This window comes from Pinus tabuliformis, chromosome Q (genome assembly GCF_031772625.1).
Source record: "Pinus tabuliformis cultivar Carrire ecotype Pingquan chromosome Q, CPIR1, whole genome shotgun sequence".
Taxonomy (NCBI): domain Eukaryota; kingdom Viridiplantae; phylum Streptophyta; class Pinopsida; order Pinales; family Pinaceae; genus Pinus; species Pinus tabuliformis.
In genome coordinates, this window is record NC_142296.1 from 153,245,616 (window position 1) to 153,533,973 (window position 288,358).

The 288,358-nt window shown below is 37.0% G+C and overlaps 2 pseudogenes across 1 annotated transcript; one reads left to right on the top strand and one right to left on the bottom strand.

Annotated features, from left to right (window-relative positions):
- Window positions 1–11,972: 11,972 nt before the first annotated feature.
- LOC149218715 (protein ANTAGONIST OF LIKE HETEROCHROMATIN PROTEIN 1 pseudogene) lies at window positions 11,973–16,683 on the bottom strand (annotated as a pseudogene).
- Window positions 16,684–170,709: 154,026 nt separating this feature from the next.
- LOC149218716 (protein trichome birefringence-like 11) lies at window positions 170,710–174,498 on the top strand (annotated as a pseudogene). The gene is made up of 4 exons (XR_016248638.1): window positions 170,710–171,735; window positions 173,253–173,642; window positions 173,732–173,908; window positions 174,141–174,498. The product of XR_016248638.1 is annotated as a protein trichome birefringence-like 11 (transcript).
- Window positions 174,499–288,358: the final 113,860 nt, after the last annotated feature.

Here is a 288,358-nt window from a genome sequence, read left to right on the forward strand (position 1 = left end):
AAAGTTGCTACCTGTGAGTTAATTGTTGAAAAACTTGAAAAGGAGATTCAAGCTTTAGATGAGCAGATCCAGTCTTATGATTTCCAAGACCCTAAAAAGTTCTTGGAAATCCTTCTTCCTTCGAAACAAGCAACAACAGACTTGCCTATAGAGGTATACATTGACAATGTGCAGCTGGAAGCATGTGTTGCAGAGTTGGGGCAGCCAGCAGAGTCCGGTGTCCGTGATCCTATTGCGGCATATATGGACATATTTTTCAGTTTGATTGACAGATCAGGTTGTCTTTTCCGTGACCAAGCTCAGTACTCACATGAAGGGCTGCCAGCAATTGCGTCTGTGACTTCGTGGCAGCATTCTCAAACGGCTTCAATTTCAGGTTTACTTGCATGGTTAATTTGGCATTTTAGCATTACCTGATCTATTGTTTGTACAACAGATTAGAGTAGATTTTGTACATAAATAAGCAGCCATAAGGGCAGCATCTTGTTTCAGTTGGCTTTTAGTTTGTTTGAGTTCAGTTTCAGTGTGAAAATAAGTCTTCAGCTGTGTTGATTTGTTGATGATGACTCCATTTCCCAATGGTGGAGGCACGGTCTGCTCTCCCAAAGTTCTAAGGTTCTTGGCACCTCCAGGAAGCTGCAGCTGCCATCCCAAATGGAGCCGATGTTAGACTCTGTCTTATATCAGAGATTGATTCTTCTTCAAAACCCTGTTTTGAAGAAGAAATCATTAATTTGTTGTTTAAATTTGTGTAATTTATGCTCCAGCTCTTCAAAAGGCAGTGATTGCAGCTCCTACCTCTGTAAAAGCACAAAGAAAACAAAGCATACATCAGACTCTACTGTTGATGAATTTGGTCAAGTTTTATCTTCATATGGTTTCAATTATCATGGTACAGAGGTTCTCTACAGTGGCACATCCAGTCATTCATTTCGAAGCTTTGCAGGCCCTTAGAGCAGCAATACACAATTATCCATCCATTATGTCTTTATGTTGGCATCTAAATTCTTCAACTGTATTGGGACTACTTGAGTCATCTTATTTTGACATTGGCGCACATGCAACATCGACAAAATTCTGCAAGGGAAACCTCCAGGCAAAATCTGAGACCAGTTGATGACAAAACAATGCCGAGTGCTGTAAAGGAAGATTGGGATTCTCAAAGTGATAGTGTGCCAAATATCAGTCCTGTAGTATCAATGTTTCAGTTAAAATAGATAGTATCAGCTGACAGAGAACACAAAACACCTAATGGAAGGTCTGATATTAAGAGATGAAGTGAATCAGAAGATAAAGTTTCAATACTTCCGTGGACAAGGAAATCCAAAAAGGTGACCATGACACTGGGGCTTCAAGCGTTTATGATGAAGTAGGATCGAGGACATTACTTGGTTCTGGAGTGGCTTGTATAGATTCGGAATCAAGCTCATCTTCAGGACTCATCTTATCTGAGTTTGCAACAAGTAGAAAGCACAAGTCCCTTATTTCAGATTATCAAAGAGGAACAACTTGGCCACAGAATGGTCTACCCTCAAATCCATTTCTTTCCGCTTTAATGTCTGAAAGTAAGTATAATGGTTATACTTTGCCTCACTTTGCTGACAGTGATCATTCATGGGATATGCCATTATTAAAATCTTTTGAAAGGGCTGCTATCCATAGGTATCCTTATATTTCTGAGACTTTTGTAAAGAATAGGAACATGATTCACAGATCTCCATTGGACTTTAAAGCTTTGAAGCTAGAAAAGTTTAACAATCTTTCAGATGGTGGCCATTCTTTGGATTATGAAATTAGTCGCTGCAATGAAAGAAAATATCCATGATGATAGCCTGTACAAATTTCTGGGCCAGATGTTTGATGCAGATGTTCTAAATGTAGAATTTGGTGGTTTTCCAAAGGTCCAAGGATATGTTCAATTAGGGTTGATTGAGTTACAGTGCTTTGTATACAGTGCTTTGTCCACGCATACAGTGCTTTGTATACAGTGCTTTGCCCACGCTCTTACACAGTATTTTGTTAGTTGTTAATGGACGTTGGTGTTTATCACAAAATGAATGTACTCTATTGAATGAATAAAAGGATTGGGTCTTTAAAGATAATACACATGGGCCTGGAAGAGGCGGATTGAAGGTCTGATCTTATTTTTAGAAAGTGATTTGGAGAATATGACTGGAGGAAGTATTACATGTATTCTATGGATATCATCTACCGTGTGTTAATGAATTTTTTGGTCCATAAATTCTGCTGGAAAGTGATGATTGCAAAGGAGCTGTTTGTCAAGGCATTTATTTGTCAAAAACATGTTAACAGGAACAGGAAGGAGCACTATAATTATGAATTGCACGTTTTTGGTGAACAAAGGAATTAATTGCAGTCAGGAGTTCGAGTTAAAGTCTGTTGCCATATATTGAAAGTTCACTCTGGCTCGCATGGCTTTCAGTTATATGGATCTTCGTTATCTTCAACTAGTAAAGGAAGCAGAAGTAGGATAAGCAGCGATCATTCTTCAAATCACCAATATTCAGTGTCCGATAGCATTGTTTCTTATTTAAGTAGTCCATCTGACAGTTTCCATGGGCAGCATTGGAATGCATTCGCGCAGGGAATCAGCAATGAAAGCCAAAGAGCAGTTTCTTCTACAACAGGACTTATTCCTTGAACTGAAAGGGGCCATGGCATTTTCAAAGCAGAAAACTAAATTCATTGATCGCCATTGTCACCTGCTGTATATTGATAGAGGTTGGATGACTGTTGGAGCGTCATTTTGACATGGGATAAGAATTGTTAGCTAGAACCAAGATTGGGATGTCTGCCTTAGTTGAAACTCTGGCTAGAGACACGCAATCTCATTTTGGTGCCGCTGTTTGTTTCTATCGAACGAGATTCGATCCATAGGTTTCGTATGTCAGATGAGAAGTCAAATAAAAAATCATAAGCCTGTGTTTATGCTGATGGAAGCGGTTTGGAAGCGGTTTAGACAGCGCAGGCAGAAACAGAGTATCTATATATTGTAGATAAGTTTGATGGTGGCGGTGGCATCAGAGTAAAGCAGCAATATCTCTACATGGTTGCTTTAACTTAATAATCCCATATTCATTTTTCTTCTCGGCATTCTTCAAGCGTTGTTCCATCCAGGGGTTGATTTCCATTATTGTGATAAGATGCTCTGCCAGATAGCGCTCTCCCACCCATACAGATGCGCATAGTAAGGAGATTGGTTTATTGAACAGATTACATAGCATCCAATGACACCAAAGATGGATTATAAAAGCATTTGCATTAAAAAAAAATTATTAAGTTTTCATTCAAATGACAAATGTAAAACAGGGAACCACGCCAAGGCACTAAGTCCGATCCTCATTCATGCCACCAAGACAACAACCGCAATAGAAAAATAGGAACCAATTTCTTATTTCAAGACCTCAGAAAGATCTGCGCTCCATGTTTATTAGTCAATCAGAGGATTTTTAGGGACATGGTACTGTTTTAGAATAGAAGGATTTTCTCTTTTCGAATTGTTTTGTAATTTCAGTTAAAAACAGCGCCCAGATTGTGGGTTGATAGGTTGTTTTTGTTTTAGGATAGTTTATAAAAATTTGATTTGTAAGAGAGAGTGAGTGAAGGAGGGAGAGTTTTCTGAGCACTGGGAGCTGCTGGAGAAGCAGAGAGCTTTTTATTGTACAGTTTTATGACAGAGAATTTAATGGAATTTCACAGCTCTGTTTGCCGAGATTCATGTGGTATGTTGATTTAGCATAAGTTTTTCCCTTTTGTCTCATATGTAATCAGTTATGTTCCATTTCATTTCATGACCCTTTCAAGCTGAACAAATGAAGTGATTAGGTAGGAATTCATAGTATTATATGCTCCTCCTATAAGTTTGTTCGCATTCGATGTTTTCTACTGTTTAAGGAGGATTCAGAGTTATTGTCTGCCCTCCTTAGCTCCTCACCAGTCTTGCCATCCCATTTGAAACCAGATTTGGTGTTAAATTGCATGCCTACCTTGCCTCAGTTGATAACCTGTGTAGTCATTATATTTTTCTGTTTGAAGCTGTGATTTTGCCCATGTAACCCAGAAAAGCCCCGTCATTCCATTAAAAAACCCCAAAAATCATTAAATCCAAACCCCCTATCAATTTACTAGCCTAAAATCCTTATTCTTAATTGGTCAGCCTAATCATATTGAAAGATCTATCGAATCTGACCCGAGAGAGCCTTCTCATACCTCGTAGGGCTAGCTACGAGGTGAAATGGTTTGATGTAGCCTTGAAGGTTTACCTTCCTCAGCCTAGGGTGAAATCTCAAGCGCTAACAGAAGGAACTATAGTTGTTACTGTGGGAATGGAAATTGTAGAAGTGGTGGCCAATTCAATTTCTTGGAATGAATCAATGTGTCCAATTCTTTCTCTGTTTCTTTCAACTGGTCATTTAGCTTTAGGATCAAGTCCATAAGCTTTTCTTGTCCTTTTTGGGTCTCCAGGACTTTTGTTGTCTATGGGTGATGTAATGGTGGGATCTTAAGTTGCTTCTTCAAAGCAGCTATGTCATCATTTTTCTTCTTTATCTGTTTTTCAGTGACCTTTAGATCTTTGGGATTGTGTCCCAACTCAATGATTAAGTCCTCTAAGGACGTGATTCTGGTGTCTTTTTGCCTGTGAAGAGGCCTTCTCCAATTAGAATTGAGTTGACATATTATTTAGGGAATTTTGTAATTGGTGAGCTACAATGGATTTCCCTGTTAAGGTGGAGTAAATCATCTCCCTTATCTACTTGTGCAACTCGATCTGGTCAATAGGATGTATGTCCTTTTCCAGCACTTCGAAATATATCTTTTTGAAATCAGCTGCTGTTTTAAGTTGCTGAGTGGTACGTTTCACAAATGTCATATGCATTTTGCCTTCTTTCACATCATAGGCTAACATAAGCCTTGTCTGGTTTGTAGTTTCCATCTTTAGGTACTTTGCATATGTTTGGGCTTTTAGCCTCTCATTCCTAGCCTTTATATCCTTGTACCTTTCTCTAATGTCTTGGTCCCTATCAGATGGCATCCTAAATGAGGACACTTCAACACTTTGTTTCCTTTCCAAAATCCGAGTATTTGATGTGGAAGGTTCTAGTGTGCCCCCGAGGGAGTGGCAGGCCTGCTTTTTTCTCTTTATGTGCTGGTGGCCCCAACTGTTTCTTTTGTGAATTCCTATTTTGACACAAGATTTAACATCTACTTTTTGACCAGGCTGGTCTTTGCATATGTTTGTGTGGTTTCTCTTCCTGATGTAGTGGCCTCTTCCCTATTTCTTTTGAGGATTTTCTCCTAATTTAGAGGAGTTTACAAGGTAGGGGGAGGAATCATGTTGGGTTTTGGTATACCTATTTGATTTAGTTCCTCTGAGAAGCCTGACTATTATGACTCTTATTGCACTTGGGATTCTTCTTATATATGTGATTCACTTTGTGCTTGAGAGTCTCCCTGTGCCTGTGATTCTTCTTGGATTTGAGATTCTCCTGACACCTGTAGGAAATAACCCTCATCAAGCCTTTTCTCTAGATCAATTAGAGCATTTTCAACTGCAACTTCAGTGCTATCTATGCCTACTAAAGTATTCTCCACCCATTCCATTTCATTTGCATATTTCTCTATTTCGGGATTCGGTGGTGAATGTAGGGAGCCATCTTGTTTTTCTAACTTCTGTTGCAGATGAAGTCACAGGGTTCATATCTCCACATGAAGCTCTGTTTTAGTTTAAGTCTCTTAAGGATTTCCTCTACTTCTTTTCCAGCTTCTTGGCTATTACATACAAAGGGGCCTAGTTCATCTTTGATTCTGATATGGGCCTTCTTTTTGGGCTTAACAAAATGCACCTCATCTGAGTTGATTATCTGCCTGTAGTACTCCAAAGAAAATATCCTCATTGGGAGGTATCTGGGCAGTTTATATGGTGCCAATTCACAACCATAGATCCTAATTTCTGTGTGATTTTGGTACAAGTACCAATCTCCCACTTTGTGTTATTTTGACAACTACAGGATCCTCCTGATATCTGAACTGATTCTTGGAGGAGGACTTCCTAGGAGCATGGTCCCTACTAGATGTACAAAAAGATCTATGAAGTCTTTGTATGGATATGGGGAATCATACTTATGGATCAAAGGATTCCAAACAATCACTGACCTAGGATGACCTTTAGTATAAAGCTTTTGGAGAGTGAAGGGGAACTTGTCAGCTTGGTAATATAAGAAAAGGTGGTGCAAAACTGAAGAATACTTAAAAAATCTCTCAGTACTCATTCAAAGGAATTGGTTATGCATTTTGTCAGCTATGAACTTGGGACATGAAGGCTAAGATGATTTCATCTATGTACTCACTAGTGGTATAGCCTGAAACACAAGAGATCATTGCTACTATATCCTGATCAAATGGGGAAAATATGGTAGCCACATATGGGGGAGGGTCTTTTGGGATATGCTTTTCGTCCTTGATGAAGGTTTGGAACATCTCCACAAGTTTGGCAGTGGTAAGCTTAGGAAATTTGTCTAGTAGGTCTCCAATTGAAATAGGGGTTAAGTTCTACCCTGGTTGTAGTTGCAAGATTTCATTGATTGACTTGGCAATGATGGTGAAAAGTATGGTTTGGTCAAGTGAAAACACTCCTCTTTTACTGGGAATGTAGTTCGCATGAAAATAATGGACAATTTCTGAAAAGATGTGCACCTCAAGGAATTGATACTTAGGAAAATTAGATTCCCAAAGATCTATTTTATCAGCATGGTTTATATATTGGTCTCTATATCGGCAGTATAGTTTGATAGGGGATTCAAGGACAGAGGTGTCCTTGATTTGGAAATCTTTATTAGCAAGGGGAAGGTGGTCCAGGTCCAGGTGAGGAGTGGTAATTGGTCTGACATCCATGGAAATTGGGGATACCATTCTTAGTTCTTGTGGATTTAAGAATGGGGACAGTAAATTTTCAATCTTTAAGGTAATGGTGGTTCAATTCCAGGTGGATTTTAAGTTACTAAAGTTCCCTTTAATTTCAATTAAGAAAACTTAGAGACTGGTTCAGAAATTTACAGGGCTTTCAATGGGTTCTAGCTTAAATACCTAGAATTTGGAGTAAACTAGTTCTGAACCAGGTAACTAGCAATTCTGAACGGTTGAAAAGGCTTCAATAATGCTGGAAGGTAACCTGGGAACTTTTGGCATCTTCTGAGTGCAAGTGTACGTGGGTTGACAACTTTCAATGTTCATAGGTGCATGCATGGAAAATTACAGTTGAAAAACGATAAAACAATGATTTGGGGCTTTTTTAGATTTATGTGCGAAAAGTCAATTTGTTGGGTATGGGTGAACAGTGATAATTTGTCGCATAGTTGGGTGAACAATGACTATTTTGGTGGGTAGAAGACTGGCGGTAAGTAGTTTACTTCGCACAACCTTTGGGCGTTTGGCGGTATTGGGGGGAGGCCACTTGATTCCATTCATCGAGCGCCACGTCGCTTCAGGGCCTAACAGAAAACAACCCATTTTGGGTGGGTATCGCTCACATTTCGGGCCCTTTTGAAATCAACATGGGCCGTCGGATGGTGAGGGGGGAGATCATGTGGTGGTCAGGCGCGGGAGTTGCACGGAAGATAATGGAGGGGCCCAACGGGCATTTAAATGTGGTGGTTTTAGCTTAATGAGGGGTTAAGACAGGGATTAAGGTATTAGGCGAGATATGATTGGTGGATGGTTTGAATTTAATTAATTTTAGATCCATTAATTATGCCATTTGACGGGGTTTGGATAATATAAAGTTTATATTTCAAACTTCGGGGTAGGGATATTAATATTAAAGGGGTTTAATAAATATATACAGGAAACGGTTTATTTTTCAGGAATTAACATATAAATTATTAAAAGTTAATATCAAAATTACGAGAGATAAATGAAAATGAGTTTGCGCTGAGTATAATGTATTTCATTTTAATTCATTTGCTTTTTACATAGAAACATTATAACTTAGGCTAAGTTTATTTTTGTGGGTTTTTATAAAAAGGGGTATTCATAGGGGTGATTACTTTTCCTTAGGAAAAATAGAGTCTTAACCTTAGGAAAAGGGATTTATTAGGGAAAATGAATGAAATGAAGGGGGGTAAATGTTTATGAGGAGATCTTAGTACTTAAGATCTATAAGTCATTGGGTCGAGGGCCCGGTCCCTCCAAAAGTCAGAGAAATGCTCTGAGCCCCTTTGACTTAAGATTTTGGGTACTTCAAACTTTATTTTGGGAAATTAGTTAAGTAAAAGGGGAAAATGAATTAAGGGAGTTAATTAATTTAACTTTGTGCAAGTCCAATTTCTCATTCATACTTAGAACTTTCATGATGAGGGTGATAAATATGCTTTTGTCTAACAATCATCACAATTCTGCAACCTTTCTTCTACTTACCCGTCTACTTATCCTACCATTTTTACTTCTCTTTATTAGGGTGCATTTAAGCTAGAAAACCCTTATCAAACAATTTTCTTTTTCTTTACAATAGTAAACTAACTAAATCTAACCTTATTACATTCATGGGCTCAGATTAAACAGTTGAGCTTCTTTTATTTACACTACCTAATCTACTTATCTGCCAAGATTAAACAATTTGGTTAGATTTTATTCTCTAACTATAGACGTGAAATTGAAACATGAAATAGCCAAGTTTAAACATTTTGACCATCATGGATTGTGGCAAAGATTACAAGTTGCACACAATCATTTATTTTACACAAAAGGTAAAAAGTAGAGGCATTTTGACTTCCACACTTTCATGGTCTTTTCTTTTCTTTGGGTTCATATTTTTCATCTTTTTTTTTACCTTTTTTATTCTTTTTGTTCTTTGATTTTTCTTTTAGGACATCCCCTTTTTACATTTTTTTATTTTTTTAAATATGGAAAACATTTGCAAAAAGCAAAGGTATGTACATATTACAGGTTTAATCTTAGCCATTCAAAAATTATGACTCCTATTGGTATAGGAACCTGTTAGCGCTTGAGATTTCACCTCAGGCTGAAAAAGTTAAACCTCAAGGCAACATCAAACCATTCAGCCCCGTAGCTAGCCCTACGGGGTAGGAGAAGGCTCTCTTCGGTCAATCTCAGTAGATCTTCAAATGGATGAGATGACCAAACGGGTAACACTGATATTAGGCTAGTAAATTGATCAAAGGGTTTGATTTGGGGTTTTTAATTAAATAACGGGTTTTTTCTGGGCTGCATGGGCAAAATCACAGCTTGAAACAGAGAAATATAATGAACAACACAGGTTATCGACTGAGGCAAGGTAGGTAAGAAATTTAGCATCAAATCTAGATTTTAAATGGGATGGAAAGACTAGTGCGGAGCTAAGGAAGGCAAACAATAACTTTGAATCCTCCTTAAACAGTAGAAAACATTAAACATGAACAAACTTATAGGCAGAGCATGGCAGGCATGAATTCTTACCTAAACACTTCATTTGTTCAGTTAGAAATGATCATGTAGTGAAATGAAACATAACAGATTACATATGAAACAAGAGAAAAACTTATGCTAAATTATCACGCCACAGGAATCTCAGAAGTCAGAGCTGTGAAATTTCATTAAAAATCCCTGCCAAAAACTGTACATTGAAAGCCCTGTTCTCCACCAGCTCTCAGCACTCAGAAACTCTCCCTTCTAACTCTCTCTTACAAATGATTTTGTTTTTAATACATTAAATAAAAAATCTGTTAAGAAAAAACAAATCGACCCCCAAGACAAGAGATTTGTTTTTTCATTATTAATAAATAAAACTAAAAAACAAACACTCAGCGCTTCTAAAGAGAGAATAACGCTTCTTCCACTCGAATCTGTTGAATCTGATGAAGAGGTGGCATTACAGGTGTCCATCCCATTTACTGAAGATAAACAGAGGCAATCGAATCTTGCATGCCACTTTGCAAACTGCGCCCCAAATCTCTGGAAATGCGTTGGCCGGTTTACCGAAATTAGGAAAGGATCTTGATGATCTGGAGTAAATCCACCGCATGTACTTTGAAATCGGATCGGATTCGCAATTGGCTGCCATGTTATATTTGCCATTTGAAATAAAAACCAATTTTAATAAACATAGCTCAATATATTTTTAATACCAGCAAATCTGGCATAACAAGATGCCAGCAAAATGACAACTACGCGCCAACATTCACTTCTGGCATATGATACTTGGATTTGGATTCGCCATTCACCATACCAATTAAATCTGTTTTTAGTCTTATGAAAATCAAACAACTGCTCCTTAAAGTCATCTTTATACCTTTGAAACCTTCCAATGTAAGCCAGAATTAAATCCAACTCGCTTCCTCATCCAGAACTGAAACTTAAGAATCAGCTTTTGAAAGATAATGACCCCGTCTAGAGGACTTCTCCATTCTCGAATGCCTTCTTTTATAACATTGTTTTCAGAACAACCCAAAAGGACAGTTATCACCCTTACCGCAACTTTTTTGTCTCCCACTAGTAATTTCAAAATGGTCTGTAAGACAAGACTGCCAAAGGTGTCTACTTGTATAGCTACAACACTATCTCTGGAATATTCTAAGATCTTGCTTGCAACAAACTTCAACAGATTTGGAAAAGCCTGCAATGATGTCTTGTCCAGTTTTTCTTTTTAGGCATCACAACTGTGATGACAAACCACTCAACCTGTCTGCTAGAGTAGAGGTAATGTTGCCCGAATGAAATTTATCATGAGACTCAAGCAATGTTCCATGATAGATACATAGAAGGCTGCGAAAGACCTGTGATCCATATTGGTTGCACATAACATCTACGGGATTTTCAGCAACTTTCTCACATATCATAGTCAAAACCTGTTCAATAATGGTATGACTTTCTCCTTTTGCATCACAATCTTGAAGAGCTAAGGTTAGAGACCTCAGCATTTCTTCTGCAACATGTGATCCTGACTGATCAATTGCCATAGAAGGGAAAATGTTGATACATCGTGAAAAAAAAATGCAAAGTCGGTCCTTTTCACAGCTCAATATGTGATTTTCAAATAGTCTACTAAAAACTTTATCGCAACACAGTTGCAATTCTTTGCCACGGCTTTCATCGAGAGCATTTGAGCATAGAATAACTCTCTCCTCTGCATCAGTGCTGCTGTTTTCTAGAAGAGATGAAATTTCCGTAAAGTATTGAATTGTTTCGGGATCAAGCTTTTTCCCGTCGTACCACTTGTGTACACAATCAATGCCGGTTTATCACCTCTTCAGACAGAATGCCTGAAGAATCATGCTTGACATCCCTTGAATGAAACACCTCAGATGCTCTGAAATCCATCGGAAGCTTTGGAACAAAAGGAATGAGACAAAAGCGTGCAGAACATCTTTTTGCAATGCCCTTCCAAATTCCTTAATAGTCCTCAGTACCCATTACAAAAGAAACATCCGCATCATTCATCACATAGAGAATCTCTGCTTCTGGGTGTCTAAGAGCCAAGGGAACAGCGACAGCACCACTAATCCATGTTGCCCAAATGCCAGCCACGAACTCTGCTGAGGGCTTTGACATAATACCTATCCGAGCCCCATTAAGACTGGTAATATCATTCATTTCTCTCATCAGCTGAGATATGTTTCCATTTGTAGTCTGCTTAGAACCCAATAAAGAAATAAAACCCTGTCGTCCATTTTCAAAGCAAGAAAATGTACAAATAAATATGCAGGAGTAGACCACGATCAATGCAGACACGTACCAAGTTACCAACGACAAATTTAGAGAGCAAACAAAAACGAAATTTGTGGGCGTTAAATAAAGGAGAATCATTTGGTCTGCGGTGTACCGATTTACTTCCAAGCTATATTTAGTTATTGAATCGACTCAAATTTACTTTGAAGTTGTAATCTAGACTCAGCGAGATTACAAAGTATGGTGGGGGATCAACTTTGAAGAAACTACGAAACACTTAAGCAAATTGTCTTCTAGTAATGTGTTTGAAAGTTTCCAAGCCGAAGCAAGCAATTGTCCATAACTGTGATTGCCCTCAGCGGTTGCCACTGCCACTCTGCAACCAATCTTGTGCCATGGTGCTTTGCATTGAACCCAATCCTGGAAGGAGTAAGACCTTTACGACGATAAGGAGTCAGAAGCCAAGGTAACAAAGGATAACCTCTGTCCCCAACTATGTATTCTCTAATTTCAACGCCATCTAACAATTCCTTCACTGAGCCATTCAACTTCTTACCACATTCACATTGTCTGAAAAATCCTGAATTTTTCAGGATATGATGGTCATTAATGCTACCAGGCCAACCAGTTAGAATATCACGACACCTCATTTCAGGGTCCACGATTGCCATGCAATATCATACTATAATTTCCCTCGGAGTCATGCCAGATACTTGAAGCTTCTACAGAAGGCAACCTCATAACAATGTGGGGTAGTTTTAAGGGCTCCACAACAGTTGGGAAAACCTTGCTTCGTTCAAATTTGGACTTGATTTCGTTCATCTTATTTGCATCAGGTCATTTCAAGCGATGCATGCCTGGTTCTTCCATAGCCTCCACAAACTTCCATGGGACCTGAGAAACTATTGATTGCCCCACATCGAATGATTCTCCTACATTGCATTGAGACTCGCCTGAAGCCAACCTTCTTAAGGCAAAAGCAACTTGATTTTCAACTGTCAGCACCCTGCTTTCAACAATTATGATAATGGATAATGGCCTTGATGACAAATCTGGTTTTACCAGGGAGCAGATGTAGTTAAATATCTTCATGGAGACTCTGAAAAACGATTTGAATTTCTCTTCTTCATTATCTATATGTACTTTCCCTTCAATGGAAAAGCAGAGTAGGTGACTGCCAACTGTTTTGACAGATTTTTCCTTTAGCGTATGATAAATTTTGATGAATTTGAATTTGATGAAAGACTTACAAGCTGATTGCTGATGATGTTTTGTTTTCTTCTGTTCATGTTTTTTGCAGAGATAGGAGCTGAGGAAGCTGCTCCCTTTTGAAGAGCTGGAGAATTTGATACATATTCTAAAAAATACATTTAATGATTTCTTCTTCAAAACAGGGTTTTGAAGAAGAACCATTCTCTGACATGAGACGGAGTCTAACATCGGCTCCAATTGGGATGGCAGTTGCCGCTTCGTGGAGGTGCCAAGAACCGCAGAACTTTGGGAGAGCAAACAGTGCCTCCACCCATTGGGCAATGGAGTCATCATCAACACAACTCTTGACTTGATTTTCAAACTGAAACTGAACTCAAACAATCTTCAATTCAAGCAAACTAAAACAAGATGCTGCCCTTATGGCTGCTTATTTATTTAGAAAATCTACCCTAATCTGTTGTACAAACAATAGATCAGGTAATACTAAAATGCCAAATTAACCATTCAAGTAAACCTGAAAATGAAGTTGCTTGAGAATGCTGCCACGAAGTCACAGATGCAGTTGCTGGCAGCCCTTCATGCACGTACTGAGCCTGATCACGTACAAGACAGCCTGATCTATCAATCAAACTGAAAAATGTGTCCATGTATGCTGCAATAGGATCACGGAAGCCGGACTCTGTTGGCTGCCCCAACTCTGTGATGCATACTTCCAGCTGCACACTGTCAATGTAAACGACTGTAGGCAATTCTATGATATCTTTTCTCGAATGAGGAAGGATTTCCAAGAACTTTTTAGGGTCTTGGAAATCATATGGCTGAATCTGCTCATCGAGACACTGAATCTCCTTTTCGATTCTTTCAACAATTAACTCATACACTTTAGTTTTGAATCCAGGGAACCGTGAAGATTTCATCCATTGAAGCAAGGCATTGAAAACATTTTCATCAAATTCATTATCTGCTAACAGCTTTCTTATTTCTTCTACAGCTTCACACAGGGTAGGGTTTGCCACATACCCTTCCATTGCATGAATGGATCAGCGAGCACTGTCTGGATCGAGCTGGAGTCGCCAGGTGAATGGTTCAGCCTGCATAAGTGTCTGACTGCTGTCCACCATCAACATCAGATCTGCACCTTGATTGCATGTACTAGGACAAGACAATCAACAAGTTGAATGTTCTCCCCAGTATGGTCGCCAGTATGTTAGCGCTTGAGATTTTACCTCAGGCTGAAAAAGGTAAACCTGAAGGCAACATCAAACCATTCAGCCCCGTAGCTAGCCCTACGGGGCAGGAGAAGGCTCTCTCCGGTCAATCTCGGTAGATCTTCAAATGGATGAGATGACCAAACGGGTAACACTGATATTAGGCTAGTAAACTGATCAAAGGGTTTGATTTGGGGTTTTTAATTAAATAATGGGGTTTTTCTGGGCTGCATGGGCAAAATCACAGCTTGAAACAGAGAAATATAATGAACAACACATGTTATCGACTGAGGAAAGGTAGGCAAGAAATTTAGCATCAAATCTAGATTTTAAATGGGATGGAAAGACTGGTGCGGAGCTAAGGAAGGCAAACAATAACTTTGAATCCTCCTTAAACAGTAGAAAACATTAAACATGAACAAACTTATAGGCAGAGCATGGCAGGCATGAATTCTTACCTAAACACTTCATTTGTTCAGTTAGAAATGATCATGTAGTGAAATGAAACATAACAGATTACATATGAAACAAGAGAAAAACTTATGCTAAATTATCACGCCACAGGAATCTCAGAAGTCAGAGCTGTGAAATTTCATTAAAAATCCCTGCCAAAAACTGTACATTGAAAACCCTATTCTCCACCAGCTCTCAACACTCAGAAACTCTCCCTTCTAACTCTCTCTTACAAATGATTTTGTTTTTAATACATTAAATAAAAAATCTATTAAGAAAAAACAAATCGACCCCCAAGACAAGGGATTTGTTTTTTCATTATTAATAAATAAAACTAAAAAACAAACACTCAGCGCTTCTGAAGAGAGAATAGCGCTCCTTCCACTCGAATCTGTTGAATCTGATGAAGAGGTGGCATTACAGGTGTCCATCCCATTTACTGAAGATAAACACAGGCAATCGAATCTTGCATGCCACTTTGCAAACTGCGCCCCAAATCTCTGGAAATGCGTTGGCCGGTTTACCGAAATTAGGAAAGGATCTTGATGATCTGGAGTAAATCCACCGCATGTACTTTGAAATCGGATCGGATTCGCAATTGGCTGCCATGTTATATTTTCCATTTGAAATAAAAACCAATTTTAATAAACATAGCTCAATATATTTTTAATACCAGCAAATCTGGCATAACAAGATGCCAGCAAAATGACAACTACGCGCCAACATTCACTTCTGGCAGATGATACTTGGATTTGGATTCGCCATTCACCATACCAATTAAATCTGTTTTTAGTCTTATGAAAATCAAACAACTGCTCCTTAAAGTCATCTGTATACCTTTGAAACCTTCCAATGTAAGCCAGAATTAAATCCAACTCGCTTCCTCATCCAGAACTGAAACTTAAGAATCAGCTTCTGAAAGATAATGACCCCGTCTAGAGGACTTCTCCATTCTCGAATGCCTTCTTTTATAACATTGTTTTCAGAACAACCCAAAAGGACAGTTATCACCCTTACCACAGCTTTTTTGTCTCCCACTAGTAATTTCAAAATGGTCTGTAAGACAAGACTGCCAAAGGTGTCTACTTGTAGAACTGCAACACTATCTCTGGAATATTCTAAGATCTTGCTTGCAACAAACTTCAACAGATTTGGAAAAGCCCGCAATGATGTCTTGTCCAGTTTTTCTTTTTAGGCATCACAACTGTGATGACAAACCACTCAACCTGTCTGCTAGAGTAGAGGTAATGTTGCCCGAATGAAATTTATCCTGAGACTCAAGCAATGTTCCATGATAGAGACATAGAAGGCTGCGCAAGACCTATGATCCATATTGGTTGCACATAACATCTACGGGATTTTCAGCAACTTTCTCACATATCATAGTCAAAACCTGTTCAATAATGGTATGACTTTCTCCTTTTGCATCACAATCTTGAAGAGCTAAGGCTAGAGACCTCAGCATTGCTTCTGCAACATGTGATCCTGATTGATCAATTGCCATAGAAGGGAAAATGTTGATACATTGTGAAAAAAAACTGCAAAGTTGGTCCTTTTCACCGCTCAATATGCGATTTTCAAATAGTCTACTAAAAACTTTATCGTAACACAGTTGCAATTCTTTGCCACGGCTTTCATCGAGAGCATTTGAGCATAGAATAACTCTCTCCTCTGCATCAGTGCTGTTGTTTTCTAGAAGAGATGAAATTTCCGTAAAGTATTGAATTGTTTCGGGATCAAGCTTTTTCCCGTCGTACCACTTGTGTACAAAATCAATGCCGATTTATCACCTCTTCCGACAGAATTCCTGAAGAATCATGCTTGACATCCCTCGAATGAAACACCTCAGATGCTCTGAAATCCATCGGAAGCTTTGGAACAAAAGGAATGAGATAAAAGCGTGCATAACATCTTTTTTGCAATGCCCTTCAAAATTCCTTGATAGTCCCATTACAAAAGAAACATCCGCCTCGTTCATCACATAGAGAATCTCTGCTTCTGGGTGTCTAAGAGCCAAGGGAATAGCGACAGCACCACTAATCCATGTTGCCCAAACGCCAGCCACGAACTCTGCTGAGGGCTTTGACATAATACCTATCCGAGCCCCATTAAGACTGGTAATATCATTCATTTCTCTCATCAGCTGAGATATGTTTCCATTTGTAGTCTGCTTAGAACCCAATAAAGAAATAAAACCATGTCGTCCATTTTCAAAGCAAGAAAACGTACAAATAAATATGCAAGAGTAGACCATGATCAACGCAGACACGTACCAAGTTACCAACGACAAATTTAGAGAGCAGACAAAAACGAAATTTGTGGGCGTTAAATAAAGGAGAATCATTTGGTCTGCGGTGTACCGATTTACTTCCAAGCTATATTTAGTTATTGAATCGACTCAAATTTACTTTGAATTTGTAATTTAGACTCAGCGAGATTACGAAGTATGGTGGGGGATCAACTTTGAAGAAACTACGAAACACTTAAGCAAATTGTCTTCTAGTAATGTGTTTGAAAGTTTCCAAGCCGAAGCAAGCAATTGTCCATAACTGTGATTTCCCTCAGCGGTTGCCACTGCCACTCTGCAACCAATCTTGTGCCATGGTGCTTTGCATTGAACCCAATCCATGATAAGGAGTCAGAAGCCAAGGTAACAAAGGATAACCTTTGTCCCCAACTATGTATTCTCTAATTTCAACGCCATCTAACAATTCATTCACTGAGCCATTCAACTTCTTACCACATTCACATTGTCTGAAAAATCCTGAATTTTTCAGGATATGATGGTCATTAATGCTACCAGGCCAACCAGTTAGAATATCACGACACCTCATTTCAGGGTCCACGATTGCCATGCAATATCATACTATAATTTTCCTCAGAGTCATGCCAGATACTTGAAGCTTCTACAGAAGGCAACCTCATAACAATGTGGGGTAGTTTTAAGGGCTCCACAACAGTTGGGAAAACCTTGGTTCGTTCAAATTTGGACTTGATTTCGTTCATCTTATTTGCATCAGGTCATTTCAAGCGATGCATGCCTGGTTCTTCCATAGCCTCCACAAACTTCCATGGGACCTGAGAAACTATTGATTTCCCCACATCGAATGATTCTCCTACATTGCATTGAGACTCGCCTGAAGCCAACCTTCTTAAGGCAAAAGCAACTTGATTTTCAACTGTCAGCACCCTGCTTTCAACAATTATGATAATGGAAAATGGCCTTGATGACAAATCTGGTTTTACCAGGGAGCAGATGTAGTCAAATATCTTCATGGAGACTCTGAAAAACGATTTGAATTTCTCTTCTTCATTATCTATATGTACTTTCCCTTCAATGGAAAAACAGAGTAGGTGACTACCAAATGTTTTGACAGATTTTTCCTTTAGCGGTTGATAAATTTTGATGAATTTGACTTTGATTGAAGACTGACAAGCTGATTGTTGATGATGTTTTGTTTTCTTCTGTTCGTGTTTTTTGCAGAGATAGGAGCTGAGGAAGCTGCTCCCTTTTGAAGAGCTGGAGAATTTGATACATATTCTAAAAAATACATTTAATGATTTCTTCTTCAAAACAGGGTTTTGAAGAAGAATCAATCTCTGACATGAGACGGAGTCTAACAGTGGCTCCACTTGGGGATGGAATTTCCTGGTGAAATGTCAAGAACTTGTAGATCAATGGCCTTCTGAATTGTTGTGATGTCACTCTGAAACTTTTCCCTTTTCACTTTTCTACATTATTGCTATTTATGACAACAAAACCTTTGAAGCTTTGGGCCTTCTCTTCGGGCTTCAACTCCAAAGAATTACTATCTAATCAACTGTAGACTTTTGAAAAAACAAAATATGTACAAATGATTAGTGAAATAAGTAACTAGGTTCAATGTAGTGTTTAAGCATTCGACCATCAACTGGTCCTCCTTCTGCTTCTGTGATATCCATTTCTCTGAGAAAGAAACCATTATTACCTCTAAATGCATATATGACATATGGGCCTTTCCATAGGAAATCAAATTTCCCATGTTTACCTTTATCCTCTCTTCTTGAGTCCCATTTCAAAACTTTGTCCCCTAGGTAAAAATCTTCTGCCTTAGTCCTTTTATTAAAATTCTTCTTGATCCTTTCCTGCACAACTTGAGATCTGATGTACACTTCTTCCCTGGTCTATTGTAAATGAATTGTTTGGTTGATTCTTCTTTGGATGTCATTTGGTTCAACCTGCAACTCTTGGAGCAACTTCATCACTGGTGTTCCCAAGGATGATGGGAAAACAACTTCCATTCCATAAACTAATTGATAAGGGCTAGTACCAATGGACTTCTTTGTGGTTAGCATGTCTGCCCATGAGGCATTCACTAGCTTCTTGTTCCTTTTTTTTCTTATTGTCTTCTAAATTTTTTTTGATGATATTCACTAAACTCTTGTTTGAGGACTCTGCTAGTCCATTTCCTTGGGGGTAATAAGCTGTGGAATGGCCCAAATTTATATGGTACTTATTACATAAATCAATCATTCTCTTAGAATTGAATTTTGTTGCATTATAAGTGATGATCTTGGTTGGGCACCCAAATCTATATAGGATGTTGGATTCAAGGAAGGTTATTATAACAGTGTCAGTGGCTTGCCTTGATGGTATGGCTTCTATCCATTTGGTAAAATAATCTATAGCAGTGAGGATCCATTTGTGTTGTGCAGAGGAAGGTGGGTGGATTTCACCAATGAAGTCAAGACCCCATTGTTGAAAAGGTGCTTCAGCAGATATTGGTTTCAGGGGAAGGGGTAAAAGATTTTTCTCTCCTTCAAAAATTTGGCATTTATGACATGAGGTTACAAATTTATTTACATCAGAAAACAAAGTGAGCCAATAGAAACTGGCTCTAAGAATCTTTTCAGCAGTGTTTTTTTAGTAAAGGTGTCCTCCACAGTCACCTGCATGAAACTCTTGTAACACCTTGTCAGATTCTTCTTTCAATAAACAGTTAAGAAGGATACCTTCATGATTCCTCCAAAACAAAACATTGTCAAATATGCAAAATTTTAAAGATTTCATTTTTAAAAACCTATTTTTGGTCCTGGATAATTTCGGAGGAGCTTGTAAATTTTGTAAAACATATATGATATCAACATACCACGATGATTCAATAAAGGCCTGGTTGATTGGTGGAGTCACCATCTCTCCATTATCCATTTCTACAATAAAATTTATGTCTAAGGCCTGACAGTTTGATTCAGCCATGATCTTGGCTAAACCTTGGCCTTTGATTAACTTTGTTGGCTTGATTTCTAGGTCATATTCTAATATAGTGGCAATCTATTTCCCTCTCTTTCCATCTGGACCATCCTGAGTTAGGATATCCTTGACTACTACATTGGGGACATAGGCTATTACATGAGAATATAAAATGTAAACTCTAAAATCTTTGATAGCTTTGACGAGAGCAAAGGCTTGCTTGTCCATTATATTTTACTTTAAAGGGGCATCTCTTAGGGCTTTGCTAAAAAAGGCAATAGGTTGTTCATAACCCTGATGATTCTTCTGCAGTAGGACTGCAACAATTGTATGTTATGAGACAAAGGAAAATATGATGAAATCCCTATCAAACTTTGGACTGACCAAAACTGGTGTCTTTGTTAAGGCTAGCTTAATATCTTCAAAGGATCTCTTAGCTTCAATGGTCCATTTTATGGTCGAATCCTTTTTCAACATGTTATTTAATGATCTAATTAATTCTACCAAGTTAGAAATAAATCTTCTAAGAAAGTTTATTTTTCCTAAAAAGGCTTTTAATTCTCTAATGCTCCTAGGGTGTTATATTTGTAAGATGGATGCAAGTCTTGTAGGATTTATTCTGATACCATCTTTAGAGATTATGTGGCCTAGAACTTTTCCCTCTTCTAACCCAAATATATATTTTTTAGGATTCAAAGAAATTCCATACTTCCTACATTTGACGAAGACCTGCCTTAGATGATCTAGGTGTTATTTGTCAGATTTCGAGAATACAATGATATCATCTAAGTATATTACTAGGAAGTCATGAATCTCCTTAGTAAAATCTATGTCCATAGCTGTTTGAAAGGTGGCCCCTGCATTGTTTAATCCAAAAGGCATTTTCAAATAAATGAATGTGCCCCAAGGACTAGTGACCGTTGTTTTGGCCTGGTCATTTGGGTGAACTAGAATTTGATTGTAACCAGAAAACCCATCCAATAATGAGATCCTAGTTGACTCTACTACTCTTTGTAATATATGATCCATTTTAGGGAGAGGGTAATTGTCTTTGAGTGAAACTTTATTGAGATTCCTGAGATCAACACATAGTCTAATCTCACCAGTCTTCTTCCTTGTTGGCACCAAATTTGAAACCCAATAAGAGAATCTAATTGGTGATATTATCTTGCCTTCATAAATTCTTCTGATTTCCTTCTCAGTAGAAGGCAATATGATAGGATTAATCCTCCTAAGCTTCTGTCTAAAAGGATTTTGGTTTTCTTTTATGGGGATGGTGTGTTGTATTATGTTGGTGTCATAGGACTTGAGGTCCTCATAACTCCAAGCAAAGACATCTTGGAATTCCTTTAGAAATTCAATGTATTTCACTTTTTTAGTAGGAGGTAAGGACTTTGAAAGTTTTATCAATTTTGGATTTTCCTCAGTACCTAGGTTACAGTCCTCTATATCAGACTTTAGGGGTTCCATTTTTGGTTTTCTAGGGACATCATTTGAATCAAACAAGTCTTCCAAAGGGGTTAACCCTCTGGGAAAAAAGTTGTCTTTGAGATTAATAATTTCAGAACATTTGTTAATTATCTCTTCAATTTCAACTTGCTTTGGGTTTTGTACATCTGATTTTGTAAATTTAGTGGGATGGAATCTATCTATCTCTTCATCTTCTAATTTGTTAATTTCTATTTTATCTGTAAAACAAGGATCTACTGTTATGTTAGTATCTATATTGCTATTTACAAATTCCTCCTCTAAGGTTAAAAAATTATTCATCTATTGTTCATTAGTGAATACTTGCCAATTTTTGAAGTTATCTGGGATAGGAGGTCTGTGTCTAACCTCAGCAGTGTACTGATGGTTAGGTTGAAATGGTAACCTACAAGTGCTAGAAAACATGGCTAAACTATGAGGTTGCATATTATGTTTCCTTGGGATGACTGCAAGCTTAACTTCTAGAAAAGTGTTCAATATTTCTACAATTGTTCCTCTATAAAAACTTAATCTAGGGTTTTTGGTCATATATACAACATTAATTTGTTTAATAACCAACTCAGAATCTCCCATAATAGACACTCTTATGGCTCCTAACTTTATAACCAATTTGAGACCTAAAATAAGTGCTTCATACTTAGCCATGTTGCTAGTGCATTTGAAATTCAGTCTGTAAGCATGGCCCTCTGAGTAATCATTCTCTAAATTGTAAATCCATACTCCTGCTCCTGCTCCTAACTTGTTCACTAACCCATCAAATTCAAGATGCCATAATATTTCATGTTCATAATTCTTACTGTCTTGGGGGACAAAATCTTCATTGATTAAGGTGTATTGATTATCTTTTTTATCTGAAAGTTCTTGAGTTTGGACAATTTCATTTTGAACTATAACTGCAATTTCTTTTGGTTCTGAAATAATGTTGTTTGAAGAAGTTTCTTTTGTTTGTTCAACATTGTACAAAATAAAATAATCAATGTCAGAATCCATGGAATAGATAGGAAAGTTTTGAGGCCTAGTCTGGCTACTTACTACATATTTTGTTAGAGTTTCTCTGTACAGTTTTTTAGGATGTCCAAAGACTGACATTGTGGCATATGACATGTCAAGTTGCAAAGATCCTTGGAGTTTAGCCCCGCATGATCTATACAATAGGATGCCATATTTAGGTGGTCTGTCAACGACAACTATGCCCATGAGAATGGTCTTAGCAGGATATACTAAGGAAACACACAGGTCTTTGATTAACCCTAGACACTTTACTTGACTTGAATCAAATGAAAAGAGATCCTTGTAAGGCCTAGTGATATCCAAGTTCAATTTTTCCACAACATAATTGTGTGAAGCCCCATAATCTAACATTTCGTTGTGTAAGATCTTATCATGGATGTTAAGGCTAATATAAAAGGGTGGTATCCCTCCTTCTAATGGTTTTCCATTAACATCAGGACGGATTATAAGCTCAGGTTGATCATCAAACAAGTTAATAGAATCTTCATTCTCAACAAAGTTTAAGGATTTGCTTATTTGAGATTTGTAAGTTTCATTTTTAATCAACTCTGTTAAGGGAACTGAGATTTTTAGCTTAGCCACCTCTGCTCCTAAATTGAAAGGCAAAGAGGCTTTCTCTGTTTGAGGAATTGGAATTTTCATGGCAGGATTTGGAGTAGGTTGGTCTTCTTTTTCTACATTTGAAGTCTTCTTCTATGGATTTTCTATTGTGATGTTTCTAGATTCCTCCACTATCTCCTTGGAGGGGATTAAAGGGGATGGTTGATTATCAAGGAGTTGGTCATTGGTTATATCTAGAATGGTGGGACCAGAAGGGTTCTGATTTGGTCTAGAGAGGATTTGGAGAGTTTTAGTAACTGGAACTATTTTGATTTTCTTAGGTTGATTTGGTACTGCTTTCTTGTTTTGGTTAGGAGTATCAGTGTTATTTTTACTCCTCAAGTTGTATTGTTTGTGCACTTCGAAGATAGCAGAATCATAACCTTGCTTGTAATCAAATGATTCTCTGGATTGGGTCTATAATTGCTGAAGCATATGTAATTCCTGATCATCTTGAGTCAAAAAGACAATTTCCTCCTCATCTAATCCCATTAAGTTAATTTGTGTGTCTTGTTCAGGGTCTTCTGAATGGGAAGTTTCAGCATAGTTTTCTTGAAAAGGAGGCCTAATATTCTGATCAGGTCCATTTTTTCCAGTGTTTTGATTTTGATTCTTTCTAAAATTTGGATTTCTCACTGGAGGTGCTTGTTGATTATCCCAGTGAGGCTTCCTTTCAATGTTCTCTATCCTATCCATCAATTTTTCCATTCCTTTGGCTAGGGCATCTATTTTAAGGTCAGAGGGTGATGCTTCATCTTTCAACGGTCCTCTCCTTTCATCCCTAACCCTAGCTCTTTTTGCTAGAAAATTAGATTCTACACTAACTGCTACACTCTGCATATCTTCTAAGGTTGGAGGATTTCTGTCTCTCAGTTGGAATGCCATATCAGTATCAAACCCATCAGGAAACTTTATTAGAGCTAAACCAGGTGGGGGTCTAAGATTGACTGGTATTGCATTGTATATATTGTTAAATTTGGTACAGTAATCCTAGATTGTTTCATTTGGTCCTCTTCTGATCTTTTCATATTCTGAAAGGATCTGCAGAGGGTTCTTTTTCTTTTCCCATCTATTTAAAAATTGTTGATAAAATACTTCTAAAGTGTCTATGCTATTAGCAGGTAAAGATCTAAACCATGTTCTTACATCACTAGCTAGAGTCTGAGCAAAAAGTCTCATTTGGACATCTCCAATATCAATTTCATGTAATTCAAAGAAATCAATCATTTTGTTTGTATGTTGTTGTTTTGTGTAAGTTCCTATGCCATCGAATTGGACAATTTTGTTCTGGTAATCTTGTGGCATGGCACCACGTGGAGTAGGTAACACAAGAGGAGCATATCTATTTTCCATGGCTCTAAGTTGGGCAGGACTAAGAAGTGGAGTTAGGATACCAAGAGGTGATACAGTGAGTGATGAAGAGCTGAGAGTAATAAGTGACTGATGTGTAATGATAGGTTGGTGGGGAATTGAAGGTATAAATGGAGGTGAGGAATGAACTTCAGAGGTGGAAGGGAATAATGGTGAACTAAAGGGAGTTGAAATTGTTTCAGAAAGCATAGGGATCTTAGCAGTGGTAAGGGATGACTGAGGGGAATTTAGAATGTACTGATCAATTGACAGGTTTTCCTTTTGGAATCAAGATATGCAATAAACTCTGGGTCTAGAACTATGTCATCAAGTGCACTTTTAGACCGAGTTCTAAGTAGGGAAAGGTCAAATGACTCATCAAAGGGGAGGTCTTCTAAAAGCAACCACTCATCAGGGTGTGAATCTGCTTTGATTGAAGGTGTAGGATTGATTGAACTTTCTTGTCTTCTGGATATTCTTGAAATCATATTAGGATTATCAAATATTGGGGTAGGGTTTGGATGAGGATTGGCCCTAGTATAGTGAGTTCTCCTTGAAGCCAGAGTTTTGAATTTTTCTAGTTATTTCTTTTTATGAAATTTTTGTAAATAACTTCTAACAAACCCTTCAAGAGGCTTGAAATAAATATTTGAAATTTCTCAAAGGTTTATTAAGACTGAGGATTTGAGGTCCCCAGTATGGTCGCCACTATGTTATCACTCAGAAGTCTTCCCTAGAAGTTATGAAAAGAAGGAATAATCTAAGGTAACCACAAACCAATCTTTAGACTCAGGTTCTAGCCAACCTAAGTCCATAGAGGGCTCTCTCTTTATAATTTAACATTGTTTGGGTGGGATTTTAGGCTAGTTCTTAATGTTCATAAGGTCTTGATTTTGGTTGGGTGGTGGTATTCTAGGAACAGATGGGTAGAGCTAGTTTCTTTAAGCCATTGGGCTATGGAGTCAATAAAAGGATAACATAGCTAGATCAGATCATTAAAGGGAGTGTTTACAGGGTAGGCTAGCAAAACAAAGGACAAATCTTCAAGGGCTAATGGATGGAATGATTCTAACTAGGGTAAAAGGGCACTTAAGAACCTTGGACCGGGATCAGAATGAGGAATAGGGGGTGATCATAAACAAAGGGAAATTAATAATCATTTGCTACATAGATCATAACAAAAACTACGGAAGCTAAGGAGCAGCTAAGAATTTCCTAGCTAATATAGTTTAGCAGAAAACATTTAAGAATGTAAACAGTCAAGACAGAGTGCATTGAAGCAAATTTTGAAATATGATTCCTACTTTAACATTCAGATTTCATAGAAACACATATGATTATCAATAAAAATAGGGAAAAAAATAATACACATGAGATAATACTTATTTGATTTTCTCTTTACATAGGAATCTTGTAAAATGTCCAAACTTTATTCCATGATCCAGCAAGCCAATCCAGTTTTTTTACAATAAGACTGTGACTTGAGAGAAAAGTCTACATAAATGTCTTTGAATCGACCCTAAATACCTTGAAATGTGAAGTATTTATACAAAAATATTACAAAATATCTCATAACAGTTTGAGATTTAATTAAGGAAATAAAAATATCTTCAAGCATGAAGATAGAGACAGATGGAAAATTGTATCATGTTGTCCCTCTTATTGTGGTAGTGTTGGCCCTTGTAGTTGAATTTGAGCCCTTTAAGTTGGCTGATATTTGCATGTTGGAATCATCCTTGTCTTTAATCTTTTACTGACACTCTTTAACCTGCTACTCTTTGACCCATTTTATCTATCTCTTACCTGCGTTCAGATTTACTGTGGTAACTTTTAGTAAATCTGTCATATTTTCCCACCATTCATCCTTAGGTAATTTTACTTTGAGAATTCTTCTATAAATCTCGTCTGCCTCTGTGTATTTGGAAAAATTAGGCTTGGTGACAAACAAGTGTTTCACCTCATGCTCCAGAAAGAATAGATCCTCTAAAGTATCATACAATACTTTCCCTATTGGCACGGCTTTGATACCTGAAGTGCATGCTTGATCTTTGGCCAACTTCCTTAATTTGTCAGTGTAGTCGAATTGGGTCATAAGTTTGTCATGGATGACCATAAGACTTGGAAGGCCTTTATCCCTCAAAATTTGAAACTCTGCCATGAATCTGTTAATGCCCACCTGCATGTTATGGCATTTTTCCTCTAGGTTAACCATAAGGTTTCTTTTGGAAAGAACCTTTTTAACTTCTATGATAGCTTTAGTTCTATCCTCTACACCAAACTCATTAAGTTCATGTATGTTCTTGTTGTTCAAGAAGTTGATGAGTCGATTAGCATCCTCAAGTTGATCTCCCAAATCTTCCCTTACTTTCTTAATAGCCTCAGTGGCCACTTTCACCAGTTCTGTTTTCTCAAATATTACTTGAATTGATGGCCAAATATTATTGATAGAGTCAATGATATTGGCCCAGAGTGTCTCTTTGGTTTTTCCTAGTGGCTTTTGTAGAGTTAAATCTTTCTCTAGGACCTTGATCTTCTCACCATCCTTAGGTCTTTCTGTGTTTCTTCTCTCTGCTGAATCTGGGCAAGCTTGTAATCAGTTTCTAAGCTTGCCAATTTATCCCTAAGCCTTTTCAATTCTGTTTCCTGGATAAACATTTCCTACATGGATTTCACTAGCTCTATTGCCTTTTCTATTGAAGCACCTGTTGTTGTAGACTCAGTTGTGATTGGCAGTGCTATGGAAGGTGGAGCTGTTGATGCCAAAGATGCTGCCAACATTGAAGGAATTGCAGTTGTTACTTTGGGAATGGCAGTTTTAGAAGTGGTGGCCAATTCACTTTGCTTGGACTGAATCAATGTGTCCAATTCTTTCTCTATTTCTTTCAACTGGTCATTTAGCTTTAAGACCAATTCCATAAGCTCTTCTTGTCCTTTTTGGGTCTCCAGGACTCCTACTGTCTATGGGTGATGTAATGGTGGGATCTTAAGTTGCTTCTTCAAAGCAGCTATGTCATCATTTTTCTTCTTTATCAGTTTTTGGGTGGCCTTTACATCTTTGGGATCGTGTCCCAAATCAATGATTAAGTCCTCTAAGGACTTGATTCTGGTGTCTTTTCCCTGTGAAGAGGCCTTCTCCAATTGGAATTGAGCTGATATGTTCTTCAGGGAATTTTGTAATTGGTGAGCTGCAATGGCTTTCCCTGTCAAGGTGGAGTAAATCATCTCCCCCGTATTCTTGTGTAGCTTGATGTGGTCAATAGGATGTATGTCCTTTTCCAGCACTTCGAAATCTATCTTTTTAAACTCAACTGTTGTTCTAGGTTGCTGAGTGGTAGGTTTCACAAATGTCATTTGCATTTTGCCTTCTTTCACATCATAGGCTGAAATAAGCCTTGTCTGGTTTGTAGGTGCCATCTTTAGGTACTGTGCATAAGTCTGGGATTTTAGCCTCTCATTCCTAGCCTTTATATCCTTGTACCTTTCTCTGATGTCTTGGTCCCTGTCAGCTGGCATCCTAAATGAGGACACTTCAACACTCTGTTTCCTTTCCGACATCTGAGATATGTGGAAGGTTCTAGTGTGCCCCTAGCGGGAGTGGCAGGGCTGCTTCTTTCTCTTTATGTGCTGGTGGCCCCAAGCCCCGACTATTTCTTCTATGAATTCTTGTTCTGAAATAGGATTTAACCTCTTCCTTTTGACTAGTTTGGTCTCTGCATATGGTTGTGTGGTTGCTCTGCCTGATGTAGTGGCCTCTTCCCTATTTCTTTTGAGGCTTTTCTCCTCATTTAGAGGAGTTTGCAAGGTAGGGGGAGTACTCATGTTGGGTTCTAGTATACCTATTTGATTTAGTTCCTTTGATAAGGCTGACTGTTTTGACTATTCTTGCACTTGGGATTCTTCTTCTATATGTGATTCACTTTGTGCATGAGATTCTCCCTATGCCTGTGATTCTTCTTGGATTTGAGATTCTCCTTGAACTTGCAGGAAAGAACACTCATGAAGCCTTTTCTCTAGATCAATTAGAGAATTTTCAACTGCAACTTCAATGCTATCCCTGTCTACTAAAGTATTCTCCACCCATTCCAATTGATTTGCATATTTCTCTATTTCAGGGATTCGGTGGTGAATGTAGGGATCCATCTGGTTTTTTTGTCTTATGTTGGAGATGAAGTCACAGGGATCATATCTCCACATGAAGCTCTGTTTTAGTTTAAGTCTCTTAATGATTTCCTCTACTTCGTTTCTAGCTTCTCGACTGTTACATACAAAGGGGCCTAGTTGATCTTTGATTCTAAATTGGGCCTTATTTTTGGCCTTAACAAAATGCACCTCTTCTGAGTTGATTATATGCCTGTAGTACTCCAAAGTAAATAACCTCATTGGGAAGTATCTGGGTAGTTTGTATGGGGCCAACTCACAGCCATAGATCCTAATTTCTATTTGATTTTGGTACAAGTAACAATCTCCCACTTTGTGTTGTTTTGACAGTTGCAGGATCCTCCTAATATCTAAACTGATTCTTGGAGGAGGGCTTCCTAGCAGCATGGTCATTATTGGATGTACAAAAAGATCTATGAAGTCTGTGTATGGATATGGGGAATCATATTATGGATCAAAGGAGTCCAAAAAATCACTGACCTAGGGTGAACTTTAGTATCAAGCTTTTGGAGAGTGAAGGGGAACTTGTCAGCTTGGTAATATAAGAAAAGGTGGTATAAAACTGAAGAATACTTAAAAACTCTCTCAGTACTCATTCTAAAGAATTGGTCATGCATTTTGTCAGCTATGAACTTGGCATAATCACACATGACAATAGGAGGCTGTCCTGGAGAGAAAATGGACATGAAGGCTAAGATGATTTCATCTATGTACTCACTGGTTGTATAGCCTAAAACACAAGAGATCATTGCTACTATATCCTGACCAAATGAGGAAAATATGGTAGCCACATATGGGGGAGGGTATTTTGAGATATTCTTTTCCTCCCTGATGAAGGTTTGGAACATCTCAGCAAGTTTCGTAATGGTAAACCTAGGAAATTTGTCTAGTAGGTCTCCAATTGAAATAGGGGTTAAGTTCCACCCTAGTTGTAGTTGCAGTATTTCATTGATTGACTCGGCAGTGATGGTGAAAAGTATGGTTTGGTCAGGGTAAATCGCTACTCTTTGACTGGGAATGTAGTTCGCGTGAAAATAATGGACAATTTCTGGAAAGATGTGCACCTCAGGGAATTGATACTTAGGAAAATTAGATTCCTAAAGACCTATTTTATGAGCATGGTTTAGATATTGGTCTCTATATTGACAATATAATTTGATAGGGGATTCAAGGACAGAGGTGTCCTTGATTTGGAAATCTTTATCAGCAAGGGGAAGGTGGTCCAGGTCTAGGTGAGGAGTGGTAATTGGTCTGACATCCATGGAAATTAAGGTTGCCATTCTTAGTTCTCGTGGATTTAAGAATGGGGACGGTAAATTTTCAGTCTTTGAGGTAATGGTGGTTCAATTCCAGGTGGGTTTTAAGTTACTAAAGTTCCCTTTAATTTCAATTAAGAAAACTTAGAGACTGGTTCAGAAATTTACAGGGATTTCAATGATTCTGGCTTAAATACATGGAATTTGGAGTAAACTAGGTCTGAACCAGGTATCTGGCAATTTTGAACGGTTGAAAAGGCTTCAATCGGGCTAGAAGGAAATCTGGGAGCTTTTGGCATCTTCTGAGTGCAAGTGTACGTGGGTTGATGGATTTCAACATTCACAGGCCTGTGCATGGAAAATTACCGTTGAAAAATGATAAAACAATGATTTGGGAGTTTTTTGGATTTATGCACGAAAATTCAATTAGGCGGGTACGGGTGAATAGCGATAGTTTGTCGCGTAGTGGGGTGAACAATGACTATTTTGGCGGGTAGCGGACTGGCAGTAAGTGGTTTACTTTGCGCAACCTTTGGGCGTTTGGTGATATTGGGGGGAGGCCACTCGATTCCATTCATTAAGTGCCATGTTGCTTCGGGGGCCCAGTGGAAAATAACCCTTTTTGGGCGGGTATCACTCGGATTTCTGGCCCCTCCGAAATCAACATGGGCCGTTAGATGGTGAGGGGGGAGACCGTGTGGTGGTTGGGCACGGGAGTTGCACAGAAGGTAATGGAGGGGCCCGGTGGGCATTTAAATGTGGTGGTTTTAGCTTAATGAGGGGTTAAGGCGGTGATTAAGGTATTGGGCGAGATATGATTGGTGGATGGTTTGAATTTAATTAATAGCAAATTGATTAATTATGTCATTTGTCGGGGTTCGGATAATATAAATTTTATATTTCAAACTTTAGGGTAGGGCTATTAATATTAAAGGGGTTTAATAAATATATACAAGAAACGGTTTATTTTTCGGGAATTAACATATAAATAATATTAAAAGTTAATATGAAAATTGCGGGAGATAAATGAAAATGTGTTTGCGCTAAGTATAATGTATTTCATTGTAATTCATTTTCTTTTTACATAGAAACATTATAACTTAGGCTAAGTGTATTTTTGTGGGTTTTTATAAAAGGGGTATTCATAGGGGTGATTACTTTTCCTTAGGAAAAGTAGAGTTTTAACCTTAGGAAAGGGATTTATTAGGGAAAATGAATGAATTGAAGGGGGGTAAATGTTTATGAGGGGATCTTAGTACTTAAGATCTATAAGTCATTGGGTCGAGGGTCTAGTCCCTCCAAAAGTCATAGAAATGCTCCGAGCCCCTTTGACTTAAGATTTTGGGCACTTCAAACATTATTTTGGGAAATTAGTTAAGTAAAAGGGGAAAATGAATGAAGGGAGTTAATTAATTTGACTTTGTGAACTTTGTGCAAGTCCAATTTCTCATTCATAATTACAAATTTCATGATGCGGTTCATAAATATGCTTTTTCTAACAATCATCACAATTCTGCAACCTTTCTTCTACTTACCCATCTACTCATCCTACCATTTTTACTTCTCTTTATTAGGGTGCATTTGAGCTAGCAAACCCTTATCAAACATTTTTCTTTTTCCTTACAATAGTAAAGTAACTAAATCTAACCTTATTACATCCAAGGGCTCGGATTAAACAATTGAGCTTCGTTTATTTACTCTACCTAATCTACTTATCTGCCAAGATTAAACAGTTTGGTCAGATTTTATTCTCTAACTATAGACATGAAATTGAAACATGAAATAGCCAAGTTTAAACATTTTGACCATCATGGATTGTGGCAAATATTACAAGCTGCACACAATCATTTATTTTACACAAAAACTAAAAAGTAGTGGCATTTTGACTTGCACACTTTCATGGTCTTTTCTTTTCTTGGGGTTCTTTTTTTTTTACCTTTTTTATTCTTTTTGTCCTTTGATTTTTCTTTTAGGACACACCCTCTTTACATTTTTTTATTTTTTTTAAATATGGAAAACATTTGCAAAAAGCAAAGGTATGCACATATTACAGGTTTAATATCAGCCATTCAAAAATTATGACTCCTATTGGTGTAGGAACCTAACATATTCTTTTCTGCTATAGATTAAGGTTTCCATTTCTGCAATTAGTTTAGGATTTGATTTCATTACATTCACTCCATTACATCATGGCAACGAAGGAAGGACACATTTAATGTTGCACATATAGTGTCAATACCTCTTAATTTTGTACGAACTTTGGGTTGATAATTAAAGTTGGTAGCTTTGGGAGTTGCAACATTCTTACTGCAATACTGAGGCTCATCAAGTATTCCATCTGTCAATGTCATGATATTACTAAAACGTTCAAATTACTTTTATTTGACCTTATTATATTTTCTTTATTGATAAATCATATAACTATTGTCGGGTTTACCCCCTGTGGTGTATTGGTGGTCAGCCTATAGTGCCTAGAGCAAGAGCGCTTCTAATTCCTCAATGAATTCATCCTTAAGTTGTTTATTTGCAGGAAAAATTTGAGCACTAAATTTTCCTTTGACACATTGAAACAAAATATTGTCAGTGTTCCAATATTGGTCTAACCATATTGGAATAAATAATTTCATGTTCACATTGATGATCGCCTTGGGTGCTATTATGGTGCAACCAGGTGATGGAAATATGGATCATCCTCTCTATTTTTCCAACAAAAATCCCTCTACTGCCAAGAAGAAATATACAACAACTAAGCGAGAAGCTCTAACTATGGTATAATCTCTCCAAACATTATGACATTACTTGTTGGGAGGTCCATTTAAGTTCTTTACTAATCACTTTGCACTAAAATATCTTGTTAATAAACCTATGCTTGAGGGACTAATTTGAACATGGTTATTTTTGTTCTAGAAATTCTCTTTTGAAGATGTTTTCAATGCAGGATGAGCTCACGTGGGTCCTAATCACCTTTCTCGCTTGGAGTTTGGGGATGCAAGAGGATCACCTAATGATTAATTACCTGATGCTAATATATTTAAATTTGAGGTTGTACCATATTATTTTGAAGATATTGTGCTCTTTTTAACAACTGGTAAGCGCCTTGAGGATTATACTACAACATAAAATAAACATTTAGTAGTGCATGTAGTAGACTATAAGTTGATTGAAAGACAATTATTAAAGATGGCACATGATCATATCTTGCACATATGTATTCTTGATCATGAAAGATATGTTGTCTTATTGGAGTGCCATTGTGGTGTTGCTGGAGTACATGCTAGAGGAAAGGTGACTGGAAGGAAGGTGTTACAAGATGGACTTTGGTGGTCAATGATTTTCAAAGATGCAAATGAATATGTAAGGAAGTGTGATGTCTATCATTGGTCTAGGTAACCCTCACATCGCAATGAACTTCCATTGCATATTGTTAAAGCTCGTGAGGTCTTTGAGAAGTGGGACGTTGAATTTGTGGGGCCCATAAACCCTCTTTTTCAAAACTCTAATGCCCACTATATTTTTATTGCAACTGATTAATTAACACATTGGGATGAAGCAACTCCTGTGAAAGATTGCATTGTTGACATTGTTGCTAGGTTTATATTTGAAAATATTATTACTAGGTTTGGTTGTCCAATGAGTCTTACAAGGATCACACTTTATTAATGAAATTGTTGCCACGTTGTTATGGGAATTCATGATTCAATATCATCCACAAGTGAATGGAACTGTCAAAGCTTTCAATAATATAGAGTGTGTCGTATTAACAAAAATTACTAGGACGAGCGGGTTCCAACCACACTATTGGATTATCACACCACTATGAAATGTATGCATAAGTATATTCTGTTCCAACTTGTATATGGTCGAGAAACAATAATACTAGCTAAATTAATTGTTTCAGATTATTTCATTTCCCAACCCACAAAAATGTCGAATGATGAGTCTATTGCAAAGCAATTACAAGAGTTATGGGAATTAGATGAGCAATGATTCCTCACAGATTTTCATCAAACTATTGAAAAAGAGAGACAAAAATACTGGAACGACATACATATAAAATTATTTTTTTTCTCTGTGGGGGATCAAGTATTTCTCTATGAAAACAAGTACCTCAAGTATCTTGGTAAGCTACAAATGCATTATTTGGGTCTTTTCTTTGTTGTGGAGATACAATAATCTGGAGTTGTTAAGCTCACTTAGCTTGATGGATATATTTTGCCTCATTAGGTCAACAATGCACACTTGAAGCCCTACCATGGCTAATAAAACCATTTCAATGTTTTTTCTTTTTGCTTCCCACAAGGGGGAATTAGTTAGGTTAGGATTGAGTTAGTTGAGTTAGTTGGTTAGTTTTCTTAGTTGCATCAGTCACTTGTCTTAGTCCTTAGTTGCAACCCACCGCAACTCATTTTTTTCGGGGAGGGGTGTGAGTGTTATTTTAGTTGTCTATTTAGTCATTATTACAAGTCTTTTCAGTGACTAAGTCAAAGTTTCTCCATAATAGCTATATTTTAAATGATTTATTTTTTGTTAGGTTGATGCCATGGTATCACCCTTTTTAGTCAGTTATGTCTTGTCATGGGGATTTGTATCTAAGCTATCATTATGATCATTATCAAAATGTGATTTTGTAAGTTGTCATAATTACTCCCCAATGGTTGACTCATTTTCCACTCTGTTTAATAAATGCCCCACATCATAGATTTATTTATCAATTGCCTTTGTGTATCCCATTGAGTATTTCACCCTGGATATTGTATTTGGATCCCCTGAGTCTCAAACCCATTATCATCCTCCTATCCAATTTTTTTACAATCATCGATCATCTACCATGGGTCTTCCAACCAAACCTGTAATTCCATTTGACTTTTCATATGATCGTATTGTGCCCACGTAAGACATTTTGGATAAATATGAGAAAGCTACCTTAATTGACAATGACTTGTCAGATATTATTCAATTTCCTGTGCTAAAATCAAAAGTATACATGAATTCTCATGTTTCTCTGGCTCATGTCGTTAGTTTAAGGTTGAAACTTGAGTTCCACCCTTTGTAGTGATCTACCATTGTGAAATTGTGAGATTTGCCCATTTTCAACACCATAGGAGAGGTTGTGCATTGTACCAAGTTCCTTTTTAGCATAATACATGGTGGTTCATTGCGGCTCAAAAAAGAATATCCCATTCATGTTTATGATATTTACAAGCTTATAGGGTTGTATCCATATGGTTTAAATGTTTCCTTTGTGTTTCAGAGTGATTATAAGTGCAGTAAAAAGAAGGGCGATGAAAATTTATACAAGAAATGTGGTACTAAATGCAATGGTTAGGGTGTTGTCATTGACATGATGAATAATGACGAGATTAAATTTTCATGTCATATCATTGCTGGGAATCTCATGCACCATTAAAATAAATGAGAATGTACTCTAGACATAATCTTTGTTGTTAAAAGCCTATGACTGAAGTGAAACATTGAATTGGTAAAGTTATCTTTTAAATGAGCTTTTTGAAGCTTGCAAGGATGTATACAAGAAAGAGAATTATTTTATCTATGTATACCTTGTTGTTTCCATTGCAATGATGAAATGGGGCATGCTTGAAGGTAGAGAACCAACTGAAATTTCAAATGAAGAACCCATCGCTTTTGCCTATGATCCATGGAGGACTCCAGTTGATGCTTCTAATAGAGCCTTTAATTAAGTTTAAGCATTTGAAAAGTGGCACACCAAGGTGCTTGATGCCACTTAGTTGATAATCAAAGTACCCATGTCAATCTTGGACATATATGCAAGGAAAATGTGGTTTGGCATCAGTCACGACCATACTTATGTTGTGCCTAAAGTTGTAAATACAGAAACATTCAAAATGAAATCATTGTCTTATTACATGTCAGAAGAAGAATTTCACCAAGAAGTACTTTCTTGGATGGGAGTCTAGTGTATGAAGAAAGATAGTGATTTTCTTTTCTCTTTTGACAAGTTGCGACCATGAGATTTGACTTTCAACACTCTTTCATCCTCTAAAAAGTGCACAATTGATTCTGCACATGATCTATAGCCTATGATGAAGAGTTTACAAGAGTGTGTATCCTTTGTTCATCACACTATATCATAGGTTGGCTCTATGGTAAGTTCCAATGATTATATTTATAATGTAGATGATTTTTTTCCTTGTGTCAGTATTTTGTTCAAATTTCCATCCCTTCCATTGCATTCATATCCCCCATTTCATCAACCCTAACTACAACTACCAATACCAACCCGACCACATTTGATGTATTTTCTTTCAACCAATCTTATTCCAAAAACTATTCTACACATTTGAATATTGTTGTTTGATCTTCTCATATTTTTGACCTCATGGATGATGAGCTTAAGGAACCTATTGAACCTACCTCCATTGTCGAAGAACAAACTCCTCGCTCGCCTACTCAGTCTCCTTATCAAACCCTTGGTTCATTTCCCATATGGAGAAAACTGACTAAAATACTAAGGATACAACCCATATAGAGAAGACTACAAAAGTCACTCCTTTTCCACAGGTACAATGTTCATATGTCACACAACCAATTTCTACTTCAGGTGTTTCTGTTGCTCAACTTTCTGTTTTTGCTTAGGATCCTATCTAATGCAAAGAGGCATTACATTTTTTTCCCAATATATATATCTCATTCCCCTTTTACCTTCACATGTTGTGGCCAAAATCCGAGAAGATTATTACCAGGAGCAGACCTGGGATTGAAAAATATCACCGCAAGGATACTCAAATAAATATGTTGCAAAAGGCCAACCTTTGCATGCTAGGTGTCTCCCAATTTACATTTTATCTACCATTGATATCCAAACTTGTTCATCTCAAAAACTATTCTAGTTCATAAGGGCATTGTCTGTTTAATTGGAGGATCACTTAATTTTTCCTGATTCAAAACATAATGAGCTAGTTAATTTATATGAACAAAAACAACTAGTTAGTGTTACAAAGGAACACGATTAGTTGCAAGGTGAAGAGGAGCAACTAGAAAATAAGATTGATGACATTATTTCTAAATTATAGTCTAAGTCGCCAATTGTTGTTGATTTTGTCACTGAGGCACTAAAATATTTTTCAGTTTGTTCACTTGAGAAAATTATTAAATTCTTCCATACTGCTTGCACCAAGCTAGTAGCTACCAAAAGTGAGTTGTGCAATTGATCTTCACAAATCCATTGATCCCAAAGAGTAACTATAGAAAACAATTATTTAGGAGATCGAACAATGATATTCCTTTCGAAATACCCTTCAGCAAGTCATGTGTGACTCCTAGGAAACCTTTCAACAAGTGAAATATTGGTCAAGCCTAATTGCTAAAAAGAATCAACCTTTGTATGCGTTGTGAAATAAAACACAACAACTCTTTAACCAAGATATCGCCACTGCCCATCTTACACAAAAACAAGATTTATTTACCCAATTTGAAGCACTTTAAAATCATGTATCAATTGGACGAGGAGCAACATGCAACCAAAACCGCGTTACAAGATATTTGGGCCCCTTTTCAAAGTCATTTTGTTCAATTATAGAAACTTAATTGTGAAGTTGATGCCTAGTAGAAAACAATTCTTTCAATTTGGCTTGAGCATCCCAATGATGAGAACATAATTCAATTTGTTGCTAAGTTCTTTGCGTTTCTTGCCACTTGGAAATATGCTATAGAGGATTATGCTAGTTTCAAAGCTCTAGTCTTGCAAACTGTGCCAGAGTTGGGTCCTTTGTTTGAAGGCGAAGAAGTAAAACAAGGAGAAGAAGCACCAGGGGAAGAAACATAAACACAAGAAGAGCCAAGTGCTAAAGAAAAATATTGACTCGAGGGTGATTCAATGGATTGTGGTTAGAGCCTATTGGATCCTTCACTTTTGGTAAGTTTTGATCACTTTTGGCTAGAGAAACGCTGCAAAATTGATTAGTGGGTGTGGAAAACTAAATGGTTAAAAAATCCGGAAAGTGAGATCGGAAAGAAGGGAACAATAATTAGAGAGAGGAAACAATTATCTTGGGACCTGGTGAAGTTGTGAAAGAAGGACTTACTCACTAGTTTTTGAAAATATTAAGACAATATGGACTAAAGCATTTAGAACTTGTCAAAGTGGACCAAATCAAGTACGCATGATCAAAGTGATAAAAAAAGATTAAATCAAGCAGGCAAAAATTGGAGTGGAGAAGTAAATATATAAAAGGTTGTAGGAAATTAATTGAGATAAAGAGATCTAATCTATGCCAAAATGTCTTCGGACAGAAAATTGAAGCTCTATGTCTGTCTTTTGACTGTAAATTAGTTCCACTGTGATTTTCTATCGCTATCTTGTGAAAGATCTTGTGCACTCTCATAGATATTTGATGTAATGATCCAATTCTATTAATAAAAGAAGGTCTTGCGGGGATTAGTTCAATGCAGTATGTGTTTGGAATGGTTATGATTTAAGTGCCCCTTTTAAAAAATTTACTATGATGTTTCAATGCTTCTTTTGGTATTTATCTCTATAGATGCTTCCTTCTTGATTATATAAATATCTCTGAATATTTGTGTGAATGATGTATAATTACTTAAGTGATGAATGATATGTTTTTTTATAGATGCTTGAAGTTATCCCTTGATCCCATTCTTCTTTGAATGTTTCGACATACCATGAGTGACACATTTCTCCCTTGCAAAGGAATGAAAATATCGACATTGTGCTAGACTACAAAAAAGACTTTTGTTGGCAACCAAATGGTCAAACCCTGGGTGTTCTAACTCAAATTTTGCGCCAACATGGGATTTATTAGGTGATTTAGCATATTGGCTCCATCACCTACAAACTAACCCTGCAGGCCACTTAAAAAGTCCACCTCGTCTTCCATGTCGCTTTCCTCAAGAAAGTAGTGGAGCACAATTTAAAGCTTTAGACCATAGTACCTGAATTAGACGAGGAAGGTTCTCTTTGGCTCTAACTGAAACAGGTCCTGTATTCACAGGAAAAACATCTTCATAGCCACATTATCAAGGAAGTTCTCATCTAGTGGAAAGGCACCTTACCAGAAGATGCAACATGGGAACCAACAACTATTCATCAGAAATTTCCACAGCTCTAGCTTTGAGGACAAGGCTTCTTCTCAAGGGGGAGGTCATGTTGGGGTCTAACCCTAACCCATTTATTAATATAATAGGCCCAAGGGGGCCCATAAGAGTCATGATTAGTTAGTTTAATAAATAAATCCCATAAGTGATTAACCACATTAATGATAATTGTAAGTACTTGACCCACATTATAGAAAATGGATAGCAATTAGTTATAACGGGCCATAGCTAATAAATAAAGTGGTTAACTCATATCATGTAAGGGACCATGAGTAGTTAGTGTTTTGGATCTCATGAAACTATATATAGTCAAAGATAGTAAGGGAAGTCTTATCTTATATTGTTGTAATTGAGTTCTTTTCTACTACAAGTTGCCCCTCAAGGAGGAAAGTGAACAATATTGTTGAATATTTTACAGAATATTTCCATTTTCTATCATCACATTGTGTTATTTTCTATGGTATCTTTGGCATATTCTGCGCTTCTGATATTTTCTATAGGTTAAGCATACTACAACTAACACATGAAATTCCTTTTAGGTAGGATTCTCCTGGATTAACATGAGCAAAGAGAGGACCTCCTCCTCTCCATGGAGCATACACACCAGTACATGACAAACCTAGATTAGTGATTGGAGAGCATCAAGAAGCACCTAGGCTTCCCCCCCACTGTTGATTTCTCACTAGGAAGCACAAGGAGTTGATCCAAGTTGTGACAATAGATTTCAACCCCTCTTCATAGTCTCGCTAATCCTTTTATGTCTTTGTTTTCTCAATTTATTATTTACTTGTTTGGTTTTTATGGCCTTAAACGCCTGTATATTGGCATTTGTATGGTATATTTTGAACTCTTGGGCAACATTAGTATTTTGCCTCTCTATGGAGAGTACATTTTTGGATATGTTCGAGTTTTCTAGTAGCTGACCAATCTAAAACCTTCAATACTTTCATGCAATTTCTTATTTCAAAAGAGACACAAATTTTATTTCAAAAAAACTTTTAATTTTCACACACATTAACATTATTAATCTATTGAAGACCGGGAAGACGCAGCGCTAATCCGAGCTCGAAACCCTCGCACTCATGGAATCTGCCGCCGGCGTTCAGATCGGCTTGGTTTTTTGCGCAGATCTCAGGAAGGGGAACTGCAACGCAGGTTCTCTCATGCCCATCTCCCCCTCTTCCCATGCCCTGGACCTGGTAGGGTGGAGTTTCGATGCCAGTGATTCTCTGCGGGCATCACACGATTTGCCTGTAAATCCCGCTCAAAGTCTCCAGCCCTCTCTAGTTAATGAAGTTAGTGAGCCCCTAAGAAGAATCGGGATTCAAAACTTCACGCAGAATCACCCTTCCGTTCAACAGAATAATCTCTATGGCGAGCCTGCTCCTCAGGGAAGAGTCGACAAAAAGGAGCCAACTCGCGGATATTTTCCCGACGAAATGGATGACTTGAAGGAGGAATCAGATGAGAACGCACAGCCCAAGGCATTGGTCTCCCCTAGGGCGGATCTCGGGATCTCTGTCTCATCCTCATTCCATTTTCGTGGCCAGATTGCCCCAGATCTCCTCTCGGCCAGAAGCAAGCAGCGAATCTACTCCTCATTCTCGCCAGATTTTCTTGCAGAGGTTCCTCTTTTGTTTCAGCCAGATCCGTTGGAAGAATCTCAGGAATTTCAAATCCAAGTCAAACTAATGGGCAAGACAAGGATGCATTGGGTTCGAGCAACAGATCTACTCCAGGATCTTCTGCAAAAACTCGAATGCCAGCTGGGGATCCCCTCCTCCTTCCTCAGATTGTTATATAAGGGTAAGCAACTAATGAATCCCCTTCCTCTCTCTTTTTACAGCATTCATAAGGACGCCTCTATCAGGGCTTCTTTTCGTTTAAGAGGTGGTTCCTTTGGGCAGACCTCCTCTGCCCCTTCTTTCTCTTATAAAGATGCAGCTCACAAAGATGCTGCCCAACCTCAGTCCTCTCCGAAAGCAGCCCATCCAAATGGGGCTCCAAAGCCATTTTTGGTAGACAAATCAGAGGAAATTCCTTCCATCAATTTCTCTCATGCTGAGATTGAAAATCGCTTACAGATTTTTGAAGAATCAGCACTCATTTGCAGATTTAATGGGCTTTGGCCTCGCACAGCAGATCTATACCAATGGATCCACTCCACTTGGACTAAAAAAAGCAAGATTTACTTATGTTCAAAAGGATTCTTCATTGTGGTTTTTGACTCAAATGAAGATTACCAGAAGGCCTTAATGGGAGGCCCTTGGTTCTAGGGTGCGGCTGGGCTTTTTTTCACCCCCTGGTTTCCAGACTTCGACCCTTCTACAGCAGTCATCACCAAGCTTCCCATTTGGGTCAGGCTCCCAAATCTTCCGGCTCATCTATGGCATGCATTTGTTTTCATAGCCATTGGAGATACTTTAGGACGCTACCTGACTACAGACACCTCAAGAAAGGAAAATGGTCTTTACACCTATGACAGACTTTGTGCAGAAATAGATATCAGCAAAGGACTACCGGATCAGATTAATCTCAAGATTGGAGATTTCCACTGGACTCAAACCTTGGATTACGAGAATACAGCCTTCCGATGCTGCCATTGCCATCAAACAGGGCACCTCCAGAGTACATGTACTCAGTTCCTCGATAAAAAGAAGAATCTAAATCGCAAACCCAAATCCAAGCGTTGGAATCCTTGTGAGCCTCCCCGCTCAATGTACGATCTAGATTTCTCTAGTTTGGATGAGGAGGAAACTGAAGTTGTTTTGCAGAATGATGAGGCTACTGTAGTAGATGTGCAGAATGATGTGATTCTGATGGACACTTCCTCAAGTGCTCCGGCAGTCTCCTCTGGCCCTCAGTTTTCTCAAAAACGTTCTCATTTTTCTTCTTCCTCAGATTCTGATAAGGATATTCCGCCGCCAGTGCAGAATAGTCTACAGCTTGTCATGGCTTAGCCACACTCCACTGGGTGGGTCAAAGTAAACAAGAAAAAAGGCAAAAAATGTCGTGTAGCTGGAAATGACCCCTCAGAGCAGTTCTCTTAGCTGAGTTCTTTCTTTTTGTTCTCCTTTGTCTTCTTAGCCCTTTCATGGAATGTCTCTAAGGCGCGAGGTGGATAGCCTATCACCTGTGGCTCCCTTGCTTTTCTGCTTCGCTTGCTTGCAAGCTTGATTGTACTATACTTTTCTTATCTTAATAGAATTAGTCTTTATTCAGAGAAAAAAAAAAACAACATTATTAATCTATTAATGTTTTCAAGATAATAACACACCTTTTATTTTCATGTTATAATAAATTATCATGATTAAAATATTATTTATTTTTAAATATATAAGTATTATTCAGAGCTATTTAGTTTTTTAATCTTTTAAAAGTAATAACACAATCCTTAATTTCATTTTATAATAAAGGATTATGATTAAAACATTATTTATTTTTAAATATATAAATATTATTAATATAATAAAGGATTATGATTAAAACATTATTTATTTTTAAATATATAAATATTATTAATAACTATTTATATAATTTGATTATATGAAAATAAAAATCATTTTAAAAAGTTATAAAATGAATTAACCATTTAAATTTAATTTAAGGATTTTATATATTAAAATTGTTGAAACAATGAAATCTAACTTTTGCAAAATATAAGAAGTTTGCACAATAAGTCATTTACAAATTTCATTTTTATAATAAGGGATTATGATTAAAACATTATTTATTTTTAAATATATAAATATTATTGATAACCATTTATATAGTTTGATTATGTGAAACGAAAAATCATTTAAAAAAGTTATAAGATGAATTAACCATTTAAATTTAATTTAAGGATTTTATATATTAAAATTATTATAACTATGAAATCTAACTTTTGCAAAATATAAGAAGTTTGCAGAGTACTAAGTCATTTACAATAGAAAATATGTTGGGATTTATTTGTAATATATAAAATACAATTAAATAAATAATAAACAATTTTTTTATTGATTATAAAATTAGTTAATGAGTTAGGGTGGTAGGTAGGTAGGAAGGGGTGGGAATTTTGACATTTTCATAAGAAATAAAATAAGTTAATTTACCAAGAGTTTTGATATATTTCAAATAATTTAGTAGAATATTTAGTTTTTTGGCGCGATTTTTTCTTAGTGAAAAAATAAGGTTTGCAATCATTTGGCTCCAAAAATATGGAGACTGGATATTCATCCCATGTACATCTTGAAGAGGAATCATTTCACCGATCCAAAAGCCCAATAGAGATTGAAAATCAATATACCCCCTACTTAGTTGGGCTAGAAGTCCATGACAATATGAAACCTTAAAGATGTTTTATGTGTTTTCTTAGTGCTTTCATTTTAGACATCTGTGTAAAAAAATTAACATGTAAGAAATCATGGAATTCAAGCTTGTCTAGAAGCCTTGAAGATGGATATGTTACCCCAAATTTACTTTATAAGTCTATGAAAACAATGTATTTATTTAATGATATGCATGTATTATTGCTAGCTTCTATACAATCATTTTGTTTAATATAATTTATTTTTCAGTTAAAAAAATAATAATAAGATATTAAAAAATAGAGATAATTTTAAGGATTTATACTTATTTTATGGTGTAATTTTTTTGTTTAATCTTACTTATTCTTAAAATGCCAACTATAGGTCTATGGGAGAGAGACGAGAGCTTGAGAACGAGGCGCAGAGCTAGGGTTTCACATTGCTGTAGGGGTTGTTCTCCATGGAGGGATGCAAAGGGGGGAGCTCCACTCCCTCCTACAGGCAGGTCGTTGCTAGTCGAGGAAAGAAACCATTAGAACCTATCAGAGGTCCTTCAGGGGAAGGAAAAAGAAGCATGGAAGAGGAACAAGTTTTTATCAAATCAAGGGAGGATAATAAAACCAAAGAAAGTGAAGAAAAAGACAAAAAACAGGGAGCAGAAAATAAGGCGCATAATGGGCCATGTAAACCCAAGGCTGACGTCACTCCCAGAGTAGTTTTAAATGATCCTACTCTACAGGCGCACAAGGATCACATGCAGACCTATGCTATCATCTATAAATTCATGGGATTATGGCCCACGGAAAAGGCTCTACAAACGTGGATCAAATACCACTGGAAACAAAAATGAAGCATAGACCTACATCTGGGGTCAAAGGGCTTCTTTACTGTGGTCTTTACAAATATTGAGGACAAAGACAAAGTGTTTGAAGGAGGGCCCTACTTCTATGCAGCAGCAGGCCTCTACATGCGACCATGGATGATGAATTTTGTCCCAGAGTGAGAGACTTTTACCTCAGTCCTGGTATGGGTAAGACCCTATTCCTTACCTCTTGATTACTGGCAAACGGAATCATTATCTGCCATAGGAAATAAACTCGGGCATTTTGTTAAAGCATCTGAGGCCACCAGAAGGGGTAAATACACTTCCTTTGCAAGAATATGTGTGGAGATGGATCTTTATGGAGCTCTACCGGATGAGATCATCTTGGAAGTCTTTGATGAAGAATGGGTGCAAATAGTAGATTATGAGCATATACCTTTCAGATGTCGCAAGTGCCATGAACATGGACATCTTTTTAGAGACTGTCCTCTCAGTAAAATAGAGAATAAGAATAAAGTTGCCACAATGAAAGATAATGAAAGCTTCCACAAAGTGGGAAATAGAGGGAAAGGGGGCAAAAGGGGAACAAAGCAACATCAAACAGAAGGGCAATAGGCCAGTAAGAATAGGTTCCACATACTTGAAGAAGAGGAGGAGATAACAAAAGTAGATCAGGTCATGGAAGGTAGCCCTGAGGAGGAAGAGAAAGAGAAAGATAGTGAACAAACACAAGATATTACTAAACAGAAAGAAACAATGCTGAGCGATGGAGAATTGAAGATGGACCAAGAAATAACCCAAAGTGAGATGGAAATGGAGGATCATGAACTACTGGATATTGTTGATAGAGAACATCTAGATCTGGAAGGGTTCTTGAAACAGGGGACCATGGGAGGGGTAGAATCATTACCATAAGAAGAGTTCAACAGAGTACAACAGCTGTTCCTATGGAAAACTCAGGCAAAAGGGCCGGAGAGTCAAAGAAACAAAGAAAGGCAGGGCAACGAAGGTGTGAAACCTATGAAAACCACACCAGGATTAGCTCCTAAAAACCCAGGGAAGAAAAGAGGCAGAAAAAAGCAGAATGAGTTATTGATGGAATGTGGAAAGCTAATGATAGATTCGGGTAAGATGAAAGACCTAACTAGTTACTCCTTTACAAATCTATAATAATGAAGTTCACATCTTGGAATATCAGAGGTCTAGGGAGTAAGAGAAAACAGAAAATACTTAGTCACAGAATGAAACAAGAAGCTCTGGATATGATCTTTATCCAAGAAACCAAATTTTCCATTCAAAGAATCAAATAAGTTCACAACAACTGGCTCAAAATGTCTAAATTTCTATAGGTTAAAGCAAACAATACAACAGGGGGTATACTCACTCTTTGGAACCCCCAAAAGATTGGAATAATAGATGTTGAGGCATCTAGGAATCATTTATTAGTGGTTATCCAGACAGTGGGAGATAAGGATACTTATCTGGTCACAAATGTTTATGGCCCTTAGAGAATAGATGATAAACTCATATTTCTAGATTCTGTTGAGTATTTGAGAGATAGATATGCAGGAGTTCCATGGATCATGTTAGGGGACTTCAACATGATCAAATCAATTTCAGAGAAAAAAGGGGGAACCAGAACCTTAAGCAAAGACTCTACAACATTTCAAACTCTTATAGATAATATGAATCTTGTTGATATTGACATGAGTAATGGCCTTTTTACTTGGAACAATAAAAGAGGAGGAGAGTCTAAAGTCACCTCCAAGTTAGACATATTCATAATCTCACAAGACCTTATGCTCATCAACAAGGACATGGTAGCGAGATTATCCCCTTTGGAGGCTTACACCATTGGCCGGTACAACTAGAGATGCAGGGCATTGGTACCCCCAAGAACAAACCTTTCAAATTTTAGAATATCTGGCTCACCCATCCAGATTTCAACAGTAATATTGCAAAATGGTGGACAGCTGATCTACATCTGTAGGGTACAAGCATGTTTCTGCTACACAAAAGATTAAAGCACATCAAGCTCAGGTTTAAAGACTGGAATAAAAATGTATCTAAACATATTTTTGAAGAAAAAAAAGTTATTGAAATCAAAATGTAGGAACTGCAGCAAGCCATTATCATATATGGTTTTGATAAGGTCAAAAATGATCAAGTCACCAAACATCAGATAGACTGGGAAAATCTATGTAAACAAGAGGAAATATTTTGGAGACAAAAATCTAGAGTTTAATGGCTGAAATAAGGGGAGAAAAATACTAGATTTTTCCATAGATCCACCTTGGCAAATAGATCTCATAATAGGATCTCTTCGATCATGAATGAGGAAGGTCATCTTCTTAATATCCATGAAGAGATAGAAATGGTGCTAGTTCAGCGCTTTTGAGATATAGCAAAGGAAACAATCTCAGACAGAGATCACTTCATCAGGGACTTAACAAGGCATATACCTAGGATTGTTACAAGAGAGGATAATTTCAATCTTAATAGGCCAGTGACCAAAGAGGAAGTTGGTGATGTCATCAAAGAAATGCAGAATGGTAAAGCGCCACGCCTTGATGGATTCACTGTGGATTTCTTTAAAGCTTGCTGGAACATTGTTAAACAAGATATTCTAAAGGTGGTGGAGGATTCCAAGATGAATAAAACCATTTTGAAGGTGCTCAATACTTCCTTCTTATCCTTGATACCCAAACAGGATAATGCTCTGACCTCAGAAAAATTTAGACCCATAGCTCTGTGTAATGTGGTGTACAAAATAATATCCAAGGTTGTGGCCAATAGGCTCAAACCTCTCCTTCCCACTTTAGTTTTGGTGGAGAAATCTGGTTATGTGGAGGGTAGACAAATTCTCAATAACATCATTCAAGCGCATGAGGTGGTACACTCTTTGGTAAGCAATAGGAAGGCGGGCATGATTATGCAATTGTACCTAGCCAAAGCTTTCGATAAGCTGAATTAGACCTATATCAGGAAGGTACTTATAGCCTTTGGGTTTGATCATAACTGGGTCAGATGGGTCATGGCCTTGGTTACTTCTTCCAGCTTCTCAATTCTGGTTAATGGTTCTCCTTCCAAGACCTTTACTCCCTCTAGAGGCCTCAGGCAGGGAGATCTGCTCTCTCCCTTTCTCTTTATCCTCGTGATGGAAGGACTTGGTCGGTCAATCAGGCATGCAAAAGAAATTGGAAACATCAAGGGTCTTCAGCTTTCTAAGGCTAGTCAGGCTTTAACGCATCAACAATTTGTTGATGATACCATGCTACAGGGAATCACCACAGTCAAAGAGGCTCTAGCTTATAAACGTATCCTGTGTGACTTTGCCATGGCTACAGGTATGGAAGTTAATCTCTCCAAATCTAAGATTCTTTTCTTTAATACCAATATTGCTATTCAGAAAAACATATCCAAAATTCTGGGCTTTCAAAGTGATGTCCTTCCTTCCAAGTACTTGGGAGTTCCTCTACCTGATAAACCATTGCACAAGAGCATTTGGGAGCCAGTGATCAATAAGATGCATGATAAAATCAGGAATTGGACTATTAGGTCATTAAACCTGGTTGGTTGGCTAGTGCTTACAAAAGTTGTTCTACAATATATCCCTGTCTTCATGCTATCTACCCTTCCAGCTCCTAAAGGAGTGTTACAAAAATTTAGAAACATTCAAAGAGAATTTCTTTGGGGCAAGGGGGAGCAGAGAAATAAATGGACCTTGGTTGCCCGAGATATGGTCTGAAAACCTAAAAAACAAGGGGGTCTTGGATTGGATGATCCGAAAGTGCTAAGCAGAGTTCTAGGGGAAACATTATGGTGGCGCTGGGTAAAAGATCCAAAGGCTCAATGGGCTAGTATTTGGAAAGAAAAATATGCTAGTACCTGGCAAGATAATGATCACATACAGATGAATGGAATCATTAAAAGCTCACATACTTGGAATAAGGCCTGGGAGAATAGAGGCTTAGTACAAAAAAATAGCTTTTGGGAAATCAGAGAGGGAGATCTTTCTTTGTTTTGGGAGGATAAATAGCAACAGGAACCCACACTGCTAACAGAGGACTTTCTAGATCTCAAGAAAGAAACTGATGCCAAAGATTTAATTAGGGTAAAAGATTTTTGGGTACAGAACAATAGTGAAGGAAAATGGAGAACCTGGAAGAAGTTAGATTATAGGGATGATAGCCCCTTAAAAGCAAAAGCGGAGGCACTTATGAAAGTGTTGGACCAAAGAAAAATTCTAGCGGTAGGTGGGCATGATAAACTTAGATGGGGTAACAATAATGAAGGAGGCTAAACACATACTCCTTGAGTTGGACTCCAATGTACCAGACAAGGCTTGGAAGAACCTATGGAGGCATCAAGGCTGGATGAAGATTAAACTCTTCATGTGGCTAGTTCAACATAAGAAAATTCTGACTTGGGACAATATTCGAAAGAGGGGTGTTATGGGTCCTTGCAGATGCCAGCTCTGTGAGGCCCAAGAGGAAACCATAGATCACCTTCTCAATAATTGCAACTTCACTTCCAGTTTGTGGGACACATTTGGCACTATTTTCCAACAGAAAGACAGGGACAAAGGAAGCATTATCAACACCCTGAATAACTGGAGACAAAACTTCTCTGATTATGAATTTCTCTGCTCAGCCTGGGATTTAACGCCAAGCTTCATAATATGGAATGTTTGGAAAGAAAGGAATAACAGAGTATTCAAAACTGAAAAAAGATCCTCCCAACAAATCTTTGAGCAGATCTTAAGACAACTTAAAGAGACAGCAGGTACTATTGTGAGAACTTCCCCAAAGAATCCACCTTCTGAAGCTGAAATGTAGATACTTCTTCAGTTGGGTATGCGGAAGCTCATTCCACAGGGTTTGGATAAGAAGGCCATGAAAATGAACACTAAGCAGGATTACTGGCATCCCCCACCTCAGGGTTTTTTGAAATACAACATTGATGGGGCCTCAAAAGGCAACCTGGGTGTTGCCGGCTTTGGAGGTGTGTTAAGAGATGATAATGGTTGCATCCTTTTTATTTTTCATTGCCATTTAGGAAGATCCACTAATAATTTGGTAGAATTAATGGCTCTCGAGCATTGTTTAGATTTCTTGAAGCAGAATAATCTCCCGAATATCATAGTTGAAGCCGACTCTGAGTTAATCATTAATTCAGTTAAGAGAATCAGTTATGGTATGGAGCCAGAAAAGTCTCAAAGCACTGGAGGTTGCTGCAAGTCTTTCAACGGATTCAGCTTCACCTTCAAAGCTTAGGTACAGTGATTTTCACACATGTGCTAAGAACGGCAAATAAATTGGCGTACATCCTGGAAAATCAAGGGGGGCTCTACACCATGAGCAGGGTCGAGCTGAGCTAGAAAAAGTTGCCTCAGAATGGGTTAAGGATGCAATGTCAAGATCAAGCGGATGAGGACAGAAAGGTGTTTCGCAATAGAGACACAGAGCCTGTGCCTGTTGGATTTGGGCTTTTTATGAAGTGTCTTTTTCGCAGGGAGGTCCATCTTGGGAAGCAAGTCATGGTTGGCCTCCTCAACCTTGGCAAGAACAATCTCAAAAGTCTCAGGAGGATGTGGTTAAGTAGACTCTGTTACTTGGGCAAATAGTGGGACAGAAGACTTTCCATCTTCCTTTGGTGCTTTTGCATGAGGAATTGGGATGGTGCAAAGGGTCGGAATTCTAGATATCTTGGAAATCTCAATAACTCGGTTTTTCCTTCTGCAGTGGCAATACCGCTCGGGGAGTGGTTTCGGGTTCATCGCACACCCTTCATGTGGTTTGTAATTTTGCGGAGTTGGGAGAAATTCCACTCACATATCAACACGTGGCCTAGGTACGGAAATAAATATTGCCCTCATCGCGAGTTAAATTGAGGTGCTTTTGGCTCGTGCGATATGTATCACAGCCGTTGGATCAAGCAAGATGATTCTATGGTCAGGATCAATCGTGCTTGTTGGTGGGTCCAGGGTGTTCTTTACGCGGTTATGCTCCGTGTTTTTGGGTTGTGCGATATCGTACTTCGCCGTCGGATTTGGAAAGGTGACGCGACGATCAAGGATAAGTTGGCAGGGCAGGGTGAGTGTTATCCTCCGCATTTGTTATGCATCATGATGGGAATTGGTGGATTTCGGGCTAAATTTATGCTCGAGAGTTATCCTAAAATCCTTTTACACTGGCTTCTTTCCCCTACTTGGATCTGAGGCTAATGTTTATTGTGGTTCGTTGGATCTCTGGAGGGTGATTGTTTGGTCACGACTTGGGCCTGCTTTTCGAGGGTTTTGTTGTAATGTTTGTGGTTCCGTAACTATTAGGGATTTTATTTCTCTTTAGCTCACAGTTCCTTGAGGATTGTTGTAATTTATGTAATTCGTTTTTCGACTTATTGAAATAGAAGGTTCGATTCTTGCTTTAGCAAAAAAATAATGCCAACTATAACCATGCAATCTACATAGTGTAATTCCTTGTAGAGCCATGTACCATATTACATCGACGAACATAATTCACACACATTTAATTTTACACAACATTTGAGCTCAAATGACAATATTTTTCTTTTCTTAAATAAAATCTCTAACAAACGCATATGAGTATAATTTTAGATTATTATTTTTCAATAGATTTATATTTAAATTATATGGTAAAAATAATCACAAACCAAAAAACATACACACCACTATTGAAATAAAGAAGAATGTCATCACATCAACATAGGAATTTGCACTTCAAAACCTATTAAATGAAAATTCAAAACGTGTAATTTCTAAAAATTAAAAAAAAGTGAGATCATAGGGTGAATTTGCATAAATAAATATTTATTAAATTGAAATAAACATTTTTTTTTCTTTTTGCCGTGGTGTCATAAATATCTAAAACTATTCAATAAAGCTTCTTAGAATAAAAGAGAGGTGCAACTTCTTTTTTCTTCCTGAAGAGGTAAGTTAAAAATTCATATTTTTGTGAACATATTTAATGAACCTTGGGAGAATAAAATTAAAGCAAAGGAGGAAATTCTTATTTTTTCATTATTCATTTCATTATCATGATTGTTTTAATAATAATTTTATGAAATCAATTTCAAAGTTGAAAAGTATGATATATATATACACCTGGTGCCACTCGAAAATAAAGAATATATACATTCATTCCACATGGATTGAAAAGTATGATATGTTTTCCTTTGATGCTACACCACTTCCATATTTTTTTAATATTTCATTACAAGATGCGTACATACGGGTTGGATTGGTTGGTTGTTGCTTTGTTTTTTATTTTTGAAAGTAAAATCAATGATTTTATTTTATACTTAAAAAAATGATGAGTGCATCTCATATTATAGATGAGTGAAAATCAAGTTAATTAGAATAAAATCTAGTCAACTAAAATACATTGTACGGAAAATATTATTTTATGTGTGCTTTGCTAAACATTGGATAAAAAAACATTCATATATCAGTGTGTATATTTGTTTTTTTTTCTCTTTGAACACTAAATATCATGGAGATATCCTAATTATATTTTCATTTTGTTGAAGAATGTTTTTAATAGAATCATTAAAATAAATCAATATTTCTTTTAAGATGATGTGAAGTTGTTATTTATTAACATGAATCAATTGATTAACATGAATCATAAGGAATATAATTAATTTAGAGGAGATCAAAGTTTTGGAAGCCAAATCTAAATTGCGGAGTGATCCATTTTGATATCTATATTGATTTTTCTAAATTACGAGGTGATCCATCTTGATATCTATATTGGTTCTTCTAATAGGGTGTATGAGTTTTCATGTGCAGTAGTCTATGGAAGTTGAAACGGCAAGTAACTGAATAGAGGTCACATGGAGAAACCCACATGCAAATCCAAGAGTTCTTTGAAGATTTTTGTTTTAAGAAAATGAAAGTGAATTTTTAATTTTTTTATTTATAGTTAACCATTATTCCCATTGTGTTGCATGTGTATGAGTTTAGAGCAAGTTTGCAATATTGGGTGTTTGTTGTTCGTGAAAATATTTCAAAGAATACATGGTGTGGATGGTTACAGTTGATCTACAGTTTATTGTGAAGATCCAAATTAGAAGTTAATGTGAGAAGGTAAAGGTAGTCTACAATATCTTGACATCTGTTTGTTGTGTTCATTTTTGGCATGTGAATATTTTTCTTTTTTTTTTAATGGAAAAAAGTAGGGAAATGACTTTACAATGCTAATCATCAATTGATTTGCTACAACAAATTCTTAATGATGCTTTAAAAGAAATAGACATGCTACAAAAGAAAAATGATTCAATTATGATCAACATTTCATAATAGAGATCACTAGATAATAAAATATATTATGAATTTTTTTTTCTCACGATACAACGCATCAACACATTAGAGGAAAGGTTGACATCACTAGATCAATGAGTATGTGAATTTTTTAAAATTCAGGATCAAAAGGATAATAGAATTGTTGCAGCAAGAGTTATATGCAAAGGAAAATGTGTTTTTATCAATATCAAATGAAGTAAAATAGTTAAATCAAGAGGAAGTAAAGTGTGATGCAATTTGTGAAACAAGTGACCTGATTCAGGATGGTTCTTGTGATACTTTTCATTCAGTTAATGATAATAATGTTGGTGTGTCTCTCTCATGTTATGAGACTCAGCATGATGACCTTGGTGATATTTCTAATGATGAATATCTTATTGAGGATGATGAACTAAGTTGTCTTGAAAAACACACAAAAGGAATTGGGTCCAAACTACTGAATAAAAACAGGTTTTGTTGGGAAAGGTTTAGGCTAAAAAGGTTAAGGTATCCACAAGCCCATATAGATACATGTAAGGCCAAGAAATGAGGGACTCGGTTATGAAGTTCAAACAACTAATGGAGCTATCAAGTCTATGAAAGTAGGAATAATGATAACAACTAAGTCATCTACAAGTAGCAACGAAAAATTGTGTAGAAGCAAGAACAATATTGCAATCATGATAAAAAAGGGAATGTACAAGTTAAGTGATGGAACAAAGACATACTAAAGCCTCACATATAGATATATTGTGGTTGGATAGAAGTGAATGAAAGGAATAAAGATACTTTTATGTTCAAAGGATTATAGAAGGTTATGTTTTCAAAGGTACAACAATATCTCCTATACAAAGTTAATGATATTATTGGTCCTCCAAAATTCAATTTTCATTAAGGAAAGAGTTGTCATTTTATTTAGTCATTTCATTGAGTAATGAGTATTTTTTCCCGGTTCACGGTAAACCAAAAACCATTTTCTAAAGGGAATGAAAAGTGAGTCAAGTCCAAGAAAAGAGATAAACGAGAATTAAGAAGTGATGCGTGGAGATGAGATGAGCTTATATGTTTGGGCATATCAATTGATACAAAGGAGTGATGGTAACTTGTCATACTTGAGATGAAATAATATGCAGGGGGTGCATGATCAATTGTCCCCGACACCATAGAGTTTTGGTCCAAGTAGTGCAATTTTTTTTCCCCATGTCAGGCCTACATGCATTAGTGTGTAGCATGTATTCCTTTATTTAGTAGAGAAGATATAACATTAAGTTGTAGAATTAACCACCTGGAGAGGTATGATGGCTATCATATGCTAGCTTGATGCATAATTAGAAAAAAAATGATTCTTTGATTAAGGAAGGGGTAGGGAGGAATGTGAGATGGATTGTTTTTTTAATAGACATAAATAAGTGGTTTCATGCATGTACAAAAGGTAAAGAAAGAAATTTCAAGGATGAAGCTCAAGTGAAATTAATGAAAAGTTGATGATAATGCACGTGGAAGTCTTGTGGTATCAATGAAAATGGAAGAAGGTGAAAACAAAAAATGATGGGCAATCAAAACTAAAATTTTGTGAGTGTTGTGGATGTGAGTGAGTCATTGTGTTTGTAGAAAGTATATGGTGTCTTGTTTGACATGATGTATTGGTCCAATGAGTGTACCTAGTATCTACATGGATGGAGTATGAGAATTGTATCTACCTGAGTCAAATGTAATCCTGAAGAGGCAATGTGTACCCCCATTTAGTTCATGGTAATCTCAAAACCACTTGATGCATTGTTTATGGTAAATAAAAACCATGTGTCGATGTGATGAATATATGCAAGTTTGCATGATGAGTCTGGTGCAGGGGTATCAAGAACTCAGTTAAGGGTAAGATGAGAAAAACTAGGATGATGATGGTGATGTAGGGGGGAGTTAAAGGTGCATGTATGAATACATGCAATGGAAGAATAGTTGATTGAATCATTTACATAAAGGACATCCTACCAAACTAGCAGTTGCATTGGGTTGGTTACCCATGCATTCTAGTGGATGATTGTTCCTTTATATGAACATAAAAAATTTGTTAATATTTGTAAATGCCAAGTTGGACCATACATAGACTTTCCTTATCAAGAGGTTCGTCAGATCATTTGTCGCAAAGAAGAACACATCAATTAAGACATTAATTAATGGAGATTAAATTAAGTTAGGTGTTGTAAAGAATATATTTCTCCATTGTGGGGGGGGGGGGGGTTTAGAGATAATAAGATAAATGTATTGTTCCAATGAATTTGAGTCCCAGTACATTCTTCTAGATATTGTTGTTTTCCAATAAGTGTGAGTTGTAACCATGAAGGGGTCATTATCATCCAATTGTAATTGGTTGTTGTGATTATCTATGGTACCAATCCCATTAATATAAATGTGGGACCCTATTGTATGTTTAGGACCTATCAAATCTAATAAATATTTCTTCTTTCGTATTTAGTTGTCTCATTTTGTTTCTATTTTTTTTAATTCCTCTTTCATATTTTTGTCCTAGGAATGGTGTCAAAATATTTTCTAAATTCAATGAAATAATAGAAGAGATCAATTTAATTATTGTGACATTCCTCTATAATGATCATGAGAGTAACAATGCAAACCATAGTTGAATGCCATCTCATAATCTCAGCTTGGAATTTAGCTCTTTTACCCTAGTTTTCTAGTTATAAGCTAATCTTCTTTTCCAAGATAATTCCATACAACTTGGATAAAATATGGCTCATCATAATGATACTATAATTAGAGGGAATGCTTCTATCCCTACTTTTAAAGATATGCACAATGAGGCTCTACGTTCAAGGCTTAGGGAAACCTTGCTTCACTACCAAATTGAAGAGTTTGTGTATGTTAGTGATGAGGATAGGCCCTCCCGTTTTAATAATTTTAGCTTGGTAGCCTTCAATATCCTTAGATTTCCCATTGGTGACCCACTTAACCCAAAACTTAATGTCTTCCAGAGGAAATATTGTTGGACACAATGTTGGAGATTGAATGGCACCTGTAATTGACCTTGGAGGTTGATGTTTTATAGTGATTGATGTCACAAGAAACATCAAGCTGGTTATTGAGTTCATTTGTAGAGAACCATCCTAGTATCATAATAATTGAAGAATCCTTTAAAAACAATATGACTATGACTGGTGGTTACATAGTTTAGAAATATGTTTGTTGCAAATAGGTTATGAGAAAAAGATCAATTCAAATTCCCCCACAAAGTGCATGGTTTGATAGGGCTTAGAAGGACCTTTCCAATGGTATATGGCAGCCTAGAAAACACCTTTGTGATCAATAGATATATTTTTTAAAATCTTATAGGTGTTTTGATAGTGTTATAGGGCCTCATGGTTCCACACTATCTCGTGTTTGTTAACAAACTCCAGTGTTAATGAAATTTACTAATTCAAATAGTGAAGCATAAAGATTATGATGGAAGGAACCCTAGGAACAGGTCCAACTAGATGAAAATTCATTGCTACATTTGGGCAGAAATTCCGCTGGTGAAATCCAATGGAATAGATAAAATCGGAAAAAGTGTCAGAAGTTAAATGTATTTTTAATTTATTTTTCTAAAATATCAATGCCCATCGAATATTCAACGATAGTTCTTTAACGATCAAATCTTCGATGAATTGTCCTATCCCATTGATTATCCGATGGTTTCCTATAATCCCTCCTATCGTTGAATATCTGATGGGCATTCTTTTACCATTAGATATATGATGCTATATCCAATATGAAAATGTGTTGTCCAATTTTCAACATCATATATAAGCCCTAACATCATATAAATTTGACATAGATTCTATATATATTAGTTGTGATTGTTTTGAAAGGTTGTAGGCTTATTTTGAGGTTAATTTTTGAGAAAAATCATCAAGGAAAGTTTTGTTGGAAATAATACTGAGAGGGGGGGGGTGAATCAATATTATCAAGACAAATATTTCCTTTTTCACTTTCAGATAATATATGCTACTTCAGTTAATAAAAACCGCGTATATACGCAACTTCAGATAAGGAAAACCGCGTATATAAAGCATACTTATAATTTGATTTATCTTTCAGATGTCAATTATTAATCTATGAATCAGAAGCAAATAAACAGTACTAGAACTAGTGAAACAGAGCAGAAGATAGTCACACACATGAACACAAGATATAAGGAGGAAACCCAATGTGGGTGAAAACCCCCTGCTGCAATTCGTCTCTATCTTCTTTTTAATTAGAAAGTTCTCTTTACAATGTTTTGCACTGGTGCAGTCTTTACCAGTACGCAGGCTGCAACCTGCAAAGCGTTACAACTCTCTCTCGTTCTCCAGCTTTCCTGGAAGGGAGCTTCAACCCCCTTAGTTCTTGTACTAGCTTGAGATACTAGTACGCATGCTCCTACCTGCAGAAGGCTGCAACCTTCTCTCTGCTTTCAGGGACCTCGTTTCATTAATTTTCTGACTGGATCCACAAGTAATATCAATCAAACATCAAGTATTTTTGCATCAACCAAACCCTTTTCACCAATAAAAAACTGAATCAGATAAACACTTCTCTCTCAGCTATACCCAGAACACAGTAACTGTAATCAAACATCAATTCTGAACCCAGAACACTGCAGCAATAAAACAAAAGCAGCTAGAACATAAATCAAGATATGTATGCTACTTCACTATTCATCAATCTGCGTGTATACGCTTCTGTACCACAACCAACCTGCGTATACGCTTCTTTCATTCACAGAAAAAGCGTGTATACGCACCTGCACTTCACTGAACCTGCGTACAGATCTATAAAGGATAATTTATTCTTTTAAACATTCAGACATTAGTTAACCCAAATTTATAGATCAAGAGTGCGCCACATATAACAGATCAAAATCATACAGAGATACCAATGTTCAAGCCTTGATATTTTGATCCATCAATAGTCCTTATCCTTCTCGCGCTCAGGTTCCTCCTTCATTCAGATCTAGATCTACACCATAACCCAATCACCAGTATTCCAGATCTAGCACGATATCAGATTTTCAATAAATCAGATGATTCTCTGCCACATGATCTCCTTCCTATTTTATAGTTTTAGCCCTTCCACAATACCACGGTCCAAAACCATAATAAACCAATACCAAGGGCCCAAAACCTGGGGTCAACACTTCTGACGAGATACCATGGTCCAAAACCATAGGTTCAAATTCCAAGGACTAACAACCACAGACCAAAAATAAGTTTCCCACCATGTACGCGCTTTTCTGTGCATAAAAGTGTGTGTATACGCATACGCGAATTTTGAACGTATAACCTGCGTGTATACGCATCTTCGGCAAGGTGAACCTACGTATACAAGATTTCCTTCATTCTGAGCGCTTGAACTGAGATCTATCACCAAAGTGAGTTGCCATCAAGGACAACACCTGTACCATAGCGCCACACCGGTGCCAAAATGCCAACAATCTCCCTATTTGGACTTGATGGCAATCCCAAGATCCTCAAAGTCATTCTCCCCCTTTATCATCAAGGGCAAAGGGTTGTGCTCCCCCTGAGTACATGTTGATATCTCTGCTCTGCTGTGCTGAACATGCTCCCCCTGGCTGTAGGAAAGATCTGCAAAAAGGTCTTATTCAAGAAGAACCATGACTTATACATCATAAAAGACCTTCCTATCACCAAAAGACTCAATACATACAACCATCACCCAACCAAGTGGGGATCGTCCACCCAACCAATTAGGGATACATCAGAAATTTACATATGACAACCAATTGCATCAATCATCCTAGGCATAGTGGGGAAACCAAAATAGGTCGTTACATGACCTTGATATATAAAAAAAAAGATATACATGACATAGAGACGAAATATCAAGACTATGCAAATCACCAATAACTACTATTAGCAGCATCTGACAATCATTGTATATATCAGCAGCCATGTTCCCCTTCTGTTCTTCTTTCTGCAGCTGATCCACCTGAACCAAAAAAAGCTTGAGTACTAGAACCAAGAGCTTCTAAGGTAATGCCAAAAATGCATTATTAGAAGATTATATGCTCCCCCTGAACCTGTGTCTGATGGTCTCTGATAGACCCATATCAGACTCTCTTCAACCAGAGTCTGTCCTTGCTGATTTTCTTCAGAACTTCATATATGCGACTGCACCTGCATAAATCAGCGTATGTACGTGGATTCCCCTCATCCAACTCGCGTACACCAACTTTTCCTTAGAAGGAACATACTCCAACTTGACTTTTTGCTCAAGCACTTGTTCCTGAAGAAAGTGATATTTGATAGGTATGTGCTTGGTCTTTGAATGCATGATAGGATTCTTTGAAATTCTTATTGCACTTGTATTATCACATAAGATAGAGACAGGTGGAGTACAAGAGATTTGAAAATCTTGCAAGGTTTTCATCATCCAAAGAAGTTGAGTGCAACAAGATGCAGCAGCCACATATTCCGCTTTAGCTGTAGATAAGGCAATCAAACTCTGTTTCTTACTGAACCAAGATACTAATCTGGAACCCATAAAGAAATGCACCACCACTTGTTCTCTTCCTGTCATCCACGCTTCCGGCCCAATCTGCATCTGTGTAAGCATGAAGTGTGAGATCTGTATCTCTAGGGTACCATAAGCCATAGTTTTGAGTTCCTTGAAGGTACTTGAAGATTCTCTTGACTGCCTGAAGATGAGTTTCCTTTGGATTTGCCTAAAATCTTCCAACTATTCCCACTGCATGCATGATGTCTGGTCGGGTACCTATCAAATAAAGTAGGCTTCCAATCATAGATCTAAAGGTTGGTTGATGCACTGCTACCGATTCATCATTTGCACTGAGGCTGCATCCTGTAACCATGGGGGTACATACTAGTTTTGAAACTTCCATGCCATACTTCTTCAGAATTTGCTTGAGGTACTTGGTTTGAGACAAGAAGATACTGCCTTCATTTTGTTGGATTTGCAATCCAAGAAAGTATGTCAGTTCTCCAAGCAAGGACATTTCGAATTCTTTCTGCATCACCAAGGCAAAGCTTTGACTCATAGCTTCTTCATTGCTTCCAAAGATAATATCATCTACATACACAACAAGTATTAGCAATTTGTTATTTTCAATTTTTATATAGAGATTGCTATCTGCTGATCCTTTTGAAAAACCTTGTTGATGAAGGTATTTATCCAAATGATAGTACCAAGCCCTTGGAGCTTGTTTAAGCCCATAGAGAGCCTTTTTAAGTCTGCATACAAGATTTGGATCATTCCTAAGGATGAAACCATCTGGTTGCTCAATGTATACTTCTTCTTCTAAGTCTCCATTCAGAAAGGCTGACTTCACGTCCATTTGAAATACTTTGAACTTATGAAAGCTTGAGAGAGCAAGGAACATTCGAATGGCTTCAAGTCTAGCAACAGGAGAAAAAGTTTCTTCAAAGTCTATTCCTTCTTGTTGAGCATACCCTTTACAAACAAGCCTGGCCTTGTTTCTAATAACTTCCCCATTTTCATTCAACTTGTTTTTGAAGATCCATTTTGTTCCTATGACATTCTTATCTTTTGGTCTAGTAACCAACTCCCAAGTGTTGTTCTTTTCGATATGCTCAAGTTCTTCATCCATTTCCTTGACCCAACATTCATCTTTGCACACCTCTTTTAAATTTTGTGGTTCAGTGGAGGAGAGTAATGCCAAATAGCTTGAGGCTTCTGCAATTGTTCTTCTAGTTTGTACACCTGCTTCTTTCTGCCCCAAAATCTGAGATTCTAGATGATTCTTTTGAACGTACCTGGATGGAGTCTTCTCTTCTATCCTTGTCTGTCCCTCTAGTGCCTCTTGAGGTTCTTCTTCATCATTTGTCTGATTTGGAGAGTAGTCTTCATCCTCATCGATATCTTCATGATTTACTTGCCTAGGATGTATCCTTTTTCATCAACCACTACATCAATGATGTCAACAATTCTTCCAAGTCTTTTATTGTTACACTTATATGCTTTGTTGTGAGGAGAATAACCAAGGAGAATGCCTTCATCTGCTCTAGGTTCAAGTTTTCCAAGCTGCTCATCAGTATTCCTAATATAGCATTTGCTCCCAAAATTTTTGAAATGCTTTACCGAAGGAGTCTCACCATACCAGAGCTCATGAGGAGTTTGAGTGTTGTTCACTCGGAAATTTATTTTGTTGAGAATAACAACTGCAGCATATGCAGCTTCACCCCAGAAGGTTGCGAGAGTTCCAGACTCATCAAGCATAGCACAAGCCATTTGTTGGACTGTTCTGTTCATCCTTTCCACCACTCCATTTTGCTGAGGAGTCCTAGCCGTAGAGAATTCCCTTCTTATTCCATGTTCTTCACAGAAATCGAAAAATTCATTTGAGGTAAACTCCCCACCTCTGTCGGACTTGAGGCACTTAATTTTGTAATTTGATTCATTTTCAGCCAAGGCTTTGAAGGATTTGAATTTTTCGAATGCTTCATCTTTGTGCTTCATAAGTCCTAACCAAACAAACCTGGAGAAGTCGTGAATGAATAATATCAAGTATTCTTCTCCTCGAGGTGACCTTGTCCTAAATGGACCACATACATCTGTATGGACTAGCTCAAGAGGCCTGCTAGCTGATCCTTCCTTCTCAGGAAAGTTAGTTCTGGTTTGCTTACCAAACTAACATGATTTGCATATGGTGTTGTCTGGTATTTTGATATCTGGAAGACCACGAACTGCCTGGTATTTGCATGCTTTCCTTATTTGTGAAAAGCTTAGATTCCCCAACCTCCGGTGCCATAACCAGTGTTCATCATCCTTGCTCAAATAGCATTGTTGTTGTCCTTCTTCAAATATGTATAGATTATTTGGAGTTCTTCTGCCTTTGATCACTGTTTTTCCTGTATCAAGATCACGAACACTACATCCATTTGATCAAAATATTACCTCGGTTTCTTGATCGCACATCTGACTAACACTTAGTAGATTATGCTTCAAGCCATAAACATACAAAACATTTCCAGCTTTGACCTGTTCTTTCAACTGAGCAGTGCCTTTTCCTTTTATGACTGCAGGGGTATTGTTTCCAAAAGACACCTTCTTTCCCTTTTCTAATGCAGTATATGATTCAAGTTTTTCTTTATCCCCTGTCATATGCTTCGAACATCCGCTGTTGATATACCATAGATTTTCCTGTCCTTCTGCATAGAAAGCTATCCCACATCTTTCTGGTTGTGGTTCCTTCATTCTCCATGTTCTGGAACTTGAGGTATGTTCCTTCTGAGTTGTCTTCCAAAACCTGCTCCTGCATTCAGAATCTTCATGAACAAAGTTATTACAAATAGAAAATTCAACTTCATTTTCAAGGGCCGAAAAGTTCTTTTAGGTCCTTTTTGTGATTCCAGTCATATTCCTTTGTTTTTGAGCTTCTCTAGTCATGATTGTCTTATATTAAACACATTGAGCTGCTTTGTGACCAAAATTATGGCAAGAGAAACATTGGCCATTGAAGAAACTCCTACGATTATCAAATCTATCATCCAACCGATTGTAGTTTCTACTGAATTCAGTGGTGAATGTAGGGATCCATCTTGTTTTTTTGTCTTCTGTTGCAAATGAAGTCACAGGGATCATATCTCCACAAGAAGCTCTGTTTTAGTTTAAGTCTCTTAAGGATTTCCTCTACTTCTTTTCTAGCTTCTCGACTATTACATGCAAAGGGTCCTAGTTGATCTTTGATTCTAAATTGGGCCTTATTTTTGGCCTTAACAAAATGCACCTCATTTGAGTTGATTATATGCCTGTAGTACTCCAGAGCAAATAACCTCATTGGCAGGTATCTGGGCAGTTTATATGGGGCCAACTCACAGCCATAGATCCTAATTTCTGTTTGATTTTGGTACAAGTAAAAATCTCCCACTTTTTGTTGTTTTGACAGTTGCAGCATCCTCCTGATATCTAAACTGGTTCTTGGAGGATGGCTTCCTAGCATCATGGTCATTACTGGATGCACAAAAAGATCTATGAAGTCTGTGTATGGATATGGGGAATCATATTATGGATCAAAGGAGTCCAAAAAATCACTAACCTAGGATGACCTTTAGTATCAAGCTTTTGGAGAGTGAAGGGGAACTTGTCAACTTGGTAATATAAGCAAAGGTGGTACAAAACTGAAGAATACTTAAAAAATCTCTTAGTACTCATTCTAAGGAATTGGTCATGCATTTTTTCAGCTATGAACTTGGCATAATCACACATGACAGTAGGAGGCTGTCCTAGAGAGAAAATGGACATGAAAGCTAAGATGATTTCATCTATGTACTCATTGGTGGTATAGCCTAAAACACAAGAGATCATTGCTACTATATCCTGACCAAATGGGGAAAATATGGTAGCCACATATGGGGGAGGGTATTTTGGGATATGATTTTCCTCCCTGATGAAGGTTTGGAACATCTCAGCAAGTTTGGCAGTGGTAAGCCTAGGAAATTTGTTTAGTAGGTCTCCAATTGAAATAGGGGTTAAGTTCTGCCCTAGTTGTAGTTGCGGTATTTCATTGATTGACTCAACAGTGATGGTGGAAAGTACGGTTTGGTCAGGGGACATCGCTGCTCTTTGACTGGGAATGTAGTTCGCATGAAAATAATGGAAAATTTCTGGAAAGATGTGCACCTCAGGGAATTGATACTTAGGAAAATTAGATTCCTAAAGACCTATTTCATGAGCATGGTTTAGATATTGGTCTATGTATCAAAAATATAATTTGATAGGGGATTCAAGGACAGAGGTGTCCTCGATTTGGAAATCTTTATCAGCAAGGTGAAGGTGGTCCAGGTCTAGGTGAGGAGTGGTAATTGGTCTGACATTCATGGCAATTAGGGTTTCCATTCTTAGTTCTTGTGGATTTAAGAATGGGGACGGTAAATTTTCAATACTTGAGGTAATGGTGGTTAAATTTCAGGTGGATTTTAAGTTACTAAAGTTCCCTTTAATTTCAACTAAGAAAACTTAGAGACTGGTTCGGAAATTTACAGGGATTTCAATGGATTCTGGCTTAAATACATGGAATTTGGAGTAAACTAGGTCTGAATCAGGTATCTGGCAATTTTGAACAGTTGAAAAGGCTTCAATCAGGCCAGAAGGCAATCTGGGATCTTTTGGCATCTTCTTAGTGCAAGTGTACGTGGGTTGATGAATTTCAACATTCACAGGCATGTGCATGGAAAATTACAGTTGAAAAACGATAAAACAATGATTTGGGGCTTTTTTGGATTTATGCACGAAAAGTCAATTTGGCGAGTACGGGTGAACAGTGACAGTTTGTTGCGTAGCAGGGTGAACAATGATTGTTTTGGCAGGTAGCGCACTGGTGGTAAGTGGTTTACTTCGTGCAACCTTTGGGCATTTGGCGGTATTGTGGGGAGGCCACCTGATTCCATTCATTAAGTGCCACATCGCTTCGGGGGCTCAGTGGAAAACAACCCTTTTCGGGCGGGTATCACTCGGATTTCTGGCCCTTCTGAAATCAACATGGGCCGTTAGATGGTGAGGGGGGAGATCGTGTGGTGGTCGGGCGCGGGAGGGGCCCAGTGGGCATTTAAATGGGTGGTTTTAGCTTAATGAGGGGTTAAGGCGGTGATTAAGGTATTGGGCGAGATATGATTGGTGGATGGGTTGAATTTAATTAATTACAGATTGATTAATTATGTCATTTTTCGGGTTTCGGATAATATATATTTCAAACTTTAGGGTAGGGATATTAATATTAAAGGGGTTTAATAAATATATAGAGGAAACAGTTTATTTTCCAGGAATTAACATATAAATAATATTAAAAGTTAATATGAAAATTGCGGGAGATAAATGAAAATGAGTTTGCACTAAGTATAATGTATTTCATTGTATTTCATTTGCTTTTTACATAGAAACATTATAACTTAGGCTAAGTGTATTTTTGTGGGTTTTTATAAAAAGGGGTATTCATAGGGGTGATTACTTTTCCTTAGGAAAAATAGAGTTTTAACCTTAGGAAAAGGGATTTATTAGGGAAAATGAATGAACTGAAGGGGGGTAAATGTTTATGAGGGGATCTTAGTACTTAAGATCTATAAGTCATTGGGTCGAGGGTCTAGTCCCTCCAAAAGTCAGAGAAATGCTCTGAGCCCCTTTGACTTAAGATTTTGGGCACTTCAAACATTATTTTGGGAAATTATTTAAGTAAAAGGGGAAAATGAATGAAGGGAGTTAATTAATTTAACTTTGTGAACTTTGTGCAAGTCCAATTTCTCATTCATACATAGAACTTTCATGATGAGGGTCATAAATATGCTTTTGTCTAACAATCATCACAATTCTGCAACCTTTCTTCTACTTACCCATCTACTCATCCTACCATTTTTACTTCTCTTTATTAGGGTGCATTTGAGCTAGCAAACCCTTATCAAACATTTTTCTTTTTCCTTACAATAGTAAAGTAACTAAATCTAACCTTATTACATTCAAGGGCTCGGGTTAAACAATTGAGCTCCTTTTATTTACTCTACCTAATCTACTTATCTTCCAAGATTAAAGAGTTTGGTCAGATTTTATTCTCTAACTATAGACATGAAATTGAAACATGAAATAGCCAAGTTTAAACATTTTGACCATCATGGATTGTGGCAAATATTACAAGCTGCACACAATCATTTATTTTACACAAAAACTAAAAAGTAGTGGCATTTTGACTTGCACACTTTCATGGTCTTTTCTTTTCTTGGGGTTCATATTTTTTTTGACCTTTTTTATTCTTTTTGTCCTTTGATTTTTCTTTTAGGACACACCCTCTTTACATTTTTTAATTTTTTTAAATATGGAAAACATTTGCAAAAAGCAAAGGTATGCACATATTACAGGTTTAATCTCAGCCATTCAAAAATTATGACTCCTATTGGTATAGGAACCTAACATATTCTTTTCTGCTATAGATTAAGGTTTCCATTTCAATCATTTCCATTTCTGCAATTAGTTTAGGATTTGATTTCATTACATTCACTCCATTACATCATGACAATGAAGGAAGGACACATTGAATGCTGCACACATAGTGTCGACACCTCTTAATTTTGTACGAACTTTGGGTTGATAATTAAAGTTGGTAGCTTTGGGAGTTGCAACATTCTTGCTGCAATACTGAGGCTCATCAAGTATTCCATCTCTCAATGTCATGATATTAATAAAACATTCAAATTACTTTTATTTGACCTTATTATAGTTTCTTTATTGATAAATCATATAACTATTGTCAGGTTTACCCCTTGTGGCGTATTGGTGGTCAGCCTATAGTGCCTAGAGAAAGAGGGCTTCTAATTCCTCAATGAATTCATCCTTAAGTTGTTCATTTGTGGGGACAATTTGAGCACTAAATTTTCCTTTGACAGATTAAAATAGAATATTGTCAGTGTTCCAATATTGGTCTAACCATATTGGAATAAATAATTTCATGTTCACATTGATGATCGCCTTGGGTGCTATTATGGTGCAACCAGGTGATGGAAATATGGATCATCCTATCTATTTTTCCAACAAAAATCCCTCTACTACCAAGAAGAAATATACAACAACTAAGCGAGAAGCTCTAACTATGGTATACTCTCTCCAAACATTATGACATTACTTGTTGGGAGGTCCATTTAAGTTCTTTACTAATCACTTTGCACCAAAATACCTTGTTAATAAACCTATGCTTGAGGGACTAATTTGAACATGGTTATTTTTGTTCTAGAAGTTCTCTTTTGAAGGTGTTGTCAATACAGGATGAGCTCATGTGGGTCCTAATCATCTTTCTCTCTTGGAGTTTGGGGATGCAAGAGGATCACCTGATGATTAATTACCTGATGCTAATATATTTAAAGTTGAGGTTGTACCATATTATTTTGAAGATATTGTGCTCTTTTTAACAACTGGTAAGTGCCTTGAGGATTATACTACAACATAAAATAAACATTTAGTAGTGCATGTAGTAGACTATAAGTTGATTGCAAGATAATTATTAAAGATGGCACATGATCATATCTTGCACATATGTATTCTTGATCATGAAAGATATGTTGTCTTATTGGAGTGCCATTGTGGTGTTGCCAGAGTACATGCTGGAGGAAAGGTGACTGCAAGGAAGGTGTTACAAGATGGACTTTGGTGGCCAATGATTTTCAAAGATGCAAATGAATATGTAAGGAAGTGTGATGTCTATCATTGATCTAGGTAACCCTCACATCACAATGAACTTCCATTGCATATTGTTAAAGCTCGTGAGGTCTTTGAGAAGTGAGACGTTGAATTTGTCGGGCCCATAAACCCTCTTGTGCAACACTCTAATGCCCACTATATTTTTATTGCAACTGATTAATTAACACATTGGGATGAAGAAACTCCTGTGAAAGATTGTATTGTTGACATTGTTGCTAGGTTTATATTTGAAAATATTATTACTAGGTTTGGTTGTCCAATGAGTCTTACAAGGATCACACTTTATTAATGAAATTGTTGCCACGTTGTTATGCGAATTCATGATTCAACATCATAAGAGTAACCAATATCATCCACAAGTGAATGGAACTATCAAAGCTTTCAATAATATAGAGCATGTCCTATTAACAAAAATTACTAGGACGAGAGAGTTCCAACCACACTATTGGATTATCACACCACTATGCAATGTATGCATAAGTATATTCTGTTCCAATTTGTATATGGTCGAGAAACAATAATACCAGCTAAATTAATTGTTTCAAATTATTTCATTTCCCAACCCACAAAAATGTCGAATGATGAGTCTATTGCAAAGCAGTTACAAGAGTTATGGGAATTAGATAAGCGATGATTCCTCACAGATTTTCATCAAAATTTTGAAAAAGAGAGACAAAAATACTGGAACGACATACATATAAAATTATTTTTTTTCTCTGTGGGGGATCAAGTATTTCTCTATGAAATCAAGTACCTCAAGCATCTCGGTAAGCTACAAATGCATTAGTTGGGTCCTTTCCTTGTTGTGGAGATACAATAGTTTGGAGTTGTTAAGCTCACTTAGCTTGATGGATATATTTTGCCTCATTGGGTCAACAATGCACACCTGAAGCCCTACCATGGCTAATAAAACCATTTCAATGTTTTTTCTTTTTGCTTCCCACAAGGGGGAATTAGTTAGGTTAGGATTGAGTTAGTTGAGTTAGTTGGTTAGTTTTCTTAGTTGCATCAGTCACTTGTCTTAGTCCTTAGTTGCGACCCGCCGCAACTCATTGTTGTCGGGGAGGGGTATGAGTGTTATTTTAGTTGTCTATTTAGTTATTATTACAAGTCTTTTCAGTGATTAAGTCAAAATTTCTCCATAATAGCTTTATTTTAAATGATTTATTTTTTGTTTTAAGGAATTAAATTATTTTTCGTTAGGTTGATGCCGTAGTGTCACCCTTTTTGGTCAGTTATGTCTTGTCATGGGGACTTGTATCTAAGCTATCATTATGATCATTATCAAAATGTGATTTTGTAAGTTGTCATAATTACTCCCCAATGGTTGACTCATTTTCCACTCTGTTTTATAAATGCCCCACATCATAGATTTATTTATCAATTGCCTTTGTGTATCCCATTGAGTATTTCACCCTGGATATTGTATTTGGATCCCCTGAGTCTCAAACCCATTATCATCCTCCTATCCAATTTTTTTACAACGTCTACCATGGGTCGTCCAACCAAACCTGTAATTCCATTTGACTTTTCATCTGATCGTATTGTGCCCACGTAAGACATTTTGGATAAATACGAGAAAGCTACCTTAGTTGACAATGACTTGTTAGAAATTATTCTATTTCCTGCGCTAAAATCAAAAGTATACATGAATTCTCATGTTGCTCTGGCTCATGGCGTTAGTTTAAGGTTGAAACCTGAGTTCCACCCTTTGCAGTGATCTACCATTGTGAAATTGTGAGATTTGCAAATTTTCAGCACCATAGGAGAGGTTGTGCATTGTACCAAATTCCTTGTTAGCATAATACATGGTGGTTCGTTGTGGCTCAAAAAATAATATCCCATTCATGTTGATGATATTTACAAGCTTATAGGGTTATCTCCATATGGTTTAAATGTTTCCTTTCTGTTTTAGAGTGATTATAAGTGCAGTAAAAAGAAGGGCGATGAAAATTTATACAAGAAATGTGGTACTAAATGCAAGGGTTAGGGTATTGTCATTGACATGATGAATAATGACGAGATTAAATTTTCATGTCATATCATTGCTGGGAATCTCGTGCACCATTAAACAAAATGAGAATGTACTCTAGACATAATCTTTGTTGTTAAAAACCTGTGACCGAGGTGAAACATTGAATTGGTGAAGTTATCTTTTAAATGAGCTTTTTGAAGCCTGCAAGGATGTATACAAGAAAGAGAATTATTTTATCTATGTATACCTTGTTGTTTCCATTACAATGATGAAATGGAGCATGCTTGAAGGTAGAGAACCAACTGAAATTTCAAATGAAGAACCCCTCGCTTTTGCCTATGATCCATGGAGGACTCCAGTTGATGCTTCTAATAGAGCCTTTAATGAAGTTTAAGCATTTGAAAAGTGGCACACTAAGGTGCTTGATGCCACTTAGTTGATAATCAAAGTACCCATGTCAATCTTGGACATATATGCAAGGAAAATGTGGTTTTGCATCAGTCACGACCATACTTATGTTGCGCCTAAAGTTGTAAATACAGAAACATTCAAAATGAAATCATTGTCTTATTACATGTCAGAAGAAGAATTTCACCAAGAAGTACTTTCTTGGATGGGAGTCTAGCGTATGAAGAAAGATAGTGATTTTTTTTTCTCTTTTGAAACGTGGCGACCACGAGATTTGACTTTCGACACTCTTTCATCCTCTAAAAAGTGCACAATTGATTCTGCACATGATCTATAGCCTATGATGAAGAGTTTACAAGAGTGTGTATCCTCTGTTCATCACACTATATCAGAGGTTGGCTCTATGGTAAGTTCCAATGATTATATTTATAATGTAGATGATTTTGTTCCTTGTGTCAGTATTTTGTTCAAATTTCCATCCCTTCCATTGCATCCATATCCCCCATTTCATCAACCCTAACTACAACTGTCAATACCGACCCCACCACATTTGATGTATTTTCTTTCAACCAATCTTATGCCAAAACCTATTTTACACAATTGAAAATTGTTGTTGGATCTTCTCATATTTTTGACCTCATGGATGATGAGCTTAAGGAACCTATTGAACCTACCTCCATCGTCGAAGAACAAACTCCCCGCTCACCTACTCAGTCTCCTTATCAAACCCTTGGTTCATTTCCCATATGGAGCAGACTGACTAAAATACTAAGGATACAACCCATATAGAGAAGACTACAAAAGTCACTCCTCTTCCACAGGTACAATGTTCATCCGTCACACAACCAATGTCTACTTTAGGTGTTTCTGTTGCTCAACTTTCTGTTTTTGCTTAGGATCCTATCTAATGCAAAGAGGCATTACATTTTTTTTCCCAATCTCTAGATCTCATTCCCCTTTTACCTTCACATGTTGTGGCCAAAATCCAAGAAGATTATTACCAGGATCAGACCCAGGATTGAAAAATCTCACCACAAGGATACTCAATAAATATGTTGCAAAAGGCCAACCTTTGCATGCTAGGTGTCTCCCAATCTACATTTTATCTACCATTGATATCCAAACTTGTTCATCTCAACAACTGTTCTAGTTCATAAGGGCATCGTCTGTTTAATTGGAGGATCACTTAATTTTTCCTTATTCAAACCATAATGAGCTAGTTAATTTATATGAACAACAACAACTAGTTAGTGTTACAAAGGAACACGATTAGTTGCAAGGTGAAGAGGAGCAAATAGAAAATAAGATTGATGACATTATTTCTAAATTATAGTCTATGTCGCCAATTGTTGTTGATTTTGTCACTGAGGCACTAAAATATTTTTCAGTTTGTTCACCTGAGAAAATGACTAAATTCTTCCATACTGCTTGCACCAAGCTGGTAGCTACCAAAAGTGAGTTGTGCAATTGATCTTCACAAATCCATTGATCCCAAAGAGCAACCATAGAAAACAATTATTTAGGAGATTGAACAATGATATTCCTTCTGAAATACCCTTTAGCAAGTCATGTGTGACTCCTAGGAAACCTTTCGACAAGTGAAATATTGGTCGAGCCTAATTGCTAAAAAGAATCAGCCTTTGTATGCGTTGTGAAATAAAACACAACAACTCTTTAACCAAGATATCGCCACTGTTTATCTTACACAACAACAAGATTTATTTAGCCAATTTGAAGCACTTTAAAATCATGTATCAATTGGAGGAGGAGCCACATGCAAACAAAACCGTGCTACAAGATATTTGGGCCCCTTTTCAAAGTCACTTTGTTCAATTATAGAAACTTAATTGTGAAGTTGATGCCCAGTAGAAAACAATGCTTTCAATTCGGCTTGAGCATCCCAATGATGATAACATAATTCAATTTATTGCTAAGTTCTTTGCGTTGCTTGCCACTTGGAAATATGCTATAGAGTATTATGCTAGTTTCAAAGCTCTAGTCTTGCAAACTGTGCCAGAGTTGGGTCCTTTGTTTGAAGGCGACGAAGTAAAACAAGGAGAAGAATCACCAGTGGAAGAAACATAAACACAAGAAGAGCCGAGTGCTAAAGCAAAATATTGACTTGAGGGTGATTCAATGGATTGTGGTTAGAGCCTATTGGGTCCTTCACTTTTTGGTAAGTTTTGATCACTTTTGGCTAGAAAAACGCTGCAAAATTGATTAGTGGGTGTGGAAAACTAAATGGTTAACAAATCCAGAAAGCGGGATCGGAAAGAAGGGAACAATAATCAGAGAGGAAACAATTATCTTTGGACCTGGTGAAGTTGTGAAAGAAGGACTTACTCACTAGTTTTTGAAAATATTAAGACAATATGGACTAAAGCATTTAGAACTTGTCAAAGTGGACCAAATTAAGCACGCATGATCAAAGTGATAAAAAAAGACTAAATCAAGCAGGCAAAAATTGGAGTGGAGAAGTAAATATATAAAAGGTTGTAGGAAATTAGTTGAGATAGAGAGATCTAATCTATGCCAAAATGTCTTCGGACAGAAAATTGAAGCTCTATGTTTGTCTTTTGACTATAAATTATTTCCACTATGATTTTCTATTGTTATCTTGTGAAAGATCTTGTGCACTCTCGCAGATATTTGATGTAATGATCCAATTCTATTAATAAAATAAGGTCTTGCAGGGATTAGTTCAATGCAGTATGTGTTTGGAATGGTTATGATTTAAGTGCCCTTTTTAAAAAATTTACTATGATGTTTCAATGCTTCTTTTGGTATTTATCTCTATAGATGCTTCCTTCTTGATTATATAAATATCTCTGAATATTTGAGTGAATGATGTATAATTACTTAAGTGATGAATGATATGTTTGTTGATAGATGCTCGAAGTTATCCCTTGATCCCATTCTTCTTTGAATGTTTCGACATACCATGAGTGACACATTTCTCCCTTGCAAAGGAATGAAAGTATCGACATTGTGCTAGACTACAAAAAAGACTTTTGTTGGCAACCAAATGGTCAAACCCTGGGTGTTCTAACTCAAATTTTGCGCCAACATGGGATTTATTAGGTGATTTAGCATATTGGCTCCATCACCTACAAACTGACCCTGCAGGCCACTTAAAAATTCCACCTCGTCTTCCATGTCTCTTGCCTCAAGAAAGTAGTGGAACACAATTTAAAGGTTTAGACCATAGTACCTGAATTAGACGAGGAAGGTTCTCTTTGGCTCCAACCGAAACAGGTCCTGTATTCACAGGAAAAACATCGTCATAGCCACATGATCAAGGAAGTTCCCATCTAGTGGAAAGGCACCTTACCAGAAGATGCGACATGGGAACCAACAACTATTCATGAAAAATTTCCATGGCTCTAGCTTTGAGGACAAGGCTTCTTCTGAAGGGGGAGGTCATGTTGGGGTCCAACCCTAACCCCTTTATTAATACAATAGGTCCAAGGGGTCCCATAAGAGTCATGATTAGTTAGTTTAATAAATAAATCCCATAAGTGATTAACCACATTAATGATAATTGTAAGTACTTGACCCACATTATAGAAAAGGAATCACAATTAGTGATAATGGGCCATAGCTAATAAATAAAGTGGTTAACCCATATCATGTAAGGGACCATGAGTAGTTAGTGTTTTGGATCTCATGAAACTATATATAGTCAAAGATAGTAAGGGAAGTCTTATCTTATATTTTTGCAATTGAGTTCTTTTCTACTGCAAGTTGCCCCTCGAGGAGGAAAGTGAACAACATTGTTGAATATTTTATAGAATATTTCCATTTTCTATCATCACATTGTGTTATTGTCTATGGTATCTTTGGCATATTCTGCGCTTCTGATATTTTCTATAGGTTAAGCATACTACAACTAACACATAAAATTCCTTTTAGGTAGGATTCTCGTGGATTAACATGAGAAAAGAGAGGACCTCCTCCTCTCCATGGAGCATATACACCAGTACATGACAAACCTAGATTAGTGATTGGAGAGCATCAAGAAGCACCTAGGCTTCCCCCAACTATTGATTTCTCACTAGGAAGCGCAAGGAGTTGATCCAAGTTGCGACAATAGATTTGAACCCCTCTTCATAGTCTCGCTAATCCTTTTATGTCTTTGTTTTCTCAATTTCTTGTTTACTTGGTTTGTTTTTATGGCCTTAAACGTGTATATTGGCATTTGTATGGTATATTTTGAACTCTTGGGCAACATTAGTATTTTGCCTCTCTATGGAGAGTACATTTTTAGATATGTTCGGGTTTTCCAGTAGCTGACCAATCTAAAACCTTCGATACTTTCATGTAATTTCTTATTTCAAAAGAAACACAAATTTTATTTCAAAAAAAACTTTTAATTTTCATACACATTAACATTATTAATCTATTAATGTTTTCAAGATAATAACACACCTTTTACTTTCATGTTATAATAAATTATCATGATTAAAATACTATTTATTTTTAAATATATAAGTATTATTGATAGCTATTTAATTTTTTAATCTTTTAAAAGTAATAACACAATCCTTAATTTCATGGATTATTATTAAAACATTATTTATTTTTAAATATATAAATATTATTAATAACTATTTATATAATTTGATTATATGAAAATAAAAATCATTTAAAAAAGTTATAAGATGAATTAACCATTTAAATTTAATTTAAGGATTTTATATATTAAAATTGTTGAAACAATGAAATCTAACTTTTGCAAAATATAAGAAGTTTGCACAATACAAGTCATTTACAAATTTCATTTTTATAATAAGGGATTATGATCAAAACATTATTTATTTTTAAATATATAAATATTATTGATAACCATTTATATAATTTGATTATCTGAAACGAAAAATCATTTAAAAAGTTATAAGATGAATTAACCATTTAAATTTAATTTAAAGATTTTATATATTAAAATTATTAAAACTATGAAATCTAACTTTTGCAAAATATAAGAAGTTTGCAGAGTACTAAGTTATTTACAATAGAAAATATGTTGGCATTTATTTGTAATATATAAAATAAAATTAAATAAATAATAAATAATTTTTTATTGATTATAAAATTAGTTAATGAGTTAGGGTGGTAGGTAGGTAGGTAGGAAGGGTGCGAATTTTGACATTTTCATAAGAAATAAAATAATTTAATTTACCAAGAGTTTTGATAATATTTCAAATAATTTAGTAGAATATTTAGTTTTTTGGCACGAATTTTTCTTAGTGATAAAATAAGGTTTACAATCTCTTGTTGTGCTTAGAGATTTGATCTTTTTTATTAAAACTTTGATCAGGAGGATTATATTTAGGTATAATATACTAAATTTCTTTTTTAAAAGAATTAAAACTCTAGCACACTAATTTAAGAAAATCTGGTTCTACCACATTAAGAAAAAACACATGGAAGCTTATTATTGGGCACAGATTGGCATGTCTCTTAAAGAATATAACTTAATAGTTAATGGGGTTATCAAAGTGTGGACGATCCCATGATGACCTATTTATCCATAATTATTTCCTTCACATGCATCAAGAAATACATTATTCAAAGCACCTGATGGGATTTTATATGTGCAAATGAGTGGATGCAATTTGGTATCTAGGCTCACTCACTTCAATGGTGTTGATGCATCATAATTCTGGTGGTGCATCATGTCACAATTGTACAACTTGGATGGAAGACACATTCATCATGAATCAAATTGGCTTGGAGGAAGGGTTTTTCGAGGAATTTATGAGGGTTTTGCCACTTCTACTCTTGAGTGTAGGTTCATCTAGCAGGGTTTTCCCACTTTCCATTGGATTATAAGGATTAGGGTCATTTCTATAATTTATTTAGTGGAATCACTAGATAATCAGGTCCCTCCTGCAAATCTTTCATCTTTATATTACCAAACATCCTTTGGATTCATGGTTTCTATTGTCAATCAAAGTTAATGGTGCTCTAGTCTTCATTTTCTATTATGTTCCTCTCAGTGCCATTCTCTCATTAAGGGAGATGAGATTTGTCTTTAATATAGTCCTAGTATGTTCTATTCATTATGGTTTTATTTTTTTTAGGTAGGTTTTTACTTGTCTTTCATTTTTCGCAAGGTTTATGTGGAAAAACTAGAGGTTCAAGAGGGAAAAATGGTTTTGCAATGGAAAGGGGAAGCCATCTAGAAAATTTTAGTAAATTGGTGGAAATGAAGTAGAGCAGTGTCACCCATAATGTCATTGTCATGAATCTTCTACAAATTCAAAGCTAACATATTGATAATATTGAAGTTGAATGTCGTAGTTTGAGATCCCTTCTTTTAGCCCAGAGGACGAAAGATTTATCACTTGGCTCCAAAAATATGGAGACTGGATACTCATCCCATGTACATCATGAAGAGGAATCATTTCACCAATCTAAAATCCCAATGGAGATTGAAAATCAATATACCCCCTACTTAGTTAGGCTAGAGGTCCATGACAATGTGAATCTTAAAGATGTTTTATGTGTTTTCTTAGTGCTTTCATTTTGGACATCTTTATGAAAAAATTAACATGTAAGAAATCAAGGAATTAAAGCTTGTCTAGAAGCCTTGAAGATGGATATGTTAGCCCAAATTTACTTTATAAGTCTATGAAAACAATGTATTTATTTAACGATATGCATGTAATATTGCTAGCTTCTATACAATCATTTTGTTTAATATAATTTATTTTTCGGTTAAAAAAATAATAATAAGATATTGAAAAATAGAGATAATTTTAAGGATTTATACTTATTTTATGGTGTAATTTTTTTGTTGAATCTTACTTATTCTTAAAATGCCAACTATAGGTCCATGGGAGAGAGACGAGAGCTTGAGAACGAGGCACAAAGCTAGGATTTCACATTGATGTAGGGGTTGTTCTCCATGGAGGGATGCAAAGGGGGGAGCTCCACTCCCTCCTACAGGCATGCCGTTGCTAGTCGAGGAAAGAAACCATTAGAACCTATCAAAGGTCCTTCAGGGGAAGGAAAAAGAAGCATGGAAGAGGAACAAGTTTTTATCAAATCAAGGGAGGATAATAGAACCAAAGAAAGTGAAGAAAAAGACAAGAAACAAGGAGAAGAAAACAAGGCGCATAATGGGACATGTAAACCCAAGGCTGATGTCACTCCCAGAGTAGTTTTAATGATCCTACTCTACAGGCGCACAAGGATCACATGCAGACCTATGCTATCATCTATAAATTCATGGGATTATGGCCCACTGAAAAGGCTATACAAACGTGGATCAAACACCACTGGAAACCAAAAGGAAGCATAGACCTACATCTGGTGTCAAAGGGCTTCTTTACTGTGGTCTTTACAAATATTGAGGACAAAGACAAGGTGTTTGAAGGAGGGCCCTACTTCTATGCAGTAGCAGGCCTCTACATGCGACCATGGATGATGAATTTTGTCCCAGAGTGGGAGACTTTTACCTCAGTCCTGGTATGGGTAAGACCTTATTCCCTACCTCATGATTACTGGCAAACATAATCATTATCTGCCATAGGAAATAAACTAGGGAATTTTTTCAAAGCATCTGAGGCCACCAGAAGGGGTAAATACACTTCCTTTGCAAGAATATGTGTGGAGATGGATCTTTATGGAGCTCTACCAGATGAGGCCATCTTGGAAGTATTTGATGAAGCATGGGTGCAAATAGTAGATTATGAGCATATACCTTTCAGATGTCGCAAGTGCCATGAACATGGACATATTTTTAGAGACTGTCCTCTCAGTAAAATAGAGAATAAGAATAAATATTCCACAATGAAAGATAATGAAAGCTTCCACAAAGTGGGAAATAGAGGAAAAGGGGGCAAAAGGGGAACAAAGCAACATCAAACAACAGGGCAATAGACCAGTCAGAATAGGTTCCACATACTTGAAGAAGAGGAGGAGATAACAAAAGTAGATCAGGTCATGGAAGGTAGCCCTGAGGAGGAAGAGAAAGAGAAAGATAGTGAACAAACACAAGATATTACTAAACAGAAAGAAACAATGCTGAGCGATGGAGAACTGAAGATGGACCAAGAAATGACCCAAAGTGAGATGGAAATGGAGGATCATGAACTACAGGATATTGTTGATAGAGAACATCTAGATCTGGAAGGGTTCTTGAAACAAGGGACCATGGGAGGGGTAGACTCATTACCACAACAAGAGTTCAACATAGTACAATAGTTGTTCCTATGGAAAACTCGGGCAAAAGGGTCAGAGAGTCAAAGAAATAAAGAAAGGTAGGGCAACAAAGGTGTGAAACCTATGAAAACCACACCAGGATTAGCTCCTAAAAACCCAGGGAAGAAAAGAAGCAGAAAAAAGTAGAATGAGTTATTGATGGAATGTGGAAAGCTAATGATAGATTCAGGTAAGATGAAAGACCTAACCAGTTACTCCTTTACAAATCTGTAATAATGAAGTTCACATCTTGGAATATCAGAGGTCTAGGGAGTAAGAGAAAACAAAAAATAATTAGTCCCAGAATGAAACAAGAAGCTCTGGATATGATCTTTATCCAGGAAACCAAATTTTCCATTCAAAGAATCAAAGAAGTTCACAACGACTAGCTCAAAATGTCTAAATTTCTATAGGTTAAAGCAAACAATACAGCAGGGGGTATACTCACTCTTTGGAACCCCCAAAAGATTGGAATAATAGATGTTGAGGCATCTAGGAATCATTTATTAGTGGTTATCTAGACGGTGGGAGATAGGGATACTTATCTAGTCACAAATGTTTATGGCCCTCAGAGAATAGATGATAAACTCAGATTTATAGATTCTCTTGAGGATTTGAGAGAAAGATATGCAGGAGTTCCATGGATCATGTGAGGGGACTTCAACATGATCAAATCAATTTCAGAGAAAAAAGGGGGAACCAGAACCTTAAGCAAAGACTCTACAACATTTCAAACTTTTATAGATAATATGAATCTTGTTGATATTGACATGAGTAATGGCCTTTTTAATTGGAACAATAAAAGAGGAGGAGAGTCTAAAGTCACCTCCAAGTTAGATAGATTCATAATCTCACAGGACCTTATGCTCATCAACAAGGACATGGTAGCGAGGATTCTCCCCTTTGGAGGCTTAGACCATTGGCCGGTACAACTAGAGATGCAGGGCATTGGTACCCCCAAGAACAGACCTTTCAGATTTTAGAATATCTGGCTCACCCATCCAGATTTCAACAGTAATATTGCAAAATGGTGGACAAAGGATCTACATCTGTAGGGTACAAGCATGTTTCTGCTACACAAAATATTAAAGCACATCAAGATCAGGCTTAAAGATTGGAACAAAAATGTATTTGGCAATATTTTTGAAGAAAAAAAAGTTTTTGAAATCAAAATGTAGGAACTGCATCAAGCCCTTATCATATATGGTTTTGATAAGGTCAAAAATGATCAAGTCACCAAACATCAGATAGACTGGGAAAATCTATGTAAACAAGAGGAAATATTTTGGAGACAAAAATCTATAGTTCAATGGCTCAAAGAAGGGGAGCAAAATACTAGATTTTTCCATAGATCCACCTTGGCAAATAGATCTCATAATAGGATCTCTTCGATCATGAATGAGGAAGGTCATCTTCTTAATATCCATGAAGAGATAGAATGGTGCTAGTTCAACACTTTCGAGATATAACAAAGGAAACAATCTTAGACAGAGATCACTTCATCAGGGACTTAACAAGGCATATACCTAGGATTGTTACAAGAGAGGATAATTTCAATCTTAATAGGCTAGTGACCGAAGAGGAAGTTGGTGATGTCATCAAACAAATGCAGAATGGTAAAGCGCCAGGCCCTGATGGATTCAATGTGGATTTCTCTAAAGCTTGCTGGAACATTGTTAAACAAGATATTCTAAAGGTGGTGGAGGATTCCAGGATGAATAAAACCATTTTGAAGGTGCTCAATACTTCCTTCTTATCCTTGATCCCCAAACAGGATAATGCTCTGACCTCAGACATATTTAGACCCATAGCTATGTGTAATGTGGTGTACAAAATAATATCCAAGGTTGTGGCCAATAGGCTCAAACCTCTCCTTCACACTTTAGTTTCGGTGGAGCAATCTGGTTATGTGGAGGGTAGACAAATTCTCAATAACATCGTTCAAGCGCATGAGGTGGTACACTCTTTGGTAAGCAATAGGAAGGCGAGCATGATTATGCAATTGGACCTAGCCAAAGCTTACGATAAGCTGAATTGGACCTATATCAGGAAGGTACTTATAGCCTTTGGGTTTGATCATAACTGGGTCAGATGGGTCATGGCCTTGGTTACTTCTTCCAACTTCTCAATTCTGGTTAATGGTTCTCCTTCCAAGACCTTTACTCCCTCTAGAGGCATTAGGCAGGGAGATCTACTCTCTCCCTTTCTCTTTATCCTTGTGATGGAAGGACTTGGTCAGCCAATCAGGCATGCGAAAGAAATTGGAAGCATCAAGTGTCTTCAGCTTTCTGAGGCTAGTCAGGCTTTAACGCATCAAAAATTTGTTGATGATACCATGCTATAGGGAATCAACACAGTCAAAGAGGCTCTAGCTTATAAACGTATCCTGTGTGACTTTGCCATGGCTACAGGTATGGAAGTTAATCTCTCCAAATCTAAGATTCTTTTCTTTAATAGCAATATTGCTATTAAGAAAAACATATCCAGAATTCTGGGCTTTCAAAGGGATGTCCTTCCTTCCAAGTACTTGGGAGTTCCTCTACCTGATAAACCATTGCACAAGAGCATTTGGGAGCCGATGATCAACAAGATGCATGATAAAATCAAGAAATGGACTATTAGGTCATTAAACCTGGCTGGTCAGTTAGTGCTTACAAAAGCTGTTCTACAATCTATCCCTGTCTTCATGCTATTTGCCCTTCCAGCTCCTAAAGGAGTGTTGCAATAATTTGGAAACATTCAAAGAGACTTTCTTTGGGGCAAGGGGGAGCAGAGAAAGAAATGGACCTTGGTTGCTTGGGATAAGGTCTGAAAACCTAAAAAACAAGGGGGTCTTGGATTGGATGATCTGGAAGTGCTAAGCAGAGTTCTAGGGGAATCATTATGGCGGCGTTGGGTAAAAGATCCAAAGGCTCAATGGGCTAGTATCTGGAAAGAAAAATATGCTAGTACATGGCAAGATAATGATCACAAACAGATGACTGGCATCATTAAAAGCTCACATACTTGGAATAAGGTCTGGGAGAATAGAGGCTTAGTACAAAAAAATAGCTTTTGGGAAATCAGAGAGGGAGATCTTGCTTTGTTTTGGGAGGATAAATAGCAACAGGAACCCACACTACTAAGAGAGGACTTTCTAGATCTCAAGAAAGAAACTGATGCCAAAGGTTTAATTAGGGTAAAATATTTTTGGGTACAGAACAATAGTGAAGGAAAATGGAGAACCTGGAAGAAGTTAGATTATAGGGATGATAGCCCCTTAAAAGCAAAAGCGGAGGCACTTATGAAAGTGTTGGACCAAAGAAAAATTCTAGCGACAGGTGGGCATGATCAACTTAGATGGGGTAACAATAATGAAGGTACCTTCAATCTTAAGAAGGCTAAACACATTCTCCTTGAGTTGGAATCCAATGTACCAGACAAGGCTTGGAAGAACCTATGGAGGCATCAAGGCTAGATGAAGATTAAACTCTTCATGTGGCTGGTTCAACATAAGAAAATTCTAACTTGGGACAATATTCAAAAGAGGGGTGTTATGGGTCCTTCCAGATGCTAGCTCTGTGAGGCCCAAGAGGAAACCATAGATCACTTTCTCAATAATTGCAACTTCACTTCCAGCTTGTGGGACACATTTGCCACTATCTTCCAACAGAAAGACAGGGACAAAGGAAGCATTATCAACACCCTGAATAACTGGAGACAAAACTTCTCTGATTATGAATTTATCTGCTCAGCGTAGGATTTAACGCCAAGCTTCATAATATGGAATGTCTGGAAAGAAAGGAATAACAAAGTATTCAAAAATGAAAAAAGATCCTCCCAACAAATCTTTCAGCAGATCTTAAGACAACTTAAAGAGACAGTAGGTACTATTGTGAGAACTTCCCCAAAGAATCCACCTTCTAAAGCTAAAATGCAGATACTTCTTCAGTTGGGTATGCGGGAGCTCATTCCATATGGCTTGGATAGGAAGGCCATGAAAATGAACACTAAGCAGGATTACTGGCATCCCCCACCTCAGGGTTTTTTGAAATACAACATTGATGGGGCCTCAAAAGGCAACCCGGGCGTTGCCGGCTTTGGAGGTGTGTTAAGAGATGATAATGGTTGCATCCTTTTTATTTTTCATTGCCATTTAGGAAGAGCCACTAATAATTTGGCAGAATTAATGGCTATTGAGCATTGTTTAGATTTCAGGAAGCAGAATAATCTCCAAAATATCATAGTTGAAGCCGACTCTGAGTTAATCATTAATTCAGTTAAGAGAATCAGTTATGGTATGGAGCCAGAAAAATTCTCAAAGCACTGGAGGTTGCTGCAAGTCTTTCAACGGATTCAGCTTCACCTTCAAAGCTTAGGTACAATGAGTTTCACACATGTGCTAAGAACGGAAAATAAATTGGTGTACATCCTGGCAAATCAAGGGGTGCTCTGCACCATGAGCAGGGTCGAGCTGAGCTAGAAAAAGCTGCCTCAGAATGGGTTAAGGATGCAATGTCAAGATCAGGCGGATGAGGACAGAAAGGTGTTTCGCAATAGAGACACAGAGCCTGTGCCTATTTGATTTGGGTTTTTTTATGAAGTGTCTTTTTTGCAGGGAGGTCCATCTTGGGAAGCAAGTCATGGTTGGCCTCCTCAACCTTGGTAAGAGTCTCAGGAGGATGTGGTTAAGTAGACTCTGTTACTCGAGTAGATAGTGGGACAGAAGACTTTCCATCTTCCTTTGGTGCTTTTGCACGAGGAATTGGGATGGTGCGAAGGGTTAGAATTCTAGATATCTCGGCAATCTCAATAACTCGGTTTTTCCTTCTGCGGTGGCAATACCGCTCGGGGAGTGGTTTCGGGTTCATCGCACACCCTTCAAGTGGTTTGTAGTTTTGCGGAGTTGGGAGCGATTCCACTCACATATCAACACGTGGCCTAGGTACAGAAATAAATATTGCCCTCATCGCGAGTTAAATTGAGGTGCTTTTGGCCCGTGCGATATGTATCACAGCCATTGGATCAAGCAAGATGATTCTATGGTCAGGATCAATCGTGCTTGTTGGTGGGTCCAGGGTGTTCTTTACGCAGTTATGCTCCATGTTTTTGGGTCGTGCGATATCGTACTCCGCCGTCGGATATGGAAAGGTGATGCGACGATCAAGGATAAGTTGGCAGGGCAGGGTGAGTGTCATCCTCCGCATTTGTTATGCATCATGATGGGCATTGGTGGATTTCGGGCTAAATTTATGCTCGAGAGTTATCCTGAAATCCTTTTAGACTGGCTTCTTTCCCCTACTTGGATCTGAGGCTAATTTTTATTATGGTTCGTTGGATCTCTGGAGGGTGATTGTTTGGTCATGACTTGGGCCTGCTTTTCGAGGGTTTTGTTGTACTGTTTGTGGTTCCGTAACTGTTAGGGATTTTATTTCTCTTTAGCTCACAGTTCCTTGAGGATTGTTGTACTTCATGTAATTCATTTTTTGACTTATTGAAATAGAAGGTTCGATTCTTGCTATAACAACAAAAAAATGCCAACTATAACCATGCAATCTACATAGTCTAATTCCTTGTGGAGCCATGTACCATATTATACCGACAAACATAATTCACACACATTTAATTTTACACAACATTTGAGCTCAAATGACAATATTTTTCTTTTCTTAAATAAAATCTCTAACACACACATATGAGTATAATTTTAGATTATTATTTTTCAATAGATTTATATTTAAATTATATTATAAAAATAATCACAAACCAAAAAACATACACACCACTATTGAAATAAAGAAGAATGTCATCCCATCAACATGGGAATTTGCACTTCAAAACCTATTAAATGAAAATTCAAAACTTATAATTTCTAAAAATTTAAAAAAAAATGAGATCATATTGTGAATTTGCGTAAATATTTATTAAATTAAAATAAACATTTTTTTTTTTAATAGCCAATTACCTTATTTTCCACCTTAAATAAGAGTAAGATATTTTTCAGAATTCATTACATCAAGAATAAAATGCATTACAACTATATATATTTTCCACCTTAAATAAGAGTAAGATATTTTTCAGAATTCATTACATCAAGAATAAAATGCATTACAACTATATATTCAATATTCAATATGAACTCATTACAAGAGTAAAAAACATTACAACTATATATTTAATAACATATCATTTATAAAAAATAATAAGATTCATTTATAAAAAATAATAAAAAATAAATCTTAATGAAAACAAAATCAAGATTAATTTATAATATAATTTAAAAATATATGTTAAACTTTATTCCACAATATGTATAGAAGATAATGGAGAATGACATCTCAATGTGATATGTTCTATCCTCACCTTCAAATTACCCTATAACTACTTTAAAGTGTTCAATAAAACAACAAACCTAAAATATAATAATTGATGGAAATGGGCTTGGGATAAACAATATATACTCATAGATCATCATGTTATGTTGCCATGAATTCAACTCCGTGGTGTCATAACTATCTAAAACTATTCAATATAGCTTCTTAGAAAAAAAGAGACGTGCAACTTATTTTTTCTTCATTAAGAGGTAAGTTAAAAATTCATATCTTTGGGAGAATAAAACTTAAAGCAAAGGAGGAAATTCTTATTTTTTCATCATTCATTTCATTATCATGATTGTTTTAATAATAATTTTATGAAATCAATTTCAAAGTTGAACATTCTAAGCCTGGTGCCACTCGAAAATAAAGAATATATACATTCATTCCACATGGATTGAAAAGTATGATATGCTTTCCTTTGATGCTACACCACTTCCATATTTTTTTAATATTTCATTACAAGATGCGTACATACGGGTTGGATTGGTTGGTTGTTGCTTTGTTTTTTATTTTTAAAAGTAAAGTCAATGGTTTTATTTTATAATTAAAAAAATGATGAGTGCATCTCATATTATAGATGAGTGAAAATCAAGTTAATTAGAATAAAATCTAGTCAACTAAAATACGTTGTATGGAAAATATTATTTTAATGTGTGCTTTGCTAAACATTGGATAAAAAAATTCATTTATCAGTGTGTATATTTGTTTTTTTTTTTCCTATCTTTGAACACTAAATATCATGGAGATTTCCTAATTATATTTTCATATTGTTTAAGAATGTCTTTAATAGAATCATTAAAACAAATCATATCATGGAGATTTCCTAATTATATTTTCATATTGTTTAAGAATGTCTTTAATAGAATCATTAAAACAAATCAATATTTCTTTTAAGATGATGTGAAGTTGTTATTTATTAACATGAATCAATTCATTAATATGAATCATGAGGAATATAATTAATTTAGGGGAGATAAAAGTTTTGGAAGCTAAATCTAAATTACGGAGTGATCCATTTTGATATTTATATTGATTTTTCTAAATTACGAGGTGATCCATCTTGATATCTATATTGATTCTTCTAGTAGGGTGTATGAGTTTTCATGTGCAGTAGTCTATGGAAGTTGAAACGGCAAGTAACTGAATAGAGGTCACATGGAGAAACCCACATGCAAATCCAAGAGTTCTGTGGAGATTTTTGTTTTAAGAAAATGAAAGTGAATTTTTAATTTTTTTATTTATAGTTAGCCATTATTCCCGTTGTGTTGCATGTGTATGAGTTTAGAGCAAGTTTGCAATGTTGGGTGTTTGTTGTTCGTGAAAATATTTCAAAGAATACATGGTGTGGATGGTTACAGTTGATCTACAGTTTATTGTGAAGATCCAAATTAGAAGTTAATGTGAGAAGGTAAAGGTAGTCTACAATATCTTGACATATGTTTGTTGTGTTCATTTTTGGCATGTGAATATTTTTCTTTTTTTAATGGAAAAAAGTAGGGAAATGACTTTACAATGCCAATCATCAATTGAATTGCTACAACAAAATCTTAATGATGATTTAAAAGAAATAGACATGCTACAAAAGAAAAATGATTCAATTATGATCAACAATGCATAATAGAGATCACTAGATAATAAAATATATTATGAATTTGTTTTTCTCACGATACAACGCATCAACACATTAGAGGAAAGGTTGACATCACTAGATCAATGAGTATGTGAATTTTTTAAAATTCAGGATCAAAAGGATAATAGAATTGTTGCAACAAGAGTTATATGCAAAGGAAAATGTGTTTTTATCAATATCAAATGAAGTAAAATAGTTAAATCAAGAGGAAGTAAAGTGTGATGCAATTTGTGAAACAAGTGACCTGATTCAGGATGGTTCTTGTGATACTTTTCATTCAGTTAATGATAATAATGTTGGTGTGTCTCTCTCATGTTATGAGACTCGAAATGATGACCTTGGTGATATTTCTAATGATGAATATGTTGGAAATAATACTGAGAGGGGGGGGGTGAATCAGTATTATCAGATCAATCAATCTTTTCAATTTCATACTCAGAAACATATACGCTACTTCAATTAAGTGAACCCGCGTGTACACGCTACTGTGTCTAATGAAACTCGCGTATATCCAGAGATCTTATAATTCAGTTAGCTTAATCTTCAGTAAATGCATCAGATCATTATTAAGCATATTAACAGTAAACAGGTGCAGAATAACAGAACAGAACATCACACAAGAGCCACACACATGAACACAAAGATATAAGGTGGAAACCCAATGTGGGTGAAAACCACCTGCTGCAAGTCATCTCAATCTTCTTCTTAATAAGAAAATCCTTTTACAATATTTGTAATGGTGCAGTCTTATACCAGTACGGGAGCTACAACCCCCTTTGCTCTTGTACTAGCCGATCCATTTACTAGTACGTAGGCTGCTACCTGCTACAATGCTCCAAAGATCTCCTTTAGCTTTTGTACTAGCTTAGATACTAGTACGTAGGTGCTTGCCTACAATCTTCTCACCTCCAGGTACCACGTTTCATCAATTTTCAGACTGGATACACTGAAGCACAACACATAATCTGTAAGGCCACTTTTCATCCAATTTTCATACTGGACCCATAACTATCATTGAAGCTCAAAACAATCATCAAACCCTGAATCACTGAAACCCTGTTAACAACAGTCACCAGAACACAGAGCAGACACAGAACTCTGTAATAACCATCAGATCCATCTGCAACTTCAAATATCAAGCTTTACAATGTATACGCTACTTCGATGAATCAAACCCGCGTGTATACGCGCTTTTGCCAAAGTCAACCCGCGTACAGATCTAAAAATAATTTCTCATAACTTGCAGCTGTACCAGACATCAGTCATACTCATAAAGTTTATAGAACAATACATGCGTCAGTATGTAGATCTAGAATAAGCATCATAAAGATAGTTCATTTCAAACCATTTGATCCCGATCTCTCCTTAGATCTAGTTCTCCATCAACCGATGAGATCTCTCCTTAGCTCAGATCAAGCAATGCATCATCAACCCATAACCCTGCATACTGGATCTAATGCTTCATCAGATATTCAAGACATTTCAGATGCACTTGCCTAATGATTTCCTTCTCCTTATATAGCCTTAGGCCTTGTTCAATACCAAGAGCCAAAACCATAGTAACACAATACCATCAACTTCAATACTAGGGATCGACACGCCCGTCGAGACATAATGGTCCGAAATCATAGGCACAACTTCCAAGGACTAACCGTCATGGATCAAAGGTACGTTTCCACATACACGCGCTTTTGCTGAAGCCAACCTGCGTGTACACGCGACTTGGGCTTAACGAACCTGCGTGTATAAACTTTCTCTTCTTCTTATAGTCTGATCATCAATTCCTTGCTGCTGACCTTCTGTCTGATCATCAATTCCTTGCTGCTGACCTTCTGTACTATGAGTTGTCATCAGTGAGGTTTGCCATCAAGGACAACACTTATCTCATAATGCCAACAATCTCCCCCTTTGGACTTGATGGCAAAGCTAACTTTGTCATACTTAGAACTATCATCTGATTCCTTTGAGCTGTCCTCCATCAGTCACATCTGATATCTCTTCTGAAGATTCATCATCTGATTCCTTTGAGCTGTCCTCCATCAGTCATATCTGATATCTCTTCTGAAGATTCACCCAGTTATACTTAAGTGAGATATTCTTCTATGAGAGGGTTGCCATCAAGTACAACACATGCATCATAATGCCAACAATCTCCCCCTTTGGACTTGATGGCAACAACACCAAATCACTCTCCCCCTTTGACATCAAGGGCAAAGGGTGGACCAAGATATTCTCTTCCTTTGCTGAATCATTCCTCTGTCCATACTCCCCCTGAGTACCTGCTGAAATCTCTGAATAAACTCCCCCTTTGTATATGCCAAGGTGTACCAATCTGTCCATGCTCCCTCTGAGTACATGCTGAATCTCTGTGCCGCTGAAGTGTGCTGTTCATGCTCTTCCTGACAGTAGGCAAGATCTGCAAAAGATGTTCTTCAAGAAGAACATGACTCTATACATCATAAAAGACCTTCCTATCACCAAAGACTCATACATACATTCATCTCTCAACTAAGTGAGGATATACAAAAATTGGCTCATCCACCCAACCAAGTGGGGATATATCAAAAGTTTACATATGACAACCAATCATATTGCATTAATCATCCCAGGCATAGTGGGGAAACCAAAATAGGCCGTTACATGACCTTGACACCATGAAAGAGATACCACAAAAGAGATATATGACATAGAGATTAGACCAAGACTTATGAAAGTCACCAGCAGCATCTGATAATCACCATTCAGATCAGCAACCAAGAGATCCTTCTGTTCTCCTTTCGCCTTTGTTCCTCCTGAAATCAACACCAAATGTGAACTAGAACCAAAAGATTTAAGATAATGCCAACAATGCATTATTGGAAGATTATCTGCTCCCTCTGAACCTGTGCCAGATGATCTCTGTCAGATCCATATCAGACTTTCTGCAACCAACATCTGTCCCTGCTGATTTCCTTCAAAAACTCCATATACGCGTCTGCATCCACATAAACAAGCGTATATACGCGGATATCCCTTAAGCAACACGCGTACACCATATACGCGACTATCCTCTTGTAAAACTGCGTATGCACGCGGATATCCTTTAAACAACACGCGTACACAAATTTCCATATCAGCAACCTGTAAATGTCCTGTAGAGAATAGGTCATCAACCTATAACACGGTATGTCTGCATCAATTCATCCCTTTGAACAGAATTCAGAGTCATTCACATTGTATCATGTGTGAAACCACCATAGCCATTTCATCAAGCTCTACATGATCCAAGTATCATTACTTGGGAACATCTGCATCAATTAACATATGTAAGGATCAACCTATCATCATATAGATAAGAACTCATCACCATGTCTTCAATAAAGCAACTTTGAGTAGCCATCCATGTGTCAGCACTATGTATCTTGAGCTTAAGCTCATTTGACAAAACTTCTTGATATCATCAACAGCAACAATCCTTATCCACATGAGTGCCTGCATCATAACTGTATGATCTTTATGTATATGACAACAGCAGTATATAAGTGACTCATCATCAAGTGAGGAAGATGTGTATTCAAGCTTTGTACTTCTCCTTGTTCTTATGAAGATCACCATGTAAGCACCATACATGCATCATCAAAGAATCAACCATAAATCTGATCTGAACATCTTCTATGTAACTCCAAGAATCATATGAGAGTTTATCATAGACAACTCACAATAGCAAGATATATCATTTAGCCATATAAGAATCATCACCAAGGATTATTAACCATAATGCCAACATTGAATTGCTAAAGGCATATGCTCCCCCTCAACCTGTGCCATCTGTTAGATCTGATTATGTATATATATCAGCAATAAGCATCAAAACATCATCATCCTCAAGTTAGGATCAAAAACACTTCTAAACATCATACAAGTAACAAAACATTTCCACACATCCTCAGCAGACTGTAACCAATAGAGCAAATAATAGACTGAATCATATCAGATCCTTTTTCTGATCCTGTCCCCACTGCTTTTCCTCAGACTGACATATACGCGACTTTGCAGTGTCTAACTCGCGTATACACGCGACTTCCATTTAAGGAACTTGCGTATGAGATTCAGAACACTGAAGTTTTACACCTTCAGCTCCCCCTGAGTCTGATATGTCTGTGCTGTGCTGTGTCTCAGTACATTGTGCTGACTGTACTTCCTTCTTCCTCCATATCTTCAAGTGTGATGAGGTTTTCTTCTTTTGGTGTGATGTCCATCCTTTGTTCCTGCATTCCTTTGCTATATGTCCAGGCTTGTTATATGTATAACATCTTACATGTTTCATATTCCTCCTGTAGCAATCAGCAGCTTTGTGACCATACATATTGCACGCAAAGCAATATCCATTAAAGTACCTTGATTGAGATGACCTGTCCGCATAATGGTCTTGAACTCTTCTTCTTCTACATCTAGCTGCAACATGTCCAAGATTATGACATACATAACATTCAACATTATTCATAGGAGGAGTAAAAGATTTTCTTTGAGGAGTTTCTTTCCTTGATTGTTGATGGGGTTGACCTTTCATCTCCTTGTTGATCATCTTAGATTTCTCTTTAGAGTTCCTTGCCTCACCTTGTGAACTAGATTCACCTTCAACAGATTCTTGAAAACCAAGACCAGTCTTGATAGCAGGAGACCTTTGACTACTAAGAATATCATCCAAGACTTTAGAACTATCTTGAAATCGTAAAAGCTTATCCTTTTCTTCTATTTTACCTTTCAAGATATTTACCTCAACTTGAAGTTGTTCCTCGTTTTCTAGACATTGCTTCTTCATGTCTTCTCCATCTTTCCTTCCTTCTTCCAACTGATGCCTTAGATTGAGTATCTCCTTTTCTTGCTTTTCATACAGATCCTGCTGAATTTGACGAACTCTGAAGGCACATTCCAACTGTGATTTTAAGCTGATGACTTCGTTGTCTTGTTTTTCAATTGCTTGGTGTAGATCTGTATTCTGCTTCTTTGATTCTTCAAGATCTCCTTTTAGTGAGAGGATTGTAGCTTCAAGATTTTCATAGTAGCTGGATCTATCTTTGAGTTTCTTGATGGTTGTGCTTCTTTCGTTGACTTCTTTTCTTAATGATGTCACTTCATGCTGCAATTTTTGACATTGGTCTTCCTTGTCCTTGAGAAGCTTTCTTACCTTGTTTCCTTCTTCTAGTTGGGCCTTTAGTTCGGTAACTTCTTCTTTGAAAGCACATTCCCTTTTGTTCAATAGATCTTGTTGATCTTTAACTTTGTCTGTAAGCCTTCTAAATAATGCCTCTATTTGATACTTTTCTTGCTCACCCATAAAAGCATGTTCAGTAGTTTCACTATCACTTCCATCACTTTCACAAGGAAATATAGCAGGAACATCAGAGGATAACACATTCATACCTGATAATGATTCTGAATCTGATTCTGAATCTGAAGAGCTTCTTATACCTAATCCCCAATCGACTCTCCCACTGTCACAGTCCTTCTGAGATGTCTTCTTCTTCTTATGAGCTTTCTTCTTAAGCTTCTTTCCCATTGTTCCACGGATCTCCTTCAAGCGATCAAGCTTCTATCAAAGGACCTGCTCTGATACCAATTGTTGGAAATAATACTGAGAGGGGGGGGGGTGAATCAGTATTATCAGATCAATCAATCTTTTCAATTTCATACTCAGAAACATATACGCTACTTCAATTAAGTGAACCCGCGTGTACACGCTACTGTGTCTAATGAAACTCGCGTATATCCAGAGATCTTATAATTCAGTTAGCTTAATCTTCAGTAAATGCATCAGATCATTATTAAGCATATTAACAGTAAACAGGTGCAGAATAACAGAACAGAACATCACACAAGAGCCACACACATGAACACAAAGATATAAGGTGGAAACCCAATGTGGGTGAAAACCACCTGCTGCAAGTCATCTCAATCTTCCTCTTAATAAGAAAATCCTTTTACAATATTTGTACTGGTGCAGTCTTATACCAGTACGGGAGCTACAACCCCCTTTGCTCTTGTACTAGCCGATCCATTTACTAGTACGCAGGCTGCTACCTGCTACAATGCTCCAAAGATCTCCTTTAGCTTTTGTACTAGCTTAGATACTAGTACGTAGGTGCTTGCCTACAATCTTCTCACCTCCAGGTACCACGTTTCATCAATTTTCAGACTGGATACACTGAAGCACAACACATAATCTGTAAGGCCACTTTTCATCCAATTTTCATACTGGACCCATAACTATCATTGAAGCTCAAAACAATCATCAAACCCTGAATCACTGAAACCCTGTTAACAACAGTCACCAGAACACAGAGCAGACACAGAACTCTGTAATAACCATCAGATCCATCTGCAACTTCAAATATCAAGCTTTACAATGTATACGCTACTTCGATGAATCAAACCCGCGTGTATACGCGCTTTTGCCAAAGTCAACCCGCGTACAGATCTAAAAATAATTTCTCATAACTTGCAGCTGTACCAGACATCAGTCATACTCATAAAGTTTATAGAACAATACATGCGTCAGTATGTAGATCTAGAATAAGCATCATAAAGATAGTTCATTTCAAACCATTTGATCCCGATCTCTCCTTAGATCTAGTTCTCCATCAACCGATGAGATCTCTCCTTAGCTCAGATCAAGCAATGCATCATCAACCCATAACCCTGCATACTGGATCTAATGCTTCATCAGATATTCAAGACATTTCAGATGCACTTGCCTAATGATTTCCTTCTCCTTATATAGCCTTAGGCCTTGTTCAATACCAAGAGCCAAAACCATAGTAACACAATACCATCAACTTCAATACTAGGGATCGACACGCCCGTCGAGACATAATGGTCCGAAATCATAGGCACAACTTCCAAGGACTAACCGTCATGGATCAAAGGTACGTTTCCACATACACGCGCTTTTGCTGAAGCCAACCTGCGTGTACACGCGACTTGGGCTTAACGAACCTGCGTGTATAAACTTTCTCTTCTTCTTATAGTCTGATCATCAATTCCTTGCTGCTGACCTTCTGTCTGATCATCAATTCCTTGCTGCTGACCTTCTGTACTATGAGTTGTCATCAGTGAGGTTTGCCATCAAGGACAACACTTATCTCATAATGCCAACAATCTCCCCCTTTGGACTTGATGGCAAAGCTAACTTTGTCATACTTAGAACTTATCATCTGATTCCTTTGAGTTGTCCTCCATCAGTCACATCTGATATCTCTTCTGAAGATTCATCATCTGATTCCTTTGAGCTGTCCTCCATCAGTCATATCTGATATCTCTTCTGAAGATTCACCCAGTTATACTTAAGTGAGATATTCTTCTATGAGAGGGTTGCCATCAAGTACAACACATGCATCATAATGCCAACAGAATATCTTATTGAGGATGATGAACTAAGTTGTTTTGAAAAACACACAAAAGGAATTGGGTCCAAACTACTAAATAAAAATAGGTTTTGTTGGGAAAGGTTTAGACTAAAAAGGTTAAGGTATCCACAAGCCCATATAGATACATGTAAGGCCAAGAAATGAGGGACTCGGTTATGAAGTTCAAACAACTAATGAAGCTATCAAGTCTATGAAAGTAGGAATAATGATGACAATTAAGTCATCTACAAGTAGCAACGAAAAATTGTGTAGAAGCAAGAACAATATTGCAATCATGATAAAAAAGGGAATGTACAAGTTAAGTGATGGAACAAAGACATACTAAAGCCTCACATATAGATATATTGTGGTTGGATAGAAGTGAATGAAAGGAAGAAAGATACTTTTATGTTCAAAGGATTATAGAAGGTTATGTTTTCAAAGGTACAACAATATCTCCTATACAAAGTTTATGATTTATTTGGTCCTCCAAAATTCAATTTCATTAAGGAAAGAGTTGTCATTTTATTTAGTCATTTCATTGAGTAATGAGTATTTTTTTCTGGTTCATGGTAAACCAAAAACCATTTTCTAAAGGGAATGAAAAGTGAGTCAAGTCCAAGAAAAGAGATAAACGAGAATTAAGAAGTGATGTGTGGAGATGAGATGAGCTTATATGTTTGGGCATATCAATTGATACAAAGGAGTGATGGTAACTTGTCATACTTGAGATGAAATAATATGCAGGGGGTGCATGATCAATTGTCCTCGACACCATAGAGTTTTGGTCCAAGTAGTGCAATTTGTTTTCCCCATGTCAGGCCTACATGCATTAGTGTGTAGCATGTATTCCTTTACTTAGTAGAGAAGATATAGCATTAAGTTGTAGAATTAACCACCTGGAGAGGTATGATGGCTATCATATGCTAGCTTGATGCATAATTAGAAAAAAAAAATGATTCTTTGATTAAGGAAGGGGTAGGGAGGAATGTGAGATGGATTGTTTTTTTAATAGACATAAATAAGCGGTTTCATGCATGTACAAAAGGTAAAGAAAGGAATTTCAAGGATGAAGCTCAAGTGAAATTAATGAAAAGTTGATGATAATGCACATGGAAGTCTTGTGGTATCAATGAAAATGGAAGAAGGTGAAAGCAAAAATTGATGGGCAATCAAAGCTAAAATTTTGTGAGTGTTGTGGATGTGAGTGAGTCATTGTGTTTGTAGAAGGTATATGGTGTCTTGTTTGACATGATGTATTGGTCCAATGAGTGTACCTAGTATCTACATGGATGGAGTAAGAGAATTGTATCTACCTGAGTCAAATGTAATCCTGAAGAGGCAATGTGTACCCCCATTTAGTTCATGGTAATCTCCAAACCACTTGATGCATTTTTTATGGTAAACAAAAACCATGTGTCGATGTGATGAATATATGCAAGTTTGCATGATGAGTCTGGTGCAGGGGTATCAAGAACTCAGTTAAGGGTAAGATGAGAAAAACTAGGATGATGATGGTGATGTAGGGGGGTTAAAGGTACATGTATGAATACATGCAATGGAAGAATAGTTGATTGAATCATTTACATAAAGGACATCCTACCAGACTAGCAATTGCATTGGGTTGGTTACCCATGCATTCTAGAGGATGATTGTTCCTTTATATGAACATAAACATTTTGTTAATATTTGTAAATGCCAAGTTGGACCATACATAGACTTTCCTTATCAAGAGGTTCGTTAGTTCATGTGTCGCAAAGAAGAACACATTAATTAAGACATTAATTAATGGATATTAAATTAAGTTAGGTGTTGTAAAGAATAGATTTCTCCATTGGGGGGGGGGTTAGAGATAATAAGATAAATGTATTGTTCCAATGCATTTGAGTTCCAGTACATTCTTCTAGATATTTTTGTTTTCCGATAAGTGTGAGTTGTAACCATGTAGGTGTCATTATCATCCAATTGTAATTGGTTGTTATGGTTATCTATTGTACCAATCCCATTAATATAAATGTGGGACCCTATTGTATGTTTAGGACCTATCAAATCTAATAATTCTTTCGTATTTAGTTGTCTCATTTTGTTTCTATTTTTTTTAATTCCTCTTTCATATCTTTGTCCTAGGAATGGTGTCAAAATATTTTCTAAATTCAATGAAATAATAGAAGAGATCAATTTAATTATTGTGACATTCCTCTATAATGATCATGAGAGTAACAATGCAAACCATATTTGAATGCCATCTCATAATCCCAGCTTGGACTTTAGCTCTTTTACCCTAGTTTTCTAGTTATAAGCTAATCTTCTTTTCCAAGATAATTCCATACAACTTGGATAAAATATGGCTCATCATCATGATACTATAATTAGAGGGAATGCTTCTATCCCTACTTTTAAATATATGCACAATGAGGCTCTACGTTCAAGGCTTAGGGAAACCTTGCTTCACTACCAAATTGAAGAGTTTGTGTATGTTAGTGATGAGGATAGGCCCTCCCGTTTTAATAATTTTAGCTTGGTAGCCTTCAATATCCTTAGATTTCCCATTGGTGACCCACTTAACCCAAAACTTAATGTCTTCCAGAGGAAATATTGTTGGACACAATGTTGGAGTTTGATTGGCACCTGTAAATGACCTTGGAGGTTGATGTTTTACAGTGATTGATGTCAGAAGAAACATCAAGCTGGTTATTGAGTTCATTTGTAGAGAACCATCATAGTATCATAATAATTGAAGAATCCTTTAAAAACAATATGACTATGGCTGGTGGTTACATAGTTTAGAAATATGTTTGTTGCAAATAGGTTATGAGAAAAAGATCAATTCAAATTCCCCCACAAAGTGCATGGTTTGATAGGGCTTAGAAGGACCTTTCCAATGGTATATGGCAGCCTAGAAAACACCTTTGTGATCAATAGATATATTTTTTAAAATCTTATAGGTGTTTTGATAGTGTTCTAGGGCCTCATGGTTCCACACTATCTCGTGTTTGTTAACAAACTCCAGTGTTAATGAAATTTACTAATTCAAATAGTGAAGCATAAAGATTATCATGGAAGGCACCCTGGGAACAGGTCCAACTAGATGAAAATTCATTGCTACATTTGGGCAGAAATTCCGTTGGTGAAATCCAATGGAATAGATAAAATCAAAAAAAGTGTCGGAAGTTAAATGTATTTTTTATTTATTTTTCTAAAATACCGATGCCCATCGAATATTCAACAAGAGTTCTTTAACGATCAAATATTCGATGAATTGTCCTATCCCTTTGATTATCCGATGGTTTCCTATAATCCCTCCTATCGTTGAATATCTAATGGGCATTCTTTTACCATTAGATATATGATGCTATATCCAATATGAAAATGTGTTGTCCAATTTTCAACATCATATATAAGCCCTAACATCATATAAATATGACATAGATTCTATATATATTAGTTGTGATTGTTTTGAAAGGTTGTAGGCTTATTTTGAGGTTAATTTTTGAGAAAAATCATCAATGAAAGTTTGGTGACAAAAAATGTCACATAACATTCCTCAAGGAGACCAAGGATACATGCAGGGATCGACATCGAGGGCTTCTAGTGATGATAAAAAATGTTATTTCCCTTGTAGAAATCACAAGGGCTTGAGGCCAAGGAGAATTCTAATAAAATCAGCTAAAAAGCATTGTAGAGACTATGGACACGTTGAAGGCGGACATGAATATCATCCTTTTGTAAGTTATTTATTACATGCCTTTTTATTATAGATCTTTTTTGTAAATGTTTAGATGTATATTCTATTTTACATTGCATGTCTTTGTACTGTAAATTGTATTATCGTTCTATTGTAAATGCATTTTATAATATTCTTTTGGGAGGTGCTTGAATTATGTTGTCATCTTGATGTGGACTAGAAATATTATTTGATTATTTTCGTTAGGGTCGAATAAGGGGTTAGGTCATGTTAGGGGTTAATTACTTTATGGACTTAGGGATAAGAGGTTATTAATGTTTAAGGGTTTAGGGGTTAGAGGTTAAGGGCTTAGGGGGTTAGGGGTTTAAGGACTTAGGGGAATGGGGTTAAGGTGTTAAGGGGTTAATGTATGTTTATGGGGTTAATTTGGACCTAGAGGATTAGCATGTTAATCATGAGCTTTTATAGAGCATTATTAATAAGTTTTTAAAGTATATTATGTAAAAATTAAGAAATAATATAACAATATAATGATGAATGCAAAATAAGGTTAATATGTTTTTTATTATGGTCATGACTATATATCTCAGAAAGTGTCTCACTTCCTACATGTCAAGAAAAGTAACATCTTTCTTTTATTTTTTCAACATATTCTTAAATATTTTGATAAATTGCACTAGCATCATCATTGATTTGTTGTCTTTGTTTCTTGGTCTCACCTAATTAGTTGTCTTTCTATTTCTCTTTATTGTCTTTATTTTCTTTATATATTATATTTGTAAATTGTTGTTATATTGATGTTTCAATATTTTCTATATATACTAATATTACTTTATTGATTGTAATTGTATAGTATCACCCCCTTAGCTCATTGCTTGATGCGGAAGAAGTAGTTTTAGTACAAGCGCCTATTCAAGAACATGGAGCAATTAATATTGAGGATCAAGCTAATGATCCTATGGAAGAAGATAATGATGTTGATAACATAGTTGAAGAAGATGGGACAAAAATATTGATCTAGGAGACATTTAATAATGTTGTAATGGATGATGATGAAAATCAGTATGATGGTCGTGATTTTGATTTACCTATCCCTGAGATGGAAACTAAACCTCTTTATGAAGGCTCAAAAACATCTCCTCTCTATTGTATTGTTGTTGGTCAACTTAAATGTGGTGAATGGTTTGTCAAACACATGTGTGATGCAACTCCTAAGGTATGTAATACATTTTGTGACATTTAGTACTATATACATGATAAAGCAATTATTTTCTCTGTTGTTTTTAATGTTAGTACGTTCATCTGCATCATTTCATTAATTTGTAACATTTGGATGAAATATACATGATTAATATTGTTTAGTAAATTAACCAATACTATTTTTTTTTTATTTTTATGTTGTATATTATAAGGTAAGTTTTTGTTACCACCGTTAAATGTTTTACCCCGTACGTATCGAGATTTGCATGTTGTTATGAAAGATATTGGAATGGAGTATCAAACTATTCATGCATGATCTAATGATGATATTCTCTATTATAAAGAACATGTGTTGAAAGACAAATGCCTAAAATGTGATGAGAGTAGATATCAAACCAATAACATAACAAAAAAGGTTCCTTGCAAGGTTCTTCATTATATTCCCATAATTCCATGTTCGCGACAGTTGTTTAGGTGCAAAAGCATAGCAAAACTTATGTACTATCATGTAAGGAATATAAGTGAAGATGGTGTTCTTCACATTCCTATAGATGGATCTGCATCTAGGAATACAGAGGAAAAGTGGCTAGAGTTTAAAAGAGAACCTAGTAATCTTAGGCTTTCATTAGTAGCTGACAGTGTCAATCCATTTGGAAAGGCTAGATCTACATACTCGATGTGGCTCATTTTTTTTATCAACAATAAAATTCCTCCGTGGAAGTCAATAAAGAGGGAGCACTTAATGTTGATAATGATTTTTCTAGGTATTAATTTGTTTGGAATAATTTTTTTAGCACAATAACTTCTCATTTGTCTTGTTTCTTTCATAATTATGCCCTATATTTTTTTGTTAATTTACTCATATATGTTCAATTATGCTTTATAATTATTTTTTATAAAAAAATTATTTACTCGTATATAGTAATTTGTATTGTATGTTCAATCAATTAGGAAAGTACGAGGTCAAAAATATGAATGTATATATTGAGCCTCTTATCGTTGAGTTAGTGGAGTTATGGAACGATGTCACTATGTATGATATCTCTAGACTGGTAGTTACAGAAAGGGAATTTGAATGCCATGCAATGTTTGTATGGATACTTCATGATGCCCCAAGGCCAACACATTTTTGTGGTATGTTATAACATACCCTACATTTTAATAGTGTTTAATTTTATGAAGTTCATTTCAAGTATGTTTTTTAAATAGTTTGACCTTCATTGTAGATACTTAAAATTATTGATATAAAAATTATTCCATTTATTGTAGGTATTCAAAGAAAGGGTAAATTTTGTTGTCCAGTTTGTGGTCCTAAGATGAAATCTTGTTGTTAAAGAAGCTTAGGAAAGGAAGTGGTTGATGAGTATATGCACTTCCTTTCTAAGAACCATAGGTTTTGAAGTACTGAAAAACATCTTTTCAATGGGAAAGAAGAGACTGAATTAAGACTGTGGAGAATGACACCTCATGCATGGAAGTTGAAATATAATAGTGTCTCAAGGTATGGATAAATCGTATATGTATCAATATACATGATATGTTTGGATTATTTTATCTTTTTATGGCATTTTCTTCACTGTACTAATTGACAAATTATATTGTTGTTATAATATCTTTAACTATGATTCATGTTGAAGGTCGTGAAGGCATTAATAACAGGGCACTTCCACAAGGAATGAAAATTTATCCCGATCAATTCAATAGAATCCCCTACAATGAGCACCTAGAAATTGTTCAATTGTTTGATACAATGAACATTGGGAAGAATGTGACAGAGACCTTATGGCAAATCTTAGATGGAAGGAGAGATAAAGAAAAATTTGTCAAGATTTGTAATGACATTAAGGAGGCCAAGCATGCATGTTGAAATGTGGCAACAAGAATATTCCAATTTAATTTGAGCTTGAGTTAAATTGTGAATTAAAATCGAATTTAGTCTTAACAACTACTTGGAAATAGTTAATTAACTTATTTCAAGTTAATTAGTTGGAGAAATTCAAGTTAGAAGTCTTTCTGAAGTCATGCAAGAGCTATCCCTTAAATTAAGGAGATAAGATTGAGTTATATTTGAGTTGTAATTAGTTAACTTAGTTTACTGAGTTAAGTCCATTTAAATTAGTTCCAAACTGTTTGAGGAAATAATATAGAGTTAACAGTCAGTTGATGCATGCATGCACTCAACTAGTGTACTCTAGTTATCTGAAGATTCCCTCACTAGAAACTCATTGGTAAAAGCATGTTAATGTGTCTCATTATATGGAAAAAGCAAAAAAGTACTCATGAAAAGATATAAAAAAAATAAAAAATATAAAAATATCAATTAAATGAGTTGAGTTTCATACTTGTTAATTATAAAAAATAAATGCTAAGTTTGTAACAAAGCTAACTGCCAATAAATTTTGGTAAAAGCTACAATGAACCTATTTAATGGGTTCAGAAAATATAAATAATGTTATAAAAAAGTAAATACTAAATTTGTAAATAAGTCAACTGATAGTAAATATTGGTAAAACTATGGTTAATCACTCACAAAATATAAATAATTTTTTATATATGCAAGTTTAAATATGTAAAGTTAAATGAAATGTTAAAACTCTTTAAAAATATATGTAAAAATAGAATTAGAATTTCTAAACAAATAATTTTTATATTATATTTTGAATAATATAAAATATGTTATTATAATCATATTTAAAAATTTTATTATAAAAAATTTAAAATATATTTTAAAAAATTTCAAAAAATATTTTTAACATTTTGTTATATGTTATTTTCAAATTTCTATTAAGAAAAATTGATTTTATAAACTTGAAAGGATAGTTTCTTGGGTCGCGGTTTTATATATACAGAAAGATGATCATTTTTACTAGTATTTTAATAATAATTAAAAAATATGCTTACTTTTTATTTTTAAATTTGTTTAGCAATCTTTAGAATGTTTACAACACATCTCTTAAAAAAATTGGAATTAAAAAACAAAAATCAATAGAGAAATGGAGGGTCGCAGTTTTGTCACTACTTGAAGATTTCTGTAAAATATTAATGAATATCTTTTAAAGAAAATGAATAAATTAGATAAAAATATATATATTAAATTTTAGAAAAAATATGACATGAAATTGAATTTAAATTGACATGTTTTGTCTTCTTTTACCACCACCTAATTCTTCATGATTTTGTAAATTTAAGAGTAAACGTTCCAACTCCATTTATTTTTATAAAACTTCTTTGCCAAAAAAAGGGAAAAAGTGATACACATTAACATTCTGAGAAAGACCTGGTTGAGATTAAAGACAAGGAAAATGTACTATCAGTTGCATGTGTTTTCTTATAAAGAAAACTCATGCATGCAGTCAAGGTATTCATTCCTTGAGGATTGCACAGTTCTGACAATGTGTGAGATCAGAGTGTTCCACTTGGTGAGGTGAGAATCATCCCAGAGGGAGGGCAAAGAGGAAGGCTTGAGAGAAGCCAAGATTTCCTGTGAGCATCTATGAGGATTGTACTGAGAGCTGGCTAGCTGTGAAAGCTAAGGCTTTGTATAAACTCTATGTATTTCCACCTTGTATGATAATACAGATAGTGGGGTCTTTAGCTGAGGCTTTCTCCAAAGTATTTTCATGTGTATTGTGCCATTGATTCTTCTTCTTTTGGTTATATTGTTCAACTTGATCTTTAAGCTTCCGCAAATTTTTAGTAGAAGTAGGTTATAGTATTTTGCTTTGATTTATATTGGATTCTCGGGTTAACCTACCAGCAGATTTTCTACAATGCATTGCAAAGTGTCATTCATTCAAATAGCGATGGAGATGGCCAAAATATAAGCACCCTTCCATGATTATTGACAAAGTAGCAAAGCAAGCATGTTAAAGAGGTTATTGAAAAAAATAAATTTCCAGTTGTATTTTCTTCAAACATAAAAAATATCCTAAAAAATAAAGGTGAATTAGGTGGGGTAAAAACTCATGATTGGCATACGTTCATTAAGGTAATTAATTTGGTGTATATATATTTTATACATTGGTGAAACATATTGTTAATTAGTGTATTTGTTTCTACTAATTTTGGAAAAAATAATGATCGATCATTATTTTTGTTACAATATGTTCTACCTTTATCTCTCCCAAAAAAATTTGACAACAATGTCAAACAAGTTATATATGATCTTGGAAAATACATGAGGTAAGTGGAGATTTATGTGCAAAGTGTAATTTGTTCAATAATTTTTTGTGTCACATATTTTTTACTGCATGTGTTTTTCTTGTCATCATGTACTATATTATACTTTTTTTGTTGAAACCTGTGATTTTCTTGCTTCATTTGTAGATGGTTTTCATCTAAATAAATCGATAAAGAAGATATAAAATATTGGAGAAAACAAATTCCTCATCTAATGTGTGAAATGAAAAAGTATCTACCTCCGGAATTTTTCAATGCACAAGAACACTGCCTCATAGACCAAGTCGAGGAGATTGAAAAGTGTGGATCTGTACACACAAGATCAATGTGGATGGTTGAGAGGCACTTGAAATTAATGAAGGCCTTGGTCATACAAAGAGCACGTCCTAAGGTTTCTATGGTAGTGGGATGTATGATATATCAAATCATGGTTTATATTCATCAATATAGTGATGAAATAGGAAATAGTATTAATGTATTGGATCACATTTGGGATGTCAACTCTATGGACGATTTTGAAGGGGAGCACCTATTGGCGAAAGGTAGAATGAGAAAATTGATATGTAAGTAGATGTATATTGGAGATTTATAGCACATTTGATTTATTTTTTTATGTATATCGTACTTATTTAATTTTTAGTCTTCCTTCATAATCCATTATTGTGAAGGTATAAACTGGTAACTAATTATATATATGTGAATTGTTTTATTTTAATACAGTCGGTCAAGAGTAGGAAGAAATACATTTATACATTGCAAACAATATAATAATGGTAGGTTATCATGGTATGGTGTGTCTACATTGGTCAAAGAAGTTAAATGTAGTGGAGATACCAATCTTACATAGAGGGAAATCGATTTAGCATATGGTTTAAAAGATTATTAGGAAAGCATATTCACCCATAATACTTAGTTTTTTTTACAATTATATTGATGCATATGGAGTGTTTGTTTCTTAATTTTCAAATGTTGCAAGTATAAATATGCATGCTTATCAATTGACAATGCATTTTTTTATGTGTTTGATGTATTGCAGTTGAAACGTCATAACAAAATGTGGTGCAATGGCTGCAAATTTTGCATCAAAAGTTTGGATGAAAAGATGAAAACTTTTAACAGTGGGATAACTACAATATTTCAAGTTATCAATGTTTCCTCTAAAGGTGATAGACATCCAGAACTCTCTGAGAATTGATACTATGGGTATCTATCTACATGATATACTTAAGTGTGACTTTAAATCCTTCAAAATAATTGTGTTCGATTTCAAATGGTTTAGGCTACGAGTCCATGAACGCGGCCTTAATAGAATTGTTATTGAGCATGCTAACGGATTTACCATGGTTGATACAAAGAATCTTGAGCCAGGATCAGAGCGATATGTTCTTCCAAGACAATGTGTACATGTATTTTATGTATATGCTCCAGGTAAAGTGGGTTGGTCATATTTTGTTAGATATGATCCGATAGGAAGGCCCGTAAAGTATAATGTAGTGGAAGAAGATGAAATTGAAGAAGAAGATGATGTAGAGGAGTAGGGGGTTCATGCAATGTCAGATGAAGATGTCAAAGAATTTCAAGGAATATATGTTAATCGAGACAATGCTAATTTGGATGAACTATAAGAAGTTGACATTGTTCCACACGAAGAACTTAAAGAAGTAGAACCAAATGTAGAAGAGCATGTTTTAGATGATGATATAGACGACAATGATGATGATGATATAGTGAATCCTTTGTACATGAATCTTGAACTCGATGATATAGACAATGAGGTGGATGAGGAAGAGGATTAATGATATCAAAATGTTTAAAAGTATGAGCTATGTATTTATATGTTTTCAGTTGGTTTGTTCTCTTTCATTCACCTTAAATTTTTATTTTCCTAGTCTTTATGTTTTTATGTTATTGTGTTTCTTTCAAATACATTATAGTATATAGATTAGGTATCGGTGAATTGAGAATGATGTTGGGGGGGTGGGGGGGCTGGGGGGGAAGGTTCCATATGAGCTTCCACCTTGACATGGTTAGCCTTATTAAGTAGAGAATATATTATTCTTTTTTCCCCTGGGAAAAAGTCGTAATTTTCATTAAAGATTAAGAAAATTACATTTTGCAGATGCTGAGGCATATTCAAGAGCAGGCTTATGCCTGTCGAGTTCATTGTAGCTGCTATATATATAAGTATCCATGCAGGGAGCATGTAAATAAGTCAGTTCAAAATTCAAAATTTGTTCTTTGCTCTTCGCAGAGAGCAATATATACTGTAATATAAACAAAAAGATGTGTTGTTATAGCTGTATCTACATACTGAAAAAAGCAAAAATATCTGCATATGTATGTGGGCTTATAGCCCATCATTCCAATTGTTCTTCAAATGGCCGATGATAGTACTGATAAAAGGTACCATCGTTGTCCTCCTAGATCCACCAATCCTCTCCTATTCTGTGCACTGCCTCTTTGGAGAGTTGATCTGCAATGGTGTTCTGTTACCTGTAGATGTGGTGACAGACAAAAGATTCAAATGACATAATCAATCTCTTAGCTTCGTCCAGTATATGTCTTAAAGCAAATGCATGACAATGAGATGCGTTATTGAGCCAATTGCAAACAACTTTGGAATCGCCAAAAATCTGTAAGTGTCTGCATTGTTTTAGGATAGCAAAATGAATAATGTGTTTGGCTGTGATAAGTTCTGCAAAGTTGTTTGTGCCTCTGCCTAGGTTAATTTGAATCTTGTAGCAGTGTCTGTCATTTAGGTGAAGAATGGCGCCCCCCCCACATCCATCATCTTGGGCTGAGCCATCAAAAAAAGCCCAGGGCTTTGAGTGATCAATGGGGATAGGAGAGAGAGTTCTCGGTACAGTGACAGAGTCCTCTTCAGGTAATAAATTGTAATCTGCCACAGTGTGAAGGATGATCGTAGGCCAGTGAGGTCTCTTCAATTGGAAAATGGAAAGGTTACGGGCTATCCATATAGCCCAACAAATCAGCAGTGGTAGATTCTTGGCTTTACCTGTATGCTCAGAGCACCAGGTGGACCAAGCCTCCTGAAGGGTGTTCCCATACTATTGCTTCAGCTGCGGGAAATGAGATGAAATGGACTGCCAGAAGTGAATGGTCGTGCGGCAAGTGAGAAACAGGTGCTCTGTGCTCTCCTCAGCATTAAGACAAAGATGACAGCGAAATGGTCCAAAAAATGATCGCTTCATGAGATTGGAGCCAGTGGGGACCTTATCAAAAATGATATTCCACATCAGAAGTCTAGACCTGGGCGCAGCCTTGAGCTTCCAAATCATCTTCCAAGTGGAAAGGATTTCAGGAGGTTTGTGTGCCTCCATGAGTCTGAGGTATCCCAGCTTGGGTGAGTACGCTCCATGTTTAGCATGCGCCCAGATAATCTCATCTGGACCCTCCATGAGTCTGATATTAGCTTGAGTGAGAGCAGAGATATAGTCCTTCCAATCGTCAAACCATTGGTGAGGCAGGTTTAGAGTTCTAGCAGATAACCAAGCCTGCTGGAGGAATGAGGAATTAGCTTGGTCACCAATGTGTTTGATATAAATGATTCCTCTGTCATGGAGATAGTGAATAAGATCAGCCGGCAGTCTGTGGGCATTCCCGCATCCAACCCAGGGGTCCACTCCAATACGAACAGCATTCCCTTCTTTTATCCGCCAAGTGATGCCTTCTCTCAACAGTGGAATTGAATCAATGACTGCTTTCCAGATGTTGGAGAAGTGATTGCTGTGTCCATGTCTGATACAGAACCAATCTAGTATAGTTAGTGGCTTAATGTACTTAGAGTAAGCCACCCTGGTCCAGAGGCTATCTGCAGTGAGTAAACTCCATCCGAGCTTGGCTGCCAGAGCTTTAGAGAATATAGCCAGTCTCTTAATGCCCCATCCTCCCCAGCTCTTAGGCTTAGTAATGGTCTCCCATTTCACCCACGCAAAAATGCGCCCTGGCTGGTGCCCTTTCCATAGGAATCTGCAGCATATACTCTGTAGTCGGTTCAGAATGCCTCTAGGTATCCAAGCCAGGGCCATCCAGTACACAGGTGTAGCCTCTATGACCGCTTTGATGAGAACAAGTCTTCCGGCTCTCGAAAGATATTTGTGGTACCAGACTTGAAGCCTCTTTTCTACTTTGGAGATGAGCCATAACCAATCCGCAATTTTATAGCCCGATGGCTTCAATCTAAACCCCAGATACTTAATTCCATCCGATAATTCCATGGTAACAAATGGGAATCGCTGTGAGGCAAAGTTGATTTCATGAGCCGAGCATCCAACAGATGTAATGGTGGATTTGTTATTGTTAATCTGCATCCCTGTGGCCTGCTGGAAAAGTCGGAAGGAGTTATGAAGAGAGGAGGAGTCACCAATACTGCCATTAAGGAAAATGAGAATATCATCAACGAATAGGAGGTGAGTAAGGAAGAAATTATCCACTATTTTGATTCCAGTGATTTGTCGTCGATCTCTGGTGGATGAGATTATCCTACTTAGCCCTTCCATGATCAGAAGGAACAGCAGAGGAGAGAGAGGGCATCCCTGCCTGAGCCCTCTCTCAGTAGTGAAGAAGGGAGTCGCTTCTCCATTGAGGAGGACGCTGTAGGATACATCCGTGATGCAGCTCATCATCCATTTGATAAAATCATATGGGAAGCCAAGATGAGTGAGCAACAATCTAAGGTACAACCAGTTAGTTCTGTCAAATGCCTTAGAGAGGTCAACTTTGAGAATCATGCCTTTCTGTTTCTTGATATGTAGAGTGTGCATGAGCTCCTGTGCAGTAGCTATGGCCTCATGGATCTGCCTGTGGTGAAGGAATGCAAACTGCTCTGATGATATATGCTGTGAGAGTATGGGTTTGAGCCGGTTTGCTATAATCTTGGCAATAATCTTGTAAAGACAGTTACAGAGTGAAATGGGTCGGAAGTCATCAAAGGAGGTCGGGTCATCAGTCTTAGGAATGAGGGCGATGAAAGTAGATTTGATGGTTGATGATATCCTGCCTCTTTTCCTGCTGTCCTCCACAATACTCAATAAATCTTGGCCCAAAATGTCAAAAAAGGAGATGTAAAATTCAATGGTCCATCCGTCTGGTCCAGGGCTTTTGTCCTTCTTAAACCATTTCAGAGTTGCTTCCAGCTCATCCATGGTCACCTCCTTCAGAATCTCTTCCGAACTATCCTGGTCCACATATCTGGGAAAAAGCTCAGCCACTCACATGATCTCCAAGATATTGACATTCCTTGGTGCCCTGTAGATACCTCTGAAGTGATCGGTGGCCAGCCTGGCTAAATTCTGCTGGTTTGAGATGGTGAGGCCATGTTCATCTTTTAGTTCCCAAATAGTATTGATGGCTTTCCGTCCATTGGCAAATTTATGATAGAACTTTGTGTTATTGTCACCCTCAGTGAGCCAAATAGCCCTGCTTCTCAATCTCATGCTTTCTTCTCTTTCCTTGAAAATTTGAGATCGTGTAGCAATCAGAAGGTTATACTGCTCCTTACTCTCCGGTGAGTTGAAAGTTCCTGATGAAGTGTTTTCATACTCCGTGATGATTCTCTCGGCCTCCATGAGAGTGTGGTTATCCTGTATCCTCTTCTGATGTGCCCACTTTTTAGTAATCAGCTTGAGCTCAGTTAACTTCCTGACAAAACCAGTAGACAGGTCCTCTTCATCCCGAATTGGGTTGTTTTGCCAGAATTCATGAACCAGCTGAATGTATGATGGATCTTGAAGCCATGCAGCATTGAATTTGAAGGGACTCTTGATCTTGTGGGTGAGGCCATCTATCTCCAGAAAGATAGGTTTGTGATCCGATAAGCCACCGGATCCTACCCATTGTCTAGCTCTGGGAAGTTCATTATATAACTGTTCTTTAATGAGGAAACGATTGAGTCTTCTGGCCAAACTCTGTTCTCCACTCCTATTATTAGACCAGGTATACTGAAGTCTAGCAGAGGGAATGTCGACCCAGTGGTGGTCCTCCAAAAGGGAGGAAAAGGAGTCAGAGAGAGTATCCACTTGGGCCATATGCCCCCATGATTCACAATAGCCCAAGGAGAAATTAAGGTCCCCTCCCAAAATAATGTTATCAGCTTGCAAGAGCTCTCTCTCAAGTAGGGATCTCCAGAAAGTAAGTCGATCAGTACAGGGTCCATAGACGTTTATTAAGCGGAGATCCCTATCCAGTGAATGTACATGAATGTCGATGCCAATAAAACCCTTGCCCCCCCAATAATTGCAGATGTCCATAGTCTTGTTACAGACCCCGATGGCCAGACCCCCAGATCTGCCTGATGCATCAAGTGCGTGGAAAGTCCAATTCGGGAGCCAAGAAGAAAGGGAGCGAATGAGGTGGTCCACAAGGAAGAGGGTTTCCTGTAGAAAAATAATATCCAGACGATCGGATTTAATAAGCCTCCTGAGTGCTAGTTTTTTGGCTGAACTAGCAAACCCTCTACAGTTGAAGGAGAGGATTTTCATAAGGAAGGAGGGGGAGGGCCATCCTTCGCTCTAAGGGCCCCAATTATGGTGTGCTGTCGCCCGAGGGCGACCTCCTCATCCGCCGTCTGCCTAGCTTTAGTAATGCGGGATGGGCGTCCTCGACTGGTCTTGTGGAAGGTGGGGGGACTAACAGGGTCAAGACCAATAACGTCAGGTCCTCTGTCTTTGATCCGAGGACGAAGGGAGTATCGGGGAGATGGCCTGGATAGTGCAGAGGTCGAAGTAATCAGAGGGGGGGGGGGCAGAGGAGGAGGAGGCGGGATCGTGCAAGTGAGTGATGTATGTGCTAGTGAGTGAGAGGTGAAAGTCACAGGGGGAACAGAGTGAGAAGTGACCGATGAAATGCAGGATGCATGCGAAGTCAAAGAGTTAGGAGGAGATGACATACCCGTAACCGCTGTGTCCATCAGAGGGGTCAGTGTGTGCTCCTGAGCCTCTGAGGACGATGGCGGTGCCGGGGGAGGTGCATCTTTCTCTAAACTTGCAGGTCCAGTTCCATCTTGGGGCGCAAGTTCCCCCGGTGAGCGCTGATGGGTCACAGGAGACTGTACCGGTTGCTGGTCCAAAGGAGTCGACCGATTGATATCTGTGACTTCTTCTTGTTCATTCCTTTGAGATTTCCTTAGAAGCGAGCAGTCTCTGTAGAGATGCCCAACTTTGTGGCATCTGCGGCAGCGATATGGGATGCCCTCGTAGTCGATGATTTGCCTTCGCGCCGAATCTCTCCACTGTATAGTAATATATTCATAAAGGCCTCCCCAAGTATCCATGTAAATGAGAATCCTGGCATAAGCCATCATGCCTGTCTGTAGATAGGACTTGTCATACCCCATATAAGTGCCGAGTGCATTGCCAATGCGCTTGAAAATTTCTTCGGACCAGTATTGAAGGGGAAGTCCAGGAAGTCGAATCCAGATAGGGCCAACCCCAATCTGCTCAGTCTCAGGATCAAATAAGGGTGTCCATCGCTTGAGGAGCACAGGCGCGTGGTAAAAGTGCCAATGTGAGGACAGAACCCAGTTAGTATGATCGGCACGCGTGAACCTAAGTGCAAACCATCCCCTCACAAATGTCTGCACAAACGGGATATCAACCAAATGATGCCCCCAAATCTCAGAAGCCCAAGACTTCAAGCGTGCCGCCGTATAATTGCGTCCCCTGATGCGCCCGACCAAAACCTGGTCCGCAAAATCCATCGCTTTTCCCCGCTGAATGTCCTCTTCCAGTCTGAGAAAATAATCAGCTTCTCGAGACTTGAAGCACTTAGATTTCCTTCTAGGGCCGCGGGGGGGGGGAGGGTTCCGCGGATAGTTAGATGCCGGTGGGGGGAGATGAGCAGGTACCGATGGTTGAAAGGATGCAGGGAAACCAGCAGTAGGAACGTGAGAGAAACCGGATATGGGTCCTGAGAGAGGGGGTACGGAGGAAAAAATGCCGGACGAGGGACCAAGGTAACCCACAGGACCCGATGAGGCAAGAACCAGGTTAGGGTTATGCGGATAGTGGTGAGTTGAACCGACAGTCGGTGGGGTTAACCCTAGGGAAGGGTTTAAGCTACCAGCAACAAACCCCAGGGTTGCCGGAGAGTGGGGAGGCGTTGAGAGGGCCGGCCAGGTGGGGGGTTCGTCCGGGAGAACCACCGGCAGGGATCTGGAGGATTCACCATGCGAAAACTGAGAGTAAACCCCTGAAAAATCATCATAAAACATACCTTCTGAGTTGGCATTGGGGGTACGCCAGATGGAAACCCCTTCCAAGGGGTCAGTAAAGTAGTCCACGGTCTCCAGGTCCTCCATAGTTATCTGCTCCTCGGAACGGTGAGTGTTAAGCGGTGCAGTGAATCCCGACGAAAAAGACATGTAGCGGTTGAAGGTTGAAACCACCGCTATGGTAAACGATAAACAACAGCTGGTAAACGAGATAACCCCCGAGAAGTCGCGTACCCGGATAGAGGCGTTATACAGCTTCAGGATAACGTGAGTCCAAGTGACGAGAAACCGGACGGCGGCAGGAGCGGATGAGCATCGAACGGCGGTTGCACAGGTAAAGGTAAACGGAGTGAGTTACCAGTGACAGCAAGGAGGTAAAGGAGAAACGGTGCGGGTAACCTTCGTCTGCAGGGTTACTGAAACCCTAACCAAACCCTGCCCGCACGAAATACCTTCGCGGAGGCCGCATCTTCCCGTCCTATGGGTCCAATCCAAGAATATATTATTCTTGAAACATAGAGAATCTCATTTACGTTTATACCATAATTTCCAATTTTGACTTTAATGGTTCATTAAGAAGACCTACTAGGTGAGTTGGGAGATGGTGAACCAAGTGACAAAATGATCAAGAAGACATGAAAAGTAAGGTCAGCCCATGACTTTCAATGAATTGAGTACCCACTAGGGTGTCTCATAATGATTTTTAGAAAATTGACTAAACTAATGTTTAGGTGTTAAAAGTTGGTTTATAATTGATTGATTATGCAACATGAATGTACTAAAAAATGATAATATTTTGTTTTCATTGATGAGATAATGATTTGTGTTGACTAATTTTCACAAAAGGTGAACCCTTGTGCCCTGTACACACCCATACAAATGTGAAGTGCCCGGGTGACCCTAAGGGTGTCGCGAGTTGGGCACACTAGGATGTCTACCCGGTAGGGGTGCCCGTGCGACAAGTTGGTGGGTCAAATCAACTTGAAAAGGGGTGCCCACATAAAAGAAGTAAGGTCAGCCCATGATTTCCATGAATAGAGTTCCCACCAAGGGGTATCATAGTGATTTTTAGAAAATTGACTAAAGTAATGTTTGGGTATTAAAATTTGGTTTATAATTAATTGATTATGATGCATGGTACTAGAAAATTATAATATTTTTGTCATTGATGAGCTAATTATTTGCGTTCAATAATTCTCACACTAAGGAAAATGCTCACACCCTGGGCATGCTTGCATTAAGGTGGGGCACATCGGCGCCCATGGGGTCATCACCATGTGCTAACCGGCACGCCAAGGTACCCATCCGATAGGGCGCTAGTGCGACGAGTTGATAGGTCAATCCGACTTAGCAAGGGGCACCCACACAAAATAAGTAATGTTGGCCCATGAATGCCCATGAAAAAATTTCCCACAAGGGAGTCTCATAATTATTTTTAAAAAATTGACTAAATTAATGTTTGGGTGTTAAAAGTTAGTTTATAATTCACTGATCATGTAACATGGAAATAAAAACTGATGATATTTTGTTGTCATTGATTAGATAATGATTTGTTTTCATTGATTTGTATAGCAAGGTGAATGCTTATGCCATGGATGCAGCAGCACAAAGGCGAGGCACCCGGGCGCCAATGGGGGCGTCGTGTGCTAGGCATGCTAGGGCGTTGTAGAGCTATAAAAGGGGTCTCTTTCACCTCTAATTACCTCACATTAATATGTCAATCCAGGAGCATTTTTTTGTTTCAAAGAGTGTCTCAGTCTGAGGCTATCATTTGCCAAAGTAATGCTAGTAGTACAGTGTTCAGAAATAAGAGAGTAAATGCTTGTCTACAGCTTAACTTCTTCAAAAGATTAAATCACACATTCAAAATACTAAGAAACTTATCAGTCAAGGGTTCCGTAGCAATAACCCATCCCTTCGGAAACTAATGGAAAAGGAAATCAAAGAACAGATCGTGGATCTGGGAGCCAGACAGTAAATGTCAATGCTCACTACAGCCTTAGATCGTTCTTCACACCAAAATAACAAATGACAAGAAATGGAACGACAAATAAGAAATGGAACAACAATTAAGAAATCGAACAGTAAGTCTGCAATGGAACAAAAAATCCGAAATGGAACAACAATTCTGAAATAGGACCACGACTAAGAAATAGAACAGCAACTAAGTCTCACAAGCAGTAACAATCTTAATCTATCAGATCAAATGCATTAATCGTAATCAAATGACAATCTTTCACTCTTAAGGGCGAATCGAACAACACACACCAATGGAACAACACCGATTACTGATAAATTATGGAACAACGCTTGAAATTCATAGACGCACACAGCACGCTTAAATAGTAATCTGATCCAAGTATCAATCTCAGTTAGAAGGAATACGACTGCGTTTCAAAATAGAACAACATTGTTCATAAATCCAACAATCGTAAAGAACATAACTCCCAAGATGAATTCCGTAACGTTAATGAAAAGGTGCACAACACAAAAGCTCTGTAAAGGAATAGTAACAATATTTTTTCAAGACTAGCAATATTAGATCAACTCTTAAAAGAACAGTAATATGATGCAGAGTCAATACAATAGTCCTGTCTGTAAAAACCTTAATGAATTAAACATAACAGAGCATGTGATGTAAACTTATAAAACACATCAAATTACCAAATAACGTCGATAGGCAAACCACACATAAACCAAACATAATAATACAGGAGCAAGTGTCCTCTAGGGCCGGGCCCTTAGCCTCCAGGGGTACAGCGCTTGAAGTTAATCCAGACTCAAAGACGAAGTAATAACCAAGTTTGTATTAATGCATAAAGCAGAATTAGAATAAACCAGTTCTTAGCGAGACTCGATGATCAAAGTTTTGATCTTAAAAGAAATTACATAAAAGCATAACCGTGTCTAACTCTTCTCTTTTCCCCGAGCTAACAGTGCTGCCCCTTTTATAAGGGTGACGGCGGAGATGTCTAAGTGCAAAAATAGATAAAACAACGATCCCTCAGGATCAAGGATCCTGAGGGATTCGCCGAACCGTTAGTCCTCAGTCATTTCTTTTCTCTCCTGCGCCGAGCTGATATCTCCACCTCCTTTTCCAAGCTGATTCGCTTTGATTTGCTTTGCCTTGTTTGCATTCGGTCTCCCGTCAAAGGGACAGCGGTTAACCTGTCCTTGTCCTTTCCTTTGGAACGACAACTTCTCGTTTTCACTCCTCCCTGCATAAGGAAATGACAATTGTCAGCGTTTTAGTCTTGCATATTAATCTCACATGTTTTATTATAATTCTTTATCATTTTCCGAGTTCATGATGCAAAAGGTTTGCAAGTTCTAATGAAAATATACTGAAATAATCATCAAAAACATACCTTCTTTAGTACTCCACAGGCGCCAACCCAATAGGGGTGACCATGCGACGAATTGGTGGGTCAACCCGACTTAGAGAGAGTCACTTGGCTTGGAGCAGGCCTCCCCACAAAAGAAGTAATGTCAGCCCATGAAAACGCATTAACAAATTTCCCAGAAGGGGGTCTCGTAATGATTTTTAGAAAATTGACTAAATTAATGTTTGGTTGTTAAAAGTCGGTTTATAATTGATTGATCATGTAGCATGGAAATAAAAAATGATGATATTTTGTTGTCATTGATGAACTAATAATTTTTTTTCACTGATTACACAGTAGGGTGAATTCCTGCATCTTGGGCATGCTCGCATGATGAAAGCGGGGTGCTTGGGTTCCCATAGAGGTGTCATGTGTTGGGCATGCCGAGGCACCTGACACCCATGGGGTAATTGTTTGTTGGGAATGTTAGGCCACCTATGTGATGAGTTGGTAGGTCCAACCAACTTGGAAAGGGGCTCCCACACAAAAGAAGCAATGTCAACCTATGAATGCCCATGAACAAAGTTCTCATAAGGGGGTCTCATAATTTTTTTTAGTAAAAAATATAAATTAATGTTTGGGTGTTAAAAATTGTTTTGTAATTGATTGAATATGAAACGCGGTACTAGAAAATTATAATATTTTGTTTTCATTGAGAGATAATGATTTGTGTTCACTAATTTCCACAATAAGGGCACTGTCTGCATCTATTAGTCCAGTCGATTTTGTTTTCTCCAAAACCGACTTGACAAAGGGTTTCCGCACAAAAGAAATAATGTTAACCCATGATTTCCCATGAATAGAGTTCCCACAAGGGGGTATCATAATTATTTTTAGAAAATTTACTAAATTAATGTTTGAGTGTTAAAAGTCAGTTTATAATTGATTGATCATGTAGCACGAAAATAAAAAAAAAATGATGATATATTGTTGTCATTGATGAGATAATGATTTGTGTTCACTAATTTACATAGTAGAGTGAATTCCCATGCCCTAGGAACGCCTGCATGAAGGTGGGTCACCCGAGAGCCAATGGGGGCATCGTGTGTTGGGCCCACCAGTGTGCTCACCCGATAGGGGTTCCTGTGCTACGAGTTGGTGGGTCGTCAAGACTTGGCAAGGGGCACATGTGCAAAAGAACTAATGTTGGTCCATGACTTCCCATGAACAGAGTTACTAGAAAGGGGTTTCATAATGAGTTTTATAAAATTAACTAAATTAATGTTTTGGTGTTGAAAGTCGGTTTATAACTAATTGATCATGTAGCATGGAAATAAGAAATAATAATATTTTGTTGTCATTGATGAGCTAATGATTTGAACAATAGGGTAAACACCCATTGTTGGCTTGTGAGGGCCTGACCCAGGTTCAACGTTAGTTAGCCAAACAAACCCCTACACTACTAGCCCTTTCGGCATCAGACCATGGAGCGCAGACTGAAGTCTCACCCGAAGCAGTATGGGGGGATGCTAGAACCAAGTTTCCGCACCCTTGAGATGGTTGTGATGTGGATTTATTCCAACTATACCTGCCTTCATGCAGGTTGGTTATCCCTCTGCTCTACCCTTCAGTACCTTCACAAAATGTTACAATTGGATTTCGCACAGCCCTAACCAGGGGCTAATATGCTTTCGTGTTGCTAGGGCAGTGAACTATGATATCTCCCAAACTAAGCTAACTATCTTACTTATATTATTAACAAATCTTAATTAGCTTTGCGTAATCAGATGTTCTTACTTGCGTTCACTTAACCAATACAGTTATACACATTCGTGCATCATATAAGCATTAGAATTGAAATTCATACCCAATATAACAAATGCATAAACTAGAAATAAAGACACGGAAATTATAGAATACTTCTCTTTATTGATAATTTCAAATGATTATAGACTCGACTCGCCCTGCGCACTCAACTACAAGAGTCTACGCACTCAGTTGCAGACTTCTAGGCCTCTGCGCACTCAGCTGCAGAGCCTCTACCTACGCTACGACCCAAAACTTAAACTTCTACTTCATAGATATCTCTCATACATCTTCAATCATTGATTTCGTCGTGTCTTTTAACTACTTAGAGCTTTGCTCTATTTATACAATCCCATGGTTCGCGGACCATGGGTAGATCTTTTACAACTGAAATTACATTATCAAAATAGGGGTGGACAACCCTATGACTCTTTAACATCTATGCTCTCCACGACCACAAAATGTGGAGTCTTTACATTTGGATTACAAAAATTAGACCAAAATATGGGCTTTAAGCCCCAAAACTGCCCTTGGGGAATCCCACACCCAACAGGCCCCCAACACAAACATCGTGACTCACTCTTGAGTCACTATGCAGGTGCAGAGATCTTAGCGCAAAGACCTCCCAGCTCTGTTTGGATCACTGCAACTTCAGCAGTGCACTGAGCGGCCGCCTGCTGGACTTCTTCCACACGTTGTTCGGTGACTGCTGTTGAACTGCTACTCTGAATATTCTACTGAGCTACCTATAGTTTCACGAGATTTCCTTTAATGGAGGCTGTGATTGTGTAAGCCTTGTCTATCCATGGTTGTAGGTGCGCTTTTAAGACTACTTCTTTGTGTCGAGTGACATCCACCTGTTCCTTGAGCGCCTTTGCCTCCTACATCCGTGCAAGCCTCTATGTAAGGCCAACCATCTGCGCGGTCCCTTTTACCTTGCCATACCTCTATTGGAGCTTGCGCGCCTCTATCTCTAGGTGCTCTATGTTTGGGTCCTCCTACAGGGTGGTTAGGACCTCAAATGACTGTTCAAAAAGCTGCATGCAGTCTGCCACTGCACTGTTAACTTCTACCATTGTTGTTGTAATAGTGGTGGTACGTTGTTCCCTGATCTCTGACGAAGTTGAAGGCTGAGCCTTCAACTGTAGTTCTGTGATCTCCGGGTTCAGCTCTAGCTAAACCCTGGCCATTCTGCTTGAGCGTCTCACACCCCTGTGGCAAATTTGCAGACACATGCCTCCACTGGTTCTTCTGCATGAATTTCCAACTCCAAGGCCATCTAGTAGGCTTCCTCCACAACCTGCATTATCTGCTTATTCTGCTCTACTGCTTCATTGCACTATAGGCCCAACTCCTTGATGTTGATGCACTGCTCGCTTATCACCTGTAGAGCGCGACTCTCCCGAGCCTTGTGTTCCATGGTGACTCCATCCTGTAATAGGTAGAGTGTCTCTCGAGGGAGCATGGCCATGTTCATTCCTACCCCTTTCAGATAGCTAACCATAGGCTTGGTGACCTCATTTTCTGTAGTGAGTGCCCCATCAGGTAGCAGTACCGCGTTGGTCACCCTTTTGCGCAACATCTCCTCGATAGTTGAAGTGCTGATCGCGAGGCTAGTGGACACTGTGCCAGCCTATGGAGTGCAAACTTGAAACTCCTATAGTTTTTCTCAAAGAGCCCCCAATACCAGTTGTTGTTGTATTGGGACCTACAAAATCTATTGCCCACTTTTCGGAAGCTTGCAACATCATTTGTGGATTCAAAGGCATTTCATCCCTCCGCGATGGCTTACTTTTTCTTTGACATACGTCTCACGTCTTGGAATATGCTTTTGACTCCTGATGAAGGGTTTGCCATCACAACCCTGTGTGTAGAATCTTCTCCGTGGTTTCTCTCCCTGCATAATGTCCTCTCGCGACACCCCCATGAGTGTCTACGAGGATGCTGCTTCGTTCAAACTTAGGTATATACCTTCACAGTATTTCTCCATTCCCCATTTTGTATAGATGCCCAACAATGACACAAAAGTCTATCACGCACACCACTAATTCCTTCTATTGCTGGACAAAGTATCCTTCCGGCGCAGTTCCAATTTTTAGAAAGTGTATTATATCCTCGAAATTTCCATCTGCAACGCGCATAGAAAAAGGTTGTGCGTCAGGTAATCCTTCCTTAAAATTAGTGGGTTCCTACCCTATCTCAATGCGCGACAGGTGGTATGGTCCCGTGTTCAATCATCTAGGCTTCACAACAACTTCAAAACCTTATTCTTGGAACAATAAAAGCCATCTACAGATGTGCCCCCCCAACACAAGCTTATTGACCAGGTACTTTAGCATGGAGTGATCCATATACATCTTAAAATGGCCTCCTAGAAAGTAGTGTTGGTACTTTTGGAGCGCATACACCATAGCTAGCCCTTCGTGCTCTATGGTGGAATAGTTCTTCTCTACTTGGATAATCTATGACTTGCGAACGCGATAGGGTGGTGTTACACAGTATTTTGTCACTGTCCTTGTACTCCCCATTCCTTGATCCTGGAGGACCTCTACAGTGAACCCCACATGCTTTTCCTTCATGAAGAAACTCCCATTGTGTCCCTTTTCATAAGCAGATCAATTCCCTTTTACACCATTTCCCTTGAAACTTTTTTTTTCCCAATTTACAAGACCGAAACTAATGGCCTTTTTCTCCCCCGCACCAATGTACAGAGATTAGCACTACTCCTCGCGCCGATCGGAGTGACTAAGCTGTGTTCCAGTCACGTTGATGCTATTATGTAAATTTTTTCAAATTAGAGCCAAATCTTCCAACTCTATAAGCTCCAAAACAGAACTCTGGTAAATGGTTTGGTCGGATGGGATCGAGGATGACAATTTGGGCTCGTTTCCCCTATAATGATGGAACTACCTCAAGGGATAATTCCTTCTCCCATGAGAAGAGGATCCATCTCCCATCCATATTTCCTATATAAACCTCCCTTCTTCCTCAGCACAAACTAGTCATAGTTGATAGTTGCAAAGCGTTGATGCTATTTTGGAGTAGACAAGCACATTATTACTAGTTGTAGCTATCTAGTTATGTGAGGGAGAAGTGTGTTTTGGTTTGGAGTGAAGCCTAAAGGGAAGAGCTTTTAAACTATTATTGTTTGAAGTCATCGTGGAATGCTAGCAGAAGTGTGTGGGAACCTGGTCTTGTCAGAGGAAGACTGCAACGTCAACACGAATGGTTGTAATTTCTCTTTGATATTAATATATGCAACTATCGATTGATTTCCTACATGTTTTGTAATATTACATATCCATGTCTTAATGTTTCTTGAATTGTTAAGTAGGTTGAATTGCGATTTGTCTATTATCATGTTTGTGTGTTGTTGTTGTTTACTTGTTCCAAGAGCTTGAAGAAGGAAGCTAGAGATTGCTAGAGCGAGCAAGCAAGGACATCATCAAGTAGGATAAGCGACCAAGAGGTAGGCCCTCTTGATTGATTCTAACCTAAGGAAATCTTCCATAGAATGTATTTGTTGTGGCTAGACCCATTATTGATCTAGAGGAATTTGTTCGTGTCCGCACTTATAATTTTACTTCACCACAAATTGGCGACCATACTGGGGATCCCAATCCTTTTGTTTGTTTTGGATTTCATGATTTCGTGAGAACTTTTCTAGTTTCACATTTTCCCTTTGGTTCTATTTCTTTTCTCCTGCTTACTGGCCTAAGTCTAAATTGATAGTAGAAGATTTGGTCCTTGTTTTTATTTTTATTTTTATTTTTCCTTAGTTACCTCAGCCAACGCGCTTAAACCGCTGATGATCACGTTGACCAGCACAAATTTTTGAGCAACAATCGCGCCAACCAGCCTCTGGCACTTGTTTTCAGTTAGGCAGTCACGCCAATGCTTGTACGTGAAGATTAGGGCTCGGCCCCAATCTTAGCTAGTGTGTTTTTCTCTTGTGTTTTTGACCCCCTAAGTTTTTTGGATTATTTTCTCCCTGATTAGAAAGCTAATTTTCTTTTTTTTTTGCTTTCTTGTTGGCTTGTCATCTTTCTATTTGATTGATTGAGTCATTGAGTAGCCAGCGACACTAGGGCATCTACTTGGTCGCCCATTCAATAGTTTGTGAACTCATTAAGTCAGGTTGTAGGTGTGTTTACTCCTTGCATTTGTTTCTGGTCCTTTTACGACTTTGATCTCTTTTTCCACAAGTTTGAAAAAGTTTCGTTTACTAGCTTGAAATTTTCTTTCTGGCATAGATTACATTGTTGGCCTTGTGTTTGGTAAAGTTGGTGTTTCATTGATCTGAATGAACTTATCTTTTCAAGTTTTCATCTACTTGAAGAGCTCATTGTCTCAAAAACTTTTTCATTGAAAGATTGTATGTGAAAAGTTTGTTTCGTTGTTTCATGAGAAAGTATGAAATTCTAGCTTGTTGTGTCATTATGTGACGATAATTTGCATCTTTTTAAACACTAAAACCGATCCGCATTTGAAAAAGGAAGAGAATTTTTCATTTTGAAAGGATTAATAGATAAGTTTTTGTCAGGAAATTAGGAATTGGAATGCATTTTCCATTAGTTTATTTTTTGAAAAAGTAAGGTAGTGAAAGATCATTTTGCTTTTAGTTGCTTGATTGTTTGCATTTGATTGAGTAGTTTCTACCCTCTCTAGTGTAGGAATTTCATCAAATTGAAAGGGTCTTGTCTCATTTAGTTTCATTTGGGGTTTTTCGAGTAGCATGGCTAAGACTTGAAAATTGAAACTTAACTCAAGATCAACTCTAAAATGAATTCAATTAAACTAAGGTGCATTTGACATTAACGGTCATATCTAGAAGGTCTAGGCTAGAGACGTGTTTCGATGTCTTTAAACCTAGTAGCTATCGTTAGCTTCGGCATTAGACAACGCTAGCATGGATTTGTGTTCCTCGTACCCTCGAGTATATAACGGGAGACCCCACTCGGCTACAAACTTTTTATCCTTAGGAAGCCGAGTTGGATGCCTCGCAAACATGATACATCGAACACAACATTTGGGGAGATTTCCTGCTCATACTTCTTGGTTCGCTAGGAGGTATTCTGCAGTTCACAGTTGCTTGGTAGTCCTATTGACCTAGATCATCCAGAGCAGTCATTTGATCTTTTTGACTCATTAAATTTAAAATATCATTCGAGCACTTGTCCTTTCAAGCTCGTTTCCAATCAAAAGTGATAGAGTCATCTTTGTTTCTTTCTTGACTCTTAAAAAATGAAAGAGCATCAGTCTTTTATGCATATTAATAATTGATTGCCCATGATCCAAAACATCCTGTTAGTCTTTTTGACCAAATTACGAGTTCCCTTAAAAGGACATTTTAAAGCCTTGAAGTTATTTGTTTTGTCAACTAAGACAAGGTCATCATGGTTGAACCATCTAGTTCACCCAATTCCTCTTCCTCTCCTCCATCTGAAAGATTGTCTAAGGAGTCATTTCCTGATTTATCAGAGTCACTCGAAGACCAAAATGTTGAACTCGCAATTGTTTTGAGCATTCAACCATTGTCATCTCGTCCTCTACCTACTTTTGATACGGGGTCATCTGCTGATCTTAGCCCGGAATCTCTGGACAATCTCGCTCGAATTCCAGAGAACTTGCCGACCACTGACGATCAGCTTGACTAATTATCTATCCTTCAAACCCTCTATTTGACGTTGTTGGCATATAACCGTAGTATCCTTACAGTCTATACGACTAGCCAAGTGTTCCTTTGGAACTATCCCCCAATACACGTTTGGCCATTCGTTGTCATTTGTTTTCAAACATGGAACCCGAAGGTGACGCCCCATTCACATCTCCAGATGAGTCCAAAGTTTCTACTCCACACACTGTTGAGGGGAAGACTTGCAATTGTAGTTTCCTCCCTTGGGTTTCCCTTTTTTGGAAGGTATTCCCGCCAGCTTGCCACCCAACTATGTGTCTTTGGGGCACTTAGTTTTAGGAACACTTAGTGCCTCATCACTCTACCATAATCTTGTATGGGCGTCAAGCGTTAGGCCTACGTCAGGTCCATTCGTCATGAACACGACTTCCCAACAGGTTGTTACTTTAGTCCCGATGCAACCCACCATTCCAAATTCTCTTATATCATCGATCCTAGTTACACGTCAATCAAAATCGATAGTTTCAAATATTGTTGTCAGTTCCTCTATCCCATTAGTTAGTGGCCAGATTGTGCCACTGCTTGGGAGGAAGAACCTAAATGTTTATATGATGTCAGGTGCCACTGATGTGAGTAGATCACAAACTCACATGCTTGGTATAAACCAACCCTCTTATGGTATTATGTATAACCCTGTTGATCCCACTGGATCAAGAAATGTCTAGTACCAACAGGTTCATAATCTCGTTGGTCTGTCTGTATCGAGCAATGTCCAGTATCAATAGCCTTATGGGGCTCAGGTGCAATACCAAAATCCTTACGTTCCATATGGTTCTCAAGGATTGGATAATCAACCTTACACCTTCCAATCTGGGTAGTACATCCAGCCTGGCTACAACCAGATTTAGTTCAGCAATTTCCCAGGAATTGTTCATGTACCCTTGCAACAACAAGGAAAACCTTTACAACAACTAGGACAACCTTTGTTACCGCAAGGGCAACCTTTGTTGCAACAAAGGCTCTCCGTGCAACAGTAAGGGAAAATTATCCTACAACAAGGTACCTGCAACAACCGCAAGGTCAACCCTTACAATAGTTGCAACAAGCCGCACAGTAGCAGATGCAATATGCTCCGCACACCCCTCAACCGATACCCTCGCAGGGCTAACCTCAGCAACCCCAGGACAAATTTTGCAACTGCAAGGTTAACCCTTGCAATAGCAAAACCAACCAGGGAAACAACAACCCTTGTATACATACCAACAAGTTCAACCCTTGTAGGGGCAGGGTCAAGGTCACGTCCTACAATAGTAGGCCCAAAACCCTCTTGTCTTAGGTCAACAGGTTCATAATCCTGCTGGCCAAGGACACCAGGTACAAAACACCTATGTCCAAGGGCAACAAGTGTATCAACCCTATGCCCAAGGGCTACAAGTACAGAATCCTCTTGTTCAGGGACAACAGGTTCATCAGCCCTATGTTTGAAGACAATAGGTCCCATATCCATATGTCCAAGGTCAACAGGCTCAACAACCTTTTAACCCATATTTTTCCTATCAGCAACCTATGCCTGGACAATTTCAAGGTATTCAGGGTCAAAATCCTCCCCATGGTCAAGGTAATCCGAAATGGGGGCAGCCTCAGATGCCATATGGCCAAAATCCTTACCAGCAGAGATGGACTCCTCCCTTTGGGCCCACTTATCGACCTCCCATGTCTTTTAACACTCAATTACCTTTCTTGGCTACACTCGAGTTGTCGGATGTATCATGCCTTATGAACGATCTGATTCTTCATTCGCCGTACTGGCCTCTAGTGTCATCCAAGATACCAAGTGATTGCCCAAAATTTGATGGAAAAGCTAAAGAATATCCTCAGGCCCATGTGATGACATATCACCTCTAATGCTCATCGAACTCATACATGGACGATTCCATTTGTCTTCGTCTTTCCCAACAAACCCTCACGGGTGCTACAGTGAAATGGTACATTGAGTTACCTCGAAGTACTTACCATGACTTTAATTCGTTAGCCATGGATTTCCTCATGCATTTTCAGTTGTCGATTCACTATGAAACTGGCACCTATTTGCTCACATCGCTTAAGAAAGATACTGCGACACACATCTCTGATCACATCCATGAATGGAGACGTAGACGTCACCTGATCAAATTCAAGATAGCTAATTAGTTTCTCACTGAATGGTTTACCAAATCATTCTTAGCCCCAATTGCTCGCGATATAGCTATGGGTGGATGCGTCACTGAAGAGCAAGCCATCGCTCATGCCCAATACTTGGATCTGGTTTACTCCCAGTCTGGAACTTTATACGAGTTGTTACCCAATGCTCCGCGACCATCATCTGATCCCACAGCATCAAAGTCACCAGTTGTTCCTCCCGTTGATGGAGTTATTGGTTCAATATCCCAGACCCCTGCTAAAACTTCTTCCAAACAGAAGTCGGTCTTGAATGCTGCTCCTACCAGTTCATCTCAGAATCCACCTGGCCATGGTAAAACCTTAGAGGTTCACGCTGTCCAGTCTACCACAGCGGAAAAATCCTCGAAAGGAAAAAAGAAAGGCAAAGGCAAAGGCAAAGCTAAAGTTGATGCCCCAAAACAGGGTCCTTCCAAATAGTATGTTGGCAAATCTTCACAACGGAAACCTAAGTATCCCTGCCTCATTTACGAGGAGGATCACTACACTAAGGATTGTCCTCGACGATCTGAAATTAGTCGCCTACTCAAAGGGACCCCTGTTGTCCTTAAAGAGCCATTTCTGTCTCAGTAGACCCAAATGGAAGACCAACCATCTCAAGTGTTCATGATGAGCACACCTATTAATGTGGCTAAAAAATATAAATAGAAAAATAATGCTGGCTATAATAAAAAATGTACGAGTAAGATGTTTAAATTTTATACTTTTCAAAAATATTCCAACCAAACATTTAAATAACTATTTGAAGATCTATGTTAACTAATTTATGTTGATATCAACTTCATATATATCTATATATATAGAAAAGAAAAAAATTTGTTAAAATAAAAAATATTCAAATGTTATATATATAAATTATTCAATGTAGGTTATTAATAAAATATTTTAATAAGAATTAATATTGACATATACTTAAAAATATATTAATAATAAAAAACCATTTTAATTTGTGTGATAAAGTGTTTTTATGTAAATGTAATGTGAAATATTTTAATGTAAATAAAGTATATATTATATACTATTTAAAAATTATATATATAATAGAAAAAATTAAGTTTTTAATAATTAAAATACTTATTTAGTCTTATCATTCAGAAATACAATTTAAACAATAAAAATAACCAATTATATTTTACATTCTAAAAAAAATTATATGTAAAAAATAGTAATCTTCTTAACTCATATTAAAATAAATCTATACTAATGTATTATAAATTGATAAGTTGAAAATCTAATAAATCTATACTAATGTATTATAAATTGATAAGTTGAAAATCTAATATGAAATCAGAAATAATTAAATTAAAGGAATTATAATTCTCATTTAAAAAAATATATATATTAAAAAATGATATGAAAATTATTGCAGAACCGTCGAATAAATAAGCATTCCATGACAATATTTATATATTACTATTTTCAGAATCTGATATGGAATTCGGTTATGTATTATAGATTGATACGTTGAAAATCTTATATGGAATCAGGGAATAATTAAATTAAAGGTGTTGTAATTCTCACTTAAAAAAATGATATGAAAATGATTGCAGAACCGAGTTCCTATTTCCTTGGGAATGTTGTATAGTTGAGTTCTTATCTACTTAATAAAAAAGGTTGAACGTCTTGGAATGCTACGATTTTCTCATATTTGAATGTGTCTATTATTTGAATGTGTCAATAATTAAAAATATTTCTGAGATAAGAGTATTATTAAATGAAAATAAATCAACGACATTTGATCTTAATAATGAGAATCTATTCCATATTCTCATAATATATTTAAGAACATCATTGACGGGTGCCGCATCAAATGGGAGACAACTGAGAGTTTATTTGTGTGTTATAATTTGTTGGCCCTTTCAAAGAGAATTTCACCTTTCCTTTTCAAAGAGAAATGGGTTTATTATAAATCGTTTTTAACAAGTCCCTTTTAGGTTATTTTATATTATCATATATGATAATAAAGTTTGGGTTTTGTAGTTTGTTATTTTTTGTTTTTTTATAACTTATATATGTTGGTTAATTTAGAGGGAAATTTGAATTAATGATTTTTTCACAGGGAGTGTTTTAACAATACATTTATTTATTGTCAATTCAAAGCTTTCTCGGTTAATAATCTAGAAGTTATTTATATTAAATACTTTAAATTAAGTATAATGTATTTTATATTATTTGTTTTTTAAAAACGGTTACACAAATTGAAGATAAGGTTATGATTATTTATTTAATGCACAAGAGAGTATGTTTTCTCCTAAGTGGCTATAGGTTCATATTCAAAGGGGGTGGAATATGTATGTCTTTGTAGACTTTAACAATCAAATTGTTGCACAAAGGTGAGTCCCTTGTCCCAAAAACAAGGTGGTCTCATATACTAATTTGGTGTTTGACTTGGCCATGACCTTAAAATTGCATTATTATTATTATTATGAAGAATAAGAGAGTTTCTATGTTTACTGCTTCAAACATCATGGTAAGTTACTCAAATCTCAAAAGGGGTTGGATTAGAGATGGACTTTATTGGATAGGCCATTGGGGGATAGTAGAGGATTCACCCTTCAAGATATCAATATTGTTAACAAAAGTATCAATAGTAAGTTTAAAAGAAAATTTGAAGCGATAGGGAGATTCAGAATAAAATAAAGTTGAATTATAAATAAATCATTAACCCCAAGGTAGAAAATCAAAGCTATATAAATTCTTGCCAACAAAAGAAAGAAAATTAATATTCCAAACTTAAGAACAAATTCCCATGAGGTCCATAATGAAACAAGGTGTTGATAAATACCTAAAACACCTTGTTACAAAAGAGTTTGTAAACTTTGCAAGACAAACAATGTACATGATGAAAACACTTTCTCTTTAATGCCCAACCTATAAATACATTAGATCTAGGTTTCAAAACATTTGTGTTAAAACTTAAACACTACAGGTTGTTAACTTATAAAAATCAAAGTGAACAAGGGAATTTGATCTTCATGTTATTCAATTATAGAAACAACTTGATAAAATAAATTAACTAACATAAGTTCACAGGTCCAATAAACTAACATCCGGATTCATGGATAACAATCATCATCATCGTCATCATTGTACTAAAACCCCAAATTGATAACTTCATAAAAATTACATTAAATAATTGTCTACAATTTTTTTGTTTATTTAAAAGAAAAGCATTAATGGATCTTAAATATTAGTGATATTTTAAGACATGCACATTTACAATGGATGCTTCTTGGTATCTCCTTTTATCACTTTAGAATTCTAAGGATTATTTATCATGGATTGAAGCTTGATGTCTAGGGTAGACTTTGACATTTAATAGACTCTGCAATATTGCTATGGAATCACACCAACCAACTATTTCCTTGAATTTTTTTCATGAATGTAATATGCATTCAGGCTTTCACACAACCTTAGTCATTGAGCCAACTATTGTTGTGTTGTATATGATATTGGCCCACACGCCAAGTTTAAAAATAATATTGATTATATACATGATCAATGTTCCCAACATCATAAAATTTCTCTAAGCAAATCATGTTGCTTATTAAGCTTCTCCTCTTGTTCTCAACTAGGCGGATTCATTCCAATCTTTGCTCCATGACACCGAATTTGGGACCTTCCACTTCTATATCTCAAAGGTAAAGTTAGTCGTCACTTAATTTATACAAATGAATTAGATATGCAAAGAATCTCATCACCCATCCAAAGGGTCACCAACTTCTCATATGTCATCACACTCATATGTGTATCATAGATCCCCTTCATGCATTGATTTGAAATAGATTTGTACAAGTGAATGATTGTAACACTTAGAACCTAAGGGTAATTAAGAAATTAAGGAAGGTTTGTAAACTATTAAAAACAATGCAAATGTGAATGTGAATAAGACAAAAAAGAGGAAAGAAAGTGAAATAGTTGAAAAATAAAAAAATAAAATAGGAGAGAAGAGACAAAGGAGTGGGAAATGAAAATTCATGTCCTTTAGCCTTTCCATTGCCATAGCTCTCCTTATTTTTCCCATAAATTTACTCTCAATGGAATTTCTATTGGATAAGAAAGGACAATGTGTAGAGCGAACCAAGTTGTTGTGTTGATGGTGTTAGACCCGCCAACATTCAGGGGATCTCCCCGATATGAAGTCCCAACTAGACCTCACATTGTTTGGAGTAGGAGTCCCGGTAGTGGGTGGTAATGTTATGCCTTGAATGCAAAAATGCGTAGAGTGAAGTACGGTAACTTTGGGTGAGAGCAAGTGTGTGACCTTGCAGAGAGTCAAGTGCGATGCATGAAGGTTCCAACACATGAAGGGAAAAGGAAGTGTGCCCCTTGGAATCCTGTAATAGTACGCAACTTGAAAGGAACACACGAGCGTAATGACATCACAAACTAAGATGCGGAATAGTCCACAAGTTAAAGTGATGAATTAATACAACAACACACATTCAACAAGATTCATACAAATGCAAACGAAATAGTTCATAATCATAAGCATAAGTTAAATAACATACATTACAAATACAACAAGAATAATCCTACTATATTCACAACATATGCATGAAAGTGTGCTAGCTCTGATTTTATTATAAGTGAAAGTTCCATTCGTACATACATCATTGATGAACCACTAGCCCTAATAGTGGAACAGTAAAGTCAATAACACCTTCTCCTCCAAAGAACTATACTCACTCTACGCTAGGCAGAATCCAAGGCTCTTCACAATACTCCTAAGCTCCTTCTAAGCCTAAGCCTAGCTAAAAGCTTGGCTCCAAAAATCCTATTACATGAGTTATGACTATATATTTACAGCAAAGGGAGTGACTCTTCACATTCCCCTTTGTGACTCTTGGAATCCACTCACGACTCTTCAACTTCTTTACAAAATGACTCATTACATTACATCATGACTCTCACATTCCAATATTGAGACTTGGAATTTCACTTTACAAATAATTACAAATAATATTACATTTTACACTCCTACCCGTATAAAAAAAAAATTAGGGTAGAGACAACTTGACAACCTAACAAGACAAAACACTATGATGCTTGATTTTGGGGAAACTCTAGCTCAACAACTTCCACTTGATGCTTCTCAGTCACATATTGGTGCCAAGCTCAAAATTGTACAACGAAATCCCCAAACTACGTGATGGTGTCTAGCTAGAAGTAGACTCTGGCCTCCATAGCATCCGAGTACAATGACTTGGAGCTAGTTTCAACATCCCTCTCGAGCAGGGGCCACATTGTTCTAATCTAGATAGGACCACTGATGAAATTATGTGTGTTCTTTCTACTCATCTCCAAATCCTCCTTGGTGTAAATATGTCTCAGTTGCTCAAAGTACTCTTCAATCTCCTGCCTAAACTGGTGTCTGCGTTTGGCTTTGGTGAGCGAACCAACTAATGGGATCTTATGTGTTTTCACCATGAAATCCAAACTGTTATATAACCACACATATGAGGCATGAATACTTCCAATGAACGAGGTGTGTTTCTTATTATCTTGAACCAATATTTGAACTCTTTCTTTCTCCAGCTCTTCTTATGGCTTCATTTTATTTGGCAGGTTAAGTGGTTCCCCTTTGTATTGCATTGTCCATTCCTGCACGGAGGCAATGACAGTTTGTACATTCTTAAGATTTTTGAAAAAGTCACTTCTCTAATGTGGCAAACCATGCAAGTGAACAACTGCCTTATGTATGGTTATAAGCTCCTCATAGAGGTCTTGCATGGTCTCTCCAAGTTTTGATACTTCATCAAGTATCACTGCTCTCATTTCCTCTAAGTAGACCTATGCGGAGACTGTGTTATGTGTTTTTGCATGGAGTTGCTCTATCTCTTGCCCGACAACCTGTAAGTTTTTTTTCAATTTCTTATCCTCGGTCGTCAAATACTGAGTGTTTGATCTTGTTGCGCCTACAAAGGCTAAGTTGGCTTCGACAATGGCATTTGGATTCTTACTAGTGTTTACCACTACCACCCTCTCTCTAGTGAATACAGGTAATGCATGACCATTTGGAAAATGCTTTCTCCGTGCTTGTACAATTGTCTTCTATAATTCATCATATGAAAAAATGTACAAGTCCATTATCGGATCATCATCAAGAGGAACAACATCCCCTTATTCACTCTGAATGAACTCTACTACTGGAGGTGATGGAGACTGAATGATGACCTGTGGTGCACTCGGCATCAGTTCAACATCCTCATTCAGCAGTTCTAATTTCAACTCCATATCTGCAACTTCAATCAAGTCTTCAATCTGTTGAGCAAGCTACCAATCTTGCATTTGTTCACCCTCCTCCTTTGCTTCTGGTTGGTTATGTTCTTGTTCTTCAACCTATATTGGCATTGTTTCTTCTGCTATGGCGCCTTTCCTTTCTTCTTCTTCCTTTTTTTGTTTATCTTCTGGTTCTTTCCTCCTCAGCTCCCATTCTTCCTTCAACTCTTGTTCTGCTTGCTTCAATATTAGTTCTTCTTCTTATAATATCTACTTTTCTCTCTTCCTCTACTCTGCTCTTTGTATCCTCTACTTCCTCTTCGCTTCTATTGTTAAATCTTCTTTCATAAGGATTGGATCCACTTTCATATTGCAACTTTTTTCTCCCCTTGGACTATCAACAACCTTTCTCTTTCCCTTATCCTGTACAGGATTGTTGCTTTCTTCTAGTGCTACTTCCGGAGTTGTCCTATAGATCTACCTCAAGGTTCTTTGTTGAAAGAGCTTCACTAACTTGCTGCCATGTTAGTGTTAAATCATTTTCTATAAATAGTTGAGTGTTCTTATATACTGGTAAGTCTACTAGTGTTTCCTCAATTGCATCCCAAGCGCTACTTTCAGTAGTATCTTTTGAAGAAGCTCTCTTTGGTGTCATGGTAACAATGACTACTAGAGAGAAGTGCTTCACTATTTTGGTACCTATGGGACAAAAGGACACTCATGGAAAGAAAACATTATCTTTAGAAAATCTAACTTCAAAACACGATCAAGCAACAATTTGGTCAACTGATGAGAGGGATTGCGCAGTTTTCATCAACAAGAAAGGGATACTAGCTATGGGAATAGTGCATTGCACAGTCCCAGCAACCAAGCGTGCAACCTAAGGCTTGAGACTATGCAATGTGCATTCCATTCTCGACAGAGACTACGCATTGCACAGTCTTAGTGGCCAAGGTGAGAGGTTGACCCTTGGAACTACGCAGTGCATATTTGGGGCCAGCTTGTACTGCATACTACGTAGTTTCGAGGCCAAGATTGTGGCTTGAGCCTTAGGATTGCACAGTGCCTAGCTGAGCAAGGCAAGATCTTGTTAAGGAAAGTGTGGATCTGCCCAGTGGAAGTGTGAAAAATGAGCAGAAGTGAGCGATGATGTGATATTGAGTGAAAAACTTATTAAGTGTGAATGAATTAATGTGCATCAAGTGCAGGAACTGATAAAATAGAAGGAAAATCAAGTATGTGAGGAGAGTCGCCACAACGGTGACCATCGATGCAAAAATGGGAAAACCAATGCGCCACTTGTGAAAGGCAAAAAAAACTTATAAAATTGATTCTACAAGTTAAAATAAGTTTAAAATCCAACATCCATAAAGAGAAAGAAGCAAAACGAAACCCACACAAGCAAAACAACAAAAAGCGACAGAAAAAGAAGAAAAAGATGATAAAAGCGGAATTCACCCGGAAAAGTGACAACAAATGCACCGAAGGTTCCTTGATATCCTCAGGAATGCTAGAGCTCCAATATGATATGTGAAAATTAGATCTAGGGGCGTAGATTAACTAGATTTGAGAAAATGAGGGTTTATGACATGCATGCCTAAAATCAAGGAAAATCGACATTTGGAAAAAAAATCTAAAAATAACAATGTGCCACCTTCAGGAAACTAATAATGGATCCCTACTTCCTAGGGATGATTTTTTCCCTTTATATTTCTTTCTTTTTCAGGGAAACTTTACATGCAAGTTGTTGGGAAAGATTATGTAATTCTGGGGAACTGGGCAACTTTCCAAGTCAATGCACTGCGCAGTTTCTAAGCTCAATGAGGGATTGCATAGTTTCTAGGCTCAGTGATGGGCTTCCTTCCATGACTACATAGTTTTTTAGCTCAAGGCTGACTGGCAGTATGAAATGTGCAATTCCAATCGTCAAGGTTGACTGCCTTTTAGGATTGCATAGTTTTTGGAGGAAATCTTAGGACTGTTGTGTGACCAAGTCAGGAGGTTAGCTTGTGACTTATAAAGATCAAGTAAGTGTGAAAAAAAGAAAGAACAAGAACGAATGGAAAATATAAGTCTCATTCAAAGAAGAAATATATGCATCTCTGCAATGTAGGCTCCTATGGATAGGAAAGAAGGTTCCAAAATCGAAGCATCGGAAAAATTTTGGAGAGTGGTTGTAGCCACTACAACACTGGTGACACACTGTTAGAACTCCATCTCTCTGTATGGATCTTGCCTCGTGCAAAATAGTTATAAATCTTCCATAGGTATTGTTCAATTCATTTATTGTCGCAATTTCTTCACTTAGCTTGAGTTAAAGATATAGCCCCTACCATTCTCTTCAACGGTAGCACACATACCAAACCAAGTCAGACTGAGTTGTTTCGATTAGGGATGAGGAGTATATAAATGCACAAGTAAAAGATATTTACCAAAGTCTTAGTTTTCATCTCTGGTGTTGTTCTGTTGTGACCAGGCCTGGACAGTACCCCGACGGAGTCACTTCAGGAACACAAGCATTGATTTCTTGCCAGCGAGCCTGGAATGCACCTTGGTGGAGTTACTTGCTTCACCTCTCTGAGTAGGAAGCCTTTCTCTTCTTTCACCCTTTATTTCATTTTTATTCAGAGAACTGTGCATAGACATGTATTTATTTCATGGAGCCGGAAGAGGGATCCTGACTTATTGAGAGCAAAAGAGGTTGTCACTTTAGAGAAGGATATTTATATACACCTCTAATGTACTTGTTAAGGTTTTCCTCCCCTCCTTACTCTACTCAACTTAGTTGACAAGGATTAACCAAAAAATAGAAGACCAATTAGAGTAGGTTGTACTAGTTAAAAGTGCAAGCATCGTGATTTCACTGTGACTCTCTCTGAAAGGAACGTATTTTCCATCAAAGTATCATTGACAAAAAGAAATGCAAGATTCAAATAAAGAGAGAGAATAAAACAATAATCAAGCATTGATAGTAGTACAACTTCCTCTTAGACTTCAACTTGCTTGTCTGAGAAGCCAAACAAGGTCTCATGCGTAAGTTATCCTATGACCGAAAAGAAAACAAAAATAATGTACAATAAAATAAAGTAATTCAAAGAAACAAACAAGAAAAGGAAACAACTACTCCTACTCCTAACCTAACAATGAATAAGCTAGACTCACATGAAATGATACTTCTAATGCAGCCACTGACGCATTGTCTTGCCTATGAATGCAAGGGAGCGCATGTCAAGAAAGATATACAGGCATAATAACAAACAAAAATGATAAGGCAATATTGTATAAAAATTTCAAAGTTTGAAAGAGTGCACGGAAAGAAAGAAATGAACATGCATGGAAGACATTCTGCGGATGCATGTTGGTGTGTAGACACACTGTGACCTAAATACATGCAAGCACAAACTTTTGAACTACGAAAATGATAAACATAAAGAAAGAAGGAAATTTTGTTTTTCCATAGTGCTCGCCATGTACGACTCCTCCAATGACTGATCAATAGTATCATTTAATACAAATGGAGGATATGAAAATTGTAAGACAAATTTATTTTCAATAGGTGCGATAAAGTGAGGAGGAGCCTCAAAATATTCAACATTTTTTTTATTAGAAGTGGAACTCACCTCAAGACTACAATAACCTGACATAACCATCAGCTTAGGCTAAAGTGCCTCGGCATCTTGGGCAAGTTCCAACTCATGAGAAGGTAGACCGTCACAGATTGATGGCTGGGAAAGATCAACAGTGAAAAAATCTGAATCGTGACCAAATGAATCATTGAAGAAGTCGCGACAGCCATGATTAGAAATTTCAAGATCACAGACAAAGGCATCCTCATAATATGATGAATAGCAAAGAGGGGAAGATTGAAAACAAGGAATTTGACCCTCTAAGTTTTCAAAAAGATGAGATGAGAGATTGGGAATATCTAGAATAGAATATTCGTCCTCTCCACATCTGGATGAAAAATTGACATCCAACGTGTTCTGGGAATGATCTGAAGCAGTAACAACATCAGAAACTAAATTTTCACAAGATTCAACAAAAATGACAGAGTTGTGGAAAATGTCAAGATGATTAAGCAGAGGTGTTGAAGAAATAAAATTATCCTTCGTCGTAGATTCTTGTTCAACTATGGGCTCCCTCACATAATCATTGTGAATGATATCGCAAGTTGGCTACTCAACACCAACTTAATCCAACACTTAATCCTCATTAACATCATAAGAAATATTCGGAATAGGTGAATGAAAAAACTAACAATCTGGAGGATCAGAGGGAACAAAGGTTGGAGGATGAGGAGATAACACTTCATCATAACCATCAGATTCACAGTCCAAACCTACACTAAAATCTTGAGTATGTGGGGTGGGAGAAGATGGTGGTAGATCATGAAATGAATTCTCAGTCTCTCATACCTTAAGCTATGGAACTAGAGTTTTTTTATGAGAAGGGGAAGGAGGGTCACTTGGAACAATGACCTTGTCCATAACAAATTTAGAAGCTCTAACATCGAGGCATGTTGGGAGCGGTTCAAAGTATTCAAGCTTGTGCAGACTTTTTGAAATGTGAACAAGATATTGAAATCTCCCAGACAAGAAAGGAAAATCAAATTCATCTTTAGGAAATTCAAAACTAAAATGCATGAAACAATTGTGAAAATGATGTAGTGATTCATCAAGTGATTTTCGAAATTCCAAAATTTTCTTGCACAAATGTTTACGATCATGCATATCATAAGCGCAAAACAGTTCTATGACAAGATGTTCAAAAGAGTGTATGGAGGCACCAAGAAATGTGTCACACCATTCCCTTACGTACCCTTCGAATGTGAGAATGAACAACCTACAACCAACATCCTCATAGTGGATGTTGTGTTCTATGAAGAATTCAAGAAAATGAGCAGTATGCTCCAATAAGGTTGTTTCACCCTCATTATCAAATTTGAGAGTTTACAAGTCATCTATGATTCTAGCCAGCAATTACATTCTTTCCGTTAGTCGTCCGATTGTCCCCGCCTGAGATCCAACGACCTATAATCTTCCTGCGCATATACCTTCCGATAGCCCACGTAACCCGATCTCCATCGTTTAATCTATCAGATCCAATGGCTTATAATCAATTGCGCCTCTGTGTCTTCCCATCGCCTCCCACCATCAGATCTTGACCGTCTGTCTGAGCCATCCAACGATTAATATTTGTTCTTAGCTCCTCATTCGTTTTCCAAGCAATTTTCGTATTTTTGGCAGTCCTGTGCACCTACAGGAGGAAGGAAGCCATGATCTGGTACTATGCGCATTGAATCCCCAGTAACTGCATTCAACATAGTGTACCTCCGAAGGACGAGAAGGACAACCTTGAGCAGATAAACGTGGCATTTCACCTGTTTGTGAAGTACAGTAGAGCAACAGAAAGGTCATTTTGTCCATTAAAACAATCAAATTGTATCAAAGACCATATCTGATTGTAAATGTGGTTGGTGGCCAGTTATGACCCCTCCACGTGTAGGTCAGCAGAGTAATTTTGTAAACAAACTCTATATATACCCAAAAATGAGATGTAATGAGGTTTGATGAATGTTATTTTGATGTAAGGTTCAACTTCTGGAGACTGTAACTACTGTGCTACCTGCAACTTCTGGTCTTCATTTTCAGCTAATACAAGCTTCTTTTGCTGTTAATTGCTCACTTTCCACTTCTTCTTTGTTCCAGGTTGTTTCTGTTATACATTTTTCATGTGCTCTTGATGTTTAGCATTAGAGGGGTTGTCATCCCACCTCTGTGTTAGAATCTAGTATGTATTTTTGAAGGTGTATGCAGGTTTCTGTTTTCTTAATGCCAGAGAGTTGCCATCCTATCTGTGTATTAGGAAATAGATTTATAGACCTTTTAATTGGTTGCAGCTGGCCATCACAGGGTCTAGTGCATCTACTGGTGTGATCAGTATTCTCCATCATCACATTTTCCTTAAACTATGAGTAATTGGTGGTCTATAGCCTTGCAGTCTAGGGGTGTTCACCCATGTTTGGGGTTAAGCATAGTAGAAGTGGTTATCTAGCTTGAATATGCAGCATTTATTTCATTCATCCACCAATTTTCCAACATTTTTGTTGAGTTTGTAATGTTCCCAAGCATCTCTGATATACAACCTAGGAGAGTTTCTTGGGGTGATAACATGAACACCCCCAGACTACAAGGCTTTAGACCAACAATTACTCACAGTTCAAGGAAAATGTGATGATGGAGAATACTGATCACACCAGCAGATGCACAGGACCCTGTGATGGCCAACTATAACCAGTTAAAAGGTCTATAATTCTATTTCCTAATGCACAGACAGGATGACAGCTCTCTGGCATTAAAATAACATAAACCCGCATACAAATTCAATGATACAAGCTAACTTCTAAAACAGAGGTGGGATGACAGCCCCTTTAATGCTAAATACCAAGAGCACATGAAATATGTATAACAGGCACAGCCTGGAACAAAGAAGAAGTGGAAAATGAGCAATTAACAGCAAAAGAAGCTTTCATTAGCTGAAAATGAATACCAGATGTTGCAGGTATCACAGTAGTTACAGTCTCCAGAAGTTGAACCTTACATCAAGATAACATTCATCAACCCTCATTACATCTCGTTTTTGTTGAGTTTGTAATGTTCCCAAGCATCTTTGATATACAACCTAGGAGAGTTTCTTGGGGTGATAATAATTACTATCCTACAGCTGTTGTTTTACTTGTTTATGTATTGCTTGCATTTCTGAAGCAAAATCTTCTCCATATGCACTTCTCATTTCATCTTTTCCAAAGTTTCTTAACTCAGTTACTCCTCTTGGATGCATTCCATAAATAATATGGAATGGACTCTGTCCTGTACTCCTGTTAGGTGAGTCATTATATGCATATTCGGCTTGTGCCAACACTTGATCCCATTGCTTTAGATGTTCTATAGTAAGACTCCTTAGAAGATTGCCCAAACTCCTATTCACAGCTTCAGTCTATCCATCGGTTTGTGGATGACAGACAGAGCTGAAACTTAGTGCAGTTTCCAACTTCTTCCATAATGTCCTCTAGAAATGTCCAACAAATTTGGAATCCCCATCTGAGACAATACTTTTAGGCAAACCATGCAATCTTACAACGTCCTTAAAAAACAAATAGCAATGTGAGAAGCATCACTAGTTTTATAACATGGAATAAAGTGTGCCATTTTTGAAAATTTGTCTACTACAACAAAAATTGAATCATTACCTCTTTGAGTCTTTGGTAAGCCCAAAACAAAATCCATACTTATCATATCCCAAGGCCTATCTGGAATTGGTAATGGAATATACAAACCTGTGTTTTGGCTCCTTCCCTTTACATATTGATAGACTTTGCAAGTTTTCACATACTTCTCCACTTCAGATTTCATTTTCAGCCAGAAATAAAATCTTTTTAACTGCTCATAAGTCTTCTCTATACCAAAATGTCCTGCAAGTCTTCCACTATGTTTCTCTTTGATTAAGTTCTCCCTCATAGAATAGTTTGGTATGCACAACTGATTTTTCTTAAACAACAGTCCATATCGTAAGAAGTAATCCAACCATTTACTCCTATCCAGCGAAACAAGATTTTTACAAGATTCAAATGCCTCTTTAAAATCTAGATCTGTTTCATACAATTCTTTAAAAAAATCAAAACCCAACACTTGGATTTGACTCTCTTGAAATAATACATTTCTCCTACTTAAGGCATCTGCAACTTTATTTGATTGGCCATTTATATGCTTCAAGACAAAATGGAAACCTTGAAGATACTCTACCCATTTAGCATGTTTCTAGCTAAGCTTTGGCTGCTGCATAATATACTGTAGTGCATGGTTATCTGAATAAAGTATGAAATCCTTTGACATTAGATAATGCCTCCATTTCTTCAATGACTATACAACTGCATAGAACTCCTTATCATAAGAAGAATACTTCTTCTTTGAATCATTTAGCTTTTCACTAAAATAGGCTATAGGTATATCTTCCTAACTTAATACACCTCCAATAGCTCCTCCGCTGGCATCACACTTCACTTGGAAAGGTTTACTAAAATCAGGTAGAACCAAAATAGGCTTTTCAGTGATCTTCTTCTTTAACAACTGATATATATATATATATATATATATCTACTTCAGCAGTCCATTTAAATGGTTGTTTATCTTTCTTTATGGTCTCAATAATAGGGGCACTGATCTTACTAAAATTATTTATAAATTTCCTATAAAAACTAGCAAGACCATGAAAACTTCTCTCCTCAAAAACACTTTTAGGTGAAGGCCACTCCATGATTGCCTTGATCTTCTCTAGATCCATCTTCAATCCTTCAGCAGAAATTACAAAATCCATGTACACTAGCTCTTCTTTCATGAATGAACACTTCTTCAAATTTAGCGATAATTTTTCTTGTTGTAGCCTTTCTAAGACATAATTCATATGTCTCATGTGCTCCTCCTTAGACCTGCTATAAACTAATATATCATCCATATATACTATTACAAATTTACCAATAAAATCTTTAAAAACTTCATTCATGAGTCTCATAAATGTACTTGGTGCATTTGACAACCCAAAAGGCATTACTCTCCACTCATACAATCCCTTATTTTTCTTAAAGGCAGTTTTCCACTCATCCCCTTCTCTTATTCTTATCTAATGATATCCACTTTTAAGATCTAGTTTTGAAAAATACTTTGCTCCACTCAAGCAATCCATTAAATCTTCAATTCTAGGTAAAGGAAATTTGTACCTGATTGTGATTTTATTGATGGCTCTTGAATATGTACACATTCTCCAACCTCCATCTTTCTTTGGACTCAATAGTGTTGGTATTGTGCAAGGACTCAAGCTTTCTCTGATCAACCCTTTGTCAAGCAATTCTTGCACCTGCTTCCTGACCTCTTCATTTTCTGTAGGAGTCATTTTGTAAGTCGCTTTGTTAGGTAGACTTGCTCCAGGAATCAAATCTATATGATGGCTAATTCTTCTAATGGGTGGTAACTCATTAGGCAAATCATCAACAATACTATCACAATAGTTCTCCAACATCTCTTGAATTTCAATGGGTAAATCAGAAATTTTAGTAGAAGCCATTATTACCTTGGGCTTGCAAATTACAACAAAATTTACCTGAATCTGCTTTAATTATTCCTTTCCTCCTAGTAACAGAGTTTTTGGATCAGTCTTCTTTCCTGATGCATCTTCTTCTTGCAGAGGAAGCAACGTATGATTGACACCATCCTTTCTAAACTTGTAGGTGTTTCTTTTCCCATCATGCATAGCTCCTTTGTCATATTGCCAAGGTCTTCCAAGTAATATGTGACACACATCCATTGGCATCACATCACATACAATTTTATCTTTATACTTACCCAACTGAAACTCCACTTCACACTGTTCATTCACTAATAGTTGATGTCCCTTTTGTAACCATGACACCTTGTAAGGTATTGGATGTTTCATTGCTTTTAGCTTCAATTTCTCCACCACTTCTATAGAAACCAAATTATCAGTGCTGCCATTATCAATGATCATCTGACAGCATTTCCCTTGAACCTTACACATTGTTCTGAATAAAGTCTTTCTTTGTGATGGTTCAACTATCTCCTTTGCTGGCTTGAGCAAAACTTTATTAACTACCAAAGATTCTCCTCTCTCTAGTATATTTTCTTCTTCTATCATTGTTGTTGTTACTACTTCTCCCTCGGCTTGAGCAACAATGGCATTTATCTGACTTGTTTTTGCTTTCTCCAGGCACTCAAAAGCTCTGTGTCCTAGTTTGTTACATCTGTAACATCTTACTTCTCTTCCTCTTCCTCTACCTCCTCTTCCTCTAGAAAAACTCCCTCTACCTCTTGCATCACCTCCTGTGGGTTCATGCTGGGTTGAGCTACTACTAGCTCCATCTTTAGGTGTTGTATATCTTCCTTTACCACCTTGACTTCCCATTCCTCGGAAAGTACCTCTCCCTCTGGCAGACTACTTCCTCATAAGTTTTTCTTCAGCTCTCAGCGCCATCTAATAAGCTTCTTCTACTGTTTTAGGAGACAATATACTTATGTCATCTTGAATGTCCATCCTGAGACCATTCACATATCTAGCCACCTTCTCATCTGTATCCTGAGTTTCTCCAGCTCTTATGCTTACCTTATAGAACTCCTTTGTGTATTATTTCACTTTCATAGATCTCTGTCTATGATTTTGCATCTGTCTGAACAAAGTTTGCTGATAATTACTAGGTAGAAACTTACCTCTTAGCTTTGCTACTATCCTGCTCCAATTCTTGATAGGTTGCTTGCCAAGTCTCTTTCTTTCTGCATGCACACCATCCCACCAAAGCCCTGCATGGCCTTGTAGCTTGGTGACAACAAACTTTACTTTCTTCTCATCTTTTGTTTCTTCATAGTCGAAGAATTTCTCCATGCCATTAATCCAGTCTATCAATTCTTCTAGATTTAGTCCTCCTTCATATATTGAATCCTCGGTCTTTGGCCTAGCTGTGGATCTCAACACTGAATGGAAGAATCTCATCTCCGGAGTAATTGCTATAGCTTCCTCCTTTGCGGCTTCAACCTCAAGCTCACTAACATCTCCATCATCTATATTTATTCCTGTTGTTAATGCATCCAATCTAGCTTGCATCTGTTGCACAACTTCCATCACTTTAGCATTTGCAACAAGTCATCCTCTTCCACCACGTCCTCGTCCTCTTCCAACTCTGAAAGCCATATTAACTTTCCTTCTCCCACTTCTAAGATTCAATTCAATGTCAATAGGTTGCTCTGATACCACTAATGGTGGCCTGGGTGCAGGCAATATGGAAAAATGGCCGAAACCTGATATAATTTCTTCTAACTCTGGCTGAATTTTTCCTTCTGTTGCAACTGGTGTATCAGTCGTCTATTGTTAGACTGACAGCTTCATGAGTTTTTCCTTTGATCACCCCAACCCTTGTTATCGGCAAAAATCATACCATAGGCCTGTTTTTCTCTTTTGGGACTATAATTCCATAGGAATTATAAAAACGCACTATCGTTGCTTTAAAATAAGGAAACTGTGTTTTAAACACAAAATACACAGTTGGCAGCTTTTTGTTCCAATGGAACAGAATAACACTATCGGCGCTTTTAAAACACTATGGCAACTTATAAATAGTCTTAGTGTTAATTCCAAAGAATTACACTATCGCACAAATAACACTATCAGTGGTTAACTATCGACCCTTCCAGTGTTCCTTTCTTCGACGCGATAACACGTAGTGTTATCGGAGATTGCAATCAGTGACTCCAATGTTCCCAATGCTAGGCTCCTCCCGCTCAGGTCTTGCGATGCGATAACACGTGAGCTCTCGGTAATCACTATCGGTGATTTCAATACACCAATGCTTGGTTCCTTCCACTCCAGGCTTGCGATATGATAAGCCTCGCGGACCTGACAATCTTTCCACTCTTCTCTATATTGTTTCAGGTCCGAGCTGTTGGAGTTTCGAACTTTGGCGGTTCCAAAGGTCCTTCCTACTCTACAATGGTTCTGCGTTGCGATAATGGTTTGAACCTGATATGGGTATGAACCAAATTTAATAAAATATTAGGTCCAGAACTTCATTCAGTTAAGTAATTTCATGGTTTTCCTGTGTAAAACAAAGTTTCCACTTGAAAGCTCAACAATGCTTATAATGGAAACAAGGCATGCCAATATAAGGGAAAAACACATTAACAAGCATAAAGAAAATATTAATAGGAAGAACTGAATCGAATCACCATTAACAAGGTTTAGAAGTAAAGAACTGCAACCAAATATACATACAAATCCCAGTTGATAGAGAACCATAAATTTAGATGCACAGAGAGAGGTTTTGAAGATGACAATGTCTCCGGGATCGACTAACTCCGAGAAGTCCAATTATTTCCTTTTTAAAATCATAGATAAATCCCACTCGGTCCTTATCCCTTTACAAAAACATGCCAATTACATAAATCAATTAAATAAATTATCCATAAAGCTTACTATAGCTTATCCATAAAGCGATTATTATATCATGATCTTATTCTTAAATTCTATCCTTATCCTAAACTAGAAAATCATGGAAATCGATGGCTAAAGGACCCCACTCCTTTGCCTGTAGATATATATATATATATATATATATTGGAATAAGTTTGAAGATTTTTTCCTCCAAGTCAAATGCTCCTGCATCACAAAGGATATGATGTAGTCTTTAGTAAGGGAAAGGTTTTCCTTAGACACATCACCATGAGACAGGTGAAGCAAATTGGTTCACGAGTCAAGAACCTGTATGCTCTTGAGGTTCAAGATGCATGCAAAGCCTTGAGGAGCAAGGCAACTGTTGGAGACTTCGTGGTTCGTGGGAGAGTACATTACCTCTCAACATGCAGTGCTAGAAGAAGTCTCAGACCATTGTGGAGGAGACACAATTGGTGAAGCAACTTTAGGAGGTTGTGGAGCAGTCACAATTAGAGATTCTAAGAGGAGACCGAGTGGAGGTATCCACTCATGCAAAGACCTCCAATAGGGGGGAATTTCGAGCCAAGTGGGTAGACAGAGCACATGCAGCCATACCTCCAAGTGTGAGGTGGGGCGATGTGAAGTGATAGTCCCAAGAAGGCTGAAATAGGGGCAAGATCCTTGAGGTAGCCAACCTCTTTGATTCGGCCTTGCTATGGGAGCCCTGACGAGGAGTAACAGGGCTGACTAAGTGGGTAGAGATAGATGAAGATGGAGCGGCAGAGGAAACTTCAACATCAGAGGGTGTTTATAGCCCAACAGGGAGGTCAGTGGGGAGATCAGTTACTTACTTCTCAGTAACTGAGTTGCAGTGCAGAAATGGGCAGCTCAATGCAACATGATGAGAGGAGGTGCAGTGCGGATGCAGTGCTAGGAGATAGGACTAGCAACAACACAGATGCAACAGGAGGAATCAGTGTGATTGATGCAGTCAGAGATCAAAGTGACAGAGGCTTGAGCAGTCATATATTGAAGAGCACAGAGGTGCAAAGTTTTTAGTCGACAAAGGGAATAGCAGTCAAAGACTTTGATGACAGAGGCATCATTTTGATTCAAGATGGATACTTTTTTTGTTTCTAGAGTTGCTGGAGCAACAACATTAGGGAGAAGTGTTGCATGCAGAACAATCCAAAGGTTCAGGATTGAGTTCGAGTTGAATGCCTTTCTTGTTGAGAGGGAGTGTTGAAAATAGCAACAAGAAATGCTAAAAATAAAAATGCTATAAATAGAATTGTTATAAATAGCATTTCAGGTACCAGTGTTGGATATAGCAACAAGGAATGATAAAATAGAAATGATAAAAATAGCATTTCGGGATAGATTCCAATTTTAATTAGTCCCTGAATTAAAATTGAGAATTAAAATTCGAATTTAGTCTCAGCAGCTATTTGAAAAATAATAAATTAATTCATATTGAGTTAATTAGTTGGAGAAAATCAAACATAGTGTCTATGTGAAGACAAGAAACAGTTATGCCTTTGATTGAGGAAGTTATCCCTTAATTAGGGAGATAAGGATGAGTTGTATTTGAGTTGTAATTAGTTAGCTCAGGTAACTGAATTAAGTCTAGTTAAATTAGTTCCAAACAGTTGGAGGAACTAATTGTGAGTTTAGCCACTTCATGCTTATATGCATGCAACTAGTGTTCTCCAGATAACTGAATATTCTCTCATAAATAACCAATGCATGTCAGTTTAGAGAAAGACCCAGTTGAGATTAAAGCAAGGGATAGTGTACTATCAGTTGGAGGAATTTTCCTATAAAGGAAACTCATCCATGCAGAAGGAATTATCTCCTTCAGGATTGCACAATTATTTCAGAGGTCAGTGAGAAGTGTGTGAGGTAATTACACACAGGTGGCAGCTTGAGGACCCAAGAGAAACTGCACAAGGAAATAGGAGGCTTGGAGGACTGAAGGAAGGCATAAGTGTTGTCTATTCTGCCTATGAGCAGCACTGAAGGATTTTACTGAGAGTTGTATAGCTTGAGAGCTAAAGCTTTGTATAATCCTAAAATATTTCTACTTGTATGATAATACAGATAGCGGGGTTTCTAGCTGAGGCTTTCCCCAGAGTATTATTCTGTGTTCCATGAGTGATTGAATCTTCTTCTCTGTTATATGTGTTCTATTTGATCTTGCTCAAAATCGATTAAGCTTCCGCAAGTTTGATAGTAGAAGTAGATTGAGTATTTTGCTTTAGTACATTGCATAATTAGTTTAATCTACAGTTTCTCTACAAGATGTGTAGAGAGCAGAATTTCTACAGGTGGTTAGTTTTTTAATGGTTTTTCGTGAACTGTAAGTATATAGTGTATAATGGAGTCTTCTAGAGACTCTTTAAAATAAATGATGTTAGAGGCATAGTCAATAATTAACCAGGTAGAAGTAGGACTCTTTCTGTGACTTTCTGGAACAATGAAGATGAAAAATTTTCTGTGAATGTAAAGTTGTTGGCTTGTTTTCCAATTGAAGGAATATAAAATATTTGTTTCCTTACAAAAAAAAAAATTCAACCCCTAAATTTTTCTTTTATTACTTAGAAGTCTAAATATAATATACATACTTCCACCAAATTTGATGGGCATATTGATCCAACATATCATGTACATTAGAAGAAAGATGAAATAACAAATACGATGTGTCACTCCATTGAATTAAGTGTATACTTAAAATTCATAACGTAATTGTTGAGTTATCCATTATCCTAGATCTATCAAGCATGAGAGGGGTCAAATCTCTTTTTACTCTAAAAGAGGTTTGCATCTCAAGATATTTGATCTAGGCCATTGGTAGATTCAGATTTAAGGTGGATCTAGGTTAGTTTTATTATTAATTATAATTATAAATATAATTATAATTTAATATTCTTTATTTTATTTTATTTTATCTTTAGCTTTATGTAATTTGGCCAAGTCAAAATGTTTTTACTGATAATTATAATTATTAATTTTTTTAATTAATTTATTTATTTATTTGGATTGAGTGAAAATGTTTATAGGACATTACAAAATGTTTACTGGACATTACAACATTTTCCGCATACATGTTTTATTTTATATTTAATTTTTTAAAATGTTATTAAATTTAATTAAATTTAAATATTTATAAAATATTTTGATGTTGAGATGAGTTATGGTTTTTGGACTCCTTGTGTGTGTTATATAAGATAATTGTAGTTTCAAGTGGTCCTCTACCACCAAAGATAGACCCCCATAGGTCTTAGTAATTTGACCCAGGGGGCGGGTTTGTGTTCCATTGGGCAAGCTTGTTGACAAATATGTACTTGTTCATATCATAAACCCTAGTTTTTTTTTGTGGGAATGCTTCCTTGTGTTACACTCTGAAAATCACACATTAGGAACCTTGTTGGAGTTGTTGTAACAAATTTTTCAGAAGCCCATCAGATTGCACACAAATTGTTTAACATAAGTATTCTGAATTTTTTTTTAAATATTTTGTTGGAGTAATAAGTTAAATGTTGGGGTTTTTGTAATTTTTTGGAGTGTTAAGGCTGTACCTCCAAGTGGTTTGAAAAGTTCCCTTTAATTTTGAAGACAAGTTGCTTCAATAATTGGCGAGCTTGGCATTCTCATTGCTTGAGAAATTTCAATCATGATGTTGTGAAGGTGAAGGTTGTTGTACTTCAATATTTAATAAAGACATATTTTTTGCGGTGTTGATGTGTCCTAGATCTGCCTAAAATTGAATAAGGGGATCTTAGGTACACCTTGTGTAGTGAATGATTGTGCATGTTTTGTGTCTAGTTTTGACACTACAATTATCTTATGTAACACATACAAGGAGTCTAAAGCAAGTGAATGAAACAATCACATTAATCAAAGCACCTGAAAGTAAGAAGTTGCAATGATCGTTCAATCAAGAACAAACAATCACATGCATTTTCACCACTACAACACATAATCAAAGTTGGCAACATCAACATTCTACATTAACAAGCAAATTCACGCAAAGGAATCAGTTAATGCAACTACAAACTCATGCATTTCAAAAGACTACATCAAAATTCAACGACAATTGGTCATTGTGTAACTTGCAAAATCATAGTTTGTAAGTTAACTTGTAAACAAATTCAAAGAAATTGAGTTGAATTGTAAAGGTGCATTCTTGGTTGAAACCGACACCCAAATTGTGAATTTATAGGAGGTAAAGTGAGTCAATTCTCCTCAACCGAGTCAATTAAGTGAGTCAATTCTCCTCCACTGAGTCAATTAAGTGATTCAATTCTCTTCAAGTGAGTCAATATAATTTGAACTTGTCATTGTAAACATTGGGTTCATTTTCGGTGGTATTCGACACCCTTATCGTATTGAAGCAAAAAGCAAGCAAGCGTGAAAGCAAGTGAGCATGATAATCAAATGAGTGAGTACAATCAAGCGTGTTAAAAAAAATGGGTAAAGGAGGAAAACGTCTTCAAAGTGCAGAACTAGAGAATAAAGAGATGACAGATTGCAATCATGAGTTACAAAACAAAGTTGAAATACTGGGATGGAAGTTGAAGCATAATCAAATATTAATCAATCAACTGACCTGCACATTAGAAGCAGAAAAAGACTTTCAAATTAAGCTCGAAATGAAAAAAAAACTCATTCATGCACTCCAAATTAAGTTAAGTGAAAAACAAGATTTACTTTATGCACAATGTGTAGAGAAGACAGATGCAAGTTGTGACACAGAATACCTCATCACAACAACAAATGAAAGTTGTAATACAAGTGATCTTATTCAACATATTAATGAAGGTTGCAACATAGATGATCTAAGTAAACATGTTTATATAAGTTGTGACACAAGTGATCTCATCCAATTATTTGTACTACTAAATGATGCAATAAGTAGTACCAAAGATCAAATTGATCAGTTTGATGAAGCATGTCAAATAGATGAACTGTTAATGCTTGATGCCCAGTGTCACACTGAAGGTTTAATAAATCAAGGACATGATGTTAGCAGCGGCAAAAAGTATGAAGAACAACAACATGATAGTCCTTCCAAGAAGGTGATCAGACCTTGGGAAGAAATCTCCTTCAACAAAGATCGACATGGCCTAAGATACAACAAAGAAAACACTTTGTTTGTCCCAGATTTCTCAAAACCAGTTCAGTTTGTAAGTGCTGGTTTTCTAGACAGTGATCATAATATGGTTAAGTGAAACCACTGTAAACGAAATGGCCATATGGAGAGTACATGATTTGACCTCCATCCTTGTCACCATTGTGGCAAGAAAAATCGTTCATATGAAAGATGCTACAAGCGAAATCAACCACCCAGAGTGAAGATCAATTACGCATGGATTGATCCTTGGAAGTGGTCATCTACAGTCAAACAGTTGTCTATGTTACTGAAGGATTTAGTCTCACATGAAGACCAATTCTATAGTAAAATGAAGATGGTGAAACTCTCCTACACTTGAAGGGGGGGAGTTCAGAAATCAAATGCAAATGATTGTCTCTCCTTTCAGCTGAAAAAGGGGGGAAATGATAATGGAATTGAAGGTGGTTGTCAGACTGAAAGTCTCAATACATTAGAAAAATCCTCTAGTGGGCATCCTCATTAGCTAGTGGGAATCGACAAAGCATCCAGTGGGCATCATTAACAAATTCGCCAGTGGGTGATCAACAATTTTTTCCATCATCAACATCAAGTAGCTAGTGGGCAGTTTCGCATCAACAAATTCGCCAGTGGGCATTCAACAACAAAAGCAACAGTGAGCAGTTTTCAACAAACCACAGTGAGAAATTTTGACATCAGCAAATTTTCCAGTGGGCGTTCTCAATATTTTGTCAGTGGACAAAGCAAAATTCGCCAGTAGGCGTTATCAACATTTTTTCAATGGACAAAGGATGTTGATTGAAGGACAGATTGATCCTTTTGCAGCTTGGCACATGATGGAGTTGTTAAGAAAATTTCAGAGATGAATCAGACTTGCAGGTGACTCATGTTCTCTTCAGATTGGAGTTTTTTCAGCATCCAGCTTTGGTGGTTTTTCAGGCAGTGTTTTTGAGGATCAATAGTTTCAGCATGAGGACTTGGAGATAGTACCAGGTTCTTACTTTGGACTTATCATTGAGGGGGGGAATGTTAGCCTCACTCTCACATTAAAAACAATAATAAGTCCAAAAATATTAAATTAATTAAATCATGAAAGTTAGGATTTATTCCTACCTTTCTAGATTGAGTTTGTTCCTCATGGTTAGGAGTCAGTTTAGGCCTAGTTGGTTGAGAGATTCTCTCCAACTAGTTAGGCTCCTAGATTAGTGTTTGGTTGAGAGATTTGTTCAACCATCGTATCCAAGATAGACGTACTATCTTGAGACAAGCTTCCTCATGTATTTATATGTGTATCATAAACATTATTTGAACATTACAATGAGAATGAGAGGAATACAATACATTGGGGCTGTGAAGCCTTTTCTGCCAGTTTCATGTCTTTGATGTTTTATTAGTTGATTGAATATCCTTCATTGATAAGGCATGGTATTGTCACATGGTATTGTAACAAAGTCTATTCACAAGTTAATAATATCCATGGTAAAATATGGTTGAATATATATGGTTAAGAATCTTGTTTTATTGTAAGTATTAAGGTCTTATGTGCTTATTAATTAAATTTAAATATGATTACATTTTACACCACTAAATCTCCCCATACTTTTGTGCTTTTAGATTTAATTTTAAAAATGTTACAAATTAAATTAAAATTAAAAAAAAGTTGACTAGTGAAATTCTAGCCGGAATCTAGCAATAATTTTTTCGAAATCCAATCCTACGAGTGCTTGAATGGTTTTTTTATGGTGGAAATGGATTCAACACCATCAAGAACCCATTGGGCACCTAAAATCCTGAACCTTGATAATTGTAACCCATATTTCCAAAAATTTATGTAGGATTTTCTCAAAATCATGTTGCAATTTCCATTATTTTCTGAAGAAATTTGTGATCTAATTAAACTATGACCAACCTTTCTTAGATTATACCTAATGCCTACACATCTCTCCTATACTAAATTATAAATTACTTCTTAACACAATTAATAAAATAAAAAATTGAAATAAAAAATATAATCACTAAATATAATTTTCAAAACTAAAGTACAACCGCTTTAAATTTTCATAATACATTTTTTAGACTCTTTGGATAAATGATGGGGTATGAAATGTTATTATCAACCATTTCACTCTTAGGAAAATTATGCACAATTTCTCATTCTTAATTTAGTTTTGGAATAAGAAAATTAAATGTGTAAGGACTTTTGATCTGGAGAGGTTGCAAGCATCAATATTGTGTACATAATTCAATTGATGTTTGATAAATAAGTGATTGTGTTATAAGTGATGGTAAATTAATTATATCACAATTTTAAAGAATAAATAAAATTAAGGGTAATCTTATTTTATTGGGATGTGATTAATTTTATTATTATTATTATTATTTTATTTGGTATATTTTTTAATTAATTTTATTTGAATTTATGTAAGAATTTGTTAGAATTATAAAATTAAATTGTATAATTTACACAATTTAAGTGTTATGATGGTTTTTTAAGATAATAAATCTATTAATATATTAAAAATGCATTTTAATTACAAAAAACACAATTTCACTCAAAATTGTATCATCAAATTCCAATCTAAAAAACAAAACATTAAATAGTTAAACTATATATCTTCATATTAGTAATATCACAATTATAAGTTGTCAAAGTTACTAAATCAATGATGAAAACATTTAAATTCTAATTATTTTCACCTTAAAGAGATTGGTATATGTGAATCATAAGTCTAAAATGCCTTGAACATTCACCTTTTGCAAGGATAAAGGTAAAGTATTTTGAAGTAGTGATTCTATCTTGCATTATGCTTCACATATATATATATATATATATATAGCTTTATCAACAGATTTCTATTAAAAACAAAAAAGAGTTTACATTTAATTTTGTAAAGTTTTTGATTCACTCAAACACAACCCCATTACCTTCTAAACTCTAGACATAAGTTCCTGAAACTACGTCACAAGATTACTTTTAACAAAAGTAAGCAAAATAGCAAGTGTTGACATTATTTTATTTCTTAACAAAAGAAGCGAAAAACCAAGTAAATCAAACAACCATCCAAAACATATCTAGCTTGAAACTTGAACAGGAATTGATCATGAGACCACGGCCTCTAACCATCATCCTCCCTCATCTGGGCCTCCAAGCTTCATACAATTATATCAATATTATAATGCATTGAAATTTCAAATTAAATCCCATTTCATTGACAAATAAGCATTTCCCAATATGAACTTAAATAAAAATTAAAACTAAAAAATTATCAACATCTACTTCATTTTTATTATATTATTTTTTTTAAATCCTAACATTTTTATTATATAATTTTTTTATATTGAATTGAATTGATTTATTTGAAATCATATTTAAAAATTTTAAAGGTTGAGTATTTCCTTTAAGAAAGACATGTATGGGTGAAGAGATTATCTCAACGAATTATCATCAATAAAACATTTGCCTACATATATCCATATTTATAGAAAACTAATTCAAAATTCAAAATTTACGTTAACAAATTTATTAAAAATAAATCAAATATATTTATTTTCACATTGACATTTCCTATTTATCCACTATTTAAAAAACAACCCACTACAATCATATTTGATCATATCCCGCTGTCTGATGATATCCTCTCAACTTTTTAATAATATTTTGTCACATCCCTCCTCTCCCTGATGATATCCTCTCGGCTTTTTAATAATAAAATAAATTATTGACTTATTTTTGAAAATAAGTATAACCAACAACCAAACAATCCAACCGATATCCACGGTTTTTGAAATGATATATTAAAAAATGTGGAAGTAGTGTAGCATGAAAGATAGGGCGTGCAATTTTTAAAATGTTTTTTAGAACGTGCAATATTTAATTGTTGCAGAATAGAGTTTTTATTTTTCTGGGAATAGAGTTGAGTTTTCATATATTTAATTAAAATGATTTTTTAAAGTTAGATTATCATTAAATTAGGGTTAAATTTATTATCCATAGAAAATCAATTTATTAAAAGAATAATATAGAGAAAAGTATTTTACTTATTTATTAAAAGTAAAAAATTGAAAAATAACCCTTAACCATCCTTTTATTTTTAAAATAAAAAATAATTAACTTTTTTTCTTAAAAACTATTACATCAATAATGAATATCAATGACTTCTATTTTTAATGATACCAACCATATCCATACTAATCTCATGCCACATAATTACAAAAATAAATAAATTATAGAAGTGGTGTAGCATCAAAAGGGGCACCCATGAGGTAGTAGACGTGCTAGCAAGACCATGTAACAACTCACTACAAAGTTTACATTCTCTTTTATATTCTGTTGCGTCCAGCTTTCCTTTCCAACATCTATTTTATATTATCTTGCCCCCCCCCTTAAGGGGACTTGACCTTTTCATTTCAACCTCTACATTATATTATATTGCCCCAACGTTTTGAGAGGGGGACTTGACCTAACCTTTCCAATGGGAAATGGGGTTTATTTATGAATGGCATTTTACCAATCTTTTTAAAGTTATCCTAGTGGTTATATATGAGTATGAGGTTTGGGGTCTTAGTGTTTCAATGAAAATGTGAGGAAAGTTTAACCATCCAGAGGTTATTTATGTAATTTGAAATTTGATTTATAGTTTTAAGGAAAATATTTGAAAGGAAAGTTGAACCATAAGAAAAAAATATAATTGTTTTTTAAAGAGAGTTGAAAGGGGTTTTATTAATTGAAATATGTTAAAAAAAAACGGTTTTTTAAGAGAGTTGAAAAAGGGTTTTATTAATTGAAATATGTTTAAAAAATAATGATTTTTAGTATGAAAATTATTGTTTTAAATATTATTTTAAGTCAATTAAGGTTTTAAAGGAGTTGGGTTAGAGATGCATTTTATTGGATAGATTATTAGGGAATAGTGGAGGAGGATGTCTTATCATGATTGTTTAAAGAAAAATCATAATTTTTATTTAAAAAATAGAGCAATAGGGAGATTGATGATAAATCAAAGTTGAACTACTATAAAGTAACCATTAACTCTCAATTAGAAGATCAAAATTATTCGCATTGTTATTAGTGCAAGAGAGAGAAATAATATTCCATAGTCAAAACAAATTCCCATGAGGTTCATCTCTCAATTGATTTTCATTCCTAACCTCTCTCTTTTCTCGTCTTCCTTAATTTTACATAGATTTCTATGCCCAGTCTACGTTATTAAAAAATCATCATATAATTTAGACATTATTCATGATTCTTAAGTAGGATCTAATATTTCATTATACAACCCAATCTTCATTCAATTGAAGGCCTTGATAGTACCTATAATCCAAGTGACAATTCATTGATGTGCTAGAATTATTCTTGGTGTAATTGGATTATCTCAATTATTTGATTACACATGGGTCCAAAGATTGTTGTGCAAGTTGTCCTTTCATTTCATGGTGGCTTGACAATGTGGCATGGCTAGGAATTTGCTACTACTTATGGTAGATTTGTTATTCTTGTGTATCTTGGTGTGTAAAAAAAATGTGAAATATATAAAACACAAACAAGAGCTATAAATTAGCCAGCATGGGGAGCTCATTTGGAAAGCCCGTGAAAATGTAAAGTAAATGTGAGTATAAGTCACATATTCAAATCCTTGGTTATTTACCCATGATCGCATCTTGGGGGTAGTATGGTTCACCTAGGTGTTATACAAATAGCGATCAGAATTGACCCCATGTCACATTAGGACAAGACCATCCTAATTGCATATTCCTCTACACATAAAAATTAAAAAATAAAAATTAAATTAAAAAAATAATAGTTATAACTTAAGATCCATTTAACCATATAAACTAGAATAATGATTCATATATTTCATAACTTCATATTTACATTTAATTAACAAACATATACAAAATCAACATTTACAATTAAAAAAAATTCTTAGTTATATGTTCAATATTATGCATATCACATTAAAATATTAAATTTATAAAGCATGTCAAAAAAATTGATATATATATATATATATCAAGGTTTACTAAATTAAAAGTAAGAATATTTCTATATGTAGAGGTGTAAAATTTATATAAATATAAATAGTATTATTGAGAAATAGCATAAATCTATTTTAGCTTTGAATCTATTAAGCACTGAAAGGAATCAAATCTCTTGAGGTGCAAACTTTTCATCAAATTTTGAACTCAAAAAGAGGTTTACATCTTGAGATATTTGATCTCTCTCGATGTTTGGTAGATCCAGAGTTAAGATGGATCTATGTTGGTTAATAGACTTAGAGAGGATTATCATAATATTATAAGGTTCTTCAATATTGTTTTTATTCAATAGGAGATTTAATTCATTAAAATCTTTATTTCTTCATGGTTCATAGCTCAAGAAGTTAGTTGGACTATTTATTATCTTCCCCACCTAGGTTTAATTCACACAAGTGACATGTTGACCTATTGGGATAATGATAAAAGGATAGACGCCCCTTGGGATAGAGTTCCACTTTGGTGTGCCTCGAGATGCCTCAGTCCTTGATAAGTTATGAGTATTGGTACATGTTTTTTAAGTTGCAAGTTATTGGTACATGTGGCTTGTAGGATGTAAATTATACTTTTGGGTTATCATGGCAATCCATAGATTTGATTCCAAGCCTAGCCTAAATCACTCCAATGAATTATTAATTCCAAGGGTTATACATATATGATCGAATACTTTTGGATATCATAATTCTCTTTTATGAAACTTCTATATATAACAAAATTTAGAATCAGAATTAAATATTTTATTTAAAATTGAACTCATATATCAATATTTTTTTTATAAATATAATTGAATTCAAAGTGTTTTATTTTGTAAAATCGGAGAATTTATATTAATTCTAAAAACATGAACTTACAATAGTGATTGTCTCTACTAGTTTGCCATGGGAAATCATACCAATAGCATAAAAAAAAGTTCCATATTTTTTATATTGTTCATGATTTGATAAACTGACAAGAAAAAAAATTAAAGAGATCTACAAAAAAACCATTGTGTGTACTAAAAAACATTTTTGCAATGCTAGAAATTGTATTGTTGGCATGAGCATATGTTGTGTAGCCTTTCATTTTGCCAAGTTGTTTTCATGACCTGGTGGTTTGGGTTCACCATCGATGTCTAATGTGGAGGGATCCATGCATGTGATTCCTTTGGTCATAGGGGTGATTTTCCTTTTGATGTTGTCCATTTTCTCCATTAGGTCAGCCATACAAATGATGATTTCTTGTTGAGTGTCAACCCTATCAGTGAGGGCGCTCCCCATTATATTTTTTGTGTGTCAATATAAGTTTATAGTCTAGATATAAGAAGAAGATATAACTCTGGTGGAGTTCCCAATTTCTGGGATCCAGTCTCTGGTTTCACAGTCTATCTCTGACTTAGTCCTCCACATTAGATATTTCTCTTTGGATGATTCAAGGATGATATTCTTGTATCTTTCCATGGGATCCCTGGTTGAAAATTGTGCACAAGTTCCCCGAAGAGATGGGGGACAAAGATCATCAGTGGAGGGGGGGACCAGGTTGCCCCCTTCTACCATGACGAGTAGGCCTAACAAGTTGACACCTAACCTTACGAAAATGAACAAAGAAAACATGGGAAGAAGGAGAGACATAGGAGATCATTGAGCAAGCAGGGAGAAGTGGAGGAAGGCTTGAAAAAGGATAGAATGTTAGATATTGGGTTCAACGCTCCTCGTGTGTTTCGTGACATGGACTAACAACCTCACGTGGGTCCTAACTCTAGTTATTGTAGCAGAGACTAACACCTACGGGGTTTGGTCTAATGACAATCATGATTCCAAAAAGTGGTATCAGAGCGATAGGTCTCAAGTTTTAAATTCACCCAGCTCATGTTGGGGGGGATATTGTTAGACATTGGGTTCAATGCTCCCCATGTGTTTCACAACATGGACCAACCACCTCTTTTGGATCCCAACTCTGGCGATTGTAGCAGAGACTAACACCTATGGGTTTTGGTCTAAAAACAATCTTGATTCCAACAAAGAGATCCCAAGGCAAGGGAGTGCAGCGATGAGGGAGAGACCTAGTTGAGAGGGGAAAATGATAGTTAAGGAGGGGAAACCAAAGAGAGCACCAAAGCTCAACAGAGGAAATACAAAGCCTCTGAGGGGGATTGAGAGAATTAAAGGAAAAATGAAGCCACTAAGATGAGCATAACCCAATATAGGGAGAGAAATGTAATTACTAGGAGAACCCATGAAAGACAAATAACCAGAAGAGATAAAATGTAGGATTGAAGAAGAATTGTAGGGAATAAGCATAAATAAATTGAACTTGAGTGAGTTGGTCATGCTACAAGGGATCACCCACGGTGGAGAGTGCGGTCTGGAGCAGTTAAGATGGACAATTATAACCAAAGCCTCTTTTTTACTCCTTTACATGTTCTTTCTTATTAGTTAACACATCGCTAGGAGAGGGAGAACTTTCTAGAGAAGAAATTCCATTAGGGTACTTATTGTGTTTTAGGGAAATTATCTCCTTCTTATTAGAATGATGATTTTGGATGAAGGCACATATTCTCTCATCATTGGAAAGTATCTTCCAATCTTCTTCATTTTTCAGAAGATGAGGCCTATTTGAAGATTGTAGGATACAATAAGGCCTTTCATAGGATTTGTCTTGAACTAGGAATTGCAGCATATATATCCAAGTAGTCGACTAGGTTATTTAATATCCTCCAAACATGAGTGATATTGAAAGCAAGGAGTTTAGAGATTTTTTTCCAAGCAACTTGTGTATATCACTTAATAATTTGTTAGAAGAAGAATGAACTTTTCCGATCAAGTTAACAATAAGTTTTGAATCGCCGAAGGAGGTGAGATACTTGCATCCTAAGCTAAGATCTTGTTCAATTCCCAAAAGTAAGGATTTTAATTACACCAAATTTTTAGTGCAATCAAACTCAAGTCTGAACACATGCTGATGCATTTTACCGTGAGGGGAATAGAGCACAATCCATACATTGTTCCCTACATTGTTAGATGCTCCATCAAAGTGTAGGTTCCAGGCTTGCTCATCTTGATGGACTTTGGATGGAGGAAAATATTCTTTAGTAAAGAGAGTATAAACATTGATGTCTTCTTCAACATAGTTTACATGGGGTTGAGGTAAATCCTCAATATACAACGTGACTATTTATTCCTAAAGACTATTATATTTTTGTTGTCCTTAGGTAAAGCCATATGAGTTCCATTAAAAGATAAGTACCCACATGTTCTCACCTACCAGTCTTTGCCCATATTAATAAAATAACTATTCACTGACATATCCATAAGCTGAATATTGCAAGTGGTCCTTATTTCGAGATGAGCACATATAACTAATGTGAAATCCTTGATTTCACTTATAGTTTCTTGTAGGAATTGTTAAAATCCAATACTTTCATAGGTGTTTTTTGAGAACATTGCAACCCTAATTATTCCATAATGATTTTTGGCATTACATTAGGGCATGACCCATCATCGACAAATCAACAATGTGAAATTTTATCGTGAACCTTCATTGAAACATAGAAAGGAGTATTTTTTGAAAGTTTTGAGAATTAGGTACAGTGAAGACCTTGTCTTCAAAGGGATCCTCTTTTGGTTGTACCTTAAGAGTGTGTACAGGAGCAAACATTCTCCCTTCGCAATTTTTTTTCAATTGTTGTTGTCGTTTAGGGATAGTGGTCGTATTGAGCAAAAAAGCATCAAAATTAATGTTGGTCATTTGTTTAAGAATGTTGAACTTAGGAAAGCTTGAAGAGGAACAAGGATTAGAATTTACATTCAAAGAATAGTATGTATTATTTATATTTTAGGGTGAAAAGGGGGTTGGGATATTTTCATCTTTCGATTTGTTTAAAAGGTTGATTCCTTGAATTCTGAGCCCTGAAAACACTCCCTATCTCAACCGCCATTACCTCATTTTCATCAATCCAGTCTAAGGTTTAATTGTACAGTCGACCCTTTTCCAAAAGATATTCTCTCGCACATTTTTTAATCTCACAAGTCTTTTCATTATGGTACTCATCACAAAAGTTGCACCATGGGCGAGAGATAAGAGCTTTTAGATGATAAGTTTTGGGAGGAGTACATATGAGTGCTAAAGTAGAAACCTCAGGTTGAGGCTGAGTTGTGATCTTACTTTCAAAATAAATCATCTGATTACTCATGTCTTACATGAGTTGGAGGATCGAGGGAATATCAACTTGATTAGAAAGTCTTCTAATGGAAGATTGGTTCAACACAATTGCTCTTCATACTCTAGGAAAATTTGAAGAGTGGACCCCAAATTATCGACATTGTTTTCTTCCAACCGATAACGATAGGGAGGAGGCAAGGTGCTATAATAATGCACCATGGCCACTTGATTTTGTGGCTTTATGATCTTGTGGATTTGAATATACAACTTAGTAAAGCGTAAATTGAAAGATTTGATCGATTCACCCTTCGCAAAGGTGACATATTTGTATTCTTTTAAGAGATCAACGGGGCTTTGTGGTTAGCCATAAGAATATTTGGACTAATAGCACAACTCTTCCCACGTCGAGAAAACCTTAGGAGGAAACTCAAAAACATTAGTTGTTTCCTTCCCTTGTAAGGAATTAAAAAAAAGGCTCATATAGGTATCATTATATTTGGTGCGTATATTATGCCAAGCATGGGAAAGGCTATCAATTTTTCATTAGTGGCTATAGTACCGTCATTTGAAAATATTGGAAGATGATTCTTAAAAAAATTTAATGGCATGTTAGCAGGTGTGATATTTAATGGTGATGGAACATGCCATGGAGTAGTGCTTGTGTCTTCTTCAAATTGAAATAATCCATATTTTTTTATCACCTTTGCAGGATTGGTGGTAGTTTGAACATGATTGTAAGTGGAATATAAGCTTCCAATTGACATGGAAGATGATGCAGTATATGTAGATTGCATCGATGAAGAGGAAGATAAAGATTGAGTGGATGCTTGTGTTCCATACATGACTATGCATGTTGGATAAGTAGTTCTTGAAGAACTAATGAGACTTTGAAGAATTTACAATTGACTTCTACAAGAAAGAACAAATTTCCATTGTTGGACCTTGTCAATAGGATTATAATCAGAACTTTATCCATGAATTCTCCTAGAGAATTTAGATTCTATGGTCATAAGCCAGCTATCTTTGCATAGCGTGTTCCCGGATAAACCATTCTAAGGCTTCTCTCTACTCTTGTAGTTCAATGTCTCATGTTATAACATCCCAATATTGTTTAAGTTTAGTGAAAGAATTTGAATTATTAAGGATGTAATCAAATAAATAATGATTAATATTTCACTGATTATTCAACTGGATTGGAAGATTTGGTCGATTAGGGGACTAGATGGTCATATAGCTAGAGAGGTTAATAAACTAGGGATATGCAGATCAATTCCTATCCAATATGGTCACCAGAAGATGTTTATGGATGAATTTTTATGCTTCACTAATAAAACCTCAAATCTCATTGGGCACATTAGATAATGGGGCTAGGCTAATAATTTAATGCCCTTGGTTTTATGGTTTTTTTTTTTCAATTTGCAAAATTGTTTATAACAAAAAAAAGAATATGAATAGAGTATATAGCTTCCAAAGAGAGCATAAAATGTAGTGATTATAGTTATACAACAAAGAAATAAAATTATGAACAACATGAATAGTATATAACAACAAATAAAAAGGATATGAATAGTAATAAATTGAAATAAATGTACTTTTATGAGCAGATTTAAGGAAATGCCTCATTAGCCAAAAGGATACACAAGCACATAATAGACTGCTATATAAAACTCATATACATTAAAATAAATTTCAACATAAATTGTTCATGAAATATAAATGAAATTCTTGAAATGCATGCACAATGAATATGGTTGGAAATGACTGATTTTTATTAATAAATGAGAGTACAACTTGTTGTTCGGCTAGTTCCTGTGAGAAATATTAGCCAAAACTTAATTCATAAGTGTTTATGATGTAAGAGACTCATACAAAAACACTCAAAGGGAAAAAATAAGGCAAAACAATGTCAAGAATCCTTCTTAGCCCATTCTGATATGATTAAATCAACGAAATCTTCTCTGCAAAAAAAAAAATTAGGTATTAACACGAGCATCATAATTCCATACCTTCTATAAGAATAAATAAAGGCACGAAATGAAAGAAAACTTGAAAATATCATAGAATTAAGGGATGAATCTGCTCTCTTTCCTATCACTCCTTTGAAAAACTTCATTGCCACCAAATATGTTAGCCTCTTGTACTCATAGAAATAATAAATTAGAGGAAAGTAATGACAAATTTTAGATTTGATGCATACCTCTCCTCAAATATTTTCCCATCCCTTCCTTGATAGTATTCTTCCCTTTTGTATTTTCTTGGAGTAGTTAGAGAGACTAGCTATTTTAGAGATTAGTTTCTCATTAGTTTCATTTACTTAAGTTACTTTTATTATTATTCAGGAAGAAAAGTTCTAAGGAATTTATTTATAATTAATTAACTTTCAAAATGTGTTTTGGTAGGTGGTACCCCCAAAACATCTCATGAACCAAAATACCCTTGTGACTCCCACATGAAAATGTGCAATATAATAACACCAAATAATTATCTATATGAAATAAATTACATAATATGAAATATGTCTCTTGTACCTCCTAGCATAAAGTATGCATATAAAAAATAAATATGTGCATCATAAAAAGTATCTACCACATTTGATTCATCATCAAAACACCTTGTGCCTCCCCACATAAACATACATATGTGTATCCATAGAAAAATCAGCCCATAAACATACTAAATCAACCACTTGTATATGTTATGCAAAGTAAGCTTGGTAGTGTAAGTGCATAAATCAAAAAAGTACATTATGTCATTGAATCATGCTTTTGTAAATGCTAGGCTACTTGATAAAACATACACAAGAGAAATATGATGAATGGGAAAGGGGATTTCTCTTGCATTTCAAGAAATTTACTGTCTAAGAAAATGATATTTCATGTCATGAAAGAGACTCTAATAATAAAAAAATTATCCATACAATATAATATGATATACTCTAACTCTATCCATAATGCTTTGAAAATATAATCGTGTGTAGAATGTATCCCTTTTTTATACATAGGTAAAGAGAATAATATGGTTTATAGATCACCCAGGTTGTAAGTTGGCTTGGCATTAAAATCATATTGAGACTATAGTTATACAAAGGTTGAGCATATCATTGGACTTATTTTCCATGATAAGGTGATTTCCTAATGAAGGAATACATATTAATTAATTGGGTTTTCATATGTCATAACAATCTATCAGCATGCTTTCGTAGAGTGGAAGATGCATCAATTTCCATCAAACAATGTTCAAGGAAAAAATAACTATTCCATGTAAACTTTCAGTGCGATATGAAGGAGTAGCATTGTCATTATGAAATGTGTACAAGATGGGAGGGGAGAATCATTATAACACTGGGTGATGGAAAGTGTTACTTAAGGCAAGTGAAGGTGTAAATTTTTTATTTTTCCCGTATGAAACCTTCGAAGAAGGCTTCTGTTTTTGTCCATAGGTGATTGATACAATCAGATTTATCACTATATGATGAATTTAAGGAATTGGAGTAATGTATGGAGGCATAAAAAAACATATCAAGATCGAAACAACTCACATGGAGTAAGATAATTGACTGTGTAATTTTAATTTAGCAAAATGAATAGGGACCATGCACAAATCAGTTTTTTTCAGAGCCATGGTGTGAATAATGAGGCCACAATGCAGTGGGTAGTAAACATAGAAAGTTGGAGCAACCATGGAAAAATGCCATATTATCAACATTTTGTATCAACTTAGAGAAATTTGAAAATTTCGAGCCAAGGACGAGTGTGACACAATGAGTATTTCTGTGTTCACGGAGGAGCGTGAGACTTTACCTAAATCTGAAGCAAGTATTTTTGTATATGCTAACAACTTATGGAAAAAGTTAGGGTGTATGAGCATCATATGACATATAAATATTGTACAAGCCTTTGTGAAAGCCACATGTAAAGAATATTCACATTTCACAATATTTAACCAATGAACATGTATACAATGCATTGGAGAAAATCTAAGGATGGTTCATTGGAATAGGCCTTGAAGGGTGACACTTTTATGGAATATGGGGGTGGAGCGGGGGTCAATATCAGTCATAAGGACCAAATGGATTTTTCCTTTTGGAATTATGAAGTGAACACATCGAATGGTATGGAAGAGAGAGGCATATGCCAACCTCTTGTTCAAGCAAATTGTACATATATCAAAAAGCATATTTTTCTTCATATAATTTCATAACACATGCAGAGCTTTAACACATATGGGGTATGAAATAAGAGGAAATGATGGGGTAATTAACACTCTGATTCAAAAAAATCATACTTAATAATACGATAATTCCTATTACACATGTTGTATGAGCTATAAATGCAGTGTACCTTAGTCCAAACGATTTAATGGTGGACGCATACACTTGAAGGTAGTTGTTATATGAGCAAACATTTCTTTCCAAACTACAGCAAGGTTTCTATTAGGTGCTTTGATCCCCTTTCATCTAATGAAAACTACCTTTTCCCTCGTGAAAGCGACGACCCGAAATGTGGCTCCGGTTTCAGAACACATAATATCCATTTATTCTTCCATCTACCTGCCATTAAGTTGATGTACTGGCATAACTCTTCCATATTGTGAGGTGGAAATATGCCGGATCATGGAAACCCTTGTCAAACGTTAAAATGTGTTGCACATCAAACAAAACTCTAACAAATTAGGAATGTGAATTAATGTTATGTGATTTAGGTTTTTTTTTCAGAAACGAAAAAGCTTTATATTATATGAGAGATATAAGGTCCAATAAGAAGATACATCTGAGATGGTTATATAAAGCCATTAGTCCAAATAGACTTAAGCTCATAAGATCAGTACTAATGGCAGCATATCCAAAACTAAAAACAACATATGTCCAAAAAACTTTCACAGTTTACCATGTGGAAAGGCTGTAAGAAGAAAACATAATAAAAGAGAGCATAAGCAGTTTGAGAATTGAATGGCATGTAGATCAACTGTGACTAGAATTCCGGAAATGCAAAATCACAGATCTGGAAGGTTTTTCCCTCAGAGAAAATCTCTAAATGCCATATACCAGGTGAAGCAAGGAGTCCCATTTTAGAAAGTGAATCGGCTTTTGTATTTTTTTCCCTGCAGATGTGCTCAATAGAGCTGCCGACCATGTAGCCCCAGTAATAGTTGATCCTATCCCTCCAACCAGCCAGGTGTGGCGCCATAATATGATTTTTCTTTGTTACCGAATCCACCAATACTTTCGAATCACCAAAGATTGATACCTGTTGTATATCAAGGAAGAGACATAACTTTAATAGACCTGCAAGGGCAATGGCTTCTGCTTTATTATTGGAGCCGAGTCCTCCGTTCCAGTATGTGGAGAAGTGAGTATATTCATTTATCATGATGATAAAACCACATCCGCATGTACCCAGCTGAGCGGCCCCGTCGAAAAATGCGGCTGGGAAAGATGTGTGGTCCGATGATAGCAGATCGGGGATATCCTTCTTATGCTTTGTAGTCTTCAGTGGGAGAGCTTCCATATTAACAGATATCCTGTCAATGATTTCTGAACATGATAAGATTGTGTCTTTAAAGATGCTGTGGTTTCGCCATTTCCATATGTTCCACATGGAGAGAATACAGATCCTACGCCAAGTTTCCTTCTGACCGCTGCACCATTGAATCCAGTCCTGAATTGTGTCCTGTGTACAAGGCGGAAAACCAAAATCTTTATTTAAAGCCAGCCATAACTGTTTTGTCTTTTTACATTTCAAAAATATATGAGTATTAGATTCCTCGTCTGATCTGCATAAAGAACATATATTTGGGCCATGCCATCCACGTTTTATTAAATTCTCCCATGTTAAGTTCCTATTGTGAAAGGCTAGCCATGCAAATAAGATCGATTTCGATGTGCAACCGTCCTTCCAGTATATCTGAGGAAAAATAGGGGAGCCGGGCGCCTGTTGCATAATCATATTATGATAAACCTCATTTGCAGTCACATTATTCATCTCTTTTGATATTTTCCAAGTAAGGAAGTCCGAATCCCCTGTTCGGTAGACGCCGCAGTTCCGAAGACTCGTCCAAATGGGGAGCCATTTCTGTGCCATCCCCTGAGACATTTGCAACAGGTTGTATCATATGGAATGCCTAATTTAATAAAGGATTGAATATATGTTAGATGGTGAGTGTTGTATGTCATATAATTTCATTATTTAAAGATTATACAAGTTGGTTGCCTCATGGTGTATATTAATATTCATATTTCCAGTTACCACATGCATTGTAGTTGTCCTTATGTTCACACTATATATTCAAGTTTTAATTCACACAACTCAAATATGTTTTGACCTTTGAATGACGTGCTTAGAGTTGGGATTATAAAGTCATACATGTTCTTTGCTATATATCAAATTTCAACTTATTGTGAATGACGTGCTGAGAGTTGGGATTATAAAGTCATACATGTGCTTTGCTATATATCAAGTTTCAACTTATTGTGATGGGTATAATATGAATTCCATTGTTTGGGTAGATTAACCACTCAATAAACATTTTTTTCTACTAAATTATCATTCTTTAGGAAAAAATCAAAACCATTCAACACAATTTAGACCATTCACAATCATTAGGAAAAATTAATGATCTATCTATGGTGTATATACTTCAACCGTTACCATGGATGTTTGATTTATGGAAAACACAATGCTCACATGCCAAAAATTAATATAAGAAGAACCATTGCAAGGCGAATTTAATCTTAGGTATCTTCAATGCTTACAACCATGACATACATGTCATGCAAAGCCTTTTTCAACAACTTTTTCACATAATAAAACTATATGTTTGCATCCTGGTACCATTGATGGAGAGGGGACCCCACCTACCATTTCAATTTAAGTTTTATTGTTTGAGTTTCTTTTCAGTTCTTTGTTTTCAAGAGAAAGCTAATGAATATTCACAATGGTTTGTGTTATTTTTGTAGGTAGGTGTGTCAACGTCGGAGTCATTATTGACTTAGAAGGAAATCAAGAAGCTATCTACGAAAAGAGAATTGGGATTGCTATAAGTAATGAAGCATAAGATTTAGTTCCATACAAATGCATCCTTTTCCTTAGAGTTCTAATAAGGTTTTTAAAATTTCTTGAAATTGTATGCTTGTTATTGAAGTTTCTAGAGATTTAATTCCATGTAAGATTTTGAAATGTCCAACATTTCTAATAGACACTCCATCTACCATTAGGGTTCAAGTAGACACTTCATCCACTATCATGATCAAATAAAGATTTATTTTTCCATAATGATGGGTGGAGTGTCCACTAAAAAATTTGAACATTTCAAAAAATCAGGCATAGTTCATTATGACCAATTTTGGAAACTCTCAGATTCACAATTATATGCTTAATAATTTTATTATTTAAGGAAAATTTTATAAAACAATTGAAGGAATGCTTCTTTATATTGTTAGTTAGAATTTTTAGTAAATTCTTTAGTGTAAATTAATATATATACTTGGAATAATTCATGTTGTGAAGTAGCAAAATTTTCTAGAAATATTAATGAGAATTGCTTGAAGTGATCACTTAAACTAAAATTTCAATTTTAATTTTATATATAGTAATATAATGTTTTCGTGAGGTAGAAAGTGTGCAAGAGTCATTCTTGACTTAGGTGGAAATAAAAAAGCTACTTATGCAAAGAGAATTGGGATTGATATAAATAATGAAGCATAAGCTTTAGTTCCATATAAATGCATCCTATTTCTTAGAGTTCAAGAACAAAGAAAGCATCCATGGTGGGAGGTTTAATGATAATTATTTGAGTAATTCAAAAGGAAATCATTATCCAAATGACCTATCCTAGTTCACATGGTGAAAATAATACTTCTATAAATGTATCGTCTTCATCATATTATTTTCTTTCATATTTTGCACCAACAAAATTGCTAAATTAGAAATGATAAAAAATAACATAGGTGTCTTGGTCAACATTAGAAATTGGCAACATTTTATTACTCTTTGCACCTATGCGAAGTATTAAGAACCACCTAGTGGTTTGGTTGGGATTTCAATGTGAGTTATTTCACTAACACATGTCCATGCTCTAGTTCATTTGAAGATTTGGGCGTTCCTCAGTTAATTTCATCTTAATTTCTTCACGAACTAAGATTTAGAGGCATATTCCCTCCCATCACTTTGAGTTTTCACCCCTACATTATTGTAATCCATGGTTTCACTATGATTTCTCTATTAATCATGAGTGTGATGGTACACTGTCACTGCCATAAAGGGTGTTACCCTTGTAAAGTGGGGGAATTTGTAAAAGGCCTTGAGTAGTGCATGAAGGGCATTAGAGAAACTCAATTTGGTATCATCAATGCTATGATTAGGTGGGAATAATGATATTTATACTTCTAACAAAAAATCTTGCAAACTAGTGTAGCAAGAGATGATTGTGCTATTAACATATGCATGCATGTTGAATTGGAAAAAGGAAGTGGATGCATTTATGGACATCCAATGCAATAGAAATTCGGAGATTTATATTGAAGTAGATATGGTAAAGAAACTCAAGCAACATGTCATGTTTACATCTTGGCATCTTGGATAGTGTAGTGAACCCTCCCTCTCACGCAAATTCTTACTCTACAGCAGAATCCTCCCAAGTTTATGAGGACCCCCTACTTATCCCCAAGCTGGAACTTGAACAAGGCAATGCTTTTCAAGTTATTAATGTAAGGAGTATAATTGCAAGGCCCCATAAAAATAAATTGCAAAAAATAATTACATCCAAGAAGTCAAATAGAAATAAGCAATTAACACTTCCATTCTTTATATAAGCCTCGTAAAAATAAGTTGTGAAAAATCATGATGCCAAAAATTCAAATAGAGATTAAGAAATTAATACTTCCATTCTTTATATATATATTATTTTTTCTGAAGAATATGTATGTTTATAAAATATATATAATATGTAAGGAAATATTTTTTATATCAAAACTAATCAACAACTAAGATGTGAATCCTTAGGAAATAATTTTTATATCTAGAGGAACCAACAACTAAATTGTGAATACTTAAAAAATATTGTTTATATCTAGAAGAATCAACCTCTAAGTGTCTCATTACATCCCTTCCACAAACAAATATTAATTAAAAATATTTAAACCACGTCTCATAATTTATATAATACATCATAACAGGACCACCACCTAAACTAATATATATAACGATATGCTTCTAAAAATAAAATGGTTTTTTTTTTTTAATAATTCTTTAAATAAAATTTGATCAATTTTATTTTGTAGATTTGACCTTATCTCATTTTTCTTAATTTAATTTTTTATAATATTTTAAATTTTTTATATATCAAATATACTAATTAAATCATGATTTAATAATAAATAGATAAAAATTGATCATCACTCGCTTTATTTAATTTTTAAAATACTCCATAATACTTTGATGCTAGTAGAATTGCAGGTTAATTCCAAGAAGTCAAATAAAGATTAGCAATTAGTACTTCATTCTTTATATAAGCCTCATAAAAATAAGTTGTGAAAAACCACGAATTTAAGTCAAATAAAGATCAAAGTAATTAATATTTTAAGCCTCATAAAAATAAGTTGCGAAAAACCATGAATTTAAGTAAAATAAAGATCAAAGTAATTAATATTTATATTTTTTCTGTATATATTAGTTTTTTGAATAGTATGTATGGCTATAAAATTTATATAATATGTAAGGAAATAATTTTTATATCTAGAGAAATCATTTAGTATGTATGGCTATAAAATTATAAAATTTATATGATATGTAAGGAAATAATATGATATGTAAGGAAATAATTTTTATATTTAGAGAAATTAATCATTGGATTGATTAGTTTGGGTTAATTGAGGTGTCTACATATTTATGAAATGATTTTTATATATAAAGGAATCAATAATTAGGTAGTGAATATTTAGAAAATATTTTTTTATATTTAGAGGAATTAACAATCGATTTTATAATTTTTAGTTGTTTACTTATATTCCTTCAAAAAAACACAGGTTAAAGAGGGAGATTTGAATCTCAAATCTCGTAGTTTGCATAATAATTCATAACATGACCATCACCAATTAAATTGAGTCATAAAACTAAAATATAAAACAATATACTTTTAAAACAAAATAACTGAAGGCTTCTTATTTCAACTTAAGGTGGATGAGGATCTATTGACTTCTAAAAAAATTTAACTGATGACCTAGATTGATTCTCAAGGGAATATGTTCAACATATGCTTTGTAACACCCTCCTCCCACATCTACCCAAGTAATTGACCAACTGGGGTAAACATGTGACGAGATGCTACTATGATGGGATTCAACCTCCTATGTGACCTTAAGGAAGTGGAATCGACAGAAAGACAACATACAGACCTTCAACACCAACATGAGGACTTCCAAGAACCATCCCAACCTTTTCGGCAACTGCCCCTGGGTCCCACTGAGTTTTTTGACCAATTAACCCCCAGATGCTCCCATGATATGGGCATGCATGCGTCCAGAAGGCTTTGAACACTCCCACAACATGGTATGCCATCATCCAGGGACTATTTTTCTCAGTGTTGTGTCACCGTCCCCGAGATTTGAGCCACTTTTTCAGGCCCAAAGCGTAGGTCACTGCCTAGAACTCAATGCCATTTTTAGAACTAGAAGATAACAACCGAATGATGATACAAATGAAATTACTTAAAAATCCCTTGATCGGACCCCTATTAACCATGACAAACATTTCATCAAACATGTCACAAATATGTAATCTACACGTGTAAACAAAAGATTTAAGCATAGGGGTCTCATATTTATCTGAGAATCTCTAAGAAACATTGTTCCCTTATATCATTCATTACATTATCATCTATTAGGTCATAGATACATTGTTCATTCATTTATAAATCAAAACATGAGGAAAACCATACATCATCATTGTCATAATACATGCTTATAACCAACATAATAACAACAGAAATATCAAAGGATACATCAACCATAAAGTCCACATATAAACTAGTACATTTATACATTATATATCAAGGAAAGAACCTCTTATTAATGAATGCAAAATCCAACTAGGGATGGGACTACTATGTTCCACCTGACCATAAAATGGTTGAGCCAATTCTCTCTTCATCCATTCACACCCATTGCATATTCCAAGCACAAATGTGGGAATCAAACCAAAAGAACCAACTAGGGAATCCTGAGGCTAAACCATCTCATCTTCATCAATAGAAACTAGGCTTTACTATAATCCACAACAGATCATTAGGCCAACACAATAACATGTAATAATAATAGGCTTTACCATGATCTCCACTAGATCACTAGGCCAAAACAAGCATGGATGCCACCGGATTTCTCCACCTACACCATGAGGAATTTTCTTGTCTCTTAGTCTCTCAGGATTTACCGCAATCCACAGTCCGATCCAGGGATCACTAGGTCCTAAACCAAGACACCACCCTCTAGGATTTACCATATATCCCACCATTCACTGGCAAGGATTCCTAGGCCTAACCAAGGGCAACCACCTCTAGGCTTTACAGTATATTCCGTCATTCACCGGTCAAGGATTCCTAGGCCCACCAAGGCAACACAAAATCTGGCTTTACTGCAACCCACAGTCTAGTTTAGGGGTTACTAGGCCATGTGTTCTATCATTCAGAGATCCACCTCACTCAACTTCGAATCCATCTGGAAATCCATCTCAACCAAAACATGAGAACCCCATCACACCATGGCTATCTGGAAATGGAAGGGCTAGGTTGAAAACAATCTTACACCTGGCAAAATCCATGTCATAACAACAAAAGAAGCACATGCAATACCATGTATGCAAAATCTAGCAAGGAAGCACACATGCAAATCGATACCTGCAAAGAATCCTGTTGTAGTTGCTCGATCTTGCGCTTCCTTGCTTGCTCCTTCCTTCCTCTTGCCTTCTTTGCCTTTCTTGATCCAGTGCCAAAGTGTTCTAAGAAAACTCTAGTGTCCAAGAGTGAGTGAGAAAGAGAGAGAATAATGAGAGAGCTCCAAAATTGAACTGAAAAAAAAAAAAGGGTTACAAATTGATCCTCAGAAGCCTTTTTATCAATTAGGCCTCTATTTTCTTCATTTTCCAGTATTTTCCTTCATTTTCCTCCTCACATGCAACATGTGACCGTTCACCTTCCTTTTCTCCTAATTTCCATTATTTTCATAAATAAATGTGCCAAAAATGTCATTTTTCCTTTTCAAAGCCTTTACCATTGCCTTTGCCTATTTCCTTTAGCCATAATAACCCAAATGAATGCCCACTAAGATGTTTTTCTATCATTCAACTTGGTCTTATATATTTTTACACGGATTTTTAACCAGGATTGTTACATGCGTCGTCTAAATTCTTATCAACAACTGTAGCGTGTTAGAGAGTTTGTTAGATTGCATTGACTTTTGATAAATTAAAAAAAATTGATGTCTGAAAGCCTACCAATTTATTAGAGATTTTCAAAGCATACCTAATTTTAGAAAAACTATCTTGGTTGTTGAATTTAGGCTTCTGTGATCCGTATCAAGTTTTTTGAGAATATTTTTTGGCGTAAATCACATTAGAATGCATTTGTCGACATGTTTCGAACCAACCAATGTGTTCATCGTCACGAGGAGTGTGGTTCTGTGGTTCTATCTTGGTTGTAAAATATAGAAATTCTTCAACACTTTTGTTTTTTATCAAGACCTAGGATTCCTAAGGGTTAAGCAAAATCAAAGTTAATAATAATATTTTTGTTGCAATAGTTAAAAACCATGTTGGTTTTAAATGATAAAAACTCTTCAACACTTTTGTTTTTTTTATCAAGACCTAGGATTCTTAAGGGTTAAGTAAAATCAAAGTTAATAATAATATTTTCATTGCAATAGTTAAATATGGCTTCGTTATAAAGGATAAAAAACTCTTCAACACTTTTTTTTATTAAGACCTAGGACTCTTAATAGTTGAGTAAAATCAAAATTAATAATAATATTTTTGTTACAATAGTTTTTTTAATTATATATTTATCAATGATAAGTAAAATGAAAATTTTCACTATATCAACCACAATAATATTTTTAATGTAATTATACTAATTTATAAATTTCTAAATACAATTCGACATTTTACGGTTAAAATTTAAAATTTCAATTTAATATATTTATTTTATTTTATTTACTTAATCTTATTTCATTTTTCTTGATTTATGACTTAAATGTATTTTGTTTTATTTACTTGTCATTTTTCTTAATTCAGTTTTTTTCACTCATTTTAAATTTATATCTACCGAATATATTAATGACATTATGATTTAATCATAAATAAATGAATCATTAAATTTAATTTAATTTTTAAAATACTCTATCATAATGTTACTTCAGAGGCGCGTTTCAAAGAGTTGAATAAGTCTTGAGAGGCACGTCTCAAACACTTGAATAAGTCTCAAACAATTGAATAAGATTGATGCATGATAATATGATGGTTTTGAATATGCAATTATCACAAGATTAATGCATGATAATATGAACAGTAGTGGAATTAGGTTAAATAAATAAGAGTTTATCATCAACGTCATATTCAATTCTCAATACGGGAAGGTACTGATTTTTAAATAAGAGTTTACCATCAACGTCATATTAGAAAGGTACTGATTTTTTGGGAAGCTTCCCAAAAGGACTCATTATAGTAGTTTCAGTCCGCCAGTTCAATAGGGTTTATACATGGATTGATTTATTTATTTTCAGTAGGGGAGAATCTTTGTTGAAGAATTATAATATATCATATATTGTCGAAGCGAGCAGAATACGTCATCATCGAAACACATACGTGTCGTCATCGAAACAAATGCTGCTGCAGCAATGCCTAGCTCCCACAGGAATTGAACGTGGTACAAATGCTGCTGTAGCAACGCCCAGCTCCCACAGGAATTGAACCTGGTTGGGGATACAAAAGCCAACCGCCCCAACCAACACATCATGCACTCACGTGCGTGGATTGACTTATGTAAGTATATTAGTTACCTAAATAGTTTTTTTAATTATATTACGGTATAAATTGGAGGTAAAATAATCTGAGACATGAAGCGCAGAATGTTGGTTTATTTAGGATTTAGTTTTAATCTAATTTTATTTGGTTTATTTAGGGTTTAATTTTAATTAGATTTATTTCATACGAAGGGTTGAAATAGAAATTATTCTGGGAATTAATTAAAATTATGAGCAACTTTTATTGAGTTTAGCATAATTTTAACAATAATCATTTTAATGTGAATTCATCATTATTCTATTTAATTTAAAGTTTTACACATTTTTACTCAAAATTATTTTGAAAATTAATCAAAATTATATTTATTTCAAAAGACAATTTCTATTAAGCTTCACATAATCTTAATAAAAAACATCTCATTATGAATTTATCATTATTCAATATGGAGTTTCATACAATTTTCATAATAACATCTCATTCTAAATTAATCATTTTAATTTAATATATAAATTCATACTATCTTAATAATAAACATCTCATTGTAAATTAATCCAAGAGTGAGAGTTGATCAGACTTTGATCTTCAACGCAGTGATTTTATTTTGACGGTGGATGATGATGATTGATAAAAAATAACATTTAGAGTGAACTGAATCGTTTGAAAACTGAAAACCGTTTACTACATAATTAGATTAGCCCTTTGAATTTCCACGAGCTGATGCATCATCGTATGGTAATTTGCAGACTCTGGAATTTTTTAAAAGGATTGTTATTTACTATTATAAAGCGACGGAAAGAGAGGAGGAGAAATCGGCGAAATGATTGGGAATGGGCGGTTATTGCTTGGAAGTTGGAGTTTACACGCAGTCATGTCTGCAACCAAATCAACCACATTGCATTGATGGCTCATAGCTCAATACGGGTAACTTTAAATATGTAGACACATGTCCAATGCCAAAATATTCTGACAGAAGAAGAGAGCACCTCTGCGGACCGTTGAGCATGCCAAGAATGAGCTAACTCAGAGTCCTTTCGCTTGAATTCCAGATGAAGCATGCAACAATGGATACGAGAGGAGTATATATATACCCTTCCAGGTTTCCTTTTGTATACACAGGGAAAGTCTTTCGAGCTGTTCGAAGTGTTGGCATGTCTGGGCTCTCTGCCATTCTGGTTGTCCTACTGTTCATTTTGTATTGTTGCAACGTAGCAGTCCCTGTTGGGTTTCTCCGGTATGCAGGCCCCGTGAAACTCGGCTCTATTGGAGATAGTAACAATTGGAACACCACCGATCTGTCTCCTAACTTTTCTTCACGACCCACTTCATATTTTGTGGAGAAGAAGCCCAGAAATGAAACATTGAGGCATGATTTTGAAGAAAGAATTGAGAATTCTACAGTTGAAGGTATGGAAAAAATTGTAAGTAATGTCAATGGGGTTGTGCAATCTGGTGATTGTGATTTTTCTGTGGGCTCGTGGGTGTGGGACGATTCCTATCCCCTGTATGAGTCTCGCAACTGCCCTTTTCTCGATGGAGGATTTCGATGTCAGGAAAATGGCAGGCCTGATAGTGATTACTTGAAATGGCGATGGCAGCCCTCTCACTGTGATCTCCCAAGGTAATTAATGAATTCTCCTCATTTATGTTAATTTCATTATGTCTGTAAAATTCACGACCATAGATGACTGCCTTGCTCAGTGTAGAGCTTCTCGCAGTTAGCCTTAGTGTAAAATCCAATCCAAAATCTAGTAACTAAGGCTTAACATTCTGCTTTTCTGAACTTTTCAAAATTGCAATTTAAAAAAATTGTAATTTTGGAAAAAAATGAAATTATTGTTTTCAATGCAACAATGTATCAACCACCCTCTAATACCCTTTTCTGAACATTAAATTGTCTATGGATTCACTCTCCATAGGGACTCTATTACATTTGTGAGGCATATGTCCATTTGTTCTATTTATTGATGGTACATAGATTTACAGAGTGACCCAGTGGCCATTTGCCTTGACTCAATTGTGACTGAAGTTTTTTGGAGGATTTGAATACTGAACCCACAACAGTGGACTGTTTCACCCACCTAAGAGACCTCTAGTGGCTATAAAACCCTATTAGGCCAACAACGACTGTAAGAGTCTTGCTGTGTGATGTTAGATTTCTAGGAAAAAAATCCCAATGACTATAACAGTCTTACTGTGTGGTGTTGGATTTCTATGAAAAAATCCCAATTCAATGGAGTCCTAGACTGGAATCATCTCACTGTGGCCATTATTGGCTTATCTCTTATTGGTGAGTCACTGATGTGACCTGCTAAGCCATCGAACTATCGTGGGTGTTTTATTTGAACCCTGAGCTTTGTCTGCCACTGTGATAACGTGGTTGTTTGCCTCCCACTGAAAAAAAAATGTGAATATTGTGATAATCCAAGGATTTTAGGATTGACTAAGCTTCGCTTGGGATTTCAAGATGTTTAGCAGGCCAGGCTTTGTCTGTCAGTTTTTCATGGCATGAATGAGGAAATTTACCACTTTTTGGTTACACCTCGTCTGTTATAGTGGTTGTTTTGGTTTACTGGCTATCCGAGCTCATAAATGATAAAATCTGAATAATTCAATGCCTGAGAACGCAATTTGTGAAAAGTTTTCAAAATAAGACTGGCATCTGTGAAGGGTCGTCTATGTTGGAGCTCCGTGTTTTGCCAGCTCAAAATAAAAATATCAGTTTTGTTGTTAGATACAGTTGATTTTAGAAGAAATGGACAGATGACTGTTTTTTGTTTCGGAAGTGTGGCCAACCACTGAACACAAGGATTGTCTGTTTAGCTAAGCTTTTAGAACAGGGTGCACTATTCCATTGAAATCACCCAGAACTTGCACCTGATCTCAACGGTTATTCCTTTCTCCAAGGGAATTGAACCTTGGTGGGTGGCACCCAGTTTACCAACTGCCATTGATCTGATAATTGTTCATAAAATGCTCAATGAGAAGAAAGGGTTAACACCAGTATACAATGTTGATAAATGCTGAGTGGTTATAAGTTTGAAATCAATGCTTTGTTTGTCTCTGTATTTTTCTGAACTTATATTCTTCTCAACATTCATCAAATAGATTTAATGTCCTGTTTGAATTGAACTTCAGGTTCAATACAAGCGACTTCTTGGAGAGGATCCACAACAGACATGTGGTGTTTGTGGGTGATTCCATTGGGAGGAACCAATGGGAGTCTCTGATTTGCATGCTTGTAGAAGCAATTCCGAACAAGAATCAGATTTATGAAGTCAATGGAAATCCCATCACAAAACACAAGGGATTTCTGTCCTTCAGATTTGTAGATTACAATTGTACAATAGAGTATTACAGGGCACCATTTCTGGTTTTCCAGGGCCGCCCACCTAGAGGAGTTCCTCATGAGGTCTGAACCACGCTGAAAGTCGACACCCTAGATTATACTTCACATCTCTGGTCTAATGGGGATGTGCTCATCTTCAACACAGGACACTGGTGGAACTATGAAAAGACGATTAGAGGGTATGTATGGTTTTTGATATTTCATTTTTGATAAAAAAAAACTATGCCAGTTTAAGAGAATGTAATGTTTTGACAGAAGTTTTTTGCAGGGGTTGTTATTTCCAGGAGGGAAATACTGTGGACATGAAGATGGATGTCGAAACCGCACTCCGGAGAGCAATGAAGACATGGGCTGAATGGGTTCTCCAGCATGTCAAATCTGAAAAAACCCATCTATTTTTGCGCAGCTATGCTCCTGTTCACTTCAAATAATTTTGGCCTCACTGGTCCATGGCAAATGCTTTCAATTCATAGGATGAAATATCTATGTACTAGATGTGAAAAAGAAAATAGAACCATTCTTCTATGTGATTTTGATTTTGAATTGGTCACAAGCTCATGACTCAAATATTACACCATGCTTTCCTCTTAAATGGTAGGATTTGAAGATTTTTAAGGGTATACTTGTATTTAAAAGCTTAATCTCATATATGTGTCTTTCAACATCTTAAAATGCAGAGGAGGGTCCTGGAAAACTGGAGGGAAGTGTCATAAGGAAACTTGGATAGAGTTTAATTCTACTTGGTTTCAATGGGAGCCAGTAAGTAACCAGATCATGTCTGAAGCAATCAGACAACTCAATGGCAAGAAGAATGTGCAGTTATTAAACATAACATATTTGACCGAATTCAGGAAGGATGGTCATTCCTCATTGTACTATTTGGGGAATGGGCATGGACTAGATCCACTCCACAGGAAAGATTGCAGCCACTGGTGTCTACCTGGTGTCCCGGATACATGGAATCATCTTCTTTATGGCTACCTGCTTGCCAGTGGATATGAAACAGATAGGAGCACATTAATGAACAAGGGATAACATTATTGAGTAACCTACATTTCTGGATGGTGTAAAATTTGTTTCCCCAGTACCACACCCCACAAAATGGGAGGTGGATTGTTAAATTAATTTCATAAACAACAAGAATATCTGCTGATAAGAAGAGTTCCTTGTACTTAACACATACCCCATGATCCAGGGCTGAGATGGCATTCTTTTGGAGAATGAAATAATAATTTGCAGTAGTGGTAGAATGGAAAAACATGACCTCTGTAAGTGGAAAATCATGACCCTTCATGCAATATATGCTTTAAAGTTGGGCCATATCCTCAGAGATCATGGTTTTTCTCTGAGAAAAAAATATCCTCAGAGATCATGGTTTTTCTCTGAGAAAAAAATATCCTCAGAGATCATGGTTTTTCTCTGAGAAAAAAATATCATGGCTTCATAAGTAGCATGGCCAGACCATGTGCATGTGAAGCAAAAGTCACATCTTTTTGTTTTCTTCCACCATTGGGGTTTGCTTGTTACAACTTGTATTTCATTACTCAGGGCCGTGTAAACACGTGAATTGTACAAATTACACGAGAATTAAATTTAAATATGATTGATCTGCCCTCTTACGCTTTTGGGTAAAGGAATATCCACTTTGTTGATGGTTGTAATAGTTAACAAATTTAAATATAAAAAAAAATGAACTTAAGGTTGGAAAAATTGAAAAAGGATGAATTGAAGATTGTGATATTTTGGGTTATTACATAGTTATTATGTAGTGTTTTCACATTGAAGGCAGCCTGGCTGGCTACTTAGAGTGTGGCCTTTCATAAGGTGAGTTGGGTCATTATGGCTTCCCCATCCAATAACAAGCACCTGATCCAATTGGAGTTGAGATAGGTCCGGGGGATTAAGCATATTGTCGAAAACCTTTTGAGGTGATTTCTAATTTTGAGTATGATTGATTAAGCATTTCTAGTTTTGAGTATGATAGTTGATGTGATTAAGAATATTGTCCGAGGCCTTTTGGAGTGAAGTAATGATCTTTTCTTGATATTTTGAGTACGGTAGTTTATGTATTTGGATTACTTTATTGGGAGGGTGGTTTATGAGGTGGTGATCTAGGGATGGATTAAAGAATGGTAGGAGTCACACTTCAACATATGATTAGATAGAATAGTGCCCGATTAAAGAATGGTAGGAGTCACACTTCAACATATGATTAGATAATGGTAGGAGTCACACTTCAACATATGATTAGATAGAATAGTGCCAAATGACTTAAGAATATTCAACAAAAAGTTAGGATATAAATTAACAAAAATTTAGGATACAAATTACCACAATATAGCACAACAAAAGAAAATATCAATTAGCATTTTAGGTTTCACTTAATAAATACAAAGATAAGTACCACTTAATGCACGAGAATAAAATATGATTGCGTAAACCAAGAACAAGAGATATATTTGAGTTACCACTAGAGCATATGCTGAAAATAAGGTAATCTCATTGCTATCCACAAATTCTAGATATGATTTATGATGAAAAAATATGGAAAATGAAGATTTGGATCGAGGAAAGGCAACCCAAGGGTGTCTAAAAGCACTTGGAACAATACAACTTGGTAGACACCCTTGGAACGATACAACTTGGTTGCTTTTGCTAGGGCAATAAATATATCATGTAAAAACAACTCAACAATGATTAATTTATAGGAACAATGATAACCAACCATGCAATTAGCAGAAACTTGTAAAAGAGATGATGAATCCCCTAGGGTTTCATAAAAAATCTCCAAACTAAAATATAATTTTATCTCCAAACTAAAATACAAATACAATTAAGTACCTAGGAGATAAATTTCACTCCAAGATTGTATTGGATAATAGATTTAAAAACAATCTAAGAATGAAATATAAACTAGGGAAGCATTAGAATGTACATTTTAAGGTTAAACCTTAGATTTAAGCGTTTCGCCAAACCTGATTTTTATGACTGCAATTTAATTTCTAGAATTGGTAAACACCTTAAATCAATCCATAAAATATTAGAATGTTAGATAACACCTTTGGGCATAAATGTATAAGGCCAATTTCGCCTGCTTAGGGTTGGAATTTTAGCAATTAAGCACAAACCCCTTGACAAACTTGTCTAGAAGCATGAAATAAATTATTGACATTGCACTAGACAATGAATAAATAATTTTTATAATATTTTACTTTTATATTTTTTTTCATATTTTTTTATCTTTAAGAGGGAGGTAAGAAATTAATTTAGGCTTATTAAGGTCTTTTGGGTTGGTTGTTAGGAGTTGAGCTAAGTGCCTTGTCTTCATTTAGAGTTTATGGGGTCAACTAGAATGCCCCTCTAAGATTTAGTTATTCAATGCTTATGAATTAGAATGAGAGACCATGCCCTAGAGTATAAATAGTCCAATCCATTGTTTAATTAGGACAAGTCATGAAAACCAAGGCTCTGAAAGAAAGGTTTTCTTAAAAGGAACAACCTTCATCAACAAGATTGACAATTGGATTGAAGATAATACTTAAAGACCCTTGTCATGAAGAAGAAATTAAACAAGACAAGAGGTTGAGCACTTACCAAGTGATGGTATTTTTTTATGTCTTTCTATTATTAAGAGTAAACTCAGATTACACAGTTATTTAATCTATCAACTCGAGGTCAATTGAACTTGTGAGACACTCAATGTTGTATACGTAGAAAATTGGACATGTTTTATCCAAAATCAAATGTCGTATGATCCAATATTCTTTCACACAATGTAAATAAAAGACAACTCAAATTAAATCTAAACTAAAATGTAAACTTTCTATAACAAAAAGGAACCAACAATATTCTTAATATTATCTTCATTAGTGGCACCTTTTCTGCTAGAACCATTAGGAACCAAACCTATGACTTGACATTTAGCTTTGTTTACTGAGCTTTAACTAAGAACAAAGTGATTTCATAGCATGCCAATTCCATAGCAAATGCAATCTACATGAAATAAAATAAACAATGTTGGAAAGTAACTAATAACCCAACAAATATAGGTCACAAAGTATTGTACAAGTACATATATCAACACAAAACCATACCTAAAGTGGGCACCCTCAAGGCATTGCTTGTGCAAGTTCTATGAGATCACCAAAACAACGCTAAGCATTAACCATGCACATAAACCTTGTAATGATATATTGAGTTTTTAAGAGAAGATTTACAGACTAATTGATTACATATAGATGCCTTCATTATCCTACTCCTAGATATCCCTCTCTTGGAAGTGACTCAATACAAATAAGAGAATAAGGCACTTTCCAACTCTAAGAATGGAGTGGAAGGTCCCCTCTAATTTGGGTTTGATTGATTGAAGCATCTAATAGTCCTTATTCATCATTGCATGGAAGGGAAAGTCTAGTATTGCAACTTGTTGTTATGTGTCAGTTCTTGCATTTGTATGGATGTTGTAATGGTATCTAAATTAGTTATGTTATTACCAGTTGGTTGGTTTGATGCCTTGTTTGGTACTTGGCTATAATCATGTAAAAAACACCAAGTATCCTACGCAGGAGTGTGCTAATGCAGAACCATAGAATATGTTGATAAAAAACCACATGGGTTGTCTTGGAATATACTTGGTAACCAATAATTCATAACAATTTAGAGGCACTTTCATACTTCATATGTCAATTTAGTGGTATTTATTGAAAACTATTATTTGTAAATGCACCTTAATCTATCATAACAACACAAGCAATTTCCTTACACTTTCTAATTCATCCATGTAAGAAACAAAAGAGAGAAATGATAAACTATTATTCTCTTGAGAAAAACTTTAACAAGGACTTAGAAATGACTTTATGTATGATAAAAGGAGGTAAAATGAGTATTAATGTAACATACCAAGTTCCCTCAATGACTTACACAGGTTATGGGGTACCCAAAAATTTATTTTTCCTTTTACTAGCTTGAAAATAAGCTCTGATACCACTTTGTCACATATCCCTATAAATTTATCCTAACCACACTTGCAAAAACCCGATTTTCATCTCTCATACATTTTGTCAACCAATTTACATGTAAACATTTTTTCAAATACTTTTTATACAACCAATTGAGTAGTATTTTTCTTGTAGATATTTTGTCAAAAAAATTGTCTAAAATCAAATGAGAAACATTGGTCTAATTCCACTTGTAACATACTAACTGAAACATACCACTCAATTATGCAACTTTTGATTTTTGTCTTTTAGGTATTTTACCAATTGATTTATATGCAAATTGTAATAAAACATCTTCAACACATTTCTTCAAATTTTTTGCATGCAAATAAGCATATATCATATACAACAATATTATCCCCATCCACAAAACAACATTTTCATTAAACAGTTTGTATGCAATGAATCATTAAACATTTAAGCATTTTTTCAACACTTTGCATGCAAACTAATACATCAAATTATTTGCATGCAAATAGGCGAATATCAGCTACAACAATACTATCATATGAGAATATTGTCCCTATCCAAAAAACAACATTTTCATTAGGGCATTTCATTGAATTGTTTGCATGCAATAATCGTTAAACCATTTAATTTTTTTTTCAAACACTTTGCATGCAAACTAATTAATATATTTTCCTAAATTGAAGAGAAATTTACTTATATACCCCAAACGCTTCTTTTACAAATAGTAATTACCCTCTCATTGTAACAAAACTCCTAAACCTCATTTCTATAACGCCTACAAGCCTAATTCATATCCATAAACTCCGTCATGGCTTCCCAAACCTCTTTGGATGTGAGATCTATGTCAACCCCTCACCTAGACATCGACCACCTGGCATTAGCAGACAAATATTTTCAAATAAAGGATACTGTTTCACCAGCTTACCTTCTAAAGCTCCACTACTGGAGTAAGGACAAGTTCCTAAACCAAAACGATGACATCCACCTTTGGGAATCTAATTTACCCAAATATTTGTTTCCAGAAGTACACCCTTTCCCAGACATCATCCATTTCTGTCATGCCTGCTATATTCCTAGCCAAAGAGCTGTTGTCACCCCTAACCAGCAAGTGTTATTCACTATCACTGCATAATCCATCAACCAAATGTTGCAGGTCCAACCCAGCCCTAATGATACCCCACTATCTATTGGTGACTTGCTGGATCTATATGTCAAGTTAGACCTGGCCAAAATAGCCCAAATATTCCATACTTTCATCATAGAAGATCGCCATACTCCCACAAATAGTCCCCCTTATGCTGCCACCATTTTTTCAGAAAGAGGCAGAAAGATTATTATCATGCTCTATTGCATCCTAAGATATACCTCAGATGAGCATGTGGATGAGGTTGTCCTGGCCTTTCTCTCCATTTTTATCCCATACAACCCTCTTGTTGTGATCTAAAACTATGCTTAGTTCATTGCAGACAGGATGCATAAACACTTCACAAGACTACCAACTGAGAGAGCCTTCAAGTACTCTTTAGTATTATTTTATATGTTTTTGTGTTATCAATCAGATAAATTCCCTCTCAACATCCAGAAATTGGATACCAAGGGAAATCAAAGGTCAATTATCTATTAGACACCTTTGATTTAGAAATACTCCACTGCATTCACCTATAAGGACTTTATTGATTCATTTTTCCATCCAGTCATGAACATGTTGACCAGTAGCCCTCAGCCCAGAATCAGCGAAGAGATCAAGAGGGTGTTACAGTTGGCCAAGAACAGGAAGGTGGGAGACTCTTATCTATACCAGAACCACATAGAAATTAGAATTTATGGATGCCAACTTGCCCCTTACAAACTGCCCAAATACCTCCCTATGAGGATATTTGCACTAGAATATTTTAGGCAAATCATCAATTCCGATGAATTCAACTTCCTAACAGCTAGGAGAAAACCCAATTTAAAATGAAAAATCAATTGGGCCCCTTCATTTGTAATAACAGGGAAGCTCGACCTGAGGCTGACAAGATGTTGCAGGAAATGAAATTCAGGAACAAATTTATGTGTCAGTATGACCCTAAAGGGGTCATATATAAGTTGAGAATCAAAGTCAAATTGGGACCTTTCATCCACCATCCTAGACCTGATATTGAGAGATTTTCCAACCAATCAGAATGGTTGGAAAACACGTTAATTGGCATGGATAGCACACTAGTGGATGTAGAAAATACACTGTTTCATGTAGAAAAACAAATTGATGAAAGTTCTATCCTACACGTTCCAAAACTAGGGGAACACATGATTAATTATCATATTTTACAGACGCCAGCAAATGAGGAGAGAAACCCAAAAAGAATAGGTAGGAGGGTTCCAATTCTGCTATGGAAACCACATATGAGCATTTTGAGCTGAGGAAAAGGCCTAAACTGAACCCTGTAATTGAACAGGAAGAAACCATTGAATCAGTGGAAATCGCTGACACTGATACAATGGTGGAAAGAAGCAAAGGCAAAATTGCTTCAGGAGAAACACAACAGTCATCAACATCTAACACTCAACTGATTAAGAGACAACTCAATGTTGAGGTTTCTTCTTTCACTAGGCCAGCAGATAAAGAAAAGGAAATTAAGGATACGTATAAGGAGATCAAGTTAAGAAATGAGAAGTTGAAGGCTGAAACATATGCCCAATACTTCAAGCACACACCAGCTAATCAAAGCAGGTTGATGTCATCTTTTGACATCAAAGCAAGAAAAATGCAGGTGTCCTTCATGCAACCAACTGTCGAGTAGCCAAAGACATCAGTTGATTACAGAAAAACCGACTTTGAGGTGTTAGCCAAGGATGTTCATCCCATTGACCAGTTAGAATTTCTCAAACAGGCAAGAGAGATGATCTACTCCACCCTAACAGGAAAGGCCATGGTTGCACATAAGCTACAGAGTTCACTAGATAACATTACAACCCAATATAAATTGGAAAAGGCCTCCTCACAAGTCAAGGTCAACAGGATCAAGTCATTGGAAGACTTGGTAATTGAGCTGGGCCATGATCCAAATGACATCAAAGCTGCTGAAAAGTTGATCAAGAAGAAGAATGAGGATATAGAAACTCTCAAAAAACAATTAAAGTTGCCTCATTCAGAACACCCACAGACAAAATAGGTCCTGGAGAGACAAACAAATCACGAGGAGATGATGGACCTGGTGCTACAATTGAATGATCAGCTAAAGGAAATGGAAAAGGAGATAGACAACTTGATACAGTTGAAACAATCTAGTCTTGAGACTGCCCCTACCACTGTTATCCCAACAGTTACTAGTACAGTACCATCCACCTTGGTAGCATCATTAGCTCCTATAACTCCAATGGCTATAGCACTGCCAGCTTCTACAACTTCTACATCAGCAACAAGGTCAACAAGTGATGAGGCAAGTAAGTTGGTCAAAGCAATGGAAGACATGTGCATTCAGACCAATGAAATCAACAAGCTCAAGGGAAATGTAACCAGACTAGAGACTGACTACAAGCTTGCCCAATAATGCACACGGAAGAAGTGTATAAATCCACCAGAATGAACGAAAGAATAGAAAACTTGGAGAAGGAATTAACTTTGAAGGAACCCCTTGGACAAGCTAAGGAACAATTGTGGGCCAATATCATTGACTCTGTCAATGATATTTGGCCATCCATCCAAGTGATTTTTGAACAGATTGACTTAGTAAAAGAGGCTACAGAATCCATATAGAGATTAAAAGCAGAATTGGGAGACATGCTAGAGGAAGCTGCAAGGATCATTCACTTACTCAACTCCAAAAATAAGTATGAATTGTAGGAATTAGAGATACCTAATAGGATAGATATAATATTTGAAGTAAAAAGGGTCCTCACCAAGAGGAATTTAATGCTAACCTTGAAGATAAGTGCCAAACCATGCAACTGGCTATAGACATGTTCATTGTTAAATTTGAAGTTTTGAGGCAAAATAGTTTACCAATCCCTTGGTAATAAACGATAAGTTAATGCCACAGGAGGACTACAACAGAAAGATAAGAGAAGTGGTAAGAGATCAACTAAATACTTCATCCATGAAGGGGATGCCAACTGGCAAGGTGCTATACCAGACTTTTGAGAACTTTTTTTACCTATAGCATGAGGTAAAACACCTTGTTGTGAATAAGCCTACTTTCACCAAGTACATGGAGGCAGATGAGATTTACAGGAAGATGATAAATATCCAATTACCAAATGCTGAAAAATGGGAGAAATTAAATTACTTACTATAGAAATACACAGTCAAAATGTAAAAATGTACAGTAAGATTGAAAAGCACAATAAAAGGATAATGATAGGCCAAAAAGGTGAAAGTGTATCAGTTGAAAGATCATAGTAAATAGAACATCCAACGTGAATACCAAACAACAAAGCAGAGATTAAAAGGCAAAATATCAAAGATTAAAGACAACACAGCCTAATAAACAGGGACAACAAACAACAATTCAATATCTGTCTCTATCTTCTTGCATGAAGATATTTCTTTCTCCTAGATTAATTCCCAAGACAATTTGGGATATTTTGTAAATTATTTTTGTATAAATACTTCATAATTCGAAGTATTGAGGGTGGATTTCTATACATTTGTAGAGTTATTTTGATCATAAACCTAAGGGTTATTGTACCAATTTTTCAAGTTAGCAGACTAGAGAAAGTAATAAAGAGATTGCATTACAGGATTCATGTGTTGAGCTATTGCAGTGAAGTATTTTCTTTTTGAGATTTTTTTGTTTTCTCATGTATTTCACAAACTTAAATTTATCTAAAGTTGAATGAATTAACTGGAATTTTATCTCAGAATTTGTTTTAGTACACTTTGTTTTAAACAGTTGATCATTTCTGGACTTGAAGCGGCGGGGGAAGCGAACTGAACTAGGGTTTGCATCAGGGTATCAGTGTTGGTTACCATGGAGGGGCGAGGAGGGGGGAGTTCCACTCCCTCCTACAGTCATGCAGTTTCGAACCGCTTCAAGAAACCAATGGAAGCAGAAACTGGGAGTATCAACATAGAAAAACAGAAAAACATTAGATCACAGGAACAGGAAGAGAAGCATGAGGAAGTCAGAAGAGAGAAGAGAATAGGAGGAGGCAGTCAGAGAGCTGAGCACAATAATATGAAAATACTGTGTAAACCTAGGTCAACCATCACACCCCAGGTTGTATTAAGTGATCCAGTGCTAGAGGTTCACAGGGATCACATGGCGGCTTATGCAGTAATATGAAAATTTATGGGGATATGGCCAACAGAGAAGGCTTTGCATGCATGGATAAAGAACCACTGGAATCCTAAGGGAAAAATAAATCTTCACCTTGGGTCCAAGGGTTTCTTCACAGTAGTGTTCACAAACTTAGAGGACAAAGACAGAGTGTTCGGAGGAGGACCATATTTTTATGTTGTTGCAGGCCTCTACTTGCGACCATAGGTGATGAATTTTGTCCTGGAACAAGAGAAATTCACATCCACGCTGGTATGGATAAGACTCTACTCCCTACCTTTAGATTATTAGCTGCCATAATCCTTAAAAGCCATAAGCAATAAACTAGGTCATTTTTTAGAAATATCAGATGCGACTTTGCGAGGAAAATACACCTCCTTTGCCCGAATATGCATAGAAATGGACCTATTTGAAGCACTTCCAGATGAAATCATTCTAGAAGTATATGATGAAGAATGGGTGCAAGTGGTGGACTATGAACATGTCCCATTCAGATGTCGTAAATGTCATGAACACGGGCACCTCTTCAGAGACTTCCCATTAAACAAAATGGAGAACAATATAAAAGCCAACATAGGTAAAGATACTGAAGGCTTTACCAAGGTGGGAGGCAAAGGGAAAGGAGGGAAAAAGAATCAGAAGAAAATCAATGAGGAGAAGCAACCAAGTCATAATAGCTTCAAGCTATTAGAAGAAGAAGATGGGAACAATGGAATGAACCAGGTACCGGAGGATAGTCCCGCAGAGAAGGAAAAATATGATAGCATGGAGGATATACCTAAAAACAACAAACTAAAGGAGGATCTTCCAAGCACTATGGAACTTGATAGGGACCATGAGATGACCCCAAGTGAGGTTGGAATGGAGGAACATGATCTGCAGGAAATTCTTGAAAGGGAGAATCTCGATCTAGAAAAGTTCCTAGAGCAAGGAACCACCAAAGGGGTTGATTCTCTACCATAAGAGGAGTTTGACAGAGTACAATAGCTCTTCCTTTGGAGATCTCAAGCAAAGGGTTCTGGAGTCAAAAGAAACCATGATAACTAGGAAAACAGAGGGGTAAAAACGATGGAGGCAACATCGAGACACGCTCCAAAGAACCCAGGCAGGAAAAGAGGAAGAAAAAGACAGAATGAGCTTCTGATAGAGTGTGGGAAACTCATGATCAACTTAGATAAGATGAAAGATATTACTAGTTACTCATTTACAAACCTTTCTTAATGAATCTTACAACCTGGAATATTAGGGGTCTAGGAAGTAAAAGGAAACAAACAAATCTTAGCAATAGAATAAAAGAAGAAAAACCAGATATGGTGTTTATCTAGGAAACAAAATGTTCAATAGATAAAATAAGAGAGATACATAGCAAATGGCTCATAAAGTATGAATATCTAGATGTTAAAGCAGACAACACAACAAGAGGGATTCTCACACTTTGGAACCCCCAAAAACTTGGAATCCTAGATGTTGAAGCATCCAGGAACTACCTATTGATGGTGGTCCAACCTTTGGATGATAAGGAAGTCTATTTGATCACAAATGTCTATGCTCCTCAAAAACTTGAAGACAAACTCAGGCTTCTTATCTCACTGGAGGAGCTAAGAGAAATATATCTCGTTATGCCCTGGATTCTTGGAGGGGACTTTAATATGATCAAATCTCTTACAAAAAGAAAAGGTGGGACCAGAACACTAGGTAGAGACTCCATATCCTTTCAGAACTTCCTAAAAAACATGAGGCTAGTGGATACGGAGACAAAAAATGATACCTTCACCTGGAACAATAAGCAGGGAGGGGCTTCTCAAGTGGCCTCTAAACTAGATAGATTCATAATCTCTGAGGACCGCATTCTCACAGGCATTGACTTGTCTGCTTTAATCCTCCCTTTTGGAGGCTCGGATCACTAGCCTATGCAACTTGAAGCTTCTTTTATAGGCACTCCAAGAAACAAACCTTTTAGGTTTGAAAATATTTGGCTCACCCACCCTGACTTCATCAACAATATTGGAAAATGGTGGGCAGAAGATATGTCCATTTAGGGAACTAATATGTTCCTTTTGCATCAAAGACTGAAACATATCAAACTTAGGCTTAAAGATTGGAACAAAAATGAGTTTGGCAATATCTTCAAAGCCAAAAAAGAAGTTGAACAGAAACTACAGGGAATTAACCAGGTCCTCATCACAAATGGATTTACCGAGGAAAGGAAAATACAAGCTGACTCTCTTCAATAGGAATGGGAAGACAAATGCAAGCAAGAGGAGATCTTCTGGAGACAGAAATCAAGAGTACAATGGATAAAATAAGGAGAAAGAAACACAAAGTTTTTTCACAAGTCAACCATGGATCACAAGTCTCATAACAGGATTTCAAAACTCATAGATACTCAAGGAAAACAGCTCAGCACCCACAAAAAAATAGAATCTGCTATGGCACAACATTTCCAAAGCATAGCAGAGGAGCCTCTCATAGACAGATCACAATTTATCAATAACTTCACAAAGCACAGTCCTAAGCTTGTAACTAGAGAAGACAATTACAATATTAACATGCCAGTGAATGAAGAGGAGGTCAGCGAAGTCATCAAAGAGATGAAAAATGGGAAGCTCTAGGCCCAGATGGGTTCAATGTAGACTTCTTCAAAGCTTGTTGGGAAATAGTCAAACAAGATATCCTTGATGTGGTGGAGGACTCAAGGAAAAACAAAATTGTTTTGAGGGCTCTTAATGCCTCTTTCATAACTTTGATTCCAAAGCAGGAAAAGCTATAACACCAGATAGATTTAGACCCATAGCTTTATGCAATGTGGTGTACAAAATCATATCCAAAGTAATTGCAAACAGGCTCAAGCCCCTTCTTCCAAATCTTGTGTCTGAGGAGCAAACTAGATATGTGGAAGGAAGTCAAATTCTAAATAACGTCGTTCAAGCTCACGAGGTGGTACATTCTCTCAACAGCAATAAGCAAGCAGGTATGATCATAAAACTTGACCTAGAGAAAGCTTATGATAATCTAAGCTAGGCATACATCAGGGAAGTACTAAAAGCATATGGTTTTGACCACAACTGGATAAGATGGGTAATGGCCCTTGTCACCATAACTAGTTTTTCAATGTTGCTTAATGGCTCACCATCCAGTACCTTTAGGCCTTCAAGAGGCCTCAGACAAGGAGATCCACTCCCCCCCTTCCTCTTTATTCTCATGATGGAAGGTTTATGAAATTCAATCAAATCAGATAAAGAAAAAGGAAAAATCCAGGGTCTCAAACTCACCGTGAATGGGGATGCCTTGACTCATCAACAATTTGTGGATGACACTATGGCTATGGCTGCTGGTATAGAGGTAAGCCTTACCAAATCAAAGATTTTCTTTTTTAATACTAACATTGCTATTCAGAGAAAACTCACCAAAATTCTCAGCTTTCAAAGAGAACTACCATCCAAATATCTGGGAATACCTCTAACGGACAAACCTCTAAGTAAGGTAGTTTGGGAGCTAGTCACTAATAAACTCTGCGACAAAGTCCGGAAATGGACAAGCAAGTCTTTGAATTTAGCAAGACAGCTAGTCCTAACAAAAGTTGTACTACAAATTGTTCCCATCTTCATGTTTTCATCCCTTCCTTCTCCTAAAGGAGTTGTACAACACATTAGAAATATCCAAAGAGACTTTATTTGGGGAAAAGGGGAAAAGAAAAAGAAATGGGCTTTGGTAGCATGGGATAAGATCGGTAAACCTAAGACACATGGAGGTTTGGGACTTTATGACCCTGAAACCCTAAGCAAAGTTTTGGGGGCAAAACTATGGTGGAGATGGCTAAAGGAATCGGTAACCCCTTGGGCCAAGGTTTGGAAAAAGAAGTATGCAAATAATTGGCAACAAAGGGATCACATTTGAATATATGGGCTCATCAAAGGCTCCCACATTTGGAACAAAGCATGGGAGAATAGAGCCATTTTTCAGAAAAACAATTTTTGGGAGATCAGAGATGGAAACCTAGCTTGGTTTTGGGAGGATAAGTGGCAACAGGAACCTAACCTGTTAAGAGAAGAACTAGCAAATCTCAAGAATGGCACTGACAATAAAGGTTTACTTAGGGTAAGTGACTTCTAGGATCAGGCTAGGAACAAGGGAAAATGGAGAGTATGGAAGGACTTGGTGTATAGTGAAGAGACCCCTTTGAAGGCCTAGGCAAAATCTCTTGCAGTGATCTTGGAACAGAGAAAGATTTTGACATCAACATCGTCAGACCAACTAAGATGGGGAAGAAACAACGAAGGCAACTTCAACCTCAAAGAAGCCAAGAGAATGGCCCTAGGGCTTGAATTTCCAAACCCTGATAAGGTATGGAAGGACCTATGCAGAACCGGCATTGGTTGAAAATCAAACTGTTCATGTGGTTGGTGCAACATAAAAAAATTCTGACTTGGGAAAACCTTCGGAAAAGAGGTGTAGTCGGTCCATCTAGATGCCAGTTATGTGAATTACAAGAAGAAATAATGGAACACCTACTCAACCTCTGCCCATTCACCTCCACCTTGTGGAATTGGGTGGCTTCAATCTTCAGACAAACATATAGGGACAATTTCAGCATCATTGGCACTCTAAAGGATTGGAGGAGAAACTTCTCTGAAAATGAAATAATCAACAAAACTTGGACTCTGGTTCCAGGCTTTCTTATCTGAGATGTATGGAAAGAACGTAACAATATGATTTTCAAGAATAGAATTGGGTCAACCCAAAGCATCATATCTCAGATCATTAGACAGCTCAAACAGACTGTAGGAATCCTTCTAAAGAAACCCCCCCCCGAGAACCCACCTCAAGACCAGGATGCACAAATACTATTTCATTTGGGCCTACAGATGCCTTTCCCCCAGGGCATAAGCAAGATTGTAAGTCATATAAAAGCAAATAAGGACTTCTAGCAACCTCCTCCTCATGGTTTTTTGAAATTTAATATAGATGGAGCCTCTAAAGGAAACCCTGGGGTGGCTGGTTATGGCGAAGTCTTAAGAGATGAGCAGGGATACATAAAATTCATCTTTCATAGTCATTTGAGGAAGGCCACTAATAATATGGGAGAACTCATGGCCCTAGAGAAATGCCTAGAAATCATTGAAGCTGACTCCGAATTGATAATTAATTCGGTCAAGAAAATATGCAATGGCACAACACCAGAAAGAGTGTTGAAACACTAGCAGTTATTGCAAGTATATCAACAAATACAATCCCACCTGAGAGCCCTGAGAACCCTCAATTTTGTTCATGTGCGCAAAACATCTAACAGGTTAGCGGATTGTTTGGTGAATGAAGGAGTTCTCTGTTAAAAAACTAATAGAAGATATGACTGGATGACGACTCCCCCAGGGAAATTGTGCGAAGACTGTCATAGACAGGCTACCAAAGACAAGGAGTACTTTCAAAGCATGAGAAATAAGCAATGAGAAGACTAATGGAAACAACAAAAAGTGGACCAATCATAGGGAAGTAGCAAGTGGTAAATAGCGGGCAGGATGGCAAGCACCTGACTAAAGATTGCATTGAACTCCATCATCCTATGGATTTCAGGTCGGAAGATGCTCGTAGGTTAATTTTACAAATGGACCCAAAAAACATAGAATGGTGGCCTATTTTCTCTTTGAGTCTGTAAGCAAAGTCAAAGTGTGAGCAAGTTGCCGAGATCGCTTTCATCCTATGGATTTTGGGCGGAAAACTGCACAAACGTTAATTCTCCAAACAGACCCGAAAAATTATAGTGCAGTGGCTTATTTATTTTTTGGGTCCGTAAGGGAAGTTAAGGAGTGGGCATGTTTTCGAGATATCTTCGGATCTCCTTCATCCTATGGGTTTCGGGTGGAAAAATTGTGTGATTGTTATTTCTTCAATCGGGCCGAAAAAAGTTCAGAGAGGTTCCCTATGTTTATCTTTGTGTCCGTAAGAAGAGATAAATTGTGGGCAAGGTTTGGCCCGAATTCAACTCTTGACCATTGGATCATTGACGGTTGGATCGCATGGTCTTCAGGTTATTAATATAACCATAGGTTAAGGTTGGTCATTTGATGCAGTTATGTGGGTCTTCAGATGGTCACGTGTTGCAGTTTTGAGGGCCTTCGTATCTGTGGGCCCCGTCATCGAAGGCGTTCCATTTTTTTGATGCTCGGAAATTATTTGATGCATGACAAGTTACTTGATGCATGGCAGTTCAGATAGCAGGTTTCCAGTTCGCTGGTTGTCGAGAGTGACGCCTTAAGGGTGAACTGTTCTTGAATGTTTTTTGGATTCTCTGCACTCTAGTTTGGGCGGATGTTTTGTTAACAGCTCCTTTGTAGTCTTGTTCTGGCTTTTCACAGATTTTGGATTTAGGTTCGGGTTTTTGCTAGCCTGGCTGCCTGTTGAATTTTCATAGAGCTGGTGCTACTCTATGTACATTATGTATTTTTCTAGATTAATAGAAGGTCCCACTCTTACTTGATAAAAAAAAAATAGTTGATCATTTCTATGTTTTCCTCTGATATCTAGATTTGAGAATTCTCAATTGCTCTCCCATCCCGGTTGACCTATTTCACTTTCTTCATAATCCGGCCTAAGGAACCCTTAATTGCTCCCTGGATCTGATTGAAAACCACTTCACCATCCAGCCCCTGAGATCTGAAGTAACTTAACTATCTTGCCATGTAGACATTGTTTTTAGAACTTGATCCAGTCCTATTTTCTTGACATTTGACCCCATAGCCCAATGGTAAAAGACACCCCTCTATTCATCTAAGTAAGTGATCCCACCACCAAATCCAAATCAAAACCAAGTACAATAATAAATAGCCTAAAATAAATTAACTAAAATAATGTTAGATCATAAAGAGAGAGCCCTCTCCAAGCATTAGGAAGGCTAGATCCTAATCTCCAAAGTAAGTTTGTGGTTACCTCTATCATTTCTTTCTCTAAGAACTTCTAAAGAAATTTTGGAGTGATAACACATGTCATAGTCAAGAGTGTGTTTATGCTTCAAAGTTGCACGCAGTATCGCACAACACCATGACAAGTCCACGGATTGGTCGTCATACACTTGCACTCACTTATGTCCCATGGGCATTTTGAAACATGAAGTGTGGTTGTTTTCATTGTTATATCTTTCTCGCTTGCTGGTTCACACAACCAGGTTGCTCGCGGACCAAGCTTTCACCAACATGGGTCAACCAATGCATCAATGGCTACATAGGAAATATCACTTCACGTGATTAGGCCCATGCACCGTTAGCTTAGGAGTAGGAGTAGTGTTTGCTTTCAGTCAGTTTTCTTGCATGCTTGTTTTCTTACTTGCTTTATTTGTTTGTTTGTTTTCTTGCTTGTTTGCTTACTCTCTTTTCTTTTGCTTTTTGCTTCTGCTTCCGCTATGCTTTGTTGTTTGTTTTCTTGCTTGTTTTGTGCGTAGGTTAGTTTCGCATGAAACCATGTATGACTCTTGAAACCTTGTGCAGTTATCACTACTTTGTTATTTGTCATGCTCCCTCTGTATGAAGAACTTGTTACTCTTACTCTATGACACGTCGAATGAAAATACGTACTATTCGAAGTGAACCTTGGTGAAAACACAATGCTTGCATGCTAACTAGTGTCACCTACTCTAGTCAATTGTTTTTGGGATTAACCCTTGTCAGCTCAGTTAAGTAGAGTAACATGAGGCGGAAAACCTTAACAGGCACGTCAAAGGTATAACAAACTACTTATCTATTGGAACAACCTCTTCTACTCTCAATAAGTCGGGATCCCTCTTCCGCCTGTGAAATGAATAAGTGCTATGCACAGTTATGAAAATGAAAAAAGTGAAAAAAGTTTGAAAAAATGAAAATGAATAAGGAAAAAGAAGAGAAAGGCTTCCTGCGCAAAGAGGTGATGCAAATAATTCCACTGGGGTACTGACCAGACTTGCTGGTAAAGGAGCCATGCTTGTGTTCCTATGTGACTCCTCAAGGTACTGTCCAGGCCTACTGGCAGCGGAGCAACACCAGAGATGAAACTAAGACTTTGACAACTATATTGCTTGTGCACCAATATACCCCTCAGCCCCAATCTAAACAACTGTGTTGCCTTGGCTTGGAGTGTGTGTTGATCGACTAAGATCTTGGTTGATGCTACATCTTACAATCAAGCTAGTGTGAAACCAAGACGAATTGAGAACTGAACAATACTTTCGAAGGTGTTAGACTTGATTTTCACGAACAAGGTCCATTCAGTGAGCAAGAGTTCTACCAGTGTGTCGCCAAGTGTTGTAGCGGCTACAACCAACCTCCAAAATTTTTCCTTAGCTTCATTTTGGAGCCTCCCTACCAAACTTTCATAGCACCTTGTCTTGCCTCGTCAAGTGCACAAGCTTTAGTGTTTTTCTTGCACAAGGACAACCTGTTGATCAAAACTTGATGCATTCCCTTCACAGGCTGATCACCCAGACTTGGTCTAGCTGCAGGCTAAGCAGCTCCCCCAAGAAATTGCGCAATTCTGGAGGGCAACCAACCTTCCCTCCAGAAATTGTGTAATTCTGTCTGGCAGCCTACTGGACTCAAGAATTGCACAATCCTCCCAGTCAGGCTTCACCCAGAAAACTGTGCCATCCTTCCCAACCGACCTGCTCAGCCCAACAATTACACAATGTTGGGGAGCAATCAGCTGCTCTACCTAGAAATTGCACAAATCTCCTGGGCAACTGGCCCAGCTCCCAACCAGAAATGTGCATTTCCTCCCAGCAGTCGAGCATCCTCCTGCATGAGTAGTTGGGTTGACTAGTTCCACCCAGGACCAAGGAAACTTGACTTGCATGCATGGCTTGCTTTTTCCCGGAATATAAAAAGGCAACATGCAAAAGAATCCCATGATTTAGGGAGCTATTTTTAGCAGCCAGAGGTTACATGCAAAGTTCATTTTAGAAACTTTCCTCCAAGTGTCGCTTTTTCCTAGATTTGTGGCATGAGCGTCATGAACCCAAACTTATTTATTTGACACATCAGAGCTCATTCTTTCACATCGATCTTGGAGCTCTGACATCCCATAGCACATCCTAGACTCTTCGACACATTCGACTCAATTATTCATGGGTAAGTGGTCTTAACATGTATTTTTCAACATTTCTATCACTTTTTGTGTTTTCTCTTGTGTGAATGTTGTTTGCTTTATTTCTTTGAATGATTGTTGTCATTTACATGCATACTAGCTTGTACTAGCACCGTTTCAGTTTTCATTTCTATCTCACTGCTTTCGCATGCATGAAACTGTTTTTCCCGAACAGTCGCCGATTTAGCGACTCGCTTCGCCCACATGTATGTTGATATTTTTACTAAATATTTCATTCGATGTTTGCATGCACAATCAATCACTTCTTCTTTCACTTAGTGTCACCATGTATTCACTTTCATATTTTCTTTTAGTTGCCCATCGGCGGGTCTGGGTAGCCTTGGCCTGGACTCTGCCTCACCTAGACAACATTACACAATCTAGGGAAGGAAGGCTCTGCCTTCCTCTTGAGAAATGTGCATTTCTACCTAGACACTATCCTCCAGGACTGTTTTTCACATTTATGAGTGATAGTGATTGTTGGCCCAGCAAATTGCGCAATGCAGTCCCTGAGCCTGCAGTCATTGCCTGCTAGAATTGTGCATTACGCAATCCCAGGAGTTAGCAGTCAGACCATATTGCACATTGCACAAATACAATAGCTAGTCTTTCCTCTGTGACAACCCACACTTCCTTTTGCATAGTTCTGGTAGCCAGTCACCCAACCTCCTAAAGAAAATTGTGTAATGTTTTCTTGTCATTCCCAGGTATGTGTTAAGTCGTTCACTAAATTTGCTTTGGTTTTCGCTAATAGATTTCTTGCCATGCATGTTTCTTTGTCTCCAGATCTTTTAGGTGTTCATCCAACTCTTAGCAGTATAAGATCGATGGACTCCAAGAGAGTAGGATCCAATGCAACTGGAGCAGCAGTTGAGTAGGTTTCCAGACGTCTACCGATCTACGAAGGTACCAAACTGTTTTTAGACAAGGACATTAAGCTGAAATGGAAAGAGTTCAATGAAGCATTTGCAGGCAGTTTTGCGGAAGACCTCGAAGATTTTAGGTGTATGTGAACATTCACAAGTCCGGCTTGTATCAGATTTCATGCAGATACCTTGCTTTCCCACGCGTGTACATGATACACTGGATCGTCTTACACATTGATCCCGAGATGATGAATCTGAGAAGTGTCAGTGGGACGAAGCTTGCCACCTTCTGGGCATAGGATTATGATGAGATGTATATGATGTCGAAGCTCGTGACTATCATGGAGACTCCTTTTAGCTTATCCAGTAGTAGTGCCAACTCCATAGACATTCTCAAGAACTAGGTAAAGGAGTCGGCTAGATTCGGGATGACACCCAACTAGATCTATAAGACAAAGATATTGCAGAAGGCATATCAATACTTGGTCATATTTTCATGTCGACTATTTGGCCAAGAAAGCACCAAAACCTTCCCACAGAGTTGGGTGATCGTGTTGGACCAACTGGCCAGAGAGGGAAAACCATGAAACTGGTCTGGCATGTTGGCTCATCAGCTGAAGGAACAAGTAATGAAGGCTTGACAGTCACCCGAAGGTATGCAAGCTAAGATCTACATGTCTACCTACATCTTAGATGAAATTTGTACCCGATAAGAGTTCCCAGGCTTGGAGTGGGAATGGTCACTAGAGGAGGCTGTTGTGAACACATATTGTAAGTTTTTGTTTGAATGCAGCTTCAGAGGAGTAATCACACGGTTGTCCGATCATTTTGTTACCCTAGTTTACAAGATGATATTCGAACAGGATCCACCCTGCATGTCAAAGGAAGCAATGGAGGCACTGATAGACATTGTTGATTGGTATGCCTCACCGTCTGGCACCTTCATACAAATGTTTAGCACGGAGAAGCCTCCCATGTTCTACTGAAGTTTTCCTTGGACATACTCGTCATGTAGGAAGTAGCATATCACATCTCGGTAGGATTGACAGCTAGAATATACAGGAAGAAGAAGGCACCTTGGCTCACTATTCAATTGTGGATTGGGTTATACGAGATCTGGAGTATCAAGCAAGCGAATGTCGAAGCAAAATTGATGAAGAAGTATACATTCGACCTCCGAAGCTACAATCTGTATGACCCACATTGTATTGTGAAATATCACTGAACGAGAGTTCAATTCAACTGGATCCATGGGGCATTTCATTAGGCCGAGGAGGACCCATGGATATATTGCTATAGTTTCTCCAGACCCAATGAACGGGTGGCTTCGTTGCGGAGTGGTTAGTGAAGCAACATGAAGCAGTATCCCGAAGAGCACCATCAGTAGTAGCAACAGAGGCAAGCATACCAGTGCGTGACAAGGGCAAGAGGAATATTTTCGATCGCATGGAGGAAGAGAAAGGTTGCAAGTTCCGAGTAGATCCACTTGTGGAGAAAGAAGCTATGGCTATAAAGGCGAAGAGGCAATAGCGTGACAAGAGAATAGCACAAAGGAAGAGGGAAAAGAGAAGAATAGAGGAATCAAAGAAGGAGTTGCATGAGCTGAAGGAGAAACTCCGAAAGGAACAAGAGTTGCGCAAATAGGAGAGGGAAGTGCAACAGCAACAGGTACAACAGGGGGTGCAACATATGCAAACAGATGAAACAGTGCTCGTGCATGTAGTGGATTCAGAAAATCTGGCATCAGGCAGACAGGGTGAACCATCGCAGGAGTAGGACTTCGCTCATGAGATAGAGCAAGCATTTCAACACTTGGATACAGATATGGAGCAATGGGAATTGGAACAGGACATCGACCTTATGCCTCACTACCAAGAGGTCAACTTACCTACTTCACCGCATCTAGATGATGAGCAAGTCTCAAGCGACCGTGAAGGCACCGCGATCCTGGGATATTAGCTAGAAGAAGAGATGCACAACATCTCATTCGACGAGTCTCAACATAGAGTTGTGCAGTCTCGTAGAGTTTCGACTATGGATGATCATAAATCTCCTGCACAAGTTGAGGAATGAGTGAACGTGTCTGACGTGCGCAAAAATCCAACAGCCTTGGCCGACGCAACTAGAGTGTATGCCAAAGCCACTAGCTCAAGTGTTCTTTTCCTGATAGCTGAGAATGAGTGAATGGCTAGAGAACTTCAGATGGCCAAGCAAGGAGGAGAGTTGGTGACAACATCCACTTGAGCTGAACTGAAGAAGGTAATACTAGATGAAGTATTGTCCCTTGACATTGTTATGTGAGCATTGTACTCTAAGTTTGGCATCGTGCATAAGCTAGTCATCCATCTCAATGAATGGTAGCCATGATGTGCTAGAAGAGCACATATCTTGATGAAATTACATGCTGATGTTGATTACATGCAAGAATGGACGATGAGATACAAGGGATACCCGCTTCACTTACCTATGATGATGAAGACCAATGCGGTCGAGCTAAAGGCACGTATCCGAAGTCAGATCCGGAACTATGAAGAGCTCCTGCATCTCATCACTAGTATACAGGTTTCCCATGCACATGTGTTCAAGAGTATTGATGTTGTGGTGCATGCACATGTGATCCCATCAGGCGAAGACAAAGGCACAGGTCCGACTAGATCTTGACTCATACTTTGACAAGTTGATGTGCATTGCTACCAACCCAGACTTTCCCTTCAGCGCAAACATCATGCACAAGTATGTTGCTAGTCCAACCGCAATGAAGACAATGATGCACATGCTGACAGACAAGTTGGATAGAGGAGCCTGAGAAGTGTACCCGGAGGCTATGGAGGCAAGAGTCAGGTTCCAGAAAGATGTCATCTTGGAGCACACAAACACCATCAAGGACTACCAATCTTGGCATCAGTATGTTACTATTGATCAGCACGAGAATGTTGAGGAGTTGGACTTCCATGGTTGTCTAAGTCATAGTGATGTATAGCATGGCTTGCTCAATCCATTTTGTCTCACATGGGTACATGTGCATTGTAATGTAACGTCATGTCAAGTGTAATTCAAGTGTTGATAGTTGGATGTAACAATCATAGAGTAGATGAAGAGTCATGAGGGTAGTTGAACTATCACAAAGGGGAATGGCAAGGGACACCCCACCCTTTGCTATAAATAGTCCCTCATAAGTCATTGTATAGGCTTTTGGTCAGCCAAGCTTCCGATAAGACTATCTTTGAGAGAGCTTGGACAATATTGTAATGAGCCTTCGCTTCTCCACTGCGTGGAGCTAGTACATCTCTTTGGAGGACTAGGTGGTTGTGGCTGTAACGTTCTGCTATCAGAACTAGTGGTTGGACATGGTTGTATTGTATGACTGGAACTTAAACTTCTTAATATAACAAGAGCTTGCATGTTTCATGCATATGTTGTATTGTATTCTATGTTATCTAGTTTACTCTAAATGATATATGCATTGGCTTGCTTACGCATGCATGTATAGCTATTTGTGTATGTATGTATGAATCTTTCTAAAATGTGTTGTTGGTTTAACCGTCACTTTGGATTTCTTGCTAATGTTCCTTCCATGTTGTGATGTATCTTTGCTCGTGTTTTCCCTTCTTAACTGCGTGCTATCATAGGTTTCCAAGGGGCGCACTTATCTCAACCCCCGTGTGTTAGAACCTCTCATGTAGCTTCCTTGGCTCGCTGCTACTGTCACGCCCTTGCTACCAACATAGTTATCTTACTTGCCTCTATGTGAAATCACGGTCAAGGCATTACCATACGACCCACTATTGGGACTCCTACACCAAATGGTATGAGGTCTAATTGGGGCTTCTTACCGGAGAGATCCCCTAACATGTTGGCGGGTCCAACACCGTCAACAACATCCAAGGTGCTATGCAAAAGACAAGGAAGGAAATATGATGCATTACTCGACGATCCAATGCATTTTATGACTCTTTGTATTAACTACCAAAGATATGAAATATATGTAACTTAGTACTAGGCCATGTTTATTATCAATTGTAAAGTTGTGAAAGTTCAATTGGATACTCTTACTGTGGAAGTTCGATTGAATATTCATGGCCTGAAATTTTGTTCCATTTCATCACCGTGGAGGTTTGATTAAATATTCAATTTGGTCCATTTCATCAATTTAGATTGAAGAATAAACAAGAGGATTTAGGCTATTGAGAAATTTTAAATACCATTTGATTTACTAATGAACTCCTACAAGGAAAATGTCTCGATTATATTACCATCAAGACATGTAAGTGTTGGTTTCATTTATGCTAAATATTGATCAATATATTTGAAGTCATTTTCATTTGATAGTGGAGAAAATGGCACCCTATTCTCATAATTTGTTATGTTAGAATCACAATGGATATAATTGAGGGTTGACAAAAAAGGGAGTTTATCATTGCAAAATGTTGCATGGAATCTACATGCAAGAAACAATCTTCAGAATGATGAGAATAATGAAAAATGTTCTAGCCCTATCAAACCTAGAGGACGTGGAAGGAAAGAGACAAAGGAAGTTTCCAAACCCCCTTGCCAATGATGTCAAAGGGGGAGGTAAGCAGAGGTTAGGAGCAATAAGGAGAAATGTTTTTTAGGTAAAAAAAGGGGGAGGAATAATGTGTTGCCATCAATGCCAAAGGGAACTGTTGTTGGCAAAATTGTCATTGATGGCAAATTTTTTGTTGAAGGTTTTTTGTGTTAGTTGTTGTAAGAGAGGGCAAAGACAAAGAGATGGAGGTATCTAAAGTTAAAAACTAGGTAAGCTAGCATGTTATAACTTTATGTACAAGGGGTTTGATGTCCCCTTTTAGGTAGTATCCTTAAAAAGAGTAGGTTGGAGCCTATTGAAGAGGGACTAGGAGCTTCCCAGCAAGTAATAGCTTGTAGAAATAAATTGATGTAGGAGCACCTTGTACGTAGACACTTGTAGAAAATTAATGTAAAAGATGGAGTAGTAGCTTCCTAGCAAGTTGTAGCTTGCAAAATAAAAGAGAGGTTAGAGACTCCAAAAGTTGATGTAATAGAGGAAGTAGGAGCTTGCATCACAACAAGAACAAAGTCATGGTTTTTCCATTTATGGGTTTCCACTTATATATGGTGTCTATATTTGTTTCTTTTATGTGTGTCTCTTGTGTTGTGATTAAAATGTTGTTTACATATTAAATTCGCTATGATGTTCTGCTGGTTCTTTAATAGTTCAAGAAAATATTAAAAGGAAAAGTAAAAACAAAATTTGATGTCCATGAATGCACTATACTGATTCACCCCGACCACAACTCCCTGCCCCCGCTCTCCAGTGTAGTCGACTTTCCAACAAACACTGTTTTAGTTTGGTGAAGAGTTTGTCTTTCTTGGACCTAAGGAAACATGACCGTGATGCATATGGTAGGAGTGAAAGCTTGTTTTCTTATGGACCACTAGTGGGTAATTCTAGGTGGAGTGGTTTTCCTTGAATAACAATGATGAGTCCGTCTATAATTGCAAATAATAATGAATAATGGTTGCCCCACTATTGGTTTGATAACTAAATTATGATAGATTTTCCCATTGTTAAAAAAACAAATTGTAAAATTACAATCATCATTACTAGTGTTTACATTGTTTATGCATATGCCTTAAATTGCTTTAGTGATACTCCTTTATGACAATGACATTTTTGTGACATTTTTTTCATTTTAGAATGAAAAGAGGTTAATTTTGATTTCATTTAAGATTTTTAAATTTTGTTCTTAAAATGTTCCATCCATTTAAATGACATATTTCATCCATCTAATTGCATGTTGCATAATTTTGTTAATATTCTACTTTGATTTGAAACTTCTATTTTAACTTTTATGATTAATTAATTAACTAATGTATATTAATTTTATTTAATAATAAAATTAATTTTGAAAAATTTAATAAATATTTTATATTTTGTTGATTTGTTGGAAATTTTTTAATTATATATATATATATATATATAAAATAAATATAAAAAATTAAAATGATAAATTTATTTATTTACTAATAATTATTATTTTTTATTATTTAATAAATAATGAATAAATTCTAGATTAGTTTTTTTAGAGCTTATCTCTCAACAACAAAGGCTGAATCCATTCTCACCATAAAAAACATGATTCAAACACTTGGGCAATTCCTCTCTTCTATCTTTCTTTTTATTTATGTTATCAGTATCTTATTTTTTTCCACCTAAAAATAGTTCTTGCAGCTTACCCATCAAACATGTGATTTCAATAAATTCCGATTAAATTTTAAAATAATTAAACCAAAAAATCTCACTAAAAACAACTAGATTTTATTCATAGAATAGCTCACTAAAAACAACTAATAAATTCCGATTAAATTTTAAAATAATTAAACCAAAAAATCTCACTAAAAACAACTAGATAGATTTTATTCATAGAATAGCTCACTAAAAACAACTAGATTTTATTGATAGAATAGCTAATGTCTGTATCTCAACCAAACGCGTTTGAAAAATCAACGCGTCCGTCCAATGCCACTTAAGATCTCTCGGGGTATTTTTTGTTTGATTTCACACTTTTATTCGTGTGGCCACGATCTGACTTGAGTGCGGACAAACTCCGGTACTTCTTTTCCATGCTTCTCTCTCTATCCAATGCCACTCTGTTTTTTGATTTAGTTTTAGATATTTTTATTTGTGTGGCCACCATCTGAGTGCGGACAGCCGTCGAGTAGTTTGTGCTCGTCTCGCACGCGTTTGAAAAATCGACACGTTGACTTAAGAGTTCATTCATGTGGCCACGTTGACTTGAGTGCAGACAAGCCTCGGGTAGTTTTCTCCGGTGCCCGTTTCTCTATAAACTCTCGGGATATGTTTTGTTTGATTTGGTTTGAGATATTTTATTCGTGCCAAGCTTTTGAGAAATTTCTAGAAACATGCTTCCAGGAAAATTCCTAATTCTTTGAACCATTTTAGATTTTTCCTATTTCCTTCACCATTTTTATTTGCATTCGCAAGTACTTAATGGATAAAATACCAACTTAAGAAATTGCAATAATTTGACATTTTTGACTTTTTATTTTTTCTTTCTAAGTGGAGAAATCGTGATTGACCAAGGATCATATATAGTCTTGTTTAAGATTGGACCACAAAATATGTGGAGACTAAACCTCCCTACCTAATTATTTGACATCTTATTTTATAATAAAATCTATAAAAACATACGGCTAGAAATCAACATTCTTATATTTTTATTTAAATTTGTTATAAAACTTATTGAATAGCCATTACTTATAGAGATAAATAAACTTGAAATTTTTTTTGCTATAAATATTTTTGTAATAATAACAAGTTTCATTACAGGAACACTTGAAAGCTGCATTATACTGAATCATTGAATTTATCTAACAATTCCTTAAAATTTTCCATTCTAAATTAAATTTACTTGCATATTTACAAAATCTCCTGGAATTAGATTGGTCTTAAAACTCCTTATCAAAAACAATACCAATTATTATCAAGTTGAAAGAGCTTCCTACTTTGAATTTGAAATTATCTATCATTTAAAGGAAGAATATCAAAAAGGAAAAACATTGGTTGCTTCCCTTAGGTAGAAGCCAAGAAACAAAGATCTGCAATCCAAGTTTGTGAAAAAGGGGAGAACATTCCATTAGTAGTTTTACCATTGGGGTTTAGACGTACAACTCTGAAATTCACGGATCGAAGCATTAGTTGGAAAATTTCCAAGTATGTGGTCGTCTCCTAAATCCATGGCTCAGTGGATTGATAAAACATGGAAGTCAATGATGAAAGGACAAATAGGGTTTTATGCTTTTGGTCTCTGACTTTGATCTAGATTAAGATATTCGGAATGCAGTTGCAGTCTAGGTTAAATTATCAAGACTCTTTATCATGGTGGAATGATGCTCGTCTAAAAAGGACAAATAGGGTTTTATGCTTTTGGTCTCTGACTTTGATCTAGATTAAGATATTCGGAATGCAGTTGCAGTCTAGGTTAAATTATCAAGACTCTTTATCATGGTGGAGTGATGCTCGTCTTAAAAACCCATTGGAAATGGCTGAGGGAAATATTTAGATCGTGTCAAACCCAAGGTTCAACAATTTAGTCTATTGTGTTGCTCCAAACTTTACTCTGTTTTACTCTATTCTGTCATGAATCACTTTTCTGTGTTTTATTAAACCTCTGTTTAGTCGACATATCCTAACCGCAAATGAACTCTCCGCCAAACTCAAGTCCTCTCCCTCTGCGTAAATCCTATTTTCTAATATGATATCAGAGCGTTGTGTGCTCTGCCCCACATTTGGAAGAATCCTTGTATGGGAACAATGGAGAAACAAAAGCACCAACCATTAAAAAAACATACAGAAGACATGGAGCAACCTTCAGTCCAAATGTTCTCTCTGAACCCTGAGACACAGGAGTCCAATATGGAGGCATGCCCTAGCTACAGTAAAAAGAGATAATAATAATTGAGGGCGACCAATATTTCCTCTACCATGCTATGCGTTATTTAATGCACCTTCAAAGTATATCGGACAAACTTTCCATGACTGCCGGAACACACAACGCCATGGTATTATGGCATGTCATAGATGCGCACCAGCAAGATCAAGATATGGTATGATGCACACGAGCCATAAACCATTAACAACATATGCATCTGTAATCTAGCCTGGCGACATTAATTATCTTTTAGCTGCTAAATCTTTCTCACATTCTCACACCACATTTTTTCTTTGAACTTAGAAGTAATAATATTTTTTATGTTATTAATGTTTTGCAATGCAACATTCTCGTCGATCTCCCAATGGTTTAACCAGGCCCTGGTGTCTTTATACCAACCTCGTTTGAGCCTTAGGTGGTTTTGGCTGGAATTTAAAGCTAGCTTAGGAAGTCTATGGTCTCCTATGTTATTGAGTTTGTGCTTGTACAACAGAAGCCTAGTCATAGCTGGGCTCTCGATAGGGGAAAGAGCCACTTCTATAAGGAGAATAGGATAGGGTGTGTTGCTTTTAATTTTGAGGTTATACGTTATAAAACGCTTCTGGATTTGCTCAATCTTTCTCCAGGATTCTCTAGAGATGCTACAACCCCAAACCTCACATCCATATAAGATAACTGGAGTGACTAAAGTTTCAAAGAGGAACTTCTTTCTATCCCACATTACGAGGTTTTCCGTTTTACAATTATTTTCAAGACCAAAATAAGCTTTCCATCCCCCATTAATCCTTTTCTCAATGCTATAGTTCCAATTGAGCTTGTGATGAATATCAATTCCTAGGTACTTGTAGGAAGACACTTCCTCCAAGTTACTATTTTCATACATAAAATTAGTGTAAGTATCCTTCTTGGATTTGATAATCATAACTTTTGTTTTGTCAATGTTAACAATCATACCCATGGTAGAGCAAAAATCCTTAAGAAGTATAAGTTGCTTATCAAGATCAGATGGGCACCTTGCGAGAAGAACAATATCGTCAATGTAGAGAAGAAGGATGATGACTATCCCAACTAAGATCGTGCTAGCACATCTTGCTTCCTCTAAACAACCTTCTAGCTTGTCGATGTAAATGCCAAATAGGGTAGGGGAGAGGGGGCAACCTTGTTTAACTCTGATATTACACTTAATATCTTTCGACCACCCCCATTGCTCTTTAACTTGGCAATTACATTCTTTTATAACCTTATAGCAGTAGCTCTCAACTCAAAAGGAACCTTTAGCTCTTCTAATCTGTTCCAAAGGTTGTTTCTAGGAACCGTATCGAAAGCCTTTCTAAAGTCCACAAAGCAACAAAAGAGATTGGATTTATCATTGCGGTATTCCTCCACAATGATCCTGAGCATAATGAGATGGTCTGTTGTTGAGTGTTGCTTTCTAAAACCTGCTTGGCCTTTAGCCCACTTACCTTCACTTTCAAGCCATATGCTCAACTTCCTTTCCAAAATAATACCATATAACTTGGCTAGGAGAAGGCTGATCATAATTGTCCAATAATTAGAGGGGTTATTTGTATCCCCACTTTTAAAAATAGGGATAATGAGGCTTTGAGTCCATGGTTTAGGGAACCATTGCTTGACCACTTGATTGAAAAGCTTGTGAATGTGGGGGATGAGGACATGACCTCCAATTTTTAAGATTTCCGCCCGGTAACCTTCAATTTCCTTAGCTTTCCCATTAGCCAAGTGATTAACCCCAAAATCAATGTCTTCTAATGAAAAAACTTTTTTCGTTGTGATCAACAAGATTTCAAAGTTATCCATGACATTTGGAGATTCATAAATCTTTTTAAGATAGGAATTCCAGTCGTGCAAAGTAATTTTATTATTATATTTAGTTTTCTGAGTTAGAATCTACCTCCAAAATTTCTTAGGAGCTACCTTAAAGAGGTGTAAGAGATGCTCTTGTCTTTTACAAATATACTACCTTTCTTTCCTTTTAGTTAGGGCTTTGTATATTTTTATGTTGCCAATTTTAAGAGATTCATCAACAACTTCCTTAATTTCTCTCCTCCCACTTTTACAATCTTTGTCATACCATGGGTTGGTTTTGCTATTTCTTTTATTACTTGAAACTTCAATTGAGAACTTGTTAATAGAATATGAGAGGGTTGTAGTAAAATTATGATAAAGATCTTCTATGTTGTCTATACTAGATAAAGGAAGCAAATTAGTTTTTAATTCATTAAGAAATAGATCTTTTTTATTTCTATCAAAGGTTAACTTCCTTTGACTATAAGGATTATCTTCTATGGGATATCTATGCATGACAAAATTGAGAGTTATAAGTAAATGCCTATAATCAGAGTCAGGCTCGTGGTCGTTTAAGATGTCAAAATTTGTTATTTTGTTGTATAGAGGGAGACCAGAGATAACATAGTCTACCACACTGCTACCAAGCCCATGGATGTAGGTCATCTGGCTAGAATTGAACCACTTCTTTAGACCGTTGCAAATTATGAGATCCTGAGCACTACAGAGCTTGACTAGCTCCGACCCAAACAAATTCATTATAATGAAAGATATAATCATTTTAGAATGTAGAATAAAGATATAATCATTACAATGATAAATGTCATTGTAAATGAAGTATTATGTGTGAGGAGATCTAGTGCACAAATCTTTCATATTTACATTGTGTACGCAGAAAAAGGCTAATATATACATGTATAGTTTATAATGGTAGCTCTTGGAATCATCCTTATCACATTATTATGAGACTAACTTAGCAGCTAATTCACACAATCAAAGTGTCTTAGGGGATTTTTAGTCTCCTGAATCCAAATATGCAGTTAAAAAATGAGTTTAAATAACACAAATCAAGATTTCACCTCAAATTTTTTTGCTAGATTCCAACACCGGAAAGTCCAAAAGGCCGCACTAAAGACAACTCCATTCCTATAGGAGTTGTCTTTAGTGCGACTTTTTGGAAGCTTTTCTGGTCAAATTTCTCTAAAATCTGGTAGCAATTTATTGAAATCACAAACTTGATGGGTAATTCACACAATCAAAGTGTCTTAGGGGATTTTTAGTCTCCTGAATCCAAATATGCAGTTAAAAAATAAGTTTAAATAACACAAATCAAGATTTCACCTCAAATTTTTCCGCCAGATTCCAGCGCCGAAAAGTCCAAAAAGTCACACTAAAAACAACTCCATTCCTATATATATAATTAATTTAATTTAACTTATATAAGTAAAATATTCATCAAAAATACTAGTAACTTAACACCTAACAAATTTAAAAGCTAAAAATACCTTATTAATTTAATCTATAAAAATAAAAATTAGTTAAGACTAATTTAAGATTAAAGCAAACACAATTGTTTTTTAAAATTTTATATTAAGTAATTTCAATACATAATTTGCATAGTTATTTATTTACAATTAAATTTTCTTTTATTTTTAAATGGAAAAAAATAAATTATTTTTAATTAACATATATTTAATTTGGATACATATAGATATATATACTAGGCTTATTTTAAATATTTTTAGAAAATATTTTCAAGTCAATTTTTGAAATAAACTTAGTTAACTTTAGAAAATTATTATTACAAATACAACCACATTAAAAATATTAATGTGGTTGATATAGTGGAAGACTTCATAATGTTGATTTGGGGTAGCATCGGATGTGCCCTAGCCACGAAAATTAGTGGAGAGGCTAAGGCACATGAGATATCCAATACCCAGAAAGGATTTGGGTAGATTCTAAAGAGTTTGGGAGACATTAAAATAATTAATATTTTTAATGGAGTCCCTAAGTCTAAGCTTATGGAAAATAAAATATTAATGTGAATTAGTATAAAAATGTGTTAGAATGGTCCAAAAGTCATGGATCAAGCTAGATCTAATCTTAGCCATTGATTAGGGACTTAACCTCGACCATTGATTTGTCAACGAGAAAAATATAAAAGGAGGCTTGAGGGTCACTTGGAGAATACACCGAGTTGATCAAGATTTCGACTTTCTAGGGCTAGGTTTTGCTGAGAAAGTTGAGAGAGTGATCAGAGTCACAACTGAGGGGCACTGAATATAGAAGTAGAGAGGCAGAGATAGCACCAAGAGGATCAACACAGTAGCCAAGAGTGAGGGACACAGAATCAGCCAGGGGTTCACGCAGAAGCAGCCAAGGTTCACGCAGAGGCAGCCAGGGCTCACGTAGAGGTAGCCAGGAGTTACGTAGTGCCTCAGAGGGTCAGCGTGGGTGATGTAGAGGGATAGACGACTGACTTAGTGCCTCTAGAGGCTGACGCAGGCCAATCCAAAGTGACGTTGGGCAAACACTGGGCCAGAAAGGGTTGACGCTGTCCCTAGAGGCTGACACTAAGGTTTCATGGGGCATATTGGAGTTGTGAAGCTACCGGAGTGTTTATCTGGGGTTTCAGCCAGAATATCCGCTTCTGAATAAAGAGGTACTACTGCCGAGATTATTCTCTATTGGGTGAGCCATTTTGGCACCCAGATTGTATTCAGAAACTGCATAATAATAAAACCCTTAGATAGTTGCACTGGTTTTCCCGCATTGGGTTTTTTCGATGACATTGGTCCAAAAACAACGGTGTCACTTGTGTGCTTGTTTTGTTTCCTTCAGTTGATGATCTGTAATGTGTTCAGCATGTACTTGTATTTATTTCCAATATTTACATGGTAAATAACTTGTTAATTAACAGAACAAGTAGGTAGGAATAAATCAGAAAGTACATGAAGGGTTTCTAACAATTAGACTTAGAAATTCCAACACATAAATATAACAAAAAAAACTATTGTAATGCTAGGAATGCCTTATCAATTATCAATGTGCACATTTACCTAATTAACCATGTATAAAAAGGTTATGGATCAACTTTAACTTAGAAAGAAAATGAATTACACATCTTATTGTAAAATGGACTATTTTGCTGAAAACAAATTTGCTTATATATTATTTTCTCCATCTAATTATATTATGAACTTATTAGAATTGGAATAATCTCAAATCACTAGGAAATTGGTGGACAGAGAGCCACCTGGCACAAATCTAATTTAACTTGAAAAAAATACACGTCTTATTGTAAAATGGACCATTTTGCTAAATTAAATTTTCTTATATATTAATTTCCCCGTCTAATATGAACTTATTAGAATTGGAATAATCTCAAATCCCTAGGAATTTAGCTACTCTATACAAATTTAATTTTTTAAATTTATTAAAAGTCAATGCAGTCTAACAAACTATGTAACACACTACAAGTTTGATAAGCATTCACACAAGCATATTACCTTTAGAATAAATCTAGATTCTCAATTAAAAAAAAAAAAAAAATCAACAAATCCTTATTCACCTTAAAATGAAATAAGAAGCTTTCAATAATTATTATTATTTTCAAACTTTTTATTTTAATATTATTTTTTAATTTAATTTATTTTTACTTTAATTTTTAATTTAATTTAATTTTCTTTATTATATATTAGGATTTTTCTTTATTCTTAAAATTTACTTGAATTTATGCTTAATTTTCTTTATTATACATTAGGATTTTTCTTTATTCTTAAAATTTACTTGAATTTATGCTTATTTCAGTATATTTGTTTATAATTTAATAAATAAATAAATCTATTAATAAATCTATCTTATTAATTTAATTTTAGTTCATTATATCTTTTAGTATCTCTTTTTAATTTTTTTTATTCTTTTTATTATTCCATAGATTTTACAATTTTATAGCTTTAGGTATTTATTATGAGTTATTATCACTTATATATTTATAATTAATATTAATTTTGATTATTATAGGTTTTAAAATTATTTAGATATAGATATGTTTAGTAGTATAGTTAGTTTTTAATTATTTATGTAAAAAGAGATATTGCTATTTTATTTTATTAATATAATTAATATAATCATATATTTATATATATTGAAGATTAAGTTTGATTTTTATAAATTTCTTTCTATTTATTTAAATATGGTTGTTTTAATTATTATTGTTTGATTTTTTATTATATAATTTTATCATGGATATTATATATATATATATATATATATATATAATTTTCAATTCTTCTTTTAATACTATTGAGTTTTATTTTTATTTTTATATTTTAATTGTTTTCACTAATTCTTATTTTTTGTTTATATTTTTTGTTATTATTTGTTATGTGAAATTTATTTCAATCTTTGATGACGATTATTATTATTATTATTATTTAATTGAAAATTTCTAATTCATATAACCCAACATGCTGGATGTGGTTTTTATTAATTTTATTTTATGTTGACCAAGTAAAAATATTTTCAGATAAGGTTATTTTTACTTTTATTCTATTTTCGTTTAGTTAGCAAATGAATAAATTTATTAAAAAATATATTTTTTTCCTATTCAAGAATATTATATTGCTTTTTAAAATAAAAAATAGATTTTAAAATATTATATTCAAAATCTAGAGTCTAAAATTTTACTTTATTTTTATTTTTATTTTACAAGACATTTAAAAATAATGGGATATATATATATATACATATATATATATATGTGGATATGGTTAGCTTTAATTAATTAGTTTACTTTTTTAATGAAAAAATTAATAGATTAAAATATTTGGAATTTAGAATTAAATATATATTTTTCTAAATAATTATTATAATGATAAATATTTTTGTAAACGAAATATTATGTGCAAGGAGGTACAATGCTCAAATCTTTTATATTTACATTATGTGCACATAAAAGGACCTATGTACACATGTAGAGTTTATAGTTGTAGATGGATCCCGTGAATATGAAACTATCTTAGCTTTGGTGATGCTATATGTGATTCTATCTCTATTCCACATGGAGTTACACGTTGGTGATGTGATATGTGATTCTATTTCTGTTCCATATGGAGTTACACATTTAACCAATGTACATTCATTTTAACTCCAAATCTACTAAGAGTTGAGAGAAATCAAACCTCTTGAGGTTCTTGTTCCACATGGAGTTACACATTTAACCAATGTACATTCATGAGTTACACATTTAACAAATGTACATTCTTTTTAACTCAAGATCTACTAAAAGTTGAAAAAAATCAAACCTCTTGAGATTCTTTAACACACCCTTAAAAAAATTCAATTTATTTCCACAACAACCAAATTTTGTTATCACTAAAAAAATTTCAACAATGAGAACTACCAAGGATTTACTTTGTTTCCAACATGTGGTAATTTTTAATTAATATCTATTGTATGTGAGTTTGGAGTGAAAATTAATTTTGTTTCTATATATACATTTAGATAATCTATTCATAGCATTTCGTAGACAATTTCTTGACATTGAAGTATTTGCCTCTAGGCAAGGCGTTTGGTTCAATTGATAACCCGACATTGGTAATATTCTATGGTTGACATAATGAACTTTATATTTGGTAATCTTTTGTATGTTGGGCCTTATCGTGCTCTCGCGAAGCTCTTTATCCTACTGCCACCTGGTGATATGACATCTCGGTGGATGCGATAGATCAATAGCGGGGATCTTCTCGGATTCCATTTGACAGTAGAGATGAGGTGTGGTGTTTACAGAGTAACTACCTCCCCCATCATCGCATTCGCACATTCAGTTTAAATTTAATTACAAGCTACTATACGTAATGGCTGGGAAACAACTTTTGATTGGTGATTTTTAATTCCACGTTTCGCTCCAGTTTTCATAGATAATGAACTTCCACTGCTGGATACAAATGTGACAATTTTGACCTTCCTAGGGTTTGATGTAGTCTTTTCAGTTATCTCTAAATATGGGGTTTTCGACGCACCTAAAGTTAGGGTTTACTGGACATATGTGCAATGTAAATAAGATTTTGTGATTATACTGTCGCAATAACGTCTTTTGAACCCTGAGTTGGGAACTCTTGAGGTTTAATTATCTAGGGTCTAGATTTTTATGTTAACTGCTCTCTGTGACTTGTTCATAATTTGGACTACCGGCAACCCTCCCCGTTCGGAATTATTAATGTGTTATGTTTTCTCTCTAGCTTTTGCCATGAGAATCTTATTTATCTAGTGTTCATATGTATCTCCTATGCTGCAAGTGACTAGCCTTTGGGCCCTATATTACTTTGTATTGTGGAAGTTATAGTTTGATGAGAATTTTATTTATCTAGTTTTCATATGTATCTCCTTTGTTGCAAGTCACTAGCCTTTGGCCCTATCATTACTTTGTTATGTGGAAGTTATAGTGAGTTGTCTAAGGAGGGATAATGTAGTAGATTTTATTACTCGGCTATATTTAATGGTGGACAGTTTTTTGTTTTTTGTTTTTTTTGTTTTAATGTCTCTTTTCTCTTTTTTACACTAAACACCACCTTTATTAGAGATTATACATATTTTTCCTTCCTGGTAGAAAGTTAATTCAGTTACTAATTTTTTCATGCATAGTTCTAGATTCATACTAGATTATTGCTTTTCCCAAAAGCATTCATTATTTTCTTTCTCAATAGTGATTGTTACTTTCATACTATGTACAGTCTAGTGCGTTGCATTAGTTTATCTTTTCAAGAATGCTTTTCCTTTTATTCCCTTTTCTTTGTTTTCGAAGTTCAGTGTTATTGCTTTTGGCTTTGTGTTTGGGCTATCTATAATTCTCTACTACGTATATACAAAGTTTTATATTTAAAAGGAAAATATCATTGAGATGGTATTGCGATGTTTTTATTCAAGTTTCCTAAACAATAGAGTCTTTGATTATTATTCATTATGGTTTACCTGACATTAGATTGTGGACAATTCTTAACCGTTGGTTCATATAAGAAAAATATACTTATTAGCATCTGCTTCAATTTAATCATCCACTTAGATGAGAACTTAATGAATTAGAGTTAGTCATCCAAAACTTTTTCCTCCATCCCATCTCTTAAGGAGTGGATTTGTCTCTCCATCCATCATTTAAATATATTTAGAGTGTAATTCAAAAATATAAAAAAATAATTGAAATATAGGAGGTCTCGTCACGAACCGACCCACCATGATCATGGGTATTGATAGAAGTGACATTACCACATCTCGTCACCAAGCCAGGGTAATGGCTTGATGCCCAATCTTTGATAAATTATAGACGAAACTCTCGTAATAGCTAATCAACCACATGAAGGATCTAAATTCTTTCACATTCTAAGGAGTAGACCACTGCAGACTTGCTTTAATCTTCTCCAGGTCTATTGTCGCTCCTTATTTAGAAACAATGTCCCAAATACTAAACTTGTGACTGGAGCAATTCACACTTATTGAGTTTGGCATATAGCTTGTTCTCTCTTAATAATTGCAACACTACTACTAAATGTACTTCATGATCCTCCTTGGTTTATGAATAGACCAAGATGAAATCGACAAAAAACCAATACAGGGCTGAGTTCCTTAGAGAAGACTTGCTCAGATCCTAAGTCTTGTAGAAATTTATGTTTTCCCACCCCGGTTTTCAGTTTCTCCTTATTTCTCCCATATAGTTAAATGCCCTTTCCCATAACCATACATTTAACAAGCTGAAAAAAAATAAATTTGCTGAAAACACAAATTCTGGAAATTTTACAGAATGCTGGAAATTGTAGAAATAAAAATTAGCAGTAATAAACAGCCATTAAAACACATTTAAACACTGAGATTTTTGGTCAATGTGATCCTGGAAAAAACCCCCTACAACTCTTGGGGAAAACCAGTTTGAGAGCTCTTCTTTATTTCTGAAAATTACCTTTTTACAGTGAGAAATTTTCATAAAAAAAAATCAGCAAGCAAATTTACAACTTATCTCTTTTCCCATGCTTCACAGCAAACTGGAAATTACAACAAATAGGACAGCACTAAATGTTGTACGGACTCCTCGATTTTCGTGCCCACTTTCAACAGTAAATGCTGCTGTATGGCCCTCGTTTTGCGTGCAGAAAAACCAGCAAACTGCTCCTCGATTTTTGTGCAAACCACTCCTCGAAAATCGTGCCAAAATTTGCCTTTCACTGTGTGCTGAATCAGCTGTACAAATCTGCTCAACTGCTGCCTTGGAATGTGTGCCAAGCTGCTGTCTCCTTCTCCTCCCTGCTCAGAAATCTCTCTTGCTCTCTTGCTCTCCTTCTCCCAATCTGCTCATGAAAGAATTGAATCGAATATGATCTTTTCCTCCTTTTCCTCCCTTAATATAACTCCAAATGACTTTTGGGTGACCCAAATGACTTTCGGGTGATCTCTAAATCCAATGGCTGAAATAGATTTAGATCAATGGCTGAGATTAAATGTTCATTTAAATCTCACTTTTTATTTTTTAATTCACCCCACTTTAATAAAGACCCACTTAGTCATTTATTTCCAAAGTCACTTTTCCTTTCTAATTTTTCACTGACTTTATAAAAGTCACTTTAAAATTAGACTTAGTAACTTTATCACTTAAAGTCACTTTTAAATTAGATTTAACTTTATAAAATTATAAAGTCACTTTAGGAGAAAAATTAAATTCTTTTGGACACTTTTCCCTAGGCCAAAGATCAAAGCCGAAGGGAACCACCTGTCCTCCGGTACCAAATTTCAACAAGTCTTTTGGAGATCAGAAGAAGATGTCTTCTAGGAGAGAAGGGTGCAATATTGGTGTCCTAGTTTGGATAATTGTCTAGAGTAGTCAAAGAGAAGTTTTGGATGGTTGTAGTGGTTGTTCCAAAGCCCTAAGTACAACTTATTGAAAGAAAAAGAACAATCATTAGAAGGGAAGAAATAAAGAAGCCCTAAGGGGGGACTCAATGCAATGGGGACCATTGCTTCCTAAGAGGGGAGGAATGATCCAGGTGGATATTGGTGGCCACCCGCCAATTCCACTTGGACCCCCACCATTGTTTCTTTCAGTTTTTCAATTTCCTTAATTGTAGCATAGTTTACTATTTTTAGTAGTTTTTCGGGTCTTAAACTTCTGGAGCCGTTTTGAGGCCCTAAATGACGTTTTTGGCAATCTTGTACCTGTTAGCTCTGCTACATAATTCAGTATTTTTTGGGTTAAAGACAGCTTGGTCATGTTGTTGATGGTTAAAGAAAGCTTGCAGCGGTCTTTCTACCTTCTCCTCCTTCAATTTCCTCATAATCTCCCAGCCCCGCCATTTTGTTTTTCTCCTGAATCTCTCTGTTCTCCATTTAAACACTCTATTTCACCTCCATTTTACCTTTGGAAACCCTGTTTAATTCCATATTTCCTCTGAGCCCCGAGCGCTAAGCTTTACCCACCATATGATCTGACCTTATAACCTTGGCGCTTCCATCCCCCATCATAGCCGTTGATCTGCCACGTTCAGATCTGACGGTCTCTGTTTTTTTTTCCCGCACGTTAAACCTCGTGTGCTTTCCTTGCCATCTGACCGTCCATCACGCGATCAGACGGTAGTCGCAAGCCCCCCTCGTGCGAGCTGCTCGCTCTTTAACGCACGGGGAAAGCAGTTTCCTGCCCATCGCGGAGGCCACACGTCGCAGTTATATTGGATCGCGAGGGTTAATATGGAAACCGCCAAAGCTCCGTGGGCGGTGCGGGGAATACCACCCGCCAGCAAAACCACCTTCCCTCACTCATTAAACCCCGCGCTCTTTCACCTCCCGATCACCGTCGGATCTGCCCGATTGCGATTCGATGGCCCACGTTGCTCCATCCGCGTCATGTCCCGATGCTCCTCATCAAGTGATCTCTACCGTTGATTTGTGTAATCCGACGTCTGGGCTTCGTTCCTCCGTTCAGTCTGCCTCCGCCATTCCGTCCACGCCCATAGCCTGTTCTGTGCTCCCAAAAAAAAAGGTGGCCGGCTACTAGTCCCGGTACTGTCTGTATTAACTCTTCAACCACTATAATCAAGGAACAGCATGGCCAAGAAAGAGAATGATGACCTCGAGCTTATTAAAGCATTAATCAGTTATGGAGCTCCTCTCAGACAACATTTCACCTGCTTAGGAAGGACAACAAAATATCAAAAAAGATCAGATTTGTCCATTAAAGCCAGCATATTGTAGCAGAGACTCCATCAGATAGTGAATGTGGTTGGTGGTTCATTATGACCCCTCCACGAATAGCCTAGCAAAATATATTTATAATAAAACTCTATATATACCTAGCAAACAGATGTAATCAAGGTTGATGGATATTGTTTTGATGTAAGGTTCAACTTCTGGAGACTGTAACTACTGTGATACCTGCAGCGTCTGGTCTTCATTTTAAGCTAATGCAAGCTTCTTTTGTTGTTAATTGCTCACTTTCCACTTCTTCTTTGTTCCAGGCTGTGCCTGTTATGCATTTTTCATGTGCTCTTGATGTTTAACATTAGAGGGGCTGTCATCCCACCTCTGTGTTAGAATCTAGTATGTATTATTGAAGGTGTATGCAGGTTTCTGTTTTCTTGGTGCCAGAGAGTTGCCATCCTGTCTGTGCATTAAGAAATAGATTTACAGACCTTTCTATTGGTTTCAGCCGGCCATCATAGAGTCCTATGCATCTGCTGGTGTGGTCAGTATTCTCCATCTTCACCTGTTCCTTAAACTGTGAGTAATTGGTGGTCTAAAGCCTTGTAGTCTGGGGGTGTTAACCCATGTCTGGGGTTAAGCATAGTAGAAGTGGTTATCTTGCTTGAATATGCATCATTCCTTCCATTCATCCACCATTTTCCAACATTTTTGTTGAGTTTGTAATGTTCCCGAGCATCTTTGATATATAACCTAGGAGAGTTTCTTGGGGTGACAACATTAATTGGCGCCATTGCCGGGGAAAGGAGATTGAAGTTTAGCTTCCCTGGGAGATGACACAGTTCTAGATTTTGATGATAGACAAAGTCTAGGCACATTTCTAGTTGTAATCATCTATTTGGTGACTCCACTGAAGGAAGACCAACCTTTGGCGACTCCACAGTATAGTCTTGGCTCTGTTTGTGAGGCATGCTTGAAGAAATTTTCAGAAATCACCAGCTGAACCAGTGCCTGACCCTGAGAAGATCGTTAAGCAGAAGAAAGTATCGCAGAAAGGAGCATCAGGATCAGGTAAGCCTTAGAAATTCCATGTATCTCTGCTAGTGAAAGTCACCCTCAAAGATTCATAAAGCTCCTTAGTCATTCATCTCCCTTTCAGATTCCAGTTCAAAGAAAGAAGATTTCCATGTTGTCCATCATATTCCTTTATTTCTGTCATTCTTTTCATTCATTCATACCACTCAGTCCACCAGTATCCGTCCATATACCCTAGTCATGGCAAGTCAGCAAGCCCGTACAAATATAGAAATAATCGTAGCTACCAAGTATGGACCCTTAGTCTTGCCTGTCCCTTTGAATGCCATGCCTGTAGGAGATTATAAAAAATATATGCCTAAGTTTACTGGTGCAGAAGGAGTAACAGCTGAAGAGCATTTGGAGGCCTTTTATAGCTATGCTGGATAACCTGTATGTTTGATTAAATATTCAATTTGGTCCATTTCATCAATTTAGATTGAAGAATAATCAAGAGGATTTAGGTTATTGAGAAATTTTAAATACCATTTGATTTACTAATGAACTCCTACAAGGAAAATGTCTCGATTAGATCACCATCAAGACATGTAAGTGTTGGTTTCATTTATGCTAAATATTGATCAATATATTTGAAGTCATTTGCATTTGATAGTGGAGAAAATGGCACCCTGTTCTCATAATTTGTTATGTTAGAATCACAATGGATATAATTGAGGGTTGACAAAAAAGGGAGTTTATCATTGCAAAATGTTGCATGGAATCTACATGCAAGAAACAATCTTCAAAATGATGAGAATAATGAAAAATGTTCTAGCCCTATCAAACCTAGAGGACGTGGAAGGAAAGAGACAAAGGAAGTTTCCAAACCCCCTTGCCAATGATGTCAAAGGGGGAGGTAAGCAGAGGTTAGGAGCAATAAGGAGAAATGTTTTTTAGGTAAAAAAGGGGGAGGAATAATGTGTTGCCATCAATGCCAAAGGGAACTATTGTTGGCAAAATTGTCATTGATGGCAAATTTTTTGTTGAAGGTTTTTTGTGTTAGTTGATGTAAGAGAGGGCAAAGACAAAGAGATGGAGGTATCTAGAGTTAAAAACTAGGTAAGCTAGCATGTTATAACTTTATGTACAAGGGGTTTGATGTCCCCTTTTAGGTAGTAGCCTTAAAAAGAGTAGGTTGGAGCCTATTGAAGAGGGACTAGGAGCTTCCCAGCAAGTAATAGCTTGTAGAAATAAATTGATGTAGGAGCACCCTGTACGTAGACGCCTGTAGAAAATTAATGTAAAAGATGGAGTAGTAGCTTCCTAGCAAGTTGTAGCTTGCAAAATAGAAGAGAAGTTGGAGACTCCAAAAGTTGATGTAATAGAGGAAGTAGGAGCTTGCATCACAACAAGAACAAAGTCATGGTTTTTCCATTTATGGGTTTCCACTTATATATGGTGTCTATATGTGTTTCTTTTATGTGTGTCTCTTGTGTTGTGATTTAAATGTTGTTTACATATTAAATTCGCTATTCATATGATGTTCTGTTGGTTATTTAATAGTTCAAGAAAATATTAAAAGGAAAAGTAAAAACAAAATTTGATGTCCATGAATGCACTATACTGATTCACCCCGACCGCAACTCCCCACCCCCGCTCTCTAGTGTAGTCAAGTTTCCAACAAAAACTGTTTTAGTTTGGTGAAGAGTTTGTCTTTCTTGGACCTAAGCAAACATGACCGTGACGCATATGGTAGGAGTGAAAGCTTGTTTTCGTATGGACCACTAGTGGGTAATTCTAGGTGGAGTGGTTTTCCTTGAATAACAATGATGAGTCCGTCTATAATTGCAAATAATAATGAATAATGGTTGCCCCACTGTTGGTTTGATAACTAAATTATGATAGATTTTCTCATTGTTAGAAAAACAAATTGTAAGATTACAATCATCATTACTAGTGTTTACATTGTTTATGCATATGCCTTAATTTGCTTTAGTGATACTCCTATATGACAATGACATTTTTGTGACATTTTTTTTTTCATTTTAGAATGAAAAGAGGTTAATTTTGATTTCATTTAGGATTTTTAAATTTTGTTCTTAAAATGTTCCATCCATTTAAATGACATATTTCATCCATCTAATTGCATGTTGCATAATTTTGTTAATATTCTACTTTGATTTGAAACTTCTATTTTAACTTTTATAATTAATTAATTAACTAATGTGTATTAATTTTATTTAATAATAAATTTAATTTTGAAAAATTTAATAAATATTTTATATTTTGTTGATTGGTTGGAAATTTTTTAATGATATATATATATATATATATATATATATATATAAACATATATATTATATTTACTAAAATAAATATAAAAAATTAAAATGATAAATTTATGATAATTATTATTTATGATAATGATAAATTTATGATATTTTTTTATGATAATTATTATTTTTTATTATTTAATAAATAATGAATAAATTCTAGATTAGTTTTTTTTAGAACTTATCTCTCAACAACAAAGGCTGAATCCATTCTCACCATAAAAAACATGATTCAAATACTTAGGCAATTCCTCTCCTCTATCTTTCTTTTTATTTATGTTATCAGCATCTTATTTTTTTCCACCTACAAATAGTTCTTGCAGCTTACCCATCAAACATGTGATTTCAATAAATTCCGATTAAATTTCAAAATAATTAAACCAAAAAATCTCACTAAAAACAACTAGATTTTATTCATAAAATAGCTCACTAAAAACAACTAGATTTTATTGATAGAATAGCTAATGTCTGTATCTCAACCACACGCGTTTGAAAAACCAACGCGTTGGTCCAATGCCACTTAAGATCTCTCGGGGTATTTTTTGTTTGATTTGGTGTGAGACACTTTTATTCGTGTGGCCACGATCTGACTTGAGTGCGGACAAACTCCGGTACTTCTTTTCCATGCTTCTCTCTCTATCCAATGCCACTCTTTTTTTGGATGTGGTTTCAGATATTTTTATTTGTGTGGCCACCATCTGAGTGCGGACAACCGTCGAGTAGTTTGTGCTCGTCTCGCACGCGTTTGAAAAATCGACGCGTTGACTTAACAGTTCATTCATGTGGCCACGTTAACTTGAGTGCAGACAAGCCTCGGGTAGTTTTCTCCGGTGCCCATTTCTCTATAAACTCTCGGGATATGTTTTGTTTGATTTGGTTTGAGATATTTTATTCGTGCCAAGCTTTTGAGAAATTTCTAGAAACATGCTTCCAGGAAAATTCCTAATTCTTTGAACCATTTTAGATTTTTCCTATTTCCTTCACCATTTTTATTTGCATTCGCAAGTACTTAATGGATAAAATACCAACTTAAGAAATTGCAATAATTTGACATTTTTGACTTTTTATTTTTTCTTTCTAAGTGGAGAAATCGTGCTTGACCAAGGATCATATATAGTCTTGTTTAAGATTGGACCACAAAATATGTGGAGACTAAACCTCCCTACCTAATTATTTGACATCTTATTTTATAATAAAATCTATAAAAACATACGGCTAGAAATCAACATTCTTATATTTTTATTTAAATTTGTTATAAAACTTATTGAATAGCCATTACTTATAGAGATAAATAAACTTGAAAATATTTTTGCTATAAATATTTTTGTAATAATAACAAGTTTCATTACAGGAACACTTGAAAGCTGCATTATACTGAATCATTGAATTTATCTAACAATTCCTTAAAATTTTCCATTCTAAATTAAATTTACTTGCATATTTACAAAATCTCCTGGAATTAGATTGGTCTTAAAACTCCTTATCAAAAACAATACCAATTATTATCAAGTTGAAAGAGCTTCCTACTTTGAATTTGAAATTATCTATCATTTAAAGGAAGAATATCAAAAAGGAAAAACATTGGTTGCTTCCCTTAGGTAGAAGCCAAGAAACAAAGATCTGCAATCCAAGTTTGTGAAAAAGGGGAGAACATTCCATTAGTAGTTTTACCATTGGGGTTTAGACGTACAACTCTGAAATTCACGGATCGAAGCATTAGTTGGAAAATTTCCAAGTATGTGGTCGTCTCCTAAATCCATGGCTCAGTGGATTGATAAAACATGGAAGTCAATGATGAAAGGACAAATAGGGTTTTATGCTTTTGGTCTCTGACTTTGATCTAGATTAAGATATTCGGAATGCAGTTGCAGTCTAGGTTAAATTATCAAGACTCTTTATCATGGTGGAATGATGCTCGTCTAAAAAGGACAAATAGGGTTTTATGCTTTTGGTCTCTGACTTTGATCTAGATTAAGATATTCGGAATGCAGTTGCAGTCTAGGTTAAATTATCAAGACTCTTTATCATGGTGGAGTGATGCTCGTCTTAAAAACCCATTGGAAATGGCTGAGGGAAATATTTAGATCGTGTCAAACCCAAGGTTCAACAATTTAGTCTATTGTGTTGCTCCAAACTTTACTCTGTTTTACTCTATTCTGTCATGAATCACTTTTCTGTGTTTTATTAAACCTCTGTTTAGTCGACATATCCTAACCGCAAATGAACTCTCCGCCAAACTCAAGTCCTCTCCCTTTGCGTAAATCCTATTTTCTAATATGATATCAGAGCATTGTGTGCTCTGCCCCACATTTGGAAGAATCCTTGTATGGGAACAATGGAGAAACAAAAGCACCAACCATTAAAAAAACATACAGAAGACATGGAGCAACCTTCAGTCCAAATGTTCTCTCTGAACCCTGAGACACAGGAGTCCAATATGGAGGCATGCCCTAGCTACAGTAAAAAGAGATAATAATAATTGAGGGCGACCAATATTTCCTCTACCATGCTATGCGTTATTTAATGCACCTTCAAAGTATATCGGACAAACTTTCCATGACTGCCGGAACACACAACACCATGGTATTATGGCATGTCATAGATGCGCACCAGCAAGATCAAGATATGGTATGATGCACACGAGCCATAAACCATTAACAACATATGCATCTGTAATCTAGCCTGGCGACATTAATTATCTTTTAGCTGCTAAATCTTTCTCACATTCTCACACCACATTTTTTCTTTGAACTTAGAAGTAATAATATTTTTTATGTATTAATGTTTTGCAATGCAACATTCTCGTCGATCTCCCAATGGTTTAACCAGGCCCTGGTGTCTTTATACCAACCTCGTTTGAGCCTTAGGTGGTTTTGGCTGGAATTTAAAGCTAGCTTAGGAAGTCTATGGTCTCCTATGTTATTGAGTTTGTGCTTGTACAACAGAAGCCTAGTCATAGCTAGGCTCTCGATAGGGGAAAGAGCCACTTCTATAAGGAGAATAGGATAGGGTGTGTTGCTTTTAATTTTGAGGTTATACGTTATAAAACGCTTCTGGATTTGCTCAATCTTTCTCCAGGATTCTCTAGAGATGCTACAACCCCAAACCTCACATCCATATAAGATAACTGGAGTGACTAAAGTTTCAAAGAGGAACTTCTTTCTATCCCACATTACGAGGTTTTCCGTTTTACAATTATTTTCAAGACCAAAATAAGCTTTCCATCCCCCAGTGATCCTTTTCTCAATGCTATAGTTCCAATTGAGCTTGTGATGAATATCAATTCCTAGGTACTTGTAGGAAGACACTTCCTCCAAGTTACTATTTTCATACATAAAATTAGTGTAAGTATCCTTCTGGGATTTGATAATCATAACTTTTGTTTTGTCAATGTTAACAATCATACCCATGGTAGAGCAAAAATCCTTAAGAAGTATAAGTTGCTTATCAAGATCAGATGGGCACCTTGCGAGAAGAACAATATCGTCAATGTAGAGAAGAAGGATGATGACTATCCCAACTAAGATCGTGTTAGCACATCTTGCTTCCTCTAAACAACCTTCTAGCTTGTCGATGTAAATGCCAAATAGGGTAGGGGAGAGGGGGCAACCTTGTTTAACTCTGATATTACACTTAATATCTTTCGACCACCCCCATTGCTCTTTAACTTGGCAATTACATTCTTTTATAACCTTATAGCAGTAGCTCTCAACTCAAAAGGAACCTTTAGCTCTTCTAATCTGTTCCAAAGGTTGTTTCTAGGAACCGTATCGAAAGCCTTTCTAAAGTCCACAAAGCAACAAAAGAGATTGGATTTATCATTGCGGTATTCCTCCACAATGATCCTGAGCATAATGAGATGGTCTGTTGTTGAGTGTTGCTTTCTAAAACCTGCTTGGCCTTTAGCCCACTTACCTTCACTTTCAAGCCATATGCTCAACTTCCTTTCCAAAATAATACCATATAACTTGGCTAGGAGAAGGCTGATCATAATTGTCCAATAATTAGAGGGGTTATTTGTATCCCCACTTTTAAAAATAGGGATAATGAGGCTTTGAGTCCATGGTTTAGGGAACCATTGCTTGACCACTTGATTGAAAAGCTTGTGAATGTGGGAGATGAGGACATGACCTCCAATTTTTAAGATTTCCGCCCGGTAACCTTCAATTTCCTTAGCTTTCCCATTAGCCAAGTGATTAACCCCAAAATCAATGTCTTCTAATGAAAAAACTTTTTTCGTTGTGATCAACAAGATTTCAAAGTTATCCATGACATTTGGAGATTCATAAATCTTTTTAAGATAGGAATTCCAGTCGTGCAAAGTAATTTTATTATTATATTTAGTTTTCTGAGTTAGAATCTACCTCCAAAATTTCTTAGGAGCTACCTTAAAGAGGTGTAAGAGATGCTCTTGTCTTTTACAAATATACTACCTTTCTTTCCTTTTAGTTAGGGCTTTGTATATTTTTATGTTGCCAATTTTAAGAGATTCATCAACAACTTCCTTAATTTCTCTCCTCCCACTTTTACAATCTTTGTCATACCATGGGTTGGTTTTGCTATTTCTTTTATTACTTGAAACTTCAATTGAGAACTTGTTAATAGAATATGAGAGGGTTGTAGTAAAATTATGATAAAGATCTTCTATGTTGTCTATACTAGATAAAGGAAGCAAATTAGTTTTTAATTCATTAAGAAATAGATCTTTTTTATTTCTATCAAAGGTTAACTTCCTTTGACTATAAGGATTATCTTCTATGGGATATCTATGCATGACAAAATTGAGAGTTATAAGTAAATGCCTATAATCAGAGTCAGGCTCGTGGTCGTTTAAGATGTCAAAATTTGTTATTTTGTTGTATAGAGGGAGACCAGAGATAACATAGTCTACCACACTGCTACCAAGCCCATGGATGTAGGTCATCTGGCTAGAATTGAACCACTTCTTTAGACCGTTGCAAATTATGAGATCCTGAGCACTACAGAGCTTGACTAGCTCCGACCCAAACAAATTCATTATAATGAAAGATATAATCATTTTAGAATGTAGAATAAAGATATAATCATTACAATGATAAATGTCATTGTAAATGAAGTATTATGTGTGAGGAGATCTAGTGCACAAATCTTTCATATTTACATTGTGTACGCAGAAAAAGGCTAATATATACATGTATAGTTTATAATGGTAGCTCTTGGAATCATCCTTATCACATTATTATGAGACTAAATTAGCAGCTAATTCACACAATCAAAGTGTCTTAGGGGATTTTTAGTCTCCTGAATCCAAATATGCAGTTAAAAAATGAGTTTAAATAACACAAATCAAGATTTCACCTCAAATTTTTTTGCTAGATTCCAACACCGGAAAGTCCAAAAGGCCGCACTAAAGACAACTCCATTCCTATAGGAGTTGTCTTTAGTGCGACTTTTTGGAAGCTTTTCTGGTCAAATTTCTCTAAAATCTGGCAGCAATTTATTGAAATCACAATCTTGATGGGTAATTCACACAATCAAAGTGTCCTAGGGGTTTTTTAGTGTGCTGAATCCAAATATGCAGTTAAAAAATGAGTTTAAATAACACAAATCAAGATTTCACCTCAAATTTTTCCGCCAGATTCCAGCACCGAAAAGTCCAAAAAGTCACACTAAAAACAACTCCATTCCTATATATATAATTAATTTAATTTAACTTATATAAGTAAAATATTCATCAAAAATACTAGTAACTTAACACCTAACAAATTTAAAAGCTAAAAATACCTTATTAATTTAATCTATAAAAATAAAAATTAGTTAAGACTAATTTAAGATTAAAGCAAACACAATTGTTTTTTAAAATTTTATATTAAGTAATTTCAATACATAATTTGCATAGTTATTTATTTACAATTAAATTTTCTTTTATTTTTAAATGGAAAAAAATAAATTATTTTTAATTAACATATATTTAATTTGGACACATATAGATATATATACTAGGCTTATTTTAAATATTTTTAGAAAATATTTTCAAGTCAATTTTTGAAATAAACTTAGTTAACTTTAGAAAATTATTATTACAAATACAACCACATTAAAAATATTAATGTGGTTGATATAGTGGAAGACTTCATAATGTTGATTTGGGGTAGCATCGGATGTGCCCTAGCCACGAAAATTAGTGGAGAGGCTAAGGCACATGAGATATCCAATACCCAGAAAGGATTTGGGTAGATTCTAAAGAGTTTGGGAGACATTAAAATAATTAATATTTTTAATGGAGTCCCTAAGTCTAAGCTTATGGAAAATAAAATATTAATGTGAATTAATATAAAAATGTGTTAGAATGGTCCAAAAGTCATGGATCAAGCTAGATCTAATCTTAGCCATTGATTAGGGACTTAACCTCGACCATTGATTTGTCAACGAGAAAAATATAAAAGGAGGCTTGAGGGTCACTTGGAGAATACACCGAGTTGATCAAGATTTCGACTTTCTAGGGCTAGGTTTTGCTGAGAAAGTTGAGAGAGTGATCAGAGTCACAACTGAGGGGCACTGAATATAGAAGTAGAGAGGCAGAGATAGCACCAAGAGGATCAACACAGTAGCCAAGAGTGAGGGACACAGAATCAGCCAGGGGTTCACGCAGAAGCAGCCAAGGTTCACGCAGAGGCAGCCAGGGCTCACGTAGAGGTAGCCAGGAGTTACGTAGTGCCTCAGAGGGTCAGCGTGGGTGATGTAGAGGGATAGACGACTGACTTAGTGCCTCTAGAGGCTGACGCAGGCCAATCCAAAGTGACGTTGGGCAAACACTGGGCCAGAAAGGGCTGACGCTGTCCCTAGAGGCTGACACTAAGGTTTCATGGGGCATATTGGAGTTGTGAAGCTACCGGAGTGTTTATCTGGGGTTTCAACCAGAATATCCGCTTCTGAATAAAGAGGTACTACTGCCGAGATTATTCTCTATTGGGTGAGCCATTTTGGCACCCAGATTGTATTCAGAAACTGCATAATAATAAAACCCTTAGATAGTTGCACTGGTTTTCCCGCATTGGGTTTTTCCGATGACATTGGTCCAAAAACAACGGTGTCACTTGTGTGCTTGTTTTGTTTCCTTCAGTTGATGATCTGTAATGTGTTCAGCATGTACTTGTATTTATTTCCAATATTTACATGGTAAATAACTTGTTAATTAACAGAACAAGTAGGTAGGAATAAATCAGAAAGTACATGAAGGGTTTCTAACAATTAGACTTAGAAATTCCAACACATAAATATAACAAAAAAAACTATTGTAACGCTAGGAATGCCTTATCAATTATCAATGTGCACATTTACCTAATTAACCATGTATAAAAAGGTTATGGATCAACTTTAACTTAGAAAGAAAATGAATTACACATCTTATTGTAAAATGGACTATTTTGTTGAAAACAAATTTGCTTATATATTATTTTCTCCATCTAATTATATTATGAACTTATTAGAATTGGAATAATCTCAAATCACTAGGAAATTGGTGGACAGAGAGCCACCTGGCACAAATCTAATTTAACTTGAAAAAAATACACGTCTTATTGTAAAATGGACCATTTTGCTAAATTAAATTTTCTTATATATTAATTTCCCCGTCTAATATGAACTTATTAGAATTGGAATAATCTCAAATCCCTAGGAATTTAGCTACTCTATACAAATTTAATTTTTTAAATTTATTAAAAGTCAATGCAGTCTAACAAACTATGTAACACACTACAAGCTTGATAAGCATTCACACAAGCATATTACCTTTAGAATAAATCTAGATTCTCAATTAAAAAAAAAAAAAAAGTCAACAAATCCTTATTCACCTTAAAATGAAATAAGAAGCTTTCAATAATTATTATTATTTTCAAACTTTTTATTTTAATATTATTTTTTAATTTAATTTATTTTTACTTTAATTTTTAATTTAATTTAATTTTCTTTATTATATATTAGGATTTTTCTTTATTCTTAAAATTTACTTGAATTTATGCTTAATTTTCTTTATTATACATTAGGATTTTTCTTTATTCTTAAAATTTACTTGAATTTATGCTTATTTCAGTATATTTGTTTATAATTTAATAAATAAATAAATCTATTAATAAATCTATCTTATTAATTTAATTTTAGTTCATTATATCTTTTAGTATCTCTTTTTAATTTTTTTTATTCTTTTTATTATTCCATAGATTTTACAATTTTATAGCTTTAGGTATTTATTATGAGTTATTATCACTTATATATTTATAATTAATATTAATTTTGATTATTATAGGTTTTAAAATTATTTAGATATAGATATGTTTAGTAGTATAGTTAGTTTTTAATTATTTATGTAAAAAGAGATATTGCTATTTTATTTTATTAATATAATTAATATAATCATATATTTATATATATTGAAGATTAAGTTTGATTTTTATAAATTTCTTTCTATTTATTTAAATATGGTTGTTTTAATTATTATTGTTTGATTTTTTATTATATAATTTTATCATGGATATTATATATATATATATATATATATATATATATAATTTTCAATTCTTCTTTTAATACTATTGAGTTTTATTTTTATTTTTATATTTTAATTGTTTTCACTAATTCTTATTTTTTGTTTATATTTTTTGTTATTATTTGTTATGTGAAATTTATTTCAATCTTTGATGACGATTATTATTATTATTATTATTTAATTGAAAATTTCTAATTCATATAACCCAACATGCTGGATGTGGTTTTTATTAATTTTATTTTATGTTGACCAAGTAAAAATATTTTCAGATAAGGTTATTTTTACTTTTATTCTATTTTCGTTTAGTTAGCAAATGAATAAATTTATTAAAAAATATATTTTTTTCCTATTCAAGAATATTATATTGCTTTTTAAAATAAAAAATAGATTTTAAAATATTATATTCAAAATCTAGAGTCTAAAATTTTACTTTATTTTTATTTTTATTTTACAAGACATTTAAAAATAATGGGATATATATATATATACATATATATATATATGTGGATATGGTTAGCTTTAATTAATTAGTTTACTTTTTTAATGAAAAAATTAATAGATTAAAATATTTGGAATTTAGAATTAAATATATATTTTTCTAAATAATTATTATAATGATAAATATTTTTGTAAACGAAATATTATGTGCAAGGAGGTACAATGCTCAAATCTTTTATATTTACATTATGTGCACATAAAAGGACCTATGTACACATGTAGAGTTTATAGTTGTAGATGGATCCCGTGAATATGAAACTATCTTAGCTTTGGTGATGCTATATGTGATTCTATCTCTATTCCACATGGAGTTACACGTTGGTGATGTGATATGTGATTCTATTTCTGTTCCATATGGAGTTACACATTTAACCAATGTACATTCATTTTAACTCCAAATCTACTAAGAGTTGAGAGAAATCAAACCTCTTGAGGTTCTTGTTCCACATGGAGTTACACATTTAACCAATGTACATTCATGAGTTACACATTTAACAAATGTACATTCTTTTTAACTCAAGATCTACTAAAAGTTGAAAAAAATCAAACCTCTTGAGATTCTTTAACACACCCTTAAAAAAATTCAATTTATTTCCACAACAACCAAATTTTGTTATCACTAAAAAAATTTCAACAATGAGAACTACCAAGGATTTACTTTGTTTCCAACATGTGGTAATTTTTAATTAATATCTATTGTATGTGAGTTTGGAGTGAAAATTAATTTTGTTTCTATATATACATTTAGATAATCTATTCATAGCATTTCGTAGACAATTTCTTGACATTGAAGTATTTGCCTCTAGGCAAGGCGTTTGGTTCAATTGATAACCCGACATTGGTAATATTCTATGGTTGACATAATGAACTTTATATTTGGTAATCTTTTGTATGTTGGGCCTTATCGTGCTCTCGCGAAGCTCTTTATCCTACTGCCACCTGGTGATATGACATCTCGGTGGATGCGATAGATCAATAGCGGGGATCTTCTCGGATTCCATTTGACAGTAGAGATGAGGTGTGGTGTTTACAGAGTAACTACCTCCCCCATCATCGCATTCGCACATTCAGTTTAAATTTAATTACAAGCTACTATACGTAATGGCTGGGAAACAACTTTTGATTGGTGATTTTTAATTCCACGTTTCGCTCCAGTTTTCATAGATAATGAACTTCCACTGCTGGATACAAATGTGACAATTTTGACCTTCCTAGGGTTTGATGTAGTCTTTTCAGTTATCTCTAAATATGGGGTTTTCGACGCACCTAAAGTTAGGGTTTACTGGACATATGTGCAATGTAAATAAGATTTTGTGATTATACTGTCGCAATAACGTCTTTTGAACCCTGAGTTGGGAACTCTTGAGGTTTAATTATCTAGGGTCTAGATTTTTATGTTAACTGCTCTCTGTGACTTGTTCATAATTTGGACTACCGGCAACCCTCCCCGTTCGGAATTATTAATGTGTTATGTTTTCTCTCTAGCTTTTGCCATGAGAATCTTATTTATCTAGTGTTCATATGTATCTCCTATGCTGCAAGTGACTAGCCTTTGGGCCCTATATTACTTTGTATTGTGGAAGTTATAGTTTGATGAGAATTTTATTTATCTAGTTTTCATATGTATCTCCTTTGTTGCAAGTCACTAGCCTTTGGCCCTATCATTACTTTGTTATGTGGAAGTTATAGTGAGTTGTCTAAGGAGGGATAATGTAGTAGATTTTATTACTCGGCTATATTTAATGGTGGACAGTTTTTTGTTTTTTGTTTTTTTTGTTTTAATGTCTCTTTTCTCTTTTTTACACTAAACACCACCTTTATTAGAGATTATACATATTTTTCCTTCCTGGTAGAAAGTTAATTCAGTTACTAATTTTTTCATGCATAGTTCTAGATTCATACTAGATTATTGCTTTTCCCAAAAGCATTCATTATTTTCTTTCTCAATAGTGATTGTTACTTTCATACTATGTACAGTCTAGTGCGTTGCATTAGTTTATCTTTTCAAGAATGCTTTTCCTTTTATTCCCTTTTCTTTGTTTTCGAAGTTCAGTGTTATTGCTTTTGGCTTTGTGTTTGGGCTATCTATAATTCTCTACTACGTATATACAAAGTTTTATATTTAAAAGGAAAATATCATTGAGATGGTATTGCGATGTTTTTATTCAAGTTTCCTAAACAATAGAGTCTTTGATTATTATTCATTATGGTTTACCTGACATTAGATTGTGGACAATTCTTAACCGTTGGTTCATATAAGAAAAATATACTTATTAGCATCTGCTTCAATTTAATCATCCACTTAGATGAGAACTTAATGAATTAGAGTTAGTCATCCAAAACTTTTTCCTCCATCCCATCTCTTAAGGAGTGGATTTGTCTCTCCATCCATCATTTAAATATATTTAGAGTGTAATTCAAAAATATAAAAAAATAATTGAAATATAGGAGGTCTCGTCACGAACCGACCCACCATGATCATGGGTATTGATAGAAGTGACATTACCACATCTCGTCACCAAGCCAGGGTAATGGCTTGATGCCCAATCTTTGATAAATTATAGACGAAACTCTCGTAATAGCTAATCAACCACATGAAGGATCTAAATTCTTTCACATTCTAAGGAGTAGACCACTGCAGACTTGCTTTAATCTTCTCCAGGTCTATTGTCGCTCCTTATTTAGAAACAATGTCCCAAATACTAAACTTGTGACTGGAGCAATTCACACTTATTGAGTTTGGCATATAGCTTGTTCTCTCTTAATAATTGCAACACTACTACTAAATGTACTTCATGATCCTCCTTGGTTTATGAATAGACCAAGATGAAATCGACAAAAAACCAATACAGGGCTGAGTTCCTTAGAGAAGACTTGCTCAGATCCTAAGTCTTGTAGAAATTTATGTTTTCCCACCCCGGTTTTCAGTTTCTCCTTATTTCTCCCATATAGTTAAATGCCCTTTCCCATAACCATACATTTAACAAGCTGAAAAAAAATAAATTTGCTGAAAACACAAATTCTGGAAATTTTACAGAATGCTGGAAATTGTAGAAATAAAAATTAGCAGTAATAAACAGCCATTAAAACACATTTAAACACTGAGATTTTTGGTCAATGTGATCCTGGAAAAAACCCCCTACAACTCTTGGGGAAAACCAGTTTGAGAGCTCTTCTTTATTTCTGAAAATTACCTTTTTACAGTGAGAAATTTTCATAAAAAAAAATCAGCAAGCAAATTTACAACTTATCTCTTTTCCCATGCTTCACAGCAAACTGGAAATTACAACAAATAGGACAGCACTAAATGTTGTACGGTCTCCTCGATTTTTGTGCCCACTTTCAGCAGTAAATGCTGCTGTATGGCCCTCGTTTTGCGTGCAGAAAAACCAGCAAACTGCTCCTCGATTTTTGTGCAAACCACTCCTCGAAAATCGTGCCAAAATTTGCCTTTCACTGTGTGCTGAATCAGCTGTACAAATCTGCTCAACTGCTGCCTTGGAATGTGTGCCAAGCTGCTGTCTCCTTCTCCTCCCTGCTCAGAAATCTCTCTTGCTCTCTTGCTCTCCTTCTCCCAATCTGCTCATGAAAGAATTGAATCGAATATGATCTTTTCCTCCTTTTCCTCCCTTAATATAACTCCAAATGACTTTTGGGTGACCCAAATGACTTTCGGGTGATCTCTAAATCCAATGGCTGAAATAGATTTAGATCAATGGCTGAGATTAAATGCTCATTTAAATCTCACTTTTTATTTTTTAATTCACCCCACTTTAATAAAGACCCACTTAGTCATTTATTTCCAAAGTCACTTTTCCTTTCTAATTTTTCACTGACTTTATAAAAGTCACTTTAAAATTAGACTTAGTAACTTTATCACTTAAAGTCACTTTTAAATTAGATTTAACTTTATAAAATTATAAAGTCACTTTAGGAGAAAAATTAAATTCTTTTGGACACTTTTCCCTAGGCCAAAGATCAAAGCCTAAGGGAACCACCTGTCCTCCGGTACCAAATTTCAACAAGTCTTTTGGAGATCAGAAGAAGATGTCTTCTAGGAGAGAAGGGTGCAATATTGGTGTCCTAGTTTGGATAATTGTCTAGAGTAGTCAAAGAGAAGTTTTGGATGGTTGTAGTGGTTGTTCCAAAGCCCTAAGTACAACTTATTGAAAGAAAAAGAACAATCATTAGAAGGGAAGAAATAAAGAAGCCCTAAGGGGGGACTCAATGCAATGGGGACCATTGCTTCCTAAGAGGGGAGGAATGATCCAGGTGGATATTGGTGGCCACCCGCCAATTCCACTTGGACCCCCACCATTGTTTCTTTCAGTTTTTCAATTTCCTTAATTGTAGCATAGTTTACTATTTTTAGTAGTTTTTCGGGTCTTAAACTTCTGGAGCCGTTTTGAGGCCCTAAATGACGTTTTTGGCAATCTTGTACCTGTTAGCTCTGCTACATAATTCAGTATTTTTTGGGTTAAAACAGCTTGGTCATGTTGTTGATGGTTAAAGAAAGCTTGCAGCGGTCTTTCTACCTTCTCCTCCTTCAATTTCCTCATAATCTCCCAGCCTCGCCATTTTGTTTTTCTCCTGAATCTCTCTGTTCTCCATTTAAACACTCTATTTCACCTCCATTTTACCTTTGGAAACCCTGTTTAATTCCATATTTCCTCTGAGCCCCGAGCGCTAAGCTTTACCCACCATATGATCTGACCTTATAACCTTGGCGCTTCCATCCCCCATCATAGCCGTTGATCTGCCACGTTCAGATCTGACGGTCTCTGTTTTTTTTTCCCGCACGTTAAACCTCGTGTGCTTTCCTCGCCATCTGACCGTCCATCACGCGATCAGACGGTAGTCGCAAGCCCCCCTCGTGCGAGCTGCTCGCTCTTTAACGCACGGGGAAAGCAGTTTCCTGCCCATCGCGGAGGCCACACGTCGCAGTTATATTGGATCGCGAGGGTTAATATGGAAACCGCCAAAGCTCCGTGGGCGGTGCGGGGAATACCACCCGCCAGCAAAACCACCTTCCCTCACTCGTTAAACCCCGCGCTCTTTCACCTCCCGATCACCGTCGGATTTGCCCGATTGCGATTCGATGGCCCACGTTGCTCCATCCGCGTCATGTCCTGATGCTCCTCATCAAGTGATCTCTGCCGTTGATTTGTGTAATCCGACGTCTGGGCTTCGTTCCTCCGTTCAGTCTGCCTCCGCCATTCCGTCCACGCCCATAGCCTGTTCTGTGCTCCCAAAAAAAAAGGTGGCCGGCTACTAGTCCCGGTACTGTCTGTATTAACTCTTCAACCACTATAATCAAGGAACAGCATGGCCAAGAAAGAGAATGACGACCTCGAGCTTATTAAAGCATTAATCAGTTATGGAGCTCCTCTCAGACAACATTTCACCTGCTTAGGAAGGACAACAAAATATCAGAAAAGATCATATTTGTCCATTAAAGCCAGCATATTGTAGCAGAGACTCCATCAGATAGTGAATGTGGTTGGTGGTTCATTATGACCCCTCCACGAATAGCCTAGCAAAATATATTTATAATAAAACTCTATATATACCTAGCAAACAGATGTAATCAAGGTTGATGGATATTGTTTTGATGTAAGGTTCAACTTCTGGAGACTGTAACTACTATGATACCTGCAGCGTCTGGTCTTCATTTTAAGCTAATGCAAGCTTCTTTTGTTGTTAATTGCTCACTTTCCACTTCTTCTTTGTTCCAGGCTGTGCCTGTTATGCATTTTTCATGTGCTCTTGATGTTTAACATTAGAGGGGCTGTCATCCCACCTCTGTGTTAGAATCTAGTATGTATTATTGAAGGTGTATGCAGGTTTCTATTTTCTTGGTGCCAGAGAGTTGCCATCCTGTCTGTGCATTAAGAAATAGATTTACAGACCTTTCTATTGGTTTCAGCCGGCCATCATAGAGTCATATGCATCTGCTGGTGTGGTCAGTATTCTCCATCTTCACCTGTTCCTTAAACTGTGAGTAATTGGTGGTGTAAAGCCTTGTAGTCTGGGGGTGTTAACCCATGTCTGGGGTTAAGCATAGTAGAAGTGGTTATCTTGCTTGAATATGCATCATTCCTTCCATTCATCCACCATTTTCCAACATTTTTGTTGAGTTTGTAATGTTCCCGAGCATCTTTGATATATAACCTAGGAGAGTTTCTTGGGGTGACAACATTAATTGGCGCCATTGCCGGGGAAAGGAGATTGAAGTTTAGCTTCCCTGGGAGATGACACAGTTCTAGATTTTGATGATAGACAAAGTCTAGGCACATTTCTAGTTGTAATCATCTATTTGGTGACTCCACTGAAGGAAGACCAACCTTTGGCGACTCCACAGTATAGTCCTGGCTCTGTTTGTGAGGCATGCTTGAAGAAATTTTCAGAAATCACCAGCTGAACCAGTGCCTGACCCTGAGAATATCGTTAAGCAGAAGAAAGTATCGCAGAAAGGAGCATCAGGATCAGGTAAGCCTTAGAAATTCCATGTATCTCTGCTAGTGAAAGTCACCCTCAAAGATTCATAAAGCTCCTTAGTCATTCATCTCCCTTTCAGATTCCAGTTCAAAGAAAGAAGATTTCCATGTTGTCCATCATATTCCTTTATTTCTGTCATTCTTTTCATTCATTCATACCACTCAGTCCACCAGTATCCGTTCATATACCCTAGTCATGGCAAGTCAGCAAGCCCGTACAAATATAGAAATAATCGTAGCTACCAAGTATGGACCCTTGGTCTTGCCTGTCCCTTTGAATGCCATGACTGTAGGAGATTATAAAAAATATATGCCTAAGTTTACTGGTGCAGAAGGAGTAACAGCTGAAGAGCATTTGGAGGCCTTTTATAGCTATGCTGATAACCTGGATATCAATGAAGAGGATGTGTGGATGAGGGTTTTTGTCCAAAGCCTAGATGGGGAGGCTAGAAAATGGTTTAGAGAATTAACCCCTAGGTCTATTGCAAGCATTGAGGCCTTAGATGATGTGTTCCTAAAGAACTAGGGGGATAATAAAGATCTGCTCTATTATCAGACTGAATTTGGGAACTTGCAGAGAAAAGATGGTGAGCTGCTGTCTGATTTCAACATCAGATTCAATCATATGTACAGCAGAATGCCAGCTGAAGTAAGACTCGACCCTGCTTCTGCCATGCTCACTTATGCTAATTCCTTCGATTCTCAGTTATGCCCGCTGTTAAGAGAAAGAAGATCTACTTCTTTCGCTGATATGCAAGGTGCAGCCTTTGAAATAGAAGCAAACATCATTGTTGCAGAAAGACTCGAAGGTGATGCTAAAAGTAGAAGACAGGGAGGTGAATCCTCATCATCCTATGATCCTGAGATTGATGAATTAGCCAGGATGATAGAGTTATTAGCCTCTGAAGTTTCCAAACTAAAAGCTGAGCAGTATTCTGAGAAAGCAGGAGCTCCTTGTTCCTTCACTCTTTCAAGGCCAAAGCCATATAGAGGAGCACAGGAGAAGTTGCAGATTTTGCAAAGAAACAAAGATGTAAACGAAGACAAAAGGGTGAAGACCCTTTTTCAGAATATAGTCATGGAAGAAGAGCAATATGAAGAAGAGGAGGAGGCCCATGGTTTGGAAGATAAGGGCAGTGCCCCTTTCTTGACAAGGGCTGCTTATGAGAAAGCAATATCCAAAGGCACTTCTCGTGAGCTTGTTGTAGCTGCAGAACAACAAGCTGATCAGCAGAAGCAGTCAACAACAGGTCCTACCAACCTCCAAGAATTTGTGCCCGAAGCCAGCTCATCCTCACATGGCTATGAAGATCTGCAAATTTTCTAGCCTACTTTGGTTCCCAGTCCAGTGATTAAAAAGGGAGAGGAAAGCTCCCCATCCTCTTATGTTTCTCTGTCTGCTCAAAAGAGAATCCCTCACAGTTGCCCACTAGGCACTGAGGCAGGTAGTAGCTCCATTCTCAAGGCTGAGACTGATCACCTCAGTTTTGATTTTCTAAAACCTGCTCAGGTGGCCTCCACACAGCCTGAAATGGCAGCTTGCTTGATGACAGAAGAAGTGGATGCTCAGTTTTGGGACTCTTACTTGGATGTGGACTGTCCTAAGCCAGATGTAGGAGCAAATGATGTCTCTGTGTCCCCTGCACAAGAATACAATGGTGCATCATTCATATTAGATGTGCAGACCACAAAAGACACAGACAAGTACACATCAGCCATGATTATTCAGTAGGTGTACAGAGGCTCCTATGAAGAACATCCAAGGAGGAGAGCATGTAAAAAGGAGATGAAATTTGATCCATATCTACCAGACAAGGTCAAGTCTTCTAAACTTTTTGAGGTAGAGGATCAAATCAATCCAGTTTTGCAGCTCTATGATGAACCGGCCGAGAGGAGGAGAAACAATTTTGATGGCCCATTAGATGGCCAGTTTTTGAATATTTATGTTGTTCAAGGCTCTCAGGCCTTAATGGCTGCAAGCATTTTCTTTTACAGGTTCTAGTGTAGACTTAATTTGACTCCATGCCCAATGGATACTAGGCAATATTTTTAAGCTGGTTTTATATGAAGGCATTGGTCTGCAGTTCTTGAGACCTCACAAGGAGGATCTCTTCCCTAGAAGGAGCCAGTGTTAGCTCTGCTACATAATTTAGTATTTGTTGGGTTAAATACAGCTTGGTCGTGTTGTTGATGATTAAATAAATCTTGCAGCGGTCTTTTCTACCTTCTCCTCCTTCAATTTCCTCATAATCTCCCAGCCTCGCCATTTTTTGTTTTTCTCCTGAAACCTCTCTATTCTCCGTTTAAACACTCTATTTCACCTCCATTTTACCTTTGGAAACCCTATTTAATCCCGTATTTCCTCTGAGCCCCGAGCGCTACGCTTTACCCACCATATGATCTGACCTTATAACCTTGGCGCTTCCATCCCCCATCACAGCCGTTTATCTGCCATGTCCAGATCTGACGGTCTTCGTTGTTTTTTTTCTGCACGTTAAACCTCGTGCGCTTTCCTCGCCATCCGACCGTCCATCGCGCGATTGGACGGTAGTCGCAAGCCCCCCTCGGGCGAGCTGCCCGCTCTTTAACGCATGGGGAAAGCGGTTTCCCACCATCGCGGAGGCCACACGTCGCAATTATATTGGATCGTGCGAGTTAATACGGAAACCGCCATAGCTCCATGGGTAGTGCGGGGAATACCGCCTGCTAGCAAAACCACCTTCCCTCGCTCATTAAACCCTGCGCTTTTTCGCCTCCCAATCACCGTCAAATGTGCCTGACTGCGATCCGACGGCCCACGTTGCTCCATCCGCGTCAAGTCCTGATGCTCCTCATCAAGCAATCTCCACCGTTGATTTGTGTAATCCGACGACTGGGCTTCGTTCCTCTGTTTAGTTTGCCTCCGCCATTCTGTCCATGCCCATAGCCTGTACTGTGCTCCCAAAAAACAAAGGTGGCCAGCTACCAGTCCCGGTAGTGTCTGTATTAACTCTTCAACCACTGCAATCAAGGAACTGCATGGCCAAAAAAGAGAAGGATGGCCTCGAGCTGATCAAAGCATTAATAGTTATGGAGCTCCTCTTAGACAACATTTCACCTGCTCAGGAAGGACAACAGAATATCAGAAAAGATCAGATTTGTCCATTAAAGCCAGCAGATCGTACCAGAGACTCTATCAGAGAGTGAATGTGGTTGGTGGTTCATTATGACCCCTCCACGAATAGCCTAGCAAAATATCTTTGTAATAAAACTCTATATATACCCAGCAAACAAATGTAATCAAGGTTGATGGATATTGTTTTGATGTAAGGTTCAACTTCTTGAGACTGTAACTACTGCGATACCTGCAGTGTCTGGTCTTCATTTTCAGCTAATGCAAGCTTCTTTTGCTGTTAATTGCTCACTTTCCACTTCTTCTTTGTTCCAGGTTGTGCCTGTTATGCATTTTTCATGTGCTCTTGATGTTTGACATTAGAGGGGATGTCATCCCACCTCTGTGTTAGAATCTAGTATGTATTATTGAAGGTGTATGCAGGTTTCTGTTTTCTTGGTGCCAGAGAGCTGTCATCCTATATGTGCATTAAGAAATAGATTTACAGACCTTTCTATTGGTTGTAGCCGGCCATCACAGGGTCCTATGCATCTGCTGGTGTGGTCAATATTCTCCATCTTCACCCGTTCCTTAAACTGTGAGTAATTGGTGGTCTAAAGCCTTGTAGTCTGGGGGTGTTCACCCATGTCTGGGGTTAAGCATAGTAGAAGTGGTTATTTGGCTTGAATATGCATCATTCCTTCCATTCATCCACCATTTTCCAACATTTTTGTTGAGTTTGTAATGTTCTCAAGCATCTCTGATATACAACCTAGGAGAGTTTCTTGGGGTGATAACAATACCAACAATCTTTTGTCCAAAATTGTCTTTTCCGTTGTATTTATCGGAGAGATCTTTCCAACGGGGTATGATTCGCGTCAATCGGAGATAATATGACCAAGTCGCGACCCCGGGAAGTTGGTTGTCCAAATAAACCCAACAGGGCCCATAAACTCTTGGTGTTACATCTCCTTGGGTTAGGGTTTTAGTTGTTTAGGGTTTTCTTTTATTGTCAAATAATAAAAAGGCCGTTGATCGTCATTGTAACGCAGTTCAGAGGCATGTAGCCACACATCTCTTCTTAGAGACAAGCGACCATGGCCCGAGCTAGTCTTATTTCCATTCTGTTTGTAAGCATATTTCAGTATTTGATATTAATGAAATGAAGTGTTATTTCTACTGCATCTTTGTATTTATGGTTATATCTATGATTTGTTGTGTTCCTATTTAAATCTGGATCGGTGGTATCAGAGCGGTCTTCTCTTTCTCTTTTTTTCTTTGCATCTCCCCAACGAGGTCAGGATATAAGGAGTTAGGGCTTGAACTAGTCGAACCTTTGCAAGACGAGCCTCGCAAATCTCGATGGCCTCCCATGGTGAATGAAAATAAAGACAAGGGGTCAGGAGATCCTATCAAAATTTTGCTCGAAGAAGGTCTCGAGCGACAAAGGAATGCGATGATGGACAACTTTCCCCAGATCCTTCAGCGGCTACCCAAGGGCGACGCATCTACTTTCGGCAGCTACTCTGGAAGCGCCACACCCTTTAAGGTACAAGTTAACTTTGACATTCCCATATTTGAGGGTCAGATAGATGCAGACGTTGTAGATGAATGGTTAAATCTGCTACAAGGATATTTTTCAGTTCATGATTTTTCCAGCCGGGAAAATATCATTTTTTCACTTCTCAAAGCATCCCCCCATGTCAAGGACTGGTGGCAAACCTACTGTGAGCAGAAAGATGAAAGTACGAACTCACTGTTTTCAGCCGCACCCACTTGGGACTCGTTCCAGGATGCCATCAAGGAGCAGTACTACCGTGTCAGGAGCTATGAGGATAAATACATAAAGTGGACAATGCTGTGATAGGGAAGGGACCAAGATGTGTCGGAGTTTACCAATGTTTTTCATACCCTTCGCACGAATTTGGGTATCAAGGATTCTGAGAAGAATTTTTTTCTCAAGTATCGTGACTTTTTGTACAGGTACATCTAGGATGAGATGGAATTCCTAGACATTTCCTCGCTCAGCATGGCATACCGATATGCTGTCAAGATCAAGAAAAAGTTTAAACAGAAGAAGCAAGACTTTGGATCTGCGAATCCGAAGAAAGGGAAAGATTCCCCCAAACCGCAAAACAAATGATAAATCCAAGGCGGGGTGGCCTAGGACAATCTACCAAAGCCGTAAGCAAAGAACAATGATGTGAAGCTGAAGGACACGATAAAGTAGGGTGAGTTCCATAAGAGCTCCACTCACAACACAAGTAAGTGTCAAGCCAAGAAGTCATTGGTGGCCGAGCTAAAGGCTTCGAAATGAGATGCATGTTCCAACTCTGAGTCAGAACCCGACAAGGGGAATGACAAAGGGAAGCAGATTATCGATGCGGATCCCAATGCCATTGTTGCCACCATGAAGATCCAGAAGGAGGAACCCGAAGATCCAGAGGAGGAGGAGCGCCTCTTCCACTCCCAGATGTGGGTAAAGGGTTACTCGCTACATTCCATTGTCGACAGTGGGAGCCAAAAGAACCTTATTTTAGCAGAGGTCGTGAAGTGTCTAGGCTTAGCGACAACCTCATCCACAACCGTACACCATCGGCTAGCTTCACCAAGGACGGGATCTTCGCGTGAGCTAGCAGTGTCACCTTCCATACAACATCAATCCCTTCACAGATGAGGTATTATGTGACGTTTCTCCCCTTGATGTTTGTGATGTATTATTAGGCCAACCATACTTATGGAAGTGACATGTTGTGTATGATTCAAGGCTTCGTGCTGTTATTGTTACTTTGGGAAATAAGTTATACAGGATACCGGAGGTAGCACTGCCTACCACCATTTCTTCGGTTTCTGCAAAACAATGCAGTAAGCTCATTTCCAAAACCAAGAGATTTGTTTTCCTGATGATACACCCTCAGGGAAAGAAAAAGACGGTGACCACGACCTCCAGACAAGGCCCCTCAACCCGACAACAACAGATGGGCAAGGTCATGGAGGAGTACGAGGACATCTTCACCTCCCCTGCAGGGGTGCCTCTGCACTGTCAAGTCAAGCACTCCATTGATCTGACCCCAGGTGCGTCGCTGCCCAATGGACCAATCTATCAACACTCCGTTTTGGAGAACGACGAAATCAAGAGGTAGATTCAGGAGCTAATTCAGAAATGTCACATACATCCGTGTACATCGCCCTGTGGGGGCCTGATCGTGTTGGTACAGAAGAAGGATGGGACTTGGAGACTCTGTATTGACTATCGAGCGCTGAACAAGATCACTGTCCGGAATAGGTACCCGATCACACGAATTGATGACATTATGGACCAACTGAAGGGGGAAAAATATTTCATCAAGATTAACTTGAAATCAAGATATCACCAGGTACCAATCGAACCCTCCGATGTGTGGAAGACTACCTTCAAAGCCAAGGAGGGCCTTTTCAAATGGTTGGTTATGCCTTTCGGGTTGACGAATGCTCCTGCAACCTTCATGAGGCAAATGGATGACATCTTGCGGCCATTCACCAACTCATTTGTAGTGGTATACTTGGATGACATCCTGATTTTCAGCCAAAGTTAGGAAGAGCACCTCCACCACATCCCACAGGTTTTGCAAGCACTGCAACAACACAAGCTATGTTCCAATTTGGAGAAATTCACTTTTGGCATGACCCAGGTTCAGTATCTAGGATACATTATTAATGAACGGGGGGTGCATGTGGATCCAGCCAAGATCCAAGTCATTCGAGATTGGCCAACTCCAACCACTCTGACAGAGCTCTGCAGCTTTTTGGCTCTTGCCAATTTCTACCGCAGGTTTGTGTTTGGATTCTCTCATATCACTTGGTCCTTGAGTCAAGTCACCAAGGGAGGAGCGAAAGAAAAATTATTTTGGTCTGAATCTCAACATAAGGCATTCACAGAGTTGAAACATCGCCTCTGCGCTGCCCAGTGCTCACATTACCAGACTTGCAACAACCATTTGAGATCGAAACAAATGCCTCTAACTATGCTATTAGGGTAGTCCTTACTCAACAGGGGCATCCATTGGCATATCACAGTGAGATGCTTTTAGACACATTCCGGAAGTATCCCACTTATGAAAAAGAGATGTATTCCTTTTCAGCAAGCATTACATTTTGGGGAAGGAAACGGTCATCCACACAAACCACTGGCCCCTGCAGTTCATACAACGCAAGGGAAGTTGCAAAATGATCGCCATCAGAAGTGGTCCACACACCTACTATAGTTCCATTTGAATATCAAGTATAAGAAGGGCAGCAATAATAATGTTGCAAATTGCCTCAGCTGACCATCGATCATGGCATTAACCACCATGCTCAACTCTTGTGGGCACGAGAATTTTGATCGGCCACTTCTCTACAAAAGTGACCCAAAATTCAGCTACACATACCAGACGCTCTAGGAGGGTCACCAAGTTCTAGATTTTCACCTCTAGGATGCCCTATTATGCCACCTGAGACACCTTTTTGTTCCTTCAAGCGAGCGTGCCAAGATGATTTGGGAAGCACACTACAGTCGGGCTGCTAGGCATTTCGGGGTCAAGAAAATGGTGGCAGTAGCGCAAAAGTATTTCTATTGGCCTAATCTTCGATAGGATGTCGAGAAGTACATCAGACCCTGCACTACCTACGCCATTTCCAAACCGACCATCAAGAATAAAGGCCTCTATACTCCGCTACCTACCCCTAGTCAACCTTGGGAATCCATCTCGATGGATTACATGTTGGGCCTTCCTTCTACTAAGCATGGCAATGATTGTGTTTTGTGGTCATCGATAGATTCTCGAAGATGGCCATTATGGATGCCTGCAAGAAGAATATCACAGTGGAACCCACTGCTAAACTCTTCTTTGAACGAGTGTGGGTACACTTTGGGATCCCACAATCTATCATCTCAAATAGGGACAACAAGCTCCTTAGTACATTTTGGTCCAATCTCTGGTTGGTGCTGGACACCAAGCTCACTAAGTCCACATCTTTCCATCCCCAAACTGATGGCCAGACAGAGGTCATCAATAGGATGATCGTACACATTATGTGCATGCACAACTCAAAGAGTCCACACACATGTGATGAGAGCCTCCCCTATGTCCAACATAGCCATAACCGGGCTCTCCACAGCTCGACTGGCCACAACCCTTTTCATGTGGACTTGGGATTCTAGCCACTATGTCCCATTGACGTGGCCATGCCATTTACAGCTACTCAGGAAGATTCGGCTCATGTTAAGTCCGAAACCAATAAGGCAAACAACTTTACTGAGAACATCCAACATATACGCGAGCAAGTCCGTGACATTTTAGAGAAATCAAATGCCAAGTACAAGCAGCGACATCATCAACATCAGGTTCCACACAAGTTTTAGGTGGGTGACAAAGTCTAGTTGCATTTGCAAAAGGAATGCCTTACCAGAGCCTATTGGAAACTCAGACCTCTCTGATATGGTCCTTACACCATTACCAAGGCTATAGGAGACAATGCATTTTAGCTCAGCATTCCCCCATTCCTTGGCCTGCACCCAGTGTTCAATGTAGACCGCCTTCGACCATACTTCCCACCATTGCTAGACATTTCAGACATTGCAAAACAACTCACACCTACAGAGTTAAATCCAGATTGCATGGAATAAGCCACAACTGATCAAAACATGGACACACGGATAAAGCACACTCACCAATAGAAGATCCAACTATATCGAGTTGTCAAAGCAAACCAACTCCTTCACTAGGGCAAGTGGCTCACCAGGGACCAAGTTCAGCAGAAGTTTCCCCTTCTCATAGAGGAACTCAACGCAATGGGGATCATTTCTTCTTAAGGGGGGAGGAAGGATCTAGGTGGATATTGGTGGCCACCCACCAATTCCACTTGGACACCCACCATTGTTTCTTTCAGTTTTTCAGTTTCCTTAATTGTAGCACAGTTTACTATTTTTAGCAGTTTTTTAGGTCCCAAAATTCGGGAGCCGTTTTGAGGCCCTAAACAACGTTTTTTTTGGCAATCTTGTACCATCAATTTTTGGTCTAAAGTCATTTTTTCCATTGTAGTCATCGGAGAGATCTTTTGAATGGGGTATCATGCGTGTCAAACGGAGATAATATGACCAAGTCGTGACCCCAGGAAGTTGGTTGTCTAACTAACCCCAACAGGGCCCATAAACTCTTGGTGTTATATCTCCTTGGGTTACGGTTTTGGTTGCTTAGGGTTTGCTCTTATTGTTCAATAATAAAAAGGCCCTTGAGCCTCATTGTAACGCAGTTCAGAGGCATGTAGCTGCCACATCTCTTCTCAGAGATAAGCTACCATTGCCCGAGCTAGTCTTATTTCCATTCTGTTTGTAAGCATATTTCAGTATTTGATATTAATGAAATGAAGTGTTATTTCTACTACATCTTTGTATTTATGGTTATATCTATAATTTTTTGCGTTCCTGTTTAAATCCGGATCAGTGGTATCAGAGTGGTCTACTCTTTCTCTGTTTTTCTTTGCATGTCCCCAATGAGGTTGACATATAAGGAGTTAGGGCTTGAACTGGTCGAACCTTTGTAAGACTTGCCTCGCAAATCGCGACGGCCTCCCATGGTGGATGAAAAGAAAGACTAGGGGGCAGGAGATCCTATCAAAATCTTTCTCAAAAAAGGCCTCGAGCGACAAAGGAACACGATGATGGACAACTTTTCCTAGATCCTTCAGCAGCTACCCAAGGGCGACGCATCTACTTCTGGCAACTACTTTGGAAGCGCCACACCCTTTAAGGTACAAGTTAACTTTGACATTCCCATATTTGAGGGTCAGATAGATGCAGACGTTGTAGATAAATGGTTAAATCTGCTAGAAGGATATTTTTCCATTCATGATTTTTCCAGCTGGGAAAAGATCACTTTTGCACTTCTCAAAGCAGCCCCCCACGTCAAGGATTAGTGGGAAACCTACTGTGAGCAGAAGGATGAAAGTACGAACTCACTATTTTCAGCCGCACCCACTTGGAACTCATTCCGGGATGCCATCAAGGAGAAGCACTACCCTGTCGAGAGCTATGAGGATAAATACATGAATTGGACAACGTTGCGATAGGGAAGGGACCAAGATGTGCCGGAGTTTACCAATGTTTTTCATACCCTTCGCATGAAGTTGGGTATCAAGGATTCTGAGAAGCATTTGGTTCTCAAGTACCGTGACTGCCTGTATAGGTACATCCAGGATGAGATGGAATTCCTAGGTATCTCCTTGCTCAGCACGGCATAGCAATATGCCATCAAGATCGAACAAAAGTTTAAACAGAAGAAGCGAGACTTTAGATCTGCGAATCCGAAGCAAGGGAAAGGTGCCCCCAAACCACAGAACAAAGGACAAGGCCAAGGTGGGGTGGCCCAGGACAACCCGCCAAAGTTGCAAGCAAAGAAAAATTCTGCGAAGCTGAAGAAGGACACGAAAAAGTGGTGTGAGTTCCATAAGAGCTCCACTCACAACACAAGTGAGTGTCGAGCCGAGAAGTCACTGGTGGTTGAGCTAAAGGCTTCAGAATTAGATGCATGTTCTAACTCTAAGTCAGACCCGACAAGGGGAATGACAAAGGGAAGTAGATTATTGACGCGGAGCCCAACGCCATCGTTTCCACCATGAAGAACCAGAAGGAGGAACCCAGAGATCCAGAGGAGGAGGAGCACCTCTTCCACTCCCAGATGTGGATAAAGGGTTCCTCACTATAGTTCATTATCGACAGCGAGCGCCAAAAGAACCTCATTTTAGCAGAGGTCGTGAAGCATCTGGGGTTACCGACGACAACACATCCACAACCGTACACCATCGTGTTGTTTCACCAAGGACAAGATCTTTACGTGAGCCAGCAGTGTCACCTTCCATACAACATCAAGCCCTTCACAGATGAGGTATTATGTGACGTTGCTTCCCTTGATGTTTTTGAGTATTATTAGGCCAACCATACTTGAAGCGACATGCTATGTATGAGTCAAGGCCTCGTGTTGTTATTGTTACTTTGGGAAATAAGTTGTACAGGATACCGGAGGCAACACCACCTACCGCCATTTCTTTGATTTCTACAAAACAATGCAGTAAGCTCATTTCCAAAACTGGGAAATTTGTTTTCCTAATGATAGGTCCTCAGGGAAAGAAAAAGACGGTGGCCATGACCTCTAGACAGGGCCCCTCCGCACAACAAAACAAATGGACAAGGTCATGGAGGAGTACGAGGACATCTTCACCTCCCCCGTAGGGGTGTCTTTGCACTGTCAGGTCAAGCACTCCATCAATCTGACCCCAGGTGCGTCGCTGCCCAATGGACCAATCTATCGGAGCTCCGTTCTGGAGAACGACAAAATCAAGAGGCAGATTCAAGAGCTATTGCAGAAAGGTCGCATCTGTTTTAGTACATCGCCTATGGGAGCTCGATCATGTTGGTACAAAAGAAGGATGGGACTTGGAGACTCTGTATTGACTATCGAGCACTGAATAAGATCACTGTCCAGAATAGGTACCCGATCCCATGGATTGATGACCTTCTGGACCAATTGAAGGGGGCAAAATATTTCAGCAAGATCGATTTGAAATCAGGATATCACCAGGTACCAATCGAACCCTCTGATGTGTGGAAAACTGCCTTCAAAGACAAGGAGGGCCTTTTCGAATGGTTGGTTATGCCTTTTGGGTTGACGAATGCTCCTGAACCTTCATGAGGCTAATGGATGACATCTTGCAGCCACTCACCAACTCATTTATAGTGATATACTTGTATGACATCCTGATATTAAGCCAGAGTTGGGAAGAGCACCTCCACCACATCCAACAGGTTCTCCAAACACTACGGCAACACAAGCTATGTGCCAATTTGGAGAAATTCACTTTTGGAATGACCCAGGTTCAGTATCTGCGATATATTATTGATGAATGGGGGGTGCATGTGGATCCAGCCAAGATCCAAGTCATTCGGGATTGGCCAGCTCCAACCACTCTGTCAGAGCTCCACAGCTTTCTAGGTCTTGCAAATTTCTACCACAGGTTCGTGTTGGGATTCTCTCATATCACTTGGCCCTTGAGTCAAGTAACCAAGGGAGGAGCAACAGAAAAATTATTTTGGTCTGAATCTCAATAGAATGCATTGGTGGAAAATGAAAACCATGTTAACCTTATGCTTGCTAATGAAAAACTCGATTATACAAGTAACCAATTATGACCACAAATACTACCAAAATGAAAGTGAAAACATTATTGACTATTGGATGTAGGAGAGATATATGAGGGTCCATGTGTTGTTTCATAACATATATTAAATTGTTGAGTTTGCAAGGAATGTTCTTGGCATGTAGGAGAGAGAAGGAATCGACAAAAGAAATGCGTACTAAGCAAAGATGATATACATTGTCACAAGATAGCCCCTCTACCAAGGTTGTTACATAGCCAATGTGCAAAATGTCTATAATTAGTTGTGAAAAATAGTTGGTGTGTGTTCAATGTGTTATGCCATGGTAATCCAATGCCAGAGAAATGAATTAGCTATAGGAGAAATGTTTTTCTTCTTGCATCGAACAAAGATTTTGGTTTGAGCTTGGAATCAAAGTGGGGATAATTTTTTTTGAGATTTTTTTCTATAACTTTGCATTTTCTTTGTTAGCAGGTTAACAACTAATTTTTTCATGGTATTAGAATTCAATGGGTTAATGGCTCATGATAATGGAAGAATGGTGGAAAATGAAAAAGATTTATAAAACACTTTAAAAATCCCAATGAATGTGTAGGAATTTACAGGGTAAGTTCCTCAGACAGAACACCAAAGGACACCACTCACAAACAGATCACAGATCAATACACCATTATTTTGACGTGGTTAAAACCCTCAAAGAGGGAAACAGTCCACGGCCTGAGCCAACGCGGCCACTTCAGGCAATTTATTAATAAAAGAATGAAAATTTACATATGCTTCTCTCATAGACGGATTACCCTACAAATGACCCTCCATGCTCTTTAAATAGAGATCATGGACCAATCGGGTGTTAAGCCACGGATCAAGTGTCGGTAATACCGAGGAGAGAATGAACCGTCGGATCACTACATATCGTGACTGTCGGATTGTAATTTACAAAATGTACATAGTAAAGAAACACACTTTACCTAACTCTATACTAGACCAAGTTGTACTTAACTATTTCCTATGTGTCAGAATATCCTAACATCCCCCCTTAAGAACAACTTGGGATAGGATTGAAGGATTTACAAATATGACACAATAGGAGAAGGAAGGAGGCACTAGAGAGCCTTTGTAAAGATGTCTGCAACTTGATCATCTGTTGAACAATATTGCACTTCAAGAACATGGTCGTGGATGAGCTTTCTGATGAAGTGCATGTGCAGTTCAATGTGTTTGTTGCACTGATGTTGGACTGGATCTTTGCATAGTTGAATGGCACTTTGATTATCACACCAAAGTGTAGCCGGATGCTGCTGCTGAAAGCCAAACTCTGACAGGATCTGACGAAGCCACAAGGCTTCCTTACTAGCTTCTATGACACCACGATACTCTGCTTCTGCTGAAGAAAGAGAAATGGCACCTTGTTTCTTGCAAGCCCATGTAATAGGTCTTGAACCAAGAAAGAACACATAACCTGCAGTAGACTTCCGATCATCAGGGTCACCAGCCCAATCGGAATCAGTGAAACCAACCAATAGAGGAGATGCTTCGGCACTGTAATGAATCCCAAACTGAACTGTACCTCGAACATAACAAAGTATTCTTTTAGCTGCTTTCCAATGACTTTCACGTGGGTTTTGCATAAACCAAGCAACAAGGCCAACAACAAAGGAAAGGTCAGGACGAGTATGGGTTAGATACAAAAGTTTTCCTACAAGTTGACGGTATAAGGTAGCATCAACTTCAGGAGAAGTACAAGTGACTGAAAGTTTGACTCCAGACTGAAAGGGAGAAGGGGCTGGCTTACAGTCTTCCATGTGAAAATGACGTAGAATATCATAGGCATACTTGGATTGGGAAAGGGAAATACCTTCCTTCGATTGCAAGACTTGAAGACCAAGAAAATAATGTAAGTGTCCTAAGTCTGTCATTTCAAACTTCCTTTTAAGGCTAGACTTCACATGGTTTATAAGGTTGGGATCACTACCAGTCAGGATAAGATCATCAACATAAAGAACAAGAATGATAAGAGACTTGCCCACTTTCTTGGTGTAGACAGTATTATCATAATGACACCTAGAAAAGCCATTTTCTAAAAGAAAGTTATCCATTTTGGCATACCAAGCTCGAGGAGCTTGCTTGAGACCATAGAGGGATTTCTTAAGCCGACATACAAGGCTGGAGTCTGTTTGTATAAAGCCAATAGGTTGTTCCATATAGATTTCTTCATGCAAGTCCCCATGCAAGAAGGCAGATTTAACATCCATCTGATGGACTTCCCATTTGAAAGAGGCAGCAAGGGAAAGAACAAGGCAGATAGAGTTCATTTTGGAAACAGGGGAGAAGGTTCCAGTATAGTCAATGCCTTCAACTTGTGAAAAACCCCTAGCAACAAGACGAGCTTTATGTTTATCAACTTTCCCATCTGGTCCATTCTTGGTTCTGTAAACCCATTTGCATCTAACAAGTTTTCGTCCCTTTGGTAGAGGAACAAGATCCCATGTATCATTTGCCAATAATGAATGATATTCTTCATTCATAGCTGCTTCCCAATCTGGATGGCCTAAAGCTTCTGCAAAGGTGTCAGGATCATAATTCATTGAAGCTTGAGCCAGTAAAGAAGAGGCTCTCTCGAACTGAGAACGTGTACGTCGTTGATCTGTAGGATCACCGGCAAGATCACCTACTGCATTCCGAGTAGCACGAACCCATTTTGGAAGCTGAGGAGCTGAAGGAGGATCCTGAGAAGGTGGGATAGGATTTTCATCCTCGCTTTCATCATCTGAAGAAGAAATATATTCAAAAGTAGAAGAGATAGGGAGAGGTGGCACATCCGCCGAACTAGGCTCGCAGGCCGATATATTTTCAGCAAACTTTACATCTCTTCTAATGATAACATTTTTGGACTTAAGTGGAATAAGTCTATATCCTTTGACATCTTCAGAATATCCAACAAAAATACATTTTTCACTCTTAGGTTCTAAAGCTTTATGTTTCTCATCTGGAATATGGGCCCATGCTTCACTTCCAAAAACACGAAAGTGACTTACATCTGGTTTGATTGAGCTCCATGCTTCTTCTGGAGTGATATTCTTTAAAGCCTTAGTAGGAGTGCGATTTATTATGCAATTCGCACAGTTAATTGCTTCTGCCCAATAATTAATACTAAGTCCTTTAGATCGAAGCATACAATTAGCCATTTCCTTTAAGGTGCGATTCTTCCTTTCAGCTACACCATTTTGTTGTGGAGTATATGGAATAGTATGTTGCATTTGAATTCCATTCTCAGTCCAAAGTAGATGAATGTGTTTTTAACATATTCTCCGCCATTATCAGATCTTAGCTTAAGAATTTGATGTCCAGATTGTTTTTCAACAAAGGCCTTAAAGGCCAAGAACATGTTAAATACTTCACTCTTGAGTTTTAGGAAGTATACCCAAGTGCGTCTGGAGAAATCATCAATGAAAGTTAAGAAATACTTGTAGCCAGAGAATGAAGCAACTGGAAGTGGACCACATAAATCACTATGCACAAGCTGTAAGGGGGCTGAGGCGTGCCAAGAGGCACGTTTTTCAAAACTGTCCCGATGATGTTTTCTGAGTACACATCCGGGACAAACACCATCTCTGCAAGATACCATTGGAAGACCTGTCACCATATTTTCTTTACATAGATTCTGAAGAGAGCGATAGTTTAAGTGACCAAATCGCTCATGCCAAAGTTTGCTCACTTCATCATTATGAGCAACAAATACTGAGGGAAGATTTGATGACCCAAAGTTGTGAAACTTATACAACCTTGTAGAATCATCAGCAATGCCAATAGCTAAAATCTGTCTAGGATCTCTTAGGTCCTTAATTACAACATCGTGAGGTGAAAATTCAACGATTTTACCTTCACCTGAATGGGTTATCTGATATACAGATAGAAGGTTGCAGGATAAGGTTGGAACACATAATACATCATTAAACTGACCATTGTCTAGATGAACAGTTCCAGTCCCTACAACACTAAGAGATCTATCATCACCAACATATATATTTTTTGTGTTACAATCATTTAAAGAAGAAAACATGGCTTTGTTTTTGGCCATGTGATAAGAAGCTCCAGAATAAATGAGCCACTCATGTGATCCAGGTGGATGTTGGTGGCCACCCACCTATCCCATTTGGACCCCCACAACTGTCTCTTTCAGTTTTTTCAGTTTCCTAAATTGTAGCACAGTTTACTATTTTTAGCAGTTTTTCGGGGCCTGAACTTCCGGAGCCGTTTTGAGGTCCTAAACGACGTTTTTTTGGGAATCTGAGGCAACATGAGTCCATGGACTGATGTTGCCTCCCAAAGTGGTAGTACTCGGATAGATCTTTCTAACAAGCTATCGTACGCATCAAACGAAGATCGTATGCCAAAGTTACGACCCCGGGAAATTGATGTACCAATTTACCCAAACGGGGCCCACAATGTGGCGTTTCATCTTCTAGGGTTAGGTTTCGGGATGTTAAGGGTTTTCCATTGTTTCTCAACAATAAATAGGCCTTCGAGCCTCATTGTAACAGAGTTCAGAACAGTTCAGAGGCATGTAGCCACCACATCTCTTCTCAGAGATAAGCTACCATCACCCTAGCTGGTTTATTTCCATTTCTGGTTGTAAGCATATTTCAGTATTTTCCATTAATGAAATGAAGTATTATTTCCGCTGCATCTCTGTATTTATGGTTATCCCATCTCTATATTTATGGTTATCTCTGTAATCTATTGTGTTCCTGTTTAAATCCGGATCAGTGGTATCAGAGTGGTCTGCTTTCTTCTCTGTTTTTCTTTGCATGTCCCCAACGAGGTCGGGATATAAGGAGTTATGGCTTGAACTGGTCGAACCTTTGCCAGACCAGCCTCGCAAATCCCGACGGCCTCCCATGGCGGATGAGAAGAAAGACGAGGGGCAGGAGATCCTATCAAAATCTTGCTTGAAGAAGCGCTCGAGCGGCAAAGGAACGCGATGATGGATAGCTTTGCGCAGATCCTTCAGCGGCTACCCAGAGGCGACGCATCGGCTTCCAACAGCGACTCTGGAAATGCCACACCCTTCAAGGTACAAGTTAATTTTGAAATCCCCATATTTGAGGGTCAAATAGACGCAGATGCCGTAGATAAATGGTTAAATCTGCTAGATGGGTATTTTTCTGTTCATGAATTTTCGAATCGGAAAAAGATTGTTTTCGCCCTTCTCAAAGCAGCCCCCCACGTCAAGGACTGGTGGAAAACCTACTGCGAATAGAAGGATGAAAGTACAGGCTCACTATTTTCAGCCGCACCCACTTGGAATGACTTCCGGGATGCCATCAAGGAGCAGTACTACCCTGTCGGAAGCTATGAGGACAAATGCATCAAATGGACCACACTGCGGCAGGGACGAGACCAAGATGTGCCGGAGTTCACAAACATCTTTCATACCCTTCGCACACAGTTGGGTATCAAAGATTCTGAGCTGCATCTAGTACTCAAATACCGTGGCTGCCTACACAGATACATCCAGGAAGAGATGGGGTTCTTGAACATCTCCTCACTCGGCACATCATACCGATACGCTGTCAAAATCGAGCAAAAGTTCAAACAGAAGAAGCGAGACTTTGGATCTGCAAATCTGAAGCCCAAAGGACAAAGCTAAGGCGGGGTGACCCAAGACAACCCGTCGAAGCCGCAAGAAAAGAACAACACCACAAAGCCGAAGAAGGACACAAGAAAGTGGTGTGAGTTCCACAAGAGTCCCACTCATAACACAAGTGAGTGTCGGACCAAGCAGTCGCTGGTGGCCAAGTTGAAGGCTTCTGAATCAGATGCATGTTCTGACCCTGAGCCAGAACTCGACAAGGGGAGTGGAAAAGGGAAGCAGATCATTGATGCAGATCCCAGCGCCACTATTGCCACTGCCAAGATCCAGAAGAGGGGGAGTGTCTTTTCCACTCACAGATGTGGGTGAAGGGTTCGCCGCTGCAATTCATTGTCGACAGTGGCAGCCAAAAGAACCTCGTTTCAGCAGAGGTCATGAAGCGGTTGGGCCTACCGACTACACCACACCCACAGCCGTACAGTATCGGGTGGCTTCACGAAGGACGAGATCTGAAAGTTCGCCAGCAGTGCCGCCTTCCATACAACATCAAGCCCTTGACAGACGAGGTATTGTGTAATGTTACACCTCTGGATGTTTGTGATGTATTACTAGGCCAGCCATACTTGTGGAGGCGACATGCGGTGTATGAGTCAAGGCCTCGTGTTGTCATTATTTCTTTAAATAATTCATTATACAGAATATCGGAGGTAGCCCCACCTACTGCCACATCTTTGATCACTGCTAAGAAAGGCAGCAAGCACATCTCCTAGACCAGGAAATTTATCTGTCTGGTTCACTCCCAAAGCAAGGGGAAGATCGTTGCTACATCCATGACCCCTGCAAAGGGTTCCTCCATGCAGCAGCAGCAGCAAAGGGATACGGTCATGACAGAACACAGGAACAACTTCTCCTCATCCACAGAGATACCACACAAGTTTCAGGTGGGCAACAAAGTCTGGTTGCATCTGCAGAGAGAACGCCTTACCAGAACCCATCAGAAGCTCAGACCACTCCAACATGGTCCTTACAGCAGTACCAAGGCTGTGGGGAACAATGCTTGGAAGCACAACATTCCTCCATTCCTTGGCTTGCACCAAGTGTTCAATGTGTACCGTCGTCGACCATGTTTCCCACCATTTCTGGACACATCAGAGATTGCAGAACAGCTCACCAGAGACCCAGATCAGCAGAAGCTTCCTCATCTCAGGGATGAACTCAACGCAATGGGGACCATTGCTTCCTAAGGGGGGAGGAATGATCCAGGTGGATGTTGGTGGCCACCCACCTATCCCATTTGGACCCCCACAACTGTCTCTTTCAGTCTTTTCAGTTTCCTAAATTGTAGCACAGTTTACTATTTTTAGCAGTTTTTCGGGTCCTGAACTTCCAGAGCCGTTTTGAGGCCCTAAACGACGTTTTTTTGGGAATCTGGGGTAACATGGGTCCATGGGCCAATGTTTCCTCCCAAATTGGTAGTACTCGGATAGATCTTTCTAATGAGCTATCGTACGCGTCAAACGAAGATCATATGCCAAAGTTACGACCCCGGGAAATTGATGTACCAATTTACCCAAACAGGGCCCACAATGTGGCGTTTCATCTTATAGGGTTAGGTTTCGGGATGTGAAGGGTTTTCCATTGTTTCTCAACAATAAATAGGCATTCGAGCCTCATTGCAACAGAGTTCAGAACAGTTTAGAGGCATGCAGCCACCACATCTCTTCTCAGAGATAAGCTACCATCGCCCTAGCTGGTTTATTTCCATTTCTGGTTGTAAGCATATTTCAGTATTTTCCATTAATGAAATGAAGTATTATTTCCGCTGCATCTCTGTATTTATGGTTATCGCATCTCTGTATTTATGGTTATCTCTGTAATCTATTGCGTTCCTGTTTAAATCCGGATCATCATGAGAATGAGAAGAAGAAGATACATTTAGTGCATAGCCAGACCGAGATGCTTGACAACCACATGCAGAAAGTGCCATTCCTGAAGATGAAGTTGAAGTTGAAGATTGCTCCAAATGGATGTTATGCTTCTTCATTGTTGCTTCCAAGGCTTCCATCTTCTTAAAGCATTTGGATTCTAAGTGGCCATCTCGATTACAAAAGTTGCAATGTCTATCAGTCTTCTTCCCTTTGTTTTTATTTGTCTTATCATTTTGTTGAAATGATTTTTCATTTTGAGGCTGAAATTGCTTAGGACCCTTGTTTGGTTTAGGACCATTCTTTTTAGGATACAACTTCTTAGGATTCTTTGGATTTGGTTGCCGCTGGGCGGCTAATGCTTTCTTAGAAGAGTTTCCAAGATGAAGAAGACCAAGGTGTAAGAGTTTTTCTTGTTCTCTTATTAAATAATCACAAAAGGAATCAAAGGAAGGGGACTTGTAGGTTTGTCCTTGAGAAATGAAGGCTTCTCTTGTAGAATGGAAGGTGGAAACAAACACAGAATAGGCTGGTCCCAACTTAGTAAGAATGGAGTAGATAAGGCTACTATCTTCTTTCTTAACCTTAACACATTCCAAGAGAAGTCTAAGGGTCTTGAACTTGGACAAAAAATCTTCAATGCAAGAAAAATCATTGGGGTCCAATGTAAGAAATTCATTTTCAAGTTGATGGGCTTTAAGTTCATTTTTGATTCCAAAGACTTTAGTAATCTGTTGCATTGCTTCATCAGGAGTATCAAGTTCTACAATATGGAATCTAAGATCTAGAGAAATAGACATCCCTATCAACCCACGTGCTTGGTCTTGTCTATTTTCCCATTTATCTACCTTGTCTTCATCTTTCGATTTGGTCTCTTGGCCTGTGGCTATTCTGTAAATACCTTTACTTCTAAGTAAATCCACAATGTAGGACCACCATTGGAAGTAGTTGGTGCTGTCAAGAATAACTTGGCATGACTTTCCATTTAAAAAAAAATTGAAGCTATATATGCTGAAACTAAGTGTTTCAATGGAAAGATCTCGAAAAATTAGGTTGTTTAAAAAAAACGGTTCTGAAAACGGCTTCCGGATGAAGAAGTTATGGCCTTTTGAAGAAAATTTGATGAAGTCGCCGACGGAAATGAAAAATCCGCCCCCACAAAATGGAGACTTGAACCCAAGACCTCTACTCTCATAAATTAGCTTTGCACCAAGTGAGCTATACAAAAAGTTTGAGAGAGAGAGAGAGAGAGAGAGAGAGAGAGAGAGAGAGAGATTGATGCTTTGGGTTGCGTGCTTGCTTTGAGAAATCTCTTTTTCCCTACAAAACAAAAAACACAAAACCCAACACGGACATAAAAAAAAAACTAAATATTTTCAAAAATGAACCTTGTGGCTCGAAGTTAGCTTTAGCCGGAAACTAAATATTTTCCTCAATGTTTCTGATTTTTTTAGATCACACTAAGGCGCAGCGGAAAAGAGCATACGCATGAGAAAAATCCTTCCTTTCTGTTTCTGATTTGCCCAGATTGCACAGAGTCGCAGGGAAAAGAGCATATGCAGAAATGAAAGGTATAGATCCGATAATAAAAAAAAAGCTAAATAAACCGAAAACCGAAATAAACAGAGAGAAAATAACTGTAAACTGCAAATAAACACTGTATACCTCCAGATCTTAAAAATGACGCAACTAGGGCTACCAGAAACCTTTTCGCGTGAAACGAAAGGGGTTCCTCACTGGAACAGATGCTCCCAACACAACAGAGTAGTCCTCTTGGCCCGAAAGTAGTAAGAAAAAATAGATCTAGGAAACGGTCGTCGGATGAAATTCTACCGGCTTCAGATTTGGATCACCAACGGACACGGCCCTCAAATAGCTCTGATACCATGTAGGAATTTACAGGGTAAGTTCCTCAGACACAACACCAAATAACACCGCTCAAAAACAGATCACAGATCAATACACCAGTATTTTGACATGGTTAAAACCCTCAAAGAGGGAAACAGTCCACGACCTGAGCCAACGCGGCCACTTTTGGCAATTTATTAATAAAAGAATGAAAATTTACATATGCTTCTCTCATAGACGGATTACCCTACAAATGACCCTCCATGCTCTTTAAATAGAGATCGTGGACCAATCGGGTGTTAAGCCACGGATCAAGTGTCGGTAATACCGAGGAGAGAATAAACCTTCGGATCACTACATATCATGACCGCCGGATTGTAAGTTACAAAATGTACATAGTAAAGAAACACACTTTACCTAACTCTATACCTAACTCTATACTAGACCAAGTTGTACTTAACTATTTCCTATGTGTCGGAATATACTAACAGAATGTGTATAATGATAATTTTAATAGTTGGAAGATAAATAACGATGATACACTCATTAATAATGATTTATGGATTTTTATTGTTTATGGCTATCCTGGAATAATTGTCCTTATCCTTCTCTACCTTCATGGATTCCATTGGATAATTTAAAAGTTTTACAAAGAAAGGGTCGCAAATTTGAAATAATCTAGAAACAAGAATCCTAGGTAATCAAGTTTTTTTGGTTTCTTTTTTAAAGGTTTCGTTTTTGCTTTTATCTTTATTGTAAAAAAAATCTTACTCTAGAGCATTGCACATAAGAAGACATCCAACGCCGAACCCACTTTGAAAATGTGAACAATGCAGGTACTTATGTAGATTAGGGAGTTAGATATTGATTCTCGCGTTTCCAATAGTCCAAAGTCCATTGGGATGTTGAAGCATCTTGAAAAAAAATTGAGCAATGAAAAATATGATATTACTAGCTGAAAACTTTACTTGATGAATTTGGTCATTTGCAGTCCTTGAAACACTTGGAGTTAAGGGGCTTGACGGAGATTGATTCTCTGCCAGAGTCCTTTGACAACTTGACAAACCTCCAAATTATTCACCTGTTTCAATGCTACGATCTAGATATGCTCCCAAATTCCTTTGGAAACTTAAAAGACCCCCAAACTATTCATCTATGGGCCTTCTCCCATCTACAAATGCTCTTAGATTCCTTTGGAAACTTAGTGAGACTCCAAAATATTTACCTATTCCATTGTTCTCATCTATAAAGGCTCCTAGTATGGAAACATTGGTATCTTTGGAAAGGTTGAGAGCACGTGGTTGTGTGAAGTTGAAGACAATAAGGGCATTATTTCACTGTACACATCTTTGGTAGTTATCTATTCATGAGAATTGTAATGGTCTAGTATGTGGAGGTTGGAGCATTGCCAACAAAAATGATAACTCTGAACTTGATTGGTTGTGGTGCACTGAGGAAAGTAGGAGCTCTTTGTGATCTCTCAAAACTATAGAAACTCGACATTAGCTGGTGCATGGAAGTGTTGAGACATTGGTATCTTTGGAGAGGCTAAAAAAATACGGTTGTGTCAAGATGAAGAGAATACATGTAGATGGATTTGGGAGCTATGTGTTGGTTACTGCTTTGGATTAAAAGAGGTGGAAGGTGTTGAAAATTGAACATGGTTAGCACACTTTGATGCCTCTAGATGTGACAAATTATAGTGTCTGGTGGGGGAGATGTGGGAGATTTCACAGACAATATGAAGATTCATTGTTTTCAAGGCAGTCAATGTTTTATTAAATATTGAATAGATTTTATGGTAACCACTTTCACCATCAAAGTGACCTATGTAGTGTTTGATGAAGATTGACACAAGGACACTGAAATTCCCTTGCCGTCGCTACTATTGATTCAAATAATTTCTTTTTTTTTGTCATCTTGCTTTAGTGGGGATTATTCATTTTTAAGAAGAGGATAATGAATTGTGTATTGATATGGTGGCCATAACTTTGAGAAACATTTCTTCTATTTGTGTAATATATGATGGACATGAGGACCAGTGTTTGCCTGTTTGAGTGATTTTTCACTTATTTATTTCTAGCGAATCAAAAGTTGAAGTAAAATTAAATAATTATTTCTAAAAGTTTGCATTATAGCAAATGCGAATGAAGAAGGGGAACCATTCGTGGCTGAAAAAAATGATATCCGATAAATGGATGAAATGTGGAACACCAAGCTCAAATGTTGGAAGAGCTCTATCATGGAAAGAGTTCCAACCTGGGTAACGGTACCTTTTCTTCCATTTCCACACCTCACCAGTGTTCCCTTCTCTCTCCTCTTAGCATCTTCTCCCCATGGCATTCATTGTTGCCTTTGCGCACCTTTGCAACACTTAGGCATACTTTGCACCACGTTTATTCCCCACGCCATGTATGATGATAGTGTAGAAATTGAATTCATTAGTTTTCATAGCCAACATGGAATATTCTAGTGTTGTATGTTCTTGTTACGTCTGGAGTTTTCCATTTTTGTAAATATATTAATAAGCATATTGTTAGAGATAGGTTTATTTTTAATATTTTTAAACTTTTGTCACGGAGTGGTTTGGAGACGTACCCCAGTAAATGTGGATTTGCATTGGCTAGGGCATTAATCAAGTGAACCAATTGTCTGTTGGACCAAAAAGGAGTAATTACATGTTTGACATGTATAAATTGTATCCTTTCTGCTATAATATTTTGGTATATAATATTTATATGTAATCATTGGTTTTGTATTCACTTTTTGTTTAGTCAAATGATTTTTAATTTTATGTAATTAATTGCATTCACCATAGAACTAAACTTTTAAAAGAACCATTTTACTATGACTTGATGTATGGTTTGTTTGTTTGGATTCAATATGGGGTATTTTAATTGTAACTCTCAGTGACTATTCATGGTATTAATGATTGTGATTGGCATTGAAAGTTGTGAACTTACATAACGTACGTATGGAGCATGGAATGTAGAACATTATTTTACCATGAAACTATTTTTATGTTTGCAAATTTCCCATTTTTTTAACTCATAAAAATCAATTATCGCACTCGTCATAATTCAACGTATATGAAAATAAGCAAGAAGTAACAAATATTGGTGAAGGAACAAATTATCCAACTACTTGGAAAATAATGTGTCCATCTTACTAGGTTTACCTAGAAAGTGCATGTGCAAGAGAAAATTATTTTATAGATAAATTGGCATGAGGAATACAACCCATTCTGACCCATCTATTTGGATGCAACCTACCTAGTAATATGGGCGTTAGGGAATTTCTAAGACATTGACAAAACATGGAAACTCGATATACATTCAAAATTAATGTGTAGAATAAATTGGACCTAAATGTTGAGGATAAACCAAAAATACAACGAACTCTTATTTTCCTCCACTATAATTGTAGATTCATTGATATTGCTAACAGAAAGTCACATAGTGACATCTGCTTCTGCTCTTATATAGTTCATGTTAATTTTAGGTTTTAGAAAGTCATAGTCACCAAAGGTTAGGAGTATCCATTAAAAATGGGTCAAGGTTGCTTCATTATTTTTTATAACTAAGTAATGCAAATACAAGCCATACAATCCTTTTCAATTAAGAATTCCCGAACATTATTGAGATTTGTTTTAGGTTAGTATCCCAATCCCAACATATGCCAAGAAGGATCAATAGGATGAACATGACCATTAAATGCAATCAATGTTGGTGGTAGAGTCCCTAAATGCCAAAGAGTTAGATTGGAATTTAGATTCTGCAAAAATACCATGTGCATGCTTAGCGAACTGTTAACTTGTAGATCTAGATATAAAATACCAATGGTAATCCAAAATTTATAAGCTAAGCTTGATCAAATATTTGAACAAACAAGGATAACATTCGACTTCTTTTAGCCAATAATGATAACTTTCATGGATGTTTGTCTTTCTCCAGGCTTGCAAATCAAGGATGTTCATTCCATATGCCCATGCACATTGCTCTAGATCAAAATTCTTTGATATAAGGGGATGAGAGAAATTTAGATAAGTTGCTTATACAATATAATTAAACCATTTGGTCATCATAAATCATAAATTTAAAATGCAGACTTAAAATTGCAAATAGAATTGAACAAACTAGAATGTAATATAATCCATGAAACATAATCACAAGTTATGAACACTTACATTTCTAGGAAGTATCTACTAACTAATTGTGAAAAAGGGACACTCCACCCAACCATAGGCTCCCTGTTGCACCAACTCTCATTGTAATAGAGGCCATCCCTTAAGCTAAAACTATGAATCCACAAAGGTGATTTACCTATGGTTGAGTTAAACTCTCTTCATATAGTCCAATTCCTCTATTCATAATCAATTTTCAACCTACAACAACCCCAATCCATAACATTCTTTCCCATTAGCTTGTAATCCAAGGAATGGGATCGGTTTCACCAATCAACAATCCATTAGGCTAATGCACTTTCCTTTAGGGCTCCAACATATGATGGCCAACAATTTTCACTGTTGGAATTCCAAACATTTTGACTTGTAGATAACTTTCACAATGATAACAATTATCATTACAGATAGTCTTCATTACATTCATAAATATTGCACTATAACTCAACATAATTTCTACATCAATTCTATGGTTGGTTATATAGTCAGTTTGTTGTGTCCTTAAGTGGATATACTCTATATACTATCTATACTAACCGTAGACTATAAGCAAACAATTTCTTTATCCAAATAATTTCTCCAAACCAAATAAGTTAGGCGGTTAATTTCAAATTTCAATTCAAATTCAAATGGGCTCATCATTTGAATAATATTAATGTTGTGAGAATGGATTACAGATTGATAGGATATTAATGGTTCATGGCTCATGTGCAACATACCATATCTTGCTAGTGCGCATGTATGACATGCTCATCGTACCATGGCCTTGTGCTTTTCGGCAGTCATGGAAGTTTGTCAGATATACCTCTTAAGGTGCATTAAATAACGTATAGCATAAGAAATATTGCTCACTATAATTGAGGGTAAAGTCTTAACTAGGAGTGCAAATAAAAAAATAGATCTAGAAGGTGACACCCCAATCCACGAGTCAGAACCACCTAGAAAATTAAGCAGATGATCAAATAAGGAAATCCGGGAGGTTGAGGCAAAACAAAATATAAAGTTAGGCATCCAACCTAAAATCACTAAGATTTTTAAAAATGTAGTAGTCCACGAAAAAGGGCATGGAAACATGGGAGGTATTCCATTGGCCTTGAAATCTAAATGAAGATTATATCACAGAATGTTAGGGGGCTAGGAAACCCCATCAAATATTAGGAAGTTAAATATTTAATAAGGTAGGTGAACCCACAGGTGTTATTGTTACAGGAAACAAAACTTGATGAAAAAGAAACTGAGGCCCTCTCTTTAAAATTTTGGAAGGAGTGCACAAGAGTTATTCAAAGTTCGATGGGTGCATCAGGTGGTCTTGGTACCTTCTAGCTACCCTCGCATTTCAATCTTATCAGATGTATAAAGTCCAAACTTTGGCTTGCACTTCTTTTGGAACAAAAAGACTCGAAAAACTTCACATTATAAATGTTTATGCTCTGGTCAGTTATGGAGACAAGTCAGATTTTTGGAACTCTTTAATTAAACAAGATGATCTATGGAGCATAGACAACATCATGGGCAGGGATTTCAACACCATTCTCTTCTCAAAGGAAAAGAGAGGGGGACTCATCGTTAGAGATCACTTCTAGGAGAGAATGGGGAGCTGGTTAATAACTAGGACTTGTTCGATTTAATCCCAAAAGAAGAAAAATATACTTGGACCAATAGACGGAGCGGGACTGACCATATCACAACAAGACTTGATCATTTTTTGTTGCAGAAAAATTGGTTGATTAAAGAGTGTGAATGTGTTTCATTAATTTTAATTCATGGAACTTTAGACCACCACCCTATTGGGTTGGAAATTGATCCTCCAATTGAATTGGGCCCTCTTGCTTTGAGATACAACCCCTTGTGGATTTATGAAGAAGGGGTGGTTGATCTCATTTCAAAAGCTTGGAAAACCACGATTCTTGGATCCCCAACTTATGTCTGGGAATCTATGCTAAGATTTGTTAAAAGGCCTTACGAACTTGGGCAAAGAAAATTTTTAAACCCCAAGTTCAAGCCCACAAGGAATTACTCAGATAATTAGAGATGCATTAATAAAAAATGGAGGCTAGGCCCATTGACCAATGGCACATTGTGAAAGAGAAAAAATTATCTCGAGAGATCCAAATTAAAATCCGATAAGAGGAGGAGGTATGGAGACTAAATTCACAAAGTATATGGTTGAAATCTAGTGATAAGAAAAGTTTTTTTTCATAAACAACCTGAAGTCATGGAACTCTGAAAACAAGTTAAAGAAAAAGCTTCATAAGTTAAGCCTACACTTTTTTTTTTTTTAATTAAATAAGATGTTTTTACTATTTTCAAGCATTATATTCAACAAAATTAAATCCTAATAAGGAAAAGGTTGATAAATTCATTCCATGCCTCCATGCGGTGGTAAATGGCATGGACAATAAAAATCTGATGAAACAAATTGAGAAATATGAATTTATTAATGTAATATGGTATTTGGATCCTGAAAAGCCCCTTGTCCGTGACAACTTTTCAATAAGATTCTATCGATCTTTTTGGATGCTCATTAAAATAGATTTGATAAGGATGCTCAATTTGTCCAAACATAGAGTCAAGCTCGAAGGAGGGACAAACTCTTCTTTCTTGGCGTTGATCCTTAAAGAAGCTAATCATGTGAATTTTAGTCATTTCAAGACCATCTCATTGCGTAATTACACTTATAAAATTTGTAGGAATTTACAGGGTAAGTTCCTCAAACAAAACACCAAAGGACACTTCTCACAAATAGATCACAGATCAATACACCAGTATTCTTGATGTGGTTAAAACCCTCAAAAAGGGCAACAGTCCACGGCCTGAGCCAATGTGGCCACTTCAGGAAATTTATTAATAAAAGAAATAAAATTTACATAAGCTTCTCTCATGAATGGTCACCCTACAAATAACCCTCCATGCTCTTTAAATAGAGATCACGGACCAATCAGGTGTTAAGCCACGGATCAAGTGTCAATAATACTGAGGAGAGAATGAACCATCAGATCACTTCATGTATACAACATATCGTGACCATCAGATTGTAAGTTACAAAAGTACACAGTAAAGAAACACATTTCACCTAACTCTACACTACACCAAGTTATACTTAACTATTTCCTATGTGTTGGAATATCCTAACATCCCCCTTAAGAACAACTTGGGATAGAATTGAAGGATGTACAAATATGACACAATAGGAGAAGGAAGGAGGCATTAGAACTTATCCCCCCTTAGTGACAACTTCCTAAACTCCAACCATAAATTGAAGTTTAGTAAACTTCGCCTCTGTGAGAGCCTTTGTAAAGATTTCTGCAACTTGATCATCGGTTGAACAATATTGCACTTCAAGAACATGGTCATGAATGAGCTTTCTGATGAAGTGCATGTGTAGTTCAATGTGTTTGTTGTGCTGATGTTGGACTAGATCTTTGCATAGTTGAATGGCACTTTGATTATCACACCAAAGTGTAGTTGGATGCTACTACTAAAAGCCAAACTCTGACAGGATCTGACAAAGCCACAGGGCTTCCTTACTAGCTTGTCGGAAATACTGAAAGGGGGGGGGGGTGAATCAGTATTTCTTTTCAATTGTTATTTTTACTAGTTAAAACATTTATATTCAGAACACAAGATGAACAACAAGAATAAATTATTTTATTAATATAATATTTGAAATAAAATAGATACTATATATATATATATATATATCTATATATATATATATATATATATATATATATATATATATATATATATATATATATATATATATATATATATATATGAATATGATTCCAATCTGTTTCCAAGCACCAACTTGGACTTTTGTGAGGCTCCAACCTCCAAAGCGCCAACTCTGTTTTTTCAAGGCACCAACCTTGGACTTAGGAGCACCAACTCCTAGGACACCAATCCTTCCAGTTCTAAGGCACCAACCTCAAGGGCTCCAACCCTCTACTGCAAACTGTCTAGATCTGTTTTGTCAAGGCACCAACATTGGATATAGAAGCACCAACTCCAAGGACACCAATCCTTCAAAATTTTGAGGTACCAACCCTCTTATCAAGGCATGTTTGATAGTAATGTTCTGCTCTCAGAACTCTTCTTTACTGAGTTCTATCTGTTTACAGCTTCACTGTAGTCTCCATGCTATAGCATCAATGCCAATCAGTCTTCATATGAAGAAGTCTATACAACTCTTCATACTATCCACACAGAGTCTCCAATATCCATCATGATCTCTGATAATGTCTCCACATAGCTTTAGCGAGTCTACTATTAGCTACACTAAGCTCCGATTAATTCATCACTAGTCTGAGCCTTTCACAGGTTAGCCCGATCAATACAGTTGCTCGTCTGTTGGATTCCTCCTGTCCTACTGGACCTTTGGCATCCTCTTGTCTTGCTGGACCTTCGGCTTCCTCCTGTCCTGCTGGACCTACCGCTACCTCTGTTTCTTCCAGTTTTTCCAACCTCTAAACTTTCCTTGTTCTCTGTTTTATATTCCTGATACCCCTGACCTTTGGCTTCCTTTCTTCGCTGGCTCTTCGGCTTCCTCAATGATCGCTTGATCTTTCATCTTCCTCTACACTCACTCTTCAGCTTCCTCTGTCTCTTCAAATCCATCAATACACACAGGATACATTAATGTGCAAGAGAGGCTGAATTGCAATAGTGTTGCATATTAAAAAATATTAGAGAGACCGAATTACAATAGTGTTGCATATTAAAAAATATCAGAGAGGCATTTTTCACAGAAACCATATAAAAGAGACTATAGCCATATAGAGGTCCCACATGCCATGTCATCCTTTTATCGCAATCACCGCTTTAATATGACAAGGCCTTAAGCCTTTAAACCCGAGACCATACAATATATCAGAATACAAGGATGCACAAGAAATACACGGAAAATATGCCCTCTGAGCACATAAGGCCAGAATTCAAATGCATTACGCCCGCATCTATAACTTCATCTGGTCCACTCCTTCACAACTTTATCGCAATCGGTAGATTTGCACATAACAGAGCCAATTCCCCGATACCCAGATGCGATATTATTTTAAAATGTTTTAATAACTCTGTTGGGTCCATATATATATATATATATATATATATATATATATATATTGCAATCGGTGCTTTCAATGTGGTAAGGCTTTACAAGAGGCTTGCGGTATGCGATGGATGCGATAATATATTAAGTCATATTGCAATGGTCTAGTTGAGTCTGTATATATATTGCTATCGCAGTTTTAATGTGACAAGGCTTAAAACACTGCGATACATAACTCCCGATATGGTGGATGCGATATATCATTAGGGCACGATATAATAGGACCATCGAGTCCACAACTGTATATCACAATCGGAGGTTCTGGGGGTGACAGCCCTTTGAGACTAGCGACACAGCGGATGTGATATTACATTAGGGCGGTTTATAATGGAGCCGCGGGTCCGTGTTATTATCGCATCTATATAATATATATACTCCTCCGTTCTTAACTTTGGTTAATGCGGACTTAACCCATAACCCTTTATCCCCTTTAATTTTATTATAACCCTCGTATAATGGGAATATACACAAACACATGGAAAATTACATTTTCTGCTTTTCCATAGCCTTAGCGCATTTATCGATGCTTACCATTATCAGGATCATTCTCCACTGTAGATTTCCCTCCATCAGATTTGATGGTTGATATTACACCCTAAGTTTCAAACAGTCCATTGATCCTCCGCCATCGATCACCTCCCGCAAGATCCAACGGTTCACAAGGATTTCGGGTAGACAAATAGCTCAAGGATTACCCACCCGAAAAATGGTTTCCTCTCTCCTCCTCGCTGCTATGTGTCGCTCGTTTAATGGAATTGGGCGCTCTCCTCTAAATACCACTTACCGCCTAGCGTCCACCTGAAAACCACTGCCACTGTTACAAATCTTCCTTTTGGAATATAACCACGTGCATTCACTTTGACTTTAACCCGATATTATATACTTTAACTCAATATATGTGGTATATAATTTAACTCAATATATACTCCTCCGCTCTTTTCTGGTCTGATATGACTCTGTGATGCCTTCCGATGCACTGCTCCAATAGCTCTTCTCTGATATTCCTCTGATATCGCATGATATGGCTCCTCTGTTAACTGCTCTTCTACTGTCTTCTCCTCCTGATGCGTGTTCCTCTTTGTTCCTTCTAATGAACAATATGGATCCTCTGTTAACTACTCTTCCGTTGTCTTCTCCTCTTAATGCGTGTTCCTCTTCTGATGGCTTCCCTGATGGCTTCCGATATGGCTCCAATACCTCTTCTCTGCTTTGATAGCTCATCTCTGATAGCTCCTATGACTTCCGAGATTCTCTCCAATGGCTTGACTACCTTAGCTTTCCTCTGGTTTCTCCTCATGGCTTCTTGCTCCTATTTCTTCACGGATCTTCTCTACTTCTCCCTGGCCTCACATCACTGTTTACTCATCCAGAATATTGCCATATTGACATCACTGACAATCTAGGTCAACAATCTCCCCCTTTGTTATTGATGGAAATATTCTTCTTCTCTCCCCCTTTGACATCAATGGCAAAGGAGTGCTCATGGACTCCCCCTATCAAACTACTTATGTTCTTTATGAATTGTAGATCTTCATGAGTATGTTACTCCCCCTGTAATAATGCTCTTATTTTTACTCAAGATAGAGGGATTGATGCTTTATCATCAATTAGCACATTATCCCCTCTTCATGTCTTAGAACTAGTTTATCATGGCTTCAACAATGCTTAAGGATGCTCCACTTCAATGCTTTCAAATAGATTGAAAATAGAGACACACCAAATGATCAAGTCCAGGTTTTTATGCTTCAATCCATATTCTGTTGTCTCCACAGTCAAAATTAAGAGGCCTTCATAGTCCGAATCAAGAGAAAATGCCATTGAAATTGTTTTTCTTGATATCTCTCTTTAGATCAGAGTTCCTTTGTATTTCTGTGCTTCTCCTTAAGTTACTAAGCTATATTCGACTGCACAACATTATCCTTTCTATAGTCTTTTGATGAGCCATCTTTTCCTTGTGTTCTTGAAAAAAAATCTCTGCAAGTTATCTCCACAAGCAGATTTTGATATCCAATCTGTGACTGTCTTTTAAATTCTTTTTACTGATTGGCATCTTTTTTCAATGCTTGACTTTTGTTAGATGTTGCCAACAGCTCTTGCTTCATGCTTCATTCCCAGATATTTCTGTTTGTTTGAAGGTTGCCTCTATTTGTGTCCATAATCTACCTGTTCTCACATCAAATCCCCGAGTCGAAACATTTAACATCTGTAATATCAACACCATAGTTATTTTCCCTATTTCTCTAGTATTAGATGACCTTCTCTGTTGCTCCAATTACTACTTAGTGATCAAGTGGAAAACATCTTCAACAATAGTTCAAAGAATAGTTAAGAGATCAATTCTTCAATGGAGTGCTCCTGAGAGATGATCTTTATCAAAGAATGATTGTTAATATAGCTCAATAAGGATTTCATAAGGACCCTTTCATGAATAGCTTCTGCAATAATGATCAAGAATCACAGGCTCCCCCTAACTGTATGCATCATCTCTTTTGGCAGAGTCTTCCCATCAAATGCTTAGATTGTCAAAAATCAGGCCAATAACATGTGTTGTTGGCTGGAGAGTTCAAGGGACTTTCAGATTGTATTTGCTTCCTTCTCCATACTTGTGTAACTTTCTTCTTTTGCATGGTTCTAGCTTGTGTAAGAGCCCAAGTTAAGTTACAATCACGTGACATATGACCAATGTTATGACATTTGAAGCATTCTAAATTGTTCATGAATATGAATCCATGATTTCTTCCTGCAAAATTGTTCCTTGAAGATTTTTGGGGACCATAATATCTATCTTTATGATATGGTTGGGGACCATAACATCTATCTTTATGATATGCTTTACAATCTTTTGCCATGTGACCAAAGTTTGTACAAGAATAACAATAACCAAGAAATAAACTTTGATACCTGGGGGATGGAGATTTCCTTGATGTACTTCTAAAGTCTTTTTGTCTTGAGATCCTTTGATGATAACCATTGCTTCTAGCATCTTTGACATTATCTACATTTCTTGTTGGAGCAGGATTTGTTCCATTATTGCCTTGATTTTTCTCCTTGCCTTTGCTGGAACTAGGAGCATCACCATTTCTTTCTGGCTTCTTCACATCCCTTTTATTTGAAGCATTATCATTCTTGTTTGAGGATTCACCTGCATACCCGAGACCTGATTTATCAAATGGACATCTTTGATGGCTAAGCATGTCATCCAAGGCTTGAGAGATCTTCATGGTTTTGTTCATCCCTTCAACCTTTTTCCTAAGGAAGACAATCTCTTCTTCCAATATTTCACACTCATATTTCTTCTTAGCAAGTTTTTTCTCAGTTTCCTCCTTGATATGAGTAGCGTCATTTGCTTCTATTTTAAGGGAGATGATATCTGAATTCATTTTCCTTTGCTAGACTGCTCTCCATTTCTTCCTTGATCCTTGTAGCTTTACATGTTTCGGCCTTGAGAAGTTTGATGTTAGATTTTAATTTGAAGATTTCTTCATCCTTTGCTTTTAGTTGACATATCATGGTGTTTCTTTCTTTTTCTACTTCATCGACCTATTCTTCTGTGATTGTTAATGCTTCCATTTTCTTCTCAGCTCCTTGTGCTAACTTTCTTGCTTCTTGTAGTTGACTTGACAAGGTATCTTCCTGTTTCTTTGCTTTATCCAATTGATTTTTCATGGATATGACTTATTCATGATGCTTTCTTTTGTTTTGATGAAATTCCTTCTTAAGCTTGGCAAGCTCTTCATCCCTTTCCTGTATTTGAAGTAGGACAAGGTCAACTTTCTCCCTTGTTTGGTCTTGGTCACCAACTAGTGCTTTCTTCTTAAGTTCCTTGTTTTCCTTTTTCAAACTAATAATCTCTTCATGGTAGTTGTAAGTTGATCGAGGATATCTTCTACAAAATCTTCTTCATTCTCTTCATCTTCTAGGTCTTCTTTAGCCTTGATGTCATCATTCTCACTTTCAGCTTCTATGATGGGTTCTGGATTTTCTTCTTGATTTCCATCATCTTCTTGACTGATGGTCAGGGTCAATGCTCCTTTTGAGTGAAGGTCATGAAGTTTGTCCCATATACCCTTTGCCGACAAACATTTTCCTAAATTGTTCTTTATAGAAACAGGTAGCCCATTCAAGATTGCCTTCATTGCTTTTTCATTGTACTCATTGGATTCTCCATCCATCATCCTATCAACAATTACTGATTTCCAGATTTCAATGCCTTGAGTCTGTAAGAAATTCCTCATTCTTGTTTCCCATATATTAAAGTTTCCATTGAACCATGGAGCCTTCTCAAATTGACTGTCTTCTATTTTAGTGGAAGAGGGAGACACATCCTTAGGAGGATTGGAGACTTTCTTCCTTGACTTCGCCATTTGTGTTCTAAAGATAAACCTTCAAGCTGTTAGGCTTTGAATGAAGCTACTGGCTCTGATACCAATTGTTGGAAATACTGGGGGGGGTGAATCAATATTTCTTTTCAATTTTTATTTTTACCAGTTAAAACATTTATATTCAGAACACAAGATGAACAACAAGAATAAATGCTTTTATTAATATAATCTTTGTAATAAAATAGATCCAATATATATGTGATTCCAATATGTTGCCAAGAACCAACTTGGAATTTTGTGGGGCTCCAACCTCCAGAGTGCCAACTCTATTTTGTCAAGGCACCAACCTTGGACTTAGGAGCACCAACTCCCAGGACACCAATCCTTCCAGTTTTGAGGCACCAACCTCAAGGGCTCCAACCCTCTGCTGCAAACTGTCTGGATCTGTTTTGTCAAGGCACCAACCTTGGATATCGGAGCACCAACTCCAAGGACACCAATCCTTCAAACTTCTAAGGCACTAACCCCAAGGGCTCCAACCCTCTTATCAAGGCATGTTTGATATTAATGTTCTGCTCTCAGAACTCTTCTTTACTGAGTTCTATCTGTTTACAGCTTCACTATAGTCTCCATTCTATAGCATCAATGCCAATCAGTCTTCATATGAAGAAGTCTATACAACTACTCATACTATCCACATAGAGTCTGCAATAGCTATCATGACCTTTGATAATGTCTCCACATAGCTTTAGTGAGTCTACTATTAGCTGCACTAAGCTCTGATTAATTCATCGTTGGTTTGAGACTTTCACAGGTTACCCCGATCAACAGAGTTGGTCGTCCATTGACTTCCTCCTGTCCTGCTAGACCTTCGTCTTCCTCTTGTTCTGCTGGACCTTCGGCTTCCTCCTGTCTTGTTGGACCTACCACTACCTCTATTTCTTCCAATTTTTCCAACCTCTAAACTTTCCTTGTTCTCTGTTTTATAGTTATGATACCCCTGACCTTTGGCTTCCTTTCTCCACTGGCACTTCGGTTTCCTCAATGCTCGCTTGATGTTTCAGCTTCCTCTGCGCTCACTCTTCGGCTTCCTCTATCTCTTCAAATCCATCAATACACACAGGACACATTAATGTGGAAGAGAGGTCGAATTACAATAGCGTTGCATATTAAAAAAATACCAGAGAGGCCTTTTTTTTAATATTCATACAATATACATTAATTGTTCATGGAAACCATATAAGAGAGTCTATAGCCATATAGAGGTCCCACATGCCACGTCATCCTTTTATCCCAATCGCCGCTTTAATATGACAAGGCGTTAAGCCTTTAAACCCAGAACCATACAATATATCGGAATACAAGGATGCACAGGAAATACACGGAAAGTATACCCTCCAAACACTTAAGGCCGGAATTCAAATGCATTACGCCCGCATCTATAACTTCATCGGGTCCGCTCCTTCACAACTTTATCACAATCGGCAGATTTTCACATAACATAGCCAATTCCCCGATACCCGAACGCGATATTATTTTAAACTATTTTAATATCTTCGTCGGGTCCATATATATATATATATATATATATATATATATATATATATATATATATATATATATATCGCTATCGCAGTTTTAACGTGACAAGGCTTAAAACACTGCGACACATAACTCCCGATATGGCGGATGTGATATATCATTAGGGTGCGATATAATAGGACCATCGGGTCCACAACTGTATATCGCAATAGGAGGTTTCGGGGGTGACAACCCTTTGAGACTAGCGACACAGTGGATGTGATATTACATTAGGGCAGTTTATAATGGAGCCGCGGGTCTATGTTATTATCGCATCCATATAATATACATACTCCTCCGTTCTTAACTTTGGTTAATGCAGACTTAACCCATAACCCTTTATCCCCTTTAATTCTATTATAACCCTTGTATAATGGGAATATACACAAACACACAGAAACTTACATTTTCCACTTTTCCATAGCCTTGGCACGTTTATCGATGCTTACCTTTATCAGGCTCATTCTCCACCATAGATTTTCCTCCATCATATCTGACAGTTGATATTACACCAGAAGTTTCAAACAGTCCGTTGATCCTCTACCATCGATCACCTCCCGCAAGATCCAACGATTCACAAGGATTTCGGGTGGACAAATAGCTCAAGGATTACCCGCCCGAAAAACGGTTTCCTCTCTCCTCCTCACTGCTACGTGTCGCTCGGTTAATGGAATCGAGCGCTCTCCTTTAAATACCACTTACCGCCTAGAGTTTGCCCAAAAACCACTGCCACTGTTACAAATTCGCCTTTTGGAATATAACCACGTGCATTCACTTTGAATTTAACCCGATATTATATACTTTAACTCGATATATGTGGTTATATAATTTAACCCGATATATACTCCTCCACTCTTTTTTGGTTTGATATGATTCCGTGATTCCTTCCGATGCACTGTTCCAATAGTTCTTCTTTGATATTCCTCTGATATTGCATGATATGGCTCCTCTATTAACTGCTCTTCCGCTTGCTTCTCCTCCTGATGCGTGTTCCTCTTTGTTCCTTCTAATGAACAATATGGCTCCTCTGTTAACTGCTCTTCTGTTGGCTTCTCCTCTTGATGCGTGTTCCTCTTCTGATGGCTTCCGATACCGCTCCAATACCTCTTCTCTGCTTTGATAGCTCTGCTCTGATAGCTCCTATGACTTCCGATATTCTCTCCAATGGATTGATTGTCTTGGCTTTCCCCTGGTTTCTCCTCATGGCTTCTTGCTCCTGTTTCTTCACGGATCTGCTCTACTTCTCCTTGACCTCACATCATTGTTTACTCATCCAGAATATTACCATATTGACATCAGTGACAATCTGGACCATTTCCATATTGGCTTCTATGGTGCCACGATACTCTGCTTCTGTTGAAGAAAGAGAAATGGCACTTTTTTTTTTCAAGCCCATGTAATAGGTCCAGAACCAAGAGTGAAGACATAACCGGCAGTAGACTTTCGATCATTAAGGTCACCAGCCCAATTGGAATCAGTGAAACCAACCAATAGAGGAGATTCTTCTGCATTATAATGAATCTTAAACTAAATTGTACCTCAAACATAACAAAGTATTATTTTAGCTGATTTCTAATGACTTTCATGTGGGTTTTGCATAAACCAAGCAATAAGGCTAACAACAAAGGAAAGGTCAGGACGACTATGGGTCAGATACAAAAGTTTTTCTACAAGTTGACGGTATAAGGTAGCATCAACTTCAGGGGAAGTACAAGTGACTGAAAGTTTGACTCCGGACTAAAAGGGAGAAGGAGATGGCTTACAGTATTCCATGTGAAAGTGGCGTAGAAGATCACAGGCATACTTGGACTAGGAAAGGGAAATACCTTCCTTGGATTGCAATACTTGAAGACCAAGAAAATAATGCAAGTGTCCTAATTTTGTCATTTCAAACTTCTTTTCAAGGCTGGAATTCACATGGTTTATAAGGTTGGGCTCACTACCAATAAGGATAAGATCATCAACATAAAGAACAAGAATGATAAGAGACTTGCCCACTTTCTTGGTGTAGACATTATTGTTAGAATGACACCTAGAAAAGTCAGTATCTAAAAGAAAGCTATCCATTTTGGCATACTAAGCCCGAGGGGCTTGCTTGAGACCATAAATGGATTTCTTAAGCTGACATACAAGGCTGGAGTCTATTTGTATAAAGCCATGAGGTTGTTCCATATATATTTCTTCATGCAAGTCCCCATGCAAAAAGGCAGATTTAACATCCATCTGATGGACTCCCCATTTGAAAGAGGCAGCAAGGGAAAGAACAAGGCAGATAGAGTTCATTTTGGCAATAGGAGAGAAGGTTTCAATATAGTCAATGCCTTCAACTTGTGAAAAACCCTTAGCAACAAGACAAGCTTTATGTTTATCAAATTTTCTATCTAGTCCATACTTGGTTCTGTAAACCCATTTGCATCTAACAAGTTTTCGTCCCTTTGGAAGAGGAACAAGATCCCATGTATCATTTGCCAATAATGAACGATATTCTTCATTCATATCTACGTCCCAATCTGGATGGCCTGAAGCTTCTACAAAGGTGTCAGGATCGTGATTCGCTGAAGCTTGAGCCAGTAAAGAAGAGGCTCTATCAAACTGAGAACATGTACTTCGCTGATCTGTAGGATCACTTGCAAGAGCACCTGTTGCATCCAAAGTAGCACAGACCCATTTAGGAAGTTGAGGAGTTGAAGGAGGATCCTGAGAAGGTGGGGGAGTATCGTCATCCTCTCCATCATCATCTAAAGAAGAAACGTTTTCAGAAGTAGAAGGGATAAAGAGAGGTGGCGCATCCGCCAAACTAGGCTCGTAGACTGATATATTTTCAACAAATTTTACATCTCTTCTAATGATAAAATTTTTTGGGCTTAAGTGGAATAAGTATATATCCTTTAACATCTTCAGAGTATCCAAAAAAAATACATTTTTCACTCTTATTTCTAAATATTTATGTTTCTCATATGGAATATGGGCCCATGCTTCACTTCCAAAAACACTAAAGTGACTTACATCTGGTTTAATTGAGCTCCATGCTTCTTCTGGAGCGATATTCTTTAAAACCTTAGTAGGAGTGCGATTTAATATGTAATTTGCACAATTAATTGCTGCTGCCCAAAAATTAAGACTAAGTCCTTTAGATTGAAGCATACAATTAACCATTTCCTTTAAGATGCAATTCTTCCTTCAGCTGCACCCTTTTGTTGTGGACTATATGGAACAATATGTTGCATTTGAATTCCATGCTCAGTGCAAAAGTTGATGAATTTGTTGTTAACATATTCTTCGCCATTATCAAATCATAGCTTAAGAATTTGATGTCCAGATTGTTTTTCAACAAAGGCCTTAAAGGCCAAGAACATGGTAAATACTTCACTCTTGAGTTTTAAGAAGTATACCCAAGTGCTTCTGGAGAAATCATCAATGAAAGTTAAGAAATACTTGTAGCCAAAGAATGAAAAAACTGGAAGTGGACCACATAAATCACTATGCACAAACTGTAAAGGGGCTGAGGCATGCCAAGAGGCACGTTTTTTAAAACTATCTCGACGATTTTTTCCGAGTACACATCTGGAAAAAACACAATCTCTGCAAGATACCATAAGAAGACCTATCACCATATTTTCTTTACATAGATTTTGAAGGGAGTGATAGTTTAAGTGACCAAATCGTTCATGCCAAAGTTTGCCCACTTCATCATTATGGGCAACAAATACCGAGGGAAGTGTCAATGACCCAAAGTTGTTAAACTTATACAACCTTGTAGAATCATCAGCAATTCCAGTAGCTAAAATATGTCTAGGATCTCTTAGGTCCTTAATTACAATATCATGAAGTGAAAATTCAACGATTTTACCTTCACCTGAATGAGTTATTTGATATACACATAGCAGGTTGCAGGATAAGGTTGGAACACATAATACATCATTAAATTTACCATTGTCTAGATGAACAATTCCAGTCCCTATGACACTAAGAGATCTATCATCACAAACATATATATTTTTGGTGTTACAATCATTTAAAGAAGAAAACATGGCTTTGTTTTTGGCCATGTGATAAGAAGATCCAAAATCAATGAGCCACTCATGAGAATGAGAAGAAGAAGATACATTTAGTGCATAACCAAACCAAGATGCTTGACAACCACATGCAGAAAGTGTAATTCCTGAAGATGAAGTTGAATCTGAAGAGTGCTCCAAATGGATGTTATGCTTCTTCATTGTTTCTTCCAAGGCTTCCATCTTCTTAGAGCATTTGGATTCGAAGTGGCCATCTCGATTACAAAAGTTGCAATGTCTATTAGTCTTCTTCCCTTTTCTTTTATTTTCCTTATCATTTTGTTGAATTGATTTTTCATTTTGAGAATGAAATTGCTTAGGACTCTTGTTTGGTTTAGGACCATTCTTTTTAGGATATTGCTTCTTAGAATTCTTTGAATTTGGTTGTTGTTGGGCAGCCAAGGATTTCTTAGAAGAGTTTCCAAGATTAAGAAGACCAAGATGTAAGAGTTTTTCTTGTTCTCTTATTAAAGAATCACAAAAGGCATCAAAAGAGGGGGACTTGTAGTCTTGTCTTTGAGAAATAAATGCTTCTCTAGTAGAATGGAAGGTGGAAACAAACACAGAGTAGGCTCGTCCCAACTTAGTAAGAATGGAATAGATAAGGCTACCATCTTCTTTCTTAACCTTAACACCTTCCAAGAGAAGTCTAAGGGTCTTGAACTTGGACAAGAAATCTTCAATGGAAGAAAAATTATTTGGGTCCAACGTAAGCAACTCATTTTCGAGTTAATGGGCTTCAATTTCATTTTTAATTCCAACAACTTTGGTGAGTTGTTTCATTGTTTCATTAGGGATATCAAGTTCTGCGATATCAAATCTAAGGTCCGGAGAAATAGACATCCTTATCAACCCACATGCTTGATCTTGACTATTTTCCCATTTGGCTACGTTATCTTCATATTTAGGTTTAGTTTCTTGGCCTGAGGATATTCTGTAAAGACCTTTACTTCTAAGTAAATCAACAATGTAGGACCACCATTGGAAGTAGTTGGTGTTGTCAAGAATAATTTGGCATGGAATTTCCATTTTAACAGAAACTGAAGCGGTAGATGCTAAAACTAAGTGTTCCAATGGAAAGATCTCAAAAAATTAGGCCGATTAAAAAAAAAGGCACTGAAAATGACTTCCGAATGAAGAAGTTATGGTTTATTTAAGAAAAGTTGTTGAAGATGCTGACGAAGTGCATGAATGTGTGGAAGTGAATGATAATGTTATACTTAAAAAAAATCCTCCTCTCCCACCCCCCCCCTTCCAAACTTAATCTAATTAGCTCACTTTAAAAAAGATTTTATGTGACCCACTTTTATAAATAAGTGAAAGTCACTTTCACTGTTGAAATGTGACAACAAGAATATTCCAATTCTAATTTGTCCTGGAATTAAAATTGAGAATTAAAATTCGAATTTAATCTCAGCAGTTGCTTGAAAAATAATTAATTAATTCATCTTGGATTAATTAGTTGGAGAAATTCAAGCTAGAAGTCTTTGTGAAGTCATGCAACAGTTATCCCTTAAATTAAGGATATTATCCCTTAATTAAGGAGATAAGGATGAGTTATAATTGAGTTGTAATTAGTTAGCTCAGTTAATTGAGTTATGTCCAGTTAAATTAGTTCCAAACTTTTTGAGGAACTAATTGTGAGTTCAGTCAGTAAATGCATGCATACATCAAACTAGTGTACTCCAGATAATTGAAGATTCTCTCATAAATAACTCATGCATGTCTATTCAGAGAAAGACCCAGCTGAGATTAAAGATAGGGACAATGTACTATTAGTTGCAAGAATTTTCCTATAAGGAAAACTCTTGCATGCAAAAGGATTTCATTCCTTGAGATTTGCGTAGTTTTACAGGGTGTAAGATCAGTGTTAGTGATCATTGTTACACTTGATAACAACTGGATCACCCAGGAAAAACAACGCAAGGAAATAGGAGCTTGGAGGGCAGAGGAGAAGGCATATGGGTAGTCTATTTTGTCTGTGAGCATCCAGGAGGGATTGTACTGAGAGCTGGTTAGCTGTGAGAGCTAAGGCTTTGTGTAATTCTGAAATATTTCCACCTTATATGATAATACAGATAGCGGGGTTTTTAGCTGAGGCTTTCCCCAGAGTATTCCTCTGTGTTTCACGTGCGTTGATTCTTGTTCTGGTTATATGTGTTCTACTTGATCTTGCTCAAATCTATTAAACTTCCAAAAGTTTGATTGTAGAAGTAGATTAAAGTATTTTGCTTTAGTTATATTGCATTATCAGGTTGATCTACAGTGAGAATTTCTACATTTACAATGGTACTTTATCAGCTACTCACTAAATTGTAACTTAAATAAAAGATAAAGAGACTTTAGAATTATAAGTGACTCACTTTTTATAATGGGTGAGAACACTTTTACATAAAGTAACTTTAAAACATAAGGTACATGTGTTTTTTTGAAAAAGTAACTCAACAAAAAGAAAGACTTGAACCCAAGACCTCTATTATCATAAAGTAACTTTGGACCAAGTGAGCTAGTTTAAAAGGTTAGTAATTTTTGGAAAAGAGGAAGGGTTTTTTTTTGGATAGTCACTGAAGCTTTGGGGTGCATGCTTACTTGAAAAAGATCTTTTTGCCTACAAAACAAAAAAACACACAACCCAACACGAACATGCAAAAAAAACCAAACCTTATGGCTTGAAGTTAGCTTTTGCCAAAAACTAAATATTTTCCTCAATGTTTCTAATTTTCTGAGTTCACACTAAGGCGTGACGGAAAAGAGCATACACATGAGAAAAATCCCTCCTTTCTGTTTTTGATTTGCCCAGATCGCACAGAGTCACATGGCAAAGAGTATACGCAGAAATGAAAGGTATAGATCCAGTAATAAAAAACAAAGAGCTAAATAAACCGAAATAAATAGAGAGAAGAATAACTAGAACTGCAAAAAAGTTTGTATACCTCCAGATCTTAAAAATAACGTAGCTAGGGCTACCAGAAACCTTTTCGCATGAAACGAAAGGGGTTCCTCACTGGAACAGATTATCTTAGCCCGTAAGCAATCAGAAACAATAGATCTAGGAAACGACAATTAGATGCAGTTGTATCGGCTTCGGATTTGGATCACCAATGGATGCGGCCCTCAAATAGCTCTAATACCATGTAGGAATTTACAGGTTAAGTTCCTCAGATAGAACACAAAATGACACTACCCACAAATAGATCACAGATCAATACACCAGTATTCTTGATGTGGTTAAAACCCTCAAAGAGAGAAACAGTCCACAACCTGAGCCATGTAGGTTTTAACCCTGTACAGAAATTACCTGCATACGAATTCTTAAACAAAGGAAATAAACAATGCGAGAGCATAACCCATAAAACACATATGCATAGAGATTTTTCCCTGGATCCCAAAACCGGGACTACCATCTTGATTTTTCATTATGTTCCTTTCAATGTTACAATACATATTTATACATGCCGAAGCATCCAATACCATGGACCAAAAACCATCGCGTCCAAAAAACATGTGCGAAAATCATGCACAAAACCATAGGTGGGTCTGCCCAACCTAACATATGGTCCAAAACCAAAATTTTCCGGGGCGCTGCCCTGGACCCCATAAAGTGGGGTTACGAGTGCCCTTCAAACCCCCTATTAACTATGTGGAAAGAATATAACACAACCCAACAATCTCCCACTTGTTGTTTTCTTTCCACAGGGGGCCACAGGAGAGCTTAGTCATTTTTTCAGCCCTGAGATTCCCATTGCTTCTCTACACCAAGAGAACTTCTCAGAGCTCACAGATTTTGTCAATGCATCTGCAGTATTCTTCAAAGTGTCCACTTTTACCAGCAACACCTTTCTGTCTTCTATCATATCCCTCACAAAGTGATACTGAACATCAATGTGCTTTGTCTTTGAATGATAAGCAGGGTTCTTTGCCAAGAAAATTGCACTTTGGCTGTCACAGTCTATTCTTATAGCTCTCTATACTAACCCCATACTTGAACACAATCTCTGCAACCAAACTGCTTCCTTGCTTGCATGAATGGCTGCCATGTATTCTGCCTCTGTAGTTGATAGTGCCACTACAGATTGTTTCTTACTCATCCAACTGACTGCACCTCCAAATAGGTTAAACACATACCCACTTGTAGATCTTCTCTGATCCAGATCTCCAGCCCAGTCTGCATCAACAAAGACATGAATATCCAACACTCTGTCCAATCCTGGTCTTCCTTGGTAGCACAAACCATAATCACTAGTGCCATGCAAATACCTGAAAACCTGCTTCACTGCTGTCCAGTGCTTCTTCCCAGGTTTTGACATAAACCTGCTCAATACTCCCACTGCATGTGCAATGTCTGGTCTAGTACAGACCATTGCATACATTAGGCTACCCACTGCACTTGCATATGGAACACGGGACATGTCCTCTTCCTCTTCTTGTGTCTTGGGACACTGTTCAGCAGATAACCTCACACCTACAGGAATAGGAACCTTCACCGGTTTACTATCCTGCATATTAAACCTCTAGAGTATTGTCTCGACATACTTCCTCTGGTTTAACCAGAGCTTCCTCTTTGACCGATCTCTTTTAATTTCCATGCCCAAAATATAGTTTGCAGCACCAAGATCTTTCATGTCGAATTTGGAGGACAATTGGGTCTTCAAATCCTGGATAATTTCTTTGTCATTTCCAACCAGCAACATATCATCCACATACAAGACCAGATAAATAATACGGTCACCAATTAATTTAAAATACACACAATGATCTGCTTTGCTTCTAGTGAAGCCGAGTCCCCGTATAAATGTATCAAATTTCTGATACCACATCCTTGGTGACTGTTTTAACCCATACAAAGACTTCTTTAACTTGCATACCAGTTCTTTCTTACCCTTCACCGCAAAGCCTTCAGGTTGCTTCATGTAGATTTCCTCTTCCAAATCCCCATGAAGAAATGTTGTCTTCACATCCATCTGTTCTACCTCAAAATCAAAAGCAGCAGCAACAGATAAAAGTAATCTAATAGAAGTTACCTTGGCAACAGGAGAAAAAATATCACCAAAATCAATTCTCGGCACCTGGGAATAACCTTTTGCTACCAACCGAGCTTTGTATTTCTCCACCTTTCCTTCTGAATTTGTCTTCTTCTTGAACACCCATTTGCTGCCAATGGGTTTCCTTCCAGCCGGCAACTCCACCAGATCCCAAGCCTCATTTTTGTGCAAAGATGCCATTTCATCGACCATGGCCTCTTTCCAGAGTTTTCCATCCTCTGAATCCACTGCTTCCTTCACAGTTCTGGGATCATTATCAGTAACAGACAAAGCAAAATTTGAACTGAAAGAAGATGGACTATACCTTTCTGGCTACCTTCTTTCTCGAACTGATCTTCTCACAGCCGGAGTTTGTGGCTCTTCATCTTCTGATTCCTCCTCTGCTGCAGAGTCTGATTCTTCCTCCTTTGGCTCAAACTCTATCTTCTCAGGTTCCTTTGGTTGGACTTCATGTTGAATAACATCTTTTACCTCTCTGAACAACACATCTCGGCTGTACACAACCTTCCGTGTGACTGGGTTCCAAAGCTCATAACCCTTTAAACCATCCTTATACCCAATAAATATGCACTTTTCAGATTTACTATCCAACTTGGTTCGTTTATCCTTTGGAACATGTACATATGCATCACATCCAAATACCCTTAGATGTGAAAGAGAGGGTTTCTTACCAGTCCATACTTCTTGTGGAGTCTTATCCTCCAACGCTGATGAAGGTGATCTGTTGATCAGGTAACATGCAGTATCCACCACCTCTGCCCAGAATTCTTGTCCTGACCCGGCACCACTGAGCATGCTTCTTGCCCTTTCCATCAACGTCTTGTTCATTCTTTTTGCGACTCCGTTTTTCTAAGGTGTATATGGAGTAGTCTTCTGCCGTGCTATACCACACTTCTTACAAAATTCTTCAAATTCCTTGCTGCAAAATTCTCCACCATTATCTTTCCTCAACACCTTTATCTTCTTCTCTGTCTAATCTTCCACCAGAGCCTTAAATTCTTTAAACCTGTGAAAGACTTCAGATTTCTTCTTAAGAAAATATATCCATGTATTCCTTGAGAAGTCATCTATGAATGATACATAGTACACAGACTTACCCAGTGATGGAACCTTCACAGGTCCAAACACATCACTGTGCACAAGCTCTAATATCTGTTTCGTCCTCTTACCACCAGAGGGGAAACTCACCCGATTCTGCTTCACATATACACAATTTTCACAGAAATCAAAATCCAGAGAGCTATTATTCATACCTTCTACCATACCTTTACCATGAAGTATTCAAAGGCCCTTCTCTCCAATATGTCCAAGCCTTTGATGCCACAACATGGTCTTCTCTCTAGAGACCACTAGATTCTCTACTCCATTTTCAGGAACCATAGAACTATTGCACCCATCAACAACAGTGCTACCTTGCAGCTTGTACAGAGTTCCAATCCGAACTCCCCGCATTAATATCAATGCTCCTCGAACCATCTTGCAGGTATCTTTCTCGAACACCGTCTTTACACTTGCATCATCCAACTTGCTTACAGAAATCAGATTTTTGGCCAATGCAGGAATATGTAGAACACCCGGAAGTGTTCTAACCCTTCCACCTTGCAACTTCAACTTTACTTTTCCCCAACCAATGATTCTAGCCTTCCTATCATCTCCTAAGAAGATATCACCACCATCATATTTCTCATACTCGAAGAACCACTCTCTATGGGGAGTGAAGTGAAAGGATGCACCTGAGTCAATTAACCATGCCTCATGATCTACATGTGTACTTGAAGAAGCCAAGTACACATCCCCACTTTCATCTGAGGTGGTTTTCGCCTCTGCAGAAGGAGCATCATCAGATCCCTTTCCTTTATCAGGAGCTTTAGATTTACAATCCCTTCTAAAGTGCCCTTCCTTTCCGCATTTCCAGCACACCACCTTTGTAGGTTTTCCTGGAGATTTAGATCTCCCTCTAGATTTAGATCTCCCACTCGATGACTTATTTTTGTTTCTGTTCTGGGACCGTCCTCGTACAGACAAGGCATCACCATTCTGGTTGTCCATATTTTTCCGTCTCATCTCCTCCGTCAGCAAGGTTGAGACTATTTCATCAAACTGCAAAGCAGTTGCATTGCTACCTATTGCAATAACCAGACTATCCCATGAATCTGGTAGAGAACACAACAGACTGATGCACTTATCTTCATCTGAAATTTTAATATCAACAGATAATAACTGACTTACCACAGTATTAAACGCATTCAGATGCTCTGTCACCGAGTCTCCATCTTTCATCCTCAGGTTATACAGCTTTTTCCGCAGGAACAGTTTATTCACCAGAGACTTAGATTGGTACAAAGTCCCTAACTTGACCCACAAAGCCTTTGCTGTAGCTTCCCCTGATACATTCAGCAATACTGAATCCGAGACACACAATCGTATTGTGCTCTTTGCCTTCTGATCCAACTTCTTCCATTCTTCATCGGTCACTTCCGATGGTTTAGTACCCGGATCTACCGCGATCCACTGATCTTTATCCACCAACAGATCCTCCATCTTGAGTTTCCACAACTCAAAATTCTGACCATTGAACTTCTCAATCTCTATCTTTCCACTGCTCGCCATCTTCTTTCACCACCAGAATCGATCTCGCAGATCTCCCACTGAACAGGGTCTACCACAGGCCCGAGCGAAACCCCTCAGCAACAAAGGCGTCCCCTTGAAGCCAAAACAGCGCTGATACCAAAATGTAGGTTTTAACCCTGTATAGAAATTACCTGCATACGAATTCTTAAACAAAGAAAATAAACAATGCGAGAGCATAACCCATAAAACACATATGCACAGAGATTTTTCCCTGGATCCCAAAACCAGGACTACCAGCTTGATTTTTCATTATGTTCCTTTCAATGTTACAATACATATTTATACATGCCGAAGCATCCAATACCATGGACCGAAAACCATCGCGTCCAAAAAACATGTGCGAAAATCATGCACAAAACAATAGGTGGGTCCGCCCAACCTAACATATGGTCCAAAACCAAAATTTTCTGGGGCGCTACCCCGGACCCCATAAAGTGGGGTTACAGGTGCCCTTCAAACCCCCTATTAACTACGTGGAAAGAATATAACACAACCCAACAAGCCAAAGCGGCCACTTCAGGAAATTTATTAATAAAAGAAATAAAATTTACATAAGCTTCTCTCATGAACGGTCACCCTACAAATGACCCTCCATGCTCTTTAAATAGAGATCATGGACCAATCCAGTGTTAACCACGGATCAAGTGTCGGTAATACCGAGGAGAGAATGAACCGTTGGATCACTTCATGTCTAGAACATATCGTGACCGTCAGATTGTAAGTTACAAAATTACATAGTAAAGAAACACACTTTACCTAACTCTACACTAGACCAAGTTATACTTAACTATTTCCTATGTATCGGAATATCCTAACAAAATTCTTACAAAAGTTATTGTTAATAGATTAAGGGAAGTGCTGCGAATAATTATCTTTGAAAATCATAGAGGTTTTATGCAACATCAACAGATGTTGGGTAACATTATTTTGGTTCAAGAAGTCATTCTAGCAAAGAAAGAAGTGAGTCTAAAATGGTCAATAAGATGGCGTTGAGGCTGCTACAACACCTTCCAAAAAAAATTCCTACGCTCATTTCGGAGTCTTCCTTGGTCTTATACATTGTCTTCGTAAACATTGAAATTCATTTCATGTGTTTTCTTGAGGTGTTTCAGACTCTGCAAGATAGGCAAAATGTCATATTTTCACATGTTAGTTGTTGCAAAATGTGCATAAGCTTGTTATGGTTGTTCCAAGAGGTCTTATTTGTGTAAATGAGTTATTCTAACCACGTAAACATCTGTTGCACTCATTTCCAAAGTTTCAATCACTGTCGCACAAGTGTCCTCACGATCGTCACAAAGTGTATCTTTAGTGTCACACTTGTCGTAAATTGTCGTAAAGTTGTCACACTAAGGGAAATACATTGTTTTTTTGTCCTAGATTATAGTTTTTGTTTTATCATCAATTATTCTAAGTGTGTGATCACAATCGAAGTCTTATCACTATTCACATCAGCCTCACTAATCTCGTACTTAGCCAATTTCTGAAAGCTTCTCGACTAAGAAACCTAGCTTCACCTGACCTCCATGAACTGCGCATTATGCAGCCTCAGTCCTCTAGATGTTACCTTTCTTCTTGACACTGCACAATACGTAGTTCCTTCCTTCAAGTGCTACTTCACTGCACAGTTCCAATCCTCAAGCCTCGAACTTGCCTCCCAGAATTGCGCAATCCATCCTCCCAGCTAGGCATCAATTGCACATTGCGTAATCTCTAGCCTTAAATTGATCCCTTGAGCCCCTAACATACATAATTGTGCAATGGCCCAACATCCTCTATCTCCCAGAACTGCGTAGTATGCTCAACCAGTGCCCATCCCCTCTGCCTGTCACACTGACCGCCAAAATTGTGCAATTTTCTTCCTCAACCTATCCTAGACTATGCATTGCGCAGTCTTAAGGCTCAGAGTTCACCCTTGACTGCTTGATCTACGCAATAACTAAGCCCTTCTCCCAGCTTGTCACCCAGTTCTGGCTCAACCAATGGATTAATATGTACTATCTTAGATTAGGGGTTTTCAGACTGATGTCGCCTCGCCATGAGGGAATTACATATACGGGTACCTTATCATACCATGGAAAGATTATGAAGAAGGAGAACAAGAAGGGAAACATATTGAAATACATCTTTACATATGAGTATACAAGTTGATCAATTGATAGAAAGAAAAGAGACATCAGTTTGTGATCACAGCTCAAGACTTGAGATCATTGAAGATTCCTTATCACCAAGCCATGCAGAGGTGGAAAGAAAAGAATTCTCAAGCAAACACTCAGCACACAATAGTGACAGTGGATTGACATTGCCACATCATCAAAATTTCATGTTAACAGTGTCATGTCATGTCATTTCATGAGTTTTCACATTGCACACCAATATGGCGGATTATGTAATTCATGTTTCTAAAATGTATTGTAAAGTTAAATTCCAAAGGACATGTATGGAATATGAAGAGTCATGTAAAGTTGAAAAGTCATAGGAATTCAAAGAGTCATGAGGGTAGCCAAAGAGTCACAAGGAAGGTGAAGCATCACCTCCTCACTATTATATATACACCCTCATTGTAAGAGAAAAGGACTTTTTTTCACATTAGCTCCTCCCGCAAGGAATTAGAGATACAAGCTAGTTATTTTGGGGAGCAAGGAGTGGCTCCAACACTCCACTATTGGAGCTAGTGGTGTTCATTGTATACATGTTTCTTGGAACCTTTACTTAATATAAGAAGCTTTATGGGCCACCACATTCTTCATGCATGTATTATGGATATTTGTAAGACTGTTCTGTGAATGTTTCTAATTCATGTTTTATTTCATATGTGCTAAAGTAGTTGAACTATTTTGGTTATTTTGGTACTTATCATATTGAGAATGTGTTGTAATTGTTATTATTGTTGTCTCATCCTCGTGGAAAATTACGTCGGATATTAGACAGATCTTCCTTGTTACACTAGTTGCAATGATTGTTGCATCTTTGTGGACTATTCTGCTTGATGGTGTATGGATCCTTCTTGTTTATGTGTGTATCTACTAGTGTGGCACTACTACCTCTCTCTTAGAGGCTCACTTCTCTTCCCCTCCATAGTGAAAGAACTTTGAGACATATATGACCGAACACTCACTAGGCACACCCCCTTTCTTTTCGAAGGCACATCTTCACTCCTCTCTCTTGCTGACAGTTAGAGCTAAGGCATATCTTTAAGATAACAGAAAAATGGGCCATTTTCCCGATAGAGCTCCTATCCCAAATGGTGTGAGGTCTAATTGGGACCACATATTAGGGATACCCCTTGAATGTTGGAGAGTCTAGCACCGTCAACATTTATGGCACTAGAAGGAGGCAAGATGGATTTCAATGGCTGATAACCTTAGCAACCCCAACCTTACATCTTCCAGTCAAGGAAAAAACATTCCCAACACCTCCCCTGTGCATATTCCTGAAGTTTGTATCCTTGTTAGCCCAAGACTGTAAAAACTTGTTAAATATCTTACGACTAGATCTGGGCCATCCGCCCTATCCCCCGCAAGTTTGCAAGAGCTATTGGATTGATACCCAGAGTACATAATCTTCCATATTTTCCAAAGAAGAACCAAACCAACTCCACTAGGATAGTGCTCTCAATAGTTGAAGATTTGGTTCTCGCCACCCTTGAAGACTTAGTAGAATCTAAAGAGAACAGAGAAAAACAAGAGCAACCTCCAACCTTCAATGGTGGTGATAGTGACAGGTGGTACTCTCGGATGATACTTTCTACAGGCTAGGAAGTGAAGAAGAAGAAGAAGAAAACCAATCATATTTTGACAAAGAAGGGGAAAACAATGACGAAGACATGGCAGACCAAGATATGGAATGGATGTCTTAGGGCCCAATTTCACTACCGGGTGTTCTACACAAGATGCCAAGACATATGGAAAAGCTACTAACGAAGTATGACCCTGAAAAAGCAATAAAGGTGGAGAACCATCTAGACAACTTCTACCTACATCTGCAAATGCTAGAGGTACATTATTATGAAGTTGCATGCAAACTTTGTCCATGCACCTTAGATGGAAGAGTAGTTGTATGGTAACTTAGTCTTTCTCTGAATTCCATCCATAACTGGAAGGGGTATAAGAAGATTTTTCTTGAAAAATTCGCTAATGACAAAACCTGCGCCATGTTGTTGAAAGAGATAGGAAATCTCAAGATGGAGCAGAAAGAGAAAGTGAAAGATTTCAATAATAGGTTTAACCGTATCCTAAATATATTTCCAGCAGAGACAAAACCTCATGAATCCATCACTATTGATTATTTCACATTTTCCTTACCAACAAACATTGCACAGTGCGTGAAAAGAGCTGTGAAACCAACTTTGGCTAATAATTTTGAAGAGGTGATCGCAGTTGAAAAGGACTTGTGTGCAATCAGATTCATTGTAGATGAAAAATCAAAAAAGGACTCAAAAGACACAGGGAAAAGGTATCAGGCCTCTGTAAGCAAGGCCAAGTAGAAAGAAGCAATTGATCTTGAAAGCTTGATCAACACTATCAAGTCTTTGTCCAATAAGTTGGTAGAATTGAAGAAAAGGTCAAGAGAGACCACTATGAGTAGAAATCCTCCTAAGTTCAACTTTTTGAGAAGGATGGCTAACTCCGGCAACAAAAGAAACTAACCCACCAAGTTTGCACAATGCTCGAGCGTTGTGCTAAATGTTGAGAGTGTGGGCATGGATCAATATTGTTCGTTTCACCAAGAATGTCATTCAGAAAAAACATGCCCACAATGGAACCACAACATGAACGCTCTTGCTACGTATTTTATTGACACAATGTTTTCTGATGAGAAAACTGAGCCTGAGGAAGAAAAGGAAGAAACTACTAATACTGAAGAAACTCCAAGAATGGGGCATGTAGTGAACACATTCAGTTGCGTACTGACAACTGGAAAGAGCATTACTGAAAAGAAGCCACTGACTGATGGCCCAACCCAGAAGCAAGAAAAACAATATAATTTGAGAATCCAAGGGCCGGTCACCGAACAAGAGTTGACGGAGCATAAATTGAAAGAGCATTTGTTAAGGGAGATTAGTCTTCCTTTCAACTCAACACATAACACTCAGAGCAAGTCTAGAAATGTAGTCACGACGAAAAGTACTTCTGCAAGCAGTAAGAGTAAGTCCATCACTCTGAAATTCGCGGACCAAGTTACTCCTCCAGACACATCGACATCCTGCACCGTATTACAACATAGTTGAACAGGTGAAGAAAGCTTGCGTGAATATTTCGCTTTTTGAATTGACGAAGATCACGAGCTAGCAAGACATAGGATTTCTCCAGGATTGCGCAAGGAAATAGGAGGAAGTTGGGGGCTTGAATAAGGCTAAGTGTTTGCTAGAGATAGTCATTCATCTGGAGAAACGTTTTACAGTGCGGGGTGTGCTTCAGAATTTGAAGTTGAGATTGTAATAGTTTCTCATTCTCATATAATTAATGCAAAGTAGAAAAGGGGTTTTTCCTAGTTGGGTTCCCCTGTAAAATCATTGTGTTCCTTGTTTTTTGATGGTTGCATGTTATTGCATGTATTTTTATCATGTGTTTTCTTTTCCGCAGAATAGTAGAAAAGTTTATGTATCTTGATTTCAATTTGATTTCATTAGTAGTAGAAAATTTCTTGCCATTTCTACATAATCAACTTTCCAATCTCCATTTATCCTTTTCTTAATGCCATAGTTCCAATTGAGCTTATGATGGATGTCGATTCCTAGATATTTTTATGAAGGAACTTCCTCCAAGGGGTTGTTATCATAAATGAAAGTATCATAGGTGATCTTTTTGGATTTAATTATCATGAATTTAGTGTTTTTTGGTATTCACAACATGATACCATTTATCTAAAAATGTTTGTTCTTCTCTTTCTTTTGACAGTGCCTTCATCTTGATCGACTTAAGCAACTTCCGCCATATTGCAACATCTTCTTTAAAATTAAGTTTCATCCAAGTTTTCCAATGCTATTTCAATATTAAATTTACCCTATTAATATATTCTTCAATAGTAGGCCCATTATTTATTTTTTATAAAATACATCTTATTTTCCATAACCTAAAAATATAACTAGAGTTTTGAGGAGACAACTTCCTTTTCGATGGAGGTCCATTGCGTGGCTAGGGTTTTGGGGCGACAAATTTGAAATAACTACAACCCCCTCAATACTAATTGAAATCTTTATTATGAACACAATTATAAAATTCCATAGCCACTCTACATGTATTGCCAGATCTAGCAACAATCTCAATATTGTATCAAAGGATATCTATTATGTTGTGGTCATCATATGAACAAAACTTAAAATAGCTAATTTTAAATCAACAATATATTCACTTCACAAACTTTGTTTTGAATTTTCTTTTGGGGCTTGGGGAGCAAGTGGGGGATGACGTGTTCTAAGAGAATAACTATAATTCTACTTAGAAAGCTGTAGGAATGGATTTCAATTTTCCCTTAAAATTCTACAAAATAAAATAAATAAATAAATAATAAAAAATTCACTTTCTTACACAAGAAAGAGCTCTAATACCACTTGTAATTAGCCTTGGTAGATTAAAAATGAAAAAATAAAATAAAATTGTTAGAAATAATAAATGCATTCACATCGTAGATAACACAATATTGTATCGAAGATCCTTAACGTATGATAACAACATCAAATACTCCTATTGGAAAGAACCACTCAATAAGTCATGCATAATACAATACAACATTCACCATCCAATATATCTCAATACAAAGACACTTATGGATATATATACTTTCTCATGAATATACCTTGAGGTTTATGCCAACTACACCTTATTGTTATATTATTCCTT